The 247,142-nt window shown below is 37.5% G+C and overlaps 16 protein-coding genes, 3 long non-coding RNA genes and 1 other non-coding gene across 30 annotated transcripts; 13 read left to right on the top strand and 7 right to left on the bottom strand.

The window, feature by feature from the left end:
• Positions 1 to 2,435: 2,435 nt before the first annotated feature.
• Positions 2,436 to 4,356, top strand: LOC6582939 (protein terminus). Its single transcript, XM_002008585.3, has 2 exons — positions 2,436 to 2,522; positions 2,979 to 4,356. The coding sequence occupies exons 1-2, from the start codon at positions 2,436 to 2,438 to the stop codon at positions 4,314 to 4,316; spliced, it is 1,425 nt and encodes a 474-aa protein (XP_002008621.2). The 3' UTR covers positions 4,317 to 4,356.
• A 5,812-nt stretch (positions 4,357 to 10,168) lies between these two features.
• On the top strand, positions 10,169 to 12,117 carry LOC6582940 (prolyl 4-hydroxylase subunit alpha-2). Its single transcript, XM_002008586.4, has 8 exons — positions 10,169 to 10,323; positions 10,389 to 10,694; positions 10,748 to 10,947; positions 11,000 to 11,115; positions 11,177 to 11,560; positions 11,618 to 11,656; positions 11,719 to 11,872; positions 11,938 to 12,117. The coding sequence occupies exons 1-8, from the start codon at positions 10,169 to 10,171 to the stop codon at positions 11,955 to 11,957; spliced, it is 1,374 nt and encodes a 457-aa protein (XP_002008622.2). The 3' UTR covers positions 11,958 to 12,117.
• On the bottom strand, positions 10,907 to 12,005 carry LOC122757542. The gene is made up of 3 exons (XR_006357606.1): positions 11,930 to 12,005; positions 11,159 to 11,861; positions 10,907 to 11,097 (listed from the first exon to the last, which is right to left on the bottom strand). It is a non-coding gene; the product is annotated as an uncharacterized LOC122757542 (long non-coding RNA).
• Positions 12,118 to 12,161: 44 nt separating the features above from the next.
• On the top strand, positions 12,162 to 14,305 carry LOC6582941 (prolyl 4-hydroxylase subunit alpha-1). Its single transcript, XM_002008587.4, has 7 exons — positions 12,162 to 12,389; positions 12,488 to 12,639; positions 12,705 to 12,855; positions 12,913 to 13,109; positions 13,163 to 13,803; positions 13,880 to 14,042; positions 14,103 to 14,305. The coding sequence occupies exons 1-7, from the start codon at positions 12,190 to 12,192 to the stop codon at positions 14,168 to 14,170; spliced, it is 1,572 nt and encodes a 523-aa protein (XP_002008623.2). The 5' UTR covers positions 12,162 to 12,189; the 3' UTR covers positions 14,171 to 14,305.
• A 370-nt stretch (positions 14,306 to 14,675) lies between these two features.
• Positions 14,676 to 16,732, top strand: LOC6582942 (prolyl 4-hydroxylase subunit alpha-1). Its single transcript, XM_002008588.4, has 7 exons — positions 14,676 to 14,907; positions 14,995 to 15,146; positions 15,212 to 15,362; positions 15,420 to 15,616; positions 15,670 to 16,310; positions 16,380 to 16,542; positions 16,602 to 16,732. The coding sequence occupies exons 1-7, from the start codon at positions 14,708 to 14,710 to the stop codon at positions 16,679 to 16,681; spliced, it is 1,584 nt and encodes a 527-aa protein (XP_002008624.1). The 5' UTR covers positions 14,676 to 14,707; the 3' UTR covers positions 16,682 to 16,732.
• Positions 16,733 to 17,707: 975 nt separating this feature from the next.
• Positions 17,708 to 19,699, top strand: LOC6582943 (prolyl 4-hydroxylase subunit alpha-1). Its single transcript, XM_002008589.4, has 6 exons — positions 17,708 to 17,999; positions 18,064 to 18,357; positions 18,442 to 18,638; positions 18,695 to 19,257; positions 19,333 to 19,498; positions 19,568 to 19,699. The coding sequence occupies exons 1-6, from the start codon at positions 17,803 to 17,805 to the stop codon at positions 19,627 to 19,629; spliced, it is 1,479 nt and encodes a 492-aa protein (XP_002008625.2). The 5' UTR covers positions 17,708 to 17,802; the 3' UTR covers positions 19,630 to 19,699.
• A 2,421-nt stretch (positions 19,700 to 22,120) lies between these two features.
• On the bottom strand, positions 22,121 to 23,540 carry LOC116804369 (uncharacterized protein CG13380-like). Of its 3 annotated transcripts, none has more exons than XM_032731516.2 (3): positions 23,451 to 23,540; positions 22,498 to 22,951; positions 22,121 to 22,420 (listed from the first exon to the last, which is right to left on the bottom strand). In XM_032731516.2, the coding sequence occupies exons 2-3, from the start codon at positions 22,915 to 22,917 to the stop codon at positions 22,283 to 22,285; spliced, it is 558 nt and encodes a 185-aa protein (XP_032587407.1). In that variant the 5' UTR covers positions 22,918 to 22,951; positions 23,451 to 23,540; the 3' UTR covers positions 22,121 to 22,282. The 3 variants fall into 3 exon arrangements, with proteins under 3 accessions (XP_032587407.1, XP_043865478.1, XP_043865479.1); XM_044009543.1 differs by having other exon boundaries at positions 22,498 to 22,968; positions 23,451 to 23,523; XM_044009544.1 differs by having other exon boundaries at positions 22,498 to 22,964; positions 23,450 to 23,523.
• A 293-nt stretch (positions 23,541 to 23,833) lies between these two features.
• On the bottom strand, positions 23,834 to 24,420 carry LOC26527428 (uncharacterized protein CG13380). Its single transcript, XM_015162653.3, has 2 exons — positions 24,108 to 24,420; positions 23,834 to 24,047 (listed from the first exon to the last, which is right to left on the bottom strand). Exons 1-2 carry the CDS (start codon positions 24,300 to 24,302, stop codon positions 23,967 to 23,969), a joined length of 276 nt encoding a protein of 91 aa, XP_015018139.1. The 5' UTR covers positions 24,303 to 24,420; the 3' UTR covers positions 23,834 to 23,966.
• A 621-nt stretch (positions 24,421 to 25,041) lies between these two features.
• On the top strand, positions 25,042 to 25,113 carry Trnap-cgg. Its single transcript has one exon. It is a non-coding gene; the product is annotated as a tRNA-Pro (tRNA).
• Positions 25,114 to 25,437: 324 nt separating this feature from the next.
• Positions 25,438 to 28,984, bottom strand: LOC6582946 (ubiquitin carboxyl-terminal hydrolase nonstop). The gene is made up of 5 exons (XM_002008591.4): positions 27,994 to 28,984; positions 27,523 to 27,924; positions 26,760 to 26,867; positions 25,879 to 26,699; positions 25,438 to 25,822 (listed from the first exon to the last, which is right to left on the bottom strand). Exons 1-5 carry the CDS (start codon positions 28,915 to 28,917, stop codon positions 25,780 to 25,782), a joined length of 2,298 nt encoding a protein of 765 aa, XP_002008627.3. The 5' UTR covers positions 28,918 to 28,984; the 3' UTR covers positions 25,438 to 25,779.
• A 301-nt stretch (positions 28,985 to 29,285) lies between these two features.
• On the top strand, positions 29,286 to 31,545 carry LOC6582947 (zinc finger protein 502). Its single transcript, XM_002008592.4, has one exon. It carries the CDS (start codon positions 29,364 to 29,366, stop codon positions 30,399 to 30,401), a length of 1,038 nt encoding a protein of 345 aa, XP_002008628.1. The 5' UTR covers positions 29,286 to 29,363; the 3' UTR covers positions 30,402 to 31,545.
• Positions 31,546 to 31,814: 269 nt separating this feature from the next.
• LOC6582948 (histidine triad nucleotide-binding protein 3) lies at positions 31,815 to 32,751 on the bottom strand. The gene is made up of 3 exons (XM_002008593.4): positions 32,437 to 32,751; positions 32,176 to 32,369; positions 31,815 to 32,111 (listed from the first exon to the last, which is right to left on the bottom strand). Exons 1-3 carry the CDS (start codon positions 32,696 to 32,698, stop codon positions 32,070 to 32,072), a joined length of 498 nt encoding a protein of 165 aa, XP_002008629.2. The 5' UTR covers positions 32,699 to 32,751; the 3' UTR covers positions 31,815 to 32,069.
• An 18,904-nt stretch (positions 32,752 to 51,655) lies between these two features.
• LOC6582949 (trypsin-1) lies at positions 51,656 to 52,969 on the top strand. The gene is made up of 3 exons (XM_002008594.3): positions 51,656 to 52,059; positions 52,128 to 52,696; positions 52,796 to 52,969. Exons 1-3 carry the CDS (start codon positions 51,708 to 51,710, stop codon positions 52,967 to 52,969), a joined length of 1,095 nt encoding a protein of 364 aa, XP_002008630.1. The 5' UTR covers positions 51,656 to 51,707.
• Positions 52,970 to 54,901: 1,932 nt separating this feature from the next.
• Positions 54,902 to 55,864, bottom strand: LOC6582950. Its single transcript, XM_002008595.4, has one exon. It carries the CDS (start codon positions 55,657 to 55,659, stop codon positions 55,063 to 55,065), a length of 597 nt encoding a protein of 198 aa, XP_002008631.1. The 5' UTR covers positions 55,660 to 55,864; the 3' UTR covers positions 54,902 to 55,062.
• Positions 55,865 to 62,475: 6,611 nt separating this feature from the next.
• Positions 62,476 to 199,540, top strand: LOC6582951 (platelet binding protein GspB). Of its 3 annotated transcripts, none has more exons than XM_032731954.2 (7): positions 62,476 to 65,108; positions 66,563 to 69,084; positions 195,390 to 198,166; positions 198,237 to 198,365; positions 198,433 to 198,868; positions 198,922 to 199,068; positions 199,127 to 199,540. In XM_032731954.2, the coding sequence occupies exons 1-7, from the start codon at positions 62,686 to 62,688 to the stop codon at positions 199,273 to 199,275; spliced, it is 8,583 nt and encodes a 2,860-aa protein (XP_032587845.1). In that variant the 5' UTR covers positions 62,476 to 62,685; the 3' UTR covers positions 199,276 to 199,540. The 3 variants fall into 3 exon arrangements, with proteins under 3 accessions (XP_032587845.1, XP_032587846.1, XP_032587847.1); XM_032731955.2 differs by having other exon boundaries at positions 198,931 to 199,068; XM_032731956.2 differs by lacking the exon at positions 62,476 to 65,108 and adding an exon at positions 66,280 to 66,446.
• On the top strand, positions 161,349 to 161,856 carry LOC122757634. Its single transcript, XR_006357729.1, has 3 exons — positions 161,349 to 161,541; positions 161,620 to 161,753; positions 161,809 to 161,856. It is a non-coding gene; the product is annotated as an uncharacterized LOC122757634 (long non-coding RNA).
• Positions 180,911 to 182,779, top strand: LOC122757633. The gene is made up of 2 exons (XR_006357728.1): positions 180,911 to 182,414; positions 182,563 to 182,779. It is a non-coding gene; the product is annotated as an uncharacterized LOC122757633 (long non-coding RNA).
• Positions 199,541 to 201,023: 1,483 nt separating the features above from the next.
• On the bottom strand, positions 201,024 to 203,681 carry LOC6582953. 6 transcript variants are annotated; one of them, XM_032731160.2, is made up of 6 exons: positions 203,515 to 203,681; positions 203,349 to 203,447; positions 202,927 to 203,165; positions 202,219 to 202,523; positions 201,637 to 202,148; positions 201,024 to 201,571 (listed from the first exon to the last, which is right to left on the bottom strand). In XM_032731160.2, the coding sequence occupies exons 4-6, from the start codon at positions 202,454 to 202,456 to the stop codon at positions 201,218 to 201,220; spliced, it is 1,104 nt and encodes a 367-aa protein (XP_032587051.1). In that variant the 5' UTR covers positions 202,457 to 202,523; positions 202,927 to 203,165; positions 203,349 to 203,447; positions 203,515 to 203,681; the 3' UTR covers positions 201,024 to 201,217. The 6 variants fall into 6 exon arrangements, with proteins under 6 accessions (XP_032587051.1, XP_032587050.1, XP_043865644.1 ...); XM_032731159.2 differs by having other exon boundaries at positions 203,349 to 203,681; XM_044009709.1 differs by lacking the exons at positions 203,349 to 203,447; positions 203,515 to 203,681 and adding an exon at positions 203,231 to 203,317.
• Positions 203,682 to 203,741: 60 nt separating this feature from the next.
• On the top strand, positions 203,742 to 210,166 carry LOC6582954. The gene is made up of 2 exons (XM_002008599.4): positions 203,742 to 204,289; positions 206,882 to 210,166. The coding sequence occupies exons 1-2, from the start codon at positions 204,145 to 204,147 to the stop codon at positions 209,833 to 209,835; spliced, it is 3,099 nt and encodes a 1,032-aa protein (XP_002008635.2). The 5' UTR covers positions 203,742 to 204,144; the 3' UTR covers positions 209,836 to 210,166.
• A 971-nt stretch (positions 210,167 to 211,137) lies between these two features.
• On the top strand, positions 211,138 to 212,259 carry LOC6582955. Of its 2 annotated transcripts, XM_002008600.4 has the most exons (6): positions 211,148 to 211,534; positions 211,590 to 211,661; positions 211,723 to 211,773; positions 211,841 to 211,891; positions 211,952 to 212,002; positions 212,073 to 212,259. In XM_002008600.4, the coding sequence occupies exons 1-6, from the start codon at positions 211,285 to 211,287 to the stop codon at positions 212,117 to 212,119; spliced, it is 522 nt and encodes a 173-aa protein (XP_002008636.2). In that variant the 5' UTR covers positions 211,148 to 211,284; the 3' UTR covers positions 212,120 to 212,259. The 2 variants fall into 2 exon arrangements, with proteins under 2 accessions (XP_015018144.1, XP_002008636.2); XM_015162658.3 differs by lacking the exons at positions 211,723 to 211,773; positions 211,841 to 211,891 and having other exon boundaries at positions 211,138 to 211,534.
• Positions 212,260 to 247,142: the final 34,883 nt, after the last annotated feature.

The raw sequence follows: 247,142 nt of genomic DNA on the forward strand, positions 1-247,142 counted from the left end.
TGCTCTCTGAGTGAAATCGCAAGTTGCCACAAGCAAAATATTTCAACCTAATTAACAACCTAAAAAGTCTACAATTTAATTAACAGAATCAAACAGTCTTTAAGTAAGCTAGCACTTAGCACAGCTCAACCAAACATTCAACATTCAACTAGATACAATTTTTGTTGATAAACTGTATCAAATTTGTTTGCCAAATGCCAAACCTTTAGGCCTTTCTCAACCACACATTGGCCTAAACTCTAGGCTTAGTAAATCAAATGCAGATTTAACTGCTTCAACACGCCTCCAGCTTTCAGCACTGATTCATTAATGATTCCCTTCCAGCTGTGCACAGGGTCAATGTGCGACTCTTAACAGCCTTTCAGTAAAGGGGAGACCCAAAGAGCGCAAAAAAGGAAGAAAGAAAATTGTGAGTTAGAGCAAAAACTGTCAACACTTTGAGCAGACCATAAAAAAAGGAGAAAGAAAACTAAGTAAAAACCTGGGCCGTCACCATCGCTGTCTCCACTTGTCTTGCAGTTTGTCTTCTTCTTCTTCTTCGGTTTTTATGAGTCAGCTGCACACCTGGCTGCATGCCACCATGCGAGATATAACCTGTCGATTATATGAGCCAGCACTGAGCCCTTAAGCAGCTTGGCACTCAGAGCAGCTTCATAGCAGCAGAGTAGATAAATATAGAATATAGTCTGTCACGCGGATGCGGCGATTAAACATTCTATGATGGAGCACTCTTAACGCTGTGGCACACCGCATGGCTGCCACGAAAGCTCTATCAAGCTGCCACACTCACACACACACATGAACTTCTTATTTGTGTTCGCGTGATTTATATTCCATTTGATTGCCGAGGTGTTGCTTGTGTTGCTTGTTTGGCATTCGATTGCAACTAGTAGTAAATGGCAAACACCGCTGTCGCACTTTGTTCTGATTTGATGCTGAATGATTCAATGCCAACGGCAGCAGCTGAAGGCTGGCAAAAGTGCTGCGACTACCTTTGAGAGTTTGCCAGTTGACCCTGTTCCTCATGCCCTCTGCTACATAGTATCGTATTTATTTAAAAGATCTCCATGCCACAGTCAGACAGACAGACCGACGGACAGACAGACAGTCGACTGTTGGCACAATTGTCGAATGCCTTTCACCTCACTGCATTTTCCAGCTACTAGACGACGTCATCTATTTCTCTCTCTCTCTCTCTCTCTCTCTCTCCATCCCGAGCTGCCAACAGTGCCTTAATTAAGTTTTACGCCCTCTGCTCTATGGCATTGTTTACTCGAGCATCCTTTTGCCAAAAATATAAAATAAATAAAACTGATGAAAAAATGGACAATGCGGAACTTTGAATACTCATTGAATGCCACCGTTGAATTCTAAAACAAAAGATATTTAGAGAGCAATAAAAAAAACCTAATTTTTTTTATATACTTTTGTTTATTTTTTCGCATTAAAATATATCATTTGGGACCCAATTCATATTTTATTATCTTTTTTTAATACGAAAAATTAATTGGTATAATTTGTAAAAAAATATGGTAAAATGAAATACCATTAAATACTTTATTCCATTTGATAGACAGAAGAAAAAAAATGTTTAGAGCTCAATAAAAAATACCTAAAATTTGATATGTCAAATTATAAAATAGATTGTAGTGTTGTTGTATTTGTTAAATTTGTTTAGTTAGATCTTCATTGGCTCATCAGCTATAAAAAGTTAGTTTTTTATGATATGTAAAATATTTCTATATAATATTTTACTGAGGTAGAAAATATCTTAAATCGATAATAATAATTCTATATTATATTTAAGGCCAAATATATTTGTAATGTAGGAATGCGCTAAAAATATACATTGGCTGATTAAATTTTAATTTATGCAATCTAACCTATTCAAGCATACGCATATGGCTTTAATCTGCCATATATCTTCAATTCACCTGCGAGAAAGAGCATTGGATAACTTACGAGTCTACTCAACATACAAAATGATTTAGTATGGGAATATGAATATATACTATGACCGAGATATGATATACTATCACCGAGAGAGACTATGACTCCAGAGAAAAGCTATTTTTAGAGAAGGTTTATTTTTAAAGAGGAATGCATGAATGTTGACCAGCACAGCAAAAAACATACTTAAGAAGAAAACATAGTTAAGAGCACTCAAAGAGAGAGAGAGAGAGAGAGAGAGAGAGAGAGAATGAAAGTAGTGCACTACAACGAGTGCACTCCAAATACGCCATTATACATCTGCTTTAAGTAGCATCTAATTGCCAGTGTTTATTTCTCGAGCATTTATTTAATGACGGCGCTGCCTTTAAAAGCCACAAGGCAATCAAACCAAAGCCGCAGCCAGACAATGAAGCGTTGAAAAAAAGCAAAAAAAAAATATTGCGGAAAAGGAAATTAAGTGACTGCAGCGCGGCCTGTTTGCGATGTCGCCCAGCTCCACCTCTTGGTCAGCCGCTGTGGCCACTGTGGCACGCCATTGTCACGTCACTAGCACCACGGCTGTGGCCATTGTCGGTTGTCCATTGTCCACTGTCCATTGTCCATTTTGTTTGCGTCCAGACAGCTGGCAGCAGCAGTAGAACAACAATGGAGTTGCAGCGAGAGCAATGGCAGCTTGTTTCGTGGTCGACAGATGCAAATTGAGGCAGGCAGCAGGCAAACAAGTTGAGCTAACCAATTTTAGAGAGTCTTAACTAGTTTACACTCAAGAGTTGCCCTAAGCGAGAATGCGAGAAAGAGAGAAAGAGAGAGAGAGAGAGAGAGAGAGGGTGAGAGTGAGCTTTAATATTTTCTTTTTTATGGGCACTGCTGAGGCCTGCTGCAGGGATTACCCACTATAAATCCCGGCGAAAAAGGTCCGTTGCAGTGCAGCTGCTGCACATCTGGGCTCGACCTCCGACAGGTGGTTGGGTGGGTGGCTGTGCCTACCTGTAGGCTCACATATAAGTGCGCTACCCGCCCTCGAGGCATATCAGTCAACGCAAACACTTCCGCGCAGCCACACATCATCAGAAGCATCGATACTCAGCCAATCGACCGTCGACATGGAGCCAATATCCAGCTTTGTGTTCAGCAACGAGGGCGACCAGCAAACCTTCCATCATCAGTGGTACGTGGAGGGGCAGCTGCATGAGTGCAGCACCTGCCGCAGCAGCATCGACGCGGACGAGCCGCCCAGCCAGCACTGGCTGCGCCGTGGCGAGCAGCAGCAGCCGCAGCTCACCAAGCAGCAGCAAGCCGTCCTGGACATCATTGAGGCGCGGCAGCTGGAAACGTTCTTCTTCTGCGATGAGAGTGCACAGCAGAAGCTGGACGAGTTTCTGGCCGAGACGTGCAGCACGTCGGTGCCCGAGCTGCTGCGCTGGATGTTCCACAATGGCACGCAGCGTCTGGAGTTCCAGGTGGCCTGCTATGTTCTGGTGCAGAATCAGGTGCACATCTGCCAGAGTGGCACGGTGGTGGTGCAGCATCACTATGATATCGAGGAATGCGTGAGCGTTGTCTACGAGCTGCTCACCCAGCGCATCCAGAACTATCTCTGCAGCAGCCACGATGTGAGCCTGGATGAGTGCAGCATCACGCGCATTCGCGTTCAGCTGAAGAGGAAGCGGGAGGAGAGCGAGACGCTGAGCGCGAACAGCCTGGCCACACTCCCACTGGCGCTGCAGCTCAGCCACAGCAGCAGCACCACCACTACCACCACCACCACCAGTGAATCGGAATTGGCCAGCCTGCGGGCAGTCTATGTGAAGCATCAGCGCGAATGCAACGGCTACTTTCCGCCCAACATGCGCGTCAATCTCTACGGCCTGCAGCAGTGCCTGACCACCAAGGAGCTGTACGTGGTGCCGTATCACATCAGCGAGACGCTGCAGCAGCGACCCAACAAGAACTTTCTCATACTCAACGATATCATGGGCCGATTCCAGCGACTGCACGAGCTGCACACACCCATCCAGCCGAGTCGCGGTCGCTCCCGTCCCTACAAATGTCGGCGGTGTCGGGCGCTGTTCAAGAAACGCAGCCGTCTGCACATCCATCAGCAATTGCGCTGCGGCCAGGATTTCAGCTTGGACAGCATTCATCCGGACATTGTGGAGGTCTACGAGCAGTGCCTGCCCGTCTCACGCAGCCCCTCCCAGTACACCTGCTACGGTGCCACCAAGCCCAAGACGGTCATCCGAAAGGGCCAATTCGTGCCCATCGAGTGCGACTGGCGACGCAAGAGCTCCGTCCAGGTGCAGCACGGTCCCTGTGTGGTCATTAGCAATGCTCAGCTCAGCAGCCCCTGTAAATATCTATAGACCTAAGACTTTGCTCAATAAATCAATACTAGGCACCCTATATATATGGTTAAATGGAATCGTAATTTAGTGATGATAATATTAAGTATATCATACTCCAACATACATCAGAATTAACTTTGTCAATTTAATCAGTCAATTAATCAATTGGCTAATTACTTCGACCATTAGTAAATTATATTTTATTATTCCAATCAGCCTTAGTATGTTTGTCAATTAATCAGCTAATTATTTCATTAATCAGTCAATATAATAATTTACTATAATATCGACATTACTTTTTATCAACTGTGCTTATAGATAACTACCGTTCTACCTTTAGCAATTATTTAGTAAATTATAATATATAATTATATTTGGATTCGTATATCATACTCTTTGTTTTCTCTTCAAACTGACTCTAGCTCTAGCTCTTACTTTATTTAGAATGATCAAGAATACACATACATATACTCATGAGCAGCGTCCGTTTGCTTATCTCTCAGTTCGTATGTGTGTCTGTATAGCTCTCTGTGCCTCTCTCTGCCTATATCACAATCTGTGTCTCTGTCTGCATGCCTAACAAGAGCAAGGTACGAGGAAGAGCGACAGAAGATCATTTAAGTTGTCTATATGTATGCAGCGGTATTCATTAGGCATTTATATTTGAGTAAAACGAAGCTAGAGTGCTTGCAGCAGCAGAGCGTGTTCTCATTGGTCACTTAAAGCTTGACTGTGACGATCTCTACCTGGTACGGGGCTCAACATTTGAGAGCGACTGAGTGGTTGGGTGAAAGTCGCCCTATATAAAGGGCAGCAGCTGCAGCATTTCTTCAGTCGCTCAGAACTGGTGGAGGTCGGGCATTCGAACATTGAAAGGAGGAAATATAGAAAATACTTAGAGTAAATTTGTAGAGGAAATACGTAGAGGAAATATTTGGAGGAAACACTTAAAAGAAATACCAGAGGAAATACTTGGAAGAAAAACTTAAAGAAAATACTTCAAGGAATTAGAAGGAAAACTTAGAAGAAAAACATGGAAAAAATACTTAATACTTTGTGAAAATACAATTTACAACAAAAATTGAAATTCTATAAAATACACATATATATGACAACTTCTTAAGTCTACCTCGAAGCATGTATGAGATATAATTTGATAACTAATTTTCGATAAGGTTTTTAATCGACTTCAACATTGCACATCAACAATTTTCCATTTCCAATGGGTTCAGGGTATACAAAACATAATTTGTTCATCTCTTTTTCTACTGGTTACTCTGCTAATTACGCTGAATCAACTGTCATGTTCATCATTGTGCAAGGATAACAACTCGATATGTATGAAGAAGCAGATAAGCGTAAGCGAGAGATATAATAGGACTTTGCAGCTTTTCATTTGGCTGCATGGGAACCAGGTCAAGGTCAACAGGAAGTTACTACGTGAATTTATAGCCCTGAGCGACAAACGTAACTAACATCAAACTCAAATGTCAATCAGCATCCGATTATTAGAGCGCAAAGCTGGCATAACCAACCAGATGGAGCTCAATCAAATAGGCTCAAAGAGGCTTAATTGCTTAGCCTAATAAAACAGAATTAAATTCGAGATCAAAGTGAAAATTCATACCCAGGTGTACATACTTCACATTGAAGGACTTGGAAAGCAAAATCTTCTCACCATAAATTAATATAATTTTTTTTATTAATTTTCTATATTTTATAAACTTAATGCCAATTATTGTTCTTGCTTCTAGGTTTACAGGGTATACATTAAAGTACACTGAACGTAATGTGAGCCAATAACACCGGCTCGATACTGAAATAGACCTGGCTAGCCGGCCTGGCCATTGTTTTAATAGCCATTCGAAGGGACGACAAGGACAACGAGTGCAAAATATGAGCGACCATCAATTCAAGCCCATAATGAGCAAAAGAAATAAAATAAACAGAAAAGAATAACAAACAAAAATAAACATTTCACCCAAAGTTGGACCTGTTCAAACAAGTGATAAATCGATTTTTATTTTGTATATAGATACCCTCAAAAACCCTGGGTTAATCAATTAGGAGTTATATAAACAAATGATATGCATGAAATTAAAAATATTCGGGTATGGGAAATTTATGTAAATTAAAGAAAATATTTTAAAAGTTAAGTTATATATAATTATTATGTATATTATTTTTAAAAAAATTAGCTCGAATGTAAAAATAAATTAAATTAAATACATGATTATCATTTGATTTTAAAGTTTATTTTATTTATTTATTTTTATCTTTTTATTTTTATTCTTATTTTCGAATATTATTGTTCTCTACTAAAGGATATTTCATAGTCTAGACTTTAGCTCTAATACAAAAAATAAATTCACTGAAGCACAGGATTTTTATTTATTATATCTATATAATTTATATATATGTTATTATCAATTTTTTATTTTTATTATTATATTTATATTAAATATATAATTATTTTCAACTATTATTATTCTCTACTAAAGGGTATTTCATAGTCTAGACTTTCTATTGATTTTTTTAGGGGTATTTTAAGGTTATAAATTGCAAGGCTGAATGACACGCCGTCCTATGCCAATGTTGCTGGCCAAAAGCTGTGTTAGTAAATCGTGTGGAATTCACGCCCCGTCACTTCTACACAGCATTCCGATTCCACCGCCCAACCGACCACCCGCCCCACCCTAAAGATGCCAGCAGGAGGAGCGGGAAAAATTCAGCGTAATAATACATAATTCAAATGTGACGCTGGACACATTAGTTCCGCCGTTTTGAGCACTCGCCGGGCGTCTGGTGATAAATGAAGGTTCAACAGGTTGATGGCCGCAGCTGGCGCAGCAGTTAAAGTAGATTTCATGCTGGACAATTTCTAAGCAGTTCGTAAAATCTTGCGTGCCAACAAAAATAAATGCATAGAGAGAGAGAGAGAGCAGGAGAGCGGGGGAAAACCATGAAATGTATTAAAAGCGCATTTCATTTGAAATGCTGCGACTGCCATCGATGATTGATGAATGTCGGCGTGCGTATGACGACAGAGAACTTGGCACATGGGCCATAAAACATTTTTAGCAGAAGCTCATCAAGTAGCCATACAATAAATAAAAGAACATTCGCAAACAATTCGTGATGGCACGACAGAGCTTCCCAAATGTGGGAGATCATAAAAATGCAACGCCCCAACGTCAAAGACCGAAACTCATTCAAATTCTGGCAACAGATATACATATACATATATACATATATATAAATCCATATATGTATATACACATGCATAAAGAGCAGACAAAAGACATAAAGTAAATGAAGCGCCGCACCTAATACAAAAGCAAAAAAAAAAAAAAAGAAAAAGCAAAGTAAGAGACAAGTATTTCTATTTCTATTCCATTTCCATTTGCCATTGCCGTAACTCAATGCTATTTAAAGCCAACTCGAAATCAAAATCAATTGTTGCAAGCACACATACATACAAAAGAGAGCGAGCAATGTCAGTGCTTGGTTTAATAGAAAGATAATCATATATGGGGTATATTGGAAGACACACAAGCACACACACACACTGACAAAGACGATGGCCAGGCAATGGAACCACAACAAATCTGCAACATTCAATTGCAACTTGTTCACTTCGGATTTGATATATATATATATATATATATATATATATACATATTTATATTAAAGAGATAAATATGTTGACATGTCAAAAGCATTGCTTAATGCTTGCCAACGTGTGGAACTCAACTCCTTGCACAACCCGATTGCCACGACAACGAGTGAAATAACAAAAACTGTGTCACCGAGACCGAGTCCAATCAGCAACAACATTTAATTGGCTTATAATGCACCATGGCACACAAATGTCTAACGTGCTAGGAAAATATGCTATACGGGGTCGTATACGTAATACGCAACGGAACAGCAATGGAGTGCGTAAGCAGTTGTTGTTTGGCGTTTTTCTATTAATATGCAGAAGAGCATGTAAACAAATCTGTTAGATTTATAGGATAAGATATATGAAAGATATGCATAGGCAAATTTCAAAAACACAAGATAAATAGTTCTCGAGTCGAGCGTGGGTTAATAAGAGATAGACAGTAGAATCCGGTTATAAGAAACCATATAGCGGTATAAGTGTGCCCATATAAGTTTCTCAGGGGACCAGAATTTTCATCGCAATAATCATAGGGACGCTAGAAGCGGAGTCTTTGTAACCGCATTCTACTGTATGACATACGCGGTTAAGCTTTCCAGTAGTGAGCCAGGTTTCCATACAAGCAATTTTGTTTATATTATTTATAACCTATTCAATACTTTAAGCAATATACATCCCACAGTGAAAATCTCTCTAGTTCTAATAGTAATGAATTTAGAACCTTACTATTATTTTATGAAACAAAGTCTCAATAGAAATACAAAGCAAACGGCTTATGATAAAGAAACAAAAAATGCAAAATATAATCTACCTACAATATATTTCCACATATCCAACTGCCTCTATCCTTTCGATATTATATGTATTATAATATTTTATATTAATATAAAATTATATAATTATATTTTATATTATTATATAATTATAATACACATAAACATTGCAAAATATCGATTATATCTATGTGCTAGTTATTACATGTGGCAGGGCAAAGGTCACTGCCTGTTAATCCAGCATGAAATGGTCCCAGACACAACTACCTAATGACACATGTTTAATCAAGAGGAATTTATTTGTATCAAATCAAGCAAAAGACAATCGTCTAACCAGCTGTGCAAGCACAACCGGGCGCATAAATATCCATTGGCCACACACACACACAAACACACACATAGAGAGACATTGGAATTGGAAATTTGCAATTTAAATGGTTTAATGTCGCGCCAAAATAAATCAATACAGTGCCCAGGGCTCAGACATTAAGCTGTTGGTCGGCAAACAATAGCCTAAATAAATTGTTTAAGTGCTATCTAAATAGGTTCATAAACATGAATGATAGCTCGGATGAGGCGAGAGCAATACTACTGTCCCAGCTGTGCAAATGATAAAGCGCATATTTTCCATTTCTCTGTATATCAAGGTGGCAAAGTATCTGACAAATAGCATTGCGCTTGGGTATACCTCAGCGGCTGCATGTGAGAGCACAATCGAAAAACACGTAAGAATATTTGAGTCGGGCGTGCACGAATTCATAATACTCGTTCGTTGTAAAAGCTCACAGTTAAATTTGCTCGGAAATTCATTTACAATTCATTTCAACTACGATCTACTTGCAAGACTTTACGATACAAATGAGTATAAACTCCACATTTCAATTCCTTAACTACCTGAAAATCAATACTCTTTTTTCGTGAGCTACGTGAACAAGTATAAAGACAAGATACAAGAAAAGCTTTGCATTCGAATGTATTCTTACAGCATAATACACGTTCAGGGTCACTCATATGAAGGATTTTTATTCCTAATACCAGAGCAGGGGCTTACATTACAATTTCTTGCTATAAATCGTAAACATTTCAGAAGTACACTTCGGTCGTAAGCTGTGAAGGAAACAAATAGATTTATTCTTTGACGGAACAACAGCTGAATGATGATTTCCTATAGAATTAGAAAAGTATAAGCTGCAAAAGAACAGAAAGGAATGCCTCTCGACGCTCAGACGGACGGACAGACAGACAACGCTATAACGACGCAGCCCTCATTAAGAATATATACACTTTATGGAATCTGTCACGCCTCCAGCTGCCTGTTCCACGCATTATACCCTGATTTACCATTATCAATGGTTTTACCTTGACTAACGGCATTAAGAGCATTCCATAATTCCATAAGTGGCACAATGAAGTATCTCCTATAAACTTTTAATATGAGGCCAAGTCTACATTGTTCGATATACCTAACATTTCTATGGATTCCTGTTTATTATGCAAAGGAAACACTTCAATCTGCCCAAAGTCGGTTTATAAACGAGCTCAGCCAGTATACGAAGGAATTGGAAATCAAAATTAATACAATCGAGGGGTAAATGAAGTGCGGCAATAAAAATGATGGGATAATAACTGATTTCCTGATTTCTGAGCTGACAGCTTTCTGGCTGAAGTGCGTGCCAAGAGACAACAGTGGAGCCCAGACCCCGAGGCGTATGTAGCAAATCCGTTAAACAGTTATGCGCTTACACGACGCCTGCATGAGGATTGGAGTTATTTTGAGGCTTACATTAGCGAATCTGTGGGCCCAGCTCGAGTTGCGAACGTAAATAAGCTGATTGAGATGGAGTCACCCAAGGTCGAGGAGTTGGATAAGGCAATGGAAGCACTTCTATACCTACAGAGCCACTATGATTTGGATGCGAAGCAGCTGTCTGAAGGAATAATCGATCGCAACAAGTATAGGTGAGTGAGAGGCTCTTGGGCTGAATATAATCTATAATAGACACACTTTCTAGTTTTCAACTAAGCACTCTCGATTGCTTTGCACTGGCTGAGTTCTGTCAGCAGAGATCCCTTCAACAATTCGCCTTGGCCTGGCAGAAGGCAGCCCTGGAGCAGTTTAACTATGCTCAACATGCCGAGCTGTATGGTGAAGTATATCAACTGAGTATCACTGATTTATATAGAATGTATGTCACCATGTTATCTAACAGTGGTGAGTGGAAAAGTGGGGCATATAGAATTATTTTATGATAAATATCTTATAGGCAATATCGAGGAGGCTTTGGATGTGCTTAACTACGTCGCCGATTCACACATTTCACTGTGGCTGCAGCGACGAGCTCTGCAGAAGTTTGGTCAGCAACTGAAAGCAAACAATCAGGTGAGTTGGGATAATAATTCAGATAGTATTTATTGTGTCTTACTTGACTTTATTATGGCAGCACAAGCTCGAATATGTGACGACAGCACAGCGCGGCTGTCGAGGTCAGTTTCCAGCTGTGAGAAAATTGTTCTGCTACTACAGTAATTCCACTGAACCCTTTCTTATGCTGGCACGCTTCAGAGTGGAGTTACTTAGCATGAAACCCTATGTGGCCCTTTATCATAATGTCATATACGACAAAGAAATTGAAGAACTGCTGAACATAAGGCAAGACAGCATAAAATATGATCGAACTGAGCAATATGCTAGCAAAACAATAAACTTAGAGCTGAATCATGCACTCCATAATCGCCTTAGGGCTATGACGGGAATGAATCTGGACTTTGGCAAAGATTTCGTGCTGCAGTACGACGGCTTGGCTGTAAAAGCTGAAAAGCAACAGGTAAATTATATGACATATAAAATATATATCATTTCCAATCAAATCTAAAACTTTTAGTCTCGATCGGGCAGTCTAAAAGCCTCCATTACGCTTTTCGTAAGTGCTCTAAATACCTCTTTATAAATTTTATAAAAACTAGGCTAAATTCTCCTCTATAGTTAAACGATTTACCGCAAGGTGGCGCTACTATATTTCCTGATCATCAACTTTATATAAAACCAGAAAAGGGCGCCGCGCTGATTTCACATGGTTTAGAGGCGCAGCGACGCCTGAACTATTTCTCATGTCCCGTCCTAGTGGGCTGCAAGTGGAGTAGGCTTTAATAAACATATATATTTCATATAATAATTGAATTAATGGAATTCTTACACTTGCAGCTCTCACTCAGCGCATATAGATATGATTCTATGGACTCAACTACTCGTGCCCCTAAAACAGTTAAACGATGATTAAGGGTCTCAATATCCATGCCGTCGTCATCTGCAAAAACCTTTTCACAACACTCAAGAATTAGAAATGCATATTTAATTGGTTTTCTCTGCTGCAGGTGTATTTAATGTACCATGATTAATTTAGTTTAAGCCAAAACTTAGCTTGACTCGACTTTCTCAGTTTACAAACGTCCGACAATGAAGTTAAACGTATCAATTTTCAGTCTCCTCGTCTTTCTGTTTGGCCCCTGCGTCAACTGTGACATAGATTACCATACAGAGTACTACAGCAGCTCAATTGTGGGTCTAGTGAAACTCTTAGATATTGAGAACCAGTTCGTGCTTCGTATGAAAGAGTATGCCGAGGCACTGGAAGAAAAGCTGGCAACGCTGAAGATGTGCGTGAAAACTAACCTAACTAATAATCGAAACTAAAATATTTAATATATTATATATACGTAAATATTTTAAAATATTTGCGAAATTATATTGCCAGTTACCTGAAGACACTGGAACGCAAACGACCTCAATCCGAAAAAGAACAAAAACAGTACCTCGCCAATCCTCTACATGAGTTTTCACTCATTCGACGGTTGCGCCAGGACTGGCCCACACTTCAGAAGTACACAAAGCAGGAGGTGGGCGCAGGTAACCCAAAATCATAATCCGATATGAGTCGAGTCATATAAGCTTTCATTACAATGCCTATGCAGAGCAACTGCAAGCCATGACAGAGCTCTTGGTCAAGGCGCCCAATGAGGACGACATGCTAGAAATGCTGAAGGGCATTGATCGTATCGAATACATCTATGACCTCAATCCGATTGACATGTCACTAGGTAGACTGCAAGACAGGGAATTCGGGTAAGTTATTCGCTAGCTGCAGGCCAAGCTTACTATACAAACTCAAATGTGCCGCAGTCAAACGCTTTCCATACGAGACTGTCTGGCTCTGGCCCAACACAAATATGAGAAGAAGGATTATGGAGGAGCGTTTGCCTGGTACAGCATAGCTCTGAAGCGGGAGCGAGAGCCAAAGGCCTTTACCTATGACAAAGTACTGGGCACTGCACTAAACGGCGTGCGTGAACAATTTGCCAAGATGCGTTTTCTCAAAGGTAGGCAAAGTAAATTTTAGATCGAGATTCATATACAAACAACTATCACCTAGTCATGGCCAAGCAGGAGCCTTTGCTGAGTGACAAACAAGTGCGGGACGAGGTCGAAAAGGCTCTCAACAAATCGAGCCCGGCCTTCGTGGACCACTTTGTGAACGAGCTGCTGGAGCAGGAGGATGGTGGCGTATTGTGGCATGATAAGAAGTTGCAAGAGCCGTACTATTTGGGTTGCCGCGGAGGCTATCCCAAGCGCACGAATCTCCATTGTCGCTACAACACGACGACAACACCTTTCCTCAGGCTGGCCCCCTTTAAAATGGAGGAAGTCAGTCTTGATCCGTATATTGTCCTATACCACAATGTGATTTCCGACAGAGAGATCGAGGATATGAAGCAGCATGCAACTAACTTTGCTAACGGTCTTTCGATTAGTCCGGATTTGAATGTAACTGATAAGCCGCAAATTGTGGCACGAATGCAGTGGGTAAGAAAAATGACTCCATTCACGGATCGCATAAATCTACGCATCACAGATATTACTGGCTTCGAAGTAGATGAATTTAAAGCAGTGCAGATCGGCAACTACGGCATCGGCGGCCACTTTATGCCCCACTTCGATTACACGACGCCGGACCGTTTACGCATCGAAGACATTTACGGGCTAGGCGATCGTACGGCTACCATAGTATTCTATGTCTGTATTCAATATGCAATTTCTTCAAGTTTAGTTAAGTCTAATTGAGCAGATTTAATATATTTACCTTTTGTAGGCGAGCGAAGTACAGGGTGGTGCAACCGTCTTTCCCAACATTCAAGTTACAGTCCAACCGCAGAAGGGCAGCGCCTTGCATTGGTATAATCTATTCGATGACGACTCTCCGAATCCGCTTTCACTGCATACTGCATGTCCTGTCATATCCGGTTCTAGATGGAGTAAGCTTTGCTTACATTTACAAATTGCCTTTAATAATATTTTATATCTTTTTATTTCAGCGCTGACCAAATTTATACATTCGGACTCTCAGCTCTTTAGGAAGCCCTGTCTGGCCAGGAATGCTTAGCTAACGAAATATTAAAAAAAAAATACTATTGAATAAGAATAAATTACAGATATATATTAATCACGAACATTGCTACTTTAGACATTACCTTTGTATCCGAAATAATATATTAACTGTCTATTGAGAGTGTCTCAACCACTGGTTTATATGCATATCAGGCTGAGACTCTCCTCAGCTCTCTAGAAACTCTGGCATTCTACAGTCTACATATACATATATTCTTAAGCCCGATGATGGGTCCTGTAACCACGTTCCTCGTCAAGTGTTTTGCATAAATGGAATTCTTACATTTGCAACTCTCACTCAGAGCATATAGATATGATTCATGCTCATGCCTCAACAAGAATTTAACGATGCTTAAGGGTCTCAATATCCATGCCGTCGTCATCTGCAAAAACATTTCCACAAGTCTCTAGAATTAGAAATGCATATTTAATTGGTTTTCGCAGTTGCAGGTGTATTTAATGTACCATGATTAATTTAGTTTAAGCCAAAACTTAGCTTGACTCGACTTTCTCAGTTTACAAACGTCCGACAATGAAGTTAAACGTATCAATTTTCAGTCTCCTCGTCTTTCTGTTTGGCCCCTGCGTCAACTGTGACATAGATTACCATACAGAGTACTACAGCAGCTCAATTGTGGGTCTAGTGAAACTCTTAGATATTGAGAACCAGTTCGTGCTTCGTATGAAAGAGTATGCCGAGGCACTGGAAGAAAAGCTGGCAACGCTGAAGATGTGCGTGAAAACTAACCTAACTAATAATCGAAACTAAAATATTTAATATATAAATATTTTAAAATATTTGCGAAATTATCTCGCCAGTTACCTGAAGACACTAGAACGCAAACGACCTCAATCCGAAAAAGAACAAAAACAGTACCTCGCCAATCCTCTGCATGAGTTTTCACTCATTCGACGGTTACGCCAGGACTGGCCCACACTTCAGAAGTACACAAAGCAGGAGGTGGGCGCAGGTAACCCAAAATCATAATCCGATATGAGTCGAGTCATATAAGCTTTCATTACAATGCCTATGCAGAGCAACTGCAAGCCATGACAGAGCTCTTGGTCAAGGCGCCCAATGAGGACGACATGCTAGAAATGCTGAAGGGCATTGATCGTATCGAGTACGTCTATGACCTCAATCCGATTGACATGTCACTAGGTAGACTGCAAGACAGGGAATTCGGGTAAGTTATTCGCTAGCTGCAGGCCAAGCTTACTATACAAACTCAAATGTGCCGCAGTCAAACGCTTTCCATACGAGACTGTCTGGCTCTGGCCCAACACAAATATGAGAAGAAGGATTATGGAGGAGCTTTTGCCTGGTACAGCATAGCTCTGAAGCGGGAGCGAGAGCCAAAGGCCTTTACCTATGACAAAGTACTGGGCACTGCACTAAACGGCGTACGTGAACAATTTGCCAAGATGCGTTTTCTCAAAGGTAGGCAAAGTAAATTTTAGATCGAGATTCATATACAAACAACTATCACCTAGTCATGGCCAAGCAGGAGCCTTTGCTGAGTGACAAACAAGTGCGGGACGAGGTCGAAAAGGCTCTCAACAAATCGAGCCCGGCCTTCGTGGACCACTTTGTGAACGAGCTGCTGGAGCAGGAGGATGGTGGCGTATTGTGGCATGATAAGAAGTTGCAAGAGCCGTACTATTTGGGTTGCCGCGGAGGCTATCCCAAGCGCACGAATCTCCATTGTCGCTACAACACGACGACAACACCTTTCCTCAGGCTGGCCCCCTTTAAAATGGAGGAAGTCAGTCTTGATCCGTATATTGTCCTATACCACAATGTGATTTCCGACAGCGAGATCGAGGATATTAAGCAGCATGCAACTAACTTTACTAACGGACTTTCGAGAAACCCATTATTGAATGTAACTGATAAGCCACAAATTGTGGCACGAATGCAGTGGGTAGAAAAAATGACTCCATTCACGGATCGCATAAATCTACGCATCACAGATATTACTGGCTTCGGAGTCGATGAATGTAAAACAGTGCAGATCGCCAACTACGGCATCGGCGGCCACTTTATACCCCACTTCGACTACACGACGGAGGGCCGTGTGAGCATCAATGACACTTTCGGGATAGGCGATCGTACGGCTACCATAGTCTTCTATGTCTGTATTCAATATCAAACTTCTTTAAATTAGGTCGAATTGGGGACTTAAATATATTTACCCTTGTAGGCGAGCGACATGCAGGGTGGTGCAACCGTCTTTCCCAACATTCAAGTTACAGTCCAACCGCAGAAGGGCAGCGCCTTGCACTGGTATAATCTATTCGATGACGACTCTCCGAATCCACTTACACTGCATTCTGTATGTCCCGTCATATCCGGTTCAAGATGGAGTAAGCTTCGCTCTTACATTTAGGAATGGCTTTTAATAATGTTTTGTCTTGTATTTTAGCTCTAACCAAATTTATACATTCGGATGCTCAGCTCTTTAGGAAGCCCTGTCTGGCCAGGGTAGCTCAGCTAAGGAAATAAACGAAACAATAAAAAAAAATACTTTTTAATAAAAATATAATTGCAAACATATATATTCCCAATATTGTATTAGATATGTTCTACATCAAGCTTTACCTCTCTGAAGCAATAGAGTAACTGCTGACCAAAGGCTGATGGTGTACAACGAGCATGATAATAAATCGCCTAAGTACGTATGTACCTCGGCAAGTCTGTTGAGTCCATCTTGGACATTCTCTTCACATTCGGTTTGCTCAATGCAGGAATGAGTCAGTTGCTCGAGATCGAACATAGGTCGATAACACAATTTAGCTTGAACTCAGTCCGAGAGCTATGTATATAAAGGCGATTCTAGGGCATAGCTCACTCAGTCTCATTTCTGGTCTCGTGTTAGTCGGATCATTGTATTACTTTCATTATTTTAATTGCTGATATAATTAAGATAATAAAAGAAATGTTAATTTTATATTAATAGAATTAATAAACTATATAAATATTAATTTATGTTAATATAAATGTTAAAAATAAAAATGTTATGCTAAATGCTATGTTAATGCAAAATGTTAAAATTGTATGTTTATAATTTAGTGTTTTGTACATAAAATAATATTATATGGGCTTTAAATATTAATGCTAAATGGTTATGTTAAATATAAATAATGAAATTTTAGATATTAAGCATACATGTGAATTACATCCTAATTACATTATGTATTATGTTATTGTAAAAAAAAACACAAAAACAAAAAAACAAAAATTCATATTAAGTGCTAAATGCTAAATTAAATTATATTTATTTCTATATGAAATTTTCAAAGAGAAAAAAAAACTATTAATACTATCTAATCAAACATATCCCCATTAAAAGAAGGAAAGACAACATAGACTAATATGGCATTATTATAGAAATTGATTGACCACTTCTGTTACCTAGGGTATTACGTAGTCGAAGAGATAACACTTCCTACTAAAATATGTTGAAATCTTTCAAGGTTTCTGGTCACGCTAAGACTAATGCATGAAACATAGTAGTCTATTTAGTAATAGACCATGGAAACAAAATACTGATAGTTGAAATATGTCATGAGTAAACGCTCGTTCAAAGACATAGAATACAATTGGAATAGTTTCTAGGGCTGAAAATGACGTGGTTTTTCATATGTTTTCTAGTATTACAGTCAGTTTTTTGCAATGCAGAAATGCAGAAAGAAAACGAAATATTTCGGTACAGCGGATCTGATGGGAGCATGGTTAAGTTGTTGAAGCTGGAAAATAAACTAAAAAAAAACTTGGAAGTCATTGGCAAGGACTTGCAGGATAAGCTAAATATGATAAAGCTGTAAGTGCAAGCGCAACTGCAAAAGTCACTTTCGGAAATAGTTACAAAATCCACTTACTCCCAGCTACCAGACGATGTTAGAGCATATTCCGTTGACTGGCCTCAAAAAGCAAGAGGAGTATGTTGCAAATCCTCTTAACGCATTTGCATTGCTGAGAAGGCTACAACAGGACTGGCCCAAATGGCTGGCATACCTTGGCCATCAGACCAAAATGGAAAAGATGCAAAAGCATCTGAAGCTGGTGCCAAGCGAGAAGGACTTGCAGACAGCTGTTGAGGGCTTATTGCGCATTGAGAGTGTCTACAATCTGGAGACATCTCACATGGCCAAGGGCTTGCTGCTCGACACGCAATACAAGTGGGTGATGGCTGGATGACATGGAGCAGTCAATTTTAAGAATAGAAATGAAAGGTGTTTTTTTCTTTTTCGATTTCCATTCAGCTCGTATCTTACAACACCCGATTGCATTGCCCTGGCGGAAAGACTCTTCAATGATACAGAATATGCCAGATCCTCGCATTGGTATCGCACAGCGATGCGACTATACAGACAGCCGTATGACACTCTATTCAGTCGCGTGCTAGGCTTGAAGCGCAAAAAGCTGAACAGATTGTATGCTCAGGCGATTGTCAACGAGCGTAAGCAGAGACTTGAGTAATCATTGTATATACTAAGTATAATTGCTCTCTAACAGCGGATAACACAAAGACACCGCCAGCGGACGGCATCGATCCCAGCTGGCAAGAACTGGCTGAAAAAATGACGAAGAATGCCATTCGTGAGAGCAGCAGCGATAAAATCACTCACATGGTCGATAAGTATCTGGCGGTAGATGAGAAAATCTACATTAATCTGCGAGCCAAGTATAAGCCACGACCCAAGGCCATGGAGAGAGCGTGTCGCGGTCTCTGGCCGGAGCGGAAGACGGATCATTTAAGCTGTCGCTACGTCTACGAGAACTCAGCTTACTTGAAGCTGGCGCCAATGAAGCTGGAGCAGTTGAGTCTGGAGCCTGTGGTGCAGCTCTATCACGACGTGCTGTACGATAGTGAAATTAAAGCCATTAAGAATATGTCAGTTCCAGAAGCCAAAGCCAAGAGGGTGGAGCTTAACATAAATCAGAGAGTTGCTGATATGACAGGCTACGGCATGATGGAGCATAATAAGCTGCACGTGCTCAACTTTGCCCTGGGCCAAGGCGCCGACACGAAGAGCTGCAAAGCGCGCGCCGATCGCATAGCCACAATTGTCTTCTATGTAAGCAGAGAGATAGCAGGATTACTATACAATTATAATAAAAAATCTAATATATTCTATTATTTAACCATCCAGGCGAATGACGTTGCTATCGGTGGCGCAACTATTTTTCCAAAGCTGCGACTTCTGGTCCAGCCGAGGCGTGGCACCGCCCTGCTGTGGTACAATTTGAATGCAGACGGTGCAGCAGATCCCTTGGCAAAGCACGCTGTGTGCCCCGTGGTCCTGGGCTCCAGATGGGGTTGGTCTAATGCAACTACAAGTCTATATATATGTAGCTAGATTAACCATGCTTAATATTCAATTACAGCCATTACGAAGTGCATGGAGCAGGAACAGCGGCGGCCGTCCAAGAAGCTCTGCCTGGCCTGAATAAATATATAGATGCCTCTGAAAGATAAGAGTAACGCTAATAAACAGCTCAATGCTTACAAAAGTGGAACAATGCTCACCCTCTCTCTCTCTCTCTGTCTCGTTCTGTCCTCTCCGTTTTTTCGCTGTCATGTTTGCCATAAAAATTGCAAGCGTCACTAGATTCGGAACAAGGCAAGGGTCGCGGTATGTGCGGGGATGCTGTGGAGGGGCCAAGTCGCGTCGCGTCGGCTGCTATCTGCTGCTCTATCGTAAGCTTATGTGCTTGCCCCAAATACCATTTAGCGGAAGTGCACACTTCAGTAATGGAACGGGCGACGCAAAGTGCCAGAGAGGACGAGCACAATGAAAGGCGGTGCATTGACAATGGCGCTCACGCGAGATGCTTCAAGAGAGAAACAACATTCATTTTTCACCCGCCAACAAACAGAGGACACAAACACACACACACACACACACACACATACATATTCGGGCGCGTAAAGGATGCGCTCAACTGATTTTATATGCGTTGGGGGCAACTGTTGACTGGCCATGAAACTTTTCATGAATATTTTAAGCAATTGCATAATTTACAATTGCAGCAGCGAGTAGCAGGCGCAACAGCGGCAACTCCTCGAGTCTCGAGTCGGCGAAACTAATTGCCAAGATTACGGCAAGCTGAATGCAATGGTCTAGGGGGCGTGGCTGGAAACTCAAATAGCAGCACTAATTGGAAAATTTTCAACTGCATTTGCCGCCCCGCGTTGCAGCTCTTAAATAGTGCTAATACTTGGTTAAGTTGTTGGCCCGCCGCCGAAAACTTACAATGGGTCGGACGGACGGACAGTGAGACGGGCAGAGAGACAGGCAAGCAGACAGTCAAGCTGTCGGCTGTGAGTGTTGCGGCAAATAAAATCAGCATGAATGCAATTGTGCAGCTCACTCGCCAGAGAACCCGAGGCAGCAAAAAAGCAAAAGCGAGACAAGAGAACAGACAGACCCAACAGGACAACGGAAATTAGACACGAAGCCAATGCCAGTTGGCGCGGTTTGAAGGGGTGGCGAGGCAAACGTGGGGGATCCACGGCAACTGCAACAATGAAAGCGAACTGCGGCCTGACAGCTCAATGTAGTTGTGGGAAGTATTATTCTAGTGGTAAATACATATATAGAATAGAGATATCAAATGACAGTTGGGGAGTATGCATATGGGAGATCATATAAAGTTACTTAGATTAACTCACTGAAGCGAGCTAGGCCGCATTGATAGGAGAGCAGTTCTTATAGTGAAATAGAAAATTTCAAATATAATTATTATAATTTTTATGAAGTTAATATTAAAGGGACTTCCCTGCTTACAATGCTGTCTTCCTAATTAAACGAAAAAGTCTTATACTACATACAAACATACTTATATCTAGAGGAAATAAAAGCTTGACTTGATCTGACCTGTTGAGTGGAAGTTTGCTGTTGAAAAATATTGCTTTAAAACTTGGCCAGCACCCGCAGCAGCAGCCGCAGCAGCAGACAAGAGCAGACACTTGAAGGCCTCAGTTGCAGAGAGTTGAGACCAAATCAAGGGAATCCATTGAATGGCTTTGCAGCAAGCAGTTGAGATAAGTACGAACTTCAGTTGCCAACAAACCGATGCAGATGCCCTGCTAAGCATAGCCCCGAGACATATCTATATATACAAGATGTTTCAGACAGCAGCAGCAGCAGCAACAGCAACAGCAGCAGCAGCAAAAGCAACAGCAGCAGCAGCAGCAGCAGCAACAGCAGCAACAGCAGCAGCAGCAGCAGCAGCAGCGCAGCTAGATTGTGGTTGCAGTTGGCCAGTTGGACACTGGGGAGGCATTGTAAGACGATTTGAACTTTTAAGTGATTGAATTGTTATCGGCGACATGAATTTGTTTGCCAATTTGACTGATGGCGCCCCGGGAACGGTACTATTGAATGCGATAATGGTGCACAGCGGATAAGTTAAGCGCAAACTGCTAACAAATTACGCCAGATCTGTGCTCAAGAGTCGTTTAAAGCAAAGTGTTGCAGGCCTTTGTTAGTTAAGGCTCTTCCTGCCAACTGAGTGCTTACTGTGTCTATCACCTGACAACGGAGAGAGAGAGAGAGAGTGAGAGAGAGAGAAAGGGGATTAAATCGTTGCAGGCGTTAGCAACAACACGTCACTTACTTGATGCCAAGTCACGGCTGCCAACTACTGCCTTAGCTGCGCTCTTTGCCACATCTGCCATATGGCATATGCCATATGCCACATGCAACATGCAATCATGTCAAGCTGCTGCTGCTACTTACGAGCCCGCATGCTTCTTGCTGCCAGCTTATGTGGAACTTACTGCGAGCCAAGCTGTCGACGACATTGAGTACTTCATAAATGTCATGCTCCAAGTGTTTGTGTGTGTGTGTCTGTGTGTCTGTGCAGGTGTCTGGCGTAGTTTAAGCCCAACCGGCGTCGCTCTGCCTGCCGCAGGCGTATTAAGTCAATGGGACATGGATTAATAGCACAGATTTGGGTGTGCTCTAGAACTATGTTATATTTAATGTTAATCTCAGTTAATACAAGATCGTGTCCTAGCATGAATACATATTAAATGTACGTTCTTTTTGTTCTTTTGTTAAAATATTAATCAATTGCGCCGAGTCTCAAACTCAGCTACAAATCGTCACCGTCATTCGGCAAGCAGGCATCTTCCATCTTGCGAATTTGTGCCCAGGACAATTTGGATACCTTCACCTCTGCGGTGGGTGCATAGCAGTATGGGCACTGGCGAAAGTCCATCAGAAAGTAATCCTGCACACAGAGTTTACAATATTTGACCATTAATTATGGCTCTCAGCCCAACTCAATAAAAGTCTATGTAAACATACCAATGGATGCTGCTTGCAGCGCTCGTTAATGCGCCCATGGAAATAATGATGGCAACGTCCGCATTCGAACGCCTGTTGGGGGCGATTGCAGATGCACGGATGCACCTCATACTTGTAATCGGCCGGCGGATCATATTTCAATTTCTTGTCAGACCCATTTTCCTTCTGCTCGCCTTTGTTGGTGTTCCTATCTTGGTTCTTATTGGCGTCATATTTGTAGTCGACGTTCTTGGTATTGTTGTTGTTGTTGAAGTTCTTGGTGTTGTAGTTGTTGTTGTTGTTATTGTTGATGTTCCTGGTGTTGTTGTTGTTATTTTTGTTCCAATATTCGTTCTTGCCCTTCTTGTTGTTCCCGTTGTTGGCATTGGTCCAGTTCCTATCGTTGTTATTGTAGTCGGGATTTCCGAATTCCCAGTTCATCTTGTCGGAAATTATTGCTTCTGTCAGCAGTTAACTGAAAAAAAAAAAAACCTAAAAACACTTCACATTTACATAAATTCAGTTTAACTTAAAAAGTCTTGAAGCTTCCACAAATAAACAGAGATGTATGCGCACACATACAAGCACACATGCCTGGCTATGCATTTATCTATGTGTGCATGCACTTTCCACTAATAAAAGTAGTTCCGAATTCGAAATTCATCTTTATTAGAATTATTACTGTCGTCAGCAGTTAACTGAAAAAAAAAGCCTAAAAGCACTTCACATTTCTATTTTGTATGACTTTCAAAACAAAGTCTTGAAGAAGATTCCACAAATAAACAGAGATGTATGCGTACACACATACATATGCCTTTATGTATGTGTACATGCACATGAATTGCACTTAAAAAAAAATAAAAATAAAAAAACTTCTATTCGAAAAAGTGACGAATTTTTAATGTCACAAATTCAATAGCTTACTGCACATATTGCGTATATATCAAATACAATTAGTGCTCAATATCAATTACCTTTCAAAGAAAACGAGTGCGTACGCAGAATATAACAAGCAAATTGTGGACAACTGCGTCGCGAAAATATTCAACTAAAGTCAGTGATGCGTAGCTTTGTCTGGCCATAAAAAAGCTAGATTAACGCCAGCCAAAGCAGCTGTCTGACCCACGCATTCCGCTAGAAGACTAAGCAACTATAGCTTTTTTATTGTATTACGGCTATAGATGCCAATAGGGAATCAGCTGAATTGGCAACACAATCACGCAAAAATATTTAAGTAACGGTGTTTAAGGGTGTTGTAAAATGCAAACCAAAACTAAAAGCAGCTCTGATATGCGCACACATATACATGTACATATATAGAAGAGGATACGCCCAAACATACAAACGCATACCGAAGTGTTATAAAAAAAAACCTTTCTATTTTGCTTACATACAAAATCAAATGTATTTATATATTTGTGGACTTCTTTGTTCTTATTGTTTACATATGAATGTCTTCTGCATACTGTTGGTCGTCAACGACATTAGGCTTACATTGGATCCCCCATTTGCAAGTCTTTAGCAGCGGCTCCACAGAAAGCGCAATAGCGGGCATCCATTAGATATGCAACCTGAAAATACGCAAGGTCATTTAATTTATATGTAAACATATTAAATATCCAGCTGCTTACTTCTGGATGCATCTGACAACGTTCCGCAATGCGACCCACGAAAGTTTTTTTGCAACTGGTGCAAAAAATTGAGCCGCGCTTTCGATTGCAAATACAGTTCTCGCAGCAATCCACCCTCGGCTCCTTGAGCACAGGAAATTTGGATGGGGATAGGTAAGAATATTTCTTCTCTTTATTGCTTCTCTGAACTTCCATTCTGCAGTCCTCTTCTCTTGCTGTTGCTGTTGTTTACTCGCTGAGCTTGCAATAGTTTTTGAATGAAGCCGATCGTGTGCGCTGCGTTTCATTATCGGCAGCCAGTGCTGTAAAATAAGCGGAGATCGACAGCAATATTGTGGATATTCCTCCATTTGTTTATAATTTTTATTGAAGAGCCTGCAAAGCCATGTGCTTATATTAATTTATAATTAAACTATATTAATGTTGTTTTAATGTAGAAACAATAAAATAATTTTATTTACTAGCCTGTATTAATAATTTAAATTAAAAAATAATTAATTCGATAAATTAGATAGTAATAATATTCAAATTTGATCCAATAATTCAATGAGATTTCTAACCTCTAACTTCAGCTACTTTAAAAGTGAGAAATACTACATTTTCGCTAATAGTTATTTTTTAATACAATTAAGAAATAATTTATATATATGAAAATCATAATTGTGTAAATGATCAATATACCTTTTAATACATTAACAGAGTATATATCTCATTCCTAAGTTTACAGAACTGGATCATAACCTAAATGTCTAGTATAGGTGTGTGTCTCTGCTAAAACAGCAATTGAGTTTAGCATGGACACGAACTCCGTGGCAGACTATGGTCGTCTCTTTCTAACACGTGTTGCATGCGCTGCCCAATATATACAAAATTTGTAATAGTCAGCGCCGCCGCAGCAATGTGAAATATACAATATGGCGGACCACCTTCAACCGGCTCGTTGGTCTAGGGGTATGATTCTCGCTTCGGGTGCGAGAGGTCCCGGGTTCAATTCCCGGACGAGCCCAAGTTGTTCAAAATAAATTTTTTGTTGTGGTTTCTTCAATTTCAATTTCCTAAATAATACTATGAAATAAACAAATAAAACAAAGAAAAGTATTCCGCTCTAAAACAAAACAAGTAGCTGCTCTTAACTGCAAAGATTATATCAGTTAGGTTTCATTTTTTTTGTTTTTTTTTTTCGTTTAAATTGTTGGAAATTTCTTGAGTAAGAGCAAAAATTGTGATATTTCGTTTTGTTTCTTTCTTGCGTCGCATTTTGGTTGCTATGCATAAATTTTTTGTTTGTTTTTTCTTCTTTTTTGTTTCTTGGTTTTACATACATAAGCAATTTGTAGTTTAGCATTCGTTTAGTTTTTAGCATTATGTGCTGGAAATACTTAGAACAATATGTTTATGTTTTTTTTTTTTTTTTTTTTTTCAATAATTAAGATTAAGATTTCTTGTTGTTGTAAGCGCTGCCGCGTTCTTGTCTGCATTTTGTATATTTGTAGTTGAATTGTAGTAATCGTAGTTGGATGTGTTTGTGTGTGTATGCTACATGCACTGGCACCAAGAGTGCCACACTTTGTGAGTGTGTGTCTATGAGTGAGTGTGGGTGGCGGAGTGATTTGTGAGAGCGAGATAAACAGTCTCTATAGATGCGCTGAGTTTGTGTCCTTGTCCATGTCTCTCACTCGTATTCCAAGACATTCTTATGATAGAATAATAAATAACTAAAAAAAAAGGGAGTATATTAATATTATGATTTATATAACCATTGCCAACTCACCCCTCGCTGTCGAGCACCTGCTTGAGCGATGCCATTGTTATCACATGATCATCGCACTTGACCCACGTGTCCTTCTGATGTCGCACGTAGGCCGTATAGTGTCCGGTATCGATGGTGCCCACGTGATTGACAACGGCATACAGGGAGAACCGAAAGTCCCCATAGGCATTGTTCTTCTCGGACATAAAGGGCGTCATATCGAACTCAACGGGAAACTGAATAAACGATGAGATTTTGCGATCGATCAGTGCCGAATGCTCGAAGCGCTTCAGGTGGAACGACACGACGCTGGGCAGAGTGCGCAGGCTGAACTGTTTGGTGGACTCCTGATACGATTTGCAGGTGGAGCATTTGATTTTGGCCGCCGAGCCGAGATGCTCGGCCCGTGTATAGCGCTCCAGGCAATCGATCAGCGTTTTCGGTGTGACGCCGCCATGCGATGTCGTCTCGCCGAGATCCAGTGAGATGTCCCAGAAGGGATCGAATGTGGTGGAAACGCCTTTGCATGCCTGGCACACGACGTCGCTCTGCAGCATGCCCGTAAAGATTTGATCGATGATGCAATTGCACTGGCCATAGGAATGCGTCGCAGTTGCATTGGCACTGGAGCTGGAATTGCCACCCGTGGCGCTCGAACTGTTGCTCTTGCTCTCGTGCTCCGACTTGGCCTTCACACAATGCCGATGCAGCACATCCAGCGTGGCGATAAAGAACTCATGCGCATCCTGCTGCTCATAGCCGGCCAGATGTTTCGCATGATTCCAAATTAAATGCAGCAAACGATGCAGCGACAATGGAGTACGTGAGCCCGAATAGAACTCCTGCAGAAGCAAACCCGAAGTTCAATCATTATATAAATTGGCTAAGGCGCATGCGCTTACCTGGAAGAGACGCGACACCTCGCATACCAAACACTTGTGTGAGGACTTGCCACAGTCGTGGCGATCCGACATGAAATAGTCGCTCAGCAGCGGCGTGTGTACCAGAGCCTAAGAAGAAGCGTTCAGATAAGATTAAAATTATATACGAAAAGATTGAGTAAACATGATGAATTTTAAATACCCTTACAGTCACCGAAACTTTATAAAGACGAAAGTAAATAGTAATTTAGTATCCCAGTTATATATATGATAATTGATATAGTATATATACATACATATATGTATATGCTGCTTATAATATATAATTAAACAAATTTTCACAATTTGGATATAGAAGTTATATACCTACTTATATCTAAAACTAATTTACAGTAATATTAAATTTAATCATCATTTTAAACTTAAACCTGATTGTTAACCTTCAAAATTGGCGCATTATCCTTTATTATAATCGATAAAATTTGTTTATTCAAAGAAACTACAATAATAAGCGATAACTTGTTGAATATTTAAAATAAATACCAATTGCATTAGTTGTTATCGCAATAATCGATTTTTTGTTTAAAAAAAATGCAATATTCAGCTGTTAGAGATGCGACTTCAAATATATAAACTTATTTGCAAATATTTGAGATGAGACTTTAAATATATACTTAATAAGATATATAAAATTACAATTTTGGGAAGACCTCGATATATAAACTTATTTCCAATACGATATTTTGTTATACCAAATGTAGTAATATATCATCTACCACCTCACCTGGACAATGCAGTTCATGAAGCAGGTAGCACCCAGATTGAGCAACCCTCGCAGCCCAATTGTCTGATTGGGTCGCACCAGACGCCGCCGTGCATTGGCTAGCAGCAGATTCGTCTCCTTGGGCGTCGGTATCCATGGTATCCAGCCGAGGCTCTTTTGCAGATCCTTTGCTTCTAGCTTGCGATTAATTATCGCGTACTCACGGCTGCGTGCATCGTATATGAAGTCACGACACGCATAACAGTAAAGCGTGCCGTGCGACAGCTCCAATGCGATATTGTGTTTCTTGGCCCTCAGATGGCTGGTGATGTGAGCGCCGCGACAGCCAAAGTAGATGCAATGCAGGCAGGCGTACAGCTGGATGCCATAGCTGCCGCACTCGAAGCAATTGCAGTGTATGGCCTATGGAGAAGGGGTTAGGGAGGGTTGGTTCTGCTACTGCGTGCTGCTGCTGTTGCTGCTGCTGCTCACCTTTTTCTCACGCGCATCCTTGTTGACGCAGGCAGCGAAGTAGGCATCGATAACACGAAAGGTATCGTAGCTGTGCTCCTTTACGTAGCTCTGATAGTGCCGGCAGCCCGTTTCCGACATGTCGTTAACGTTAGCGTCGCTGTCGCCGTCGACGTCGCTGCTGTCGCTGACGTTGACGTTGACGTCGGCTTTACCGTCGAGCTCAGCGGCAAGCTTTTGCACGGTGCGCAAGCAGACGGGCAGCGACAAATTCGCCGCATTCAGTGGACCCTTTGTTAGCTGTGCGCCTTCCACGCCCCCACCGACCCGCCCACCACTAACAACAACAGTTTCCTCAGCCGGACACCGGCCGGCAGCCGCCTCTGTGTTTGTTGCTGTTGTTGTCGCTGCTGCGGCCGCTGCCGCTGCCGCCGCCGCTGCTGCTCGAGTAAGTGTTGTTGGCGCTGTTGCTGTTGTTGGGAGTAAACGAACTTCAGGTACAACGTCGGCCGCTCCCCGGCCCAAAAACGCGTATGCGCGCTTGCTGTTGTTGTTGCTGGTGTTGTTATTGCCACTGCTGGCTCGACTGCCGGCGCCGCTGCTGCTACCGCTGCCGCTGCCACTGCTTAAAATGCTTGTCGTACTATCAACACTGTTCTCTTTTGTTTTCGTTCGTTTTGCAGACGGCTGTGGCACTGTGGTTTTATCACACTTGCGCTGTTTTCGTCGAATTTTGGCCACTTTTATGCTGAACACGGGACACGAATTGTGTAAAATAGGAACTTTGTCGTTTTGTGGCCTTTTGATCAGTTTTCTGCTTTTTTCAAAGACACTGATTTTGCACACACGCACACACACACACAAATGCCACAGCGCACACACGCACAAACACACACACACTCGCACACGCACAAGCACACATGCATGGGTAGCGGACACAAACATACGAAAAACGAAGCAGCGAGCAGAGAACAGCGCACACAGCTGAAGTCGACTCTTGTATTGTTGATATAATATCGATACCAAACGATGCTGTTTTTTTCCTCGCATACTTGCGGCGATGTTTTTCAGTACCGATAGATAGTGTGTGCAAATCATCGACAACAAAATTGCACATTTAATACAGTATTTAAAATAAAATATATATTTTTAAATAAAATGCAGTTTCTTTCATTATTTTCATATTAATGTAAGAGCTGACAGCTTCTGTTATCTTGGCGCTTAAATTGTGTTTAAGTATTTTTGTGGTATATAAATTCGTGTGGAATATATCTGTGTGGCCAAAGTAACATAGTGCTAAAATATATAAAAATACTGTCAGTTGAAAGGATTGATTTGTCTTTCAAACAATTTTATTTGTATACAATATTTGCAGAGTATAAATTGAAGCAATGGAAAAGTGCTGCCGCGTTTGCAGAGATAACACAAACAAATTAGTGGACATCTTTGACGAACATGCAGCGCTGGAGAACGAGCCCAGCCTGGCCGAAATGCTGGCCGACTGCACCAGCTGCGAGGTAAACAAAGATGATGCACTGCCTCAACAAATGTGCGAATCCTGCATTGCGGATGCACGCCATTTCTATGAATTCAAGCGTAAGTGCGAGGAGAGTCAACAGTATTTCTGGCAAATGCTCGACACGAACAATATGCAGCTGGCCGAATGGGCTGAGGATATGATCTCAGTGAAAATTGAAGAGCCGCAAATTGAGGATTTGACTGATGAAATGGACAAATGTGAGTACACAGATGTGCAGACCAAAGTCGAGGACACCTGGAACTCGGACATCTATTCGGCATGCCAGTTTAAAATCGAGTGTGATGTGATCTGTGAGACAAATAGCGAAAACTTTACCCTGGACGAGTCGGTACCCAGCAAGAACCCAACAAATTGCTGCTCCACCTGTGGCAAGGAATTCCTGAGCAAAAGGAAACTCATACAGCACGAGCGTTTTCATGCCCGCAAGCGTGAGCACAAGTGCCAGATGTGCCCCAAGGAGTTTGTCAATCCCGGCAATCTGGCGGACCACATCCGCGCCCATACGGGTGAGCGACCCTACAAATGTCCGCATTGCGTGAAAGCCTTCACCCAGCGCGGCCGGCTCAATGAACACATTCGGACACACACAGGCGAACGGCCCTTCAAGTGCCTGGAGTGCCCCAAGACCTTTGCCAATGCTGGCAATCTAACGGTACACAAGCGAATCCATACGGGAAAGCGCCCGTACAAGTGCAACCAGTGCCAGGCATCATATGTCCAGCCGGGTGCCCTGCAAAGGCATCGCCGGGTGCATCTAACCGACAAGCGGCCCTTCAAGTGTGTCATCTGCCTGATGCCATTCCTCAAGAGCTCCTATCTCAAGCGACACATGAACAGCCACACCGATGATCCGAACTTCCTGAAGGGTATGGGTGTGAATCTCAGTTGAATGTGAACAAATGTTGAAGCTCAAAAATATTTGTGCTATCGTTTATGGAAACCCTTTAAGAATTATTAAAGAAAATCAAAAAGAAGGATCTATATGTGAACTTATACAAAAGATTTGCAAAATCTTTAATATTTCAAAAAAAAAAAAATTTTTTTAAGAAATCTGAAATATCCTAGCTGGCATCTCACAGAAAATAAGAGAAAAATAAGATCTGAATGTGAACATATTTATAAATCAATTATATGATAAACATATTTCCCCATAATTCAACAAATCTAAAATATCTCCAAGCATTTGAGGACTAGAACAGAAAATTGTATGGAATTGTAAATTGTATATTTAAAAATCAATTATAACAAATAACTTGTGAATGTTCTTAATATCTGCATAAATGTTAAAACCTATTTTTATGAATCAACTAAGAGTTTACATTACATAAAGTTTCTACTCGAAGCTGAAGAAGCACACCATAAAAAATATGTTAATTAATCTATATTATTTCCAACAATTTTAAATATTTATGAATTGTCCAAAATCTTTTAACTACTCTTGAAGAAAATTTCTATACAATTTCTGATAAAAACAAAACAATTGTTAGGAATGACTAGCTTATAGTTTACATTTTTGGAAACACTAACAAATTGGAAAATTTTTAATAATGTATATCAATAATTTTAAGCAAATTTTAATAAAATTATTTTTGTAAAATTTTCTACAATATGAGATTAGCTAATCTTCTGAATTTTATCATTCCAAAAATTCGCTAAAATATGTGCAAAATATTGAGCACATTGTACTAATTTATATAAAAAAAAGTTTAATGTAAATTAAATTATTTGACAACTTTGAAATATGTTTAAGCAAGGTTTTTAGATTAGAAATCCAAAATATTTGTTATTTGTGTAACTGAGTGTATTTCACAAAATCTAGCTTAGGATCTTACGTATTATACATAAACATAAACATTTTAAATATTTTTTAAGTGTATGAACTCTATTAACCGTTGCTTTTATAGAGCTAATAGTATTTCATAAAATATGTAAAGTACGTAATTTGGTAAATCGACTTCAATCATCTTTCATATTTTAAATATTTCTTTAACATGCAAATATATTTATATAAAATAAACAAACAAAACACAGAATTCAAATTCTCAAAGAAATTTCCAACATTTGACTGATTCATAAACAGCTAATTTAAATTACAAATTTTAACTATTAAAAAAATGTATTCAAAGATTTACAAAATCTGAACAATATCCAAAAATTATGAACGCCTAAAGAAACCATAATTATAAAATACACTAAGTAGTTTAATCAACAATAATTTATACATATATACATTATTAGCTTAATTATTTATTGTATAGTCCGACGGTTGTCTGCAAATTGTGTGAACTAACAAAAATATATCTATTTATTTAAAAAATTATTTTTATTATATAATTATATATGTCTTTTGTCTTCCTTTAACGTTATGTGAAAAACTATATATTTTTCGATCTACCCTCGCATTAAGGTGTCGGCTATTTGTTCATATAAATGTGTTTATCTTATCTAAGAATTAGTTTAAGTGCATATCATAAAAACCGAAAATAAAGTATATTATATACAAAATATATTTCTTTAAAAGAAAATTCTTTGGGCATGTGAAAATCCAGGTGGATAACTACATTATTTTCGTCCGTAAATAAGCTAGAGCTTCCTGGGTCTAAATGAACAGAGATTAGATAGTTAGAGAAATATTAGCTTATATAAATAAACATATTACGTACAGTTTTAAACCAAGCGGTCGAAGGTTTAAACACCATCCGAGAGAAAAATGGCATTTGGGAACGTGGAGCTATTCCGTGCATATGCAAATGCTTCACGGAGATGAAAGGCGGAAAATGGAAGCCGTAGAGCGCGTCCGCTGTGCAAATGCCCTTCGACACGAAGAAGTTTTTCAAATGTTCCTCCATGAGGCTCACTAAAAAAACAAAATATAAATATATGAGTATAATTTATTACTGCGTTTTATCAGTGGTTTTATCTACCCATTTTTATGTGTGATTCGTTGAGCGTTTTTAGACTATCGTAATGTTCCTTTGGCACAATTAGGTAATGGTGTTGCGCTGCTGGTTTTATGTCTTTGAATATGGCAAAATCATCCGATTCCATTTCCAAAACTGTGTCAGTTTTGCCATTTGCAATATTGCAGAAGATGCATTCCTCAGCTTCCATTTCGCATGCCACACTAAATTTTGTAAATACTGCTGCAAACAGCTGCAACACTATCGGCATAAATATCGATGACATTGTAGTTTTTAATTTGTTAGCGATATTTAGCTATTGTATTGAAGTTGTTTTCATTTATCGATAGCTAGCCTACTCAGTTCTCTCAGTCTTCGCGCGCGAGCAGCAGTTGAAATTATTTATAAAACGTGCAATAAAATATGCGTATAAAATAAACTCTGCGTGTTCGCGAGAGTGAATATTAATTATTTTTTTTTTTAATGCAGTGTGTAAAAGCTATAAAACAATGAGGAAACGCTCAAATTAGAAAAATATAATGTAAGCGAACGCGAAGCAAAAGAAACGTGAAAATAGTGAGCTAACTGTAAAAGAAATGTTCTATTGTAATTATATGTAATACGCAAAGCTTGATGGATTTTTTCTTAAAGTTATTTAACAATATGGAAAATAATTTTGTGTGTGTTTTTCTGTAGATCACCTCGTGTCCAAACAACACCCTGTATATTTTCCACTATAGCTGGTCAGCTTGCAACAGCTGAGCGCTAAAGCTACTCTCTTGCTCTCTCTCTCTCTCTATCTCTGATTTGCTGTGTGTCGCTCTGCGCTTTTGGCCTTTTTTCTAAGCCGCTTAAGCAGCAGCTGCGCTGCGCTGCTTTCGCACTGAGTCAGGTTTTTCGTTTTGTTTTTGTTTTTGTAGCTCGCTGCCAGCGCGCTTGCTTGGCCGCTCGCTTTAGCCGCCCGTTGTTTTGCCTCACAGTCTGAGTTTGGTACGTAGCGCGTTCGTAACTCGCGCGTTTTTATTCATCGGCCTCGATTGCCGTCTCTGCGTTCTTGTTAATATTAGTTGATTTCGAAGAGTTTCGTCGACGACGGTTGCTGCGTACTTTGCGGCTAATTATCAAATTAAACCAAGTGAAAAATGAGCAAAACTCAAAATCAAGCGGAATAATTGATAATATACATATTTAGCATATATGTAAGCAAAGTGATAACGGTTTATTTAATTAGCATAAATAATGTGCTTAAATTGGAGTTTTGGAATTTCGATTGAATGCTTGAAAGAGAGCGAAGAGCGAATACATATAGATGGCGGAATTATTGGAATTTGCTATGCATTAGATAAACTTTAAAAAGCATTCAGCTATAAAATATATATTTTAACAAGGAAGCGGTTTTGCCAAATTTAAGTTAATAATCAAATATTAAAATCGTAATGCATGATAAACTAATAAAATGATATGGTTAATTTAAATAAACGATAAAGAAAGAGATTATTAATAAATGACTAGTACTCAATAAATTGAACAATAAATTGATCATACTAATAATAATAAAATTAAAAAATAAAATAATATAAAATAATAATTTAAAAAAAAAAAAATTAAATGGAAATTTTAAAAAAAAAAAAAAAAAAAAAAAAAAAAAAAAAAACTAAATTTACTTTTCATATCAAACAAATATCAAATTTGTAAAAAAAATTAACAGATTTTTAACATTTGTAAAAGAATTAATAAAACCTATTTTAATTATAAAAAATATATTTAATATTGATGTGTTTCATATATATATATATATATTTTTTTTTTTTAAATTCAGAATAGAGTAGTAGTTTTCAAAAATTAAAAAAAAAAAAAATTATAAATGTAAGATTTATAAATTTTTATTTTTTATAAAAAACATTCTTTATATATAAATAATATAATATTATTGTTTAAAAAAAGAAATGTAAGCTTACAAAAATGATAAGATAAAGTAATTAAATCAATGTTTTATAAATATAAATTATCTATCAATCAGTCAAATGAAATAAAAAGAAACAAGATTTCAGAGCTGTAAAATATATGTATGAAAAATATTTTGCAGTTATTTAACAGATATTTGAAAATTGTGTGGCATGATCACTTGGCCCCGCCCCTTGGCGCACACATGCTCCACGCAGCCAAACCAGCCATAGATATATATTCGTATACGCCTTTATAGACATACAGCAGCCCCAATCAACATTAGTTTCTTCAGCTCTGGCTAACCAAAATTGCCAACTTCCTGTTAAGTCGTGTGTCTGTCTGTCTGTCCGTCTGTCTGTCTGTCGAATGTCGAGTGAGGCGCCGAGTCATTAGCTCCTCGTCATGCCCACTCAAAGTACCGCTATGCTAGCCGGCTATTCGATGTATCTCTCTCCATATATCTTTAGACACAAAGAGCAAAGAGAGAGGGGGGGGAGGGGGCCGAGACGGGCATGACTGAGGCTAGACTGGGCACAGGTCTTGCAGATCCCGGCTGCTGTAGCCCCTTCACTTTTTTCATTTTTTTTTATTTAGCGAAAAAAAAGTTGGCGCAGCAAGTGCATTTCGCATTTCGCATTCCTCTGGCCGAAAGTCTGCTGCGCGGAGTTTTGCATCTCTGCGTCTGCGTCTGCGTCGCTTAACTGTAAATTGAGGCATGCTAGTGTGCCCACTCGCTGCCGCGCTCCTCTCTCTCTCGCTTGCTCGCTCTTCTCGTCTCCCGCTCCCCTTCGCTTGTTGCATTTCTTTTGTCGTCAAGTTCAATGTGCGTTGACAATTTTCCATTTGTAAATGGGCTGGCAACGGTTTTTCACTTTGATTTGTTTTTATTTTCCGTTGCGTACTTTCACACACACACACACACACACACACGCTGCGCAATATGCATTGTATTTGGGCAGCTGTGCGTGTATTTTAATTTATTTTAAATCGATCGGCAATACAAATTAATGAATATATATAGATACACATACATATATCTATATGTATATCAGCTAATTTATCTGCGTTTCATTCAACCCGGAACTTGGCTGCTTAATGCTAAAGATTCATCTTCAATTGTCGCTAGATGCTAGACAAAAAAAGGAGAAGAAGAAGAAGATGAAGAAGAAAGAAAAGTAGAAGAAAAACCAAGGAAAAATCATGTGGCAAATCATGAATCGTTTTATTTTTGTGCATTGTGAAAGCGCAAGTTGTTGTAATTTTTACACTTTTACCGCGGCTCACATGCCTACAGACACATAACAGCATAAGATACACGGCTAGGCATAGATACAAAGATACATTGGATGGCTGGCGTAAGCATCTTTTCACTATTACCAACGCAGTTTGTCGTGTTAAAGCCGCCTAATTGAAAGTCTTGACTTATGACTCGAGCTTTAAGTGTGTGTGCGTGTGTGTGGAAAATGAATTTTCCAGCATAGCTCGTTGCAAAGTACGTGTGCTGCAAATTAAAGTGAAATTTAATATGCAGTCAATAAATTATATATAAATTATACTCATATAAATGCTGGCAAATTCCAAGATTTCCATCTTCGGCTCTATCTTTCTAACAATCTAGATCCTAACTATCAAATTTCATTCAGTGTGTTTGTGTACAAACTAAAAAGCAAATTTGTCATTTAATAAATTTTCAACAAATACAAAAATAAAAGATAAATAAATAAAATAAAATAAATAAATCAAAACAATAAACAACAAAATTTTGTTTATAAATTATCAAAAGGTGCATTCGCATCTATTTGATTTTCATTGTGAATGTGAAAGTGGTGAAAAATCACGGCTATATTTTCCATTAGAAGAAGAAGCGACAGCGCAAAGCACAACGCAGAAGGCAAACAGCGAACGAGCAAGAAAGATAAAGGTAAAGCAAATCACAAAAATAATAGATTATAAATAATTGAAATGTACATACATATACATATATTATGAATGTATATATATATGTATATAATTTGTAAGTCAAACGAAAGCTTCAACTGTTTAGATTCTGATCTCAAATATTATATATATACATATATATATTTATAAATATTTTTTTATTTGTATACTGACAGCATCGATCGCTCTACACACTGAGCTCATCTTGTCTTCCATGATCAGTGCGCGAAACTTGTTCGAGTCGCTCTCAAATGGGTAAATGACTCATTTTGACCACTTTGCGTTAACTGTTTCTAACGTTCTTAACGTGTTTTGTTTACCTTTTTCGTTGCTTTTTATTTTCAATTTTTTCATTTACTGTTTTATTTTTGCATAATTTTGTTTTGCAGTTTTGGCTAGCTGCGAGTTTTGTACAAAAGACACGTTCCGTGATATGGGGGCTTTATATTTATGTGGGTTGTTTCCGATTCTGTTTATTTTAGATACCCTGTTAAGCTAGGTAATTGGTGTGATAAGCCAAAAGCGTTGTGAAGAACACGATTTACTGTTATTAAATCTGAATTGACTCATCTTAATGAAATCATTTAATCATTTAATATACATTTTTGTGGTTTCATTTGCTTCAACATACTCTATAAGCCTAGCAGCTAGTGTTACTTGTTTCTATATTTATGTAGCTCACATTTTACACAGTTCCCATAGCTCGTCTTACATTTATATGGTATTTTTGTTTAGAATTCTTCACCTATTTATTTCCTTGCGTTGTACATATCATATTAATGCCGATATTGATTATAATTTTTTTTCAGCTATATAGTCTAGATGTGTCATGTTTCAAAATCGATTAACTCTGTGTTATTTATAGTGTAACACTATCAATACTTTCAATATTCTGTGTGTACTACATACCCTGTAAGATTAACACTTCAGGCAATACAAATCGTTTACTATTTGATTCTGTGTACTTTAGATACCCTATGATTTTATTTTTGAGGTCCATTAAGGTACACTGGCTGTTAGTTAATATCTTTATATATTAATCATTTATCTTTGGCATTTGCTTATTGGGGAATAACTCTCCGTTTCATCAATATATTTTCTTTTATATTTAGCTGTAGTACATTAATTTGCATTAATTTCTACAAGTAATTATTTTCTTCTAAAGGGCAAAAGCATAATGCTAATTTGGTTTATAAGCATTCCAAGTTTAGCTTCACAAACCATAAACACACTGAACTGTATGTTACTCAATATTTTCTATCGTTCTTTATCTTCATCTCTCTTCTCTTCATCTTCATCTTCATCTTCATCTCCTACAGGGTATCTCTTTGCCTGTCATTCTTTTCGTACTTTGTACACATGCTTTGCAGAAGTAGCTTTCGCTTAAGTCAAGTCAAGACCATAAGCTTATTTGAACTATATTTGCAAATCATTTAATTGTATTTAGGAAGTGCTTTATAAGCTCCTACAGGGTAGCCCTTCGTTCAGCACTCCTCCTACTCCAATATTTATTTTACTTTCCACTTGGCTGCACATCTTTTACGCAACTTGTCAGCGCTCAATGTCAAGGTTGTAGTCGCATTTTTAATATTTGTTTATACACAAATACAGACAAACACATATACACAACACACACACACTTTCAGGCATATACATACATGTCCCGGCTTTTGGCTTGTACTGTGTGGTGGTGAGTAGGCCCGTCTGGCTGCCTAACTGGCTTATTATTGCGGCCGCTAATTGCGGCTCAACACTTCTCGAGTGGAACGCCCCGAACGTTGTTTTGGCATTTTGCAATTGCTTCATTTTGGTTAAGTGTTGCGGCCAATTAATTGACGCTCACGCCTTAATGGCAAAAATTTAAACAGATCAAGATAATCAGCGGAGAAAATGGCGCATTCCTCTAGGGCATTAGCCGGACAACAAATGAATGTAAATTTTTAATAATTATGAAAAGATGAGTTACAGTAGGTAGAGTTGAATAGCTTATAAAGATTTAGCTTTCAGAGATTTTGGGTATATAAAAATGAAGATTATAGAGTTTGTTAATGGAGTATGGAACTGTTACTAAAAAGAGATGTACGCAAAGACTATATGAAGTGATAAAACCCTAAAGAGAATATTGAATACTGATAAGAGAAGTAGGGTTATCAATAGATAAGATCCTAGTATACCTAGTATAGTTCGCAGATATCGTATATATCGTGACTTAAAGTTGTGAGATCAAGCTCAGTCTAACTGCCTACAAATGAATGAAGATATACTTATATTGCTTAAAGAAAAAACTAAGTATAGATCGAGTACATCAAGATCTATTGAAGCTGATAAGCATATATTAATATACATATTAACTGTTCAGAGATAGATTGTATGCTTCAAAGTTCAAGTAGATCTTCTTTCATCACTAGTCCCTGATTGCCTTGATTGTATATACAATGTTTAACTCTTTTCATCACGACTCCACGATTGCCTGAAGATCATTTTCAAAATCAAGCCCACATTCTTCAACTTGCTGCTACTCTCATCTATTATCAAATAATACCGTATCGTCTGTCTATCACATATGACCCTGAGCTATGCCTAAAATCTCAATTATCATTAAAAATTAACGCGTTTTTTTCGGAGCTATTATTAGGCATTGATAATTGTGTCGTCTGTTGATGAAAAACGCATTCATCACTTCTTCGTCAGCTTTTAACGCATTATTGAACAAATATTAATTATTAACTCATTAGGGCGAAAAAGCATCTCAAATCTATCAATTTGATTTTTCTTGAGCCGCAGGTCACGCATGTTTTTCTTCTTATTCTTCTTCATCATCTTCTTCTTATTCTATTAGTACCGTTTCGAGATGTTCTTGTGAACCGTTAAAAATTTCACCTAGAGCGCAAAAGCGAGCCAAACCCGTCTCTCGTTTTGGAAACTATCATAAATTTGACTTTTTAATGACAAAGAAACATTTTTTATGCGTTTTTTATGTGTGAAAATGAAGCAGAAAGCACAAAAGAGAGCGCAAAGCCAAAGTAAACAGTCAAAAGGGTCAGGAACTACTAGAAACAATAGCCACCAAGAATGCCGACAATGGCATACTCTATAGATGATATACGACCTGAGTGAAGTCGTGTGAACTGCAATGAAAACTACTTGTGTACGGGGCAAATGAAACTGATTTCAGTTAGTTGACTTTTTAAAAGCGATTTCAATTGTTACTTTTACGTCTTAAAATTTATTTAGCTTTTATTGTTAGGAAATCAGAAGAGTCTGGAACTTAGAGCTAGATCAAAAAGCTTGTTTAATGAAAGTTTATTCAAAAGAAAATTTTCTTAAATTATTTTTATATGTCAAAGGCTTCTATTTTCATTTTCTTAATTTCCATATTCACCCTTTTTTTTTTACAAATGTTAAAAGGTTATTTATAAAAAAATAAATTAAATAAATATTTATAAAAAATAAAAAATTATTCTTATCTAGAAAAATATTCAATTTAATTTAATTAATTTAATTTAATTTAACTTTATAAATTACTTTTAGACATCTGAAAATGTATAAGCAAAACCAGTTTGAGGGCTAGATGACATATCTTTATTTATTAAACTGATATTTAAATAGTATGAAATTTAATCTTACTATTGCCTAGAAAATTTTCGCAAATGCTAAAATAATTTACTTGAATGGCCATATATATGTAAAAGACATAGACTTCCTTAAATTTGTAAATATTTTAAGTATTTATTAAACATATTATGTTATATACTTTTTATATAGTTTAAATCCTCTAAAACCATTTTACATATTTAGATATATGAAAGGAAACAAAAATAAAACTTAAAATTAACATATAGACAACTAACTGTCTTTAGATATTTGTAAACATATTTTTAAGTGAAGAATATATTTATTCTCCATTTTTAGCCCATCAATATTTGCATATAGTCAACAAATACTTTACTTGCTTAGACATGTTTACTACTTATTTTTAAAATAACATTACTCTTCAGTAAGGGTATATGAAAAGACGACATTAGATAGATTAGTTAGAAAGCCAAAGTACTACGAAGCAGAAGAGTAAATGAGCAGGAGGAAAGCAGCTGGTATAAAATGTATAAAGGTATAAAGTTAATATAATACGTAATTATAAACGGCTGCGGGCTACATACTGACTGAATGCCATTCAGTGGTTAAGGTCTCTGGCACAAGTAGTTAGTTAGAGTACGCGTTCTACGAGTTAGTCTCTCGGATCATGACATGGAGAAATGCGCGGATGGCAGCGTGTAAATAATAGCCAAAGGGGTGAAGAAAACCAAAACCAAAGCCAAAAGCAAAAGCAAAAGCCAAGCGAACTACTGTTGGACAACAAGTGTAGAGCCCATCCGCAGGCCACAAAAGAAAAGCCGTACTGGACTACTGTGCGGCGGGGTCAATGAACTTGGCGCCACAGCAAAAAGACAACAACAACACAAAGCCTTAGATTGATGATGTTCTCGAATTGTGTCATATTTCTTTAGAGTGGCACAAATATTGTCAGAGATTGTCACAAGTTAATTATTTACAGCAGTAGAAAAAGAAATAGTTTGTTTAACTAATTTAGTTGTTTAGCTCTGTTATAAAAATTATTTATGCGAATTGTCAGTTGAGACAACAGTTTTATGGACTTTAAGTGTTAGCAGCTAAAGCAAAGATTTATATTTAGAATTAATATTTTTATATATGTATATAAGAGTTAGTTTTTTATTTATATAATTTATTTTTTTAATAGTGAGTTAAGGGGTTTGAAAATAATTTCTATATTTAATTAATAAGAATAAGAATATAATATCTTCTTCTTCTTTTTATATTATTGTATACTCCATGTTAAACTCTGCCACAATGCAAATATTTATTATTTAGTCTTACTATTCGATTTTTATTATTTAGTATTCTATTTGGACCTAAAAGTAATGTTATTTTGCCTACGTTGTTTTCACCGCGTTTTGATGACATAAATATTTTATTATTATTTTTTTTTTTTTTTATTTATTTTTATTATATACAATTTTATAATTGATCTTGATTTTTATTGATTTATTTGCTTTAATTTTTTTTATTTAATGTATTTTTTATATGTATTTTCGTAAAACTAAAATAATTTATTTTTTAACTATTTGTATATGACCGATTATACTATAATTTTATTAATTATATATTTTGTAGTTTTAATGAAAATATAATTAATTATTTTTATGTGTTTTCATATAGAAAGGTGCGCTATATTGTTATTTCTACTCAGTTCTTTTCATTCAATTTGTGTCTGAGTTAAATAAATTGCTAGATAAGTTATATATATATTACTTATACATATATACATTTGGTATATATATATTAGATATTACTTTGCTGCTTTGTAGCACGATCTTTCGAATAAGCTTTGCTAAGACAAAAGATTTTTGATGAAAATTGAGATTAGGCTTGGCTCTCGCTTAGGTGGATAAATATTTTGACTTAAGGCTTGGTTCATGATAATATATAGGTTGAATGCTTACACTGGAAATAAAAAAGCAATATATTAAAAAAAAACATACATATAGATCTTAATATATTCCATATAGTATATATAGTATTTATGAGCAAAGCTATAAATACTCATATTCAAAGTATATTTATATTTCATTCATCTATAGTTACGACGCCTTTCCTAAATATTCAGGTTGACTCCATACATGCGAATCTCCAATAATTGGCAAATATCTTCGTTTTTTTCCAGTTTTTTAATAGCTTTGCTGCATTTAGCAAACGTGTGTTGTAATCAATTGAAGCACTACTTAGACAGACGAAAACACTTTTGAAAAAAGCCAAGAGCGTATGCAAAAAATGTTTTTTGTTTTTGTTGGTTTCGATTTGGGGGCTTTGGGCAAACTCGTTGCAATTGGCTAAAAACGGTGTTAATAACGCAAAAACAGTTGCGTTTAAAGCATATGCCGTTTTGTTGCTGCTGTGGCATGGAGACCATGCAGCGGGCTGTGCAATCAGCTTTAAACGGCAAACTGCAACTTCAGTCGGCAACCGGCAAAAGCAACAACAACAACAACAAGATAAGGCGACCGCCTGTTGGCCGCTTGTCTAACTATTTTAACCCAGTTTTGCGCTATGGCCACATTCTTGTAGGAGCGCAAACCATAAACAAGTTTCAGTCAAGCAAAAACAATAACAACAACAACAAGAAATAACTCACTGCTGCCAGCAACAGCAACAACAAATGCAACATCAACAGCAGCAAACAAAATGTGTGCAAATTGAAATTGCAGCTAAAGAAAAGGCCAATTGCAAGTGCGCAACAAGCTGAAAAGCCAAAAATCGAAATAGACAAGTAAGAGTGTTACAGACGATAGCGCAGGAGTATCAAATACCCTGTAAAAATAATATAGGAATAGTAAGACATATAAAATAATAATATAGTTTATGCAGCTGAAAGCTTTTGAGGCAAAAGAAATTTAGGCGGAAGCGAATCACTGTAAGATGCATTGTGAACATAATATATATAGGAATTACAAAATAGACGATAAACTTATTTTTACGGGGTATATTTTGTACTTTGTACATACATATATAATAAGTGGTGTCTCTATAACAATACGAGAGTAAAAGATACGTTTTATAATATGAGTAGGAGCTATGAGGAAATAAATTATAAAAAAATATATATATAAATATTATATATTTTTCCAAAAAGATGCTAGACGAAAAGAAAGAGAGAGACGTCCAATGAAGATTTATAGAAGTTATATATTTCATAAAATAAAACGAATACCTTGTATACGTCACATAAAAACGAAAAATTAAAAAAATATATATATTAAATTTTAACATGTGAAATAAAATTATGGTACACAGGCTGATCAAACGGTTTTATAACAAAAGCGTGTGCTAGCCGGGGCTACAAGACTCAAACTTGCTTTGTAAACACAGTTATATCACCTAACAAATAAATAAAGTGTATAAGAAATTCTAGAAATTTGATAACTAAAGTCAACATGGCAATGCAATACTTGGAAATAATATATAATAAATACATATATAAATAGGAAATAAGTAACCAAACTGTTTTACTCGTTCCATACTCGATTTCACAAATTTATTTATTTATTACTAGTTGTCCCGGCGAACCTCGTACCGCCTAACAGTCTCTATATATATATAAAACAAAGTAGAGTTTGTTACAAAACTTATAATTCGAGATCTGCTGCACCAATTTTCATGGTTTTTGATTTGTTGGATTTGTCTCTGCCCCGAATTGGAAACGGGCATTGTATTATTTATAAAGTTTAAAAGTCCAAAAATATAAAAAGCCAAAAATACACTTTTTAATAATTTTTTTTTTTTTTTTTTTAATTTCGAATTTTGAATTTTTTATAAAGTTTAAAAGTCCAAAAATATAAAAAGCCAAAAATACACTTTTTAATAATTAACTTTTTTTTTTTTTTAATTTCGAATTTTGAATTTTTTATTTATTTTTTGAACAGTCAGGTTTTAATCTTTTGATTTTTTTGAATTTTTGCAGATTTTTGATTTGAAATATTTTTCTTTTTGATTTGGAATTTTTTTTTTGTTTATTTTTTTTTGAAGTCTTTTTTTTTTGTATTTATTTATTTATTTTTTTTTTGAATAGTCTTTTTTTTTTTTGTTGAATAGTCAGGTCTGCTCGAGGCTGGAAATTTGAATCTTTAGGGAAAAAGCCGCGTTTTTCAAGTATTCGTCAAATTTTTTCAGTATTTTAAAGATCTACTGACCTACTCGTGGCGGAGACAAATTCAACAAATCAAAATCCATGAAAATTGGTACAGCAGATCTCGAGTTATAAGTGCTAAGACACTTTTACACAACTCTCTTTTATATATATAGATTATTTCGTTATGTTTGGAGTTCTTAAACAATTTCAATGTCTACAGCTTATATACTTTAGTTCAAGTTTTAGCCAGTCTAAGTCTCGCACAATTTATAACAGTTTTTCATTAACTTAATCGCATAAATTAACTTAGCATAATAACTGCTCTCTGCTGCCCGTCACAAAAGCATATTAGCATGCATTATACCCCACAATGATGCTCAATGGGTAAAGCTTAAATACATCAGCCTGTCGTAGTTAAGCCTATTGTCGGCCCTTTTTGCCAACTTCAACAGGTCTAAGCGCGTTCATTTATTGCACTTAAATGCGGGTCAATAGGGATTTACGGTTAGGCGTGCGACCGTTTCGTACGCTAAGTATCTGCGGAAATGTGGTGCCTGTTAATGAGAGCGCCAACCGATTAGCTGCGCCCCTTCCCCTCCTCCTCCGCCACACTGTCGATATGTGGCATGAATGGACACTTTGAGTGGGTCAGGCGACGGCAACGACAAACAATGGGTATGGCCAATGCGAATGGGAACAACAATGAGTTACAGTCCAAAGCTGGCAAACAGTTATGGCAATCATCAGCTGGCGAGTGAATCCATTGTGTTCGCTTGCAGCTAATTTGGCGCGACCAACTTAGAGAGCAGTACGTTCTTAACTGACCATTGAGCATGATGACGGGAAGAATGCGACGCTTAACTGTATTTGGATGCGGACCAATTGATGTGCATTTCCTTGTGGAATACCCTTTCTATGTAATTCTCATAGCTGTGTCCAGAAAGGAATACCTTTCACTGCGAGAAATTATGTACATTTCCTTGCCGAATAGCCTTCTATGTGATTCTCATGATTATGAGCAATGACAATAAATAGCTAATGTGGATTTTGTTATGGCAGAATTTCCTTCTTTATGATTCTGCTCTATAAATATGGAATAAACTACTCGGCGATTCTCATAATTGTGCATTTTTGAATAATTATATGATGTACATTTCATAGCTAACTTATGCGCGTGAATGCTATTTGTTTAATAAATGTACGTTTCGTCTTTATTTTATTGTATATGCGGAATGCCCTTCTATGTGCTTCTCACGATTATGAATGCAATTGATGTTCATTTCCTTGCCATCATTAATACAGAAATTCTCATAATTAAACGTATTTTTTTGTGTAAAACTAATGTACTTTTTTTTTTTTAACAGAAGCAAGGAATGCACTTATTTGTAACTGAATTTGAATCTAATTTGCTTATGAATGATTACTGAGCGAGACCTACTAATGTAGCTTAGTTCTAAATATTACATATATTTATACTGTTTTCTCTGTTCACTATGATTCTCATGTCTACTACTGATCCAATGTTTACATGTGTTGTTTATTTTATTTTTTTTTTATTATTTTATTTTTAATTTTAAATAAACTTTTAAGTTTTTTAAATTTATACCCTGAACCCATTGAATATGGGAAATCAGGGTTTAATGGTTTTTTTTTTATGATAATGGGATGCCATATTTAATGTGAAATGCTTATCTATGTCATCATTTTACGTTATTTTATGAAATATTGATAACCAAAAAGTCGAAACATCGAAATGCTCTTAATGTTCCCTAAACGCAAATAGACGTAAATTATAATTATATTATAAGTAACCTTTTAACCTTCACAAAAATCTATAGCTGCTATGTGAACCCGGAACAGTGTAGAGTAAAACTATAAAATATTGTGGTTAGACAATTATTGGAAATTTAAGATACATTTTTACCTCAAGGCTTGGTAAAGTTTTTTTTTTTTTAATTAACATCTGAATTTTCTCAAAAGATCAGAAAAAAAGTCTTGCCAAAATATTTCACTTCCCTTGAACGTTGTAGAACCACATCGCTTTTGCACAAAATGAGAGACGCGAAGCCCTACAAGAGCCCAACCGAAACTCGTCTTGCGTATGGTCAGTAACTCACTCGCATTCGCACTGTACGTAATCGTATATTGCTTGGATCGTAACTGAAAACAAAACAGTGGGTTGGGGGAGCGTTACAAGCGCTACTTGGTATGCCCGGTGCGAGAGTCGACGCTCAATTTTCAATTGGTTTGGTGGCTTATTAATTACCTCACCGCACGGTTGCGTGTGGCGCATACAAAAGGCACCCAGTGCACAGCAACAACAACAGCAACAGTAACAGCAACTGACAAAAGAGCGGACCAGACCGAACCGGGCCAAACAGAACCCACAAAAGGCGTTGGACGAAGCGACGCGTCGCGCTGCGTCGGGTAATACGAGAACCGTAAATGGAGCGGCATAGATGTCAATGCGCTTCACAAGTCTCTGACCAAAGCAACAAACCCAAACAGTTACACTTCATTTTCGATTGAAATGAAATGGGTATATTGGTTTTGTGCAATGTCCGTCTTGCTATCCGTAAAAGTCTTGCCGTCCGTTAAAGCTAGAGACTTAAATTTGAGAAATCGAAATTGAATCGAGTGGTCAGATATTACCGATAAATAAGTATTCTGCAGTCGGTAACACCCAGTCCTACTTCTTTTTTTCCCTCCCATTTTTGTTGCTTTTTCATGTTATTTACAGTTTTTGCTTTCTGTGCAGCTTTTGCGGGCATAAACAAATGAAGAGTTTTAAAAAAATTGAGAGTGAATTTTGCTGTTGTTGCTTTTGTTATTTCTCAATTGGCAAACTAGTTTTCGTTTTATTAAATTTTTCGACTTTTTTGCCTTTGTTGCTTTGCATATTTTTCTTCAAGTGTCATTCGTTGCTGTGTGTTGTTGTTGTTGTTGTTTCTTACTTTCAAATGTCAAACGAAGTTGAAGGTGGCCCAGTCTGCATATATAGACGCAGATATTTTTATATTCATATGATTTATATTGAGTCATGTTTTCGATGCTGCCAAACGAATGACTTGGACAACGAACTTGACTCGGACAGCTTTTGAGCCGCACTTTGTCTATTCACTTTAACTTTGTGTGGGAATTAATTATGATAAACCAGTTAAAGTATACTATATACAAATTTGAATAGATTTGTTCAAAAGCAAAATGTTAAATTACCTTTAAATGGAAGGCTAAAATTGGCTGAATTGCGTAAAAAAATATTATTAAATATATATTTAATGATGAAAAAAAAAAGTGAATATAATATAATAGTAATATTATCATGTATTATTTTTAAATATCTATAAATACACTTTTTTTCCTGAAAGAATTAGTTTATATTTCAAAAAAAATAATAATAATATTTTAGTTAAATTAATTTATATATCAGAAATAAATAATAATAATATACAATATTAATTGGAATAATTCAATAATAGGGTTTTAGCAATATGGAATCATAGCAATTTAAATTAATTATTAATAAAAATTTAGCCTTTTAAAAAAAGTGAAAGATTGAATGTCTACCAAAGAATCTAAAAAATTAAACTATAATAATTTTTAAATTCTCTTTTTCTAATTAAAAAAAAAAATATATATATATTGTTGTCTATTATTTATTAGCAAAAAATATTAATAATTTTTTATTTAAATTATTATTAAATAAAATTGTGCAACATAACTTTCTCTGTATATTACAAGAAATACTTATCAAAACCGTACAGAAAATTATACAACAAAAATTTAAACTAGCCATTTTATAATAATCCATAAACACATTAAGTATACAAAATTTCAATTAGTTTGATTTGATTTGTCTTCCACAATCGCCAGAAAATTACTTAGCTGCATATCTAAAGTGCGGCTAATCCTTTTTTAATAGTTTAAACATAAATCTTTAATTATTTTCGTCTAATATGTTAAGCGCACGCATGGCTCGTTGCGAACGCCGGCTCTGCGATTCAATTTAATTAAAATGCAATGCACGATGAGCAAAACTCATTAACAAATGGCAAACAACGCCATAAACAATTTCGTGTCATAAACAAAATCGTGCCATACTCAAAATAGTTGCTGAAAAAATCCAAAGCAAAAAAAAAAAAAAAAAAAAAAAAAATGCTGAAGTGAAACTTAATGAAGCCTGAGAAAGTTGCAACAAGTGCCTGAGCCCAGCTGAGCGCAGCTCAAGTGACAATCAAATTTTTGACTTAAAACATTAAAGAAATATCAGCGCAAAAAAAAATGAGAGGGGAGGGGAGGGGAAATTGCAGCCAAGTAGCAAATAAATTGCAGCCAGCAACAAAAATGCGATAATTGCTAACAAATTTGTCGGACACAACAACGCATAGCAGGCATGCAACACAAACGCAACAAGAATAACATGTCTACGACGGTGACGGCGATGAAGACGGCGATGGCGATGGAGACGGCCTTAATGCATGTCCGTCTGACTCGTCGCGTTGATTGTTCATTTGCAGACATAAGCGCACAGCGTCCACTTGTTCTTTGGCTGCAACTCTGCATCTCTGTGCGCTGACCCAGTTTGTGGCAAGTGGAACACACAGCGCCACACAGCTCAGCATGTCGAGGTGGCCATAAATAGCCGGGCGATGATTTTCCAGAGACCACAGAGACGGCTCTTCCACTCAAGTTACTGGTTTTCTGCTCAAGTCTTTCTCAATGGGCGACTCAAGTTTGTTGCCTAAGTCTTTCGTTCTGAAAGAGAAACGACTTCAAGAGCAACAGCTCGTCTCTCGCAGCAAAACGAGTTCTGTTCATTGTTGTTGTTGTTGCTGTTGTTGTTGTTGCTTTGCTTTGCTTTTTGGGATGCTGCAGAACTTTCTTCCATTGATTCTAGCGGAACGCATATAAATAACAAATTAAGACTTTCTTTCTGCACAAGCCAGAGCCCCCTTCTAGACTCTATAGAAGCCGTCCGTTCGTGGTTTTGTCTCATCATCCATTGAATTGTTTGTTATTTATCTATCTAGAGGCGAGAGCTGGCTGGCCAGGTCTGGCCGTTCGCTTCGTTCCTAACCCAAATAATACGCTCTTTCACCTGGACTACCTGGTCGCTGTCTCTCTCTGTGTGTGTGTCTGTCTGTCTGTGCACCTTGTGTCATTTGCTGTTGTTCGCTTTGGTTTCGGCTGTAGCTTGAGCCCTTGTTGTTGGCTAAACAAGACAAGAGATTATCAGCAGCAGTCGCAGCTGCTCTTGGCCCAAACAATTTACATGCGTATCGTGCAGGGCTTCCCCGCACTTGGCTTTTTGGGCGGGCATCTTATATACTCGTATATATATCTCGTTTTTCTTCTCTTTTTCGATTATGCGCCTTTATCTGCGGCTTCATTAGTTTGACCCAATTTTCGATTTGTGCTGCGTTCTTTTTACTTTCTATTTTCTCTTAACGATCACTAGAATAATTTTGGTATTTTTTGATAGACGTCTTGTTAACATTTTGATTATAGTTTAATTTCAGATGAAGGCGTTTGCTGTTATTTTACTTTCATTGGGGAGAAAATAAAAACCTTTAAGTTCTTTTTTTATTGTTTCCGTATGGGAATTTAGTTTGACTTTCTTTGATTTGCTGGGGCGTTGGCTTTGGCGCTTCCGTTTTTTTTTTTTTTTCGTTTCTCTCCTTAACTATAGAGCTGCGAATGTTTGGCGTATGAAACTAGTTTATGGAAATAACGAGTAGAAAAGAGTCTAAGTAGACTAAGCAGGGATTTAAATATGATTGCCTTCATAACGAAATAAATCTGGCTAATGGGAATTGAAGCATAGCGAAAGTTTTAGTTTGTGATCTAATTTAAGGTTTTACATATATACTGAGTATTTATTATTATTGAATGTATGTATAACTTCTTCAATGTAATTCCATATGGAATATCAATATAAATATGAGTCTGGCTAATATATGAAACAAGACTGATTTTAGTAAATAATTAAAGCAACGGAACATGAACTCATTTTTGGATGACTAATAGGTCTACCAACAGAAAATTGGTGATGTCTTTTAACATTTTATTTTAGAATGCCCAATTATTATATATGTACTAATATAATACTAATTTTCTCAATTACAAAAAAAATCTTTCTGGTATTAATAGTTATGTATTTCTTATTTATTTTGCAGGTGAGCTTCTAAACTGGTTTAATTTAATATAAATATTAATTTATGTAAGTATATCATGCAATATTTATAACATGAAATGCACGGTACATAATTTCAATAAGACAAGACTTGCTTGAATATAAGATTAAGCTGAAACTAAATTTTGTGAAGTAGAAGATGCAATAATAATATCTATAGTATGCTATTTTAATAAGCAATAGTTAACAATAAAATAAAATAAACAAATCAAAATACAAAGCGGAATACAGCGGAAAGTAAACTTTGTAAAACATAATTCTAATCTCGCTTTATTTTAACATTTATATTTATAGTTTATACAAATAAATAAAAATTTAATGTAAAACTCTTTTACTTATACAAGTTAGTAATTAAAAAAAAAAATTCATTTATAATTTATAATTTCTGTTTCTTTTTAATAATGTATATAAAAAAAACAAAATTTAATGTCGAGTTCCTAAATATTTTAATACTTCTAATATTGCCTATGAGGCTTCTTTTGAATGTCTGAGACAAATTACGCACTTTTTTCTAGATAAGTATTTAGTTAATAAAATTAATTTAAATAATATAAATATATTCCACAATTCTGAAATATAAGTGTATGCTCAGAATGTCTATAATCTTTTTTGATTAGTAAAAATATATAGTATGATATATAATTGTTATAATTTATTTAATGTATAATGTATGTAATGTATGTATATTACAATCACAATTTCTCTAGCCTGAGTATTAACTCTAAGCCCTATTAGAGTACGCTCAAAGCTGCTTCTCATAAGTCATCTTCATATAAACTGCTATTGATTGACTTTAATACTTAAGCTGACTTCATCTTCTTCTGCTCTACTTATATAATACTATAATAAAACCAACCCCTTTGTGTTTTTGTGCTTAGCTCCGCTGTTGATTTTAGCTCGAATTGTTGAGGCTTCATATGTGCAAAACCTTTTTATTAGCTGCTTTGTTTCTAGCTGCAAGAATTTTGTCATTTTTGGGTCAATGTAATCGAAATGATTTACGCTCATTATGAAGTTTATTTAGTGGGTCAGGCGAATTTCAAACGAATTCTCCATAAACTTATAAATCTTGCGAAACAAACATATTTCTTCGATAAAAACTGACGAAGAAAGAGTTTTGAATAGAAAGTAGTAAAAGAAATACCATTAACATAAACTTTTGATATGAACCGAGACCGAACCGAACCACTTGGAGCTGTCAACAATAGCTTTTTGTTGAGATCGTAAACAGCTTAATTGACAAATGGGTTTAAGATTTTATGGCACTGCTAATTGGGTCAGGTAAGGTGCGAGGGGTTTTGAGTGGATCTAAAAATGCTAAAATATAGATGATAAAAAAAGTATTGATTGGCAAATTAATGACAGCATCATTAAGAATCAATATGAACGGATATATTTATATATACGAAATGTATATATGTGTATGTGCTGCCTGGCCATGGCCTATAAGAACCGTTAAGATGGCTACATTTGCAAACAGTTGACTTTGGGCCTGCGGTTCGTGCGGTGCTCAAGATGAAATCCGAGTCGAATATCTTTCTCTATCTGCTCAGCTTCTGCTGCCTCTGCTACTGCTGCCTCTGTGGTTTGGCTTCTGGCTATGCCTATGAGCCACCATTTCGTGGTTACGTCTATAACAAGCCAGCTCGGCAGCCGGCTCTGCTGGGGAATAGCTCTGCACCGCCGCCCGGCGCGCAAGGGGATTACATCGATGATCTAATCGAGCAGCAAAAGCAACAAATCTTGTCAAATGTGCTGGGCTCCAGTTCGGTCGCCGCCGCTGCCCTGCCCAGTGGCCAGACGGCCAGCCTCTCGCCATTTGACAGCGATGCCAAGGCCATTCGCGTCAATCGTTGCGCCAATTGCAGTGAGTATCCGAGAGAGCATCGCGTCGGTCTGTGCCTGCCTCTATCTGTGTGCTTCGATTGCTTGCAGCCTGCGGCGTGCCCAACGCCGATCGCATTGTGGGCGGCACTCAGGTGCGCACCAACAAGTATCCATGGATAGCTCAGATGATACGCGGTGCGCAGCTCTTCTGCGGCGGCACTTTGATCAACGATCGCTATGTGCTGACCGCTGCGCATTGTGTGCATGAGATGGACATGTCGGGCGTCTCGGTGCGCCTGCTCCAGCTGGATCGCAGCTCCACGCATCCGGGCATAACGCGCGCCGTGGCATTTGCCCATGCCCATGCGGGCTATGATCCGGTTAGCCTGGTGCATGACATTGCGCTGCTGCGCCTGGACGAGCCCGTGCCGCTGATGAAGCGTATGCGACCCGTCTGCCTGCCCACCAATCGATTTCAGTCGTTTGACTACCAAAAGGCCATTGTCGCCGGCTGGGGGCTGAGCGACGAGGGCGGCGTCACCTCGAGTGTGCTGCAGGAGACGACGGTGCCCATCATAACGAATGCCCAGTGCCGGGCCACCTCCTACAAGACCATGATCGTGGACACGATGCTATGTGCCGGCTACGTGCAGACAGGTGGTCGGGATGCCTGCCAGGTGGGCTGAAAAGCTAAGCACCCACAGGGCCTAGCTTCTGATTTGACTTGAATTTCGTTTTATCTTGCATCCATCTCCATTCAATCTCTTGCCTTGCAGGGCGACAGCGGCGGTCCACTCATTGTGCCGGATCGCATTTTCCGTTTAGCTGGCGTCGTTTCCTTCGGCTACGGCTGTGCCAAGCCAAATGCTCCTGGGGTCTACACAAGAGTCAGCAGATACCTGGACTGGATTGCTGCGAATACCAGAGATTCCTGTTATTGTAGTAAATGAATGAATTGAATCGTTTATATATGTAATTTCACTTTATGTTAAAATAATAAAATTATTCTTATTGAGATTTTAAATATTAGAAAAATGAGATCAAATTTTAATTGCTTTAAGTTAATATAATAAAATTATGGCAAAGTTTTAAGTTTTTTCTTTCTTGAGATTTTAAATATTCTAAAATTGAGATAAAATTTTAATTGCTTTTGATTTAATTATATCATGCTCTGGCATGCATAGAAATTTTTCCTAGATTAAACTTTTTTTTTCAAGTCTCTCCCAATCTCAGCTAACTCTTTTATTCATTTTATTTATAATACATTCGAAAGTACTTTAAAGTAATTTAAACTTTTCCCTACATAAATATACAATCATGGAAATTATTCACGTTCATCCTTAACCTTAACCCTGGGCACTTGCTCGCACTACGGCAAAAGTTTGCCAATGCAAATTTTCTTTTTGGCCAACAGCAGCACCCCCAACTGGGTTAGCAGAAAATACTTTCATAAAGTAATTTCTGTGCAAATATTTTTTTTTCGTATATTTTTTTATTATTTACCTTCTTTTTTGTTAGTGATGGAAACAGGTTATCATCGTTGGTTATTTCGACAAGTCAATGGGGTATACCTGCTGGCCTTTCACTTTTTCGTACATACGCTGAAAAATCAATGAGGCTGAAAAACTTGGCGAAAAAATATGCAGTTAGGCCGTGACGGACCATTTTTGGCATTGTCATCGCTGGGCAACAGAATGGAAGCCAAGGACAGCGCCGCAACTCGAAGCGGGGAATCGCTGACACATTGTTATCAGTTGTCGGCGCAGGTTTTCGCGTCGATCGGGGCCAGTTGACAAAAGTTTATCTCTATCCCAATGGGGAGGAGTTCATGGCATGCCCAGGCCCAGTCCAGGCCCAGCCATGCCATGGCAGTGTCGCGCTGCAGCGATTTAATGGATTTTCAAGTTATTTCTGGTATTTTGTTGTAGTTCGCCGCAATTGCAGCAGCAGCAGCAACAACTGCAGCAACTGCAACTGCAACTGCAACTGCAACTGCAGCGCAAACAAAGATATCTCGCAAACTCGTTTCTTGCCTGCGGCCAAAGAAAATGCCGCATAATTGTCGACGTCGCGACGTAAGTCGATGCCGTCGGTAAATGGGTAAGGGGAGCGCGCAGCGAGAGGGAGAGAGTGTGAGAGGAGATAGGAGACTTCGAGGGGATTGCTGACCAAATCGACAATGTTGTCAATGCAGCCGCTTTGGCATTTGATTTTATTTTTAACTAGACTGCAAATGAGCCAAGGCATTGCAAGTACTAGTCGCACAGAGTGGGGCGGGGTGGGGCAAGGCGGTGCAGAGCTAGTTGAGGGCATTGAAATAGGCGCACTACAGATTTAGCACTGCAATTAACATTTTTATCTGGAACTCTGCTGAGCAAAAAAGTATTATAAATGCATTATCAGAGTTTTTATTTCGATATGTGTATTTAATGTATTTTTTATGTTTTTTTTTTTTTTTACTATATCTTTTAATAAATAATTTCTCTAATATAATCAAAAATCAAAAATATTTGCTGTTATTCAAGCTCAATTTTTTTTTTATGTCAATTTTTTTTTACCTATATATTTATTTATAAAAATATGTATATTTTTTAGAGTATGAATAATGCAAATAATAATAATACAGATTTATATATCCTACCAAATGGATGTATATCTGCCTAGCCTATGTTGATGCTTAAGCTTAACATATATTCAAAATTATTGTATAAAATCTTAAATATTTATATTTCGTCACTGGAATATTCTTATATTTTAAATATGCGAGTGATTTCTGCTTGGTATATTGAGTGTGGGTCTCGAGAGCTATCCAAGGCTCAGAAATTCTCACGCTTCAGCTCACGTATATAAATGATTCAAAAGGAAAACCAATTATAAGCAACTTAAGATATATAAGAAGTAATATTATTTATACATATGTACTCAGATATTCACACAAGTGCATTTCCTTAAAAGAGAGTGTCCCCCTCTCCATTTGGTAAAAATGGAAGCTAGGATGGGCACGTCCTATATTCTCAACTTTGAACTTATTACCCCAAGGCGCTCAGATGCAGCCCCTTCTGCGCAGCGCCCAATTGAATCGTTCAATGGCTTTGACTACAGATTGCAATTCACGCTGGATATTCGCGCTCTCCACGATCAGCTCCACACAGTGTTCCCAGTTGCCGCTCGCTAGCCGCAAGCTGTATGGGACCAGGGAGCCAAAGATGCGATTGATGGGATGCAGAAAGCCGAGTTTCTGATTCACCTTGTGTCGCAGCAGCTTGAAGGAGCTGCACCATTCGATGCTTTGTTCGAGCAGGCGACAGAGCGCGCGACAGGGCGTGCAGGGGCTGCTGCTGAAGCTGGAACTGGAACTGGAGCTGGAGAGCCGCGTGACGGTGGCCAAGTGGGGTCGTCCCTGCTGCAGTCGCGTCTTGGCCAGCATGAGCCGTGCTCTGGACGTTTGCGTCTCCAGCTGGAGCTGCAAACCTATCCGATCCTCGATTAGTTGCAGCATGTGCAGGTGCAGGATATCCATTAGGCAGCCCGTCTCCTCGTCAATCGTTCTCGTCCTCGCGGTCGGCGTCGTCGCCGTCGTCTCATTATTCTCTGTTTTCTGCTTTGCTTGTTGTTTGCTTTGCTTCTTCTTTTTGCCCATGTCAATTCGTGAATTCGCTTCGATGTATTGCTCCCAATCGTCGTAGCTGTGTTCACTGTACTGCGATCCTTTGGCAGTAAGCTGTTCTCTATACTTATCCCAGTCACTTGCTTAAATCGGATTTAATTTCGTTAAAAATTGAATACATTTATTTAAATTTTGAGTAAAATCTCGAAGCTTGAAAATATATGTAAATTTGGTAGAGTTTAATTTTTGTTAATAATATTGTTGAATAATAATAAAGACTCTAATATCAAAGAATTTAATAGTTTAATTATTTTGGACATTCTTGGAAAACAATAGGCTTTTTTTTATTATTAACAAAAAGCTATATAAATGTAATAAATAAAAAATAGTTAGTTCATGTAATAACTTTTAAGCGAATAGCTCGCCTTCTTAATACAAAATGCTGCAAAACTTTATAAAAACTTTATTAATGATATAAAATCATATCTCATTAAGATCTTTGGAATTATAAATATCTGATGGGGTATATAAAAATTATAAAGCAGAAGACTTTTTTACTTATATTTCAGGAGACATTTCTTTTTCTTTTTTTTTTTTAGACTTTATTTAAAATAATTAGCGTTTCATTACAACAAGAAAGTTTAAAAGTTTGTCTAATAAATTTCATGTATTAATTATTAATTTATAGTCAAACTAAACTTCTCTTTACCAAAAGTATTTAAATGGCTAAAGAACATATCTAAAAAAAAAAAAAAAATATTTGAAACATTTATGGTAAACAAGAAATGGACCAGATTCTTTAATGATATTGGCAGCTTAAATTGAAATCTTAAATTGGAATAAACGCGTTAAAATGTGTAATTAAATTTAAATTCAATTTAAAACAGAAAAAAGAGTAGGTGTTAGACTTTGATTTCAGTTAATTAAAAAGAATGTAGAAATTTTCGAGTTGTTCCCAAAAAAGCGTTTTATACGTTTTAGACAATTTTGACTACTTTGCTGATGTCATATTAGCTAAAGATTTTTGCAGGTCAGGGCAAAAAACTAAAGCCTGAAAAAGCTTACTGAATTTTTTAAAATTATTAAATTGTGTTTAAATTGACTATTCTCATGCAAAATTGAATTCAAAATAAAAAAAATGTAAAAAAAAAATTAAGTAAGAAAGCTAAACTGCTCATTTAAGAGATCCCCTAAACATTCAGAGTCGAAAGATATATTAAACAAAAAATAATAAAGTAAGAAATCTCTAGACCTAACTGCTCATCTAAGAGTTTCCCTAAAACATTCAAAGAGCCGATGTAATTTAGTTCATCTGTTCGTCTTTATAAACGGAGAAATTTTTGAAATTCTAATTCTATTAAAATACGCAGTATGAATTTATTATAATTATATTATTATACTTCATAATTAATGCCATTTCCTTACTATCAATAGCAATCGATAATTTGATTCAGTTCATTGTTTAAATGTGTTTTTGTTTAGTCTTTCATACTAGAAGAGCTATTGGTTTATCATGCCCATATAAATCTTAGATTCTGCTATATATACTACACACGTCTATAGTTCACCTGAAATGCTAAAAATTCAAAGCACTTTTTGTTAAACTGGTTCTTCGTTTGTTCGTGTGACCCTCATCTCTGGCAGATTTGTTGCTTGTGCAGTTTTTTATTAGATTTTTTTTTCTGAGTTTTGGATTATTTCTTTTTTGGTAGGCGTCTCTGGGCCACGCTTCGTTTGGCATTTTAGCATATTTCTCACATAAATCGCCGGCGAGTTGGGTAGAGAAATTTTCACGCCTTGCTGACCATTGGCCAAGACGCCAAGGCGAAGGCCTGCTCTTTAATCAAAATTGTGAACAAAACTTATGCCAAATAGTGCTTAATGCAACGTTCGCTCTCCCACTCTCTCTCTCTTTCCTTATGTTGCTCTCTCTCTCTCTCTGTCAATGTCTATTGCTTCTGGCAAAACCGCAAACATTTTAATAAATTGCCAGTTATTAGTTGACGGCAGCAGGAAAAAGTGCAATTAAAATGCATTCGCGAATAAGGTGAACGGGGAACGGAAGTTTGAGGCAAAACAAATTATCATTAACATTGGCTTGGTGCGAAAGAGACAAAGCGTTGCGGGCCAAAAGGAGAGCAAAAACTTAGCGAGTTAGTTTCCCATAATTTGCGTAAAGCTGCGCACATAATGAGCAGCAGGGCAGGGGGAGAGAGTGAGACAGGGGGAGAGAGCAGGTAGAAAGGGGAGCGTTGAGTGGAGAGAAGGAAGTGGCAGGTGTGGAGAGTTTGCTATGCGCTGGTCAATTGCATAGTGCAAATGGTGTGAAATTTTTGCACCGCGTCGGCAAAGCAGTTGTAAAAGCAGTGCAGCAGCTGTTGCTTTTAAGCGTTAGGTGGCTTTGAGCATAGGTGGTGAGAGCGAGAGGGGTAGATAGTGCTGCTGCTACTGCTGCATTGTTTTAAACCGCACTTAGTTTTTGTTATTATTATTGCTGTTGTTGAAATTTGCATAAATTGTTTTAATTAAGGCATTTAAAGCATATTTTGCTAAGTGGCTTTTTAGCTGGGCAAGCATTCAACTTGCTAATGAAATTAAAAAGGAAGTGAAATGCACAAATACACACACTTATATTATTAAATATGCATATGTGTGTGTGTGTGTTAGCAAAGCACTTCATATCGTTTTTAAATGCATAGAGAGATTTTTGAATTGCAATTTTGATTTAAATTTGGTTTCCTATTAAATTTAAGAACTTAAGTTTTGTGTATTTAAATGGACATTTGATATGTAATCAATATATAATCAATATATAATAAATAAATATAATATAGTTACATCGTTTTTAGGCCTAGGCTGAAAATTATGGCTACATATTTTCAAGTCAATGCTTTTTACTTTAATAATGCATATAGGAAAGAAATATTTCTTTCATAATTTTCAAGCAATTATTATTATTATTATTTTTTTTTTTTAATTAAATGCTATTCAGTTAAAAAAGGAAGGATTCGTCGTAATTGGTTTTTATAGTTTAAGAGATAGATAGCATTACATATTATTATTACTATTTTATCATATGTATGTAACCTTTCATATAATGGATAATTTATATACATTGTATGTATGTATTTCTTAGCATTATTAATATTTTATCATATGTATATAATCATTCATACTAGAGATAATCTCTATATGTAGCTCATAATTATCTTATATATCATATAGATATTTCTTAGCATGATTGTTACTTTATCATATTATAATTATCTGATATCATTTATATCATGTATATCATTTCATATTTGCTGCCTTATCACTCTCTATATCTCCAAAATTCCCTTTGAAATATAAAGTTACAACATTTTTGAGAGCCATTGCAATTCTGGCGAAATTTACACGTTTCCCTTTTTGGTTCCTTTGCGTGGCTCATCTGGCTAATGGCGCTCCATGGCACAGTTGACAGGCTGCAACAGTTTTTTTATGGCTTTTTTTGGTTTTCGTAGTTGTTGTTGTTGCTTATTTTATTTCATTTTTTTGTCGTTGCTGTCTGCCTCACTGTCAACAGAGCTGAACAATTTTTATTTATGCGCTTTTGTAGCGCCAAAATTCTTGACGGCAGCCGTCAGTCAACACGGTTAGATTGCCAGGCAGACGTGGCCAGAGACGTAGCTGGGCATGTGGACAGTTGTTGTTGTTGTTGTTGCTGGAGACAGGAGAGACAGACAGACAGACAGAGCTAGCTAGCTGGCAATATGGCGGCAGAGGCCGTTGCTGCAATGGAAAGCAAACAAACTGTAAACTGGGGAACGCCACTCAAAGTCGCGGGGCTTCCTGGCTGACACAGTTCGGGCGCCCAAGAAAGATGCATTGGCCAACACAGTTGGCTGACGAGAGCGTCTATCGGAAGCCTTTTGCTTGCCAACTCTAATTGAAGTCGATTGCATAGCTTGCAGCTACTTTTTCTCTTATTGTTGCTGCTGCTGTTGTTGTTGTTGTTGTTGTTATTTAATGCTGCAACTAACTTTGACATTATGCGCCACAAATTGTGGCAATTTAAGCCCAATTTAAGTCGCTACAACAGCAAATATTTCACAGCTCTAGAAATGTGAGGCCAATGAAGCGAATCAGATCCGTTTTTCTGCACTCTCTCGCATCTTTCTCTCGCTAATCCCCACGTTTCAAGCGTGTCTGCCACATTCGTTCGTCTAAAGGTAACAATTTATATAATGAAACTGATTTCAAATTTGTGATGTACGGGGCCGGGCCGAGCCGGGCCGCAAGCGCGAGCTCAGCTTCGTAATTACCGGGCACAGCCTTAGTTAGCTTCAGTCTCAGTCGCAGCGTCAGTCTCAGCCCCAAACTTGGCCAAAACAACAGTTATAAAAGAGGCGTCCAGAAAAGTCAAAAAAAAAAGAAATATAAAAGACAACATGCCTGAATGATGCAGCGTGAACCACAACGAAGCTTAAATACACTGCTCATAATTGGCTTATAAATATTAGCTATGAATGTAGATGTAAACCAAAAGTTAAATATTTCTATGAAAAATAAATTAAATGCATTAAAATTATACTCTTAAAACTTTCCTAAAATTTATTATGCCCATTGGCTCTTGGTAATATTAAGAATTAAACTATGAAGTTGAATTATAAGAATTTTGAATTTTAATTATCCTTTTTTCGTCGAGTTGTTTTAAACTATTTAATTAATTTAGTTTGTTTGCTAACATGAAATTATATTTATACGTATATTTGTACGTATACGTATGCGTATTATTTTTATTATTATTACTTATTTTTAGCAAAAATAATATTTAATATAGTTAAATTATTAAATCAATTGATAATTGAAAATTGTACACAAAATTAAGATTAAATAAAAATTATTTATGATGAAAATGTTAAAAAAATATAACTACAGCTACATACAAATATTTAAATTATTTTAGGAAATTTTTTGTGTTTTTTAATGTGGCTCATTAGTTAATTTTATGATAAAATATTAATGAAAACCATTATCTGCATATATGTATTTCTATTTATATTTAATCTTATAGTTTTAATAAAATGGAAAACTAATAATTATATTATAAAAATATATATTGAAAAAAAAAAACATTTTTTTTTTAAATTTATTAAGTTTATATTAGTTATAGAACAAATATATATATTTCTTAAATTTTTTACAAATTAGGCAATATTATCTCTACACATTTTTTTTTCTCTCGCATTGATTTGACATGCCCACGTTAGGGTATTCAAAATTGAGTGAAGTGATCGAAACAAGTTTAAGAACTGCACGGACTGGTGGTGTCAGTGGTGCTGGTGCTGGTCACCTGTTTGGCCGGCTCGTTGGGATGCGTTATTTCGATGGCCATGCCGAAATGTATTTGTGCCATTGGCAGCTGCAGCAGCACCAGCAGCAGCAGCCGAGGAAGAAGAAGAAGAACCGCAACATAATTTGGCAACTTGGCAACTTTCTTGCAGCAACGCGCTGCAACTTCGAGGGGGGTTAGAAAAAAACCCGTTGCTTAAAAAATCCAAAACCAAAGACAACATAAAAAAAATCATCTGTTGAATCGCGCATCTTCGGCCCAACCCACCTGACTGACTGGGCAAGTTTTCGTGTGGGAGTCGCTTGCCACATTTTGCGGTTACTTTGAAAAATCTTTGGAATTTATTTTGTTGTATTTTTTCCTTAATTCTTTCTTTTTGTTTGATAAAAAAGAAAGTTGACATAAATTGTAAGCCTGAAGTGTGCTTTTTTTGCTGCTGTTTTTGTTGTTGTTGGGTTTTTTTTGCACTCGCCCAGTTGAAGTTGCGGTAGCAACAAAAGTTTGCCAGTTTCTGTCTCGTTGTTGTTGTTGTCTTGTGTCGTGTGCAGGAAGGAAATAGTTTTGGCTGAAGGCTGCTGCGGCCCGAGCTGAAGAGACAACGAGGGGGAGAGAGAGAGAGAAAGATGCCAAAAGAGTTTTTAACTGGGAACAGTTTTTTTTCCTGTTTGTTTTTTGGCAACTTATTGTGGGATTTCGGTGTCGAAATGAAATGCATTTGAAAGTTTTTGTGAAGCAAGTTAATCGCCTGTAAGTCTGTCCGTCTGTCTATCTGTCTTTCTGGTTATGGCTAAACTCATGGATAGTTTGAAATCAAAAGCAATTTGATGATTGAATTTGTATTTTGACTATGAAAAGCATTATTAGTAAATGGAGATACAAAAGACGCCTGCACAGCAGCTCCACTGGAGTCAATTAATTAAAACGGTTTTCAGCATAAAAGAAACATTTTGCATAGCTGAAAGTAAATTTAAAATTTAAATTTTATATTTGATGTATTATTTATATGAAATTATATTTGAAAGACTTTCTAAACATAGTAAATGTAATCAAATGATAATTTATTAATATTTGTAATGTAAGTTTAACTGCTTATTTACTTTGAATATTGTTATTTATATATTAATAATCAATATATATATATATTTTTTTTATACCCTGTTTTTTTTTTTATATTTGTCTTGAGCTTTTATGTATTAATATTTGAAATTTAGTTTTGTTCTACTGTTATTTAAATTAATTCTTTTCAATTAACTGTTTAATGTTTTGCATAGTTCTTTATTTTTTCTCTTTTGTGATTTACTTTCTTTTATTAAAATTTGTAATTTATATTTCTTTATTTTTTGTGTATTGTAATTTATTTAATTATTACTAATCTTGTTTATATATTTTTATATTTTTATACAGATAATTAGTTTAATATTTTTATTATTTTTAAATTATTTTAATTCTGTTAATTTAATTTAATTTAATTTATTAATTTATATTATTTGTTCTTTATTTGTTTCCTTTTACAGCACAAATTTCACTTCGATCAACTAAACTCAACTTGGACATCAACCGCACAACCCAAGATCACAAAAGCTTAGCTCTGCCAACAACCAACCACGTAATTCACCAACGCGCATTTAGCGCATGCCAGAACCATCTATCAGAATAACACATCTAGCGCATGCATAAAGCTAAAAGATCAACAGCGCCGCATGCCTAAAGCTTAGCAGTTCAGCATGGCCTCCACAGCAACGACAATGTCGCAAAGCAAAGACACAAACCCAACAGCAGCAGCGGACGATGATTACATAACCGTTGTTGAAGTCGACGACCCCACATCGTCCACCAAAGACACAAACCATTTGAAGAAGCTAGTCAAACGGCAAAGTTCCGTCGCCGAAGACTCCTCATTTATTACCGTGCTGACGATCAACGAACAGCAACAGCTGTTGCAGCAGCAACAGCAACAACAACAGCAGCAACTGCAGCAGCAGCACATTCAAACAGAGACAGATCAGGCGGAGCATGTGACCGTCTATCGTTTGCCAGGCGAACGCCTGGGCTTCGGCCTTAAATTTCAAGGTGGCACCCGCAACACGGAACTGGTGCAGAAGCTGTTCATACAATCGTGCGCCGCCGACAGTCCCGCCTCCAAGGTGGCCACCAGTTGGGGCCATTTGCGCGAGGGCGACGAAATCCAAAGCATTGATGGCCATCAGGTCTCGCAAATGACGCGCATCGAGTGCGTGCGCTGCCTCAAGGATAGTGTGGCCATACATCTGGTGGTGCGCAACGGCCATGGCCAGAAGCCGCCCAGCGAGGATGAGCATCAATCGGAGGTGTCCATTTCGCTCAATGCCCAGCCACCGCCGCCGCCGCCAGTGCCGCCACGCAAGCTGGTGAAGCGACAGAACTCCAAGGAGGGGCCGGCCACAGTGCAGCTTGTGGTGGAGAAGCCGCTGACACCGCCGCCGGATGCCGAGTACTATATCAATCTCTTTGCCGAGTCCTTGAAAGCGGGCTCCGAGTCCGATGACACTGCGAGCACCATATCCACCGTTATCGATAAGCTCTCCATGGGCTCCAATTACTCATCGGACACCGAGTTGACCAGCAGCCTGAATGGCCCCGAGCTGGCCAAGCTGGTGCAGCCGTTCACCCTGCTCGAGGAGGAGTTCCAGCTGGAGCAAACGTTGAGTCAGCCCAAGCTAATCATACCGGGCAATAATTACGAGAACATTGAGTTCAAGACGGAGAAAGTCAATGACTATGAAAATGTGGAGCTGAAGAGTCCGCTGAGCACGCCAACGCCTAAGCCGCGCGTGCTGCTGGCTACTGTGGAGCCCAAGAAGCGTTCCATTATACCGATGCCACGTAAGATCGCCACGCCCAGCAAGCTGCCCATCGAGGTGGCGCCGCCTCGTATACCCACAGACACACCCACAACGCCCACCACTGAGCCGGTCAAGGAGATCAAAAAGGAGCAAACGAAGATACCCAAGGCCAAGCACGTGAGTTCCATAGTCAGTCCGGGCTTCTCACGCGCCAAGACCGAGGGCGAGATCAGGCTGCATCTGCAGCCCGCTAAGCAACAGTCGCCGCAGCTCAAATCACGCATACCCATTGTCACAACACCCGTGCAGAACAAATCCCCGCCAGCTAACAAATCGATGACAACATCAATGATTGCCCTGTCGCCGACATCGCCGCTGGCTGTCAACTCCAACATTCCTCGCCTGTTGCAGAAGCAAAAGTCGGAAACAGATCTGAAGCTCGGCTTCTATCGCAGCAAGTCCAAGGACCTGAGTCCCGGCCCAGGACATCTGCGTGCCCCATTGCAGCGGGCCAACTCTGCAGAAGCGCCAGCACGCACAACACCTGAGCGCACGTTCATACCTGTTCTGCTCAACAGTGGCACGAGGAGCAGCTCCAACTCCACAGAGTCGCTGAGCTCCATCTGCAGCAATGGCAGCAATGGTCGTTCCCCGAAGGGACCCAAGCCGAAGCCTCCCGAGCGCGTGCAGTCGCTACAGAAGACGCAAATCCCCAAGTTGCAGTCGCTGCCAACGACGCCGCCGCAGCAGCAGCCGAAGCTGAGCATGCAGACCTTTAGGCAGTCCACGACCGGCACACCGCCTGCCACGCCCATGAACACACCATCACCCACGAGCAATCGTGAGATACGCTTCAAGATCCAAACGTACGAGAGCAAGACTCAGGATGAGGACAAGCTGCCCAGTCTGTTCGATCTGGTGCACAAGCAGGAGGCAGCCGAAAAGCCGGACACATCGCCTAAGCCTCAACGTGATATTGCAGCTCTCTTGGCAGCAGCAGCTGCCGAGGCGGATGATCTCGCTAGGGAATCGCCGCCGCCCTTAATCGTGGGCAAGTGCACAAAAATTGTGGACGACACTCAAAGCACAACATGCTATTCAAGCTCCAGCAGCGACGAGGATGATGGCGAGCAGGATGACGTAGATGCCGCTGAGCGCGAGTATATCTGTGAAGATGGCGAGAAACTGGGTCCACCGGAACTGATCAATGGACCAGGACCCTCCGAGGCATACTTCAATATGTACTGGCATTCGAATATGTTGCCCACCATTGGAGAGGTGGAGGAAGAGTTCTCCTCGCTGGAGCCGCAATCCTTGACAAATGGGTGAGTTGTTGGGATAGAGAGAGGTGGATGGGTTGTGAAGGTAGTGGGTTAGGGTATAGAGGAACTGATGGAAGAGGAGTTTGTCAAGAGAATTGAGAGAGGGAGAGGGAGCTCTTTAAGGGTAGTCTAGCCTCGAGTAGAGTCTAGAGAAGATGTATGAAGTAAGAGTGTATCAAGAGAATCAACAGTGGATGGAGGGGTTAATTAGATAATGAAGGCATTAGAATAGATTTTAGAGAAGGTATATGGAATTGGAGTGTATCTAAAGAATCAAAAGAGGTAAAGAGAGAGAAGGTAAAGGGTTAGATACTGATGGGATTGAAGTAGAGTCTAGAGAAGGTGTATGAAGTGAGAGTCTATCAAGAGAATGAAAAGAGGGTGAATGGGTTTATCAGAGAGCGAAGGTATTGGAATAGACTCTAGAGAAGGTTATGGAATTCGAGCGTATTTAAATAATCAAGAAGGAGAGAGAGAAAAAGAGAGAGAGGGTGGCTTAAAGAGGAGGTCTAGAGCGGCTATATGAATTGGGAGTGTATCAAAAGAAATAAAAGAACTGATAGTTAAAGGAGATGTCTCTTAAGACAGAAAATATATCAAATTCAACTCAATAGAAATCATATAACATTTATGGAATTGGAGCAGGAATTTGTGGAAAGTTTTGTCGCCTACTGTACTTATTAATTCATTCAGTTGGCAAAGAAAAGGGAAAGCCTGCGCATTATCATTATCATTATCATTATCATTATCATTATCACAAGCTGGCCAGAAAAGTAGATAACCCTATTGTATGCAAGAGTATTTGATATTTGTCATTGCATAAAACAATGAAAGTTATTGTAGAAGCCATTCGTAGGCGTAATATCTTGCGCAATTCGGCTAGTCATACTATTTGCCTAGATAAGGCCTTCCAGTTGGCAAAAAAAAAAAAAAAAAGTTGCAAAAATTTGTTCGTTTTTTTTGGACATTTGTAAATAGTTGCGATAAAGGTAGAATAATAATAATAGCAGGAACTTTCACACATAGCACAGCGAGCTAGGGCTCGTTTATGGGTTTGATAAGAAGAAATGCCGGTGTGTTTACAACAGCAAAGAGCTCAGAGCTCGGAGCACAGAGTGTAAAGCGCAAAGCGCACTGATAAAGGCCTGGAAATTCGTCTACGTAACTGATAAAAGCTAATGGCAAATGGCATTCGACTCAACGTTCGAGTCAATTAGTTCTATTTCGAAAGGCGAAAGGCATAGATTTTCGGGGCACTCAGTGCGAACGCGCATTTTTCTCTCTAAATATTTTGCGCAGCGATCGAAACGACGGCAAATTTCCGTTTACTGTTCCCGACAGGTGCGAGGCGGTTCAATTAACATGCATGCATAGTATATAAATATAGATTTCTGTTGTTTGATAAGAGACAATCATTCTAATTACTCCATGTGTTGTACACTCGTCTAACCAAACAGCCATCCGAGTGCGATTGCCGAGGAGCTAAAGAAGTTGCCGCATTACGTAGCGCCAGAAAAGGCAACTGCCAAAATGGAAGCCCAAGTGGAGCAGACGCAAGTGGAGCTGGGTGAAGTCCAAAACAATGATAAGATTGCTGTGCATGAGAAAGCAGCGGACGATAAGGCCACCGAGCAGTTTGTGGAAAGTAGCACCGCTAGCACCGCTAAGACCACAACCAGCAGCACGGAGGAAACCAGCGAAAGCCTCAGCAGCAGCAGCAGCAGCCAGAAGAGCTCCAGCAAGACCCAACGCACAATAACCACCAAAGTGGTAACCACCAAGAAGACTAGCAGCACCACAAGCAGCAGTAGCCTAAGCTCGTCCAGCACCGCCAATGTCTTTACGACTCCCCTGGCGGACATTTCCTTCAAGCTGCAGCCCTACGAGGAGCGGGAGGAGACGCAGCCGGCTATAACGACAACCGTACACGAAGAACGTCGCGTGGTTAGCGAACAGCAAACGCTGAGCGAGCTGAGGACCAAGGATGCACTGACTGGCGAGGAGCAGCTGTTGACTAGCGCCGAGTCGAAGTCGAGTAGTGCGCGCTTCAAGAAAATCAGCAGCAACGACAATCTGCTCGACCTGGCCGATGTCGAGCAGCTGCAGCCGTTGACTGCCACCGTCTCGGCGGAGACGTGTCTAAAGGAGCGCCTGGACAATCCACAGGATAAACAGAGTATTGAAACGGGTATTTTGACCTTATCCGAATGTGGCAAGCAGCTGCAGCTGTCCGAGAACGGCGGCATCAGCAGCTATATCGAGTGCGAGCAGACCGAGCAGCAAACCTACTTGGAGGGTCAGCAGCTGCTGAACGATCTGCCCGTCGACACGGAGGCGCAGCCGACGCTCGAGCGTGAGTTCAGCGAGACTCTGACGGTCAGCAAGGATGGCGAGAAGCAGGTGACCAAGCGGCTAGAGCAAAGCAAAGACACGCCCAGCAAGAAGGGCGCCAAGCTGCTGAAGAAGACGGACGAGGAGCGTCGCCTGGAGCAGGAGGCGCAGAAGATCATCGAGAGCTATCAGAAAGTCAAGAAGGAGACGGAGAAGCTGTACAATCTGCAGCTGGCTGATGATGAGCAGGGCTTTGACCTGAGCGCCTTTGAGCAGGTGGAGCCACAGGCCGAGCCAAAGGCTGAGCAGCTGACAGAGCCGCTGGTGGAGCAGCCAGTGGAGAGAGTGGAGCAGCAGCTAGAGGTGCAGGCGGCAGAGTCTGTGAAAAACCAGGCTGAACTGTTGGTGGAGCTTGCAGTGAAGCAGGAGACTAAGGCATCAGTAGAGCAGTTGGTTGATGCATCAGCTGCCAAGCTGCAGGTTGAAATCCCAGTTGTTAAAGAGATCAAGACTACAGTGGAGCAACAAGTCAAGAGTCCTGTTCAGCAGTTAGTCGAGATTCCTGTCGAGCTTCCTTTGGAGCAGCAGATTGCAGCTGAGAGGCAATGCAAAGCTCCTGTCGAGCAGCCAGCCAAGACAACAGTCGAGCAGCAAGTTGAGACTTCCATTGAGCAGCCAGCCAAGACTACAGTCGAGCTACAAGTCAAGATTCCTGTCGAGCAGCAAGTCAAGGTTGCAGCCGAGAGGCAAGTCAAGACTCCCATTGAGAAGCAAGTCAAGTCTCCAGTTCAGACTCCCAACGAGCAGCCAAAGGAGCAGCCGAAGCTGATCGAAACCATAAAGCAACCACCTGCAGTTGAGGATGATCTGGGCTATGTGCTGCATAAGAACATCATCGATGCACCAGCACCAAAGCCAGCAGCACTCCACAAAGCAGCGACGCCTAAGGTGGCGCCCAAGCCGGTGCCCGTGCCTGTGCCCAAGCCGAAGCCGCCAGTGCCCAGCAGCAAGCCCAAGATGACGCCGGCTGTGGTGAAGCCCAAGACGGCGCCACCGCCAGTGCCCAGCAAGCGGAGTGAAGTGGGTTTGAGTGCTAAGCCAAAGCCGACACAGCGACGCAGCAGCCTCGAGCCGCCGCCCAAGCCGTTAGAGCGCATCATTGTGGGCGTGGAGCAGGCGAAGCAGAGCAGCTCAATTATCAATTTGGCCAGCGTGGATTTGCCCAATGAGCCGCCCAAGGCTGTCAACGAGAATCTGGTCGCCCAAGCTGTTGACCTGCTGCACGATGATCTGCACTTTGAGAGCCATCAACTGCCGAATGCAGAGAAGCAGCGCGAGGTTGTGGGTCAAAGTGGGGAATCCCTGACTGAGCCCACTGGCGGCAATGTGCTCAGTGCCAGCTCATCGATGACATCAACAGCATCGTCATCGTCGTCGTCGGTTGCCACGCCCATAACAACGCCAATTTTGGTATCGGCGACGTCATCGCTAGATTCGGTTAAAAGTGTCATTGAGGTCATCAATGGGCATGCCAGCGACAGGGACGAGCACAACGAGAGCAGCGACAATAGACCAAATGGAGACAACGCACAGCATGTGGAGAACGATGTGTCAACAACGTTGACGCTCGATAGTGAACACGAAACAGGTGAGTGCTCAGGTTAAGTGCCAGGCATTAGAGCGGGAGTTAGCCAAATGGAGAGCTAAATCTCTTTTGCTAACGGGCGCGTGTGTGTGTGCGTATGTGTGTGAACATTGATTTGGTGAATGCGAAAGAGTCGACTCGAATGAAAGTCTAGTTGAAAGTGTTATAGAGCATTGTATACTATTTTTACAGATTACATTCTGTCCATAAAGCTGAAAAAATTTAGTTTAAGCCATTTGAAATGAAATTAGTGAGAGTAAAAGTTGACTTCTTGAAATGCATTTGCTTACTCTTTATGTGTTTATCTTGTGTTATTGTTGATAAGAACTCAAGTTTGCTGAGTTAATAAAATAAATACACGCCTATACTTTCAAATATAGTACATATATATATATATATATATATATATATATATATATGTATATTCCAGATTAGCATTCACTTTCGACTCTGTTTAGCCATATCTGTCTATTTAAGTACATAATGTACATAATATATATTTATATATACGTATATATTCCTAATCATGAACAAGTGTTTCTTTTAGTGCAAACTCTGTTTGTTTCTATGCAACTGAGTCAATTCGTCTTGTTTTTTTCCTAGTCATAAGACTTAATAGATCGTATGATCCATTGAGCCTTTAAGCCTATTTTGCCATAAGATCCATTGAGCTATAAGACATCTTCTACTTTAAATTTAGTTTCTAAAATTATAAATATTCACTGTAATTTTTTGTGATACCTTGATTTAGAAATGATTTTGCATTATATTATGCATTTTATACCATTTTAGATACTATAAATTCTGCCGAAATATCTGTATAATATTTATAGTCATAGAATAAAAATTAGTATGCATCTAGCTCTCACTTTGATATTATGTTTATTTCCAATATAATTCCCGAGGCTAGAAAGCTAATAGGGCTTTTAATTTAAGGGCATAAAGTTTTTCCTTAACTTAGAAGTATTGAGTATATGTATTTCCCTTAAGTTACATCTCTTTCCATTCACTTTTAAGCATCACATCTTTAACCTCTTGGTTGATTTTCACATTAATTGCAATTGATGTTGCAATTATTGTTCGATTTCCCAAACACTTCAGGCTTCAACTTGGTCCACATATCGACTGCATTGCCAGGCAAATCTAGCCAGAGGCTGAGGCTCTACTCTGTTGTTTGCCTATCAGTGTTCTATTAGCATTTAGTAGCGGTCACTGCGGCTGGCAGCATCAGCCAACTGTTTTGGACAGTTGAAATAGTTTGCCTAGTCTGGCTGATTTTTGACAACTCTCGACAGTCCGTTAGCAGTAGAAGGCATCCAATTATTGGTCGCACGCTGCACACATACACACATACATATAGAGTCAGTCTCTCTCTCCCTTCCTCCTGGCCAAGCCACAATCTGAAATTTCAAGCTCGGTGTGGTACGCAAAATTTCACTGCCCTAGTCCAACGCCCAGTTGGGCTGTGTTTGCCCTTGGCATATGCAAAATGCCACTAATGGACTTTGTGGACTTATGGCCTGCAGCTGCAAATGAAACCGAACTGGCAAAGTGCAGGTCGATGCTAAAATGCAAATATTCATAAAGTTTTCCCTTATATGAGATCGTATTATATTTGTGAAAAACATTTCCTTTTTTGCCCATAATATCGTTGCCCCTTTAGCATTCTAAATTGCAAATCGTTATATAAATTTTCCATTTACAGAATCGACAAACAATTCTATTGAATTATAATTATGAAAAAAAAAAAAAAGAGTAAATAAACAAAAAAAAAATATGCAAAATTTATGAAAAACATATACGCGAATTATTTTCATTTAGCCGCGCACAATGCCAAATAATATAAATAAAATGTAGAACAATTGCCACGCAACGAAATACAAATTGTAAAAGGTACCGAAATAGCCAAAAATTGCATATAAACCCATATTGCGTATACGCCAGGTGCATAAAACCAAATATCACGTATACGATGCACACACATTTATATATATATATATATATATGTATATATGTATATTATCCATATACGTAATTGTTGGGCTTAAATATTTTATGTGCATTGGATTTGCATTTGTTTAACAGAAGCAACAACAAAATAATAAAAATAGTGCGAAACCCAAAATCGAATCCAATGAGCTGCAGAGGGCAAATAAAATATTGGTGCAATGTTTTAATTAAACAAAAACTGACAAATATTGGCACCTGTATTGGCATTGCGGCACCAACAAGAATTTGCATACCAAAATGCGCTACGAAATGCAGATTGCTTGCATGTGCTGTGGTTCAGCATTTCGAGGGCTTTTTGGCCATATCCTTCTGGCCAGAAATATTAATCAAAAATGTTTGCAGCCAAACGAATTGAATTTGCATATTATACAGTGGAGCGAACGTGCAAGAGCATGAGCATAAAAACCTATATATTTTTTATATAAAATTATCTAATCAATAATTGAAATTTTGTTTTATGTGAAATTGTTATTATTATTATTTTTTTTTTCAATGTTTTTATTGCAACATAGATATAGGTAATGTTACCACTGTTGTGTTAGGCTTTTACTGTGTTTTTTTTTTTTTTTACCGGAGGTATTTATGGTACATTGCTTGTAGTGTTATAAATTTCAGGATTGCGTCAGGCTGACTGTTCAAACTCAACAAATTATCAATTTTCGGATAAGCTTTTAACGGGCTTCAGTTGTGGAGCTGTGTGGGAAAGATATTTAATTTTTGTATATTTTTGAAGCTGACTAAAATTCACATTTTAGTTGAATATAATATATTAGAGAATCTTTGAAGGTATTTATAATATATATAATAGATGTCTTTATAAAGGCAATGCAAATGGGATAATATGCTTAATCAAGCCGAGCTAAGTTATTTCTTTACTATCGATAATAATCGATCATTTTACTTACATATACATATTTATATTTATACATATACATATATTATATATTAATATATTTTATATTATATTAAATATTTAGATATATATATTTATATATTTTTTTTATCGCAGCTCTAACTTTTTGCTTTCAATAATTTTATTTTTTTAAATATTTCTCTTTATATACAGTTATGTATATATATATATTTATTTAAATATATTTATATATATTATTTTTCTTTATTTATGTCTATATCTCCATCACAGTTTCTCTTCACATATCAAGTTATCATATATCACTTGAATTCGCGTATCTTCAAGTGTGCTCAATTAATTATGTATTTTTAATTAAGAGCGAATAATTATTGCATTCCACCTGTATTTATTGCATCCTGGCATTTCTCTCGTGCGATAAAATGAAATATTTGTATGCCCCATTGAATTTCATAATTACAAGCCTTTGTTTCTGTCTGACGCTCTCCCTCTCTCTCTCTCTCTCTCTCTCTCTCTCTCTCTCTGTGTCTCTTTATCTCTTTAATGGTAATTACTTTTATTTTATGCATCGATAGCTCTTTTTTTCATATCAAGTGCTATCTATCACTGACAACAAATATTTGTGTCCATATGGCGATAAGCCCTTATCAATATTGATTACTGATGTTATTTATGCTCGGGTCTGCACAGAATTCTAATCTGCTAACAGTTGGCACTGAGCGAAGTAATCCAGCTCAGTTTACAATATTCCCTGGCTGTTCACTATCCAGCCACCTTTGCCCTTTCAGCTGTGACGCTGTCAACGTCATCGTCAGCTTCTGTGCTCAGTTTTCTGTTTTCAGTGCTCAACACTTTGAAATTGGATTTGAAGCCATAATGACCAGCTGACTGACTGACTGACTGACTGACTCGCACTGCCGTTCCATATCTAAAAGCAGCTGAAACCATTTGCCATAATTGCTTTTGGGCACACGGCGCCCACTGAGGCGCCACGTTTGGCCCCAGCCACTGGGCTAATGAAAATGCATTTGGGGTAGCCGAGCCTGGGCACCGAAGTGCACTCGAGTCCTGTTTTGCCCCTTTGGTGGACGACAATTTATTGCTGGGTCTTTGCACTATGTCATATGTAAAGCTCAGCTAGGTAATGCATTCTTGATAACTAATTTAATAGTATAACCAATTAACAATAATGCATTGAAATTGCATATTTAATAAATATGTTGCTTCATTTGCAAAACAATGCTTACTTTGTCCGTATGATTCTAATTAAATTTGCTTTCCAGTTGCATACCTTGAAGAGCTTTTAATATTTAAGAGAGCCAAGCAAACTTGTAGAAAGTTAGTTGATTTTCAACTTGCTAAAAGTATGCCACGAAAAATGTTTGATATAGTACGAGAATAGAATGAATGCTAGAACTAGTTTATAATAGGCATATAAAACTATATAAACGAAACGTTTTTTATTTGATTAAATATATATTCAATAATAAACTTACGTTAAATATCTTTAAAAGTATTTGAGTGTATAGAGAATGATGGTAATAATAAATTTGCTTTTCAATTTAAAGGGTCATAACAATAACAAAAGTCATAACAATTAATAAAATGAGCAATGCCATTCAATAAAATAAATTACAGAATTTATTTAAATATTGAATCTTAATTAAATAAGCAAATAACTAAATACATTTTATATAAAAAAAAAAATTAATAAAAACTCAGATCGATTTTAAATGAAATTAAATAAATTAAATCTAATTATAATACAAACATTTATTTAAAAAAAATTGTTACCTACTTTTTATATTTATTATATTTTTTCTAGTCATATGTTTATTAAATATTGTAAAAATGTTTAGTTATTTCATTTTTATATTTACTTTCTATCATTTGTATTCAAGCAATTTTTAAAATATTTATTATAAAATTAAAATTCATATATAAATAGTTATTTTACAATTTTTATTTTTTACTTTGCATTTTATATTTTCTATATTTATATTCTAGTCTGTAGTGTTTATGGAAGTCATTTGTTATTCAGTTCTAATTCTAATAGAAGTATTTATTTATTGTAAAATTTTGTAAGTTTTTATTTTTTACATTCTTGTTTTCTAGTCTTTTGCGTTCGAGTGTATTTCAAGTTCGACTAGCAATTCTCTCTTGTACTTTTAGTTTTATTTTCATTTTTGGTGCGCGTTGGCTCACAGTTTTCAATTGACAGCGTTGTCTGTCAGTCTATTTGATTACAAGTGTTGTAGACATTTGCAGGTCAGCTGCCGCTCACCCTTTGCTATCGCCCTCCCTCTCTCTCTCTCACTCACTCATTCACTCAGTCAGTCACTCTGTTCTCCTACACTCAACCCCTTGGCTCTTGTTGCGAACATTGCGCAAAATTTATCGCTTTTGTGAATTTAAAATTAATTTGAAATTAATTTTCAATTCGATTTTCGGTGTCAACTTCTCGACTGATGTATGTGTGTGTGTGTGTGTGTGTGTATGTGTGCTAGTTGTTATTATTGGTTGTTGTTCATTGTTGTTGCTGTCATTGTTGCTGTAGTTGTTGTTGTTTTCGCAGTTGGCTCCATGTAATTACATGTCGCTGTTGGCGCCTCGGGGTCTTTTGATTATATTTTGTAGCTAATTTTGTTGTTTGCGGTTTTGTCGTTTTTAATTGTTTGGTAAATAAAACTATCGTCTGTTAACTTTGGCTCGTGGTATTGGCTGGGTTGTTAGCAGCTGTGGTGGGTCTTGTATTTAATATCGGGGCGAAATCTTTTTTCTAATACAATTAAAACAAGGTTGAAGAATTAAGAGTGAGCTGCTATAGAGTAAATTGCAGTGGGTTGAGATGTTTGAGAACTTGTATGCCAGCTGAGACATTTGAGCTAATAATAAGAACAAAAAAGCTAGATATAGCAAAAGATTTATAGATATTATATATATACAGTTGTATTCATGTAAATAACAGTGCTCCATTAAACAAAAATTAATCGGTACGGTAGTAATATGGTAAAAAGGTGTCCTCTTGTTATATAGAATAGAAGAGAATTGCCAAAAAAATGTTTGTTTAGCGATTAGAATAATTTCATTTTTGGTAAAATAATTTAAGTAAAATAATTAAAAAAATAATTCGCAATAATAGACTTCAACTTATGAAGTATATATAAATTATGTATAATTATATAGTATATTATTTCTGAGGAAAAAAGCCACTAAAGTAGCCAGACATTTGGGCATTACTTTCTATCAAGTATACGCAGCATATTCCAATCGAAAATAAGCAAATATGTTGTAAAAGTTTAAAATGAGCTTAATTTCTGTAAAGTGTGTACATGTGAAAAAGAGCCAGAAGGAGTACTTAACTAAACAACAATACATATAAAAAATATATAAAATTTTACAAAGTATACGCGTGCTGTACTTCAAGAAAAAATATATATATATATTTAGCATATTTTTATAAACTTTTTCACAAAAAGCATTTTAAAGCTGAAACGTTTCAAAGTAACACAAATACAACTAGATACCAAAACTATTTAACAATTAGACAAATATTCTGTACATTTTATCAAGTATACCAGTCAAATTCACATTACAAATTTAAATTACACCATTTAGCAGGCAATAAAAAAATAATAAAAATAAAATGGAATTAAAGCTTTTATTGATGCCAAGTGCTTTACATAGTTTTTATCACTCTCTGGGTTGGCACAAAAATAAAAAATTAAATGTGAAGCGTTAGCTATTTCATATAGATACCGCAAAGCAATGGATTTAACCGTAATTCCAATTGCAATTCGGACGTCATCCACCACAAAACGCTGTCAAAATTTACAGTTGGTTTGATTGATTTTAAATGGCATTTAATTTGACAATCGCTGAACCAGAAAATGCTGCATCGAACGCTTTGAGAGGCGTTCGTGCAGTGGGGTCAAAGTGCAAGCCGATTGAGTGATTTCATTTTATCTGATTTGCAATCGATATGATTTGCTTAAATGCTGTATGTCAGCTGCATCTTTAATGTAGCTGTTACAGATACTCAAAACTTTAATAGGCAAACTGAGAATGAAAGAGATTCACGAAGCTGTGCATTCTGGTGTTCACGTTCTGCCAGCGCCTTTGTGGTCGGCCCTCTTCATTGAATACTATCTTCATTTATTTACTCAACACTGCATCGTTTCGCTTATGAAATATGAATTGAGCCCCTTTATGTCCAATTGCTGTCGATTTCTACCTTTTGTGCCCTATATACATATATGTATATACATATAGCGGCTCCAGGCTCCAGCACAAATAGTCGGCATGGTAAAGGCCGCACACATACATTGAGCATTTCGCTATAAGGCCTTGCGTCAATATTGTCAGCATATTGAAATGTGCTAAAGCGTGTTGAACGGCTCGAGCTCTGAAATTATTGCTTGAGTAAATAATGCTAAGCGAGCGTTGAATTGGCTCGACATTGAGTCGGTTGCTGCTGCTAGTGATGCTTGTTAATGTCTGGCGGAACTTGTGTGTTTTAATGCATAAAAAATAAAATAAAAATGTATAAATATTGTAGACTAATTATTTATTTAATGGGACATATTTCCTGCTTTTATATGCACAGAAAAAAAGGAAAAATATATATAGTGGCCAAATATAGATGTTTATTATTTGTTGCTTTATAAATAAAATTTTTAAAAGATTTGCAAAAGAATGAAAAATTATGAAAATATAATTTTTTTTTTAATTTTATTTAAAAAATTTGTTAACAAAAAAAAAAAAAAAAAAAGGAAATTAAAATTGGAATAGAGAAATATTTAAACTAATTAAATTATTAAATATCATTAAACAACAAATTTTAATAAAGAATAAAAATAAAATTGGAATAGGATAAAATTGTAATTTGCAAAAATTTTATCAAACATATTTTTTTAAAGTAAAATTCAAACTTGACCTTAAGTAAGAATATTGTTTCTTTATAATTATAATATTGATCTACAATATAATATATTATAATATAATATAATCCACACATTTGTAATATATTGTGTATACTTGTAAATATTCTTAGAGCACATCAATGTAAATCAATCAAGAAAATCATCATGGGTCGCTCTCGCTCTGAGCAAGAGCCTTCGTTTCTTTTCGGGTTTGTTTTCTGTTGAGCGTCTTGAGTTAACTTTTTCGTATTACGCTCCTTTCACGAACATCGTTCAGGGAGAGATGCGATTGACAATCGTGCAATTGACAGAGTAAGCGAATAGCTTAACGATCTTGACGCTCACACACACATGCAGACATTCAATTCACGAAGGCTATTGATAGAGCTTAGCGAGCACAAGCCTTATATGAAATCAAAAAATAAACTTTAAGAAAGAGAAATATGCTGGAGGAGTTATCTAACTTTCCATACAGCTTTTAAAATATTTTCCCCCTATATTACGTATGCCCGACTTCTATATAAGTACTTGCCCCTTTGCTAAGCCAACACAGTTCCTTTAGCTATCATATGAACTACATATATACATATACACATATAACACTTCTCCCAGCTAAACAAATAGCATTCTCAGTAGCGCAATTTAGAAAGTCAGTTCAGCTGCATAAATTCCCATTTGCTTGGGCAGGCAGCTATGCAAGGCTCTACGCTTCAATTAACTGACTGGCCCAAAGAGTTCGAGACAAATAAAAAGTTTCGCTAATTATTTAACACTTGGCTGGGAGTAGCCAAGCAAGGAAACCATTCGAAAATCTAGGCATGACTTCATTTTCATTGTTTTATCGCGCTGCAATCGCTAACGTTGAAAATCACATGCGCGCACACATCATAAATGTCAACTGGGCGAGAATTATGGCACAGAAGGTGCAAAAAACAAATCACAATGAATAGAAGTGAATGCAAGGAACGAATATGAAATACTCTTGCAAAGGAAATAGGCTGCGTGGAGTGTTGAGGGATATAGGGAAACATAAATAAATATACTATATGCATATATATAATGAATGAACCTTTCCTTCCCATGTTACACTCCTAATAGAAAAGTCAAAGTACCTTCAGCTTAGGGTATAGCCAGCTTTAGAGGTGGGCAGCAAGGAGAGCTTGAAACTGTCTCGTTTTTGGCGTGGAAGTCGTTTTATGAAGTCATAGAGTGCAATGCTTCGCTTGACTTTCTGGGCTCCATATGCCTTTGGCCTGGGCTTCTATCTGCAAAATCGAGATTTCGTGGTCCGTGACCATTTGGCAATGTGTGATAATTGCAGCGAGCTGCCAGCAGAACCCAGAAGCCAGCGCTTGTAATGAGCCGTAGCCGTGTGAGGTGAGCCTGGTTCAGGTTTGGGCTTCAGCTCGGGTTCGGGTTGGTTGCGTTTGACACCAAAGTGCAGCTGGGCTTGGCCTCTCTCACTCTCTCTGCCTCTCTCTCTCTCTCCCTTCTTACTCTGCTGCTACTGTTGCACTCAAGATTTTCGCTTTGTTTCGCATTTAATGTGACAATGTCATTCTGTTTGCTGTTTGTTGTTGTTGTTGTTGTTGCTGTTGCATTTGTTGTCGTTTATCTATCTGTTAATTTCCAACGCCACGCAAGTTCACACTCTTAATTGGATTTGAAAGTGCAGTCGGAGACAGCGCTTGACACTGGCCAATCCCCCAACGCGAGCTACTGTTCCTCCTCTGCTTGAGCTTGTCTCTAACATGACAGCTGATTAGTTAGCATGGCTTTTTTTTCGGCTCTTCGGCCAGCCTGTGAATGGGGTTAAGCCACAGAGCGAAAGATATTCTTTAGGTAGTTAATGAGTGCTCAGTTGCGCTTAATGATAATGCACAGGAAGAGTAGGTGCAGCTGCAATTGGTAGTGATAAAAAGCGATTTTAAGGAGTCTACAGCATTTATGGCTAGAAAAGCAAATTCAGGAGCTGTTGAAAGTTAATCGACTGTTTTGTCTTGAATGTGAATGTTTATCTACTTTCTATAGAGTATATTTGCTTGAAGCCTTCGCCTTTTCTCTCTACAGATTCTTTGTGAAGCTAAAGTTAAAAAACCCCACACAAATAAATTGCTGATAGTGAATGAAGGTTTGATCTAGACGGCTTTGAAGACTTGGATAAACTCAGATTATGTTTGGGAACCTTGGATATTTCAACAAGATATGACAGCCTCTCACACAGCTCGAGTGGACGAAGAATAGTTGCTAAACAACGCTTCGAGCACCGACCATAATATAGCTCTTATATTTACTAGATTCGAGCGCAATGTATTCTCCATGCAGGCTATTCTCTCTAGGGTATTTTTGAGAGGCAATTCAAGATCTTCAAGAGTGGACTAAAGTCGAATGCGACTTGCGCAGCTTGTGAGTTAATTCTTGAACGCTATAGTAATGGAAACATTCTCATATATAGAGCTAAAGTTAATGAATTTTGAATTTATGATTATTTTTAATCATAATGTACTTTGAAATGAAAAATAAATTAGTTTTGAAAATGGGTTTAGTTAACATAAGCTTTCAGTATCTAGTTCAGAATATGTATATATATTTTTTACTTCTATCTCTCATACATTTATTTGAGCCTTAATTTGATGGTTTAATTTATTTTAATGATTTTAAACAATACTTAGAACTATAGCTTAGCAACATTTGCAGCTGCGTTAAAGATTTAAGGTTGGTTACCATTTGAGCGCCCAACTCCATATATAATCATGTTCTTTTCTGAATTTAATTTTCAACTCTTCATATTCTGTCTCAAACAAATTAAGTTGTTCCAAGCTTACAGGGATTGGTATAAGCATATATTTATATATATATATGGCAATATATATTTTTTTTATTTATATATGTATATATGTATGTGTTTATATATGTATATACATATATTTTGCCATTCCTAAAAATATTCTGCCAAAAATTTCAATTAATTTATTTGTATGTAGATATATTTTGCCATTAATAAAAAATCATTCAGTCAGAAATTTCAATTTAAGAACTTCGGCGCACATCTCTTGCTCTTGGCCTCAATCAAAACATTAACAGTTTTTTGTCTTCTGCGTGAGAATGAAGTCTCTGAAATTAATAAAGATGCAACACGTTGCAAGTTTTGCGGCACACATTAACACCTCAACGGAGCTTGAAGGTGCTGCACATCCGCTGCGTGCGGCTTAAATTAACAAAATTTTACGCATCGCAAAATTTCAACCGCTTTTTTTTTTTTTTGTCAACGTGGGCAGTGGCTTGTCTGTGGCTTGTAGAGGCGGGCGGACGGGGCGTTGCCAGGAACAGACAGTAGGCGGGGCAGAGAGCCAGGCAGTCAGAGGGTAGAGACGCTGTGCTGACGATGAGGCGCGGACAGGCAGAGCGAAAAGCGCAAACCAAGCTGAAAATTGCTTAATCCTGCTGACAAGACAGCCTAGCACTAAAAACGAGCCACGTGAATGGGGCCCAAAAGAGCCGCTAAGGATACCAGGCAAGCGGCCCAGCAGCAGCCCTGCTGACTGGGCACTCGCTGACAGAGGGAGTTGCAGCGCATAATTATGCATATTGCAGTCTGCAGAACGAGGCCGAGAGGCGACTCAGGCCCAGAGTCAGAGCCACGAGACTGCAACGGCGACGGCGACGGGGACGGGGACGGCGACTCAGCTTTCAACGCTTAGGCCTCGCCTCACTTTCTTGGTAATAAAGCAATGCATCACTTGCCCCCGATCAGGCCATGCCAGGTGGCACTAGGAATAAGGGAAGCAGAGTGAGAGAGAGACAGTGAGAGAGAGAGAGGGAGAGACTCAGCTCTGAGCTGTGAGCTGTGTGTGTCGCACCGCGCTTCTTAGCGGACGTGTGCAAAATGTTGACGCATCGTAACTTACGTTATTTGTGGCCTTGAGCATCAAATGTTGTAATTGAGTTTTGTGTTTTACGATTATATGAGCATCGGCTACGAGCCGGGGCCAAGACAGCAGTTTTATTAGCCCTTGCCATTCAGCACAGCGCAGACTTGTGCATGGCCCGTGCAGCTGCAGTGTGTGGGCCCAAAATGCAATCGCCTCTAAACTGGCATTTAAAGTGGCCAATAGACGTTTCGAATAAATTGAATTAGCCCGTCGCGACGAGTGAATTATTTATATGGCTAGAGGCGAACGCTGGCAAACGCTTTTCCTGCTTGCCAACAATAACTTAATGTTGTGTGTACTAAGTATATACATACATATGTATTTAATGTATGTATGTATATGCATAGTTATGTGTAATTTATGGTTATGTCAGCAATATGAAGTGTTACATATAGTAGATATATTTTCATAAAAATATATTTCTTGTTTAATAAATTCTAAAAAAACAGATTTTTTAATAATATATATAGTTTATCTATTTTTCGCAATATATATATATATATATTTATATTAATATATTTCTTGTTTAATAAATTCTCTAAAAAAAATATTTAATAATATATATGCAAAGTTCATATTAATATATTTCTCTAAAAAAAAATGTATTTAAAAATATATACAAAAATTAAAAAATTATTAATAATTTGTTTGATATACAATATTAAGATTTTTTTTTTGTATTTTTTACCATTAAGACCATTTTTAGGAAAAAAGAATGATTAAATTATATTTTATGACTTCTCTGAATAGTCTCTTAGACCTTAACCCTCACGATTTATGTGTGCACGCTGCACTACGTAGGCGAGCTTTTTAGCCAACTGACATTAAATATAATAGTAAACAAGTCTCGGAAATATTGTATTCGAATTTTATAATATTTATCTCAAGCAAATAAGTAAACATGTGTCCGGGCTTAGTTGAGATTTAATTTTAAAAAATTAAATCAGTAAAGATATTCATACCAAAATGGAGCTAACAAGCGTCGTGCAGCTTAAAAAGCTTTGTTTTTATTGAATTGTTAACCACATTTGGTTAAACAAAATAAAATTTTAATGAAATATATAATAAATTTATGAGACACGAAATTGCAAATCTTGAGCTTTTGCAATTTTCGAGAGGCAGACGATCGATCATGTTTATTAGACATGACTTAATCGGGTCAGTTTATTAAGCATATACTATATGTGCAAATAATATATATATATATATATATATATATATATATATATATATATATATATATATATATAGAGTCTATTGAGTTGATTTGCACAGTTCATTATGTTTATAGATTAACATAGTGTATCAAATTCACTTTATATATTTTGCATTTCTGTTATATCCCCTAGCTATTCGCTTCACCTTCTCTGTAATATAAGAGCCAGGCAGGCCTTTTCGTTTCCATTTACATGTTTATTTGTCCATTATGCGCTCTGACGACTCACAGCTGTAATTGCATGTCATACCTGGAACGTGTTCTGGCTCCACTTTTGGACTCATTTTCTCCAGCATCTTGACCTTTTGGCACCTCAGTCTCATCAATGGCAATACACGACCGCAAAGCCATCAAAAAAGATAAAAATAAAATAACTGAGCCACACTCATTGTGTCTGCGTCATTTTATCTTATTTTTCGGCCAACCAACTGTCTGGTTGATTGGACAATTGGAGTTTCACATATCGCTTTACAGAGTCGCACAGCTGCCGAGTTACTCCACCCACACAGTCAGATATACATATATACATATATATGTATATAGCTCTGCCTGACTGTCATCCTAGGCCACATTATGATGCAGATGCTGTTGCCAAATTGTAAAAGTAAAAATTAAATTCGTGCGCTGCACTTTTAGTGTCTGCCTGCCTACTCTCCATGGCTGCTGCAGCTCCTCCTGCCGGCTCCTGCTGCTCTTGTGCGGCTGACCGCACCATGCTTCTCGGCTCGCTGTTTGTGAAACTATCTGGCCGGGCCGACTGGCGTTAATATTAAAAATAATTTGCGTGCGAAATTATTCATGTTGCACAAGGCAAATCTTGTGGCAATTATCGCTGCACGTAGCTTGCCTCCAGCTTGCTAGCCGTATCTGTCCACAGAGTCATCGCTGTTGTTGTTGTGTGGTGGCGGCGATTGTAAACTGAAAATAGGTTTAAACCGCAGCGTTAAAAGGACTGCGCTCGCATCACTGGACACGGATCGCAATTGCCTACAGTTGTAGTTGTAGTTGTTATTATTGTTGTTGTTGTTGTTGTTGCTGTTGCTGCTGCTCACTAGCCAAAGGAGCTGGCCTCGAGGCCCCTGTGCCAGCGTGCGCCACGTTTATGTTTGTGCAGTGGCCAGCATTCGTGCCTGCCATCCTGAACAGACGCTCTCTGTATTGGCAATCATCAGCTTTTGGCACATGCAGCGGCACACATTCATATTCACATTCACATGCAGAACCGCAGCCTCCTGTTGACATTGACAGTTATGGCCGCGAGTGTGTTTGCCCAACAGCACGTTCACCTACAGAGATACATATTCATTAATATCGAACAGCATCTACATATACTCATATACATATATAGATGCAAATATGTGGGGCAGAAATTGACACGAGCTATACGATTCAATAGGGTAGCTTTGACAAGCTTAAGTAGGTGGAGAAGGATCCATGTGTTTATGTTGTCAAAGGCATCGATGCTTAACAGAATATGTATAGATTTTTAATTAAAATATGTAGGTAAGATACAAAGATACATACAGATACATAGATACAGATACATAGATACAGATACATAGATACAGATACATAGATACAGATACATAGATACAGATACATAGATACAGATACATAGATACAGATACATAGATACAGATACATAGATACAGATACATAGATACAGATACATAGATACAGATACATAGATACAGATACATAGATACAGATACATAGATACAGATACATAGATACAGATACATAGATACAGATATATAGATACAGATACATAGATACAGATACATAGATACAGATACATAGATACAGATACATAGATACAGATACATAGATACAGATACATAGATACAGATACAGATACAGATACAGATACAGATACAGATACAGATACAGATACAGATACAGATACAGATACAGATACAGATACAGATACAGATACAGATACAGATACAGATACAGATACAGATACAGATACAGATACAGATACAGATACAGATACAGATACAGATACAGATACAGATACAGATACAGATACAGATACATACAGATACAGATACAGATACAGATACAGATACAGATACAGATACAGATACAGATACAGATACAGATACAGATACAGATACAGATACAGATACAGATACAGATACAGATACAGATACAGATACAGATACAGATACAGATACAGATACAGATACAGATACAGATACAGATACAGATACAGATACAGATACAGATACAGATACAGATACAGATACAGATACAGATACAGATACAGATACAGATACAGATACAGATACAGATACAGATACAGATACAGATACAGATACAGATACAGATACAGATACAGATACAGATACAGATACAGATACAGATACAGATACAGATACAGATACAGATACAGATACAGATACAGATACAGATACAGATACAGATACAGATACAGATACAGATACAGATACAGATACAGATACAGATACAGATACAGATACAGATACAGATACAGATACAGATACAGATACAGATACAGATACAGATACAGATACAGATACAGATACAGATACAGATACAGATACAGATACAGATACAGATACAGATACAGATACAGATACAGATACAGATACAGATACAGATACAGATACAGATACAGATACAGATACAGATACAGATACAGATACAGATACAGATACAGATACAGATACAGATACAGATACAGATACAGATACAGATACAGATACAGATACAGATACAGATACAGATACAGATACAGATACAAATACGATAACTGAAGTACAAAATAGATATATTAAGCACATATAGATATATAAAAGTAGATATTCAACCTTTTATTAAGGACTTAGCTATCACAAATACCAACTACAAATTTTTGTCTTTCTATTAGCGCCAACTGTCATCACAGATTGTTTAGGGCATTTAAAAGCATTTTACTAACCGAAAACGTTTTAAAGCCTAATGTTTCACACCTCGCCAACATGCTAATCGATCCATTTCCCCTCGCGCAACGTACCGCACAGCGTATACCCCATTTAGCTGAACCCATTACCCACAGCATACCAAAGGCATTTGCCTACAGGGCTACTGCAGCGCTCTCTCTCTCTCTCTCACTTACTGTGTCTCCCTCTCTGTCTTCTATCACGCACAAAATTACCCAAAACAATTTTCCACTCAAGCGACGCAGGCAACCAGCTAGAAAAATGCCAAGCACTGGCGAGCCGTAAGCATTGCGGCCACGTCCCATCAAAATGGCCATAAGCGCAACAACGCATCTTCGGCCTGTGGTAGATGCAAATGTATCTATTAAACAGAAATCAGGCAAGCAGGCAGGCAGACCCTGGAGCTCTTAGCTAGCAGCAGCCCGCAGCCCGCAGCCCGCAGCCCGCAGCCCGCAGCCTTAAGCCAACGCGATCCAGTCGAGACTATGCCCATTGCTAAGCACTTCACACCAAAGTGTCAATTGCATTTTTGTGGTTGGTCGCAAGAGGCTGTGCGCTCCTCTCTGCTCGGACCGAAGCACTTAATGCAACAATAAAACAATCAAAGTGTCTAGAAAATCGATGGAAATCAAGGGAGCAGCCAACTGCAACTCCTCCGGCTCCTAGTAGCAATGGCAATAGCAATGGCAACAGCTAAAGCAACAGTCAGATCCATAGCCAGAGCCATAGCCAGAGCAACAGTTTGGCCACTTTCAGCTCTGTTGGCTGGCAACAAATGGAAATTCAATGTGAAGTGTGCGTATCAGCGACTGTCGCTCCACAGTGCATCCAAAGACCACACACTTGACGCTGCCGAGTCCAACCAAGAAGAAGAGGAAGAAGAAGAAGAAGCAGAAGTAGAAGACGCCTGACATAAGAGACAGCAGCGGAGACAGGCAGAGTGGGGCTGGCCGGGTTTCAAGTTGTGCCGCTGAAGGACCGCTGTGGAGCGCGTCTGAATTGAGGATCTGGCTTGGCTTTTGGTTTCACTCACTTGACGATTAAATTGGCGATGGGAGCAACAAAAGGAAAACCAAACAACCAAAAAAGAAAACAAAAATAACGATAAGCTTTGAATATTGCGTGGTGTTATGTATACAGAATCAACAGATATTTGGCAGGCTGTTTTGGGAATGAAGAGAAGTTGGGTTATACAGTAGTTGATGCAGGAGATAATTGGAATGTGCATATAAGTATGCTCTAGCTCTAGTCTTTTGCAAGCAATGGGAAACCTTTAACTCTACTTTATTTATCTTTTTCTCTCTCTTCTTTATATGTTTTTATATATTCGTTGTCATATTTATGTGAAAGTTATTCATTATATAAAGCATTTTCCTCCATATTATGAAACATATTGCCAGTATAATAAATAAAACTTTGAAGCTTGTCAAATGTCAAAAGCAGTCTATGGAATATTTAAAAACTAAATTTTTGTTGAATATAGATAAATGCTTATTATAAGAACGGACTACAATACACAGTAACAGCTTAAAAATTTTAAATCTATCGATTAAAATTAAAAACCTTTTCAAACTTTCAAATGTATTATATAGTATATATGTTTAGTGTTTCATTGAATATTCATATATTATACATTAGTATTTTTTTTTAGTGTTTCATTTATATCTTTATACATTTATCTTTGAAAAAATCAAGGATTTAAAAATAATTTAAAACAAATATTAAGAATAATATGAAGTGTTATGTCTCTATATTCTTGCACCAACATTTAGTCTTCAGTCGCTCTACTATTTTTATGACCGCAGCTGTATATCCATAAATTTGTTGTATATAAAAGTCGCATCTCCATCATATCAATTAGTTTCCCAAAAGAAACAAAGAATCGGCACATGAAACGAATGGAATTCTTCAAGCGCAATCAACTAAGCGCGCATGTTATTTGGGGCTGTCAGATCGCTGTTAAATGCATCTGTCACGCTGTCATCTCTAATGTTAAGTAAACACTCCAAAACTTGAGCAACATTGTAGCATGTAAATGGAAGCCTGAGTGGCCCAGCCAAGCAGTCCAGCAGCCCAGCTGCTCTTCACACTTGCTGCCTGAGAGAGTGTGTGAGAGAGAGGGGGAAGATGCTGCCTGCTGTCTGTTGTTTGCTGCCTGCATTTCACGTGGGTGTTAATTACTGCTGTCCCAAGCTGTGCATCAAAAACTAACAAAAAAGAAGAAGCAGATGAAGAATAACAAGAACAACAGCAGCAGCAGCAGCAGCAACAGCAGCAGGAGCCGCTGCTGGAGCAGCAACAGCAACAGCAAGAGCAACTTTTGTCACCGAAACGAAGATGCTTTGCAAAGTGCAATCAACTTTGCCGCTGCCCATAAAAGTTGCGCCCTGGACATTTGAACAGACATTTTGGACAGTTTGGGACATTTGTACAAGTTAAAGCGGCTTCGTCCAAAGGAGCCCGCATCCGTGACTTGATGGACAAAGCGTGCAGCAGCAACAGCAGCAGCAGCAGCGGCGGCAGCAATAGCGGCAGAGGCTGCGGCAGCGGCGCAGTTAAGGGACATCAAACAAAACTTGAAGGGATTTGCGCCCCAAAATGGCAATGGATGGCAACTGGCAACTGGCATTGGGCATTGGGCATTGGGTAAAATGGCAACAGAGCGAAGGAGCTTCACTTCTACTACCAAAGAGAATTGCTTTTGGTTTCTCTCTCTCTCTCTCTCCCTCTCACTCACTCTCTGTGTGCATTTCGGCATTTTCGCTTTTTGATCATTTTTCAAATGTTTGGGTCCCCCGGCCAGTGGGGCAGGTAGTAGGCAGCTGGAGCTGGCAGAACACTGCCAAAAGAGCAGGGCACTTCGTGTTTTTGGGGGAAGACCAGAAAGAAATGATGCAGTCACTCGGCATGACAAATTGTGTGCGAGGTTGTTTGATAATTTATGGTGTAAAACGGCAAAACTAATAGTCCAGATGCTACAGATAGTCGATGTGAAGTTGAAACTGCTCTAGGAGTGTGGTATTTAAGAACTTTTTACAGATGATAACTGTCCAACGGAGATTATAGATAGTGTTTCAATTGCGGAATAAATAATTGTGCTTAATAGATGATGCCAAGTTGTTATATCAAATAACGAACTGAAGTAGTTGAGTGGGTAGAGCTTTGCTGCTGATAGGTGACTAATGGAGCTGGGAGACAGCTAGAGATGGAGCTGTAGATAAAAATATTTGTTAAAGAACGAACTTAATATGGAGAGAGCTTGGCATACCGAGTAAATAGTTATCAAAGCTGTTTATGAATTATAATATATATTTGTGTTTGAGAGATATAAGATAAGCTTAGAGCTGTGACATTTGAGTATCTACTGATCGCTCCAATGCAGTTTAAACACAGGAGATGGTATCAAAGAGATTGATTATGCAACAAAAAGTGATAAATTAGAAATGTGGATTGAAGATGAATAAATAAGAGAAGAATTAAATATTTTAAATAGTATTTAAATTACTAAGGAATTTTTCTAATATGTTTAAAAATTAAATTAAAAAACTAAGTTTTTAATAACTAAATTAATTAAAAAATTAGTTAATTCATTTAATTATATTTTTGTTATATTTAAGAATTAATCAAATGACTTTTTTTTAAACAATTAATGCAAATATTTATTTTTAAATATTAATATAATATTAAATATATTATTTTTAATATTTTTTAGTCTTAAATTTTGAAACGAATTTTTTGAACATGTCTAAAAATATTTTGTGGATCATATATTGGACATATAAAAATACACATATTATGTTGTTTTAAAGATCTTAGAGTTTTTTCCGATATCTATCTGTTGAGTATAATAGATCCCCAAGACTTGAAAATGTACTATAGTTCGCCTGACGATATTTTTAATGGTGACACATAGATCATTATCCATTACCTACTATATACCTCTAACCCAGCACAATTATTTCTCGCATAACTTTGATAACTCCATCAAATGACAGCCAACTGCTTTTTGATGTTCTGTCAACTCTTTCGCTTGACTGCGCTCGCATTAAGATTTGCAATTCATGCAGATGTAATTTTTGCAGCGATCAACTAAGTAGTTTCTTGGGATGTCGTAGGTTCGTTCGCCCCGCCCCATCCCGCTGCCATCCAATTGCTCCATTTCTACGACTAACCAGGAAATTGCTACTCAAAATGCCGCGCGTATTTCCGTCGTCGTCGTGCTTAGAAGCCGCAACTTCTGTCTCGGAGTGTCAGAAAGGCAGGTGAAGATCGGAGTGAGCAGACTCCAATAGAGCATGGTATGAAACCGAAGCTAAACATCATTTCCCTTTCAGCGAACGTTGCAGAAATTGAAATGAAAATTACAAAAAAATGAAAAAAAAAAAAAAAATGAACAAGAGGCGAAATCGAAAAAATCGCCCGTCCAGAACCAGGTCCAGAACGTAGACACTTGACTCGAGTTGAAGCATAAGACAATTTACCAACTAAACAACTTCATCTGTTCGTAGCATTGAAATGTGTTGCTATATGGAAGCAGGCAAAGCTTCTGGGCGCATCCTCTCTCCCTCTCTCTTTCTCTCTATGTGTGGCTATCTCGCTTTGTCCCGTTCGACTGGCCGCTGGGCAATGTGCTGGAAGATTGACACAAACCAATTAACATTTGAGCCTTTTATTTCCATGTCAGTTGGGGTTTTTTGGTCTATGCTTTGAATTTATCGCACGTTTGACTGCGTTTACCAGTCAGATCTTGACTTTAACTACGTTTTGCGCTTAGCTAGAGACAGAGAGAAAGAACAGCAGCGTGAAAGAGTAGTTGGAGTACCTGTACGTTGTACCTTTACCTTTGCCGGACTCTGGGTAATTCTTTTTTCCAGCTGCCAAATGCTTTTCTCTTTTTTTTATTATTTTCCTGGCACGTAAAAAAACGCAACTTTGTTGCCCGTCAAAGGCTTCTGGCTGGCTGTGCCCCGAGTCCGAGCTAATCCATTTATCTATGCCCATAACTCTTAAAATAGCCTGGAAAATTGCGCAGGGCCAAACTGGCCAAATACTAAAAGACGTTTAAAATGCACTAATTACCCATGGGCCGATGCAGAGGCTCAAGACTCGAGACTCCAGACTCGAGAATGAAATCTTTTTATGCAGATTACAAGTAAGGCAGCCAGCCAAGAAGAGAGAGAGAGAGAGAGAGAGAGAGAGAGCTGTGGACCCGCTCGGGCCATACATATAGCCGACACTTGGCTGTCCATTTGGAAATTTGCGCGCTTATCTGGCGGTCAGGCGGCTGCCAAGACGACGACGCTCAAGTCTCGATTGGACGGACGGACGGCCGGACAGTCGCTGGACAGTGCTACGCGAAAAGAAATTGAGCGTAAGGCAGGCAGCCAACAGTTGGAAGCTGGCCAGATAAGCAACAGCATAGCAAGAGAGAGAGAGAGAGGTAGAGGCAGAACGAGAGGAAACATCTGCGCCTGTGACTGGCGGCAGCTGGCTAATTAAAATTAAAAACTATGCAAAGTTTTGTAAGCAAAAGTTGCAAAATTGTTGCACAAAATGTTAAGTAGACAAAGTGCTGCAGACATAATGACTGAGCAGATAGCTGGGCAATCCTTAGTGTCTGCAATTGAGAGATTGAGACGGAAAGCAAGTCTAACAGCCGAGGATTACATCACATTTTTTCTTAGCTAATTGAATAATAAGAGTGTAATAGCATAAATTGAGAATGGATTCAAAAAGTCATTGGCTGCTGAACTAGACTGTACGATTCAGTGTCATCGTCCAATTATTCTAGACGAATTTCATTTATAGTTCGAAGACTACAAATTTCGTATTTTATAGCTCTTCGCAATAATAGAATTGGAAATATTTTAACACTTTTTAAGTTAATATTCTTTTTAGCTTAATTGAACATGGAAAAACATAAAAATATAGAATATCAATAAATATTAATAAAAATGAATTAAAATAAAAAAATATTTTAATTTATATAAAAATATTTTATGTTATTTATATTTTATATAGCTATAGAAAATTGTCAATAATTATTTATTTGATTTTTTTTTTTTTCAAATTAAACATGTGTTTAAATAATTTTTTAATAAATGAAATCTACTATATTTATGATATTTTTTCTTATCAAACACAAAAGTCTGAATATTTAGATATTAAATATTAAATTTAAAATATATATTTATTATGGATTATACATTTTTAAAATTTCATGTTAAATGAAAAAATATTAATAATATATATTTTACTTTTTTTTATTGCAGGTAAGACAAGAATCAATTGCTGGTAGTAAAAACGTAATTATAGAGGCAATAAATTCAGAGTATGTAAGAGTAAGTAATATATATAATATATTTTTATATATTTATTTATATAATTTTATTATTTTTCTTTCTGTTATTTTTATACCCTGAACCCATTGAAAATGGGAAATCAGGGTATAATGGTTTTGTGAAAAAGTATGTAACGGGCAGAAGGAGGCGTGGCAGACCCCATAAAGTATATATATTCTTGATCAGCGCGACGAGCTGAGTTGATATAGCCCTGTCCGTCTGTCCGTCCGTCCGTCCGTCCGTCCGTCCGTATGAGTGCGTCGATCTCAGAAGTTATAAGAGCTAGAGAGCTGAAATTTGGCATGCATACTCGTGTGTACCATACGCAGTACGAGTTTGCTTTATTTTTTCGATAATTCATCCGATAACTTTTTTATCGCGAATAATCGAAAAATCGGCATTGTTTTTTCAGCCTAATTTGAACATTTTTAGACCTGGAGTCTTCAAATTTGCGTTGTATATAAAGTTAATCGATACAAAGATTTTGTAATTTACAGATTTTGGATACCACGCCCCCTTCTCCCCCAATTTGTAAAAAACGCATTTCAAGTACTAGAGACTTGTGCTTTGGAATGTACACACATATTCATAATATGATTACACTCTGAAAGTTTCATTAAGATCTTATGTCTACAAAAGAAATTATTCAACAAATAAATTCTCATAATATTGCCCACACTGCAGCGCAGCCCAAGCGCAGTCGCTGCTTACTGCGCAGTTAGCAGAGCGCAGGCTTATGCGTGCGTGTGGATGCATGTGTATGTATGTGTGCATAAAAATGCAGAATGATTAGAATATCAGCTTAGAGGGTTCAGGGTATCTCCTAGTCGAGCAGTCTCGACTAGAGCCTTCTTACTTGTTTTTATTATTATTATTTTTTTTTTATTTGTTATGTATTTATTTATATTATATTTTTTAAAAATTTAAATTTAAAATCAAAGAAATGTATTTTCCAAATACAAAGAAGTACTTACAATTTTTATGAAGCAAAACGCTGTTGTCTTGTAGCTAAATGCATTTCACTCAACTAAATATCTGCAGCGCTCTTAAGAGCAGAGTAGAGCGGATACGCTTAGCTAAAGCATCAAAACTAGAAATGGAAGTAAGTTAGTGAAAGGATGTATATAATATTGCACTTTTTCCCACTTTCTTTATAAAACAAAAAGAATATGCGCTTTTAGAGCTATTCGTAAATTCTGAATAATCCATCTGCTTTTAGCATATATTACAGAGTATCTTCGAGTCAAGCAGCCAAGTGTAGTGCCCTCTTTAGCTTAGTTTATTTTAGTTCTGTTTTTGCATTCGCCTGGCATTTATTATGCATAAGCAATTTACATATTTATAGTTGAAAATAAGAAGAAGACGAAGCAGAAAGGCTCCTACATATGCAGCCAGAAGTTGCAAACTTCGCCCATATATAGAGCAATAACTGAATAATTTAATTAAAGCGAATGGCAAATATCCATGCCATATAGCCAAGCATTAAAACTCCCACTCGACTAGCTACCCATCTTGGCCATGTTCCTTCTCTACTTCTTTTTATTATTTAATTTTTTTTTCTTCCTCTTCTTTTTTTTTTTAGCTGTAGTTTTTTGCTTCCTTTGCTACTTGTAAATTATGCAAAAGGCTTCGTAAAATTGCTGGCAGCTGTCGCTGTGAGCGCTGTGGGCGCTGCTGCTACTGCATTTTTTTAATGCTGCAAAGGATGCGCCATTGGGGCAAGCCCAAGTCCAACCCAGCCCATTTAATTAGCCATTAAGTTTTATTGCTCGCAATTTTGTTTAATTTGCTTTAAATACAGCGAGCAAAAACGCTGCAAAAGAGATAGCAAAAAATACAAATATATATATTTAGAGAAGAAATAGTCTTGTAACTGGTTGAGTGGGTGGACAGCGAGCTCAAGAGCTTGCCCATTCACAGCACAAAAAAAAAATAAAACTGAAGCAATTGAAGAGTATGCCAGAAAAAACTAGCATAGTTTTAAATGTTCTACAAAAGAAAATGGTATTTTTTTATTGCGCCAAGAATTACATAGTTTTTCTATGAAAAGTTAAGGCTTTGCTGGTAGAAAGGCACTCGAAACCCTTGATAAGCTCTTGAACAAAAGTTGTTTTTGGCTAACAAAAACTGATAGGATTATATATAAATGTGCTTGAAAAGAAATCTATTTTGATGTGGCGGGGGAGGGGAGTATTAGAATGAGAATTTTTTATTTGTATGCCATGATATGGCTTAAGAGTCTAGCTTTAGTTGACTATTTGATGCGGACTTTCATAATAATTGGGTTTAGTATAATTCATAGACGTTTATCCTTAAACAGTATATGAAACCTCTCTTTGCTGTTGCTCTCTCTCTCGCTCTCTCTCTCGTTCTCACTTTTGTGATCAGTTTGTTTATCAAGGAAACTTCAGAGTTCCATCAGCAGCAGATTTTGCTCTCTATTCTAGCTCGCAGTGGCCTTGCCTTAACTCTTAGCTCTCTTTGTATATGTAATACATATTATGTATGCAAAAGTCTGGCCTCTAACCAAAATGTGATACTGATTTCCTATTCCTACATTTTAGAAGTCGGTCGAGTTGTTGAAACATTAAAAATGATTTTCTTTTTTAATCAAATCGTATGTAGTTTTAATAAATAATAAATAAAATAATTTACATATATTTTTAAATATTTTCCATTTATTTTATTTATTTAGTTAAAATATTTTTTAAATTTGTTTCTTATATTCAAAGTTTATTCATATTTCAAAGTTACTGCAAAACTTTAATTTGTTAATGTTTGTCGACGAAATTGAAATTCTTTGACAATCGAAATGCATCACAAAAAGAAGCTGAACGCAAAATTCGAAATGTTTTTTTTTATTTATTTTATTTTTTTCATGTATGGAGAAAATTGGATTTGCACGCGCGCATTTTGCAATAAGCCATAAAATTTAATTTGATTATAAAAGTTTGCTATAACACCGGCACCCGAAATGCCAGCAACTGACAGAGCAACAGCAGCAGGAGTAGAGTAAGAGCAGGAGCAGGAGCAGTAGTAGCAACAACTACTTTCATAGCAGCCATTGAGTTTTTCCATACAAACAATTGATGAAGAGTGGTGGAGAAGGCAGAGAGGGCGGGGCAGCGAGCTGGTTAGGGTATTGCATATGCTGACTGACATGCGGCAGCAATTTGAATGCAAAATGCGCATTCGGAGCACAAGCAATGGCAGCAGCAGGAATTGCAGGACATGCTGGCACAAAAAGGTAAAGCTAACTGGTACAAATTGAAAAAGGCGAAATTGCCTCAACTAAAATGCAAAAAGGACATTGGGTAAAGCATATTGCCAAAGCGCCCAATGCATTGGGCAAGCAATGCGAAGAGGGAGGAGGACAAGCAGGAGTAGGAGCAGCAGCAGGAGCAGGAGCAGGAGCAGAATGAGGGCCTGCAGTAAAAGCCAGGTCAGCTGCCTTGGCAAAGCAAAAAAGAAATGCAAACTAAGAGTCAACTCTTGACATTTTGCTAACTTAGGGGATTTTAATTTTATTTATGCTACTTAAGTATGCTGCATACTTTTTGCAGGCACTTTGTGCATACATTTCTTACTGACGGTACTGAGCTCACTGTAAAAAGAAGAGCCAACCTCTTGAAGCGCCATTCTAAAAGGAAAATGCAATAACTTTGATTTTCGTATAAAGTAAATGAAAAGAAATAAAAATACGCATTATGCAAGAAGATAATGTTTGCCTGTTGTCAAAGGTATTTCAATTAGGCTAAGTAGCTTTATTTATTTATTTATTTTTTTTAAGAAACTATCTCAGAGTTTATAAAGTAGGAATTTTTATTTTAAAATAATTTTATAAAAAAAAGGGTGCTGAAAAAATTAATCTTACATCTATCTGTTTCTAAAAAACAATAATTAAATGCAAGCAGAATAATTGTTTGAGCTTATGTTGTATTTAAATTTATCTAGATCTCATAATTCCCATCATCTGACTAATTATTGTTTTTTTTTTTTTTTTTTTTTTAAATAATATCATGGTCAAATTTGGTATTTTGTTATTAATGCTAAAGCTATACTTTCTGTTTCTTTGTTTTTTTTTTTTTTTTAACATCCCGAGCTTTTCACACTCAGCTCAAAAATATGCATAATATTCGATTTGATATATGTTTATCGCATAATTTTACAAAAATATTATCTCAATATACAGAAATTTCGAAAGCCCTAAACAGTGTATTCAGTGTTCCCAGCGGCCACAAAACTGTTGTAAAAATTGTTGCTTGAATGCACTGAAAATGAAGCAAACGTTCATTAAGCATACGCCCCGGGTGCGCTTTGTAGTTTCTGAAAACGTTTTCAGTTCATTTACCTGCTAGATAGCCAAGGCAAATGATAAATATCAGAGAGCCAAAACAAAAGAGGCCCTAAAAAATGGCAAAAGCCAAAAAAACAAAACCTTTTGGACATTAGAACAGCAGCCAGAAGAGGGCCAGATAGCCATGGCTAAGGCAGTGGCTATGGCTAAGGCAGTGGCTATGTCTAATAGCCCAAGAGACTGAGCCAACAACAATGACTTCACATGCTTATGAGCATTTAATTAAATGCAAGAACAAGGAGACATTGTTGAGCAAGCAACAAACCGAAACTGCATACTTAATGAAAAGCAGCTGCCTTTTGGGCAGCCCCCAGAGTCCCAAAAGTTGCTAATTAAAAAGGCAAACAACAACAGCAACAGCAGCAGCAGCAACAACAACATCGAGTTGCAGCAGCAGCAGCAGCAGGAAGCTGCTTGCAACATCAAGATGCCGCACGAACCGAAACGTCGGCCAAAGCGAATGTTGTTAACCTTTGCTGCAGTAGCAACAGCAACAGCTACAGGCAGCAACAGCAACAACAGCAACAACAACTACAAGGAGCTGCTGCTCGTCTTTGACAAGCCAAGGAGCAAACGCTATCACCAGGGACCAAAAAAATACAGCAGCCTAACGATCAATAGAACAGAAGCGAGCTGAGAGGTTGAGGCAATTGCATGCAGCAGCAGCAACGGCAACAACAACAACTGCAGCAGCAACAACAACAACAGCAGCAACATTTTCGTGCAGTTGACATTCGTGCCAAGTGGCAGCAGCCGCAGCAGCAGCAGCAGTCGGCAACTGTTGCAAGTTCTTAGAACGCGCCACATGCTGCGCCACGTTCCGCTGTTGCCAGCATCATCAGCATCTTCATCATCATCGTCACCATCATCATCATGTTGTTGTCGTTGCTATTGAACTTGAATTTTAAGTGCTGCTGTTGCTGCTGCTGTTTGCTGCTGTTCGCAGGGACAAAACAATCTCTTCAAAACTCCAGGGTTAGATGGAAGGGCAGCTACCGTTGGCCGCATATGAGCTGATGAGCTGATGAGCGATCAACGGCTGCTGGCACTGCCACAGGCACTTGTCTAGCCTGACAAACTGTTAGTTTAGAAGGCACTGAGCGGAGTAGAGCTTTGAGCTCGATTTGAGCGCATGATTTGTAATCTCTTAATGTGCATGCCATAGATAAGAGATTGCAGAAGTGCATGACGACCTCTCAAGCATCCAGTTTGAAATGCACTGGAGAAGCTACTGCAACTCTAAAGTTAGATAAGAGCACGACGCACAGAAGTCCGTCTTTTGTAAAAACAAGCACTTGTAAAACCTCTCAAGCTGTAAGCTTTAAATGCTCTGAACGCTATGATCTAGATCTGGTCACATATTTGGATATCTCCAAACGGTTCTCTAGCCTTTCAAACTGTTGGTTTTAAACTCATTGACAAAGCTACCAAAATGGAGTTGTAATATGTTTAACCAAGCTATAAAACTATCCAGTTTTTCAAAATGCAATTCTATAATGCTTTACACATATCAAACATACAGTTTGAAAAGAATTAAAAAAGCTAAAGCTGCTCAGTGTGAATTTCGTGGGCATATGAGATAGATAACTTATAGATAACTCGCCCGTTAGTCGCTTGAGCATCATGGTTTAATCAGTGCATTTCAAACTGGCGGATTGGTTTTTAGCAGGAAGAATGGGTGAGCTGATCTATATGCTAGCTCCAGCTACTGGTAGGCAACTTAATCTATCAATTTGAATGCTAAGAGCTAGCTCATAGATCAGCTCATACAGCTGACATTCTCCGACTTAATCTAGCCACTCAAACTGTGAGTTTGAAATGCATTGATCAAATTATTGAAGTTTGAGACTAACTAAAAAAGGCATCTCATTTATAACTGATCATAGATCAGGTCTCCCATTAGGCACTATTTGGCTCAGCCTTGTCGTTAAAACTGTCAGTTTGAAACGCACTGATTATGCGCTGAATGTTTGCTACTAAATTATATACGGCAGTTTGAAACGCACTGATTGTGCTCTAGAAGTTTGACCATACCACAGCTTGAAAAGCATTGAGTATGCCGCTAAATAATAGACTGCAGTTTTAAACGCACTGATTGTGCTATGTAAGTTGCTTAACAAAGTTTATACTACAGTTTTAACTGCACTGCTCATGCTCTGCAAGCCTGATACGAAAGTATATGTTACAGTTTGAGCTGAATTTCTCTGGAAGCTGCTCATCGATCAACTCGCTCATCTTTGACTCAACTAAGCTGCTCAAACTGTCAGTTTGAGATGTATTGAACACATTGCCAGCCAATTCATACTTGACTAGGCACACAAATAGAAGAGGTAGGGAGAGAGAGAGAGACAGAGATAGATAGCTAGCTAGATAGAGAGAGGAACGAATGATAGAAATGCAAGCACAACTATTTAATGTCACTTTGGCACTTCCTTAAAAGTGCGCCGCGCCAGCGTCTCCTGTCGCCCCGAGCAGGCAACAAAAATATTTTTGCAACGTCTTTTTGTGCGCTAAGAATTTCTAATTAGTGGCGCCATATTCTAGACTCCAATGGGTGTCGTCGTCGTCGTCGTCGTCGTCGTCGTCGTCTTCGTCGTCTGTTGACGCCAATCACAGAGCCTGGCTCTGGCTGCTGTTGCCTTCTGCCTTAGCCAACTCTAACTGTTGTTGTTATTGCTACAAAAGGCATTGGCGGCGACGAGCTGCGCGCTGGCTAGGCCCAAAGCTGCCCCAAGTCCCTCTGCGAGCCGCCGCGCTGGCAGCTGCTGTTGCCTTTGGCAGCCACTGGCAGCGAGTCGTCCGTCGGTTGCTTGTTTGCTGCCTTAATTCGACGCAAATATTTTACAGGCTGCCTTCGCTGCTAATTACGTTAAACATATTGCGTGACACGCCCCCGCCTCCTGCTTGCCTACTGGGCTAAAGCGGCTGCAATGCGGCAGCGCGTGAATTGCCGCAGTGCAAATCAGTTAAATTTCCTTCATTTTTTCTTTCCTTTATTTTGGTGTTAATTACATTGTAACAGCTGTTTGCAGCTGCTGTTAAGCTGAGGATATTAGTTAACAGAGATGATGATAAGTTAGGGAGGTCGGCTAACATAGATATAGCAGAGCTGAAATCGATATTCTGTTAGACAGAGGATGTTGGGTAACATAGATGATGTAAAATTGAGGTTATTAATTAATATGCTGTTAACCTAACAACTATACTGTTAAGCTAATGCTATTATATAACAGTTATATAAAATATTTAAGAAAGTTTCTTAATAAAGCTATTGATTTCTAAGGCTTTTAGCTAACATTCTTATTGCTAAGCTTAGGTTCTCTTGAGTAAAATACTGCTAAGCTTCGAATGTAATTTTATAGAAATTCTGTTAAGGTTAGGATGTTTGTGAACATGTAGTAGAGCATTTCATTAAACATAGTTCATGAAAACTTAAATATACTTAATTGATTTTGAATTTGTTTGATAACAGAGGTACGGGAAAATTCTGTTCAGAATATATTAATTAACAGGGGTGTTAGTATTAAGCTTTGATTGATGTCTGTGCTATCATTTTAAATATACTATCATATAAGCAGCTAATTCCATTGGTAGAACTGTTAAAACGAGGATGCTGTAAAGCTGCTACTGTTAGCTATACACACACTGTTACACTGCAGTTCCTAGCAAACATTAATTGCTTATAATTAACATTGTCATGAAAGAAAGCATTAAATCTTTGGCCAGCTCGATTTCAACTGCCGAATCAAGCCGAAAAATCTCAATTTCTTGTTGTATTTGAACCCTGGCAGCGCGGCTACGTGATTACAAATTCATCTCAAAGTGCCAGCTCATAAATCTCGCGTGCCGTGAATCTCTTTTGAGCAATTCTCTCATTTCATTTCCATTGTGAGGCTATAAAGCTGTAAAGACACAGCCGTCCGACTTTTGGACTCGACTATCAAGTGGCGCGCATCGCCAAAAGTTTTTTGTTTTTTTGTTTTGTTGTTTTTTGTGGTTCCAAGTCAAAAAGAAAAGGAAACCTTTCGCATTTGAATCTCAAGCATCGCATCGCGCTATCCGCCGCGAATCCCTTGAAACCTTTTGCTTGATGTTTTGACCCTTTTCAAGATGTTGTCTTCATTGCGTGCCGGGGCCCACAAAGAATAAGGAAGCAATAGAGAAGCCGCTTTCAAAATGCCACGGCCTCAGTCGAGTCTTAAACCAACAACAAAATATATAAACTTGAACGAAATTGCGATATTATTTATCTCCTTCTCTCTCTTTCTCTCTCATTGTCGCTATCTTCTTTTTCGCTAAACGTGCCTTCATAATTCATTATTTATTTGCTGTGTTTAGAGGCTAATTCTTATTTCGAGTCGATGCATTTCCAATGATAGAAAATGACATGCTAAAACGAACTTTACAGTTTTATGGTGACTAAACTGTCAGTTAGTAGTGCCTCTCAACCTGTAGACCTACTGTCAGTTTTCCTAATCATCACAGTTTTGAGAGCATTGCATTTATTGAAAAAGAACTTTAGCACTACAGTTTGACCAGCTTTGTTTTTGAACATGACCAGCATTTGCATGACATTACAGTCTCCTTCCAACTGTACTCTAATTAATAGTTCTCTAAATCTTAGCTCTGCTGCTTCAAAATGCTTTACAGTTTTAACAGCAATGCACTACACCACAACCTGCTGAAATTATGCGTAACAGTTTTACAGTCATTATCTTTTTAACAGTAACAGCACTCTGCCAAATGTACTCTCCTTAACAGCTCTGCTCTCTATTTAACCTTTTGCCAACTTCCTCATGAATCTCTTACAGTTCTACCAGCACTGCATTTCACACTTTTCTCACCGTTTCGGCTTCACTCACCCACCCCACCCGCACTCCCTCTCGCTCTCTAACGCATCCATATAGGCATAATCAATCGCTTAAATGCCAGAACGAAATTAACATTACACTCAATTAACATTTTCTGTTGGCAACTGTTAACAGTTAAACGCTGTTGTCGCCTATCTCCCTCTCTGTCTCTCTCGCTCGCACTTGCCTGCCGCCTTCTGGAGTAGCTGCTTAGCGAGTCTCTAGGCTCGTTTGCTGCCCACACAGCAGTCGCAGCAGCTGAAGCAGCAGCAGCAGCTGCTGCCAAGGAGCAGCCAAGTCAATAAACGCGTTTATTGTCTTACCCAACACTACTCTAGCCCCGTCCCTTGTGCACTTCCTTCCACTCGTTCGGATTGTGTGTACATTGTCTGTGCTTGGTGCCAAGAAAAATGTTGCTGTCGCGCCAACGTTTGCCATTGTCGTCGTCGACGTCGACGTCGACGTCGTCACTGGCGTCTGCTCAGCGCTTCGCCCGGCTCACTCTCTATCTCTCTTGCTGTCTCCCTCACTCGTGGTGCGCCCCTCGATCTTTGTTCTATTCGTGGTTCTTGCGCCAACTTTTGTCCATTTTAAGGCAGCTGGAATGTTGCTTTCTTGTAAATTGTTTAAATAAAAGACACAATACCAACAACAGCAGTAGCAGTAGCAACAACAACAACAACAGCAGCAACAACAACTGCAAACAGCAGCCAGCCGCAGTCGAAGCGCAGTCGAAGCACTAGCAACTGCGCCCGCTTGCTCTCTTCTGTTTGCTCTCTTTGGCTACTGTTCTGTTAGTTTCCGCCTCTCCTCCTTCCAGGCTCTCTTACCGCCTGCCTTTTGCTCAATGAGCTGCCTGTTTGACTTTGTTTTCTTTTCCACTTTTCAAATAGCAAAAAACTATTTGTTTTGCGCCTTATTTAGTTTTTGTGCCATACGCTGCACCTGCTGCCGCAGTCTCTGCCGCTGCCGCCGCTGCTTCTGTTAACTCTGCTTCTGCTTCAATAGCAGCCCTAACAGTCGCATTACATTAACATTAACAGCAGGCGGTCAGCAAAATATGTTTAATTAACATTTTAATGCAAGGCAACTGCATCGTGATAAGTTTTACGAATAAACTATAAATTCTTTTAAATAAAAATTTTTTATTTATTTATTTTTTTTTTTTTCAAATAGAAATCTTTTGTGCTGAATGCCCAGCATTGTCACATAGTTATCATACCCTACTCTCTTGTTAGTTTTGACAAGCAGCTCTAGTTAACAGACGTCAGGTCCCTGGGCACGTGCTTCAGATTCTAATAGGAAATTTAAAAATAAAACATACATATAGAAAAACTAGCATCCAATCAGAGATCAAGTCGTTTTAATTAGAATTCTAAATGTTTCAAAGGAAGTTGGCGCTTGTCTCCACAAGCTTATTAATATTAATGCCTAGGGTTGTCTATGCACACACACATACATACATATATACATTGTATATGAATGTAGACAGGGACAGGGAGGTAGAGCGAGAGAGACAGCTGCAGTCTATGGTCTGCCACACTTTGAGCGTCCGTCGCACGCAATCCCAGAGGTCAGCTTTGGCTCTCTTTTATCTGCAGCTACATCTTTGGTCTGTGTTGCATTCGTTGCGTTGTTAGCGGCCTATCTGATGATGATTATCAACTTCATCATCATCAGCATCGTCATCTAATGATGATGGGCCTCTGTTGCTCTTTTCCGCATAAAAACCAAACTAATACCCAAGGCAAAACCTATAATTTATGTGCTTCAAATTCAATTTTCATTCAGCAAAATTGCAAACAAAAAAGAAGAAGACGAAATATATATGTATATATATATCGCCCGGTGGTCTCTGGCATCTTCTGTACCAATGTGGGAAAGGGAGCAAACGTTCAGCTTTTTAGCCCGAATCAAATTCTACTGCTGCAAACGTATTTTTATTTTTTCGTTGCCAAGAACCAGAAAAAAGGCGCCCTTAGTCTTGTTTTTTATTTATGAATGAGTCACGCGTAAAAGGAACCTGCAAATGGCTAATCCCTTAGCTTGCCACAGTGCATACTGGCTATGGACGAAGGAGTGTCACGATGATTCATATTGTTGAATGAGCAATAGGTATACTACTTTGTGAACATTTACTTCAGTTGAGAGCACCGTTAGGTGCTTGTTAAGCTTTAAGCGCTTAACACTGTTAAGTGTATGTTAAGCGAAAAAAATATTAAAAATATGTTAATTTTGTAGATAATGTTAAGTATATGTTAAACTTTTATAAATCTCACAGCTATGCAAGATATATAGATTTTGTATGTATAAGATAACTTGGACATTTTTTCAATAAGAATATATATACAATATATATACATATATGCATGATTTATTTATACAAATTCTATTTCATACAGATTAGATAGTTGAATTCCATAGACATATATAAATTTCTGTGAATTTGTATGAGTTTTAACTTTATAATGACAAATTAGACTAATAACTGATAAAAATCTCTAAAAATCTCAACTCTTAAATACTTTTTCCATATTTTCAAGTTTTTGCAATAATAAATCAAATCTGTTATAAAATCAATTCTTATATTAAAAGTTAAACTATATAGACTTTATTCTCATTAGAAAGTTTAAAATAATAATATATAAAGTATTGAACTGAAACACATATAGCAAATTTAATTTATCTCTCTTTCGTACACATTGCTAAATCTAATAAGAAGCGAGCTAACGAATATATCTTTCGTTCAGCATTATTAATTTTTTGATAGAATTTCATTTAAATAACAAATTTAGTATAATAATTAGAGTTTGATCTTAGCTTACAGCTTATGTGCAAGCACATGTTAAACACCGACTCGAGTTCTTTAAGTAGTTTTCACTGTAGCTTAATGTGTAAGCTTCACACAAAAAGCCAAAAAACCGGAAATAGGCCACACACGTTGAAGAGCAGGCCGAAATGTTTGACTGTCCGTCAGTCAGCCTGTCAGTCAGACAGACTTTAAATTTGACAGTCAGTTTGCCAGTCAGTTTGCCAGTCACTTATAAATAACAGAGGCGCCAGTGCGAGCTGCTCCTTTTTTGGCAGTTAGATGTGTTTTATATTTTTCTCAAGTTTTTTTCATGCGTAAATTTCACACCTTTTTGGCAGCCGCAAAGAAATTTCAATAAAAACCAGAGATTGAGATATACATACATACATATATGTTAGGTATATATAGATATGTGCATAGCTGAAGTATGACTAATGTCTGTGTTGCTTGGGAAGTGCAAATGCCAAATATTTGCCGGTTCCCAGCTTCGGGTTGAATAATTTTCTTAATGCCTCGAGCGTTACGCTTAGGCTGATTCTTGGACATTATTTATGGCCATTATGTTGGCTCGTTTGGAGGTTAGCTTTATGGCGTTGCACTCGAATCAGTCAGCAGTTGAATGCAACATTTGCAGTTCCAGTTCCAGTTCCAATTCCGAGAACCGTGAATGCGCAGTCTAGACCCAAAGGCAAATCTCTGCGACACTTTGTCGCCTTCAACTTAGGACTCGCTGTCGCTGCCCCCATCCCCACCCCCTCCACCCCTCCACACTGCTGTGAACCCATTGGCAAGTTTTTGGAGTACCAGCATATTGTGCTCAAGTTTCAGGTTTAGCTTTGTTGTGTTTTGTTTTATTTTTTTTTTATGGCTCGCAATTTTTTGTTTTCTTTTTTTGTTGCGCTTGGTTCTTTATTTAATTTTTTTTTTTTGCCTTCTTCGTCTTTTCTTGTGCTTAGCACGAAATGCAGTTGAGCAGCTGGATGGCAGCTAGGGCGGGAGGGGTTAGGGGCTGGCGTTCTGTGTAGCCCAAGCCAGTTCGCTTCTCATTTTCATTTTAAATGAAGTGTCAAAGACTTTAAATAGCTTTTGATGCTACTGTGAATGAAGCTGTTTTTCATTTTGCTATCGCCTCGTATCATATCGCATGTTGCTGTTAGTTTCATTATTGTTTGTTGCCTTTGCTCATTATGATTGTTGTTGCTCGTTGTTGGTTGTTGGTTGATTGCCGTTGTTGTTGTTTCTGCTTGTTGCTTGTTGCTGGATTTGTTTCTGTGGGCAAATGCAATTAACCAGCGTCAGAGTCGGGCTTTGTGTTGTAATTGCAATTGTCGGCGAGTGGCAGAAGAAGGAGTTGCCATTTCCAAATAGACGCAAACAATATAAACTAACAGTAAAATACATATAGAATCTAACAGTACAAGCGTGAGATGTTGTTGATCTATAACTTGTGATGTTAAATAAATATAGTGAGCAAAGTGGAAGAACAGGACTTTTTTCTCTCAACTTCTATTTAGATTTTTTAGAGAATGAATGAAATAGAGAGAAAAGCAATTGCATAAGATAGAGCTAGAGAGAGAGAGAAAGAATTAAATATGTATGGAGATAGGAACAAACCTTTGCAAAGAGAGATAGAGAGAAATCGAGAGAAGGAAGATGTTGTTATCGATAAAAAAACATTATACCCTGATTTCTCATTTTCAATGGGTTCAGGATATAAAAAGAGAAAGATATAAACTTGAACAAGTAAAGCAGAAACAAAATGATGTAGCGAGACAGAGACAGAGAGAAAGAGAGAGAGAGAGAGAGAGAGAAAGAGAGAGATAGAGAGAGAGAGAGAGAGAAAAAAAAGATCGGGAGAAAGAGCAAGAGCATTTGTGGAATAATGAGATATGATAAACATAAATGAAAAGGAATATACTCTCATTTCTTTATTTATCAGTTTATATTACATGTTCATATTTAGGCAATAATAATATTTTTGCTTAAAGACTTTGCATTTCAAGAATTTCCCATTAAGAAGCAATTAAAACCAACTCATTTGCAATGTTCTATTAATATCCATTCATATCCTTACTCCAGTTTACTTTCTGAGCTCTGTGGGTCAATCATTCAATAATCGGAGTAATTCCATTCCCACGTCCAAGTGGCCATTCATTTAGCCGATGCACAAACCTTTCCCATTGCCTGACATGCGATTCACTTGTTCGCTTCTGTTATTGTTGATTGTTGTTGATTGTTTTTTAACAAATATTACTTTTTTTTTGTTTTTTTGTTTTTTTTGTTTTTGCGATGATGTGATGAGCGCGAGGCCTGACAGATCGTTTGGTCGACTGACTGCCTGATGGCCTGTTGAAGCGAGGGACTTTGCATTGTGTTGCTGTTGTTGTTGCTGTTGTTGTGGGGCCACTTGAAACCGGCGGCTGTCGCACTTCACTTCACTTTGCAATCTGAATGTTTTTAATGCCTCACAGAAAAAAATTCTTTTAAATAAAAAAAAAAAAATGAAAAGAAACCAAAATCAACGAAAGGCATGTATTCCGTGTGCTTATAAAAAGCTTCCGTATAGCCTTTTTGCAAATATTTACAGTTTGTTTTATATTTAATTACGAATATGCGAAAAGCGAAAACTGACGAAGCAGCACAGCTGCAGCAGCAAGGGAGAGACGCAGTGAGAGAGAGGGGAACAAGGCATAAAAATTAAATGTAAACTGCTGCAGCTGAGAGAGAGAGAGAGAGGGTCAAAGAGGGAGAGGGAGAGATAGCAGGCATAAAATCAAAATGTAAACTGATAGCCGAAGCAACAGCAGCGGCAGCTGAAGGGCAGCTTTTAAGCTGACAGTGCCTCTCAAACTGTGCTCAAGCGTCAGGCTCAGGTTGATTGTCTTTTTTTTTCAGTCATTGTTGTTGTAGTTTTTTTCTGCTGTTGGTGCTGCTGCTGACACTGCGGTAGGTTGTTTGCTTTTCGGCTGTCTCTCACTTTGTTTTGTTTTTGTTTTTGTTGTTTTTTTTTTCGGGTTGAAGACAGCGTGCCTAAGTGGCTTTAGTCGATAGACTGTGGAAGTGCGGGCACCGTTAGACGCTCTGCTGGCGTTTTTTGCGACAGCGTGTGAACGAGACTAAGAACCAGAAGTTCGCTTAGCCCTAAAGCAAATATCGTAAATAGATTTTTAGTATTTAGCACCAAAGCCAGCAAATTTATTGCAGCTAGAAAATTTATTGGAAGAACAAAATTTACATATTTGTTTTAATTTACATAACTACCTCATATTTATTTATTTTATTAAAAAAAATTTTTTTTTTTGGTAATCAATATTTTTTAAATAATTCTTTTAATTAATTTACATTTCTTTTAATAAAGCATTTACATAATTTTTTCTTTGCGTGTGCTTGCTTCGCCTATTTAAAATAGATGAGCTAACGATTTCCTACAATTTTTCGATTTTATAAATTCATTTTAAATACGCAAAAAAAAATTTAAAAATAAAATTCTGATAACAATCGCTTTAGTTCTTTGCAAAATCTTAACTTTTTACCCTAGGTCAAATAAATCAAGTCCTATTTAAAACTACTATACAATTCCAGTTATATTATATACACCAATGTACATATATAATATATTATCTGTACGTTATTAATAGATTTTAATTAATTGTAATTGCTTTATTTATTAATTAGTTTAATCTTAATCGCTTCAGCCATGTCGTAAATCATCTTCTCTCAGTTGTTTGTTGCACTCGCATTCCTTCTTTTATTATCGCAGCTGCCTGGTCCTGCTTTAAGCCCAAAATACCTGCAGCTTATGGCCAATTGCTCGTTAATATTTTGAGCATTTATCTGAACAATACTTAGTCAGGGCTATGCCAAACTTCAGGCGCTAATCTTCATCGAGCAAAAAAAAAAAAAAAAAAAAAACGAAAAAAAAAAAAAAGCGATGTAATTCAAGTTCCAAATTGAAGACCAAGTTGAGGCTTAGGCTGAATCCCTTTTGGCCTGGGTGCAGCCCATTATGAGCATTGCCCACTGCCCACTGCCCACTGCCCAATGCCCATTGCCCATTGCCTGTTGGCTGATCAATCGTACAATTGAGTAAAACTCAACTTTATTTGCCGTACTTGCAACAGGCGACGCTTTTTGCTGCCTCCTGTTGCATGTTGCCCTGGCTGTGGCTCGCCTGGGCTTTGGCTTTGTTGTTTTAATGGCTTTCGCTAACATAAAAGCCATTAAGATAACATTTTTATAGGATTTCAATGGCAGTCACGGCAGCAGCAACTGTTGCTCCTGCATCAGTGGAGGCAACAAAGAAGCTTTTGGCCGTTTTTTATGGGCGCAGCAGCAGCAACAGCAGCTGCTGTGGCCCTACCACAAGCCACGTCCAAATGTCATTGACTATCAATAGAAGATGCGGCCCTGCACTTGGCAACAGGTTGTTGCCTGTTGCCTGTTGGCTGCTGCTGCTGCTGCCGTTGCTGTTGCTGTTGCTTTGCCTTTGTTTCAACTGCGCCCAGTTAGTTAACCGATGCCCAATGTGCGCTTATTAAACGCAATATTTGTGGCAAGTTGCAGGCTCCTATCTGCAGCCACAGTCTCGGACTCTGCAACTGCAACTGCAACTCCAGCTATCGGCCATCAAGTGCGATTTATTTTTGTTGATTTTTTGCGTGCTGCCTGACTGCCTGGCTGCCCGGCTGGCTGGCTGCCCCCAAAAGGGTTTTTTCTTAGTGCTCTGTGGCACTTCCTACTTCCAGGTTTGCAACAATTGCAACATGCCAATCGGGGCAGCATCCCAATGGCCACTGCCCAGTGCCCAGTGCCCACTGCCCAGTGTGCTTCGTGCTTCGTGTGCCCTATGCTGCTAGCTCCCCATCGTTTTGCCATAGTCACACTTTTGCACTCTGTTACGACTGCTCAGCGCCCAAGCCCCAGTCCAATCACAATGCCACTCGATGATGCAATGCTCTGGCTCTGGCTCTGACCCTGCCACTGCCTCTGGTGGCCAAACAGTGGTCAAATTAATCGGAAAACTTGCAAGTTTTATATTTCAAGTCTTTTAATTTTTAAATGAGAAGAATGAAACAAGAGCTGTTTGTATTTAAATATTTTTAAAATATATTACCAAATTTAAATACATTTAAAATAAATAAAAAAATGTATATTTATAAGTTTTATATTTTGTGCATTTTATAAGTATTTATGTATTTAAATATTTTAATTTTTTATTAAATATTTAAATTTCTAAATAATTTGTATGATTTTTTTTTTATTGAATTTAAATATGAAAAAAAAAATATATTAAAAATATCTAAAAATTGTCCTTAAAGAAATTTAAAAATTTTATTAAGTATATTTATTGAATTAATATTCATGATATATTTATTTAACAATAAATTCAATTTCTTGAATTTAAAATTATATAACTTAAAAAATAAAGTATTTTTAAAAGTATTTTTTATATTAAATAATTTATATTTAAATAATTTATATAAATTAATATTCATTAATATACATTTTCATGCAATTTGATGTAAGTTATTATTTATATTTTAGTAAAAAAAAAAAAACTCTTTTATTTTATATCAGCTTTGCTTCATATTTTCGTTATTGCATAATTATGTAACCACTGTGCAGCCTTACCACACTTCAACAAATCGCTTCACATTCTTTTTTGCTTAATGTTTCGTTTGGCTTTTCCTATTTTTTTTATTTTTTTTATTTAGTTTCATTTTTTTGTTTCATCTTCTATCTCTAATGCCCGACAATAGTTGCCACTTCTTCTTCCTAGTTGGCTTTGGCTTTGTTTTGTTTTAGTTTTTTGCCTTTGTTGTTTTTAGTCTTTTTTGCTTTTCGGGGAGCGTCAAGCCCAAGTGCTGGGCTCTTCAGCTTCAGCTTCAGCTCCAGCTTCCAACTTGGACGATGAAGCTACCCCACATCATCTCCCTGCACACTTCCATTATGCAGCATTATTTGCTGCCAGCTGCTGATATGGAATCCCAAAGAGCGTGAAGTGCAAAGAGAGAGAAAGGGAGAGAGAGAGGGGGAGCCGGAGTCTGACAGAGGGAGTCCCTGCCCTTTGCATTGACCAGCACAAACACATAAATTGCATTTGTCGGTTTGTTGTCGTTTTCATAAATAAGATAAAGATAAACGACCAAGTTGCATATTATTTGTAATTGCATTTGTTGTTGTTGTTGCTGGTGTTGTTGTTGTTGCTGGTTAGACGGTTGTATTGATAGCAACGATGTTAGCAGCATTTGAATTTATTATTGGCTTTGAAGCGGTTTCTTGTTTATGCCTAATGGAGAGCATTGAACGCTAAATCGCCCAACTGAAATGCGTAGCAAATTCGTTTCGTTTTTTCTCTCATTTATTTTATTTTTTTTCTCCATCTGGCCTTTTTAAATGAGTTTCCGCAAAGGGACGAAATAACGATGATAAAAAGGCTTAGAACTGGAGTTGCTTGAACGTTTGTTAATCTATGTTTGGAGAGAGATTTAAGTGCGGCAATCAAAAGTCAGCTAAGCTTTTAACTTTAGAATCTATTTAATATCGCTAATAAGTTTAAAGAACTCAAGGTTATTCACTTACTAAAGTTGCGGGAGAGATAGCGGGAGAAATATAGAGAGGGAGATAGAGAAGGAGAAAGTAAGGAAATAAGAGAGGAAGAGATATATATATGTATATAGGGGAATGTATATAGAAGAATAAGATAAGTATAGAAGGTGAAGAGAAAGCTATAAATGACAAGCGAGAGACAGAAACCGAGAGTACGAGAGAGTGGAAACGATAGAGAGAGATAGAGAGAGAGAGAAACAGAGAGATAGAGAGAAGGAACTGGATAGAAACACAAATAGAGAGAACGAGAGAGAGTAAGAGATAGACAAAGAGACAAATTGAGTAAGAGAGAGAAAGAGAGAGAGCAGCATATAATGAGACAAATTGAGCGACAGAAAGAGAGAAGTAGACAAAAAGAAAAATTGAGTGAGAGAGAGAGAGATACATTTATTTATGCAAACAAATAGAATATAATATAGAATGCATAATAGGAAAATCCAAATTGACCATCCGCCCATAATTCACAAAATTTAAAAAAATTAAAAAAAAAAATTGTATAATATTACAAATCTTATTAAATAAGTCACTTATCGGTGAAGCTTCAAGAATTTACATATTTACAGAGACATATATGTATGTATACTTACATTTGTATATTCAGATATTTATACATATCTCCATATACACTTGCTCATCATCTTCTGAGTTCATAATAAATCTGATTTTCACTTTCGGTTTTCAACTCATTTCTCGATGCGAGTTTCCTGCTGCGCCTCTCCTGCCAGCTCTTAAGTATGCCAGACGTCAGTTCGCATTAGCCGAACTGTCCTGCAGCTTGACTGACTTTAAGATACAGAAACAGATACAGATTTGATTGTGATTTTTAGCCAATTTATGAGCACGTTTTTTTGTTTATTTTTTTGCTTACGAGCTTGAGCTCCATTTGCTGGGCTTCACAATATAATAAAATGTGACAGAACTGCGCATAGCTCTGGGCTTTGCTATAATCCTGTATATGAAGACATGCATATATGTATATTTGTATATGGCCAAGACAACAATTTATTGTTGGCTTATATAAATATGAAATTAATTGCTTAATTTAGTGGAATGGATTGTGAGAGTTTCTGAAAAACATGAAAAACCAAACAGATACCAGCTAAAAGCCACTTTTGCTTTTCATATTCGCAGAGCTCTTGAGCTCGCACAGTTGGCCGTCTGACAGTTTTATCACATTATTAATAAGAAATAGAGCTCCAACAGAAAAACCAACAACAACAACCTCATTTACAAACAACCACATCTACAATAAATACCAGGAACAAGCATTCCATGGCGACTCGTCGAGATCTGCGCGCATCTGTCAAGTTTTCCACGCCCTCGCCTGGTCCAAACTGTCAACGTGGCCATAATTCATAATAAGCGGGCATAGAAGCGGCGCCGATTCCATTCTACATATCGCGCCGGTAGTCAAGTTAAACACGCAGTGGACTCTTCAAATTGAACGACTTGTACATACCCTTTAGATTTTTCTATTGATGTATATTGAAGTAATTATTGGTTTGCAATTTTCAGATTAAGGATTGCATATATATTGAACAAATAAATATAACATTTAAAATACATTAAAATAATAATAAGTAAATTATTTATTTTGTATTAATATACAAAGTAATAAATAAATTATTTATTTTGCTTAACAATGTTAATAATACACAAATTATTTATTTTATTTTATATCATATATATTTTGTTTATACTTTATGGAATTCATATGATTGAATTAATATATAAATTAATTTTTTTTTATATATTATGTTTCGTATTTTATAATGTTATATAAAATATAACATATTGGTATTTTATTTATTGTGCTTATTTATCATTTTATATTTTACATTTTATTATATTATTTTTTATTTTTAAAAAATTTTTATCTTATTTATTTATTTTTATTATTTAATTTATTTATATTATATGTTTCGCATGCAATAATTCATATTAAATAAAAAAATATAATATTTAATATTTTATTAATTGTGCTTCTAATTATTTTATATATTATTTTTAATATTAATATATTTTTAGTTTATTGAATTATACTTATTTTTTATGCTTTCCAATACAAGTTTTTATAATGCACCGAAAAATTCACTTGTAAATTTTGTAAAAATCAACATAAATCTTTTGATACGAATTTATTTTTAACAGATTTTAGCTTTGATTTCTAATAAAGATATTTACAATATAATATCATAATATTCAAAGTAAATATGAAACAAATACAATTTATGGATTATTTTCCACAAAATCAATTTCTGAACTAAAATAGAATTATTCTAAGTGAAGTAAACAAAGAAGTTTTACTTATTGCAGACCTCACCACTCATATTCCTACTTTACAGGGTATTCATGTATTCCATGCAATTGCATCACACAGAATTCCGTCTGCAAATTTGTAAATACATCTATGCATACACATGGCCATTAGCTTATAGGGTATATGACCACAAAGCTTTGTCTGCGCTGCTAGTATAAACATCAGATAGAGATACAAATGCAAATATAGCGAGGAGTAGGAGCTGGGGAGGGTTGGCAAGAGAGCATTTAACAAAAGGCAATCGCAAATATTTTTGCAGCAAAAAACCTAACAAAAAAAAAAAAAAAAAAAAAAAAAAAAGAAACGCACGCAAGAGCAAATTGAAACGGTGTATGAAGAGGAGAGGGCGGGAGAGGGAGCCAGGGGAGGCAGCAGGGCACTCAACTGCTTTGTTGTAACTATATTGTATATATACACACACACACACACACCAACACACATAAGCTGTGCCTAGGCTACCTTTTGTTATCAGCAAGGCAGGTGATAGAGCAAGAGAGAAGGAGGGGGCAGGCAGTGGGAGTGGGAGTGGAGCCTCGCAGTTGAAGCCATGAGCAAATTGTTGACTCAGCGCCGTGCAAATTGTTCAATGCAATTTTTAGTTTAGTGAAACGTTCATTGCGCACATAAAAGATTTATGAATGCAAAAAGGGTTTTTCGCTTTTGGCCGAGGAAGCGAAGCGAATTCGGCACAAATTTGCACAGCGGAAAATGGAAAATGAATTTAAAGTTAAATACAGTTAAAGTTAAAGTTAAAGTTAAAGCTAAATAAAATCTTAAGCAATTACAATATATTTTAATATTTTTATATAATAAAAAATTACTCTTCTTCTTCTTCTTTCAGGTAAATTTTGTTACTTAAAACTGATTTATTATGTATACGTCATGTGACACTTCCTTATGGCCGGGTAAGTTTTTAGAACTCTTTGGAATTACGCTTAGTTTGTTTTATGCTCTGTCTCATATATATGAAATGCAATTTCATCTTCTCATCGTTTCGGAGCCTAATTGAAATTACGTAACGTTCATTGACTTTAGAAATGTCTTGGCCAACCTTCTTTAATTTTGTTTTTCGCATTTCTCATATTTCTATTTCACTTTTATTATTATTCGTTTGCTGTAATACTGGTCGGAGCTCTAATGTAATCGCATTAGTCGACTTTATTCCGCACAACAAAATAGATTTCATTTAGACACGATCATGCCCCATAATAATAAGCAAACGATCTGACTAATGACGAGCCAAAAAAAAAAAAATAAATAAAAGTAGAAATAAGAAAAAAAAAAATATCTTTTAGGTAACCAGGTACGAAACGTAAGCTGATAAAAGTCATGTTCGACTAGCGCTGAGCTTCAATTGATGGGCAGCTCGATGTAAGAAGGAAGTTGAAGACCGTAGTGAATGTGTGTGAGGGAGAGAGAGAGAGAGAGTTAGAGAGATGGAACGAGAAGCTTACTTTTTGCAAGACGCTTACTTTTAGCAAGATTTGTTATTGAACTAAGTTTGACGCAGTGAATAGCTTTGATAAAACAGACAGCTGAGATTAGAAATATTAGATTGATTGATTTGAATTGATTTGATTTTATAAAGGTTCGTAGATGGAGTTTAGTTTGAATAGCTGAAATGTTGTTTGATTGAATTGAAAAGTTCATTTACTTTTGGTAACTTATATGCATATAAATTTTCATAATTTAAGTAGAGAACAGAGAGAACATCAACATTGGAGATTACCATTAACATTGGTTGTTTTTCAATATTATTGAGATTAATATTTATCTGCACATCAAGAGAATTTCATTATCAACTGTACTTGTGATATTCAGATCATTAAGAAAATGAATATAAAATATATAAAATTAACTTTAAATTATATTTTGTTTAAAATTATATAAAAAGTCCATATTTTGTGCATTGGCTGGCAGTTCAGACTAATATTTTATTTTAAATATTTGGCTTGCGTATCCTTTTCAACAAAACTTTGGACCCAAATGCAGTTTATCGAACAAAACTTAAAAGTATAACACTAATAGACCAAAATATTAATAAATAGACTCAATTTCTTACCTTCATAAGCCTAAGAGTTTTATCCATTATAAATTTAGGAATTTCACAACTATTTAGCAATTTATATATTATTGATCAACCTATTTTTTTTTTTCACTTTTAAGCTTCTAGATTTATATCCCCCTAAACACAATAATTTCATCAAGCATAAAACACGTAATTAGCTGTTTATAGATTGGCATTATAAAAACATTTCATAGCAGAGCGACAACAACAACAAAACTTGCTGAGCTCATAAACTATGAAGACAAGAAAAAGAGTTCTAATTGAGCTGCACGATAAATCCAAAGTCACAAATATATCAGACATAATTAAACTGTTGAACTCGAGAACAGCGCCAAAAACATGAACAAGATTTCCACTTGAAGAGCTCGAAGCGAACGAGTTTTTGTATTATTATGAAAAGGCGCCACGAACGGAACGAAAAATCAACGAAATCGAATTCAATAAATAATCACAATAAATAAATAATAAAAAGTCAAGTAAAGTGTGTGTGTGAGAGAGAGAGAGAGAGAGAGAGAGAGAGAGAGATAATAAAATCAAACTCAATGAATGTTGAAGGTCAGAATGCTTAAGCCTTAATCAATATATGAAGACAGTCGCCAAAATATGAATATGTATAATGTACATACATATATATTTATAAATATATTTATATGTAAGCTACAGCTGGAATGCCCCTAACACAGCCCCTCTACATGGAATCGTATTGAAATTCGTATCGATTGAAATGAATTCTCGAGTCATCATCACAATTAAATATCAATTGAAATTTACGCGCTTTTATTTTTTCGGGCCTCATAAATTGATATTAATGGTTATTTTTCCCCTTATTTTTTATTTCTCTTGAGATTCCTTAAATAATTTTATTTAGCTGAAATTTGGTTGTGACAAATTTATGCAGACTTTTTGATTAATATTTAATTTCAATTGTTGCGCCCGGCGGAATCCGCTTTTAATCTTTCTTGGGCTATTTATAAAAGCTGAGCAGCAGGATGATCAAATAAGAGTTGTGGGTAAAGAATTTACGATCATGTGATATATTGTCTTGTCTATAGTGTTATTTGAAAGGTACAACTAAGTCTTTATATGCGAAATGACATATCAATCACATAAGCTGACTCAGATTTTCTAGCTGTGCTTTGAGGTGACTCGACTTTTGGGCGAGAGCTTGGCGAATTTTCTGGGTCTTCTTCAAAGCGGCTTGCTCTAATGGCAAAATTTACTATATTGACCTCACTTGGTCTTCATCTAAATCTGAAATGATTTGATCTTGATCTTAGTGAGATTTGACTTTATCTATATATCAGTTTAAGATCAATGAATATATAACTTAAATAGAATTCACTTGTTTGATTGAATTTAGGCAACATTTTTATATTTATTTACACACATTTATTTTATCAGCTAACTTACGTTCAAAAATTCCTATCGATAACTGGCAAGAGCTGCTGAAATAAATTGATCGAAAATAGTGTCTCTCTTGTTTGGTTATCCTCTACTTTTTTCTCCGCTTTTTGCATGACTTGTCTTATTGCCCTCCTTGTCTGACCGCTTGGCGTATCCATTACGATAGTCTGGTTCAATGATCGCATTTAATGATTTTTGTATGCGAAAATAAGTAGATTTGTAGTTTTTTGTTAAGTGTATATGAAGTACTATATATATGTATATACATCTATAGATACATATACATTTATATAGTCTTTAGAGATCGTGTGTCTGGACCCGTGCGGAGCTTTCTTTTGTTATTTGCTCAAATCGTGTGGTACATTTGAATGGTTTATGTTTTTTTTTTTTTCTTTACTTATTTTTTCTTCTTCTTTGGTGTTGTCTATAGTTGTTGAGTTTGGAGGAGTTGCCTCTTTTGTTATTGCTGTGGCTGTGGCTATTGCTCCGCTCGATCCACTCGTGTCTGAGCAGCTTTTTGGCAACTGACTATTGCTTATTATGCAATGTGGAATGGCACCGAGTGCCGCCTTCATCCACAGCATTGGCTCAGAAAAAAAGCAATTTTTAGCATATTTTTAATTATAGGTTAAAAGAAACTCTCATGTATATACGAAAATAGAACCATAGAACAACACATAGCTCTAGCTACAAGTCTTTTGCTTGACAGGGCTGCAAAGCCAAGTAGCTCAAGTCGGAGCAACTCTTTGAATTGCTGCTTGTATTGAAGGAAATTCTTTTTTTTTTATAAATTACAGTTTATAAAATACAAAATAGAATTTATTTATATTTTATATATTTTTTATTTCTTTTTATAATTTTTATTAAAAAAAAAATAATAAATAAATAAATAAATATATTTATAGATACCCTAGTCAGAATTATATATATTTTTTTTAATCTAACAATCTTTAATGCATTCTTTTTTTGTTAAAAAAAAATCTTCCCAAAAAGAAAATAAACAATTTAAACAAAATATACTCCAAATATACTCCACCTTAATTAACCAAATTCTTAAACTTATATTGAACATTCAATCTCAATATTTTTCCACAGAAACACAACAAGCTTTTATTATTTATAAGAATTCTTCCGAGAGCTGTTAATACTGACTAGCTTTACAGTTCATTTTCCATACTAATCTCTAAATTTACTATTAAATTTTATGCATTTAACATGGAAATAACAAATAAAACTTACAGATCGTAGCACCTATCGCGCTCAACCTCACACACACACACATACGCAGTCTCAGCTCGAACCTTATCATAAATTTGTGTCTAGCATAGATATCATCGAAACTATAAAACGAACCATAAACAAATTGCCAGAGGGTCTAGTTAACTTCTGTTTAAGTGCCAGGCCACCAGGTACATATATGCCCTATCTCACTCTCACTGCCTCTTTCTGTTTCACACACACTCTTAACGATGACAATTTTATCCAATTATTGAGCTGACTGACTGTAAAAATTAACACATAAAAAAAGCTGGATAGAGAGAGGGAAAAACTTGGAAGATTTCGCATTTGGAAATCGATAATCGGATTGTTAAAGTGCAGAGCGTGTAAACGAGGCATAAAAATTAGCCCGGTCTATAAGGGTTTTCAGGCCCTTTTGCCAGCGCAAATCGTAAAACCCGATCGGACATCAAGAATGTGCCATAACCCATAAAACGTATGCAGTTCTTGGTTTCTATTTGCCATTTGATGGCCGTAATTCCAATAAAATTTGATGAGATTCTCTTTTCTGTGAGTTCTTTCGTGTATTTTATTTTTTATTATTTTTTAGTGCCCTTTTAATGAGACACAAAATGGGCAACAAAGTTGAGAAGGCGTCAAATGGGCGTGGCACTTGGCTTGACAACCATAAAGCGTGAGAACATTTATCAGCGATATATATATATATATGTATGTATATGTTTGTGTGTATATGGAGGTCGATCGTTATCTGGACTGTAGTAAATCTTCTTCTTTTGAATCGTTTGGCAACAAGTTTGGCATGTAAATTTTTGGCTTTTTGTCTGTTGGCCACAAATATTTGGGCAGCTCAACTTGGCCATAAAGTGATCAGCAAAATTTCTCAGAGAAATGGCAAGCTGTGTTCAGGTTTTCTATAGGGTATATTGGTATTTAAATGGAATATGGAATATATAGTCGACATATGGTATATAGATATGATTTAGATATAGATATATATATAGATTAATGATATATATTAATATTCTAATAACAAATATACGAAATTAAATTATACGTCCTTTGTTCTCCTTGAATTTTGGTATAATTTACATATGTCTTAATTTTTCTATTTCAAATATATTTAAACAATTCCCTGAATATTCCTCCTTATTGAACTTGCTACATAAATGTTTAACATTTCACAGTTCTATAATTTCTGAGGGTATTTAGTGTTCATCTGTTTTGACTCACCTTGCCTATCTATCTCTTTTACTCTCCCTCTTTCTCTCCCTCTCTGTGTCTCTCGCTCTCTCTCTCTTTTCGTTGTTTATTTTGATTTGCTTCGTCTTCAAATAAATTAGCATGTCCGCAAACTTTGACCCACTTAGATCGGGATTACAGAGCACACACATACACATATACCCCCCACATACGGGGTACCATACATACATACCTTTATATATTCATACACATGCAAAGTCAGTGTCAGTACCCAATGTCGAGTGTAACAACTTACTCTGAGCAGAGGCCGATAGATCGTAGGAGTCTCTTTTCTTTCATACGGATTTGGGGTTTATTGAACTTGATTAGCTACTTGGAATGTATTTGTTTATATTTTTGTACTTTGTTGTTGTTGTTGTGGGTGCTACGCTTACATCTGATAAATGTGTTTGATGTTTACGTGTTTTTGCGTTTGTTAATTGGCCAAATTGTTAACTGTTGTTAGATTCGACGCCTAAGATAAGGGCGCCTAAAAGGCTTTTGGCCTACATTTGGAAATTATAAAGAAGCAGGAAAAATATACAATGAAAATAATTATATTCTTTAATCGAATATATAAGAATTAAAAAAATATAAATTATTAATTCATCCTACTATTAAATACATATAAATTTCATAAATAACTTTTAAATTTAATTAAAATAAATAAAATTTAAAAAAGTATCAAGCATATACATAAATAAATAATAAATATTAAATATATATTACACATAAGAAATTAATCAAATCTTATATATAATATTTATATGTGTAATATATATATAAAAGAAAAAGAAAAAGGAAAAAGCTTTTTAATTAAATAACAAATAAATAAATTTAATAAATAATATATAAAATAATATATTAAATCATAGAAATGTTTAATGAAAACAAATTTTAAATAATTTTTTTTATGAGTATATGAGTAATTTTGAATTCAAGGAATTTTTTTAAAATGTCTAAGCTGATTTGAAAACCTGCATAAAAAGTTAAAAATAGTTCTCATTTATTATAATTTACTTTACGTCTAAATTTAGTTTTATATATTAATAATAAATCATTTAAAATAGAGCCGCCATAAATTCAAGGCCAGCTTAATGCAAAAAAAAAGTACGTTGCTCTCTCTTAATCTCTTTCTCGCTCTCGCTCTCGCTCTGCCACCCACCAGTGGTGCCAGATTTTCAGAGTTACCATAAGCTAGATTGAAGAAAAAAATAAGCTAGAATAAGCTAAAATTAAAAAAAATAAATCTTTAAAATAAGCTAACTAAAAAAAAATAAAAAAAAAACCAATTGATGTATACTTTTTAATAGATATTTGAATTTTATTAATATATTTAAATTTATATTAACGAAATTATATCATCAATTTCATTATTTGCTTCCTCATATTTCTCAGATGTTTTAATTAATGATAAGTACCTTGCAGGTACTTTATAATTAAAGCAACATTTGCCATGACGGCGTAATCCATATCTGTAAAGTTAAAAAGAATATACTAAGTATACACTAAATTACTAATCATTTCATAAACAAACCTTATACTTAACATTGCGTTTAAACCTTTAACACTCAATTGATTTCGCAATTTAGTCTTAACTATATTAACTTGGCTAAATACGCGTTCAACTGCAGCATTCGACAAAGGAAGCGATAGCATATGTATAGCAAATAATGATAACTGCTGAAAAGTGTTGTTTCCGCCAGCATCCTTATAGTTAAGGACCTCGGCCCAAAATTGGGTAGTATTTTCTTTTTCCTCCCAATTTATTAAATGAATTTTTGCAAATGTGAGCAAACATTTGAGAATTTGCAACAAGTGTGACCGAAAGTTATCAGCGAAAATTACCATACATGTATACTCAAAATGGCACTATCAAAAAAAGCTACAAAACAATAAAAAAAACAAAAATTGTTTTGTACTACATTTTTACAAGCCAAAATAAGCCAAATTAAATTTGAAATAAGCTAGATCTCAAGCTATAAGCTTTTCATTAATTTTCCAAGCTTTTTGATTTCAAAATATGCTAAATCTAGCTTAAAATAAGCTAAAATGGCAACACTGCCACCCACAGCCAAATGACAGTTAATTTATAAAAAAAAGACAACAACAACAACAGCAACTGTCAAGCCAGCTCAAGTTCAGTGTCAATGCGTTCGCAGTCGTAAGCGCCAATCGAACTCGAACATGCAACATGTTCGATCGCGCCGCGCTCTCTTAGCAGAAAACTGAAAGAGAGCGCAAGCATTCTGAGCCGCTTGCTCTCACACGGCACGCACATTGTAAAGCGCTTACAACTCCAACTATGGACAATGCAAAAACAAGTTCTCGTTGTTGTTGGTGTTTTTTGTTTTTTTTTTTTTTTTTTGCAACCTTTTTGTTGCTGTTGTTTTAAGCGACTTTTGTTTACCTTGTGCCTCGTTAAAGATCAGCAACATCTTCGGCTCGTGTGCTCTCTTTGAAACAAAGAGAGCGTGTGTGTGTGAGAGAGAGAAAGAGACAGAGAGCGAGCGAGCGCACGCCTGGCCAAACAAGTTGCAGTCGCTGGGTTCTGGACCAGACTCCTACACGGCGTGTTGTTGTTGCTGCCGTTGTTGTTTTCTTTTTATTTAAACTTCTTTTCTTCTTAAGGTTTTTTTTTGCGCATTTTTTCCTCTGCACTGCCAAGCGAGGCAGCCAGCAGCAGGAAGTTCAATTTCAGCTCAGTTGAATTTTGCACGTCATCTCAAGCGGTCCTAAATCGTTGCTCGATTTCCAGACTTGCGACGAGCTATACGAAGTCTAAAGAAATTTTTTTTCTGATCTAAAATCTGAATTCTTTTCCACAAATCACAAAATCGCGTCTCGTGGTGCAACATGTCTTACCGCGCCGTGTCCAGTGTTGTATAACAATGAACTGTCGCCGCAGTGTGAGCCAAGTGCAGCTAATTAAATCGAGCAACCTTTAACAAGATTAAGCACAAATATTATTTAATTCATTTTAAATATATATTAAGCAACAACAACAAACATCTACAATATGTATCGCTTGCAAAGACGCGCCGCTCTAATAGCCAAACAAGGTAAAAAATAAAACCAAACTAAACAAAAAATCCCCAAAAACAAATAATAATAATAAACAATAAAGATAAGCTAAACAAATTGGTTGTAATTGCTGCAATTGCAAATATTGTCGCAAAGCCAAAAAAAAAAAAAAAAAAGCCAAAGAAAAACCCAAAAGCAAATTTGACTCATTGCTAAGCCTTTTCTCACATTACTCATACGTAGCGTTAGACACACTCGAGCTATCTGTATATATCATATATAGATATTTGCATATATATATTTATTTATCTTTGAGGTTGCTTTATAAATGCTCTTTTGCGGTTGAGGTGTGGTCAGTGCCATGGCGGATGACTGATCTTTATGGCCCAGCTGCTGACAGATGAGGTAATTGTGCAAGTGATTCAAAATTAAAGCAAAGAAGTCAACAAAAACAGCTGCTCTTAAATTAAATTTAAATGCAATTGCAATTAAAATTAAGGCTAAGAAATAGGGATTTAATTGGATCAGACAAGCTTTCGGTTTCTTTAAAAGGTTTACATTTTTACATTTAAGGCTTTACATTTAAGGCTTTTAGCCAGCCAAGCTAAGTTTTTGCATTATAATATTGATTTAAAAAAAAAAACACAAATTGTTAGGCTGTAGCAAGTTTTTCATATTTTTTTTTTTTTTTTTTTTTTAAATTCAAAAATATATTAATTGTTTATGATTTTTTTTTCATACATTTATTCAAAAGTATTTTTGGGCTTTCCACTTGTGTCAGTTACCAAAATTTAATGTATTAATTTTTTAATTATAAAAAAAAAAAAATTTTGATACATTTACACTTTGGGGTTCTTATTGTGTCCGGATTAATTTTATAATTAATACTTTTTTGTATTGAAAAATAAAAATGTGAGAGGTTTCATCATTTTAATTTTAATTTTTTTTTTAATTTTTAATTTATTATTCAAAAAAAAAGAAAAAAGTTTTAATAATGTCACCTTTTCATAATTTTTTTTTTTATTTTCATAAATGTATTTAATTTTTTTTTTTTAGACTTAAAAATGTACAAAATAGGATTTAGTTAGTATTTTTTTTTAACATTAAGCTTAAAGATTGTACTTTGAATCGATTACTTAGTCAGAAGTAACTTTTTTCAGTAAATGTTTCAAAACTAAAAAAAAAGGTTTTAGTAATTGACAGTTTTGCTATGACAGTTCTTCTGGGAATGCTCACATCAATCTCTACAAGCTGTGCTTCAATCACTCAGTCATTCAATGAAGCCAAAAACAAAAGACCATGTCTTTCACAATCTGATGTGCTTGGTCTGCTTGCTAAGTAAATTGTTTGGGCCAGTCTGCAGGCCAATTCCTTTCTCTTCCTTTTAGCCATAGACCATGGTGCGGGCCCTAATAGAAACCGTCAACAATTGGCATTAGCTACAGCAACAAAATTCTCAACATCTTCCTTTACTTTCTATACCGCAAAAGAGGAAAAAAAAAAAAAAAAAAAAAATACAAAACGATCAAGAGCGAATGGAAAAGCCATGCAATTGGGTCATCAAACAAAACACAGAGACCTCAAACACGAAATGGCAATCATTTTACTTTTTTTTATTGCTGTTGTTGTTGTTGTTGTCTTTCTTTCATTTTGATAATAAACAAAGGCAAAGTAAATAATGAAAATAAATAAACAAATGGAAAAACTTATTTACTAGCTTTGGCTAAAAGATGAGCCAACTTGGCTTCGCCTCGAGCATCTTTCTATTTCATTTTCGAGACGAAAGGGATAGAAAACTTAGCCAAGTGAAAGATGGCTCTTGGCTTGGCTCACAGCTGCAACAGCAACAGAATCCCAGTTGCTGCATGTCAATTCCAGATTCGTGGCATATAATTTCATTTAGTCAGTCAGCCAATTGTTGTTGTTGTTGTTGTTATAGTTGTTGTTGCTGATGTTGCTTTGCATGCCAAATGCTGGGCCACAATTTGTCCACACGGACGCGAGCATTTGCCTTTGAAATAAACCAAGTTCAAAGTCGTGCCACACTAAAAATCTTTCGTTATTAGCCCAAAAGAACTGACGTGGCCAAAGAAGGTCATGGACAGATTTTAGGACCCAGCCTGTGCACGTCGTCTGGCCAGCCAGCCCAGCCAGCCCAGCCAGCCGGTCCAAGTCCCCTACTACCACTATTCTTCTCTTAACTTGGCCAATTGACTTGAAAAAGAAAGAAAGATTTATTATTGAAATGCATAAAAATATGGCCAAGGCAATCGATATTTGCTATATGTATATATAGGTATATAGGATGATATGTCTCTATATACATATATATTTTATATTTATGGCTAATACTTTCTCAAAAATTATTTAAAGTGCAGACAGCTTAATATTTTATAGCTGTCCATAAAGCCATAAATTAATGAAATATTCTATAATCAATCTATCAGAATAAAATATTATTAATATATATTTTATTTTAGTTATTATACTATTTTATTTTTATACATTAATCTTAGAATATTTATTTACGCTTTACACAATTTTTACATAATTTATATAATTATTTTTCATTTAAAATGAAATTTTTTATTGTTTTCTTCTATAAACCTTTTATTTAATTATCATTTATTTTACATCTTCTATTAAATTTCTCTTGCGATTGTAACGCAAGTTTTTTGTACGCGAGTATTTAATTATTTTTGATGCGGCAGGCAGTCAATGAAATTGAAATTAAAATTTACATATGCAATTGCTGCTGAAGTTTAATCAAATTGTGTTTTTAGCAAAAGAAAAATTTAATTTCACCAGCCTTAAAATCAGCTGAATATTTTTAAATATTACATTTTTTTTTTTTTGCCATATTATTTTTTATTTAATATTTAACTTGGTTTAGCATTCATGGGATTCAATTACTCTTAGCTTACATATTTATTTTATTTTATTTTATTTTTTTTTTTTTGTACTATTACAATATTTGTTATTCATTAAAAATATTTTTTATTCATAAAAAAAAAAAAATTGTATTCAATATATTTTTAAAAAAATTATTTATATATTTTTAATATTTTATTCACTTTAATTTATAGACAAATACAAATATTTTAGTATAGTATTATATTCAGCATGTTTATTTTTTTATTTATTTATTTTTTTTATTTTCATTTACTTCTGGAAATATTCTATAGACTTAATATATAATATTTCAAATATATATTCCAAATTTTCACCATGTATTGAGCGTAATTTGCATATGATTTATGAACATCTCATTAAGTCATTTGAAGTGCATTTTTTCTACGGACACTTTACAACACTGCATTGACCCAGTGGCAGCTGCTTTAAAGCTGTTCATTGAACGGCTCTGGTCGTATATATTTAATAGCTTCCACCGTTCGTTTTTTTTATTATTGTTGATGGGCATGCCCAGTAGCTGGCTCAATGTTGTTGTTGTTGTTGTAGTTGTTGCTGCTGTTGGTTCTAACTGTTAAGCTAAGGAGTTGTAGTTGATGCTGGAGTCTTATTTAATACATTTCCTTAAGACGACTGGCGACTACCATTTGACTGGACACGGCCGTCGACGTCAGCTAAATTATATTCACTCTTCTTCTTCTGTTGCTTGTTGTTGTCGCTCTTTTATGGCCAAGTTGCACGCATCAGTCAGACAGCAGCTAGTCTGGCAGGCACCCTCTGCATCTGCTGCTGCTATTTTTATGACCTCTGCCAACACTAGAGGAGACAGAAAGAGAGAGAGATAGACAGAGAGAGACGGCGAGAGACAGTGAGACGCGCCAAACTTATCTAACGCAACTAACTAACTAAGTATCGAGCAATTCTAATCTAATCACATGAGACGAAACGAGACGAGACACCACACAAAGAGTGAGGGCGATTGGGGGGAGCAGATGGAGGTGGATGGTGTCTTGTACGGGACAGACGGGTACCAATGCATTTACCGTAATGTTTGGCTCTCTAACGATGAGCGTGCAACGGTTGTTTTCCCTTTCTGGTCAGCACTCAAAGTTGAGTTGAGTCGATCGTGTGTGCAGAGCCCAAAATAGCCAGCCAGCAGCAAGAAGAAGAAGATGAAGATGAAGAAGAAGAAGAAGAACGACAACAGCAACAGCAGCAGCGCATGCGTGACTGCTCTCACCCCTCTCTCCGCTCTCACTCACTCACTCGCTGTGAAGTGCCTGTTCTTAGCTCGAAAGTCTTCCTGTTTCTTGTTCAATCTGCATTTTGCCAATAGCGCCATCTCGCTTACACAGACACTCTCTCTCTCTCTCTCTCCTTCATCTCTGTCTCTGTCGACGCGTTGTCTTCGCCTGCGTTCCTCGCCTGCGTCTTTGAGCGTGTGCAGTTAATCAATTATAACGACTCTTGATTTCCTTCCTGATCTAGATTAAGATTTTTATGTGGGTTCAGGTTCGGGTTCGGGCTCGCGTGTCTCCTAACCGAAGACGACGACCATGATACGACGATGAGGACGACTATGACTGGCTTTTACAGTTGCTTCGGTCTGTCTGCAGTGCGATTAAGTCATTGGCTTTGAGTTCATTTGATTCGGTGATTCGCTCATTCGTTCAGTCGTTCACTCAGCCGTTCGCTCAGCCGTTCCAGACGTTCGTTCTGAAGACACCGCAAGTGCGTGTTTTGATGATGGCTTTATCACACTTTTTATAGAGACATTGCAGCTGATTTGCGACTCTTAATTGACTTTTATGTTACCTGTGAAAGGTGTGCACTCTGTTATATAGTTATATATTGTGCGGTTATGGCCAGCACGAGGAAATGAGCGGCACTTATTATGACGGCTTGATTTATTCAAAAGCATAGCGTACAGCTGACAAATCCATTAACATCATAAAAGTGGCCATATCTATTTAGGAAATCGTAGAGCTCGCCGAGATAATCAGAACGTGATCTTTTTATGTGCTTTGAGGAGACTTTAAAGAATGTACTCAAGATCTATTATATACTCCAAATTTACTGACGTTCTTTTTGAAATTTGTCACTCTGTTGCAAAATGAAATATGTTTGCATTTAACGCCTTTCCATGGAATTCTCATGTTTTTGAGTGAGACCTTGAGAAATAATAGGTAGGAGCAATAGCAAGAAAGCAAAAGTAGAGCAGCGAGTAGTAGAATGGAAAAGATAGTATTGGGGAGGGAGTATATAAATCGGGGAGAGAAGAAGAAGCATGATAAAGAAGGCAGAATGGTAGAAGAGGACAAATATGGAATAGCAGAAAAATAAGTTAGAGAACGCAGGCACATAGTAGAAGGGTATACGAAGTAATAGAGTGATAAAAATATAACAAAGGAAAAGTATATAATAGATAATAGTGAGAGCATAGTAAGAAGAATGAATAAGGAATGACATAGTGGAAGGAAAGAATAGGAGCCAAAGACTTTGGAAGTGGATGAGAGGATGAAGTTGATGATAGAAAAAGGGGAGGAAACATATTAGTAGTAGAAATAGAGTAGCTAAATGCAAAGTAGGGGCAGGGAAAGTCTTAGGAGGAATTAAGGGAAGTTGATAAGAGAGAGAGAGAGAGAGAGTAGTCACATAAGAAGTTGAAGAAGGCCGCGTAATAGAAAAAGAAGAATGTGGGGACATTGTAAGAGGAATAAGAGAACGATATGAAAAAGCATAGAAAGCAGACAGGAAAACAAGGCTCTAAAGAAAATTTATAATGTAAAACTATAATAAAAGAGGCGTATAAATGAGTCTTATGATGCATAAAGCGATGCAAGCCTTAAAAAATGCTCATGTACATACTTATATATCTAAACTTCTTCAATGTCAGATATTAGATTATCATCTCTAAAAGAAATCAATCATTTTTCTTAGAATTGCCTTGTCAGCCATACATGAAGCATATTTAAGTATATATTAACCATCTTAATCTATATTATTACAATAAAAGATTTAAGCTCGTTCTCTCTCTATCTCTCTCTCTCTCTCTCTCTCTCTCTCTCTCTTTCAATGGCAATTAGCTTTTGTTTGGCTTTAGCCAATTTGCCCAGCACAATTTGCCGATCTTATCTCGAGGCCCAAATAAACATTCACCAGCCAAAGCATCAGAGTTCTATGGGTGCAGCAGCTCCTTGGGATCAACTCCTTTCGACAATAGTCCAGTTTGTTGCTGTTGTTGCTGTTGTTGTTGTTGCTGTTGCCTTTCCCTTTGGCATCATTATGGCCATTTAATTATACCTTTTCTGCACAGACAACATTTACCAAATAAATCACTCAATCAAAAATGCTAGAGGACTGCAACACATGACAGCATAGTTTCCCACCAATCGCTCACAGCAACAGCAACAGTTGCTGCTGCCACTGCCACTGCTGCTGCTGCTGCAACAGCAACAGTTGGTGCTGCAACACATAAATACATCAGATGTCAAAAAATGAACTTGACTTGCGAGGCAAAGGCACACAGCAGGACAGTAGACTAGCACAGCTCGCCTAAAGGGGCTCCCCAATGGGCAGGGGCTGGCAGTGAGGGGCGATCGGTGGGGGGCGTGTCTGGGAGGCTGGCCACATTAAATAGCAAATAATAAATTAATATGCCGTAAGTTAATAATTACAAGTTGAAGATGTAACAGATTGTGCCGAGATTGTTGGCTACTGTGCGAACAACTCTTTTGCTATCTGTTGCCCTCCTGCTTCTAGTGCTCTCCCTCTTCCTCTCTCTGTACCTGTCTCTCTTTGGCGCCCCGCGTCGCTCTGTAGCAAACTCATTAAAAGTCAACAACCATGTTCTATGTATAGGGTATGCTAGTTGCCTAGCTCATAATGAAGTACATTTGATTGGGAATGAGGCGAGTAGTGTATATGCTGCATAGATACCCTTTGATATTTTAAATATTTTTAGCAGAAATAGAAGCTTTGAATATTGTAAAATTGGATATGAAATAAAAAACTCAAGATCAAAGAAAAATGCATTTTTTTTTTTTAAGTTTTATGTGGTCCATTAGCAGATACCCTATTAATTACTTTTATAATCTTATTGTGGTCTCTTATTTATTTATTAAAAATAACAATTATTAATTGCTGTTAAATTAGGCGTAAATATTATTTTTTATTTGTTAATATTTATTTATTTATTTTTAATAGCTGTTAAATCAAAAATAATATTATATAAATTTTTTATTAAAACTAATCTAAAATTTTGCCTAATTTAAGAATTAAGCAATGAAATTAAGAAATGGAATGTAATAAATTTCCTTAACTCTCCAAGTCTCAGATAAGCTGATCATACCCACTTATCTTTGTTATAAAAATCCAAATACCCTTTTCTTGATTTAATTTCTAGTTGATATCCAGCTGCTATCTAGCTAGAATATCAGCTTGGAAATCTAGGCTTTCCTTTTGCCACAAATTGTTGCGACGTGCTGTGCCAGATATGATAAAAATATATATGTATATATATCTGTATACATGTATAAATCTAGCACCCATATATATATTATATTGCTTTTTGGCATGCTCTAAAATCTCTCAATAAATCAGGACAAGAAATTTGCTTCTTTTTGTTGCGTTTGCTGTGTTGCAAATTAATTGAGCAAAAGTTCAAGAAAAGTTTACATAACTGCAATAGAAACCGCTATGACAAACAGTAGCAACAACAACAGCAAAAACAACAACTTGTTGAACCAGTGAAAAACAACTCTTGAGCACATTTCATCATTTTCATGTTGCTGCCGCAGCAGCTTCTTTGGCAACATGTTGACAATGCGCGTCGCGCCCTCCAAAGCCAAACAGCGCCACAGTTGACCAATGGTCGAGCTGTTGCAGCTTCAACTCTTGTTTGTGCCACCAACTCCCATTTGCAAAAGCTAAAAAAATAAAAAACTATTTGCCAAATGCGTCAAGCATTCCGATTTCTATAGCTGCATAGATGTTGCTGCTGCTGGTGCTGTTGTTATTGTTGTTGCTGTTGTTGGGGTGCAGCAACAGCATTTGCTTGGCCATTTGTCAACATTTGGCTGGTATCAAATGTCTGTGGGATACCCTAGCTAACCTAGGTAACCATGACAAATTTCATGTAATCAGAAAACACTAACGACAACAACAGCAACAACAACAGCGACAACAACAAAGATGCTGCTCTGAGGGCCACAAATAAAGTCCAATCGAGCGCTGTTAAAAAAATCAAATAAATTGCAAACATTCGCTAAAAAAAAGATTTGTTTGTAACACGACAAAGGGCAAGTTTTTTTTATACAGAAAATGTTTCAATTATAAAGTAAATGGATAAAAGCAAGGAGTGCCAGAGAGAGAGAGATAGAGAGAGAGAGAGAGAGAGAGAGAGATAGAGGCAAATGAAAACATAGAGGAGACAATAAAATATTTTTGCAGAAAGGCGTATATCTAGAACGAATTTTATAGTTCATATGTAAATACGTTATTTAATATATATCTTATTTTATTTAAAATATTACTATATATACATAAGCAAACAATATTACAAAATATTAATAATAAATCATTATTAATACCAATATATATTTTTTTATTTATTTTAAATCAAAAAATTATTATTATTTAAAAAGAAAAAAAAAACATTTATGTAGTCTTACTTTGTTATTATATATTGTTTATTGTAGAATATAAAAAAAAACGATATTTAACTATACTAGCAAATATTCTCTAAGTAAATTAAAAATTAATTTAATATTGGAATATATTTTATCATTTTATTTTATTAATTTATTAATGTTTTTATTTATTTTTTTTATTATTATCATTATTTTTATTTTTTTTTTATTTATATATTTTTATTATTTTATGTATTTATTATTATTATTTATTTTATTTTTATTTTTTTACATTTTAATTAATATTTACTTAAATATTTGCATTCAATTAGCAATGATCCATAACTAAAAACTAAAATAAAATAAAGCTAAATTTCCAATTTATTTAAATATTAACTTTAAGTTCTAAGGCAACAAATATCTCTTCTATTTTTTTTTATTTAATAGTATATATATATAATTTTTTATTTTAAATTATTTTTGATGGTATTAAAGTTTTCTAAAACGCATTTTATTTAATTATTTTTCTTCGCTTATTTTCAAAGTTTTTCTGCTGTAATAAATTGTATGTGATAATCGTGCACTCAATAGTTCGTATTAAGGAAATACAAATCGTTGACACTAACTGCTAAACTGGTCGCTAAATTCTAGAAGTGCTTGTCAATCACAATTAAAGCACATGTCAAATTCTGACTACATATTTAATGTCGTTTAGTTGCAATCAATTTGCTGAAGTCTCTGTTTCCGTTTATTGACCCATTTCATCCCATTTGCCATAGATCAGCAATTTGCTTCCGATTCTTGACCTGCATCAACTGGCAACAAATTCACCTGCAACTGAGGAATGCGTTCATTAAGAATTCAAGCAAGTGGTCGAGCGCACTTTATGGGCCACATTACAAAACTTCCTTCCTTTTGAATACAAAATAAATAAATAAACACAAAAATATTGTTCTGTTTACAAAGCGCAGACACACACACACGCACACAAAGAGGGAGCGAAAGAGAGCGACAGTGGGAGAGCGACAGTCAAAAGGAAGTCAGAGTAGGAGCAAGTGCTATAAATAAATGCATTTCTTACATTAAAATGTACCACTAACAAACCCCCACACACACACACACACACACACACCACAAAGCAAAGACTGTCCCAACGTCGCGTCGCGCTGCCCTTGCCGGCTGCTCAGTCGCCTGGAAGCCTGGATGAAGACCAATGCCGAAGCCTGGATGCGCGTCTCTAACGAATGTTTTAGCTTTGCTTCCGGCGACATAAAACTGCCGTTTGTTGCTGCTTCTGCTGCTCTTTCTGCTGTTGTTGTTGTTGCTGCTGCTGACCGAAAAGCAGCTGCCTATTGGCGTTTACCACAGTTGAGTAATGCGCCTTCGACTTGCAGTTGCAAACGCAGTTGGACTTGCAGTTAAAGTTCTTGCTGTATTTTTTTTTTTTGTTGTTTGCTCGTTCTTGTTGTTATTGCGTTTCTTTTATTTATTTGCTGCTGCTGCTGCTGCTGCTATTGTTGTTTCTCTTTTTTTTTTTTGCTTTGGCCAGTTTCAAGTTTTGTGTGCGCCGCTTTTGTGTCTCTAAGCAATTGAAGCGGGCAGAGAGGAAAGAGCGAAGCGGGCAGCGCGGGAAGAGCGAAGCGGTTAGCGGTTAGCGGGAAGCGGGCAAGATATTGGGCAGATGTTGCTGAGGAGTTCAAGTTTCGTTGTTATTTTCTGGAGCTGTTTTTGTACTTTTTGAAAGTAATTCATCTGGGCAGCTGTGTGCGGGAAGCTCTTTACCTATAATTGTGGGGCATACGGACAATGCGAGGTCCAAGTTCAAGCCACCCACCCACATTTTATTGTTATCGCAACAATGGGCAGCGCAGCAGAAAACTAAAATAAAAGCGTAGCACAGCTGCTTTCCAACGAAGCGCAACAGCAACAACTTTTCGTTCTGCTTCCAGTTGAGGTCAAATTCGTTCTTCTTGTAATATCTTGATAGTCAGATCGATGGGATCTAAGCTCTATAAGCATGTAAAACTAAGAAAATTGTAAGCTTAACTGCATGCCTATTCTGCTGACTATTAAAGTAATTAAATAACATGAAATTAAATTTGCATAAGACAAAGCGCCCTCTGTCGACTGTAAGATGTACTAATTAATTGTATTCAAAGTCATTCCATTTGCAAAGCGCCCTCAACCAGCAAAAATCTACCCGTTTGCAGGTCGCAAAAGTTCTGTGTGTATGTGTGTGTGTGTGTGAAAACTAAGCGACCCCTCAAGGCAACTGCTTACACTGCATATAGGTAGGGCAGCGTACGCGTTCAGTGCAAGAGATAAAAGCAAATAAAAAATTGCATAAAATGCCAGCGGCTAGCAAAATGCATGTAGAGCTACGAACGGCGGCGGCGGTGCATTGAACTCTCCGTTGCCATGGTCCACGATCCACGGTCCACTGTTTAGGCCAGGCCACAAAACTAGAAACATCGACGAGGAGCGATCGACCGAACGAGTGAGCGGACGGGCGGATGGACAGAACGTACGAAAGATCCAACGAACTCGTATCTGTTCTAAACATGGCCACAGATACAAATATACAATGCGAACAACACACATTGCACAGACTGGACAGCGGGACACGAGGACGGACTTTCGCACGAATGCGCTGCGCGCGCACGCTGGACGCTGTTAACTGGAAGCTGGAAGGGAGCTTGCGGTTCCAGGGAACGGTTGAGTCAGCAAGCGATTAGAAGCCTAAAAGGAAGTAATGTTGCAGAAAATGCAAAGAGCGAGGGAGCGAGAGAGAGAGAGAGAGAGAGAGAGTGAGTGAGTGAGAGAGAGAGAGGGAGAGCAAAGAACAAGCAAAGATCAGATTTCTGCGTGGACGGACCGGACTCTGCGCAGTTGGCTTGGCGATTTTTTATGATGCTTAAAATTGAAAAAATACAACGAAAAGAATACAACAAAAATACGAAAGAAAAAACGAAGCTCAGGTCTGACGCTCTCGCTCGCTCTCACGCGTGCTCTCTTTTATGTCTATCTATCTCTCTTGCTGGCTGACTGGCTATTATTATGTGCTTTTTCTTTTGGCGCGGTCGACTTCAGCTCCAAGACTCAGAGTCCGAGCTAAGACTTGGTCTTCCTCTTCGTCTTGATCTTCGTCTTGGTATTCGTTTTGGTCTCTTGGCGTGTGTGTAATTATCCAAGGACGCCGCTGAGTAATGAAACGACCTTGAGTGCAGCAATACACAAGCAACAAACAAACACAAATACACACACACACACACATATATACACGTACACTGTCTTACATACAGACGCATCGTTTGTATCTTTTGTGTTTGGGCGTGTGCTGCAGTCCCAGCTCTCCAGCTCTCTGGGCTCCGGCTCTGGTCAGGGCGTTATTTGTTACACATGGACAAAAAGCTGATATGGTAAACAATTTGTCAGCGTCATAACAAACGCAGTCGGATCTGTGGAGCACTATGCACATAGCTGCAAGCTGCATCTGGGACCAGACAAATGGAACGCCTACAAAGCTTTGTCTTGAAGAAAAAGTAGCCAAGTAAAGTCAGGCCAAGCCGACCAGACATCTAGACAGGCCAATCTCGATGCCCATAGATCATTAGCAACTGTGTTTTTTTTTAAATACACTTATGGAACTTATAGCAGCTGAATTTGTATTCAAAGTCGAGTAGATCTAGTCAAGTTTATCTGTTTCTAGGCAAAATTAATCGCAAGAAACTTTATCTTGATCTTTCTCTTTGTTTGGGGTAATGGGTGTGTCAAAATCAGTTGTATATCCTTAACCCAAATGGTTTTGCTGTATTGCCTAATTATAAATGAAATCTTATATTAACATCGCATTGATATAAAAATTCTTTATGATAATGTTGCTTAAAAGTAATAATATTAATAGTAAAATAAATTTGGTTTTTGTTTTGTGTGTAATATAATTAAAATTTAAATATTTCAAAAGCTAAAATATAACGTTTAAAAATTATTGCAAAAATTTAAATAATTTTGCAAAAACTAATGTAATAATTAAAAAAATTAAATGACACTAAAAATAATGATGCACAATGAAAATTAATTATTAAAATCTAATAAGAATATATGTATATGCATGTTTACATATGCATGTTTTTTTAAGACCTTTACTTTATTTATAAAAATTCAAATTAAAAAAAAAAATGATAAAATTACTTCATTAAAGAAATTAAGCTAAGAATATATTATATACATATATTATGTTTTAAAAATTGTTTTTCAAGTATAATTTATGATAATTAGAAATTAGGAACTTTTTTTATACTTCCATGTATGTATATATATTTAAAATTTATATAAATATATATATATATATATAGTCTTGATATGTCAAAAACAAATTCTTAGCTTATCTTAAAATTTGCACTTGTGTGCATATAATTAAATGATATAATTTATTTTATTAAATGTTTTTACATTACTTGCATATGCTTAAGCAAATAGGTCATGTTCTTGATTGCCTTTATCTAAATTGTACAGATAATTCGAATCTCAATGTTTATTGAAATTTAAATTTACATCCACTTAGTTCTTAACGAAATGTTCTCTAGTTTACTTTGCTTCCAATCCAATGCACTTTGCATTTGATGTTGTTGGTGGTGCAGTCAGACCAATGACCTCCTCAGAGAGTACTCTAACATTACTTACCCACTCTGTACCGCTCACCCTCCCTCCACCTCCCCCTCCTCCTGCTCTCTCTCTCTCTCCCTCTCTCTCTCTCTCTCTGTCTTGGCTGGCATCAACTAATCAGCCAGAGCGCAAAAATTATTTGCCATTTTTTACGCGCTGCTTCAAACGCGGCAACAACAACAACAATAACAACAACATTAGAGGCAGTTGTTGCTGCTGTTGTTGTTATCTACGCTGGCATGCCAACAGGCCCCACCATTAGGCCATAATCATCATCACACACGCCTTGCCCGCACCCCTTAACCCCCCTCCCCGTTCTGCTCCTACACTGAGCGCTGCAGAGGTGTGCCAAATGCGCTTTGTCTATGATGGAATGAGAGAGCCAGAGAGGGACAGAGGGAGAGGGAATATGTGCTATGTAGCTGAGCAAGAGATATGCCTACCTGCCAAAGCACAAAAGCAGGAGGAGGAGGAGGAGCAGGAGGAGCAGATGGAGGCCAGCTATTTTTAAGTATGGGTTTCGGTTTCATTGTTGCATTTCTTTTGCGTTTATGAAATTAATGAGCAGCTCCAACGGTTGCCCGGCCCCATCCTCTTGGCATCCATTCCACTCCACTCCACTCCACTTCGATAATGGTTGCATAATTTGCCATCGCCATCGCAATTCATTTATTGACCCGCATTTTTTCCCTCTTTTATTTTATTTTTTATTTTTTCGCTGTTGATGCGCAATTTTTGCTTAACCCTGAGGCTGATTTTTAGCTGTCGCCTTCAACTGCCTGGCGACCTTTTACAATTGAATTGTAAACACACGCGCTGCTCCCTGCTCCAACTCATCATCATCATCATCCACCGCCTCCTGCTGCCTCTTCGGCTGTGATCTTTCAGCAATTTGGGCATTCCATGTCTATAATTTCTATTTTTGTCAGCTGCGCGTCGACAACATTTTTGTTTGTCTTTGCCTAAGCAATTGCCACGCCCCCACAATGCTCCCTGCGCCCCTCTTTTACTCTTCTACTTAGCGAGTGTCAAAAATTGCCATTTGCTGTTGTTGTCGTTGCTGTTGTAATTGTTATTATTGTTGTCTTTCATCGCTTGGCTCACACAAAATAATTCACTTTTGATTTCTTCTTCGCTTTGATCTTCACTTCCTTTTTGGCCTCCTCCACAAATGCTTCTTTTATTTATTTGTTTAGCAATTAATTCTCCGAAAAAAACACTTTCGATTTCGAGTAGAAGAAGCAAACACAACAAATAAGCACTTAACAAATAAATTAAAATAACAGCCATCAAAAAATTCACTTTTAATCACACAAATCTTCTTCTTTATTTTTGCAGGTATGTTGAATGGATTTTTATTATGATATGCTGAAAAGTGGGTTTATTATGAGACATTTTTATATTGTTTTTGGGTAAGTTCATGAAAGATTTAAAATATATATGCAATAAATGATAATATTTTAAAGAGCATTATATATATAAATTAAAATATATATATGTATACTTGAGGATGATTTTGTTAGAGGTTTCTGATCGATAACATTAAAACGGTCATAGTTTATTGACTACACAAACTTCCAGTCTCTAGCTCTTATGGACAAACGGACAGACGGGTATAGCTAAATAGACTCAGCTCGACACCCTGATCAAGAATATATTTACTTTATGGAAACTGTCACGCCTCCTTCTGTTTCTATATATACAATATTTGAACCTGATTTCCCATTTTTAATTTTATTTATTTTATTTTATTTTTTATTATTATTAAAATAATATTTATTGATCATTTTTGATAAGATATCAGAAATATATTTATATATTTTATATGCAGCAAAATATTAGCATGAAGCTAAAACCTTATTTCTCATTATCAAAAGCTTGAAAGTATATTACATTTTATATATAAAACATTTTACTTTACAATTTTTTATTATTTATCTATGCTCAATAACACACAGTTTTGGTGGAATTTTTTCCATAATTTTGCGTTTGCTTATAAGACAGATTTCTAAAAAAATGAATATAAAGTTCATAAATAATATTTTGAAAAATATAAAATCACTTTTAAATTTAAATATAAAATTAAAGTTTCTGGTTTATTTTATTTTGTTTATTTTTTTTAATTTTATTTATTTTATTTTATTTATTTATTTATTTATTTATTATTATTTTTTTTTTGTCTCAGGCGAAAAGCTTTCTCTGTCTCTTTGCATATTTGTAGTTAATAGCATTTGGTGTTATCTTGGCCTCTGGCCGAAAGCAAACCCAATAATCCTGGCCACATCTATTATTACCATTAAGATGATTAACTGGACGCGAGTGCTCGTATCTATAACAGCATTAACTTAAAAGCTTCGCCCCGAACCGTTCGGCTTTGGCTTCGCTTGCGACTTTCTAATGCTGCTCCCTGTTGCAGCCAGAAGACAAGGCCTGATCTCTTGACTTGGCCAAATATTACACATCATTATGCGAAAGCCAGGACCCCACCCACCCACAGTCCACAGAGTGTGCGGCGAGCAAGGCTTCCTGCTTTTACAGAGCATATTGAAATTTATTGTTATTGTTTCTGGCAGCGACTACTGTCCATAATTTTTCAACAAATTGTCGCTCAGCTGTCACACTAATCTCCGAGAAAAGCAAAAAAGAGACAAAAAGACAGAAATTTGCATATGAGTTGAGTTTGGGGCTCTGGGGATTGGCTTTGAGCTGCTTGGCCTGGTCAGTGAAGCATTGTAAAAAAGAAATCAAACACACCTACACTGAAAACAATTGTGGGAAATTTATAAAACATAAGCAGAGGTCTGCCACAAGTGTGTGTGTGTGTATGTGTGTGTGTGTGTTAGCGTTTACTTATTAACAAGTTTCAAAATTGTTTTTACCACATTTGGTTTATGCCATTTATTGGCTTTACTTAGCTGCCGGTGTTTCCACAAGTCTGCCGCTGTTTCAGTCTGTCTGTGTGTGTGGGCTGTTCGAGGCTGTCACGCCCACTAGATATAGCTAATGCATAAGCCAAGGGGTTTGGAAGGGGGGGGCATATGCTTTTGGGCGTTTGCGTTGCATCCGAGAACTGGCAGCAAACCAAAAATGGAGCCCACTTGGGCAAACAACATTTGACTTTGGCTTGACTCATGCGCCTTTATTTCTCTCTCTCTCTCTCTCTCTCTCTCTCTCTCTTTCTTTCGCCTTTTCTCATATAATTCAAATGTCAGTTTTTTATATGTTGATTCTAATTGTTTTGGCTGCGGCTCTGAGGTTACTAGGTGAGGTCTACGGGTAGCTGTTTCTTCACTTCTCTTCTACTCTTCACTTCATCTCTCTCTCTCCCTCTGTCTCTCTCTCTTTCTGTGTCTCAAACACGAAAGCAATTAATCCCGCTAATTGCTGCAAACGTCAGCCAAGATCTAATGTGCCAGCCCCCCGTATATTAGTTTTATATTTTGTAGTTTCTTAATTTGTTTATGTTCTCGCATCTCAGGTATGAAAAGGTCACAGATGCTGCAGATAAGCTGTACTGGGCCCACACAATTAATCTTTGTATAAACAACAGAATTTGTTTATAATCTATTGCCAGCTTTTGGTTCGAAGCCAGCAGTTGGAACAGTTATATTTTGATGACAGCTACTTATTTATCTGTGTCTCCTTTGTCTCTTGCCTTCTGGCAAGTTAATTGAGATCGAATAGCACTTGTGCAGGTAAGCTTAATGCCAGCTAATAAAACTGCATCTGTGTGTTCTGTATGAGAGAAAACTCTATTTTAAGCTGATTCACAAAACTTTTTAAAATACTTGCATATATTTTGAGAAGCTTTCTTACTAGAATATACTTATACTTATACCACTTGTGCGAAAGCTTTGTTGGTTCGCAAAGAAACTCCTGAGGATCTAGAACTGTTTGCTTATATATACATATACATATTAATGAACTTTAAGATATGTCCATTTCTGCTTCATTTAGCTTCTCTGTGTTTTATTTTATTTATAAGGATTGCTGATTACGCAAATTTTATAAAGGATCTTAGAGATCTCTAAGAGCTCGTTTTCTGATTTATTTTTCCTGTGTAAAAACTTGACACAGTTAACGAATAAAGCTTCTTGATAATTCTGAAAGTGCACAAAGTTAACAGCTTTAAGCTCTTTTCTGTCATAAGACTTTTGTTAATATAACTTCGGTTTATTATCAAAAAAGGCCTTTAAGTCTTAAGCTTAATTCTTAATTCATGTTTAAGTTGATATATTTAAGCCTTGAAAGCTTTGTTCTTTGGCCTGAACATATGAAGCAACTTGATCTACTAAACTAATTTCGTAAAGCTTTTCATTAAACAAGAACTACTTGGCTTATAAAGCTGGCCTGCACAGCTGTTAGCCCAGTTGAGTATTAACTCTTTCTCTATGTGTGTTTGCTTAAGCTTTCAAGCACCGTCACTTTTGCATGCACTACAGTGATCACTCATTGTGACAGACAACTGCAACTGTGATTTTCCGCTCTCCATAGCCATTTGCTTGGGCGCGCTTAATTGTTTCTTTTAGCCCACAATAAAATTCGACTAAATGATGCTGCACAAATTGAACTGTGAGTGCAATTTGGTTGCTTTGGTTTCGGCTTCGGTTTTGGTTTTGGTTTTGGTATTGGGTTTAGGTTTACCCCGGTTCCGGATGGACGCCCACCGAAAAGGCTGGGCCAACAACTCAATTCGGAATGGGCCATTAAAACAAATGCACAGCGAACACATCGCAAATCCCAGATACAAGCAAAAGACTCGCCCACGTCGACCAGCAGCTAACCTGGGCCTGTTCGCACACAGAGAATATCAAACATGGCAATATTTATTTATAACATTTTCGACCACGTCCACGTCGCTGTCTATGGGCAAACGTTTCCACGAACTGTGCACATAAACAAAGTGTCTGGTCGAGATGTGAGGCAGGTCCAGGACCTTTCACTTGCCTTCTACTCCGAGAGCTCAGCTCTGGCTGCTGTCTTTCTTTTCTAAGCAAAAACCGAAAAAAAAAATTGTTATGATCGAGCTCATATTTATTTGTATTTGTATCAATAGCAACGTGTTTATAACTTAATAATGGCTCAATAAAAAACCAAAAGCAACAAACACGATCCGAAAAAAAAAATCTCTATATATATGTATGTATATATATTTATATATATATTACTTTCCTTTCGTTAACTGCTGACTGAGGCTGAGTGTTGCACAGTAGTCGGCATCCACGTCCATTTCGTAGTCATGTCGTATTTTGGACAACTTAAACGTGATCGCATTTAGGAGCCAAGTCTCTCGATTCCCCCCACAGATCCTCAGCTGCTGTTTTAGAAAGGCTAATGGGGCGTTTTGTTTCCAGAGTCCGAACTCGGACTCGGACTCGGACAGCGGCAAACGCCAGCCTCACTTCGAGGCTAATCAAATGAATTATTATTACAATAAATAAGCATATTTTGACAGTGCGCTTGTTAACTAAATGGCATATCAACTGCTAATGACAACGGCCCGGTCGTTGGTTCAAAACAGGGTCAAGCCATCGAGTATTTACGAAAGCTCTACTCTCTCTCTCTCTCTCTCTCTCTCTGTCTGTCTCGCTCTGCTTCTTTCTCTGTAGCTCAACTGTAGCCAGCGGCTGTCATTAGAGCATAATTGTCAAAGTACCAGCAAATTAAATGCTCTTTAGCCAAATAGTGCCTCGAAATCGTACGAATTTTGCAAATTGCACTCTAAACGAGCTTTTAGCTTCGAGATTAACGTAAATAGTTGAGATTTAGCAAATTTCACAATTGGTATATTAGCGAATTGGACAGGAAAGAAAGTTGAGCTGACATAAAGAGACGAGAAAGAAATAGTTTTATAAATATAACTCTTAAAAGTAATTGTCTATAATATATGATAAAGATATGATAAAGATACGTTGTTAAGATTTTCTATAAATGATTTGAATGATTTGAGTTTAGATAGCCCAAAGCATGCGCTATATATATATATATATATTGTACATTGTTTTCGACCATTTATATTTCATTTGGTTTTTCGTATATAACCTAATGATATGATATGTGATAATTGATGTCTGAAAATGAACATGATATTATGTTGATATCATATACGGTAATTATTTTAGGATTTTAATTACATTATATATCATTTTCTGAAAGATATCATGAAAAACAATATGATTTTCTGTCTATTAACCTACTTTTTGAAGGTTTTTCTTACAGAGTTCTAAGATATGGAGAGTGCTGATAAGATATATTGATTGATCAAAATGAAGTAGCTAGAAAAAAAACTGTATACTTAAAGAAAATAAAATCATAAAAAAGTTATTATGTTATATCGATTGCAATTTTTAAAATATCTATTGTGATTTCTATATGATAATAATATAATCCATAAATAATATTATCAACTAACATCAATAGTGTTCCAGCTTATTTATAAATATATTAGCTGGCATGCCTATAAAAGCAAGTCTTGAACCTTTTAAAGAATTAACTGTTAACTGGGCTATAAATGATAGCCCAACAAGCTAGTTAGTCACGCCTTCAAGTGCATTAACTTTGCTCCACATTCAAAACTACTCAACAACAAAACTGTATTTTTATAATATTTAATTGGCTCAACACTAAAGTTGAAATGTTAATCCGTTTTGTGCCCTCGAATTGTGTTACAATATCAATTTTCGGCCGTTGCTGTGGGGCCTTCCAGATATGATATTATAGCTTTTGAGTTATTTTTATTCCAACTCGAACAGCCGAAAAAGAGCCCAGAGATACATTAAAGAGCGTGCAATTGGTGCAGCAATTTATTTGCGTTGGATCCGAAATGCGAACAGCAACAGTTTTATGGGCATTTCATTTCGTGTTTGGCTAACATTATCAACAGCTAAGGCCGACAACTGGCACACTGAGAGACAACGAGGGAGACAACAAGCCAGACTGAGAGAGAGATAGAGTCCGAGAGAATTTAAGAACCATAATTTGTTGTTAGCCGCAGGATAAACCACGCAAATTTATCATGAAAAAAAAAAAAAAAAAAAACTATATGTATACGAAAATGTGTTATGCGGGAAGGGGAATTTTTTTTTTTTTTTTTTTTTTTTTTTGGCGATAGGAAGTGAAAACGAAAAGCGTTGGGGAGTAGCCGCCGAGATGGAGGGGCATCAGTCTGTCTGGCTGTCAGGCTAGTCTATAAATTACAGTTGCTATTCAGTTGCTCTTTGGGTTTATAATCAGAATTTGCGCTTTCACACGCCAACAAAAAAAGAAAAGGGGGAGGGACGGAAGGTGGAAAAAGCGGGAATTCACACTTGCGAATTTGCAAAGTTCCGTTTGCTATCTAGCTGACACAATCAGCCAGACAGAGAGCGAGAGAGATCAAAAGAGAGAGCGAGAGAGAGGCTTCTAACTAGGCTTGCCTTGAAGCTGTCTGTTGTGCTCGTCGCGTCGGGAAACATTTCAACATTGCTGATAAGCAATCTGCTCTAAATTCTGTATTTTGCTTTGCTGGTGCTTCCTTTGTCGTGAATCGCACGGGTAATTTATGTGCTGCGCTTGCCCTAACCGAAGGCAGGAATTATAGGGTTTGTCGGAATGAAAATCATAAGTATCTACATAACTGAGATACAAACGGCATAACTGTTGAGCTGATAGAGCTGAGCAGCAGGCATTAAGTGCGTCTCGCTTGTAGAAGTAACAATGCTTAGCTGGAAAGCTTAAATACCTTTGATATCATTTGAAATATAACTGTAAAGCTTAAGCTGTAGTAGAGAATGGAGCTCAGAAGGTAGAACATGGTCAGACGTTTTATCTCTATAGATACTATAGGTAATATAGATACTATGGATACTACAGATACTATAGGTAATATAGATACTATGGATACTACAGATACTATAGATACTATAGATACTATAGATACTATAGATACTATAGATACTATAGATACTATAGATACTATAGGTAATATAGATACTATGGGTACTACAGATACTATAGGTAATATAGATACTATGGATACTACAGATACTATAGATACTATAGATACTATAGATTCTATAGATACTATAGATACTATAGATACTATAGATACTATAGATACTATAGATACTATAGATACTATAGATACTATAGATACTATAGATACTATAGATACTATAGATACTATAGATACTATAGATACTATAGATACTATAGATACTATAGATACTATAGATACTATAGATACTATAGATACTATAGATACTATAGATACTATAGATACTATAGATACTATAGATACTATAGATACAATAGGTACTATAGCTACTATGGATTCTATAGACTTTATAATTGAACTTTTTGAAAATGAAACAAATATTTATTATATGACAAAGTATCTATGAACCATACTTTAGAATTGATGAACAAATGTCTTTTATGTCTATTTTAAACTGAGAATATAATTATATTCATTAGAAATAGAACTTTATCTGTAAAGCACACATCAAAATTCCCAAAAATGCTGTAATGAGTATAATTAGATCTGGATGAAGAGTAGTTACTTATGCCCTATATAGATCTCCAATAAAAAACTTATTATGAAGTTCACAATGAGAGTAAGCAAATGATGATGATTGTAAGCATTATGAACCCAATCAGAAGTAGTTAAGCAGCTCACGCTGAGAGCTCAGTACCGTTTCTTTTGAAAAGTATCAACAGATACACTACACTAAGATCTCAAAAGCTCCATTGTAGCAAGAACAATGACTAAATGGAATTCCTAAGTATCTATCCAATTAAAAGTAACCATGGAGCTCACACTGAGAGCAGCGTCCATTGGCTCAGCATCATTAGACCACCCACACCAGATGAACTCGAGAAATTCTTTACCAATAAGTTTTCGTAATTTTCACTCTTTCACATGTTTGTCTATAATTGGCCCACTTTGATATTGGGACTTGAGTTGAGATGAGTTCAGCTTGAGTTATGAGTCGACGGGGTATGTCGAATTTTCTATTACAAATTCGAAATTGTTCGATTTGAATTTCGAATGTGAACACCGAATTCTGAGGCCTGAGAATAATTATCTGGTTGCTGGACACGACACCCACATAGAGTTGGCCGCAATTTAATTAGAAAACACACGACGCAACGATTAATGGCCAATGCATTTGAAAGGAAGAGTAAGAGTTAGCTCGACTCGCTTTAGCTGGCTGGAGAAATGCGCGAACACATGCGGGGCGCAATAACAGTAAAAAAGTGTAACATATATTTATCACTGAAAAGCGACAGCCGAAAAAAAAAAACGAAACATAAACAGAAACATACAATACGCTCTTAAGCGACAAGGAAGTATACATAGGTATCTTCTCCTCTTGCCAAGTGCTATCTCGCTCTCTTTACCAATGTGGGTCAGGCAAGCGGTCGGCATCTCTGTTGGAGCGCCTGTCCAAACAATGAGCCCCCAGCCAAGGCAACCAGCCAGCCGGGCAGTCAGACAGACAGACGGACAGCCGGCGAGATAGCCTGGCCAGCCGATTCAAGCCAAACTCAACACGCTTCACATTTTCGATGATGATAAATGGCTCAGATGAGTGCCACGATAAAAAGGCACCGAAAGGAGTTGTAGACACAGTGAAACAGAGAGAGAGAGAGAGAGAGAGAGAGAGAGCGCGAGTTAAATGTTAACTTAATGGCAGCTGATAAGCCTCACAGTTCTGATCAAGTCACACAAACTAACTCAGTTGCTCTGTGCAAATAGTGTCAGCTAATTAAGGGCAGCTGGAGTAATCTGAACAGTGTAGTTAACCTAAATGAATGGGAAGTTGTTGACAATTCGAGCTACTAATATAATCTACAAATGTCTAGCAGCGCAATAGACTTGGGGCTTAGCTAAAGAAAATACACGATGTAGAGTATGTCATACTGCCAGACAAAGTCCACAGCTAATAATTGACTTAGACAAGAATATTATCCCATTGTAAGATCTTTATCAATGAATAGAAAGAAAAAAATAAATTCTTTGTATATTTGGAGTGGCATTTATGAAGCTATGGCTTATCTTATATGTAGATATATCAGTACGAAATGAAACTAAGTATTATGTCAGTATCATAAATTTTTAAATTAGTTTATATTAAGGGATCTCTGTAAAGAGCATCAGGTAGAGCTGCAGCTGTGGAACCGGGAGTATATATCTCCTTATGAAAGCTCTCCATATGCTTAATCTCCCATGTTCGTTCTCCAGGAGCGGATTCTAATTATGAAACCGTATAATATTGAATCTGAAGGCATGAGCCAGCATATGTTGAAGCTCTTAAGTTGCTTTTTATGCTGAACTCAGGTGGACCGGACTCTTTTTGTTAGACAACATAGCATAATAGGATCCTTACCATTATGATATTATATTTTTATTCCAATAATCTTTATTGCTCTAATACTAAATCTGAGTGCCTAGCATACTCAACAGTGTACTAATAGGTTAATTAGGCCTCGAAAAATAGTCTTAAATGACTGTAAGGAAATCGATCATAAAACAGTTAATAAAGTCATAAAGATAAGAGATTTTCCTAAAATGATATGTCTTACGATCTTTGGCTAATCTATAAGGTCAAATATATATATATATATTTATTTTGAATAATATATGTTTATCATCTCAAAATATATATCTATCTATAATAATATATTGAGTGTAAGGTGTCTTAAAAATATTTCTCTTGTTTGTGTGATCTTGTCTTAATCTCCTTGATCAGTGTCAAAAATCATGAATACCTAAGGCTGTCACAGAACATTCTAATGACGTATGTAGTTGAGGCTCTATCCTCAAACTATGATCATTATCTCCTTATGCCCTCTCTCTCTCTCCCTCTCTCGCTATCTGTCTATCTCTCAATTGTAATTATACTAAAGTCTACAATTGGCATGTGTTTAATGCCTTCTACCAACTCTGTTCAGCTCTACTCAACTCAACTCAGCTCAGCGCCTTCTTTAACTTTCACTGCACAATCGTGAATATTTGTGCAATTGCTTGACAATTCTAACACATCATTCGAACTGAAGTTGAAGCTGAGCTGAGCTGAGCCTGGCGGCGACACTTTCCCATGACCAAAAGCATTAGAAGAGCTAAGCCAACAAGTCACGCTGTGACTGCACCAATAAAAGGCACACAAAGCGCTAAGGCCTAAACCTAGAGTCGAGCATTTTAGCCAGGCCGAAGCCAATTGCCTGTCCTCCTCCAGCTCACTCTGCACTCTTCACAGTCTTCGGCTGTGACACGTTCACGATCCAGAGTCAAGGTAATTCCCATACAAATTTTTGCATTACCAAAAATTTAGTGTTTTTACCTCTTTGGCCATTGTTGGGCTTTCGCTGCTCGCTGCTCGCTGCTCGCTTCTCGCTGCGTTCGTCTGTCCAATGTCCAATGCATACGAGTATAACTATTTATTAGGTCATCTAATTGTGTTTTCCATTTCAACGAGCTGTGACAGCAACAGCAACGGCGACAGACGTGTTTTTCCAACGGTTTTCCCACACACTCACTCACACACACACACACATGGAACATGCATTTACCTAGTTTTTTTTAGCATTTAATGTTTTGCAGTTTTGCATTCGGTTCCGGCTGCCAAAATTTTAATGGACTCTTTTTCATTGACTGCGCTGCAAATTGACTTTGCAGCTCGAGCAAATTGAGCAAAAGAGTAGCTGGCTGTTATTCAAAGAAGCTATCGATTTATCGATTTATTGGTGCATAAAAGTGTCAGCTTTAATATATCATGATAGTTAAGATATTGCTACTCGACTGAGACTGATAAGAAATAAAGTGTGTGAATAAAGTGAAGCAGCGAATACTTGGAGAAGTAGAAGTTGCTGTCAGCTCAATTGCTAATTTTTGCCGATTTATGTATCGATTGGGTGCTTTATCCTTTTATCGATATATAAGTAACATACAATTCATTATTAATCGATTGTTTGCATATGCATGTCAATGAAATTAAGCTAAATATGAGGTCGTACATGCATGATTATTTATATGCTATCGATATTAATAATGGTTTCATGTGTAGAAGATATAATATCATTATCATTCTACATTCTACATCATTATTATAATTATCCTCATTATTTTCCTTTTTTACATGTTTTAAAATTTTAAATTATTTTTAAAAAATTCATATTATTCAAAGATTTCCGATAAATAAAACATTTTAATAACTTTGGTAACTTGGGCAACTCTTTATGTTATCGATCACATGTATTTTTTGTATATTATGTCATCGGCATTTTTTATACAATCGATTAATATTTTAAAATCGATCAATATATATATATAATTTATATATTATCGCTCAAAAATTTGATTGACATTAGTTATTCGAAAATATTTTATATTTTTATATTTATATATTTTAATATTTAATTATTTCGTTTAAGAAATGTTAATAATTATCGATAATTTCTAAATATTTGAGTTATTTATCACATCTGCCACACACACGCAAAGGAATTCGACCAGCTGCTGCGGCCTCAAATTGTGGTTTAAGCCAAACTCGCAGCAGGCCAGCACCAGCTGTTGGCCGGTTGAAAGCCTCCTCCTCCCAAAAAAACCGACATAAACCGACAGAGTTCAAGCGAGAAAGTCTTAAATTACATACGCACCCACACACAAACACACACACATACAGAGATAGACAGCTCGAGGCTGTGCAGGAGACCTTCCTGTTCGCTGAAATCGCGCTTCTTCCTTTTTGCTTTTGGCCAATTTGGTCAATGAATTAAGTTTTGGACGCGTTGTTGCGTTGCGAGTTCTGTTTTTTGGTCTCTTTTTTTTTTTTTTTTTTTTTTTGCTGCATTGCCAAACACCTCGAGCCTGGGGCATTCGCATTCGGCAAATTGGCCGAGCGCTCAAATTACAGTTCATTGAGCCATTTGGCAGAAAGAGAGTTGCCTCGCTTGGCGACACTTGACGGGCTTCCTGTGCCTGTGCCTGGGCCTGGCTCTGACCCCATTTCTGGAGTCGACCAGCTGCAAAGGTTTGTCTCCACTCCCAATTCTCTTTCTCTCCCTCTTGCACTCCCTCTCTCTCTCTCTCTCTCTCTCTCTCTCTCTCTCTCTCTCTCCCTCTCTCTCTCTGTGTATGATAAATGAGCATTCATTTGTGACCGTTTACCTTAACCCACAGCGAGTCTCTGTTACTTGGCTCACATTCGCTTTTGGCCACATTATTATTTAGCCGTTACTCACATTTTTGGCCACTGCTGTTGTTTTGACAGTTGCCCAACTGCCCGAACTGCCCAGCTGACATTTACACAGGACCCGAACACGATGTCCCATTGTGATTTATGTGGCCCAAGCGTTAAAGTGTTTTACTTCATTTTTTTTCCTCTTGCCTTTGCCTTGTTCTCTGTGTCTTTGCCATTTATCTTGCTGCACTACTCTACCTCTCTCTCTTTCTCTCTCTGTCTCTGTCGCTGTCTGTATGGGCTCTACCTACTTGTCCGCACTTCGTTCGAGAACATTTCACTTTCCCGTGAGCTAATTGCAGTTGAGCCTCGTCTGCTGTTGGTGCTGCTCTTGCTGTAGCTGTTGCTGTTGCCTCATCTCATAAATCTTCAAACACTTTCACATTCATTCATGCCCGATTTTCGTATACCCGAAATCGGTGCACATAAATCGGTAGATCCGTAAAAAAATATACTCATTAGCACGTCGCGACGTCGCCTAAGTGGTTCCCGCGGTGTGTGCCAAGGGTAACCCGCGCGGGCGAATTCGGCCACCAAACACTTCTTCTTCTTCTCGCAGCCCAACAGGTAGTCCAGCCAGAGTATAAAATAAAGTAAAACACCTGCGGCTCTCATTCATAGTTCAATTTGTAACACTTGCCGGTTGTGCGCAGGGCCAGCACTACCAGCACCGCCAGCGCCTGTCATAAAGGACCAAATTGTTAAGGTGTTCAAGCAGAAAATATCTAAGGGTCCTAAGTAAATAAATAAATAAATCGTATATATACTTCAAATAATTTCTATGTAGAACAAGTAAGAAAGCTCTAGTTGAGACTACTCGACTACGAGATCCCCTGAACCCTTGGAGTAATAGCTATTTCAATAATTTTTCGCGTCTTTCAGCTTACACAAGAAACACGCACACACACACACACACACGCACGCACGCACGCACACACAGGCATACATACACATACATACACACATACACACACACACACACACATACACAAACAATTACATACATATACACACACAAGCATAAACACGCATGGGCGGCAGTGAGCGCTTACTATGAGAACTTAATTGCTTAATAACTTTTTTGTGGACGTACGATCTTCATGAAACTTTCAGATTATGATTATGACATGGATATGCATGTAATTGCCAAAGCACAAGTCTCTAGTATTTGAAATACGCTTTTTACAAAAGTGAGGGTGAGGGGGTGAATTTAAGGGTGGGGGGTAAATTTTAAGAAAAACCGAAATTGTATAAATTGCATATAGGCATACATTAAAAATTTGGAGACTAGCAATAAAGGTGTAGAAGATATAATTTTATAACTGGTTTTCGATAAGGTTTTTTATCGATAAAAAATATCTAGATGAGTTATCGATTTTTAATGATAAACTTGATATGCGCGCTGTAATTACGGACATTTAAAAAAAATTTTAAGTCTCTAGCTCTTATATCTTCTGAAATCGACGCGTTCATACATACGGACAGACGGACAGACGGACAGACGGACGGACGGACAGACGGACAGACGGACAGACAGACGGACAGGGCCAAATCAACTCAGCTCGTCGCCCTGATCAAGAATATATATACTTTGTGGGGTCTGCCACGCCTCCTTCTGCCTGTTACATACATTTCAACAAAACCATTATACCCTAATTTCCCATTGAAAATGGGTTCAGGGTATAAAAAACATTGTTGACATCAATCAAATGAATCACCTTTTTTATTCTTTAATATAATTTTAGTTAAATAATTAAATATAATTATAAATGATATAGAAGTCAGTTATTTTAAATAAATTATTGTTTATTTATTTAACTGAATTTAACTATAAATAATGAAATAAAAATATATAAAAATATATAAAATCAATCAGAAATAAAAAAAAAATACAAAAATATTTTATTTAAACTAATTATAAATCAAAATTATTTTTTATAAAATTGGGTTGATTTCCTTTATATTTTTCCTTGAAACTTTGTGATAAATTTAAAAATAATTGAAAAAATTTACCATTTTTATATTCTTCAAAAAAGTTTTCCCATACAACATTTTTTTAAATATTTTTTAAATAATTTTTGATTGAGCAGAGCGAGAGAAAGAGAAAACAAAATTAATTTTTAATTCTATTTAAATATATTTTCACTGAGCTAAAAATTTTAAAATATATATTCTTATGAATTAAAAATATATTATGAAATCAAAAATAGATGATTTAATTCTAGTTCTAGCTCTAATTTGCATAAGTTCTAAGTTTATTATTTCCAAGTAGAATTATTTCAGTAAACTTGCATGCTTTCATCTAATTGCTCAGAGATGTGAAATGAATATTCACAAAGATGATGATGATGAAGAAGAAGAAGAAGAAGCAGCAGCAGCAGCAGCAGCTGTTAAATAAATATTCCACTTTCTACTTTAAACCACAACTGAAAAATTTCAATAGTTATGAGCAAATTACCCGCATAATAATCATTATAATTAAGCGTAATCAAATTAAAGGCCTCTAAATGGCATTTAAAGCACGCAAAGGCAGTTCGTCAGATAGATGTGTATGTGTATGTGTGCATGTGTATATGTATATGCATGTGTGCATATATATTTGTATATCTGTTATTTATTTTAGAGATTTTCGTTTACAATTTATTTGCATTTAACCTGCTTTCACTTGGCGCTTTGCTCGAGTCATGAGCAGCAGCTGCTGCCGTTGTTGTTGCTGGTGTAACTGCAACAGTTGCTGTTGCAAATGCAACATGCTGTAGAATCAACAGACGACCATGAATTTTTGAGCTCCCTTAGCCACTCGGCACTTCCTCCGCTGGCCACGCGTATGTGGGTGGGCGAGTGGTTTAAGTGGGAACTGTGGTGTGGCAGCGGTGGGAGGCAAGACGCCAAGCGGAGGTGGGACATGAGGTGGGGCTAACTGCGTTTTAATCTCTCAATTCAAATGGCACAGCTTGCAACTGCTGCTGCTGCTGTTGTTGCTGTTGTTGTTGCTGCTGCAACAGTTGCTGCGGTCAAATGGTGAAAATAAATGGGAGGCAGCCGAAAGTGGTGCGAAAATGCACGGTGGGGCATAGCTGTTGTTGCTGTTGCTGTTTAGTGGTTGCTGCTGCTGTTGCTGCTGCTGAGTGCTTGCTTAGTTTTTGGGCAGCTGTTGCTGTGGATGCTGCACCATTTAAGGTCTGGCAGCCAACACTCCGCAGCAGCTAACTGGATTAGATTCATTGCCAAATTGGTTTCAATGTAAAGATATTCCACAAAAGAAAAAAAACACACAAAGTCAGCTTTGTAATCGAAACATTACAGAGCTATGCCACGTGGCTGGAGGTCAGTGTGAAGGAGAAAGAGAGTGAGAGAGAGAGAGAGTGAGAGAGCTAGAGAGAGAGAATGAGAGACAGATGACAGCAGAGCAATAATAGTTCAATTAGAAATTAGCTCTTAAATAAATAAAGTGGATTTTAGTGGGTGATATGAGAAGATATTTCAAGAGACGTAGAAGTTAAGTGTAAGATGATAGAGGAAGACGAAAAGAGAGTAGGAGGTAGGCGAGAGACAGCTAATAACTAATAATAAATTTAGAATTTAGAAAATATTAACTAAATTTTAAAAAATGAGTAAAATATATCTATAATACAATATCTAGAATATAGATATAGAAATATGTTACTTCATTTTTTATTTTATTTTTTTTTTTAATATAATATATATATTATTTATATATATTTTTTTTTCATTTTAATTTATTTTATTTTATTCAAAATTTGTTGTTTTAAATTTAACTTTATTTTTTATTTTAATTATTATTTTTTTATTATTATTTATTATTATAATTATTATTTTTTTATTGTTTTTAATTTTATTTATTCATTATTATTTTATTTATTTATTTATTTTTTTTTTTTTTTTTTTTTTGTGAAATAATTTACTCAAATGTTGAAACAAAAAAATTAAAGATCATAAGAAATTGATATATAATATATTTATTAAAGGATGAGATAAACATATGTCGAAAGAGTTCTTATCACAGCAAGGAGATTGAACAAAAATTAAAATCAATCAAAAAATATAATCATATAAAGGCTTCTATAAATTCAGTTTCAGATCAATTTATTTATTAGAAATTAGAATCAATCTAAAATTTAGTCTAAGTTAAGAGTTAGGAGTAACAATGATAACATCTACCTTCGTCTTGATTAAAAATTCCTGTTGCTTGTGTTATGATTATAATACAAATTTAAACTAAAAAAAAATATTTAATAAATAAATAAATTTTATATATAGAAAAACTGCAATATGTATGCGAAAACTTGATTCTACAGAACAGAGTAAAATCATAATTTAAAAAAATAAATTCAATTCAGTTGCAAATGTTTATATGTTTGTATGGAATCCTTCTTAATAAAAAAAAGTTTTCCAATTATGCTAATAAAATGTGAAGCAGAATAGACTCTTCCATTTAAATAAAGAAATCAATTTGAAACACAAAGATTGGCTTCGACTATTCCTCTGCAAGCCAACATAAGTCAGTGCTCAACCCAAATGCATATCGGATACCCACACAGAATCAGTGCAATCGAATGCTACTTCAATTCGCTGGCATTTCACGCCAGAGCCCGAGCCCGAGACCGAGCCACATCCGTAACCCTGTCTAGCGGCATCTAATGCCAGAGCAATGGAAAATGATTTTGAATGGCGCTGCGAACCGTTGGCGCAGTCATAACATCAATCAAGCTTTGATTTTCACATGTCAGGCAGCAGGCAGGAGCCGGTGAGCAGGAGGCAGCGGGCAGGAGGCAGCGAGCAACATAAATTCAAATCGGAGCCATTCGCAAATCGTCAACTTTCTATGTGGCGAAAGAAGGAAAGAAAAACAACAACAACTGTATTTGCAACATTCTCATTCAAATTGGGGTAGGCTGGCAGGAGAAGGGGGGCAGGGCAGAGCAGCTCCACTAGAAGTGCAAGTCAAAGTCCAAGCTGAGTTATCGCTGCGACACAAACACTTGTCATAAACATTAATTGAGCGTGAAAATCAAACGAGCAAGCCAGAGAGAGAGAGGGAGAGAGAGAGGGGGGGAGAGCAAGAACATAAGATCGATTGCAGTGAATGATGATCAAACAGCAAACGCAGACCACATCATAATAAATTATGAAAAAAGCGAAAAAGAAAAAAAAAAGCAACAAAAACTAAAGCAGAAAAAAGTAAAACAAGAAGCGCGTCGATCACTGAACGAGATGAAAAGATCGATCGGCAATCTTTTTGGCACACACCGACTGGCAGCGGCCTTTGGCACCCCATTAAAAAGCGAAATTGGGTCAGAAGACGGCGACGATCTGGCCAGCGTCTCATCCTGCTGCTGCACGGGCTACAGCGGCGCATTGTTTGAGCCAGTCTTTTACTTTCATTTGCTGCCTTTCTTTGCACAACAACAACAACAACAAACAAACAAAAAAGTGACCTGCTTAACGTTCGACGTCGCGTCGCGTCTTTTGGCGCGCGAACTCATTAAAAAAAGAATCGAACTGCTGATCATAATCGATCGCCAATCACTGATCAGCGATCGGTAAATCGACAACGCGACGTTCGACCCGTTGCCAAACATATTTTTCATATTTTTGCCGATTTTTTTTTTACTTTTTTTTTTTTTTTTTTTTTTTGGAAACCCCTCGTTGCGATTCTGGCGAAACCAGGTCGTGCTGTAAAGTTTCTCCCAGTTATGTTTTATACACACACACACACACACATATATATATATATATATACATATAAATACCTATATATATTTATATATAACGTCTTTTTTTTTTTGGCTTGGTCCGGCTTCCTGCACATTGATGTCTATTTCAAGCTGCTTTTGAAGTTCAGATGCGAATGTCAAAGACAGCGCCCACTCGCAGCGGCAGCAGCAGCAGCAGCAGCAGCGGCATGCAGCATGCAGCATGCCACATGTTGCATATGAAATTTATGCAAATCGGCTAAAGAGCAACAGCTGCCAATAAGCAAGCATAAATTATATGCGCTGAGATTCAAGATCCTTGTTTGCCATTAGCATATAACCTGATGCCAAGCAGCGAAAGAGATGCAGATGCTGTGGATCTTGGACTGTCTGCAAAATGGCTTCATTTTCAACTCGTATATATATGTATATATGTATATGTATGTATATATCAGTGCCGCTTGGCAGCTCGACTGACACAATTAAGTGCTGCAACTTTGTGCATTTTATGAAACAATTCAAAAGTTTCTCAGGCTTCCGGACCAAGCCAAGCCACTCACCAGGTGTGCTAAAGGTGTGAGCTGTCTACTGTGCGCTCTGCTCTCATTAGCAGCGAGAGTCTCTCGCGCATCATTATAAAACTTGCCTCATTTTTGTTTAGATTATTAGCCTGGTTCTTAATGTGGGAATTGGCTGTGGGGCTGGCTGGCTGGCTGGCATGCCGGAAGCTGAGCTGTAGCTGTGCAAATAATTGTTAGAGCAAGATCAACAAAGCTTTTGACTAAAGCTAACGGTGCTATAAAGTGCTCAAACCAAGAATTTATTTGAATGCCGCTTCAAATTGAAGTGGACTAGTGTTTGGCAACATGTTTGTACTGATTAGGCTTAGCAACATGCTGCACACTTTGGCTTAACAATGAAACATGATTATTACTGGCAAATAATTTAATGCTTGACCCGCAACAATTTACATTATGAGAGCATGACTTCTCAACATGTTGCTACGCTCAGCAGCTGTTCATCAACATTTGGCTCGTGCACTCTGTCAACATGTTGCCGGTTAAACACCGGCTTATGCACGCAGTCTACACACACGCGCTCTCTTCATCTGTCTGCCTGTCACTTGGCGCGCGCTCTCTCTGTGCTTACTCTCTCTATCCCTCTCTCTCACTCTGTTTACCTGCAAGTGCAGCAACAAATCAATGCGGCGATGTTTGACTGAGATCTTCGAAAATGCTGCAATGCGACTGGGCGAGGGGTGTTCCCAGCTCAGCGTTGACGGGCGTCGAGCTGACGTAGGCGATTGGCGTTATGGTCATGTCGAAGACCTCGTTTTTATGCAGTTCGCTGTTAACGCTGGTAGCGCTGGTAGCACTGTTAACGCTCATGCCGTCCAGTTTCTGTGTGTCTGGCTGAACGACGTTCAGCGTGCTGCGCTTGCGCCGCTCGTGCCCAAACAATCGGCCAGTGCACATTTTTACTTCCGTGCAAGCAGACGTTCGCGTCACTCTCTCTCTCTGCCACAGACTCAGTACGTCACCGCACGTTACGCTGCGTTACGTTACGTTTGACGTTTTCGATCTTTCCATGCGCAAATTCAAATTACTGAAAGATTTTTGCTTTCACAACAAATAAACGTGTGGCTTTTGTGTACGGGCCGAACATTTAATATTAAAAATAAGTTACTAATTTTATAAAATTGTATCCAAATATTGTTTAATCATATAACAACAAACTCAGAGAATGAAAATTTGAAATTCGAAATTTGGCAACACCAAAAACTGCGTAAGTTATAAAAATTTTCCATTATTCAATTAATTTATAGTTTTAGTTTTTTTTCTTGATTTTTGTCTTTGTTTTTCGTGTTATGTGCAACCATAAACAAGTTTGACCTTTTCTGCGTAGGTGTTTGTTTGTTGTTGTTTTAGTTTTTTTTTTTTTTTTTTTTTTTTGTCTTGTGTGGACACATTTATCTGATTAATTTTTTGACAGAAGGCAGACAAAAATGTTGACCGATAATTTCAAATTGACTGCAACAACGACAACTGACAACACAAAAACATGGACCATAACAATGTTGACCTCGTTTCATTTGAAGTTAGGCATAGATCAAAGCAGCGCGAGCGAGCGAGACAGCTGTCGTTACGTAATGCGCAACGTAAGGCGGCGGCGGCGGCACACGACAATCAACGCAAAAGAAAGGTAAAGAAATTAACCAAAAAAAAAAAAAAAAAATAGGAAAAAGAAAAATGCAATAAAGCAATTAAAATGTCATTGCTAGAAAAAAAAAAAAGAGTAGAAAGAGTGGGAAATGGGCTATAAAAACGGATATGAAGATACGAGATACGAGACGATAGCTATGGATAGGCATTTAGAGCGCGAAGTGTTCGGGTGGAAGTAATAAACTTTGCTATTGTAGTAGTTCTCTTCCTAAACCCTAGCCTGTGTGTGTGTGTGGGAGAAATAGAGCTAGGTGTGTGCTAGGTGTAATTGTAATACATCATATATAGCTCGGCTCATTTATAGCTCGGCTCACAGCAAATGCTAACAAAAGTGCTCGAAGATAACGGCAAATGCTTTGAAGTTTTTCGGCATCACAATCAAAATCAAAACTAAATACTGATATGCATATAAATATTACTATATAAATATTACTATATATGTATATATATCCAGCCGATAACACTCTTTCAACAATCGTCCAAAATCGCCAATGATTTGTGTGCTGAGTTATGGTCAAATATTTACACCGAGTTTGGACTCGGTCTTTTTGTTGAGCTGCCTCAAATGTTGTTTGCACAGTTAGAATTGAGTATTGTTGTTGTTGTTGTTGTTGTTATTTCTATTTGAATGCAACGCGCTGTATGCACTTTAAAACCTTTTTGGGTTCGCTGTGATTTGAAATGTTGTGAGAAAAACAAATATGTGATATAACCAAGTGTTCCATGCAGTTGGAAACACTTCCAAATTGAAGTTAGACAATAGGTCAAATGTAGAAAAATATTTATATATGTGTGGCTATGCATATGGCTAATGTAAAGACATATATAGTTTTAATGCATAGTGCTTAATGAGTATTATTTAATTATTATTGCATTTGCTAAGTAAATAGAATACATTAATTACTTTTTCTGAGACTGATTTAGTCAATATTTGAACTTGGGTGCTTGAATGCTAATCTTAAAGTATTTTATTTTAGATAAATTTTGCAATTGTATTTGAGGAACTTTGCTTAATACTGCTTAGCTAAAGCAATACTAATATTGATGGTAATAAATATATACATATATATTGACATTTTTATTGATAATGAAGACAGCAACAATGACTCAGATATTTTATTAAAAACAAAAAATTCTATAAATGATATAAATAATAAATATATTAGAAATATTCTAAAAGTTTATATATATATAAAGTTTAATATATATTTGTATATATAGAAATATAAGAACAGCAAATCTTTATATAAAATATAAAAAAAAAAATAATTTCTTAAATATATTTATTTCTAAAAATTATATAAACTTTTAATTATATTTTTTAAATGTAATTAAAAAATTTTATATTAAATATGGATAATATACAAATTTATAACAATAAAAAATAAATAATTTATTAATTAAATGAATTTTATAAAGTATAATAATTTATAATTTGTCTATTAATTTTAATACAAAACATAAATCTTAAAGATTTTTTTTTTTTTTTGTTAATTTATAGAAAAATATATTATTGGCATACAAGTTTTGTATATTATTTATTTAAATATTTTGTATTAAATATTTTCTCTATTATTTTTAATAAATTAAAAGAACAGAAAACTTAAAGATTTTCAAGAATTTATAGAAATTATATTATTGGCATAATTGTTTTGTATATTAATTATTTAATTATTTTGTATTAAATATTTTTTAAATTACAAAAAAAATAATTGTCAATAATATTGCGAATAGTGATGAAATTCGGCCATCGTTTATTTATTGATTTAATTCATTAGCAAATGCAATTTGCCAATTCGCTCAGCTCTAAGCCTGAAAATATTTCAACAATCGTGCGGCGACTGTCTATATCTAGTTTGTTTTTCAATTTAAATGCTGTCTGAAAATATTCGTATATCAACGGCACTCGCATTCATGAATGTACAATATTTATATACATATAATGTATGTGTGTGTGTGTGTGTGCATATAGAACTGTCAGTCCAATCTGTTGACCAAAATCCGCAGACAGCTCAATATTTTGACAGCTCGACTGCAGTCAACCCCAAAACCGAAAAAATAAAAGAAATATCGAAACTTCTGCAACTGCAAACAATGGTAAACAATTTTTATGCATTTATGCAAAAAGTGAACCCAGCCCCAGCTCCTGCTCCCACTCCCACAGCTGCTGGTGCTGCTCCTGCTGCCACTCCCAATACTCCTGCTGCTGCTGCTCCTGCTGCCACTCCCACTCCTCCTGCTGCTGCTGGTGCTGGTGCTGCTCCTGCTACTGTTGTGGGGGGCTGTCAGAAAAGCGCGTCGCATTCACAAAAAAAAAAAAAAAAAAAAAAACGAAAAATAGCAGTAAACAAACTGAAAGAAACACCCAAAAGTCACACCGTAGCTGGAGCTACGAACGTGCTGCCAACAACATTGCATGAAGCTGTCAGGCAAAGTGACGCACTGAATTATATATGGACAGCACATATCTATATACACATATATATATAGTTTATATACATATATGAGCAACAGAATTGCAATGGGGCGAAATCATATTGAAAAACCACACAGAAAGAGCTGACAGAGCCAGACGCAGACCCAGAGACAGACAGAGAGATGGAGACAGAGACGGAGACGGAGTCAGAGCCCATCGTGTTCGACCTTCAGTAAACCGCAACTAATCAAAATCGTAGCCAAAGAAGACCAGAAGCGATTTTAGCTCTTGGGCCTGGTCAAGTTTACTTTTCATAATTACCGCGCATTAAAGTCAAATTCAGTTGCAGATGCCAGGCGTTTGATACGCTGCCTTTTCCAGGGTGTTCCAACTGCATCCATCCCGCTCTCTCTCGCTTCCCCATCTCCCTCTGTTGAAGCTGCCTTTAATCTGCGCTCGATTCGCCATGCAGACGCCTCTTCGGATGCAGACGTGGCGCTCAGCCGAGCCGAGCTTGCTTTATTTTTAGACGTGCCTCCAGAGAGTCGTCGCTGGTCATTAACTTTTGACGGGCAGTGTATGCGCGTATGTTTAGAATGCTTAAATACCCTGACAGAATGGACATAGACATAATAGAAATGTCAACGGGCGAGGCGCTGATTTGACAGCAACAACAATTGCTTGAAGCGAAAGAGTTTAACTTCCCCATCATCCCTGTGGAACAGGGGGAAAGGTGGGGGGCATTCCAAAGTCAGGGAGTCGGAACTGCAAAATGCAGGGGGCAAATTGTCTGTTTGCAACTAGTTTAATTGATTTTAATTGCTGTTGATTAATGCGAGTGTGATTTGATGATTTGACTTGCGCACCGAGAATCTCTTTCCCAACTCAGTGGAAGTGAAAAGCGGAAAACTTGATTTACAAAATGCAAATGGAATAGAAAAGCAGAGAGCTGGCGTATGTTTGCGATTAACTTGTTTTTAGCTGAAATGGAAATTGAGACTGAATGACAGGCGAACAACTGTGAGCATGGGAACTGCACTTAGATAGAGAAATGCTTTGATATAGTAGAAACGAGAGCTGATATTTCAGAGCTAATCAAGAGCTGAATTTATAAGTGAATATAGGAAGTAATGAGATTATGGTATTGCCCAAAGTCAAATATATCGTATAATAATAGATCGTATATGTCTAAAGGGAAAGTCAGTTTATAGCGATTCTCAATATTGAATATTGCTCAAATCAAAAAAAATTATTTGCCATGCTTTTATAAATATATATTTTATAAGATTGTGTTAATAAATCTGTTAGAATGAATTTATTTTACTATTAATATTATTTTCTATATTACATTATGTTTATAAATTTCAATATTATGTATAATATTATTTTTTATTATTATAATACTACAAATATTATTATTATTATTTGATAATATTTTCTTTGAAATTATTATTAGTATATTCATTAAAAATATTATAATTATTATAAATTATATTAATCGCTTTCAAACTCTTCTATTTGTCGAGCATATTAAATTTATGCAGCCTAGCTACATAGATTTATGCACATATATTATAATAATTTTATTACCCATTCACATCAAATTTTTAATTATTTTTAAATAATAATTATCCTATATATAATTAAAATATAATTAAAATATAATTATCCTATGATAAAATTATACTTTTATTATATCAAGATTTTTTAAAATCAGCATGAGTGAATACTTGGGTTTATTTTCACTTGGAATGTGTTTTACGCACTTGCCCCTAGTGCTCCATAAATTACCCAATTATGGCTTTGAGTGCGGCACAAGTAGCGCAATTCGATGTCAATATTAGAGCAGCTCTTAATGTCTGACATATTGCACTGTGTATATGGAGAGCCGATAAATGTGTATATAAGTATATACGATGGGCTATAAATAGTCTTATATGTGTGGCGGTGGTGCACTTAGGCCCATAGACATTTTTACTGGTCACAAATTGTGAATTGTGGGCGCATTTGCGCAGCTTTCAAGGCTACTCAGCAAATGGCACACACATACATACTAGATATCTGTATGTGTGTGTGTGTGTTTGGCAATCAATAAGAAAAATGAACTTACGAGTCTCTATATATATATATATATATACGTGTGTGTGTGTGTAGCTGTCATAATGTTGCAAGAGATGTGGCGACGTTGTCATTAACCCCGGCAGCATTTGCAACATATTCGCGACTTGCCGCCAAATGTCACGATGACAGTTGCAAATTGTCAGAGTCTGGCAACTTTGTTGCTGCAACATGCCGCCTAATTACAAAGCTCTGACATTTTTGTTGCCTATTGCCTGAGCCTTTTGACAGTTTCAGTTCAGGCCAAGATATGGAATTTGAGGCCCAGGTCCAGACCTGGCTGGCTTTTCGAGAGTTGATTGAACTGGCATCGAGTGTTGTTGTTGCTGTTGTTGTTGGTATTATTTTTCGTCTTATTTGTTTTAGTGCAGCTACTGTCTCTGGGAATTGTCCGCACTTGTTGACAGTTTTTCTTTTCTTTTCCTTATATCTCTCTGTTCTTCTCTGTTTCTGTTTTGTAATAGTTTATAATGAATGCATTATGCAGTTGCAGCCCTTTTAGCAGCATCCGAGCATCCATTTGTCGCTCGTCATGCAGTTAGAATCGTAGCTATATGTTCTTGTCGAGTCATGCTCGGGGCGTAGCCAACAAATTGAGTCTAATGATGGATAACGCTGACACAGACCAGAAATAGAAATAAATGTCTATTGAGCACTTGAACTAGTGGAAACCAATTTTTTTTTTTGTGGCAGTTATTGAATGGTCATTGACATGAACCCGAACAAAAGTGTCAACAAATTGATGGGAACAAATGCTGAAACATTCAATTCTGGGGGCAACTTTTCTTATGATTTGAACCCTTTTCTAGGAACATTTCAGAGTATTTCTTTACCAGCGATGGGTACTTGTAGAGCTGAGCTTATAGCAGCCATAGATTGATTAGGTAGCAAATGAAATTAAACTATATGAAGGTAATATTTTTTCTTTTTACTTGATAAATTATCGTTTATATTTTATAATATCAATTACCATAAATCGATGTCACCTTTAAACAAGCTTTGTATATTTTCTTGATTTTAGTTATCGATTTATTTACTTATCGATTGATGCTTAGTATGCAGAAGAACGTTAAATATTATTATTTATTTATAGATTGGAGATAATGTTGAGTTAAAACTAACATGGGGTTTATTAAATTTATTATTTCAGTTTCCTTGCCAAATATATCTAATATATCATATATACATTACGTCATATATTTTGTCATACGCATAAATATTACTTCTCTCATAAATTCCAATAAGTTTTCAACGGTCTTTGTGAACTTTCAGCTACACATGTTTCCCTTTGTGTAAGCCCAACTCTTTAATCCCTGTCAAAGCTCTTTAAACGCGCTCACATCATTTCCCCTGCTGAACAAGAAAATCGCCAGCTCCACATGCCAGCAATTGTTTAGGTTATTAGAGAACATTTTCCGAAAAGGAAAAACAAATGTGAAAAGCAGCTCTTCTCATTCATTGTTGTCGCATCACAGAGAAAACATAAATCATTTCCTGCTAGACGCGATCGCCCAGAACAAAGAAGGAAGATGCAACTCGCATGGAGAGCTACGACTACTCAGTCGTTGTCTTTAAATGTGACTTGATCTTCGCATTGATCCTCATTTAGGTAAATCAAAGTGCATTTAGTATTTCTCTAACCAACACTAAAGTATTTTAAACAGCCTTTCACACGACCTTTCAACTCTGCAGTCGCATATTTTCGAGCTTTTTTTTTTTTGTCGGGTCGTGACTGTCCGTTTGTTTTGGCTACGTCTGGTCACCCGTGAAAAGTTTTAATGATCTATCATTGTTGGAATTTTGGTTACACAGTGTTGTAAGATGCTCCCACATAATAGTATGTGCGTTGTAAGCGAAAGATTCTGATTGGAGACTTTCACTGCTAGGGAAAGTGTTAAGATTGATTGGGAAACTAAAATTAATGCTATCAACTGAAACAACTCTTCTTCAGCTTAAGTAGTTTATAAGGTATCTGATGGACGACTCTTTGGCCTTACAAATCTCTAGACAGTAGTTTTGTAGTTAAGTAACTTCACATTGTTATAGCTTTAACCCCAACCACTTTGCTCCTTGGGTCCGTCCATAGAGACAATATAGCAAAATTGACGAAACACTTTATGTCCAGCTAACGGTAAAGCTGAGAACTCTGAAAACATTCAATCATACCAAAGTGCAGCAACAACAGCAAGTAGATGAAGAAGAAGAGGGCAAAGAATTGTCTATGCAAACTAAGTGCAGGTTCCAAACGCTGATCTTTAAAAGAGCCGAACAAAGTCCGAGTGAGAAAGGAACAGGCAGAGGGAGATGCAGAGAGAGAGAAAAACGAAAAACGGGCCATCAAAAGGCGTTACAAATTTTGATTTCTTTTGAAAAGTTGCGACGCCCCAGCCAAAGAGTGCGACGGACACTGACAGAGGCAGGGAGAGGGAGCTACAGAAAGTGTGTAAGAGTGAGAGAGAGAGAGCGGAGGGCGGGAGAGGTGAGCTTGCATAGAAAATATCAATTACAGCATAATTATGTGTGACGCACAATGGGTGCGAGGAGGAGGGCAGCCATGACAGCTATGATTGATTTGTGGTTGTGAACACATACATACATGCTTTACATACATTGTAAATATGTATTTATGTGTGTGCAGCCCGCAGGGTTAACTGAAAAGCTTCTCTCTGCTGAACTCTTGACACGTACCTAGAATCGAGTCAGGAAAAAAAAATTATTTTCGTTTGTCATCGTATAATTTAATTTTAAACGTTTTGATTGACTGGCCAAAACGGTACTTGATCCTCACAAAAGCCAGCCCAAGCCCAAAACCCACCCCACAACACATCTGCTTCTTCCCTCTCCCTCCCGCGTCTTGTAATTGCATATTAAACAGCATTTACCTAAGTAATGTTTACTCTTTTCATCTGCCCCTTGTTGGCTCTCTTTTGAGCAAACATTTACAGAGCCGCACACTCGCTCACTCTCGCTCTCCCCACGCTGCGCCCGCTTTCTTCTCTTCTGTACGAGCGTTTGAAGACTTGTTCAATGTCAATGTTGTGACCTTTGTTAAGCATTTTGTTTGCTTGCGCATGCCTTGAGGAATCTTCGTTAGTTGTCTAACACACCTCGCACAGTCCCGCGCTCATGCTTTGCTTTCATTCAAGCAGCGCAAGTACCGTTGTAATTGTTGGTTACCAACTCGTCTGCTTCGTCTTCAGCGTCTTCTTTCAAAATCAATTGCATTGTTGTTGCTAAATAATATTGCGCAATTTTTATTCAAAGCGCAAGGGAAACAGTTGCGTCTGCTTCTTCTTTGTCTACTTCTTCAGATCTCAGCCTGTGACAGCTGAAAACGAAGAAGAAGAAGAAGACGACGACGAAGACGACGGCGATGTAGCTGAAGATATGTAAAGATTCCAATGAGTGGAAGGGGCAAAGAGCGGGTGAATAGTCAATGCTAGGGCGTTGCTTATGATTGAAACGGCAAAGCGCTGATGGTGGGAGGGAGATCGAGCGAGTGGTGAGCGGGAGAGCGCGCTTAGATGAAGAGAGCGCATGGAAGGCAAGCAAAGGCATGAGTGTGAGTGCATGTATTTATATATGTAGTTGTTTATATGTATGTATTTATGTGCATATTAAGAGTAGCGAAATTAATTCAGAGTCCTAATTCGTGGCCTAGAAATAGATATCTAGGAGCGTAGCTCTGGGGCCTTTTGGTGGGTGTATTTGGCCAGACCTCAATACATTTTTTATTAGCTGTAAATTTTATTAATGTGGCAATAAATTTTAAACAATGTGCAAGTAAGCCAGACAGCGAGAGAGAAAGAGTGAGAGAGGGAGGGAGGGCGATTGGAAGAGTGCTGGGAAAACGGGCAGACAAAGATGCCTGCCAAGCGATTGGAGGATACAACAACAAAAACAACAGCAACAGCAACTAAATAAATAAAATAAGTTGCAATGTGGTAACAGAGGACATTTGGGCAGTGTGTCGTCGTCGTCGTCGTCGTCGCGGACGGGATTTGTTATTGGGGACTGTTGCATTGGATGCTGGCGTTGAAAAGAAATACACGAGCGTAAAATTTATTTAAGCCAAAGATAAGCGGCAAGCAGGCAGCTCCAATGGCCACAAAATATGCATAAAACACGGCGACACTTAGCTGGCCACCAGGGGAGGGGGATGGCAAGGGGAACAACAAGTTTTTTGCAGCGACAGGAACTAAATCACGTGTGCCGCATTGCTGTTGTTGTTGTTGTCGTTTATTCCTAACTTGACTTTGGCCAAGTCATGACGACAGGTTGAAAATGTGGCTAAACAACTCTTGGCCAAAGCTGGTTGAAGAGCCTGGCAAGAGAGGAAGCCAAATAGGCAACAGCAGTCGCAGCAGCCGCAGCAGCATCATCCCAACTGGAAGCATATCAAAGCAGCTGGAGAAGAAGAAGAAGCAGCAGCAGCGACAGAAGGTGGATCCTACGGCTGCTAAGCAGCGGCTTACACATGTTTGTTTGTTTGTCTTGGCTGCTGCTGCTGCTGCTGCTGCCGGCATTGCTGCACCGCGTACCGTTAGAATCTTTGCCGAGATTTTGCCAGCATTGAGTTGAGGTGGACTCAGCATCTCGTTGCGATGCTCTCCCTCAATACAGTTGCTTTGCCATAATATCTAATAATGCATATAATTTTCACATGCACATCGATATATGTATGAAGAATATTGCCCAAGAGACCAAGTAATCGAAATTCAAAAAGAAGAAGAAGATTAAGTTGAAGTAGTAGTAGAAGACCGTAAAATATTACGATTAAATATTGTAATCTGAGTGCACGGCTTAGATGTGTTAAAGAAGAAGTGAGAGCGGGGCCACAGTCGAGCAGCTAGACAGATAAAATGTACATTAAGCTTTAATGTTATCGCTCTGATCGAGATCGAGAGAAATAATACAGCGGAACGGAAGAGAATGGAAGCAGAAGAGCGGAGAAATGTAAATGTTGCTGGAAAATCTATAAAATTGTTATAGCTGCAGGAAAAATCGACATGCTGCAACACGATCTTATGCTTGAATTGAGTACTTAAACTCTAGCGCCTCTCTATGCAATTCTCGTGAATGTACGAAAGCTTAAAGGCGGCGGGGCGGGGCAGGTTAAATAATGTGGATTCGAAATAAATGGCTTGTACAGCTAAAACCCAATTCGAGTCATTTGAGACTAGTATAAACAAAGAATAGAAATACAGAATATGAAGCTTATTTATAGCAGACCTAGGCTCTAGAAAGCAACAAAATCTATTTAAACGGGCTCCAGTTACAACCCCAAATAAGAGTTGATGCTATATGTGGAAGAGACTGAGCCAGTGAAAATGTTACAACTCAGGCGCCTCTATGTGCGATTCTCATGCAAGTAAAGCTTGCTGATATATAAAAAAAATCTCCCTTCAAATATCAACTAGTCGGGCACACACATTCATTAGATCCGCCTTCATTTCACAGCAAATTCATGGAGTGTTATATAAGAAAAAAAGCCAACCTTAAAGATTAATAATGCGCAAAAAAATCGTGGCACAAAATCAAATCACAAATGCGGCGCAGTCAATCATTTGATGTGGCTATAAGCTGATTGCCATTGAGTCTGGAGGCATCTTCGCCTATATTTATGAACCAACTTTTAATTATTGACAATTTATCAAAATAAAAGAAGACAACAACAACAAAAAATCACAGCTATTGGCGCCAGCAAATGTTACACAATTTCCAATATCTCAAAATCAAACTTTTAAAAACTTTCTTTTTCAGTGCACAAAAAATTTTGCGAAGTTTTCGTTTTCATTATTTCGCATCATATCTTTTACTAGATAAATTAAATTAATTTCACACATTGCTATAATTTTTGCTTTGTTTATAATGAATTACACCTCGGGTGATAAAAATATATATAATTTGTTAATTACATCTGAATGATCACACTTCTTTTGAGACTTTTGGTCTGTGAGTTGATGATGTATTTATTACTGTTATAGAGAGTGATATTGCTATTGTTGAAGTTCTCTTGCACAAAATAATTACGCATACGCCGAATGATCCATTTATATATATATATATATTTTTTTTTTTACAATTTTTAATTTTAAATAAATAAATATAATAAATATATTTACTTTTTATTTATTTATTCTTTATATATATTTTACAATAATATTTTTGGTCAGTATTTAAAAATATAACAAAACTAAAAGTTTGTTAAATATTATATTAATAAAAAAAAATTTCGAATTTAGTAAAAATAATAAATAATCGATCGAAAATAATTTGCTAACCTGGAAAAGTATTAATAAGTTAGTCATTTTTATTTCTATATATTTGCCCAAGCTTCATTTATTTAGAATTAACATTTTTTTTTTTAATTTATTGTTAAATTTTTTCTTATGCCAAGTAATCTTATAAATTATTAAAATTTTAATTAGCGATCCATGAGAATTGGTTAAGATATGCATGCAAATAAACTCCCTAAAATATTTGTTGCCTTGCTATTGGCCAACTCAAAGTGAGTTGCATTCAAGTTTGGCTCAATGAAAAAGCAATTTATTAGTGCGCTCAGCTTCTCGGCAGCCGCGCCCTAAATTCGAGTTGGCAGAGCCTGAGCCTTGGCCTCCACAATCTAGCGACTAATCAGGAAATGTAGGCAAGCGAAAAGGAAAAACCAATAAAAGGTATTTCTTATCTATCTCCCCAGCTCTCGAGCTGGTGCATAGCTGCAAGCCAAAAGACTCTGCGACTTTAGCTTTGGGCTTGGCATTTGGCTAGCCAAGGCTGGCAGAGAGTGGGCGCCGTACATAGAGACAGATAGGCAGACAGAGAGAGACAGCGACCTAGACCTTATCAATGGACCATGGCCTTTTGGCCAAGACGGGCTGACGTGACGTCTGCCGCGATAACTCGAATCGAGTCTTGAATATTCAAAAGATGCTTTCGACAGCTCGATAAGACTTGAGCATTGAACACGAGCTGGCTGCAAATAATTGAAATAATTGCTTAAATTCTGCATAAGCCTGAATATTTACTAATCTATTTCCTTCTGCTTCTTTCTCTCTTTGCAGGTAATTACAGAGTGCAAACAAAATGTTAGCCATTAAACGTTTTAGGGGTAAGTTGTGGACACTTTCTCAGTTCTCAGTTGTCAGTTTTTAGTTTCTCGATTCTCGGCTCTCGGTTCTCGGTTCTCGGTTTCGCTTTCGCTAGAATACATTGTCTGGCACACCTGGAGCTCGTGTTGCCAACATCTTAGCCACAATTGCCGACATACGCCCGTGCCCCGCTGTCAGACAGCAGACACGCAACACATACAACAACAACAACAACAGCAACAACAACAACAGCAGCAAGAAAAACGCACGCTATCAATTTAACAGCATCTGTCTATGAGGCATGCACGCAGCTAAAGGGAGCTGCGGCTGCGAGGAGGCGTAGAGGGCAGCTCCATCACATTGCATTGCATTTGCCCTCCCACACAGCCCTGCGCCCTGCGCCCTTCACACTGAAACTTGTCCTACGCTTCGGCTTCAGCTCTTCAGCTGCATTTTTCCAAGGAACCTGCATGCTTCATGCCTCGCGCATGCGCACAGCCCGCCTGGGCTCAGTTGCTGCATTTCTATTTATAGATCGGTCCAAGTTTTGCTTGCGTTATCAAAAGGCAGCCCAAGTCGCCGTTGTGGCGGCTGTGAAAATTCCAAAAAAAATATATATATAAAAAAATAAAATAAAGGCAGCGCCTCAACTGCTGCCACGCCTCCCAGCCCCGCTCCCATCTGGCAGCCTCTATCGAACGTTCTGCTGGCGTGTAAATAAATAAATATTTTCCTAGCATTTTTCTATTGCCTTTGCTGTTGTTGTTGTAGTTTGCTATTGGCTGATGCGGCTGGCCAATTTCCCAGATAAAAAGGCGCAGCTGTCAACGCGCGAGAAAATAGCTTTGCCCTTTTACTTTGCTTTTTTCTCGATTTTATTTTTGCCAGCTTGTAAATTAATTAAGCTGAAAATAATTTAACTTAATCCCAGCCCCGGGCCAAGCCACCACAACAATAACAACAGCAACAACAACAACAACGACAACTAATAACAGAAAAAGAAAAGTGTTTCGGGCTGATTCAATGAGGTTTTCGGTATGTGGGTTGCGTCAATAACCGTAGGGCGGGATTAGCACGTATTTGTTGGCTTCATGACCGTAGTTCTCCCTCTCTCTCTCTGCCTCTCTGCCGCTCCCTCTCTCTCGCCCCATCTCGACTCAACGCCCGCGGCCAACGGTAGCCACGAATTTTTGTTATTGTTCGCCGCCTCATTTATTGTCGTCGTCGCTCCATTTGCCCTGCTTTGCGGCAAATTCTCACATTTCGCTGCTTTTTAATGTGTTATTCGCTGATAAAGTGCAAAAACAAAATAATTCATAAATAAATTGCATTGCTTGAATTGATTGCATGCGTGTATGCAGGGTTATTTTTCATGTAATAAGCAGTGTAAATTATTATTATACTATAGATTATCATTTATTATATAATTAAAAAATCATGATTTTATTAAAAACAAAAAATGTATATAAAAAAAAAAATATTATATATAATAATTAAATTTATAATCATTGCAATATTAGAAAGAGAGTTTACATTCATAAAAAAATATATATATTTTATATGCAAAAAATAAATAAATAAATAAATAAATAAACAAATTTTAATTGATCGAATTTATATATTGTAATAATATATTTATTTATTATAAATTAATATATTATCAATTGATCACATTTTCGTCGCAATAACCGGAAAAAGGCTATAAGCGAAGTCGATATAGCCGGACTTTTCCGCTATAGATAGAAAATCAGCTGTTAAATGTATTATATTGTATACATATTATATATTAAATTATTATGTACATTATATTACTGAGCTAGATCTCATAGGACTAGCCAGTCCATCATATATGGCCTCAAATTTTGCAGTATTCCACACATTAGTCAAGTCTTTTTTTCATCGTCATCGTCAGCTTCATTGGAGCTCAACGCCATGAAATGACATCGAGAGGCAACTTGACTGTTGACTGTTAATTCAATGTTTGGCTAATCAAATGCGCTGAAAGCGCTCAATGCTATAATTATGACCTTTCACAATGGATCGTTGAGGCGCAATGCGAGAAGCTTCCGTCAGTGGGCTATGGCCCAGTCCGCCAGTGCCGCCAGATGGGGATGAGGATGAGACTTGGCCGAAAAAAATAATATTTTGTGTGATGTTTATATCAGTTGCCAGTTGGGATTTTCATGCTTTGGCAATAAAAGAAAATAGGGAAAAGCGAAAGAAATGAATTACGGATGTTGACCAAACTTTGAACTCGAATTCGTACTGGAAAAACTGAATCACAGTCAGAGCTTTGGCTTGGCTTTGCTTCTTTTTTTTTTGGCGTGGGTGGACGATTTGAATTTGATTTCATAATAATACACTCGACTATGCTGGACTTGGCAGCAGTTGAATTCAACGTTCGTTTGTTTTGTTTCTCGTTTTTGAGCTTAACTATTTGGTTTGTTTGTTGAACTGAAAGTGAAATGCATTGACTCGACGCGAGCAGGCGAGGCAACAGGCAGCAGTCAGAGGGGGCGGAGGGGTCGGAGGGGCACAAATTATCGCTTTATCACGATTCAAACGGTGCGACTTTCTTCTCGGCCTCTCGCAGCTTCATTTGCAGCAATAATTATGCAATTTGCTGCGGCTTGTTGCTGAGGATCGCATTGCATTCGTCTATTTCCACTTCCATTTCCATTTCGACTTCGACTTCGATTTCCATTACCATTTACATTTTCATTTCGGTTTACCGCTGCCTTCTTCAGCATGATAATTTTCAGTTGTTGCTTATAATTGTTGTGGGTGCATGTCTCCCGTCCAGCTCTTTTCATGGTTTTTGCTTTGGTTTTCAGATGTTTATCACTCGCTCCGACATTCACAATTTCTTTTACTTTTTTTTTTTTGTTAACAACATAATTGTGTATTGATCTGCTATGACTTTTGTTTATGACAAATTAATTGGCCGCAATTGTTAGCGGGAAAAGCCAAGCAACGAGCTGTTGCTCCTTTGCTTTCATAATAAATATGAAGAAAAAAATCATAAATAAATGAAAACAAATTGAAAGTTTTATTCGTCACACACAAATATTTGTGTCAATCTGCGACAAAAGTGTGTCACAAAAAAAGAGTTGGCCAAAAATAACTCTTAACCCATTAAATGTGCCGCCGCTGCGATCTTTCCGCGACGACATTTGATCGATCAGCTGAGTTATTGTGGCTGCCGCCTCGCGTTGACATTGATGGAATAAGCGAGTCAAATATTTTGCCCAGTGCCCAGGGCTAGCGGATTTTTTCTTTAGCTTTTTTTTTACCCGCCAGCTGCCGAGCCAATCGGTAATTGGAGATGGGCCCTCGAGTGGGCTGCCCAGCCACTGGCAGCCCCCATAAATTGGGGCCCCTGGAAAGTGCAAAAAGTGCTTCCTGCCACAAATATGACTAAAAAACGAAACGTGCATCGGAATTTGTGATAAGCGAAATATTCGCAAACGAAGCCTATCGAGCAACAAAGCATCTTCTTCCACTCAAATTGGGGACAGAGAGACGGGCTCTAAACGAAGCGCAAATACACTTTCTTGTTTATGCAGAAGTATTGGAAATTTTAAACCAAAGAAATCTTGACAATTTATAATTTGAAATTATTTTATTTTTAATTTAATTTTCTTGAATATTCATATGCAGCTTTTGCTACAAATTTATTTATTATTATTATATAGAGGTTAGCTATAGATTTTCAACTAAGATATTTAAAATTATGGTCTTATACTAAAGGAATTTATTATTATTATTTTTGCTTTTTTTTTTGTTTGTTTTTATATTAATTAATTAATGAAGCTTTATATGTGAGGTTGAATTATGTATTTTATTTTATTATTTTTTTTTTATTATTTATTTTGTATTTCTATTTTTATTGAGCATTATTTCCTTTGAATATTTTTAAATAATCATATAAAGCTTATGCTACAAATTTATTTTTATACGGACGTTAGCTATGGCCTATTAACTCAGATGTTTATAATTTTGGACTTATAGTCAAGGATTTTTTTTATTTTTATTTTTTACAAGATTAGATTAGACAAGATTAGACAGCAAGCGAATATGCTCATTACACTTTCGTGAATGGGTATATAAAATTCACTATACCCATACTCAATTACTGAGTGAATATATAACTGGACCATAGAAAAAAAATTAGCGCCAAGTCTGGAAGAAAACGAAAAGCAACAACTAAAACTAAAACGTGCCCAGCGCTTTTCACTTAAACGCAATGCGCAATGCAACAACAACAACAGCAATGGAAACAATTTTCAACTATTTTCAGGCAAATTAAATTAAACAATTTAATGTGAGCGCAATTTTTTGTTGTTTTGTTGTTCAGGCAAACGCGAAATTGTTTCAAATGGCTTAATTAATTTGCCCAATTTTTTTTTTTTTTTTTTTTTTTTGTGGCCAGTACACATTTAACTTGGTCAACAGCAACTCGTTAACAATTAGTCAACCAAGTCACCAAGCCCACAAAGAAACCTCGACAAGCCCTACAAAATGCCGCAGAAGCAGCCAGACTAGAGGAGGATGAAAAAAAAAAGAAGAAGAGAAAAACAACGTCTGAGGGGCTACCCCTACTGTGTAGCTCTATCACTTGTAGTCGCCCACGTTTTTAGGTCTTGCTGTTGTTGTTGTTGTTGTGCAGTCTCGACTTAATTTGATAAGATTTATTTGAGCCAAGTTTTCGTATTGAGAAATCTTTACGGCCTGGCCCCAATAAAATAAAACACAGTCACAGCTACAACATAAAACCACCAAATCCCAAATAAAATCAATGAAATAACATTTAAAAGACAGTTAAAATAGAAATGTAAACTACGAACACTGATAAATGGCCGACTAGCCAAGTTGGCCCAAAGACCACAACAGTTTAGAGCGCAGCAAGCGTTTGCTTCATGTAGGTGGACAAAATCTATGTGAAAACAGCTACTGATTGGCAGCCGAGAGACGAGTTAGTCGCTGATTTATGATATAAAGTGGATTACATATTAGTCGGAGATTGGATATTGAGAAATAAATATCACATTTTAAGTGGGCGTATATTATGCATATTGCTAACCGACTTCTGCTTACTTAAGTCTGGTTTTCTAGAGCCCAGAATCCAAGTTTTCAATCTTTGTTTATTTACATAATTTAAAAGTTTACATATATTTTATTATATTATTCATTTATTCAGTTTTAATTTGTATTTAAAAACTATAAATAATATGAGAAACTTTATATATTCCAATTTTTATTTATTTATTTTATTTATATTTTTAAAATTATTTAATTTATTTTTTTATTTTATTTTATTTTATTTATTTATTTATTTTCTTGTCTACGAAGCGCTTGAATCTTTTTGACTTTCAAACCACATTTTTTATTAGGAAGAAAATCGGATAAAAATATACTTAAGATAGACTAATCCCTGAGCTTATAAATTAAATAATAAAAATAAATAAATATATACAAAGGAGAGAAAAAATTGCTTCAAAGCCGATTTTAGCGGCTTTATTTAAATCTTCAAGCCCATGTCGCACACATAAAAAAAAATAAGACGTTATATATAATATTTATAAAGACTGTACATATACAATATATGAATGTAAAGTTGCTTGAGAAGCTTGATTGAGCAGTGTAGCATCCTAGTTACACAATCTTAGCAGGATGGCAACAGCAGTTGAAGAAGATGATATGTAGTTTGAGAAGAACATTGATAGAGTAAATAAGTACATGCTATTGATTAAAAGAAGTTTAAGTTAAATCATTATATTACTCAATTTAATTATATTAATACTCTATTCATTTTCATAACGTATACAATTATACACATAATAATTGTTATATAAATAATTTATAATTTATATAAAATACATATATCGAAGCACTTTGTTGTGTTTAAATTCGTATAAAAAGGTTTCTTAAAAGAGAAGTAAAATAGAGAAATGAAATTGTCTCTCTTAAAATGGAAATAAAACAGGGAATAAAAATTGCGTTTGGTTGATAATAAATAAATTCCAAAGAATTGCAACATTTCAAAGCAAACAATATTTAAACCTAAAACAGAAATTGTTTCAAGCACCTTCAGTAGGCCCTAATATCTCCCGTATTTAAAATATTTAGAGTTAAGCCAGTTAGCTTTGAGCCCATTGAACTTTTACCTGAAAAATTTCTCATTTCTCACAGGAATTTTTTACAACAATTATTTTTGTTTTTATTGAATATTTATTTTCTCATGCAAATCCTGTGTCAATGTGAAAGTTACAGCAACTTTTCTATTTTAACTAGTTTTCAATGTTTTTAAATACATTTTTTGTTTGCATGCATTTCGTTATGTTTTTTGTTTATGCCAAGCGCCAGCGTTGATCTTTGCTGTTAATACTGTGTTTTTTTTTGTTTCTGCCTAAATAGCCGCGGTTCAAGAGTTCATTGTCAAGTCCAATAAAATGGTCGAATGACACGTTAAGTGTCAGCCACTACAAGAGATCCGCCGATCTCTGCTCGACTCGTTTGAGAGGCCGCAAAAAAACCGAAAAAGTGAACAGCCGTAGCCAAAAAAAGTATCGTTGTGCCCGCTTGACTGGAACTTGAACTATAGGCTACAGCTACACAGGCAGCCGACCTGCTGCTGCTCTCTCACCCCTATCCTAGGCAGCCCTCTTGATATGCCACCCAGCTCTCTGTGGCAGATGTTTCCCTTTTTGTCAAATGATGATAAATCGTGACCGGCGAGCGCTTTAGTGAAATTTCTCTCTAACGCTGCCCACTACAAATTTTCTATCTATATATTTGTGTATGCCCTGTTCATATTTAAAGAAAAAGTATGATGCGTTTTCAATTCATTCATTTACAACAATATACAAATATAGAATACTGTAAGAGATTAATATAAATTTGTCTAAGCTGAAGTATATCTCTATAATAATGATAAGTTTTTTTTTGTTGGCTGTTCGTTTTGTTAAAGGTCCCTATCTCGAGAACTAGCAATGCCATAGACCACTTATTTTATATATATATTCTTAAATATCATATACAGCAGAAATATATATATTTTTTTTTCAAATATCTCACGAGACCTACTTAATATCGATAAAAATCGATTTTTTTCCTCTTAATTTTGGAGAATTTATTTTTAAAACAATTAAACCTAAACTCCTTGGCTCATGTAAATTAAGCAAATTTGTATATTATACAAATCGTATTTCACCGTAGTTAGTGCTACATTTGTAGAATTCAAGCTTTATGCGTTAGTCGATACATTCAGCTGTGTATTATAGTTCTGATCTCCAAACATTCAATTGTGTATTAACGTTATGATCTCTCAATTCCCTGAAATAGTTCAAATATTTAGTTTAACACATACAGGGTATTGTCTAGTCAGTCAACCTCAACTAGATCTCTCTTACAGAGTGCTCATCTCTTCAGGCTGCTGGCTGTGCTCTTTATTACCACATTTTCATTTGCTTGACGAGTGGAAGAGCTTTTGGCCCAGCTGCTGCCACACGTAGCTACCAGCCAGCCAGCCATCGCTTTCCTTTGCTACTTATGGCCAAGTTAGTAGCCTTTTACAAGCACTCCACCCCCACCATTTGACATCTAAGTGAATTTATGTAGTTTTCATGTTAACTTTCGTTGCGGTGTTTGGCCAAAAATCTTTTGTGACTAAGTGCCTGGCAGGCGACTTTTGCCATACCTGACGATGCCGCCATGATTTATGTGTGCTGGCATAGGTATGTATATATGACATCTATATATATGTATAAATGACACTCACATCCTTTGGCCCCACTCTTCTACAACTTCTAGGCGTTGAAATTAGGCAGCAAATCTAATTTATGAGCCTCGATTTGGGCGCCAGCAGAAAAAAAAGAGCTTAACGCCAAGTCTTGCCCCATTTTAGTTGCCATCGAGGGGGAGTTGTGTCGGCTTTGATTTAAATGCAAATTTTGATATTGACAGCCTCTTGGGAAATGTCAACGCGAATCACGATCTTTTACTCTACTCAGTGTAGCGCGATTGCAATTTGAATTTGTTTATGATTCATGAATTGCCTGAATAGAATTCATTATAGCTCTGGAATTTAGCCAAGGAAATGCAGGCGATAAGTGCAATAGAAATATATGCTATGCAAATGTGATATTAAGCGGCGTTGCGTGGCTTTAATATGCAGTTGTGTTTATTGGAATAGCAGTGCCTTTATAATTGTATAACATGTATAAGTAAATACCTATAAGAATTATAGCAAAAATTAATACAAAATACACGATAATTGATTAAAATATTGATAATGATTTTTTTTTACTTTTTCTATAATTTCTTTAATTATTTTTATCTTTTCTGATATATATTTATATATTTATTTTTATCAATACTTTAGAGCTTAATCATTATTAGCCTCTAATAGCATTATATAAAGCGCTATATACATATATCTCCATATATATCCATATAAAGCGTTATATATATATACATATATATATCCAGCGTCTATTAAGCAATATTTCAAATATTTACCCAATATTTCACAAGTTTATTTTTATTATATTTTATACTTTATCTGCTTTCATTGATCTTTGCTTGTTGGAAATTTCCAATTAGCTTTTAACCCGATTCAAGGTTTTATTATTATTTCAACGACAATTTTTGATGACAAATTTCGTGCTAAATAACAGTTCAAGTTCAGCTCCCACACACACACACGCACACACACACACACACACACAGTGCGACACGTGTTATCGATAACATGTGACTGATTAAATGCCAGAGTTATCGAAGCACTTGTAAATCGAATCTTACGCCAACTACGACAAGCGACTCATTGAACATTTACAAATTAATTTGTCGCCAATATAAATACCAAATACCGTTATCTGCGGCCAATTGGAGCTGTCAAAAGTATCTGAAGTGAGTGTATCTGAGTATCTGTGAGCGCGACCTTGCAAGGCAACAATGGAAAAACCAATCAGCCAGCGTGAAATGAGTAACAAATTAGCGAAAATGCAATACAATAAATAAATAAATAAATCGAAGCGAACGCAGATCGTCAATAATAACAAGTGAAACAAGAGTGAGGAATTTTTTAATTTAGATAATTGGAATGACGCTGAATGAAACAGTTTATTATTATAAACAATAATGAACAGAACAATCCAGCTCAACTCAATTATTAACAAACAGAAGAAAAAAAATATAGAGAACATTAACTGTTTAATCAGATAACGCAGCTGTCTTTAGTTTCATAACAATAACCGCAGTTGTTGTCAAAAACGAGAGAGAGAAAAAAGTGAATATGAATAAATTAAATGGAATATTGCATTAATTCCATTTCCATTTCCATATGAGTCACATTTCAATGCAATATTTTTTTTAATTGCGACAGTTTGATTCACATTTTATTGCGGCTTTTTCCACATTGATAAATATTTGATTTAAATAAATTGCATTCGTTTATATAATAGACAACAGAGCACACACACACACGCACACACACTGATTTATTTCCAATTGAAAAAACTAAATTTGAAATGATTTTCATTTATATTTGGGAAAACTGATTTTCATTTTAATGTTGATTGATTTGATTTGCTAAACGTTTTCAATGAATAGTTTTTTTTTTTTTTTTTTTTTTTTTTTTTATTCATAATTTTTTTGTTTTTTATTTACTTAATGTGTTAATAAAAAAAATTGTATATATAATATATGTGGTTTAGCATTAAAATTAAATGACCAGAAAGTGTATTTCGTAGAAAAATTAATGAGATTTTATTTGAGAATAATTATTATTATAATAATTTTTTAATTTGAGAATAATTATTAGACATTTATATACAATTTTTCCTTTGTGGATTTCATTTTTCAAATAAATAAAAAAAACTAATTGAAATCATAAAATAAATATTTAAAATGAAGTTAATTCATGTGATTGAACCTTCCAGCTTTATAATAGTTCAAATATAATACTGATTTCTGATTTCAGTTTAAATTTTTAATTTATAGCTTATATTAAAGAGTATATCAAAGGTCAAGGCATTTTGGTTTAATTTATTATCAACAGTTAATTAATGTTTATTTTTAATTGCAACGTCAACGAGTTGCGTCAACATGCCAATAAATAAGATATTTATATATAAATAATTATACAATTTAGTTGTCTCTTATTGCAAATGTCAAAATTCATTTCGATCAGAACGAAAACCAAAGAACAGCCAAAGCTAATTAATGAAAAAAGTTCGCACGACAAAAAAAAGCCAAAACATCAGCTAATTAAAAAGCTAAAGCTAAAGCACTTGTTGGCTACAAAGGGGAATTGCACTGCAATCCACCCACAATCGAGTCGAGAAACGAAACTGAAACAGAAACTGAAACAGAATCAAAGCCCAAGACAAAGACCCAGCCCAGAAAAAAAAAAAAGAAACACAGATTGCAAGCCCTGCAGTTTTTCACGCCCCTTTTAGCACACGGGCAATTGTTTTTTGTCTTTAGGTATTTTTTTCTATATACTTTAGATATGGCTAGAAATCTCATTATGAGGCTGCAGCAGCTCCGCTCTATAAGGTGTGCCTTCGCCATCGTCACCCGCTGCCACGCCCCAAATTCAAAACTCTGTGTACTTTCTAATACATGAATTAGGAGTCGACATCGACACCGACATCGACATTCGATATCGACACCATGTGAACTTGGCCAATTCGGCGATTGTCAAACGAATGTCGAATGTTGCCAATTTATAATGTAAACGGACTCCAATTGGCAGTCTCGTTCACTCCAATTGGATTGCAGTTCCTCTAGCGCTTTTGCTTTGTTAGCAAAGGTCATTTGGCCACCTAACAAGCCCAATTTAATTCATTTAACGGCATACAACGATATATACAAAAATATCAATTGCTAATTTATGTTTATTGTGCATTATTTGTACTAGACAATAGTTCCAATGCAATGTTCCAATCCGAAGTTCCCTTTGGCAATGCGAAATTGAATTTTTATGCACTTTATAGCAACTATATATCTATATATAGATACACATATATTTTTTAATGTTTTTTTAGTTGGCCCACTGATTGAAATTTATGAATCCTTAACTTTATTTTTTGCCGTCGTTTTTTTCTGCATTTATTTATTATTATTATTTGTGCGTTTTTTGTTTGTTATTTATTTTTATGTTTATTTTATGTGGACTCTGCGTGTAATTCACATTAAGTTTTATATTTATTCGAGTTTTTTTTTATAGTAAAATTTAATAATATTTTTTTATAGACTTTATTTATGTTTATGTTTTCATTAAGCTAGGTCAGTTGAATTCTTGAGTCTTTTTGAAGATTCTCTTGTTTTTCTCAGCCAGCCAAAGCAGAGACTCCCATTTTGGTAAAGCCAGATATTTACAATAATTTTATTTCGTTAGTTAAGCAAATAATTATATAAATTAAACACGTTAGTAAACCAGTGAATAAATTTATGCAAGCTGCTCATAACTTGCCCAGCAAAGAAAAAGTCTTTAATGAGCCGCCACGGCTCTGGTTTGAGCGTTCGGCAAGTTTTAGCCTTTTATGGCCACTTTTTAGCCTTTTTTGCGTTTTTTTTATGCAAATTGAAAAACAATAAATTTGTTGTCAGTGCCTAACAAATGCGACTGTCAAGTGCAACATGCTCCATTGTGAACTTAATGTGAGCATTGTGAACCATTTTCGTGGCATCATAAGTTTGCCTGTTTTTTTTTTTTCTCTCCCGCATTGAAGCTGAACTTTGTCATTTGCCCGAGAGCCTGGAAAATCAAGTCACTGTTAAATAAAACCTAAATAACAGAAGAGAGACAAAAAATAGGAAAAGCAACAGAAAAACACACAATTGAACACTATCAATCGATGAATCGATGCGCTTTGATTGACTGCAAGCAATTCGGCAATAAATTGTAGCAAACTTTTTATGCTCTTCTAATAGTTGTTTTGCCATGAATTTATAGAGTATTTGTTTAGTTTATATATCGTGATTACAATATGATTTACTGCATATTTGTTTGAGTTGTGTTCCGTAGATTTTCAACTGAACTCAGGATAAGAGAGAAAACGAAAGTTAAGTAGATGAAAAAGCCAAAGTTGACTTATTTTGACAGTTGAGAATAAAAGAAAATAAAACAATTGAAATAAATATACGGAAACAAAAGCGAAAAAAAAGAAAATACCAAGACTATAAAAAATATGTATTATCATAAAAATCTAGAGAGGATGAGAGAGAGAGAAAAGTATGAAACAGTTAAACCGTTAAACTAATGTAAAGAACTTTCTAATGAATAGAAATATGCCACAAGAATAACTGAATAAAAGCCGAAATCAAGCCAATTCCAAAGTTGACCAAATATTTTCAGCCAAGTTAGTGTATCTTCTATTTCTATGTTATGCAAATGGATCTCTATACCCCCTGGGGTAGAATTTCGCGCATAATGTCACATGTCAAATAATTCCGCCTTTAAAGTTTTGCCGCTAACCGTAAAACAAAACATGAATGCAATTTGCGTTTGGCGCCGCAGCTTCTGCCGCAATTGAAACGACGTGTGGGGCATGTGCTACAGATGTGTAGATAGGGATGCTATAGATGTACATGTATGTATCTTGATATTGGCACATGATTTGCTATGCAATTTTAGCAGAGCTTCTGCAGCTGCCTTTGATTGATTTGTTTTGCCAAGTGACGCACAACATGTCAAGATAGCTGCTGATTGGAATGGTATGGAATTGGAATAGGAATGGGAATGGGTAAGGGAATTGGTATGGGAATTGGTATGGGTATGGGAATGGGAATGGGCTTGATGTGTGGCGGCGTCTCAAGTGGCCCAAGGTCTACGGAGTGAAAATATTTTTCGCACTAAACGCGCTGACACATTTTAATAGGCAGCTGCTTTGCATTTGCTTTGCATAAATTTATTTACATATGTTTATTAGGGCTGAATGGCGTCGTACCGAAACTAAGCCAAAGCACACATTTGGTATCCATTACGGATGCTGTGCGAGGGGCAGATCTGTCAATCAGAAAATCAAATGAAAAACATAACTCAGCGAGAAGTCGCCCTCAGCTTTTGATAGATGACAATGCGGAGTAGAAACAGAAGAAGAGGAAGAGGCAGAAGAAGAAGAAGAAGCCATGAAAATATGTTTCTTTTTTTTTTTTTTTTTTTTTGGGGAAGTGTTTTTGTTTTGGTTTTATTTTTTCTGGGTTCTGTGTGAAAGTTGTGGCCAGACAAAAGTAGAAGCAAAGAAAGTTGCCTGATAATTGGCCAAAGGTCGTGAATCTCTCGAAGACTCTTGCTAGATTATGCAACACGCTTCATTTCCATTCGAATCTCTTCAACATTCTAGACAAAAAACCAAACAAAGTGAAAGCTAACATCAGTAGAAGAAGAAGAGGAATAAAAAAACTTGAACAATTTTGTGTACTCATCCTAATGCACTTTCAATTTCGAAAAAACAGCTTACAAATATTTTGTTGCGGGTGGAAAATTTTCTAATTTCCAAATAGAAAAATTTCCAGCTGGGAAGCCTACAGAGTGATGAAATGAGAGGGGGAGGGGGAGAGGCTGTCGGAGAGAGATCTTTATCAGCTCAAGCTTTGGGCTCTCCAGAGAGATTGTAGACTCGCGAGCTTATTACAAATTCTAATCGCATTTCATTTCGCTTACACTCACACATATATATACACACATACAAGGTTTCTTTGTGTGGCTCGTACATTGGCCTGGTGTCGAGTCGATGAGGCTGTCGCTTATCGATTAATCACCAAATTAAAAATTACTAAGCCCAAAGCGTGGAGCGTGGCCGAAGACAACGTGATCCCCCCGCTCCTACACTCTCCCGGATGCCCAGAGCACCCATCGCACTGCTCTTTATCGTCTCCCTCTTATTATTATTTTTTATTTTTTTGGCAGCCCAATTTAAACAATAACTTGGATTCCATAGTAAAAACCGCACTAATTTCGATTCGCATTTAGCCTTATTTCGCAGTTTGAATTGGCTATTGTTTCTGCAGAAATTCCTAGTTTCCCTTTGTTTCAAATGTCAACACTCATCTAGTATTATTTACGATAATGGCGATGAAATTCCAAGGAAATAGCAAACAAACTAATTGAACCATGTGTTACATCAGGCCCAACGCCCAGCGCGATAGGATGTATAGTATATACATTTATATAAATATATAACAAAAGTCGTAAATTCATTTAGCATGAGCAAAGGGAAATCGAATATATGCAAATATTGTGGAACAAATAAAGAATATTTCCCCTCCTCCCAACAAAAACTAATGCTCATAAATAACACTTTGAAGCGCCGCCTGGCGGCCAATTAAGGCACACTGCAAGCGGGTACAAAGTTCAATTTGATATCAATCGGCGTTCGGCATTTTCATTGGGCAAATTAATTTAATGCTCAGTAAGAGATTTTCCAATGCTTATCACAAATTTGTCATCAGCTCGTTGTAATGCGATCACACACGCACACACACTTAGAAGCCAGAAAACACACACGTATGGGAAGTTTAAGCTGGAGTTGGAGAGCACACATGCGGCTGCCGCTACTCATAATGAAGTTGAGCGTGGCTTGCAGATAATGATCGAACAGACCACGCGACGCGACGCCAAGACACACACGCACACAGATACAGAGGCACACAGGAAAGAATTGCAAGCGCCGACCACTCGCTCTCCCTCTTTCGGACGCTCGCTCAGCTCAGCCGATTCGGCTGCGCTCCAGCTGCTTGTCAAACAAGTTGCGTGCGAAGTCGGCTGCGCAGACGTATCGTATCGGCCGGCGCAGTCACTTTACTTTTGGCGCTCGTCGCGTACACAACGTTAAGCGGGCACACTCAGTAGGCGGCAGACAACGTAGGTGTAAACTTGACTTTGACTCTCACGCTCTCCCACACCGTAAAGTGCGATCGTATGTGTGCGTGTGTGTGTGTGCAGTTCATTCGAATGCTCGCTCGTTCACTTGCAAAGGCTGACCGTGAAGTTTGTTCTTTTTGCATGTTTATAAGCTGAGTAACTGTAACTGTGCTTTGTTGTTTGTGCTTTGACTTGTATTTATTTATTTTTTTTTGCTTTGCGCTTTGTTATTGCCGCTCTGCACTCTCCGCCAAGTTCATTCACGTTCATTCACGTTTCATCACCGCTGGCCGTCTAATTAAATGTAATGCAACGCAAATATCGAAATCGAGTTTAAAGCTAATTGCAAATTTAACAACATTATTTCTTGCTGCTTGTTGTTGTATCTTCGCTTTTTTTTTTGGCATTTCGAGCTCATATCCATATTCATACTCGTATCCATTTCCGTTTAGCTTTGCTGTGCATTCGAGCGCAACAGTTAATTGCATTCATTTATTGTTGATGCAAATAATTTAAAACATTTGAAATTAACTCTTGATGATTGCCTTTGAAGAAAGTGAAATCTCTTTCTCTCTCGCTACGAAAAAAAACAAAATCAAAAACACAAATGGCTAATACTATAATTATGTTAATTTTAATAACAGTTAAGTGTTAACACAGTTTATTCGGTAACAAAGAGAAATAATCATAATAATACTGAAATATATGTATATATAAAAACAAACCCAAAAAGTGCAAACAAAACGCAAACTGTTTAAATATTTTCTCACAAAAGCTACACAAATACAAAATACAAAAATAAATAAATAAATAAATAATGTGTGCGAAATTTATGCAAAAACGAAAGCCCCAAACACTAAGCAAGAGCTCCTAGAAAGGTATGTAAAGCCATCTAAAAGTAGACAAAATATTAAATAAAAGTGATCTACATGAAATATATATTTAAAATAATTGAAGATTCTAAATAGAGAGCGGCTTAAAAAGAAAATACTTAGAATCAATTCAAAGCTATTTCAAGCCAAATTAATATTATGTATATACAAAATATATTAAACAAAATTTGTAGTCAGAGTATTGCAGAATTAAAGAATCTATTGTTTCTGATAGGTAGAAAAATTGTACAGCTTTTATAGAACCAACAACGTTAACTAAGAAATTATATGTATTTAAAATTTGATTTCTAAGATTTCACTTGCATTTACAATTCAAACAACATTTCCTTATTCTTCTATAGATTGTCTTTAATCACATTTCTATAAGCTGCTCTGTTCTGCTCTGCCTGAACTTTAAGTGAAAGCTCTTTCAGCTCAGCAACATATTGTTCGGCTTCCTTTAATGATGTTAAATTGAGACAAGTGGAGCGTTCCTTTTATTTTCATATACATATGTATAGTTGTTGCATTAATTTGTTGTCTTTTCATTGTTGTTCCACTGACTTCCTCTCTGGCATTTCCTTAATCTTTAGCCCACTTTGTGATTCCCTCTCTTTCTCTCTCTGTCTCGCTGTCTGTCTGCAAAGTCACACTTAGCAACCTTTCACACTAAAGTTGCCTTGTCATTGGATTGTGGGGGCAACTCTGGCCGACATCATTTGTGACACATTTTCATAGAGACAACACAGCTCGCGTGTTCTTCAGAGACAAAGAGTTCGCATTTGTATGCCATTGGCAAATATTTGCTGGCCAAAATGTTAAAATGTTAAAATGCCAAAATGCTGAACTACTTTCGAAAGGGAATTAACATACATACATATATTGTGGTGTTAAGGCTGCCCCAGCCCCTCCATTGGCCACAAGTTCTCTTTGTTGTTGTTGTTTTGATTTTTGCTGTCGTCAAATGCAGTGGAAACAATACAATAAACCGCACCATAAACATTTACCTACTTAACTTAGCCAGCCGTCCCGCTGACAGTCGCTCGACTTGCGTTTGCTTTCATTCAAATATTTGCATTCAAACATGCACAAATTGTTCACAAGTGGGCGTGGTCAAGAGGGCGATGCGCTTTGCGTTTTATATGTGCAACTCCAGCTGTCCAAAAATATGAGTCTAAAACAAATATTGCTATAGACTACGTGATACCCTGTTTGTTAAATAATAAAGATCTTTAGAGCTATAAAGAAGATTTCAAAAATGAAAATGAAAACAGTAATAGAATAAACTTTTGCCTTTTTAAAATTATATAAATGTTATGTTTTTTTAATTGTAGAATTTTCAATTAGTGAAGTGAAGATATAGAAGAATGTTGATAAATATATATATTTATTTTTAAAATAATTTTTAAAATAATATAATAAATAGAAAAATGAAAATTAATTACACAGTAAATATTAGGTTTAAGACTAGTTTAGATTTAGATCTTATACTCAGAAGTAGAACGAATGATTAAATTAATATTTTACAAGATTATTATATTATATTATATACAAGATTTAGTTAAGGAAATTCAAATCAAGCTCAATGTCTCTAGCGGCAATCAATATACTCCGTTAGCAATCTTTCTATGTGGAGTATAAAAAATAAATGAATTTCGAAAAAGAGGCCGCGGCTACAAAATAGTTGAAATTCGCTCGAAAGCTAAACATTTTTTTATGATTCGCCTTATTTGTTTTTGTTGCTGATTTTATTTTTATGTATCTATATAGATACATATACTTATACAAGCATACGCCTTATATGTTTGTCCGTTTGTAATTTTTCGCGTTTGTGACAAGAATTTGCAAATGTCAACGAAAATTGCGCGCTTCACATTAAATAAACGAAAAAAAAGACAAAAGCGAAGAATTCGACAAAAAGGGCCGAAGTGGAGCTCAGTGCATGGAGAGGTAGAGATAAGAGTGGAAATACCAATGCCCCAAAACGCGAACCAATTGAAATTGTTTTATAAGTCCAACTTTTTTTACTTTATTGCGTTCGCTTTTGGTTTAATTTAATTTTTTTTTTTTTTAATTTTTATTTTGGGGCATTTTGTGTTTGGCATTTTTAAAGAGCTTTGCGACATCAGGATCGTAACGCAGCGTAACGGATCCGATCGTATCGGTATTACATCAAAGTGAAAACGATCATTCAGTTAATGAGTAAATATGTGAAAACTTTGCCCAGAGCTAAACTTTAATAATTTGCGAACATGAGCAAAAAATTTGAATCTTTGTATGTTCGCATCTTTGAATTACCCAGTAAACGTGTTATTATTCCCATACTTTAATAATGCTTAACAGTATAAAAGAAAAACAGAATAACAGTGTAAAAGTATAATAGTATAACTGTATAGCAGTACAAGTCTATAAATGTATAAGAGTAGACCAGTAAAAAAGAATTGCATAAAAACTGGAAACAGAATAACAGTAGAACGGTTAACTGGTATAAGAGTTTATATATCAATACTAAAATAAAATAGAATCAGTTTTAGTATAGTAGAGACTTGTTTTTAAAAGGAATATTAATATAAATGTTAGAACAGATTCCTTTCTATAATACCATATGTATGTATGTATTTCTGTATATTTGAATGGGTCTGTCGTAATGCGAAACATTTAATACAATATAACAACATGGGCAATATAACAGTATGACAGTCGCTGTGCAAAAAAACACAGCCAAACGTGACAATTTGTTAACAATTTTGTTATATGTAACGATTTGTGTAATTCCTTATCGAAATATTCATGTAAATTTAAACAAAATTAGAAAGAAAAAACAAAAAAAGGTACAAAATTGATAAAAGGCATTCCGTTTGTATTTCTTTATAAAGTCTTTACAAAACATTTTCACCGTTTGCTTTGTTAATGAAATTTGTGCTTGGCAAAAAGAAGAAGCAAAGGTAATCGACTTGAATGTCACCTGCTTGTTAGTAGCATTTGGCAGGTGTCATTATAGTAATACCTTTATAATATTATTGCTGTTCAAGTGTGAAATGCGAATGAATGAAAAAGAGAAATGTTAATATTATTATTTATAGAGTCTGATTGTAGCAATTTGTTTTTAGCCAATGATGCATCAGAACACTCCAAGTAGGCTTCATCACCATTTACGTCCGCTGAATACAATTGAATGCTTTGATTACCTGATTGCCCTTGTCGCTGTAGAAGGTGCCACAATTTATATTGATAGTGCTCGATTTATTAGATACTTGCGCTGATAGCCAGGAAGGTGATGGAAACATTTGCTTGATGTCATCAGCGACACGAATGAGTTTTGATTTTTCTTTCTTTCTCCTCCGTCTATTATTATTTTGCTTTTTGTGTAAGTGTGTGTGTGTGTGTGTGAAGTCATAATGAACCGAAATGAACGGAGGTTTCTCTTCAACTAATTAGACCATAAAGCAGCCGACCTGGCTGGCCGAACTAATTCGCTTCAGATAAACCACAACAAAGGTCACGCTTTAATTGATAAGAAAACACAATGCCGTCTGTCTTTGGGAAAAATATTAAATCGCTTTTCCAAGCCGAAATGCCGGCTACTGTAGCCTAGCGAGTCACTCAAATGGAAATCCTCAGGGGCAACAATGACAGCGCGAGAGAACCCCAACAAGAACCGAACTGAACCCAAAATGAACTTGAAGTGCCAGCTGTGCCTCGATAAAGATCACAGCCCGCGTCACAGTCACAGGTGGAAGTGCCTACAACGATCTTCGAATGGTAGAAACACAAAAAAAAAAATGAGAATCATGCCGCAATTGAGTGCACTTTTCATGCATATACAATATATAGAGCAGGACTGCTAGATGCCCTGTAAAAAATATCAAAGTGAACGAATTGAATTTCTCTAGAATCTCATTCGAATATTCATTTCTTAAATTTAGACAAATTTACAGATTTTACAGTCAAAGAACACACATTATAATTATTTAAGATACATTCTATTTATTATATAAGACCGTCTCTCTGTCTTTCTCTTTAAAGTCTAGCACTAATTTGTTTCTTGACTTCCATTGAAAGGTTTGCCTGCGCTCTTTCGCATATAATTAGCATGCCTTTAGCTGCATTCTGATTACGGGGTATTCACAGCAAAACTTTTAATAGTTTTGAACCTTTTTCGAGTCACTTAAATTGCGCAGCGAAGCGTGCTCTCTTCAACTCATCCTCCACTCTCCTCTCCATCCTCACTTCCTCTCTCTCTCTTAACACTCAGCTGCCAGGTACGCCCTTTTTCAACACTGCTCTAAAGAAGGAAGATTAAGAATGGGAATGAGAATAAGAATGGGGGAATGGGGAATGGGGAATGGGGAAACGAGGGAATGGGGGAACGAGTTAATGGGGGAATGGGAATAGGACTGGGCCGGAGAGAGTAATTAACCCATGTTGGCCATTTGTTTTCTTGTCGGCCTGCCTTTTGCAAACATTTAATTGTTCCGATTGCCGTTTAATTGTTTCGATCTGCAATATTTGAGATGCCAAAGTTAAAAGTCTTTCGACTTGTGCAGATCAAAGTTCTGCCGCCGTCTGCTGCTACGGTTCTTGACATATTCAAACCATACCATGCCATGCCATGCCATGCCATGCCATTCCATTCCATTTCTTTTCATTTCACTCAACTTCTTCAGGTAGGTTATTAAAAGCCATCAACAACATTATTAGCCAAGACTCGAAAGAGTCGGCATTATGTAAGCTAAACAATTGTCAAACTGTGAGGGACTCCGGTTTTATAGAGCTTCTTCTCCGTCTTCTCCGACTTCTGTGACTTCTTCTTCTTCTTCCTCGTCGTGTTACGGCAAGCTTTAGACCACGAGTAGTCCAATTAGTTGTTTCCGTAATTTCTTGGTATTATTTTAATTAGTTTTCCGTGGCTAAATATATCTATGTATATATATATAATTTTTTTTATTTTTTCTTATTTAAATTGCGTCCACTCGCTGACAGGTTTTACTGTGCCGCCTCAAAGATTTATTTGTTTTTATCTCTTTTGATAATGATAATTTATGGACAATGCATTTTTACATGCGAAGCGATGTGATGTGATGCGATCGTAATTCGTTTGAACTGCACCTCTCAGCTGTGTTTAGGGCTTCAAATTGTGTTGGTTTAATTTGAATTTAGAGTTTGAGTATATATTTTTTGCTGTTTAGCTGGAGATTTTCTCGAATTTTGGATTTCACTTCCTGCTTCGAAACGAAATAAAAAGTGGAGAAAACTCATCGTAAATTTCAGAAGTAGACATCTCTGCCATATATATATTTTAGTATATGCCTTATGCGAAATTGCGTCGTAAATAGCATTGAAATGTTCCTTGAAGTCTGCCTACATTCTCTCTCTCCCTCTCACTGCCTCTCCCTTTCTCTCTCTGACTCCCTCTCACCTGCTTTGCACTATCTTACATATAATTCACAACGCGCTTAACGCGCTTAACGCGCTTACCTGTCCCATTCCCCGTCTGTTTGCCATGCCTTTGGCTCTTGCCAATGGCAAAAATGCGTTTAAGCCAAGTCGCCGAAAGCCGAAAGCCGTCGACGTCGCAGTCGCCGCTGGGTGCGTGTGTGCAACGTGTGTGGCAGCAGCTGCCGCTGTCGCTGCTACGGCGGCTGCTGCTGGGAGACCTCGACAGTTACCTTGCCCCCTACCCATGGCACTTTAGCTCGATATTTATGCAACGGCATACACTTCAGTTCTGCTTGCCCTCTTTGCACCTCCCGCTCTCACTCACTGTTTTCTCTCGCTCTTTCTCTCTCTGCCTCACTCAGCAATTGAAGCTCGCATTTTTCTTGGCAGCACATTTTCCTCGCCATATGCATAAGCAGTTTTTCCAGCCCCTCTGGCGGCTCCTCTCGCTCACTCACTCGCCCGTTCGCTCGCTCGCTCATCGCATTGTTTGCAACACTTGGCGCTTGCCACATAACAACAGCAGCAACAGAAGTTGCAACTGCTGCAACATATGCAACAGCAGCAGAAGCAGCAGCAGCAGCGTCCGCTATGCAGCGTTGCATGACACATTAAATGCAAAACGGCCAGCGTGCAGTACGAAAGACAGGGAGAGATAGATGCGGAGGGAGAGAGAGGGAAAGGTAGAGGTAGAGACAGCGAGGTAGTCAAGGAGTTAAGACCTGAAACATTTTGTTGGCCACCGCCAAGAAGTCGGTTGTAGCAGCGGTTTCTACTGCTGCTGCTCCTCCTGCTGCTGCTTCTTCTTCTTCTTCTTCGTAGTCTGCTGCGTTGCTCTTATTAAATAAAAGAAATGCTCTGGAATTTTTTAAATATGCCCTAGCTGTGTAAGAAGTATGGGGCATATTGGGCTGTGAACGGAGATATATATAGAAATAGAGAAGGGATATTTACAAACTTTATTTATTTAAATTAAATATAAATAATTTAAATTACTAAATTACATATAATAAAATGTAGTAAATAAAATAAATCAAAAAGGATTTCCATTACTTAAATTTAAAAAAAAAAATTTGTATATTTATTTTTATTACTACTTTTTGTTGTAAATAATAAAATAATTCTAAAATAAAGGAAAAATAAATAGAAATACATTTAGATTTATTTATTTTATTGCTTAAATATATATAAATACTTTTATATATAATTTTTTTTTTTTTTTAAATATTATTATTATTTATTTGTAACATGTTTTTACACTATTTAAATATTTTTTAGAATTTATTTTTATTAATTTCATGACATATAAAAATTAAATTGACTGACTTCACATATGTACATAAATTTCTTTGCCTGGTGTAACAAATTTATATACCTCGTGTATAATAATTATCTGAAAAGCATTTTGACAGGGTATTAGTCAACGACTACAATTAGTAACTCCTCCATAGACATATGTATATGTATATATACTTAAATATATTTGTACACAAAGAACCGGCTGTTTCTGCAGCAGCTGTTTGGCTTATGTTTAAGTTATTTCTAGCAATGTAAATACGCATCTACTATATAATACGCAAGTCTTGCGTTTTTTATCGTAATGCGTAGCAATTAACGAGCTTTAAATTTGTTTTAGGAGCTGCTGATCAAGCAGAAAATTGCGAGAGTTTGTTTAGTAAAAGCTTATTAATATGCATTGAGCTCGACGACGCGTCGACAACTGCGTGTAGTTCTGCTGGGCGCTGAGTGATCTAAGGATGGGGGCTGGACACCTCGGGCATTGTGGTGCGAAACTCTTCAATCCAATCCATCCATCAAGCGACGCATTGAACACTTTAAATAATTGCACATTGTAGCTGAGAGGCTTTAATAAAATAATTAAAATGAAATATGCCATACGGCTGGCTCCAGCTGGAAACAATATGTGAGCGCGAGCTCCTGCTTCACAGTCCACTGAATGGTAAAAGAGTCTGAAAGAAGTAAAGAAGATAAAAAATAAATAATAATAATAATAATAAAAAGCATCAGAAACCACGAAGAATCAGCGCAGAATGCTAGCCATGTAGAAAAATGTGCGGGCTACCAATCTACGCATTTTTTTAACCATTTTATTCTCTGGTCTTTTGTTTTTGTTTCACGTCTCTTGGACGTCAAAGGGAACGCCGACACGAGTAAAATGCGAGCGATAAAATGTTTTAAAGAAATCGCTGAAAGCGTACAAAAACAAAACAACAACAAAGAAAACGAAAAGGAGAAAAAAAAACTTATTATATTAATTTCAATTATTTACGTACGGTAAGCAGCACGCAAGCCGATTTTCAACAGCAATTCCCACGTTGAGAAGCGCAGAGAGGGGCGCAACTCTAAGTGGCATTTTGTGCGCTAAATGCGCGCAATTTGTTACAGAATTTTTTCTGCCATAGCCAAATGGAAGGGAGCACTGTGAAAACTCATTGAGGAAAACTGTGGGAAAAGTCAAGTCTAAGACTATGCAATTTATAATTATCAGCGGTAGGTGGCGCTGCAGTGCCCGCACAGTTCGCCCAGTGCTCGCCAAGTGCTCCCAGAGTCTTATGCAATAATCGTCGCATGTTGATCACAGCAGCGGAAGTTATTAGAGCAAGTTTCGAGTTATGCCAGCCAGTTCCAAAGAACTTTAAAGCGTAGCTTAGCGTTCCTCAGCATTGAGATTCCCAACAGCGTCGACAGCCGTCGCTTTGGTTTCACTCGCTTCTAATTAAAGACGACACTTTGGCATGTACTCAAAAGCGTCGACTCGAGCACGGAAATGCCTCGCGCCGAAGCTTTCAAGAATCGTTTTTTGATATTTGTGGAGTACCGAGAATTGTACGACTTTCCAGTTGATCGTTGGACATGAAACACTTGTGTGCACGGCCGCCATTCATTTCCTCAATTCGAATTCGAATTCGAATCCCAAATTCCCATTGCCAATTTTATTTTATTTTTATTTTTTTATTGTTTTTGATCTTGTAAGTTTGAACCTCTAATAATCTTCTTAACCTTTCACATGGCGAACGCTCGCCGAGAGCCCCTGAAGATTACAATTAAATGTAGCCAGTCGACTGTTTCAGAGCGCACAGCGGGGCAGCTAAAGGTGCACAAAAAATAAGAGAATATATATATGTATATATACATATATATATATATTTATATATTAATGGAGAGCTGTGAGCTCCAGCTCCAGCAACGGTGTTATTTAATTGCCAAAAATAAAGCCAGGGAAACGCAATCAGAAAAGATTACAAATTATAAAATTGTGGCAGGTGTCCCGAACGAAACGAGTCAAGTCGGGTTTTGTTTTTGTTTTTTTATTTTTTATTTTTCATTTGCGCCTACATAAAACATTCATTAGATAAGAATCGGTGGCCGGCCAGCCACGATATGCATACATAATAATAAAAAAAAAAGCTCCGCTCCGCTCGGCTTTTTGGCCAACAAAGAAAAAGCCAAGCTGCCAAGCTGCCAACTGCCAACTGCCAGCTGGCAAATATCAAAAGTCCTAACCGAGAGGGGCGCCTCATGTTACACTTGAGAGTTGAAGATTAATTGTTGCCGCCTGTCTTAGGCCTGCGAGTTCGATCTCTCAGTCTAAGAGTTCGTCGAGGTTCAGGGAATTCGTTTTTCTTCTTTTTTTTTTTTTCATATTCCCCACCAACTTTGGCTAATTTGATTAATTAAGCGTGGCATCAGAATGGCTAAGCGTATTCAATGGGCGCCCAAAGGGCCTTTTAGATTAATAATAACAATTATTATTAAATATTATGTGGCCATAATGAAAGCCAATTAGCTGCCGACAAGTGGAATGGCTGGCGGGGTGACCAAGCGGGATAACCAAGTGCCAAGTGACATGACTACAAAATATTACACCAAATCTAATCTTAGCCATGAGTGAGTGGACAGCCATGACGTAGTCGCCGCAATAGACTTTGTGTCACTCGTCTCGCTGAATCATGCATTCAGATATCTATGTTAAATATGTGACAGTTATGCCTCATCGATAAGTAAATGTTTGCGCACTTATCGATTGCTGATTAATCAAGTGAAATGAAACGAAATGGAATGAAATGAAATGACTGCATTCCTCAGGGTTTCTTTGGCTGGCTTTCAAACAAGCGCAAACACTTTCTAGGTCTGCGTCTTCGGCGCCCTTGAGGCCCTTTAGATATTAAACATTCAACAGTTCTTTCTTTTTTGCCAGAGTTTCTGCACATGCGGCTTAAATATATATGTACGTATATATATATGTACATATATTATACGTACATGATTTCTTTTTAGCCGCTCTTTGGCTAGCCGAAAGTTCATTAACACTGCGCACAGAACTTCAGTTACAAAACCCAACAACGAACCGCAAAAAAATTTAAGAATTAAAGAATTTCCAGCAAAAAAAAAACAAAGAGTGTAGAAAAAAATAAAAAATAGAAGCACGCAGCGGTTTTCATTTTAATGGAAAGATAGCCTCGCTTTTTTGTTCTTGCCTTATTCTTGTCTTGGCTTAATTAAAAATGCAAATTACTTCATGTATGTGAAGATGCCTTGAAGTGTGAGTGATATGTGGGCGTACGCCTAGTTCGAGGCAGTCCAATTTCTTATTTCAATCAGTGAAATTGTGCAGACTAGAGTCTTCTTCTTCCACATCTTCTTTGTGCTCAACTCGCCCTAACGATTGACCCGAATACGCAATAAAGTTGCCAAAAAAAAAGGAGAAATAATCCAAACAAAAATCTGTCAACCTAAACCAAAACTTTTTCTATTCTTCATTAGCAAAACTTTCGCTTTTTGTTTTTCGTTTTTTTTTTTTTTTATACCCTGAACCCATTTTCAATGGGAAATCAGGGTATAATGGTTTTGTTGAAATGTATGTAACAGGGAGAAGGAGGCGTGGCAGACCCCACAAAGTATATATATTCTTGATCAGGGTGACGAGCTGAGTTGATTTGGCCCTGTCCGTCTGTCTGTCCGTCTGTCCGTCTGTTGTCCGTCTGTCCGTCTGTCCGTCTGTCCGTATGTATGAACGCGTCGATTTCAGAAGATATAAGAGCTAGAGACTTCAAATTTTTTTTAAAATGTCCGTAATTACAGCGCGCATATCAAGTTTATCATTAAAAATCGATAACTCATCTCGATCTTTTTTTATCGATAAAAAACCTTATCGAAACCCAGTTATAAAATTATATCTTCTACACCTTTATTGCTAAAGTCTCCAAATTTTTAATGTATGCTTATATGCAATTTATACAATTTCGGTTTTTGTTAAAATTTACCCCCCACCTCTAAATTCACCCCCTCACCCTCACTTTTGTAAAAAGCGTATTTCAAATACTAGAGACTTGTGCTTTGGCAATTACATGCATATTCATGTTATAATCATAATCTAAAAGTTTCATGAAGATCGTACGTCTATAAAAAAAGTTATTAAACAATTAAGTTCTCATAGTAAGCGCACACTGCAGCCCATGCGTGTTTATGCGTGGTTGCTTGTGTGTGTATGTGTTTGTGTATGTGTGTGTGTATGCGTTTGTGTATGTATGCGTGTGTGTGTGTATGTGTGTCTGTATGCGTGTGTTTGTATGTATGCCTGTCTGTGTATGTATGCCTGTGTGTGCGTACGTGCGTGTGTGTGTGTGTGTGCGTGTTTCTTGTATAAGCTGAAAGACGCGAAAAATTATTGAAATATCTATTGCTCCAAGGGTTCAGGGGATCTCGTAGTCGAGCAGTCTCGACTAGAGCTTTCTTACTTGTTTTTTTTGCCTTTGTTCCGTTTTCAGTTAAGACAAAGCTTTGTTTATCCATAATTTGTTTATTTAAATCTCAGCTCGTCTCTGGCATTATGATAGCTACTTATTATTATTATTGCTATTATTATGTATATTGCTGCAGATGTTGCGGCTCTTGCGGTTTTTAATTGCCCTCAGCTAGAAGAGTAGTTGAGATATATATATCTATTTGCTCTTGGAGTATACGTAAGATGTGCCTAAAGTCGCAGAGGGGTTAGCGCATAATGGCAACTGTTTCGCTTTTTTTTTTTTTTTTGGGCGAAAGTTTTCCGTTTTCAGTTTCCAATTTTTTGTTTTTGTTTTTTGGCTTATTATAATTATAGTCTTAGCGCCCGGCTAATAGACATAAGTTTTGGAAATTGTTTTTTAAACTGTTTCTTTTTTTTTTTTTTCTTTAATTCTCTTGCACAAATCTTCAATTCACAGCTTACTACGCAAACTCAGTTTACCTGTAAAGACCAAAAACAATATCCAAGTGATTTACAATCCTCAACAAGTTTTGAAACCTTTGATAACCTCTACGATTTGTTTTATGTGTCTTAACTAAGCCCTAACCTCTTAGCAATACCAATTATATAATCAAAGTAATAATCGTTATCGATCAATTAGAATTTCTATGATTATGTCAATTCTTCGATCTCATTCACCCCTATTAAATGTCTATAATAAATTTGCCAGTAATTGTGTTTATTAAATATCGATTATTTGTTAATCGAATAATTGGTTTCTCAAATACAACTTAATAAGTTGTTCATTGCATTTTTTCGAAGTTTAGGACTCTTATCGATAAGGCAAATCAAGCTAGCTGTCTTCTATAAAGTTAATCGATTCATCGATTTATTATGTCACTTACCAATAGGACTTATACAGATCTTCACAATTTGTTGCTGGACTTATCGATTTATCAATCTAGTATCCTGCTATACTGTTTTTTAAATAATATTCACCTAAATTACAATTGATAATCAACAACAATTTGCAAGCAAATAACGTATATTTTATATTTTATAAATCTATTGAGTTACGCGTGTGCCTATCGATACCTGCACTTATCGATAACCTTCCCTCCCAGTTACTTGTATATCCTCGTTTTGTTTTATCCACTTGTTACTCCTCGTGTATTTTGCTAACCAAAGCCTTTCCCCTTCTCTCTGTCGCTTCCCTTTACAGATCTTGGTACCCTTAACAACCACAACCACAACAACAGCATCGGCACAGTTAACATCACAGTAGCAGCAGCAGCAGGAGCAGGAGCAACTGGCAGCAAGAAGCCTCTACTAGCCACAGCGAGCGCGACTAAAACTTCCACTTCCACATTGACTTCGACGGCCTCGTCCGCATCCAATTCGTGCCCAACGCTCGGCCCAAGCTTGCAGCCCAAGCATAACAACAACAACAAAATGGAGCTGCTGAGCAGCCCAGCAATAGCAGCAACAACCACAACAACAACAGCAACAGCCACGAAGCAGCTGCTGGTGCAGGACTACCTGAGCTACGCATCCCCACCGACCTATTCCCGACTGCCGCCCGATGGCCACGAGTTTCCGCCCAACTTCAGTGAGCCGCTCATAATGCATCCCAAGCTGAGCTTCGAGCACAACAACAACAACAACAGCAGCAGCTGCAACAAATTGGACGCTGCACCACCGCTACCCAAGACGGGACCGCCTCCAACCGTGCCGCGTAAGATGTATCGCCAGGATTTGGTCATCAATATGGAGGATGCGCGTCCGACAGCACGCGCCACAGAGAGTGCGGCCACAGCGCCATCTGGCGGCAGTGGCGTGCGCGACTATCAACGTTCCTTGAGCGCCAGTGCGCCGCGCAAGCCCAGCGATTGGCGCAAAGACGAAAAGTCCGAGAAATCGGTGCGCGACAAAATAGCCATGTTCTCATCCAGCAACGAACTGGACGCCATTGCGCCAGCTCCAGCCACAGCCAGCTCCAGTTCCACTTTCTCTCGCAAGCCACTGAACATGAGCAGCGAGAATCTGCTGGAGGCGGCCTCCTCGACCCCAGCGCCTTCCCTGAAGACGCGCGCCATGAGCGTGGAGAACCTGAACGATGCACAGCGTCAGTACCAGTTGGCCAAGCAGCTGCCGCAGCTGCATGTGGCCGACTCCATGTACTCGCTGCACACGCTGAGCACGCCGAGCAACGGCAGCAGCAGCATCGGCGGCGGCGGCGGCAGCAACAGCAGCAGCAGCAGCTACAACTACAACTACAGCTATGCCTCCTTGCCACGTCGCACGCATGGCGGCAGCAGCAGCAGCATCACCTCCTCGGCTATGGAGCGTCGCATCAGTTTCTCGGGCGAGGGCGATGCGGCCACGCGGAAGGCGGCCATTACCAACATATTGGAGCAGCGGCGTCGCAGCTTGTCCAAGCTGCGCGGCCTAGTCATACCGGAGCGGCCGCAGCTGCTGGAGCCCATACTGGATCTGCCCGAGATCAAGAGTCAGGTGAAGGCGGCGAGTGGCGAGGACTCGACGGACAGCGGCCTGGGCGAGATGCGTCCGCTGAGGCAGGCCAGCAACAGCACCATCAGCAGCAGCAACATTAACGCCAGCAACATTAGCAACAGCAACATGAATGGCAGCAGCTATCGCAGCTTCCTTACGGCCACACAGCGTCGTCCCTTGGAGACACAGCTCTCGCAGCCGCCTGCCAAGCCGCCCAGGACATCGCTAGCTTGCACTTTGAGCGTGCCCAGCCGGCCAACCCCGCAACAGCAACAACAGCAACAGCAACAGCAGCAGCAACAGCAACAGTTGCCGCTGCAACAGAGCTTCCTCGCCGATCAGGAGAGCGACACCGATTCCGTGTTCTCCAATACGGCACGCGTGCCCACGCCACCGGAGAAGTTCGCGCTGACACGCACGCTCAGCTCGGAGACAAACACCTCGATAGCCAGCTCCAACACCTCCACCTTGACGTCGGGCTCGTCGGCCGGCTCGCAGGCCAGCTGCAGCTCGCTGGGCAGCACGCCCACCGTGGATCTCACCCGGCGCGTGCTCAAGTGCCAGCTGAATGGCAGCGCCAATGCCAATGGCAATGGCAACGATGCCAATGCCAGTGCCAACAGCAATCGCAAGAGCATCCTGGCCTCGGCCAAGTGCCGCAGCGCCAAGAGTCGCGGACAGGAGAACTTCAATGATAACGACAACGACAGCACCGATGGTGAGGCCTGCGTCCTGAACGGGCGTCGGCTCAAGTCTAACTACAAGCAACAGCAGCAGCAGCAGCAGCAACAGCAGCTGGCCAAGCAGCTGGTGGTGGACAAGCTGATCAATGTGGCTGCCTATGTGGAGCTCACCTCGGATACGGACGACAGCAGCCGGCGCTCGGATACGCCGGCCAAGATCAGTGCCATGTTCATCGATGAGGAGCGCAAGGCCAGCTTCAAGGCCGATCCCGTGCAGCAGGCCAAGCTGCGCGTGGTGCAGGCCAAGCCTGTGATTTGCCCCATGCCGCAGCGCACGCAGACGCCAAAGCTGGGCCTGGGCAGTGCCAGCAAGTCGCAGACGACGGCTGAGCTGCGCGAGAAATTTGAGCGCAGCGCGGCGGCGGCTGCAGCAGCGGCCACGCCCCCAGTTCCATTGCCCGTGCACAAGGCAATCACGAGCGTTGCCCTGGCCAACGCTAAGCCGCACCATGAGCGCTTCAGCTCGCTGGATTCGCTGGCCTCCAGCTCCTCGGGCGTCAGCTCGACCACACAGAACGTGAGCACCACCCAGGAGACGGCCACGGAGTTCGGCAGCTTCTCATCGTTGGGCAGCAATCAGAGCTTGATCACGGCACAAGATGTGCAGCAGATTGTCGAGGAGGCCGATCCGCCACTGAAGACACCGGAAGCCTTCATCATAGTCCTGCAGCGGGATACGCCAGAGAGCAGCATTGGCATCACACTAGCCGGTGGCTCCGACTATGAGGCTAAGGAAATAACCGTGAGTCCTCCATATAAATATATTCATTTATATATGAGTCAAACTAATATTGCATCCTCTTCATTGCCAGATTCACAAAATATTGAGCAACACGCCCGCTGCCAAGGACGGACGCCTGAAGAAGGGCGATCGCATCTTGGCCGTCAATGGCATGAGCATGCGAGGCCTAACACATCGTGAATCGATCAGCGTGCTCAAGGTGGGCATGCATATACATATATACAGCTATTTATATAACTAATCTTTAATTTTCTGCCCCTCCACAGACACCTCGTCCCGAAGTCGTCGTCGTGGCCACGCGCTCCGAATCGCTGATCATCAAGCCCCTGAATAAGAAACGCTCTTCGCTGGGCTCGCTCAGCTCACTGAATGAGAAGCCGACTGAGCTGGACTATGAGCGCAAACGCAACTACCACAAGGCATCGCGATCGCTCGACCTGGATCTGGACATCGTGTCCAATGAGGGTGGCGCCAGCACCGTGCCCAGCACGCCGAGCACACCCAGCACGGGCACGAGCAGTCCGCAACAGCCGGCCAGTCTGCTGGACGAGGCGAGCAGCAACGATGCAGAGTTGACCATTGCGGGCATTCGGGCAAGGCGTCAGCTCTCTCGCGGAGATGCAGCCAAGCTGAGCACCAGTGAGCTGCTGGAGCGTGCAGCAGAGGCACGTAATGCCATTGCCGCGGAGATACGTGCGCAGGGTAAGTGATCTGAAGTCCAAAGATCTAGTGGAATCCTCATAAATATCCATTTGCTATTGCAGCTGAAGACGTGGCGTCTGGCGCTGGTGCGCGTTGCGTGGAAATCATCAAGGACAGCTGTGGACTGGGCTTCTCCATTGAGGGCGGCTTCGACTCGCCGTTGGGCAATCGTCCGTTGATTGTCAAGAAGGTGTTCATGGGTAAGTCAAGTGCCAGCTCCAGCCAGAGTGCAACTACTAAAGTCTATTTTCTCCCCAGGTGGTGCCGCCCAGAAGACCAATCAGGTGCGCAACGGCGACGAGATCCTTAGCATTAATGGTGCCTCAACGGCGAGAATGACGCGCGTCGATGCCTGGAACTATATGAAGCAGCTGCCGCTGGGTCCGGTCAAAATTACATTGGCCTAGATTCTATATACAGTGTAGCTTGATAATGATAATGCGCCACAATTTTTTAAGTTTTAAGAGAGAGCGAAGAAAGAGGGAAGAGAGCAGGCGAGCTGCGACGTTTTGTTTCTGCATTTAGAGAGCGATCTATATACATGTAATCGTAATCATATATACATCTCTATATATATATATTTAAATAATTTAAAGTGCAATTGATATAACTTTTCTAATTTGAATTGGGGCTGCGTCCTCTATTAAATATATATATACATATATACACTTATATTTTATATATCCCTTGATTGTACATAACTATCTTAACTAATTTACGTATTTAATTCTCTCAAACGATACAAAGAAATGAAAATTTTTGTAACAGTGGTATTTTCATTTACATATTATTGGTTTACACATGATTTCTGAGTGCACGAAAAAAAAAAAAGCAAAAGTTTGAAGCAAATCAAATTAAATAAATAATATTTTATATATTTTATGCCATAATTTATGCGGGAACGATATATAAATAATTATTTTATTGTTTAAACGAAAGCAAACAAAAATCAATGTTTACATTTACAAAAGTATTTGCTAAAAAATATATATATATAAATAAAATAAACCATATTATGCAAATTATTCAATATTTTAAATGACTTTTTAATGGAATTTAACTTGTGGCAATATATTTTTATATGGTAAACATACAAACTGAAAAATATATACCCTCAAAGTTAAATAGTTCGCTAATTGGGGCATAACTGAATTGGTATCCCCATATAGATATTTTTTTCCTGAATCATAAATCTAAATTAATATAAATCTAAATATTGGATAATATATATATCTTTTAATGATGCTATATAAATGTATAAGCTGAGTTGTCTTCTTAAACCAATTTCGGGGTAAAGCATAATATTCTGAAAATTGTTAAATGTACATTTGTATTTCTGGAAAGCCTAAAAGTATGCAACGCGTTTTAACACTTTAAAGCTTGGCTTAAAACTGAAGAAATCCATTTTGACTAGGACTTTTAAAACGTAGTTATATTGCTTTCTACTATTTTTTGTTACTTTTTTATAACCATTTTTGTATCTAAAAATATATATTGCATACGATCTTTAATTGACAATAGTACTCTTAGCTCTTTATAGCTCTCATACATATCTCCTGAAATCAATACGTTCAAATGACTCAGCTTGTCGCTCTGATAAAAAATATTAATTTTCTATGGGATCTGTCATGTCTTCTTCAGCCTGCCACATACTAATTTCACCAGAGCATTAGATAATGATATATAAATACGATATATAAAATATAAAGAATAAAATATTTTATTTTTAAAATTAAAGTATACAATATGAAACAGAAGGTGATAATATATAAAATTTTAAATCATCTGCTAATTGTAAACTAATAATATTTGAAATTATTATGAGTTATGTGATTATTTAGGTTCAATAATTTATCCATAAAAAAAAAATGAAATAATCAAGAGTTCAATTATTTATCCTGAAAGAAACAAATCAAAGGAACTATTTGACTATAATGTCATTTATGTCCTTTCAAAACGTAACTTCCTGGTCATCGACTCGGTAGATTCCATAAAAACAAAGACAATGCTTTATCTAAAAAATAATTGCTAGATCTATTCATTATTAAATTATAATATTTCTCTATATAATAAAATCCCCCAAATCATTTGAGCTATTCCTTGACCCACTTAAAAACAATATATGAACTTATGCGAAACAATGAAAACATTTTTATATGAAAATATGTGTATTTAATGTAAATATTACATTTTAAAAATCGTAACGTCTTACAACTACAACTATACCCAAGTGGCAATGGGTATGTGGAAATTACTGTACAGCGTAAATTCGAAATGGTTAACACAGCGCCGTCTGCAGCTGCGGCCATCTTTGGGCATATATCTAGGCGATTCAATTGTTATGCCTAATTAGAGATCTTTGGAGGGTTTGGGCGCCAGCTTGGGCAGTTGCAGCGAGCGACCCAACAGGCCCAGGTGCTGCACAGGAATGGTGGAGTGGGCGGCCTCGGCCTGGCCATTGGTACGTGGTTGACCGTTCGCCTTTGTGCCGCCCTCAAATATTTCGCTGAGCAGCTCGTAGACGCGGCGCTTGAAGTAGAGTTTCTGATGGAAGTCCATGTGATTCATTTCGGGACGCAGGCCCTGCAGAAAGGCATCATCGAAGTCCGGAATGGAGGATTTGTTGTCAACGCTGTGTTCATCCGTGTCGGCGCCAACAGCAGCTGGCTGCTGTGAAAGGTGAGAGGGCAGAGGGGGAGGCAGCTGTAGTAGGGTATATAATATATACATATACATATACATATAAGACTTTTTATGCACATGCTTACATCGTTTGACTTGGTCGGCACATCGACGGCCATGCGTCGCCGCTTTTTGGGCGGGAAAGGGCAAGTTTGAGCCACTGAATTCGGCTGCAATAGATTTTTCGGCTTCTGTTCGTCCTCGTCGCTCCGTTGATGCGACTCAGCCTCTGGTTTGTTCTGCAACTGGCTGGCGACAAGCTCACGCGCATGCTCCTCAGCCACCCACTCCGAGCTGTCCGTACTGTTCTCGTTCTCGTGCTCGTCGCTGCTAAGCGAATGCTTGATGTGGACCAAAGCGCCCACATCCTCGTCGTCGTTGTCATCGTACTCGTCATTGTCGTCCCCTCTGCGATTGCTGCTGTCCCGCGAGCGTCGGCCCTTCACGGGCACCGGCACCCCGGGTGTGATGTGCTTCTTGAGAAACTCTAGCTCCTCGCTGAGGTAATAAGGCTTAACGCGATTCGAGCCGCGCTGCACATTGATGGATCGCGCAAAGCTAGTGCGTATATTCCTGAAGCGCTCCTTGCAATTGTCAACTGCAACAAATATTAGAGTTTCAATGAAAATGAAAATCAAATTCTATATTGCATCAAAATCTAGACTTACCTGTATCATTCATCTCCTTGGATATCTCCACCCAGGCCTGTTCCACAAGAGATTTGCGCATGTACGCTGCATGGGAGCGATCGTACATGCAGGGATGCTGCTCCACCAGACGGCAGATCTTGGCATTCACTGCATGCAGCTCTGGTGTTATGGTCTTTGTGGTAAGCGTTGCCACATATAAGCGGCTGAGGTTCCTTTTGTTTGCTTTGATGCTGCCCGTGCTGCGTCGTGTGTTCATATTGTTGCTGTCGTTGTTGTTAATATTGTCGCCGCTGGTGCTGTTGCTGCAGATGTTGCTGCGTGCACTACAAAATAACAAAAACAACAAATATTTATTCGACTCGTCCGTCAACTGCGCAGCAACACACTCTCAAACCAAATTGCAGCTTGGTTGCGTCCGTTTCCACAGCAACAACTGTCAACGTCGCTCTCTGCGCTCTCTTTTCTTCACAGACAAACACACACACACACACACATACGCAGAGACTCACTCACTCACTCAAGCAAGCCAAAACAAACCGTGGCGTGCAGGTGACAAGAGAAACGAATTCCAGTTGTTCCACGCTCATGCAGAAACTGTTTCGGACGTTTCTGTTGCCTGCAGGGCGCAACAGCTGTTTCGCGCGTTTTCTGCTGGATGCCAGCAACAATTATATTTATTGAAATCCGCCAGCTCTCGCGGTGCTGGCTTGCAATATGCTCACCTACCTGCAGTTCGTTATGTCCGTTTCTTGCCTTTTCACTTGTTTTGTTGTTGCTGCTGCTATTGTTACTGTTGCTGTTGTCGCTGTGGCTGCTGCTGTTGCTGCCGCGGTGAAATTGCTGTTGCTGCTGCTGTTGTTGCTGAGTTTCGTTCGCACGCTCGCTTGCTCACACACTCTTACAGTTTATTTGGGTTAACGTTTGCTCTCGCGCTCACTCTCAGCAATTTACTGACGATGTTGCTGCTGTAAGGCGTTGATAAGAGAATTGAAAATGTGACAGTAAATGTAATGCCAATGTGTTTAGTTACTAGAATGTTCAACTATCAGCTGTCAAGTTTACGTTCCATAAATGGCATTTAGTCAATGCTTTACACACTGAACTTTACTGGCATCTACTATGAATACATGCATACAAACCATACATACACAAACGAATTTATGTTGTCGTACACAGCTAGTTTGCCGGCAAAACGCAACTCAATCGCTACATAGGCGCTGTCAGCATAAACAAAAACACGAGGGGATCTGTAAAGTATTGTGTTAAAACACCCTTAAACCATTTATAAATTACACGACGCTACTGCTCACGCACACAATGACAACTGCTCTCCCAGAGAGAATGAAGAGCGGCGTTGCCAGCTTAAAAGTCGTTGCTACAGCGAGTCGTTTAACAATAATAACAGCTGGCAGTGATGTTCGATCGGCAGAGATATATGTATTGTAGAACTGGCTGTGTGATGTAGCCCTGGTCTTCAAGCGCTTAATAATACAGATATAACCGCGTTAGTCAATATATTAATATTACTCACCAAAGTATGAAGTAACGTTTACAAGTTTTTAACTGGCACAAAAACAAAAAATTTTAGCAAACTCCAGTTCAATCTTGATTTGGATATAAATAACAATCGAAGAATAATCGCCGACGGCAGCAACAATGCAACCCTCCCAGTTTGGCCTGCCAATTTAGCTAGCGTCTGCCACACCAACACCAATGCATTCGCCTCTCTCAGCACTCTCGCGCTCTCTGACGGAATGTACGTGAGAATGTATATGAGTGAATGCGTGCGTATGTGTGTGTGTCAGTTTCGCAGCTGTGTCAGTTCGTTTTACATACGACGCGTGTTGGTGTCGGCAAGTTTCTCGCTCGATTTGTATTTGCTGTGAAATAAATATAAAAACCAACTGAAATTGCTCGTTGGTGTGTGCGTGCTGTGGCTAAGCCATGTCTACATATAAATCAAATGTAAAATTGTGCCGCGCTATTGCAAATCAGCCGATATTGTATGATGAAAGTAATGAACATTATAGAAAAAGATTGCCTTCAGAGAATTGCTGGGATTTAGTCGCTGCAGAGTTGGGAGAGCCTGGTAAGTAGTGTTGCAAAGTGAGGCGTGCGCAATTGCGCTTATCGTTATCGTGTATCGGCTGCTTGGACTGTTGAAAGCGAGTTGGCAGCGCATGCAGTGCTGTTAAATGACCAAATCTAACATGCCGATTCAAATTGGAATTAACGATGTAAACTTTTGAAATATATATTCGATATTTGATAATTAATAAAATATGAATTATTTAGAACATTTTTTTTTCGTATTGTATTGCTCTTTTTGTTATTCGATTGTCTTTGAAAAAAAAAAAAATTAAAAAATTATTAAAAAAAAAAAACAACTTAACAGCTGTTATTAAATAAATAAATTTAGTAAATACTTCCGCTCAACTTGAACTGGCATAGTTTAAAGCTCTGTAGCTTTGGAAAATGTTATCGAAAGTAATAATAATTTTAGTTATCGATTTATATATAATTGGTCGTCACTGTACTTTTGCCATTGCCAGTTTGACAGCAGTGTTTTGTCTGTGAACAGAAAAGTTTTCGTATCGAAATGTCGTGTGAGTCTCAAGGCTGAGTTTTTTGCTACTTTAAAACTTACAACGTATATTCCAATTTGAAGATATCAATTGACTAGCTTACTGAGGCTTATTAATTATTAAACTTTCTTTAAAATATTCTTCTTACCGAAAATTTTCAATTAAAAGATATGGAAACATTTTTGTTGTTTAGGTGTTACATTCTGAAACATTTTAAGCACTGACGTGTACTTTTTTCGATATAAGAAATAACAAATATGTTTGACTTCACTAATATTTTAATAAACAATTAATTTTTATAAATTAATAAATGGTGGGGAGCTTACAAGACTAGCTGCGTTTTCTTTAAATATAATTAAAATTTACATTAAATTTAATGTTGAATTAGCAGTTTAATTAATAATCAAAATATATCAGATTAAGTCTTTTTATTTTGAATTTAGATTTGTATCAATTTAATTTAAACATTTAGAGATCGTAATTAAATTATGTTCTAAGCTTCGTTATTGAATATGTCTGATCATATATCATAAATAAAAAATTTGGCTTTGGTAAAGAGTTTTCCGTCTAGTTTACTACATAGACGCATTATTGAAAGAATCAGTAATTACTCAAGAGTTAGCTGCTTTAATTTTAGACTAAACTAATTGGAAAGATATAATTAAATTTTTTTTTGCTTTTTTTGACTTAATATATAATTAAATTGCATTCACAAATATTTAAATATATGAATATAGATAAAATAAATAATAAATAATAAAAGGACAGAAATCTATAAACGATGTATGAAAAAATATTTAAATAATAAAAATATATATATATATATATATATATATATATATATATATATATATATATATATATATATATATATATATATATATAAAGAATTTTTTTTATTAGATATATTTTTATTAATAAAAATATAACCACATAAAAAGATGAAAATTGCCATATCCCTCATTTATTAATTTATCAATTAAAAAACAAAAATTAAAAATTGATAATCAATTTATTACTATTTTTATTCACGTGTTTTTAATTTGATATGTATATATTTTACATCCAACATAATCTTTTTATTTTTAAAAATACAAAATTATTTTTTTTTAAATACGTCTCGAAATATTCTATTTCATAGCAAATTCTCTTTGGCTATCATTTTTATATTATATCCAAAATGAAATGTTATGCTCTTTTATTATACACTTTTTTTCTTCACTTAGTGAAAAGAGATATTCCTACAGTCCACCTGTCTTAATATTTTTTGGCTATTTAATAAATATTAAGATCACTCTAGTATAACTTTTGAAATATAAAAATTAGTATTTACAGAATTATTGAAGTCAGATTTGACATTTATAGAAAATCCGCATTTATAAATAATAAAATTTATAAATAAATAATACTAACAATAATAATAATAATGCGGGTCAGGAAGAGTAAAATGCTCATAGCTTTCCTATTTAAAAAATTTATAAGATTTATGTATATTTTAATATTAGAGTCGATCAATTTTACTGCGCTTGTCTGGGAGGTAACTCCCACACATATAGACATTTGGGCTATATGAGTCGATTATTGGGGTGCGGTAAATAATAATCGGATATTAATTTATGCAGAAAAGCAATATTTATTTTATTTAATAAAAAATTGGAAATTTGTGTAGATGCTTTCGCTCTTATTTAGTATTTATTTTTTTATTTAATAAACAACAATATCCTTTATTTTGTTTGCTTTAGATATCGTAGTTTAATATCGGAAGACTTTAAAAGGCGTTAAATTTTTCGAAGAAAGAAACCCCTGAAATAAGAATTTTTGTCAAGGCTGACACTTGAGTAATTCGAGATCGAATGTGTTTACATTTATGACACTTATTGAGTTAGGATTAGAGCTAAGATACTGCGGTCGCGTCTTAAGCTGAACATCTGTTTGGTTGCCTAGCCCTTTAGCGCAGGTAGCTACGTAAAATCCACCCACCCAGGCCACTGTTCAATTACCTAGGCGCCTGTCCCTCCCTCCCTCTCTCTCACTCTCTCTGCTAATTCCTAATGCATCTATATATATGTCTCCCTCTCTCACTCTCTCTGTCTCAGCGGATAAGTGCAAGCGTCGCTGGCGTCAGATTCGTAACGATTACGTGCGTTGGATATCATCGGACAATCAGCGTCAACGCAACGGACAGAAGCGTCCAGGGTTTTACTTGGCCGACGAGCTTCAGTTCTTGAAACCGCATCTGTTGGTTGGCGATCGCGAGAGAGATTCGCCGGAGAGTGAGCGCAGTAGCGAGCGAGATAGCAAGAGCAAGAGCAAAGAGCCAGCGATTGAGGAATATAAAGGCAAGCAAAAGGACATTGACGAGTCAGTGGAGGAGCAGCCGCTGGCCAAGCTCAAGCAGACGGCTAAAGATAAAGAACTAGAGAAAGAGAAAGATAAAGACAAAGAGAAAGAGAAAGAGAAAGAAAAACAGGAAGACAAAGAAAAAGAGAAAGAGAAAGTCAAGGAAAAAGAGCAAGCTAAGGATAAAGCCACAGATAAACGAGCGGACAAGGAGCGAAAGTCTCGATCAGAGGGCCCCGCCACGCCCACATCCTCCGTGGACTCGCCTGTGGGCAACTCGAAGCAGGAGTTTTTCATCAAGCAGAACAACAGCAATAATCTCTCCAATTGCCTGATCATTGGCGTGAAACCGGCCGGCTCCTCGGCTAGCGACTCACCACTGCTCGACTCAATGGCGGACGACAGCGCCGACGAGACCGCCAGCATGGGCGGCGGGCGGCGTTTGCGGCGTGGCGCCAACCGCACCAAGAACCCGGCCATACAGAAGGCGAGCGTCGAGCAGCGCCTGACGCGCCTGCAGCGTCGCAAATCCATGACCATGGCGGCGGCAAACAGTTTGATGAGCTCCACGTCGCCGGTGAAGATGACGCCGGTGCCCCGGGCCAGTATGCCCGCCAGCAGCACCGCCAATGCCAACGCTGGGCAGCCAAAGGCGGCCAACAAGGCGCCCGCCAAGCAAGCGCTGGCTGGCGCCCGGGATGACATATTTCCACGGCCGAGGGCCGCAGCTCCGGTCAACCAGCAGGTGGTGCTCGCTCGCCAGCCTGGCGTGCCGCTCCAGATGCCACCAAAGTTGCAGCCGCCGCAGGGCGTGCAACTCATTCCGCCACGTCATAACTACGGCATTGGACGTCCGCCGGGCCCGGCACGGCTGGCGGCCAATGCGCAGGCCAAACGCCTGCTGGCTGGAGCTACGCCACCCGGACCACGGGTCAACTTCGCCGGGCAACAGCGCCCGCCGGCGCCGCTCAACGATGGCTTCAAGTCGCCCGCAACCAGCTCGGCGCCAACCTCGCAGGCTCAGGCTCAGGCTCAGGCTCAGCTGCAGCAGCTACAGCCACAGCGGGTCGTCTCCTCGAGCAACACTCTGGTGATCAGCACCACCAACAACAGCTCGACGAGCAGCTCGAGTTGCATAAACAGCATGGCCAACATGGCCAGCATGTCCAACGTGGTGAGCATGGTCGGCTTGGCTAGCATTGCCAGCTCCAGCTGCGGCTCCAATTCCAATTCCACTCCCAGCTCGAGCTTTGCCACACAGACAGCCTCGATCACCGCCTCGCCGATTGTGAGCACCACCCCACCCACCATAGCGCTGATCAAGCGCTGTGAGCGGGGCAACCAGACCGAGTGCCAGGACATCTTCTCGGACGAGCACTTCTTGGAAATGGTGCGGCCGCAGATGAAGGAGATGAATCCGCGCCAGAAGATGCACTTCAAGCAAAAGATCTTCCAGGCCCTGATCGAGATCTTTGACGATGCCACCGACTTTCCAGCCAGCGGTGAGGTGCAACACTTCAATATAAACACCCCGTCGGGGTTCGATCATGTCACCGATGATGAGCTGCGTCTCATACGGGAGCTGGTGAGCATGGTGGGCGCTGCCAAGCATTCAGCCGGCATACCAATGCCCAGCTCCAGCTCCAGCTCTGGCACGCCGTTGGTGGCGCAGCGTCTGGCCACCCCCAAGACGCCAAACGTGGCGGCGAATGCCTTGAAGCCAACCCTAACAACGCCTCAAGGCGACGAGAAGAAACTCTATCGCATCATGAAGATGAACAACTATACCAAGATCGTGCCCAGTCCATCATCATTGACGGATCAGCGCAAGGACAGCGTCGACAGCATCAGCAGCAGCTGCACCATTCCCTTGGCCAGCAGCTCCTCTCACAGCAACAAGTTCGCCGTGCCCGGCGTGGGAGTCAAGGCCGTGGCCCGTCCGCTGGATCCCCTGAACCAGCTGTTCGGTCAGGGCGGCAAGCCAGCGGCCGGTACGGGTATCTCCCCCAAGGAGCCCATCCTGGTGCGCCAAATGGGCCGACGCTATTCGGTCTGCGGCGGCGGTGGTCCCACCAACTCCTTGGGCGTCAATGGAGTCAATGCCAGCAGCGCCAACATCGACGTGGCCGTGCTCAAGCGTCGCATCCCGCCCGTAGCACAGCCCATGGCGGCGCCTGTCCAGCGGCCGCGCTACTCGCCCAACTCCCAGCCGCCGGCCAACCCGGCGGCCAACAGCCTGCTGATGCGCCGCGTCAACGCCAACGGCGGCCAGCGCCAGCCGTCGCCGCTGTCGGCGAGCGTCGTGCCCCAGAAGACGCCGCAGATTGCGAGCATCCAGGGCAACGTCTTTAACGAGTTTGCCACGCCCACGGCAGTAAGGGGCGGCAGCGGCAGCGGCTCACCAAGTGGCATCTCCCCAGGCATGCCGCCGCTCAAGCGTGCCATGATCGTGGCCAATGCCAAGAACACAGCACAGCCAAAGCCAACGACGACCCTGGCCCGCACCCAGGTGAGCCCGGCCAGCGGCCAGGCAAGGTCGCCCAGCCAGTCGCCCGGATCAAATGTGGCCAATCTGTTGGCCGAGCCACGCCCAGTGGTGCCCAATGCCGACATGGCCGGCACCATTGCAGCGGATGACTTCGACATGGGACGCCTAAAACGGGAGCCACTGGACCCCGAAGATACGGCGGTCGACATACTGGGCCTATAAAGGTGCCAAAAAATAAATAGAATAAGAATGAAAAGTTAACAACAACAACATGAAAATGAAAACTAATTCCGAGGAATTCCCTATTTTTTACTTTTTGCTTTTTAAAATGAAAATGAAGTTTACTCGAAATATTAATTTACCAATCTCTTAATTTCTATTACATTACCATTTACCATTTAAGCACACTTACATGTGAAGTATATATGAATATATATTATTCAAGCCAATCCCTTGAGAGTTTCGAATATGCCTTCAGTTCTCGAAGATAACTACACAAAGACATAAACACACACACACATATATATATGAATATATATAATTTTTTTTTTCATGAACTATATTGAATAAAAATATATTATTGTTAACTGAAAAACAGTTTTTATTTGGGCTATGAGGGTTTTAGGGTTGGCTAGGTAAACAAGATCGTCGCTTGCTCAGGTAGAGCAAAGAGATCAGAAAAAGGTGTGGTAAAGAGAGAGATGACTATATTATTTGCACGACTGTCAAGATCGAGGATAACCTGGACTGCGCTTTAAAGAGAGACTTGACAGAAGGCGGATATGTAAGAGATGATCTATTGTATATGAAGAGATCATAATTGACAGCTTAAAATATAATATATATAAAATGAACGATCAGTAGCACTCAAGGAAATACAAATAGTTGACATTGGACAGCTTCATATGTTAATCTTTGCCTTCAAACCCCTTTTAAATATTTAAAGAAATTTTGTTTGTCAATGGAATAGAAGTATTCTATCTTACTCTAGGACAATTAGGCTCTGGTAGATCAAACATATGCGCAAAAGTATAAACTGACTGTGGGTTATTAAATCTTTTAAAATTTTATTGATCTATGTAATTTGCGCTTTTCATCGATCAGAGGCTCGAACCTACAAACAGCTGATCTTTAAATAGAGAGCAAGAACAAGCATGAGCATAATATATACGAAATAAAGGCCTAATAGATTCATTTAGATATTCTTAAGATCAAAGATCAGTGATTAAGCAGCTAATGAAATTAGACAATTGTGTAAACTATATATACATATATATTGTTTATGTAAACCCTATAGCTTTATGATAGTTAAGCCTTCCGTTGCCATTTTCGCGATCAGCAGACTTGATAGCGAGTCACCCATATAAAACCCACTTGATTTCGTGTGAAGCACACGACACAGCTGAATTCTACAAATACATATAGACAATGTAGGCCTGGGCATATACAATATTTTTATAGCAGGCCCCTAAATACACGCCAGTCTAGAATCTTATCTGAAGAGCCAACACAACAGCACAACAGCACACCAGGCAGCAGCTTGTAAATTAAAATATTAATAATATTCGATAACAATATAGCTGGCGAACTGTGGGCTAGCTAGCAGTGGTATATATAAACACATTCGCGATCGGCTCGCACGTTTAGTTAACTAAAGAAGAATCCGCCGCAATGAAATACTACGCGATTTGTGCCCTGCTGCTCGTGCCTCTCGTCTATGGCGCTGCCGTGCCCAGGACTGAGAATGCCGATGTGGATCTGGTGCCCGACATGTCGGTGGCCAGTGATGCGTACTCGAATGCCCAGCCCAGCAAGCGTCACGTGCCGCCCTTCCGCTTCATGAACGAGCAGATGGAGAACAACGCTGACATTGACCTGATTCCCGATATGTCCGTGGCTGCCGATGCTGATGATAACGAAGGTGAGTCAGTCGATCTGTGATCTTTGAGTGAGTTATTAAACATGGATCATATTAGTTCCCGAGGCTATGTCTGCTGACGCCGATCTGATTCCCGATATGTCCGTTGCCTCCGATGGCGAGGATCAGGGTGAGTAGTTGCCTAGCCTCTTTCTGATAGACTTCCACATAAAACTCATTTTCTGGCACAGTCGCCGCTGTGGTGCCCGATATGTCTGCCGCCTCCGAAAGTGAGGATCATGGTAAGTAGCTAGCTGTACCCCTTTTATATAAAACTGCCCAACTTGAACTACTTTTCTGTATGAATAGTTGCCGCTGTGGCGCCCGATATGTCCGTGGCTTCCGACGGTGAGGATCAGGGTAAGTTCCGAGATATTCCTTTTCTGCTAGACTTTCACTTAGAATCCGTTTCTGATCTAGTCGCCGCTGTGTTGCCCGATATGTCTGCCGCTTCCGAAAGCGAGGACAACGGTAAGTATTAGACTCCTGCCTTCGTCCTAGAGATCTAAGCTCCAACTTAAATTCAAATCCTCCCAAATAGTTGCCGCCTTGGTGCCCGACATGTCCGTGGCCAGCGATGCTGAGTAAAGCTGAAGTTCGAGCTTCCGCTTTCTGCTCTGAACACCATCCAAACCCTCCCCAACTCACTCCTGTTTTTTGACTGTGTATTGTATATTGTATTTTTTAAGTTTTTATCGGCAGCATTAATAAATTTAAATGGTTGTTTACTTTTCTTTATTTATTGCTGATAAAACACTGTTCGAGTGCTCCGAAAACATTTCGTGATTTTAATTAAATATGATTTATTGTCAGTTTCCCTCAATTATCTGACAGCGATAAACTCATGCCTCAAGTGTGCTTCGACACGGACTGACGACTCTATTTAAAGATCTGCATTATCTCTACAAAAAGTCTTGGCCCTGGGTTGACTATGTTTGGCTGGTAAGCAATCGTAACTTTACTTTAATTAGTTTTGGATCATTTTATTAATTTTGAGTGTTATATTTTGTGGCCTATCCTTCTGTTATAGTGTTTAAGTTCTTAACTCTCGCCTGCATCATAAGATAATGTCTGCATTCATTAATAAAAGGTTGTGAGTTTTCAAAGCAGATAATTACATAAGATGTAAAACATATTACGTAATAATCTTTTACGTAGTATAGATTTCGCAGTACGTATCACCTATAACGAAAGACGTAGTTCATACTAGCACAAATTATGTAAAACCCTTTACTTAGTTAGTTACCTATTAAGTAAACAGTAACGCAGTACCTATTGTGCAAAGCATATTACATAAACCTAATAGGTAAACCATTTTTCATAAGCCATATTACGTAAGTACCTATCACGTAAAGCACATTACGTAGTGCGCATGACGTTAAGCATATTAAGTAGTGCGTATTACGTAAGGAATAATACGTTGTTACTATTACGTATTACGTAAAGAATATTAAGTAGTTCGTATGACGTAGTGCATATCACGTAAAATACATTACGTGGTGTGTATGACGTTAAGCATATTACGTAGTGCGTATGACGTAAAAACATTACGTAGTACGTTAAGCATATTACGTAGTGCGTATTACGTAAGGAATATTAAGTAGTTCGTTGGCGTATTACGTAAAGCATAAGTCAATCATATTACGTAAACTATATTTGTTACTTAAGCCATATTATCGTATTACGTACGCCATTTTACATATATAGGATTAACGGATCTTATATATATTACGTAAGATATGGTACGTAAGGCATATTACGTAGTACCAATTCCTTAATAATACATTTCACGTAAAGCCTACTCCGTAGTACGTAAAACATAATTACTAATATTATCTTTGACATCATTTCTTCTGATTTGATCTAATGCTGATCTCGCATTTTCTAAAATATTACTTAATTTTTTCATCGTACAATCCGCTCTTAACATATTTATTACGTAAGGCATATTACATAATATGTATTACGTAAGACATATTACGTAAAACGTTACGTAGTACCTATTACGTAAAAAATTTTAACTTCTGTTTGACTTCTGCTGATTAAGCATTATGTAATACTTTATTTCTTTCGTCCTAAAACACACCTTAGCTGTTTATTACATTTATTTTCTGTACGTAACTTTTCGTAAATAATCCCAATTGTATATTACTTTTTGCATTCATTCCCAATAAACAGCTCTTTATTGAATTTATTTGCCCTAACATCATTTGCCTGCCGCTGCTAGCGATCCCAACTTTGTGTTGAGCATATCTATCTCTCTATCTCCATCCCTCTCTCTCTTCGTTTCCAGTCACACAACAACAAATTAGCCTCAATTTCGCTAGGCAATTACATTACATTTAGCTACCTAAAAAAAAAAAAAAAAAAAAGAGGGAGAAAAAAACTGATTAGTTTTGCGTCATGGCCGCAGAGCGACGTTTAGGTTTCCCGTTTGAGCTAGCAAAATGAGTTTTTTTCTGTGCCTTTGTGTCCGTTGGCTATTAATAAAAAGGAATTAACGGCAAAAACCGGACCCACGCAGAAAGCGGCCATGATCCCAATGAGGCGCTTGCCCATAAACAACCAGCCAGGCAGCCGGGCCAGGCCACTCAGCTGGCCAGCGCATAGGTTAATGTGGAAGAGAGGAGTAAACATCGCTCCTCCTCTACCTGTCCTCGTCCCTCTCTGTCTACCTCTCTGGCTCTCTTCCACCCTCCTTGTCTATGTGTTGTCTTGTTGTCGTTGTGATTTTCACACAAAAGCGCTAAAGCGGCTACTAAATTACGTGCTCATGTGTTCTAGTTCTGGAGGCAAACGCCAAAGCGACGCGACATCGACCATTGTCACGGCACCACCCGCCCGCCCACGCCCGCAACTGTTGGATAGGCCGCAGCATAAAAGTCCAAATCGCATTTGGTGCGCTAATGAACCGCAGTGCAGCCCAACCAGACCAGAAGCAAAGCCAAAACCAGAACTGGACCAGACGAGGAGTCCACATCCACATCCACATCCACATTTACATCCACATCGATGGCGACATTGGCTACGTTTGGTTCAACTACCTCTAGCCGCATATTTAAGCGTAAAAAAAAAATACCGTTTAAAAGTGTAACAATGCTGTTAACTATTGCGCTGCGCTGTTGTCTCTCTCTCACACACCACTCCGCCACCGTTGGAGGCGTGGCACGCCGACTGACCCCAGGCTAGCAACAAAAGCCGCTTGATTAAACTGCATTTGTGTGATATGCTCGCATATGCACGTATGTATGTGTGTATGTGTGTATGTGTGTGTGTGTCAGCAATCGGTCAAAACTCCTGAGAGGCTAGAACGATCAATTGATGTAATTGAGTACATGAAGTGCGCGCTCATCAACTTCTATTTATGTAGATGTAGCTCAGCTACAATATGTGCCTAACAACATAGAGGCGAATGCATATTCTATAATTCTGTTGCTCGAATTTCTATATTTACATATACACAGATAATCAACAGAAATATTCAGCTGATAACGCTTCGTCTCACTCGCACTCTATAACTTCCACTCTCTGGGCTTCACACTCTCTGCTTCGCATTTGCCTCTTCCATTCGATTTGCACTCACGCAAACTATGCCCGACAATAAGTCCCGCTAGCCTTGACTCTTTGCTCTCTTACATTTCTCATGACCTTTTTTTTTTGCATTTGCTCTATATAACACTGCAAAGCTGGAGCTATTAATAAAGTTTTCGCTCAAGTGCAGCCACAAGAAAAAAATGGCTGAATAAAATGTGCACAAATAATTGCCAACTGCTTCGAATATTAAAGTGTTTGTGAGTGCGTGTGTGTGTGCGGTTGCGTTTGCGTTTGCTTATTGACGGTTTACTTATTTCTTTATATTCGTGTCCGGCAGAAAAGTTGCACAGAAAGTTCAAAGGCAAAATGCAGCGCAGGCAAAGCAGAAAGCAAAGTTAAGTTTTGTTAAGGAAACGAAATGAAATTTTGCCAAAAAAAAACTAAAAGTGAAGCGATATGCATAACAACAAAAGTGACGCCCAACCCCTGCCCCGCGCGCCATCTCTCTCTCTATTCAACTTAAGGCTGAGAGTGAATGAGAGGCAGCGGCGAAATAAATGAAAATGCAAAAGTGGAAGAAGTAAAAAGTTTTGTAATATGCCGCCAGCCGCTCAACGCAGAGCAGTGAAGCTTTAGGATCTGCGGCAGAGGCAGGAAGAGCGGAAGCAGAGAGCAGCGGACTAGTGCAGCAACAGCTGCAAAGTCACAGCACATCAACAATTGAGAAGAGTGCGAGCATTGAAGAAGAGTAAGTAAGAGAAGTTATTCACTGTTGCTTCCCATTTTGTATTTCCATTTCCAATTTAAGTTTGCAGTTGACTTTCATATAAGCATAATACCAACATTAAAAATAATACAATTATTAGTTCAGCTCAACTATTTTGTTTATATTCAGTTGTAGATCAGATAAGATTGTAAAACAATGCTAGATTTTAAAGCACACTCAGCCACTGTCAACTGGAGAGACAAAGATAGCAGCTAAACGACGACAGTTGATAGTAGTGTAGGTTGCTAACAATAGATGGCGCCACAGCAAGAACAAAGAGTGGTAGATAAGTTAAACAAACAACAACAAGCATTGTAGGTAACGCGCGAAATTTGAAACTCCTTCTAGACACACAAAATGAAATTGTCAAAACAAAGTTTTGTCAGTGCAACAGGGGAGGGGAAAGGCAGCGGGAAGTGCTGTGCAGCTAAGCAGAGAAACATGCCAAAGTGACGCATGACAACCGAAAGTGGCCAAGCGATTAGTTTAAATGCCAAAAGCAGAAACCACAACCGAGAGACTGCAATGTCAATTTACAGCAATGTCATTCTGACAGTCTCAAGCCATAGCCAGAGAGGAAGACAGCGGGAGGTAGCCAGAAAAATTGACAAAAATTGTAAAGATGACACATGTACACACTCACACATATACATATGATATCAGAATGAGAGCTGATGTAAGTGTATTTCATTCAGGAGAAGACCGAATGCAAGGAAATTGAAATGGTCAAGCTCAAGTTGTTGTTGTTGTTTTGTTAGTTGTTGAATTCAGTTGTAATCAGCTTAAAGTCGCCTTTATTGCTTTATTGCAGCTCTTACCGCCAGATGGCGCTCAGCACAACACATTAAGAGTGCGAAAAAAGACAAATAAAACACTAACAAGTCTTACAAAACACGTTTTGGCTTTTATTTTCGTTTTCATTTATGTGCACACATTTTTCGTTTGGTGTCAGCGCATCTCCCATTTATTGAGACCTGTGCGGTGGTCTCCCACTGTACTTGTGTAAAAGAGACAAGCTGTTGCGGTGTGACAGAAGAGAGGGAAAAACAATATGGTGGCTGGAAGCGTGATTACATCTGTTATTGCTTTCCGTTATGATGTTGTTTTTATTTGGTAGTTTGTTTTTTACTTTAGATTAAAAGTAACGTGAGAGCGTTAACTTTTATGACGAGCCAGGGGGAAATTGTAGAGGGAAAATATAATTGAAAGTAATTCCATTAGATCTCTTCTACTCTGTTTTATTTAAATTTCTGTATAAATAATCTTTTAATTTATGTCTAGCTGTGGCTTTATCGGACATGTGTCACTTTTTAATAAACTTTAAATATGTCTGATCGCATTTATCATTCTGCCACCCGCTCTCTTGACTTTAATCAACATTCATTTAAATAATGCCATTGAAAATAATGGGAAATTCTCATGAATTTTGCATAACATGCGAAATTAAGTAAATAAATCAATTCCACACCGCAAGCTGAAATGTCATTTGGTAATCATAAATAAAAATACATTAATAAATGTGAATGTGAATAAAAAAAAAGAAAAAATTGAAATCGTACGACTGTCAAAAAGAGAAACACCAACGATTTTCCCATAAAAAATAAATTATTTTCCCATAGAAAATATAATTTTTGCCATGATTTTCCATTCTTTTATTTATTTTTTTATGCCATCAAACGTATTCGTGACGTTTCATCTTCGTGTGGGTGCCTTTGTCTATTTTTTTCTGATTTTTTCTTTGGCAATAATAAATTTAATTAGCTAACGATTGGCCGTTGACTAACTGTGGGAGTGAGAGTGAGATGGGGCCAATCGGCTCAAAGTTCAAGCGTCAGTTGCTGCTGCTTTGACATTTAGCGCTTACGTTGGCAGACGTGATGTTCGCTATCCCGCTCTCACTGCCATCCTCTTGCCATCACTCAGCTCACTCTTATTCAGCTATTCTCTGCTCGCTCAATGCAGATTTTTGTTGGTGTTCGTTTTCGTTTTCTTTTGCCTTGCTAACCGTAAATATTTTATTAGACTCGGTGTGCAAATTTAACACCGCATCAAAAATGTGACTCAAAGAGCGGGGAGAGAGAGTGTGAAGAGAGCGTGTCACTGCTGGCAGCGTCATTTGCCAGGCTTAACAATTGCGGCCATAAACATTTAGCTGTAAATTTCCTGGCACCTTTTAACACTTTCAAGCGGCGGCAGTAGAAGAAGCAGCTGCTGTGCATATTGTTGGAAAGAGAAGGCAAGTGAAAAGAGTAGTAACTTTTTGAATGCGCTCTTCACACAAATTTTGACAGCAAATGAGTTGCACTCAGATGGTGATTATCTGTTCGGAGCTTCATTTCCAATTGGACTCTAAGTGGAATTCTTGTTACATGAATATTTGACCAGACTTGAACCCGTATTGCCTTTTTTCGAACTATGTATGTAATTGCAGCTCATGCAACATATGCAAAGCTCACACACACACAGCAATGTCATTCAATTAACAACTGGCTAACACATGCAGACGCTTTACAACACTGGTTAGCAAACCAGGTGCATATTTGCTTTTCTTATCTATACAAGTGTGTGTGTGTGTGTCTGTGTGCAACTATGTGCCACAAAGTGCTACTGCAGCTGCGCCTCTTCATTTGCCACATTTGAATCCTTTGCCCCTCCCACAGCTCCCATGGCCGATAAGTTGCCTCTGACTGCAGTCAATTAAGTCGCCATCTCTCGCCTCGTCGCACGTAGTCTCACCTGTTCGTTTTTACCTGGCTGTCTGTAGTTTCTGCTCTTTATGGCACATCCTGTGCAGCACACTGGCATCCTGTCTGGCTAGCTGTTTAGCCAGCTTGTTTATGCCACCCCCTCCCTCTCTCTCTCTCTCTCTTATTAGTTTCTTTGTTTTCGATTTGGGTTCGAGAAGCTGTGTGAAAATTCCTTTTGGTAAAATGAAAATTCCTTTGGCAAAATACGTTTATTGTTAAATAGTTTGCAGTATAACGGTAAATATAAACATTTGTTTTTGTTGTTGTTGCCGTTGCTGTCTGGCAACAAAATATTTCTGCACTTGCATTAACGCCTTTCGACCCCCCGCGTTCTGCAAATGGAATTTATTGTCGCCGTTTATCCTGGGCCAATGCACCTGAACGCCTTCCAATTGGAATGTCCTGCCAATGCCCCGGCAACTGTTTTGGCGCTGTACCGGCGGAGGAGCCGGGCGGGCGCAGCGCATAATTAAACCCATTTGTTGCAACATTCGATGGGCGCAGAGGTCGCATCGAGGGCGATTTATTGCATTTTACAGTTAGTTTACGGTTTGTATTGAAAATACGACAGGTGTAACAAACACGTACAAAGGGAAAGAGAGAGAAATGGCGAGAGAGCGAGATGAAAGTACCTTAATGTATGCTGCAATTCACAGACAGACAGAGATAGCTCGCGAGAAAGAGACAGAGTGTGTAAAATCAATTAGCAAAAGACTTGGCAAAGTGTTCGTTCATTCAATTGGAACTAGCTCAACTTTGAACAAAGAATAATTGGAGGAAATGCAAATATTGATATTTCGTTCCTTATTTATCAATTGCTTTACATTTTTTATTTTCATTTTACAGAGTAGAGTTTTAATTGAACAATGTATAGCTGTATCTATATGCTTTTATTAGAATTATTACATGTTGCTTAAAGCTAGCTTATTTTTCTTTATACAGACTTTAGATTTATTTGATGTCTGTGCAGCTGAGATATCATATTTCATTTCATGTTCAATTAAATTTATTCAGTGATGTCTAAAACAGATCAATCTATTTCATTCAGAGTTACTTTAAATGAATATATCTCTCCTGATCTTGCATTCTAAACTCTCATTTGTAATGTTTTTATATCATCTTTAATTTGTATCCTTAATTAACTCTCGCTCTTAACTTTTATTCACAGTTATTTTAAATAAAGTATCCCGTTTTCCATAGTTTTTTTCCTCTTACAATTTCCCTTTTAGTCATTTATCACAATTTTCTATAGGAAAAAACTCTTTCCAGCTTTTCCTCTGCTTAATTTTAACAAGTATTCCCGTTATAAATTATTTGTGCAATTTGTCAGTTTATCCAACTTTTCGACTCCCTCTTCAAATAGGGCTCTCCAGTTAAGTGTTTGGGCGTGTATTTGTGTGTGTGTAACCACATTCATTAACACGTTTTTCCAACTTTGTATTTTGTTTTCTTCCATTTTTGTTTCGCAAGTTTCACAAATACTTTAAATGCACACGATTTTCGACTAACTTTGCTTGTGCTCGAAAAGAATCTGCTGCAATTTAAGCAATCAACTCAGCCCAGAACCCTTTACACTAAGCTACAAAATAATTAAATAAATTGTTATAAAAATGAATAAACAATTTTACAAAATATACATTATAAAAGAATAAACAATAAACATTTTATTTATTTAAAAAAAGTGAGTAATTCTAATTGTTATTAACCTGTTAGCTAGTTTGCATGTTAAATAGTGTAACAAAAGTAAAGAATTTTATAAATGGCCGCACACTTGTTAATTCATCATTTACACACGTTACACACACAACAACAATTGGCAATCCTACGCAGACATTGTACATTTGTCTCTCAGTCCCACACACACTCTTCTTTGCTTGCTCTCTCGCTCCCACTGCTTACGGTGACCACGTAATGTTAAAGTTTTGGTTGTGTCCAGTCGTAAAACTTTTGCTCTCCACATAAATCCTGCTAATCGCTTTTGCTCTAGCAAAAAGCTGACTGCTGCGAAACTCTGCCCGTAAACCGAAACTCATTTGCATTTATCTGCTGTCTGTTACGTCTCCAACTCACTCTCACACTCTCTTCTCTCGCCATCTCGTTCACGCTCGCTCATTGTGCTGGCGCGTGTGCGTGCGTGTGTATTTTTAGGCTAATTGCTGTGCCTGTTGCTAATTGTTTTTGTTGTCAAGCACTTTTCCCTTGCATTTGCAACAGTCTTCACTCTCTTGACTTTTTTCTCTCTCGCTCTTTAGTTTTGCTGCCTGCGGCCATTTTGCGTTTAATGATGAATGTTGAGTAACTTTTGGGGGTTTCGCTCTGGGCAGAACTTTGTTCGAAGGGATTTCTGCAACTAATTTCCGTTTTGCAACTCGTTATTCACACACGCACACACACAGAGCCCACAGAAATAAACAAATGATACATAAAAAAAATAAAATAAACAAATGAACAACTGCAAGTTTGGAAAAACGCAAAAAATAAATGCCATCAAAATGAAATAAAAAGACAATGCGTACAAATTGCCCAAAACAGCAAACAACAAGAACAACAACTGCAAAGCTGTTGCTGACATCAGCAACAAAAACAATATAAACAAAACAATAAAACACCAACAACAACAACAACAACAACAGCAGCAGCGAAATATGCACACTGACACTTTACGAAGATTTATGCGCTTTAGTCGAGTTCCGTTTCATTCCCTTCCGTTCCGTTCCATTCCGTTCCACTCTGAATTCTTTGGCAAAGCGAGCGAAGCCATTTTTTGCACTGCTTTTCACGCTTTGTCAGACACGCCCCCTTTTTTTTTGTGTGTCGGTTAATTCCGCAACAGAATGTTGACGTGCAGTAGAAGTTGAAGCAGAAGAAGAAGCAGCAGCAGCGGCAGTTGAAGTCATTCGAATTTACATTCTAGAGCAAACATGACAGCAATGAAAAGTCGCCGCAGAGATGTTAATTGTTGGTGGGAAGCTGAATCATAGCTAAAAGTGGCTAAAAACAAGCTGAATTTAAGCTAGTACTAATGATTTATTATATCATGCTTTTCAATAATAATGATTGGGTTTCTAAAACAAATTCAAGGTTTTTTTAAATAACAATAAATTTTGGTAGATTATTTCTAAATTTGCTTAGAATATAGAATTACAAAAAATTAAACTTCGTTTTATATTATAATAAATAAATAAAAGGCAAAATTTGATATCAGATCAAACTAACAAATGTAAAAAAATATATTTAATTCAGTTAAAAATATAATTAAAGAAAATAATAATTAATGTTTAATTGCGTTTTTTACACTTTGTAATATTTTTTTTACCGGCTATTAGCTAAAAGTTAATTAATTTTAAATAAATAAATATTTAAATATATTAATTAATTAAATAATTATATCATTGTTAGGGTGTTGCTCTTAGCTCTGCTCTCATATTTACTTCAGGAGCATTTTTTTGCTTCGATTTTTCCATGCCCTTTTTTAAACGATTTTTAGGCTTTCATAAATTGCATAAAAATGTTAAATATTTACAAACTTTCTGTTTCTGAAAAAAAAAAAAAAACAGATATACACGTAGAAACCGCAACAGTCAAATATTAAATATTAAATATTAAATAATGCAATAACATATCAATAAATTATAAAAAAAAAAAAAAATATTGATAAAAAGATTTACAGCATGTGACTGACTGCGTAATACTCGCCCAGGTTTAACCAACAATTAAAAAGAAAATTATGCGATGTTCAAGTCTTGTTAAAATTGTCTTTGAAAATTTTGCCTAATGTTTTAAATCGTTTAAGAGTTTTGAGAAAATTGCTAACATATTAAATGCATTAAAGAGCTATCCAGATAGGCTTTACTTAAAGCTAAAACACTCTTCTTAATTTATAAACAAATGTGGATATATCAACAAAATTTATTTTCGTGCATTTGTCTGCACTTTTGAGAATTATTTTCACAGCCAAAGCAATATATCATTCTAGGCTCATATTTCTTTCTCTCTCTCTCTCTCTCTCTCTCTCTTGCGCTCTCTTTTTCTGCTCTGCTCTCATTTGCTCATCTGGTGGCATCTTTATTTTATGCATTAACATGCACACCTGTCACCTGGTAGCTCCCTCCCCTTCTCCTCCCTGCCAATTCTCTATCCACCCCTTCCCTCTAGCTTTTCCCCTGCATTGTCACGTGTCAAAAACTTTATTTGCACTCTTTTCGTTGCATTCGCCAGTTCGCTCGCCCTGCCCTGCCCCGCCCAGCCCACACACGCCTCTTTATTTGGGGGGAAGGGGCCGTGCTCTGTGGAGCGCCTCATTGGTTGCCATATTTGACGCCAGTTGAGCATGAAAATGCCATTTAACAATGGCAAGCGGCCCAAAAAACCAAATAAATAACGGCACAAAAAGGGCAAACAAAGCGAAAAAAATATAAATAAAAACAAAAGCAACAACAACAACAATCACACAAAACTGTGTTGGAAAATGTTTAAAACAATGCGAAAGACAGTTAAGGCAACACAACAAGAACAATGCAGGCGAACCTCTGATAGCGCAGCAACAATAACAATAAAAGTGTCAGAAAAGCAACGATGCTTAAATCAAATTAATGTGGAGCTGACTCGCGACTTTTTTTTTGTCTTTTATGTCGTTTATTTATTTATTTTGCCTTTTTAAGATGTTCCTGAATTCAATTTCAATTATGTCAAAGATGATTGCTTTATAAAAGGGGATACAGAAGGAAATAGAGATGAGAGAGGGAGTAATGAGTAGAGTAGAGTGATTGATAGAGCGAGAGAGAGAGACAAGTATATAGCAATAGTGAGGAAATCAAAAGATTAGAGAGAAAGAGAAGAAAATGTCAATAAAGAGCATCAAATGTGATAGAAATCCAAAACTAGAAAGCCATGTAAGGTATGATCGATGCAGAGACGGAAAAAGGCAGTTTGAAAGGGCAAAGAACTATAGAGAGTGACAAGAGAAAAGTGATAGATTGAGAGAGAGAGACAGAATGAGAGAGAGAGAGAAAAAAAAGTCTTAGAGACTAACACAGTAAAATGAAATAGGGTTGTGAAGAGTGAAAGAGAATGTACAGAAATTGAAGTACGAGGTTAAGGCGAAGGTCAATGATCAGGGAGTCGTAGAGAGGCACAGACCCTCTCTGAGAATGAGAAACCAAAATGAAGACAGACGTAAAAATATATTTCCTTTCACAGTTTTTTGAAAGGAAAATAGAGAAAAAGTAAAAAGAGCACAGTCGTGATATATTTACTGCTCAGCCCAGTTCAGCTTTGCTTTATTTTACATTTTAATGTACTTATAACTAAAGAGAAATTCCATATATTGTTCCTATGTATGTATCTCTATATTTGTCTTTATATAATAAAATATAAATATTCTTATAAAAGAAATATAAGAATATTTTTTGCACTTTATCCAAAATTTTATTATATCAGTTTCAAATACTTTTTTTATTTCATTTCATTTCGCTTTGTGAATTCTTGTCGAAATTCTTTTTTGGAAAACCATTTGTATTAAAATTTTTGTTGCTTGTTTTTTATTTTCTTGCCCTGCTCGCCCTTCGCTTGTTTGTTTGCTTGACGCATAAATTTACGTTTAACATTTTGTTTTAATGCATCGAGTGGCCATAATTTGTGTGATAAATGTGCTCGGCGTGCATATTGAATTCGTGTTTGTGTTTAACTAGCCGAAAATTATTGATGGGCCGATACAGCCACTTAAAGCACACACACACACACGCAAATACGATCAACAACTCTTGCCAGCAATCTCAATAATGGCCAACAACTGGAATATTTACAGTTTTAAGCTAATTAGCGCCTTTAATTGAGTGTAAGTGCTGCAATTTTATGGAAATAAATAGCTGCTTATAATTAACAGAAATATGTTTATGTATAGTATATTAAATATGCATGCCTACATGTATTTACATATGTATTTATATCAATAAATTTAGATATTTATATATCTATGTCCATAACTTCAGTTCGGGCTTTCCATGGCGCACACTTTGTTTCCTGTTGCAAATCCCCTAAAATGATTTGCAGCTTTCATTTATGGCAACACACATATACACACACACACACACACACACAGTTAGAGAGAGACAGGCAGATAGAAGCCAATGCCGCGAACAAAAACTTCATTGAAATTTGTGCCATTTTAATGAACTAATTCACCCTGCCACGCCCACTCGCCTGCACAGCCTCACGCCCTGTGCGCTGAACACGACTAAATCTGTAAACAGCCGTTGGCCAATATTTTATAAATAATTAGTAAACATTTTTGCGCTTGGCCATAATCAGAGCTAGCCAACACAGCAAAGAGAAAGAGAGAGAGAGAGAGAGAGAGAGAGAGAGAGGAGAGAGAGAGAGAGAGAGAGAGAGGGAGCGCGACGAGAGATGGCGGCATTAAAGGGCTACGCCACACCCATATCCACGCCTGCTAGCCACAATATCCTGGCAGAGTCAATATAGAGGCAGCGCTCGTCTGTTTGCCGTATAATATTGGGTAGTCTAAAAAGTTTTTTCGTATTTTGCCAATAGATGTCGTTGGCGTCGTATATCTCCAGTGCTACCAATCACATTGTGTACACATTGTGGTGTTCGATTGGTAGCACTTTAAGCTTCGATTGCCAAAAAAAAAAAATGTAATTCAAAGAATTTGAAAAAAGTTACAGCTGTTCAAAAATAAGTGAAAATAAAGAAGAAATTCGCTATATTTTGAAATTTTTGTATAAAAAAGGGAAGAATGCCACGCAAGCCACTAATGAAATTTGTGATGTTTACGGTGACGATGCTCTATCAGTTCGTGTAGCACAACAATGGTTCGCACGCTTCCGTTCAGGAAATTTCGATGTGAAAGATGCACCTCGCTCTGGTCGACCAATCTTTGAAAAAGTCGATGAAATTATGGAAAGGATTGACCAAGACCGTCACATAAGCAGCCATGACATCGCAAATGAACTAAACATTCATCATCAAACGGTTCTGAACCATTTAGAAAAGGCTGGCTACAAAAAAAAAGCTCGATGTATGGATACCACATGAATTGTCTGTGAAAAATTTATTGGACAGAATTAACATTTGCGATTCTTTGCTGAAACGAAATGAAATCGAACCATTTCTGAAGAGAATGGTAACAGGAGACGAAAAATGGATCAAATACGACAATAATGTGCGAAAAAGATCATGGTGCAAGAGTGGTGAAGCTCAACAAATGGTCGCAAAGCCAGGATTGACGGCTCGAAAGGTAATGCTGTGTGTTTGGTGGGATTGGAAAGGAATAATCCACTATGAGCTGCTTCAGCCTGGTCAAACGATTGATTCGACACTTTACTGTGGACAACTGATGAGATTGAAGCAAGCAATCGAAAAAAAACGGCCAGAACTGATCAACAGAAAGGGCATCGTATTCCATCAGGACAACGCCAGACCACACACATCTTTGATGACCCGGCAAACACTGAGAGAGCTTGGCTGGGAAGTTTTAATGCATCCACCATATAGCCCTGACCTTGCACCTTCGGACTACCATTTATTTCGGTCAATGCAGAACTCCCTTAACGGAGTAAAGTTGGCTTCAAGAGAAGCCTGTGAAAATCACTTGAAGCAGTTTTTCAAAGAGAAACCACGAAAGTTTTACACGAATGGAATTATGTCTCTAGTGGAAAAATGGCAAAAGGTGGTCGACCAAAATGGTGCATATTTGATTTAATAAAGTTTATTATAAATATTTAAAAATATGATTTGAAGTTTCATTACAAATACGAAAAGACTTTTTAGACTACCCAATATTAATACTTTATAATTGCATTATTTTGATGTGGTTAAACAGGGCAGGGGGCGTCGCCCGGGCGGCATTACGACTAATATTGTAGCCGAATTCTCCGCTCATTGTCATTTTTTTTTTTTTGCCAGCACAAATTGAATTAGGTTCTTATTAGCTCTCAACTCTGTCAATTAAATTAACAGGCGAATAGTTATATATAGAGAGAGGGAGAGAGAGAGAGAGAGAGTAAGATATATCTAGATATACACTTATGTATCTCTCGCAATTAGCTCTTCACTCGTGTGTAAAATGTAAAATGCGTCATCTAATTAAATTAGTGAAATTTTATGGTTTCACATGCGAATTGGCAACGGGATTTATCTCTTGACATCAGTCGCATTTAACGAATTTTATTACGCTGAAGGTGTGAAGTTCAATGATATGCAAAAATATAATTTAAATATCTTAAATCCAACAGAACTTTAATTTTTTGATAAATATTTAAGAATTGAGTTGTTTGCCACGGCGTATACTTGATATTTAGAAGAAAAAGCAGGGAACGCATACGTATAAAACACTTCAGTTGAGCGGAATAAATAAATATAGTTATAAATAAATAAATCTATATATGTATATATTTAATGCAAGTTTTATTTGATGGATTTAAGCTCAAGTAAATTCAGCTCATATATTAATCAAAAATAAATAAATAAAATGAATATCATTTCTATTACAAAATCATTTTTTCGCTGATGAAATATGTTATATATTCAAATATTTCAAACATCTATATAGATTTATATGCATACATATTTATGTAATTTTATGAAATTGCAGCTTAAGCTTAAGCCAAAACATTTGCTCTTTAGTTGAGAAAAAAATGATAAACCAAATAATTTCTAGTTCGATTTAGAAAATCATAAACAAAGGTTCTCTATATGCATTGATAGCACATTCGATATATACATTAAATTTCTATATATTTATGAATATATCATTTAGTCCACTAATATATTTTTAGTCCACTAATATATATTTTATATATTTCATAATAATATTAAATTTGATTTATTCATTTATTTTTATTGTACATGTCAGCAATGTTAACAATAAACTCATAAGCTTTTGATACCAATTTATTTTTAACATAGTTAGCTATTGCTTGTCAACTGAGATCTCTCTCTCTCTCTCTCTCTCTCTCTCTCTTTCTCTCACTGTGATTTCTTCTTAAATGTATATAAATATATTTATAAAACTAATAAAAAAAAAGTTATTTTGTTGTCGGACTGACTTAAATTGAGCTCGGTATGAATAGCTGGATTTAATTCAATTTCCAGTAGGAGAAAATTTAATTTGAAACTTTTGTCGCATTCGAAAGGCTTTGTGTAACGCTAGATCTTTGTGCGCTTAATCAACATTGTCCGCTTGCCAAAAGGACAGTGTCAGCAGTGGAGCAGAGCAGCTGAGGAGCAGAGGTTACACAGACAGATAGAGAGAGAGCTGGTAGCAGGGGCAGCAGTGGCAGCAGGAGGAAGCTACTAACTCAAACCAATCCAGTTTTTAGATCCCAGTGGTGCAGTTTAGTGAGCGCGTTTCCGTTTGAGCGCCATAATAAATTTACCAGCGACTTTTTGCCAGCTGGTCGAGCCAGAAGGGAGTGGGCGAGGTAGCAGGAGCAGGAGCATGGGGGAGGAGCAGAAGCGTCAGTATGAAGATGAAAGAGGTGCTGAAACAGTAGCAGGAGACGGGGAAAGGAACGGGACAAAAGGGAACGCATCGCACAGAGGCTGAAGCCGAAGCAGGAGTAGCAGCAAATGGATGGGGGAGCAGAAGCAAAGGCAGGAGCTGGAGTAGCAATAGATAAAAGGGGAGCAGAAGCAAATGCAGGAGAAGACAGGCAGCAGCAGGAGTCGAAGGAGTAGCAGGAGTAACCATAGCTGCAGACTAATGCCTCATCTCGGTAGTTTCCTTCACTCACTTGCCCCGTGCGGGCCAGCGACTGGAGGATGCCGTGCGACGCTTTGTTACGCTTGATTTACGCTAACAAGACATGAACGAATGGACAAGGAGACGAGCAGAGCTCCCGGAGACATTTTAAATGTGGCGCAAAAGAACGATTACAGGTTGTCCCGTTGCAGGCGACCGACGCAGTCGCAGCCGCAGCCGCAGCCGCAGACAACAAATGGGCGATGAGGCGGGGCAGGTTAAAGAGGTTTTTGCGGTTTGCTGGCAGCTGCAACAGCCGTTCGGTTAGTGAGGACAGCGAGGTGTAACGATTGCCAATTCAAGCGAAAAGTTGGCGCACTTTTCCATTTCCGAGCAGAGACCCAGCCAAGACGTGCTGCCAGTTAGGGAGGGTGTGTGGTGGGCGCTGTGGGCGTGGCCAGCAAAATATCAGCAAAAATGTCAGGAAATTACAGGAAAATGAAATAAATGAAGATGGATACGCAATTTGAATAGCATCCAGGCATTGGCTGACGCGCTGCAGCTCCTGCTGCCTGCTGGCAGGAGTACTTAAATGAGTTAAGTTGAGTTGAGTCTTTAACGGAAATCGAATTGAACTGAAGCGTGGGCCTTAAGGCAAAGGCTTGACGTAGGGATTATGCATAAGTATATATGATAATGGCTTCATAACTCTTTGCAACAACTTGAATGTGTTTGCGCATCGCTCTCGGGAATCTCAGTGGCAAAATCTCGGCTGAAATTACATGAAATGCAAATCCCCACATAGTCCCTGTCGATAAGCCAATTCCAGGCATGCGAGGCAATTTCGGTTAGGTAATTAGCATGCGAGAATCGCATAGAATTAGCTGAGCCACCTGCTTGCCTTACAGACATTGCAATATATTGGCCTGCCGTCTGCCTCCTGCCCCTGCTGCCCCTGCGCCAGCCCGCGCACAACTGCGACTGTTGATAAACAACAACAAAGGCGTCCATTGTTCGGCGGGCATTCAAAGTGTTTGCATGGGCTCAACACGGGAGGCTACAGCCTGTCAATAGGCCAGAAATTGGCTATCAGAGCATGGCCATAATCATTATGCAGACTCCCTTTGAGCAGGTGGGCCCAGGTAATTATAAACTCGATAAGCGTGGCATTGGCTCTCGCCCATGCGATAAATCCGCTCAAACTTTCACAGAATGTAGCTAAACTCACCGAGTCTATAAAACTTTAACTCATTGGCAATTAATATTTATTGCTATTGAAGGAGTTTTGCACAGTTTAAAGTTACTTTCAGCCAGAGCGGGCGATGGGGCGTATGCGTATTGCATAACAGATAATAAATGGAAGAGCAATTCAATTTAAAATGGGTTTAAATAAATATATATATATATGCATATGCATGTATCTATGTAAACATTTGCTTATTTTGCTTTAAGCATTGTTCGGGCTGCAGCTGAAGACCTTAAAGTGCCTACGTGTGCAGTAGAGCAGAGCATAAGAGGCTATGAGGACTTTGTCGTAATGTTTGTTTGCTTAAGAAGTTAATTAATATATAATAATATATATAATAAAATCAAAATGTAATTAGTAATAAAAACATTTTTAGCTTGCTGCAATATTAAAATTTATTTATAAAAAAATTAATATTAATATATATTATACATATATTATTATTAGAAAAAAAATTTATATATAGTAATATATAACAAAATCAAACTTAAATGAATAACAAAAACATGTTATTGCTTTCTGCAATACTAAATTTATTTATAAAAAGAATTAATATTAATATTTATTATATATTATTATTATATATATATTTAGAACATTTTTTTTTAGACATGTTTATAAAATTTTTAGTTTAATATATTAAATACATTAATTTTTATTCTCACTAAATATTATCAAAATATTCGCAGGCTAATTTATAGTTAGGATAAATTATATTTTTATATGTTAATTTATTGACACAAAAATAAAAGAAAATATCTTTGTTAAACTGTTTAAGACCATAAGTAATTAAATACCTACCTGTAGAAAGTGTATATATCTTCTATAAAATATGTATATATATTAGGTATGTATATTTGATAAATATGTATGTATTTATTATTTACCTTCACTCATTTACTTCACTCTGCAGTCATACTTAATTATGAAAAATAACATAAACAAAATTTATTTCTCGCTTCAACTTGTGGAGGTATTTCTATAGTCGAACACGCCCGCCTAGACCACAATTTCATGTTCATAGGGTATTTCTGGCTGCGTTTTAATCTTTTGTTTTGTTCTGCGCATTATTATATAGCTGCATTGTTCAAAGTTGGCTTAGACGGGATTATGGCTTTAAGCATGAACAATGCAAGGACTCTTCGACGCCTGCACACGCACACACACACACACACCCACACACACAGACAGCTTTCTGCTGAGACAGCTCTGCTGGAAGCACAAAGTCAGCTAATTGATTTCAGATATTGCCCAGCAAATGTTTTTCAAGCTCTGCTAAGCTGCTCCTGCTGCTCCTGCTGCAGCTTCTGTCAAGGCTAATGAGCAGTTGTCCAAGTCTGCTGCAGTAATACACCACTCACCATTCGTTGACCAGCGCTGGGAGCGTGCCACGCCCACTACAGTGTGTCTGAGTGTGTGCGTTGAGTGAGTGTTGTGCATGCTGCACAAATATTTTACTACGAATTTTGCAACAATTTCAATTGAATTATGACATGTATGTATGTGTATGTGTGAGAGTAAATCCAGCTTTATACTTGATACACACACAGATACAGCTCTACACACACATATATGCAGAACTCAATTATGTATATAGTTCACATATGTGTTTAAGCGTTTAGCAGAACTGAAACTGTACACTAGACAACAAAGTTGAGTTGGAGGAAAGATCAAAGTTCTTAATGACTATCGAAACTTAATTCGTACACCTACATATTTAACTTTATTTGGGCATATAATATAATAACAATATAATATATGGTAAAAAAATAGACAAAAAATATAAGTATACATATAATAAATATTTTTATAAACTCGAATTTAATTTATTTTAAAAATTAATAAATGCTCAATTATTGTTGATGATGATCATCAAGCGCCCTCACTCTGAGCAATTCATTTCGCTCCAGTGTTCGATTGAGCGCTTTCTGTTGACCTATTCGTCTGACACTCACTCTACAAAAGATCATTTAGGGTGAGATAGAGAGAGAGAGATGTCAACACAATTCACTCGGTAAGCGAATTGCTCAAAAGGTTAATGCAAACTATGTTCACATTCACACACACAGAGACACAATTGTGATGTTTTGAGCGAACAGAACTCTCGTACACATACCAATACAAAGACCTTCTGCTTCATTTCACACAACCAAAAGTTCGGGAACGAGAAGGTTTTTGATCGCGAACGAGCTCGTTGAAGAACCGATGCCATCGATTGCTCTCTGAGTTGTCTCTCGGAGTAGTAAAGGTATTCAAATTCAGTAGAGATCGGGAGCTATGATATACATATATACATATGCATGCGGTATATAAATTGACAATCTGGCAACTCTGTCAAAAGAGTTGAGGTTGCCAAATGGCTCCGTCGAATATGAACAACTCTGTACAAATATTTAACCACTCTTTGCTGCACAGTGTAATAGGCTCGCTCGGACACCAGCGCTGCGTTTAGTTAGTGTGAGTGAGGGCTAAAGTTTGCTGAATGCAGCCTGACTATGTACGTAGTCTATAAATTAAATGCCACAGCAGACCAAAAACACAATGGCAAATTATTGTTGTTGTTGTTGTTGTTTTCGTTGTTGTTTTTGTTGTTGTCATTTGTGTATGCTCTTTTGTTGTTGTTGTTGTTGTTGCTGTTGCTTAGGCGGGCGACAAGCTAGTGTCTTGTTTATTGTATGTAGAGATGCTCGTAATATTGTTAACCAGTGCGTATGAGTGATATTTAATTATTATGACCTTATGCATATTTCAAGTGGCACGCCCCCGCACCACACCGCACCGCCCACATTGGCAAGTGTGCAACATTTATTGGCAGATACCACAAATAGTTGGCCAGCCTGTTAACTTATTTAATTATGACAATCAAATGTGGCCGCATCGCTGGCCACTTCTGGCCATAACTTCTTTTGGCTTGTTTTCAATTAGTTGGCCAAGTTGGCGCAGCATATGGCCAACAAATTGAATAACTTTATGAGAGCCATGGCGAAATTGATAAGCGCCGAGTTGAAATCGTCTTTGATTTCGGGGTGTAAAAGTTAAAACGCCGCAAAAGTTGCGTCGCGAAAAGTTTTCACTAAATTGCCAGAGAGGCGAGCAGCAGGCACAAAATTGCAAACGGATTCTTATTGGAATTATATTAAATTGTATTTAATAAGTGGGGAAAAAGGTTGTTAAATAAAATTTATTGAATTAATGTATTAAATTTTAAAAAATTTGAATTATTTAAATTTAATTTCGGAGTGAAAAAATTTTGAATTTGTCTCTTGAATGCAAATATACAAATGGTTTTTTATTTCTTTTAATTAAAATGATTTATTTGTGAATTAATTTATAAGTAATTAAAAATAGCATTATTAAACAATTTTGGTGTTAGTCTCATCATTCAATACGAAGGAAGCAGAGCTACAATTAATTTAGTTCAACCAAACTTCGCTCCATCATGCGAGGGTTTTTATTAAGATTTCTATTCTAATAGAAATATTTTTCTTAAATCTTCGCTGTTCTCTAAAGATCTCCCACTGCAATTGGAGCGCGCCCTGGGCTATCTGCTTCTCACTTTCTTATACTCGTTCACGAATGAGGGAAAGAGAGACATCAATAAAATGTTCATGATTTAAATCTTTTTTACACTTTACTCGAAGACTTATTTAATATCTCTCACATGCAAGATTTTAGACTGATTAAACAAATTGTCAACTTTAAAGTTGTCCAATAAGAATTCAAACACTGCTAGATTTGATTAGGCATAATTAATACTCTCCGTTAATACAATTCTAAAGCTATATAAAATATCTGTTTATAATTATCAGTTTATTAACAGCTTAAAATGATATTGTATTCCATATAAGAAATCAAACTGGTAGCTTTTATTAATTGACATATTTAATATTGTATTAAATAATTGATCTATGTGAGTTATCTAAATATCCCTCTTGATTAAAGTCTTCATCAAAAGACTTCAAATGCTACAAGAGATTTATAAACAGTTTACAACTTTGTCCTCCTCTTTCTTTTTTGGCTAAATCTATTCAGCATATATAAGTAATTTATATTTCATAAAGCTCAAAGCTCGAATAATATTAAGAAGAATATAATTTCTTTTGATTAAAATCTTTATAATACATTACCTATAGAAATTCATAAACAGACTGCAAATTGTACAATGAAAACTATATCTTCTTCTTTCCACATTTGCCCCATAAGAATTCAGAGTTTGCTGCTAGATTTGATTAATCAATACATTTCAATACAACTAAAAATCGAAATAAGTAATCAAATACAAAATAATATTATTGAAGAAAACCTCCTTAGCTCTGCTCTCTTCATATATTCCTCCTGACATCTCTCAACTTTGATTTATCCCACACGCTCGCTCGTCTCTGCTGCGACGGCATCGAGTGCTGCTGCTTTTGTGCTGCTTATCTGTCGCCTGGAGAGGCAATCGCTTGTCATTAAATTATGCATTTGCGCAATCACTTCCTAAAATATGCAAAGTAGTGCAACGGCGTGGCAGATGGGGCGAGGCTGAGGAGGCGACGCGTCGTTGGGTGGCGCGTTGCACGCCTCGTTGCAATGTTGCCAGCTGCTGGGGGAATTTGCGGGCTATGCCACAAGTTTGCAAAGAGCTTGCCACGCTTGATTTGCGCTCTTCCTGCGCTCCCTCGTCGTCCTGCCGTTGTCCTCGAGTCCCTCTTGTCGACGTCGCTCACCAGCCGGAAGTTGATAAAGTGCCTGGCAGCCAAGGAATTCCGCGGCATGTTGCGGGCATCTGCGCTTTCCCTTTACTCCGTTCCCTCGTCCTCCCACCTCGCCGAGCGCACTGCGACCTCCTTTTGCGTGTCTCTATTAAAGTATTACACACATGCACCCGACCGAGCGGAAATGCATTAAGTGTACGCCCACTGGACACGCCCCGCCCAGACACGCCTCCTGCTACAATGCAACAGATAAATTTCAGGCATTTGTTTCTGATTTACAATAGAAACACTTCAGATTACTATCGCTGTCATATATCATTCGAATCTGCGGGCTGCAATTAAAGTCGACGGGTGTGAGCCAGAGATGGGGATAGAGTATTACTTTCTAGAGAGAGTTAGAGAGGGAGGGATTGGGAGAGGAAGAGGGAGTGGGAGAGAGAGGGTGCAGATTTATCTCTTGAAACTAATTTTTAATATTACGCAAAACGTTTGCTTCTTATTAATTCGAAAAATTCCAGACAGTAATTTGAATATCTGGTGTATATACAGCTGTGAAAAATAAAATAGCACCACTTGCAAATCCAAACCAGAAAGCAATAAAATATTGCCAAAAATAATAATTATCACAAAAATATTCAACGTTTTCATGCATTTCAAAAAATTCCCAAAAAAGTCGAGAAAAATAGCAAGTGTTATTATATAAATATAATATAAAATAAATATATATAAATATATATAAATATAAATATATATAAATATATATAAATATAAATATATATTCATATAGCGTCAATTTCTGCTTTTGGGAACGGTTAAATTCAATTCATATCTGGAGGGATAATAAAAAATAATGCAGTTGAATCCACTTCTTAATTTTTAAAAATTATATCAATTTGAGACTTCATAAGTGAATTCGCAGTAGCTTAACTTTTAGTTAGACCTAGTGGACGGACTGCAAGCTCAACATCAATACACATATCATCAATATACATATTTATTCTCTTCGTAAGATATCTGTAAATCTGCTCATTAGTTTACGTATTATAACGATCTAAGAGCACTTATCTGCTTTGTACCCTTTCCTAGAATTTTAGCTATAGACAAAGCAACAACAGAAATGTGTGTGGTGTTTTAATTTCTGAGAATTTTGAATAAATTTAATAGTCCAATAAACTTCACAATGTTCTTGATTTCAATCATTAAAGTTAAACCTATTTATTTATTGAAAATTGACAGATTTAGCGCTGTTGGGAATTCCGAGAGTCTTTCATTTGCTTGTCATCCCGTAATATCAATATCAATGCAGTTTAAACATGGTAGTTGAATCAGTATAAAATACCGTAAAAATATTCAATTTAATTGGAATTTATGGTGGCATGGCTCTCGCTCGGTCACCTTCCGCACGGGTATTACATTTTTCGCTTTTGCACTCAAGCTAATCGCAGCTTTTAGCATTTATTCCATTTCACTAGCGATTTCTGTGGACTTTTCACTACTCAATTCAATTCTCAGAAATTGCACGTTTCCACGTTGCGCAACTGTTTCAATTGCAGCTTTAACTAGAATTTTACACTCGTTAGCTGGTTGCACATAAATCACGCATACGCAACGTTGCATCGCGCATAGCTTTGACAGTTCATTAAATTTCCATCAATGGCTGCAGCAGCGCGTGCTGAAATTCCCTTTTACACGGCTTCTTTTTTTTTTCGTTTGTTTGTTGTTTGCTTTTAATAGCAATTTCATCAGATTTGGCTAAATTAATGCTGCATGCGAGCAGATAGCGTTAATTATGCCACATAAATCAGCGTGGGGCTTAAAGGGGGCGACACGGGGAGGCGGAGTCATGGATTTATGGGACAAGCTTAAAACAAACAATTGCAGCAAGCCAACAATAAACAACAGCAACAGCAGACCAAATACGCACTGTCAACACTAGAAGACAGAGAGGGAGAGAGATAGAGAGAGACAGAGTGTGCGGTACAAGCTGTTTGCTAAATATTATGCAACATAACAGATCATGGAAATGCAATGGAACTGAGTAAATAAAGAATCTTAAGATGGAATTTACAAGTAAGAAGATTATGCTTTGCGATGAAGAAGAATAGTTAATGAAGCTTGAGTTAAAAGTTGATTGAGTTTCAGCTGGCATTGATTATTCTGTTAGTTTGTACGCAAACCTGCTCTAGAGCAAGAGAAATCCTCAAATGGATGTGATCAAATGCCAAATTCAAACAAAAATCAATCATAAAAAGTAGAAAAAAAAGAACTAACTGCGGCACACAGTTGAGCAACCAATCAAAGAAAGAGCTGTCTTGAGCTTAAGGAAGCAGCAGCAGGAGCAGCAGCAGGAGTAGCTCTTGGCACTTGGTTCAATCAAAAGTAATACACATTACAGAGAGAGAGATATGTTTGCACTGGCAGTTAGCAGGACCTGCGGACAGAGAGAGAGAGAGAGAGACCTACACACAGCTCCTGCAAATATACGCGTTGTATTTCTTTAAAACTCAAAGCTATTTATATGCGCTCTGTGAAATTGGAATCGCTGTGAAAGGGAAATGCAGCGTTTGTCATGCCAGCGATTCATCATCGTCATTGCCATCTACAACAGCTCATCGTCAGCGTCGTCATCGCCGTCGAACTCAGCATCATCGGCATCATTATTATCTACCAACCATTCCGATGGGAACTGTCAAATCGAAAGAGATGCACAAAACTATTGAGTGGGCGGTCACTGTGAAGGTATATGGGGATGATAAGAGATAAGAGTAAAGAGAAATTTGCTATTTTTAATATTATTATTAATATTATTATTATTAGTTCACTATTATGGAATGATTTAGTTTGCAATTACTATAAGAATTATTATTTTTTTTTACTAGATATTAAAGTTAATATCAAAGCAACTTAAGAGCTAAGCGCTGGCTACTTGGGCCTTTGGTTTGAGAGCTACTTATTATCTTCCTTTCGTTTCCTCTCATTCAGATCCGATTCTATTCAGCTCTGTCTGGGAGAATCCGGGTTTCTTATCTACTGCAGGAACTAGTTCTTTCCCTTAATTCACGTTTCTCTGTATTCATGTATTTGATTCACCTACAATAAGAACTAGTTCACTATCTTTACCTGCCTCTATATTATATAATACTTACACTATACTTAATTTCTACTGTTGACTATTTTAAGAACTAGTTTTTCTCTTTAGCTATCGTTGATGTCTAATCACATAAGTATTTCAATAGTATTGTTCGCACTAAGAACTAGTTCTTTATATTTAATACAGGCTTTTTCAGTTTTAAGGAACAGCCGCTGATGTCTTGCTGTAGTCTCTTCAGAAATTGATGTAAATCACATGAACTAGTCTGCTTTATTATTTTAAGAACTAGTTCCTTACATACAATCACTAAAGAAAATCTAGAAGCAAAGCAGAGACTGAGGTTGGTGTTATTTCTCAGACCCTTTTTTCATGTTTGTTTTATTTTTATTTATTTTTTTTCTGCTCAAAATATATTATTTTAACAAATTGTTCTCTATGAGAGCAGAGCGAAAAACTTTTTCGTTCTTTTAGTTAATGTACAACTCATTTATATGTTATATTTCTATATATTGGAAATCGTCTAGAGGCAGAAAAAAGCCAATCAGTGCTATTTGTTCACTAAAAGAAACTAGTATTTTTCGTTCAAGTCACTCTTTTGTTTGCTCAAAGTCACAATATTTGTTCATAGTTCGCTCCAGTCACAATAATTCGCTTCACGACTTGTTGCGCAGCTCCAAGGCGACAGCGAGAGTTAGACTACTTACGATGACATTCATTTGAGTGTCAGGCGACTATTCTAAATATATTTTGAATACACGTATATAAACAGCTATATGTATATGCATATGTGTATGTGAGCAAAAGTATGTGTACAGTCGCATATCAAAGGCCAGTCGGATTGCAAAGTATTTTCCCCTTACTCGAGAGCAATTGAATAGGGACTAACCAGGACTAAAGTCCTGAGTCCTGAGCTCTGAATACCGAGTCCTGAGTCCTTGGATTGCAATGTGTGGAAATTGTCACTTGAAAATTGGCAAGTTGAAAAGAAGTGTCGATGCATTGCACAGCATGCTTCGCTAGAGCGAGAGCGAGAGGGAGAGAGAGTGGAATGGGAGGTGAGAATGAGGCGTGGGCGTGGCTGGTAGAGGATTGTCGCTCTGTCAATGGCTCAGCTGTCACGTATCTGCTGTTGCTCCACTGCACAATGGGGAGCCACACGCTCCACATTTATTTCCGTCTTCATTCAACCTAATCACGCGAATGATGCTGTCAGCTGTGCACTGTGATGAATGAGCCATCAGTGTAAAGCTCAATTACAGTGCTGGCAAAAATATTGTGTATCTATATACATATATAGCCAATCATAATAACTAATTACTTAAAGTCTTTGGCGACATTCGAGCGAGCTATTTGCATAATTAAAAGCGCAATGAAATGGACCCAAAGCCTTCTCACGTCCATTTCGATTACGTGCGCCTAAGTGTAGGCAACACACACACACACACACATTTGCATATTCCAGCATCGTGCGACGCGCTCATTATGAAATGCACAATTTTTGCTATTCGACGCCCAATTAAAAGTGGCTTAATTTCCGATGGACAGATATATGCATGAGTATTACAATATGCATAAGCATTACAATCATAATAAAGTGCGCCCGAGCTATGCGATTGGCGATCGAGCCTATGAGTGCGCCTGGAAAGTTTGTTAAATTTCAATTTAATTATGAAAAAATGTTAATTGAATTTGATATCCGATATTTTAATTGCTTGAGACTATAATTGAAGTATTTATTAAAATATGTTTGAAATAATGGGCGTTATTTTAAAAACACAATTTCATTTATTTCCATTTATGCTATACTTATATGCTTCAGTAAATGGGAGTTTTTTTGTTTGAAATTAAAATTTATGTATATACTTATTAAATATATGTTCTATAAATAATAGCATTTTTATTTTATTTTATTTTTTAAAATAATATTTAAACATATAGCATAAATGAGAGTCTTATATATTTCCCAAATATATTTTATTAATTATTTCAATAGTATGTTATATTTTTAACCAACTGAATATATACTTATATATTGAATACAATGAAATTATGTGTACGAATTTTTTGTAAGTTAATTTAATAATTTCTTTGAATTTTTTTAACACGTAAACACAACAAAATTATTATCAATTATCTAAAAAATTGGTATTTTATAACTATCTAAAATATAATATTTATATATTTTATTAATACAAGTATATAATATCTATATATACTCTCGAGTCCCGTTAATTCAAACTGGTAAGGGGATCAGTTTTTCTTTTTTTTTTTTTTTTTTTTCAAAAAAATTCAAATCATTGACAATTATCGAATCTTTATTTCGACTTAGCTGGGTACAAATTATCTGCACTCGATTCACACACATATTTTATTCACTAAGCTCATCTAAGTATCTTGTGAAGCGCATCTGATAGTTGCTGCTCGGCAAGTCCTCAACTCTTTCGGGCCAACTGGAATGCATCTGTTAGATACGGCGTGCCAGCAGCTGTCGAAACATTTTGACAAACATAAATTTTAATGACGAACGCGCATAAAATGTAAATCAAATGATATTAAAGCACGCCCCGGGCCCAGCTAATGGGCCTCGGCTCACATTGTGGGAAGACTGGGGCATTTGCTGCGCTGATGTGTAACATGCCGTTTTTATGGCAAATTATGGAAATTGATTGCCAAATGGTTGACAATGGCTCAGAGTGTAGGGCTGTAGGGTGTAGGGTGTGTGGTGTAGGGTGTAGGATGTAGGGAGTCTGAGAAATTTAAAATAATCACGCGAAAAGTTTGTGAACATAAAAAGCGCCAAGAGAACTTCAAGTTGAAGCTGTGAGTGATGTCTGACAAGCAAGTAGCATGGAGCAGGAGGGGGAGCAGGAGGAGGAGCAGGGGCAGGAGTGAGGGCGAATGTCAGTGACATTGATGATGACGTCCGCCATGGGCGTTGACAATGTTTGTCAACAGGCTGGCAGTGGCTGGGGAGCCCAAGACAAGACGTCCCCAAATGAAAATAGACAGCTGCGAGGCAGCGGCTAAGAAGCTGGGCGTAAGAGCTGAAAGCGTTCCCAGTCCCTCAAGTGTTTGGCTCTTTTCCTTCAACTCGAGCCATAATGAGCTGCACTCTGCTGCATTTAATTGGCTATGGGGCGGGACTAGGGCAAGGGGAGGGCTGCCGCTTTTGTTTGTGGTCTCTGGGCTTAAAGTTGCCAAGTGGCCAAAAGTTTTGGCACTTGCACTGCCAATGGCTGCGATAAGCGGCACTTTTCCGGCTCCGCCTCTCTGTGCGAGCAATTAAAACGGAAAAGTTGCAGAGCAATAAAAATGCGTTTAAGATAAGATTCCGACCAGACAATATCTAGCCCCAAAAAATTTGCAATGCAATTGCAATGAAATGCCTGAGCAAATCAGACTGTAAAATTGCAATCAGAGACTGCAGCTGGAGAACAACTAAATAATTGCAAGTGAATCTAGGCATTCAATTACAGTGAAGTCCTAGCAGAAGCCACAAAAACCAACGAGCCAAGAGAATTTTATGCAGCTTTGCATTTGACCAAAAAAGCCAGAAGGGTTTTCTATAAAAAAAAAAGAAAGTGCTATGAATTTATAGTAAAAGCCATTTTGAATATCAGAATTAAAGCCATAAGATATTTGCAATCAAAGCTAGAAAAAGCCTCAAAACGATTTGCCAGACTAGAAAAGCTGCAACAACTAAATGAAAGACCATGAAATACATTTTACCATAAACTATGCAAAAAGATTTACATAGAAAAACAATAACAAAATGCAGTTCCAGCAGCAGCAGCCGCAGTGGAAACTGTTTCCGTTGCACTTGCATTAAAGAAATTAAACTTTTCTCTGCAGAGAAAAGCGAGAGAGAGAGAGAGAGAGGGGGAGAGAGAGAAAGAGAGAGAGAGTGAGATATGGGAATTGTTGGTGGCTTAGTCCTTTTCAATGCCTGGGTAAACAACTTAGCAACTTTTGCCCCAAGGTGCCAGAAGCTAGAGAGTCTCGCAGACTCGAAGAGTCATATTTATGTTTGCATGCCAATGTGGGCGGCAGACACGCCCAGCAGCTTTTTGTCAATTTCACATGCACGGCGCCTTTCATTGCCATTGCGAATTGCTCCTGCAGGGCAAATATCCTGCGCACGAAACGTGCCCAAGTCCTGGCCAGCACATTAAGATAGAGAAACAGATGAAAACAGAGACAGTTAGAGAGAGACTAAGAGAGAGAGAGAGAGAGAGACATGTGTTTATATAGATAGATGCATGCACATGGCAAATAAACAAACACAAAGCCAGGCAATGAGCCAGCCTCTCTGAATGCGAATTGGAATCGCCTCATCGGCATAGTCGGAGAGGAGTCACGGTCTCTTTGGACACGAAAAGTCGAGCAAGTTATCAAAATGCAAAGCTTGACTTTGACAACAGCGTAGATGTGGGGTAGATTGGCTAGAGGGCCAATATTATTCTCTAATTATTTTTGGGCTGTATAAAAAGCAGATTGAGAATAACTGAAGCATTAACTACGTACTTTTATTTTATTTATTATTATATTTATATTTATTTTTTTAATATTTATTCTTATTTTCGACATTATTAATTTTTTATTTATTTTTTAGTTATTTAATATTAATAAAATGTATTTATTTAATTTTTTCACATTTTGTTAATTTTATTCATTTATTTAGATTTATTTAATTTATATTAGATTATAAATTTATTTTCTTCAATATATTTTGTTAGGCCTTTTATTTATAAATATTATTATATATAAAATAAATATTTTATCTACTTTAGTTATATTATTTTTACTTTTTTTATTTAAATAAAATGTTACTAATGAAGCGAATGTCTGCATAAAGAGCGAGCATAAATAAGAATAGGAAATGTGTGCTTGAAACAAAATTGATATTACATTTTTATATAAATGATGATAATAATAAATATTAATATAGGCAATATATATATATATATATTTAAATGAAAAATAATAAAATATTGTATTATAATAATACAATTATTCGATTCAGAGGTTTATTAGAGACTAAAACATACAAATGAATATATGCTGCAGCGCAGGCAGCCGAAAATGAACTTAAAGCATACACGAAAGAATCTCCGTTACAATTAACAGAACTTAACATGAGAATAATGTTAGACAAAGAAATAGACACAGCGGTGCTAACATACATAATTTTAACAACAATATATATTAATCAAATAAATAATAGCAATAAACACAGAAAACGCCGATGAGAAATAAAGAAGGAAAAGAAATATGAAAGTAATGGAAGGCATAGGAAATTATAAGACAGAGTGAGAGATCTGCAAGATCTGCACTGCTCTCTCACGGCTAGGCTAGGCATTATAAGTGATTTTCCGAAGACGACCCGACCGCAAATATTCTGGGTACAGCTCGTGATAAAGTGTATAAAAATTCATACATCATGCCCAGTCGATTCGTGGGCTATAGAAGCTCTCGCCTATGAGCTAAATTAATTATAATAATTCATATTTAACTATACTCAAATAGAAATGCCTACAACTTCTACTTCTTCTTCCTTTACAACTTTCAAGATTTAAAGGGTATTTTCTCGTCGCTCACTCGATATTCGCTTAGCATTTTTTGTTGCCTACTCTCGTTGCGGGCAGCTCGAGCGTTTGCCTGCTTCAAACTTGCTGCAACTTGCAACAAAATGCAAAATGTGATTTAATGCGCTTCGGCGTCGCATGCTAATGAGTCAAGTTTGTGGCACAGTTAGGCGCATGTAGTTGCTGCTTTGTGGCACGTGCCACGAGCTCAGCACGCGCTGCCCCCTAAAGATGCACGATACACTCTGCAGCCAGAAAAAATAAAGAAACACAAGAAGAAGCAGCAGAAGAACTAGGCCTACGTAATGGCTGTGTGTCTGGCATACCCAAGAGTTATTATTACTATATGCAAAATAGTTTTTGCTCAGCTCCTCCGACTTAAGCTGATTTATAGACTGAGCCGGAGCTGATGTCGTGCTAATTGTGTGCCCACAGCCCGAATGCCAGCAACGTCTCAGCTCAACTTTTGTCAAAAACGTGACAGACACTCGGTAAGTGAGGTCTACAAATTGTCGGAGCACTTTGAAATGCTGAAACTAAATACAGCAAATTTAACTTTAAAATGGATGCAGCGAAAGCCAAGAATTTCTCTTGCAATTGCGAATTCTTGGAATTTGCACATATGTATGTGTGTATGTATATGTATACAGAATCGATGTGCTTCACATATTTTCATATTGTGGAATTGTTGTATAGAAAGTTTTTCAAGTCAAAATCAAATTCTTTTGCAATCGGCTTACACTAAAATCAGAATTTATGTTTGCCCATAATTGTAATGGCATTTCAGCTGAAATATTTTATAAAAATTATTTATATGAATATATTTATCTAGAATGAATCCATAGAAAATCTGAATTCAACTTTTTAGTTATTTGTGCTGTTGGGGGACGGAAGGCGGCGAAACAGAATGCTATGTCTATGTATTTTTAGCATAATGACTGACACAAAAATTGCCAATTTTCAATTCGAATTATATTTGTTATATACCTTGAACTTAATGAAAATGGCAATCTGGGTTTAGTCAAATATAGGAGGCGTGGTAGAGTCCATAAAGCTTATATATTTTTGGGCAGCCTAACAAGCTGTGTTTATGCCTCTGTAAAAGCCTTACCAAATACGTTAAATTGCAGAGCAGTTGCAAATATAGCCAATTTGCGAGAGCTGCAAATTATCTTAAATATATAAATATTCAGTAGAAAATATTGACCATATTCTGAAAATTTCATTGCAATCTTTTAAGAAGAATAAAAGTTGTAAAATAAAATGTTTGGCCAATTCCCCAAGCAGCTGATTTAGTTGAGATTGGCTTCGCCGTAAGGTCGGACTTTATTTCAAAACTGAGGCACAATTCCTCATTGGACAATTCTTAATATAAAGATCTCGTTTCCTGAGCTATTAACTCTTGGTAAAGTATATCTTGAGCCCTTAGAGTTCTTGATGTTAATATGAAAGTTTCAAGAGTTGTTGAACTCCAAATCATTTTGTAGTACGATCATTAATCTCAGAGAGTTTAGTGTGGGCTTGACAAGCGCGACTAGAGCCAATTTAATTATGATATGTACAGCATATTCGTTATGGTTGCTTTTCAATTAATCGCTTTGAGCATGCAGCCAGAATAAGTCAACGACTCGTCAAGATTTCAGCCAGTTGGCAGCTGGCAGCGGGACACGCACTTTAAGGCCAAAAACTGAGTCCCAGTCATGGGGAGCTTCAGTAGATGTGAGCAGAGGTAACGCCAACTGATAATCACTCAATTTGCTCGAGGGCACAAAAACTATGAAGTTCACTCAACTTGGCTGTAAGATAAGGCGGAAGAGTCACAAGAGGAGGGGAGTAGAGTAGGAGGAGCGGGAAGATTTGCAACTTGGTGGTGAGCAACAGCGACCAAAAGAAGCCAACGCCTGCGAGCCATTTAGAATAAAACAGCAACAACAACAAGGATAGCTGAGTGGAGTGCACCAAATTGGCATTACCGTGGAAAACTAGAAGGTAGAACGCGAGCGAGAGAGAGGGAGAGCGGGGGGCAGTGCATCTGCCATGCAAAATAAATGTTGTAAGCGTAAACATTGCTTAGCGCTTGCAAATGCATAATGCAGCAGCAGCAGCAGCAGCAGTCGCAGTAGTCGCAGAAGGAAAAGGAAAAAGAAAAGCAAGGAAAGCACAAGAAAAACAAAACATAAATGGAAAACACAAGAGAAAAATTAGTTGCGCCAAAAGCGGTTGGCAGCGACGTTGAGCGCTCTGGATGGATACCATGCTAAATGTCTGCGGGGCACGATTATCATGTATATAAGACCGAGGCCGAGCTAGCAGTGGAGGTGGCACCTAGACAGCACAGCACTGCGCTGCCCTGCCCTGCCCTGACCTGCCCTCCACTGCACTGCACTGCGCTGGGCGGAGCTCTGCTCCCTGCACTGCTCTGCATTCCGCTGCTACTTACTTAAATCCCATGCACGGCCACTACATTAGCGGCATCAACTGCGACGACGGCGACGGGAGACGTTCAGGAAAGTGTTGAGCTCGTTATGGCCCACAAACATGGGCTGGGCGAAGGGTATGAAGGGAATTTGAGGGCAGCTATTGGAGATGTAGAAAGTATCTAGATATCGGCAGTACTCTAAATAACTCTATTTGTAGTATCATGAAGCATTTTCATCAATATTATATATTATTATATAGCATTGTTATTAGCATTGTCATTAGCATTATCATTAGCAGTATCAAGATCTTTAACATTTGCAATATCATAAGCATTAGGGCTAGCATTAGCATTAGCATTAGTATTACCATTAGCATTAGCATTAGCATTAGCATTCACATTAGTATTAGCATGAACATTAGCATAAGCGTTAGCAATAGCATTAGTATTACCATTAGCATTAGCATTGACATTCGCATTAGCATTAGCATTATAATTGGCATTGACATTTGCGTTAGCTGGCATTCGCATTAGCATTAGCATTAGCATTATTATTAGAATTAGCAAACATTAGATTTAGCATTAGTATGAGTATGAGCCCCAGCATTTTCATTATCATTAGCATTAGTAATGAATAAGTTCTCTTCGAATTCATTTTGTCCTTAACTTTAACTTCACTCTAATCTAAAATCTCAACGCTACTTATAGCTGATATGCCTCAATTAGGGCGTGCAGGGCATGCAAGCTGCGGCTTGAAATTGTCTCTCGTTATTTTTTGTATTTTTTGCTAAAGGCTGAAGCCATTTTGCATAATTCTAAAGTCAAGCCGCGAGTTGGCGGCCAAAATGTGGCCAAAATGTTGGAATGACACACGCTGGCAGGCGTGGATCTGTTGAGGATGCGGATGAAGATGCGGATGAGGATGAGGATGAGGATGCAGTTGCAGTTGCAGCAGTGGCAGCTGCTGGCTTTGGCTTTGGCGTTGGCTTCGGCTTTAGCATTGGCTATGGCGGTTGCATGGCTCAGTGCGCCTAAGCTCCGTTTGATGGTTGACGTTGTGAAGCGTTTGTGGCCTGGAGGCGTCTGTGGAGCAGGAGTTGCTCTGGCAATGGCAATGGCAATGGCAGTTGCACTGGCTCTGGCACTGGCACCGGCATTAATAGCTGTGTGTGCAACAATGCAGCCATGTTGCAACACTTGGTTGCGGATTTGGCGACATTGTCGCATGATTTGAAGATTTCCAGCTGGCGACAAGTTATCAAGACGAACGTGACTAGCAAACAATTGGCTTAACTTTTCTTTCTACTTCAGCTTCAGCTTCTGCTACAGCTACAACTTCAGCTTCAGCTACCACTTCCACTACGGCTGCGACTCGCTAGGCCAAAGCCAAGAAAGTTGCCACTGACAGGCGATAGGGCGATAGGGCGTTTAGTCTGAAATTGTGCCACACAACTTTGTCAAGTATGCGTGTGGGTGTGTGTGTGTGTGTGTGCGATGCAAATTGCGAATGCCGCACGAATCCTGTGGGTTGCAAAACAAAACGAAGCTAATCAAACTCTTGCGGAAACTTTAAAATAAAAAAACTTTTCACAAATATAGTAAGAGCGAAATGCGGTGAAGATGCCAAAGGAATGCAGCTGTTGAAGATGATCGAGATTCTGCATATAGATTTACTTAAGTGTAAAGATAGGTATAGCTAGATATAGATTTATGTAAGTATGCACTGGAGATACTCGAAGGAATTTAGTAGTTGAAGTTGATCTACATTTTTTATATATAAATATCAATATCTCTACAATTTATACTATTGACCATTGTGTTCAGAG

Source organism: Drosophila mojavensis, unplaced genomic scaffold (assembly GCF_018153725.1).
Source record: "Drosophila mojavensis isolate 15081-1352.22 unplaced genomic scaffold, ASM1815372v1 contig_74, whole genome shotgun sequence".
NCBI classification, from domain to species: domain Eukaryota; kingdom Metazoa; phylum Arthropoda; class Insecta; order Diptera; family Drosophilidae; genus Drosophila; species Drosophila mojavensis.

Coding starts and splice junctions, on each gene's coding strand:
- LOC6582955 (XM_002008600.4), top strand. CDS start 211,285: ATGAAATACTACGCGATTTGTGCCCTGCTGCTCGTGCCTCTCGTCTAT. Junction 211,535..211,589: donor CGATGCTGATGATAACGAAG/GTGAGTCAGTCG, acceptor GGATCATATTAG/TTCCCGAGGCTATGTCTGCT. Junction 211,662..211,722: donor CTCCGATGGCGAGGATCAGG/GTGAGTAGTTGC, acceptor TTTCTGGCACAG/TCGCCGCTGTGGTGCCCGAT.
- LOC6582954 (XM_002008599.4), top strand. CDS start 204,145: ATGTCTACATATAAATCAAATGTAAAATTGTGCCGCGCTATTGCAAAT. Junction 204,290..206,881: donor TGCAGAGTTGGGAGAGCCTG/GTAAGTAGTGTT, acceptor TCTCTGTCTCAG/CGGATAAGTGCAAGCGTCGC.
- LOC6582951 (XM_032731954.2), top strand. CDS start 62,686: ATGGCCTCCACAGCAACGACAATGTCGCAAAGCAAAGACACAAACCCA. Junction 198,366..198,432: donor AATCGATCAGCGTGCTCAAG/GTGGGCATGCAT, acceptor GCCCCTCCACAG/ACACCTCGTCCCGAAGTCGT. Junction 199,069..199,126: donor TGTCAAGAAGGTGTTCATGG/GTAAGTCAAGTG, acceptor TTTTCTCCCCAG/GTGGTGCCGCCCAGAAGACC.
- LOC26527428 (XM_015162653.3), bottom strand. CDS start 24,302: ATGGAAGTTCAGAGAAGCAATAAAGAGAAGAAATATTCTTACCTATCC. Junction 24,048..24,107: donor GTTGTCAGATGCATCCAGAA/GTAAGCAGCTGG, acceptor GCGTATTTTCAG/GTTGCATATCTAATGGATGC.
- LOC6582943 (XM_002008589.4), top strand. CDS start 17,803: ATGACGTGGTTTTTCATATGTTTTCTAGTATTACAGTCAGTTTTTTGC. Junction 18,000..18,063: donor AAGCTAAATATGATAAAGCT/GTAAGTGCAAGC, acceptor ACTTACTCCCAG/CTACCAGACGATGTTAGAGC. Junction 19,258..19,332: donor TAGCCACAATTGTCTTCTAT/GTAAGCAGAGAG, acceptor TTAACCATCCAG/GCGAATGACGTTGCTATCGG.
- LOC6582947 (XM_002008592.4), top strand. CDS start 29,364: ATGGAAAAGTGCTGCCGCGTTTGCAGAGATAACACAAACAAATTAGTG.
- LOC116804369 (XM_032731516.2), bottom strand. CDS start 22,917: ATGAACTGGGAATTCGGAAATCCCGACTACAATAACAACGATAGGAAC. Junction 22,421..22,497: donor GCTGCAAGCAGCATCCATTG/GTATGTTTACAT, acceptor CTCTGTGTGCAG/GATTACTTTCTGATGGACTT.
- LOC6582941 (XM_002008587.4), top strand. CDS start 12,190: ATGAAGTTAAACGTATCAATTTTCAGTCTCCTCGTCTTTCTGTTTGGC. Junction 12,390..12,487: donor AAGCTGGCAACGCTGAAGAT/GTGCGTGAAAAC, acceptor TTATATTGCCAG/TTACCTGAAGACACTGGAAC. Junction 13,110..13,162: donor CAAGATGCGTTTTCTCAAAG/GTAGGCAAAGTA, acceptor ACTATCACCTAG/TCATGGCCAAGCAGGAGCCT.
- LOC6582948 (XM_002008593.4), bottom strand. CDS start 32,698: ATGTCATCGATATTTATGCCGATAGTGTTGCAGCTGTTTGCAGCAGTA. Junction 32,370..32,436: donor CGAATCACACATAAAAATGG/GTAGATAAAACC, acceptor TTGTTTTTTTAG/TGAGCCTCATGGAGGAACAT. Junction 32,112..32,175: donor CGACCGCTTGGTTTAAAACT/GTACGTAATATG, acceptor CTGTTCATTTAG/ACCCAGGAAGCTCTAGCTTA.
- LOC6582942 (XM_002008588.4), top strand. CDS start 14,708: ATGAAGTTAAACGTATCAATTTTCAGTCTCCTCGTCTTTCTGTTTGGC. Junction 15,147..15,211: donor AAAGCAGGAGGTGGGCGCAG/GTAACCCAAAAT, acceptor ATGCCTATGCAG/AGCAACTGCAAGCCATGACA. Junction 16,311..16,379: donor CGGCTACCATAGTCTTCTAT/GTCTGTATTCAA, acceptor TTACCCTTGTAG/GCGAGCGACATGCAGGGTGG.
- LOC6582949 (XM_002008594.3), top strand. CDS start 51,708: ATGAAATCCGAGTCGAATATCTTTCTCTATCTGCTCAGCTTCTGCTGC. Junction 52,060..52,127: donor CAATCGTTGCGCCAATTGCA/GTGAGTATCCGA, acceptor GATTGCTTGCAG/CCTGCGGCGTGCCCAACGCC. Junction 52,697..52,795: donor GTGGTCGGGATGCCTGCCAG/GTGGGCTGAAAA, acceptor CTTGCCTTGCAG/GGCGACAGCGGCGGTCCACT.
- LOC6582939 (XM_002008585.3), top strand. CDS start 2,436: ATGTCGCCCAGCTCCACCTCTTGGTCAGCCGCTGTGGCCACTGTGGCA. Junction 2,523..2,978: donor GCACCACGGCTGTGGCCATT/GTCGGTTGTCCA, acceptor CCCGCCCTCGAG/GCATATCAGTCAACGCAAAC.
- LOC6582940 (XM_002008586.4), top strand. CDS start 10,169: ATGAGGCCAAGTCTACATTGTTCGATATACCTAACATTTCTATGGATT. Junction 10,324..10,388: donor AAAATTAATACAATCGAGGG/GTAAATGAAGTG, acceptor CTGAGCTGACAG/CTTTCTGGCTGAAGTGCGTG. Junction 11,657..11,718: donor AAGCCTCCATTACGCTTTTC/GTAAGTGCTCTA, acceptor TCTCCTCTATAG/TTAAACGATTTACCGCAAGG.
- LOC6582950 (XM_002008595.4), bottom strand. CDS start 55,659: ATGGGCAAAAAGAAGAAGCAAAGCAAACAACAAGCAAAGCAGAAAACA.
- LOC6582953 (XM_044009707.1), bottom strand. CDS start 202,787: ATGAGCGTGGAACAACTGGAATTCGTTTCTCTTGTCACCTGCACGCCA. Junction 202,524..202,737: donor CTTGTCACCTGCACGCCACG/GTTTGTTTTGGC, acceptor GTTATTTTGTAG/TGCACGCAGCAACATCTGCA. Junction 201,572..201,636: donor TGCCGACCAAGTCAAACGAT/GTAAGCATGTGC, acceptor ACCCTACTACAG/CTGCCTCCCCCTCTGCCCTC.
- LOC6582946 (XM_002008591.4), bottom strand. CDS start 28,917: ATGTTTGTGTCCGCTACCCATGCATGTGTGCTTGTGCGTGTGCGAGTG. Junction 27,925..27,993: donor AGGATGCGCGTGAGAAAAAG/GTGAGCAGCAGC, acceptor CCTTCTCCATAG/GCCATACACTGCAATTGCTT. Junction 26,868..27,522: donor TCATGAACTGCATTGTCCAG/GTGAGGTGGTAG, acceptor GCTTCTTCTTAG/GCTCTGGTACACACGCCGCT.